General features: G+C 44.6%; 4 protein-coding genes across 18 annotated transcripts; all 4 read right to left on the bottom strand.

Annotated features, from left to right (window-relative positions):
- Nucleotides 1-2,843: 2,843 nt before the first annotated feature.
- LOC134172551 (acyl-coenzyme A thioesterase 1-like) lies at nucleotides 2,844-8,718 on the bottom strand. The gene is made up of 4 exons (XM_062635737.1): nucleotides 8,586-8,718; nucleotides 6,877-7,609; nucleotides 5,409-5,611; nucleotides 2,844-4,025 (listed from the first exon to the last, which is right to left on the bottom strand). Exons 2-4 carry the CDS (start codon nucleotides 7,328-7,330, stop codon nucleotides 3,423-3,425), a joined length of 1,260 nt encoding a protein of 419 aa, XP_062491721.1. The 5' UTR covers nucleotides 7,331-7,609; nucleotides 8,586-8,718; the 3' UTR covers nucleotides 2,844-3,422.
- JMJD7 (jumonji domain containing 7) lies at nucleotides 8,569-17,307 on the bottom strand. Its single transcript, XM_062635738.1, has 8 exons — nucleotides 17,178-17,307; nucleotides 16,346-16,499; nucleotides 15,051-15,304; nucleotides 14,222-14,278; nucleotides 13,733-13,828; nucleotides 11,837-11,913; nucleotides 10,729-10,888; nucleotides 8,569-9,163 (listed from the first exon to the last, which is right to left on the bottom strand). Exons 1-8 carry the CDS (start codon nucleotides 17,242-17,244, stop codon nucleotides 9,075-9,077), a joined length of 954 nt encoding a protein of 317 aa, XP_062491722.1. The 5' UTR covers nucleotides 17,245-17,307; the 3' UTR covers nucleotides 8,569-9,074.
- A 4,039-nt stretch (nucleotides 17,308-21,346) lies between these two features.
- On the bottom strand, nucleotides 21,347-117,701 carry MAPKBP1 (mitogen-activated protein kinase binding protein 1). 5 transcript variants are annotated; one of them, XM_062635729.1, is made up of 32 exons: nucleotides 117,561-117,701; nucleotides 116,413-116,738; nucleotides 87,793-87,884; nucleotides 64,765-64,827; nucleotides 64,142-64,199; nucleotides 61,161-61,331; nucleotides 58,287-58,424; nucleotides 57,306-57,488; nucleotides 56,679-56,696; nucleotides 55,987-56,147; nucleotides 53,898-54,087; nucleotides 52,762-52,908; nucleotides 51,638-51,822; nucleotides 51,435-51,526; nucleotides 50,930-51,055; nucleotides 49,476-49,546; nucleotides 48,915-49,036; nucleotides 47,972-48,047; nucleotides 46,176-46,287; nucleotides 45,552-45,615; nucleotides 42,077-42,202; nucleotides 35,598-35,746; nucleotides 34,889-34,938; nucleotides 34,147-34,383; nucleotides 33,031-33,200; nucleotides 31,271-31,416; nucleotides 30,605-30,775; nucleotides 29,663-29,741; nucleotides 27,821-28,131; nucleotides 26,003-27,055; nucleotides 23,217-23,302; nucleotides 21,347-22,262 (listed from the first exon to the last, which is right to left on the bottom strand). In XM_062635729.1, the coding sequence occupies exons 2-32, from the start codon at nucleotides 116,527-116,529 to the stop codon at nucleotides 21,969-21,971; spliced, it is 5,058 nt and encodes a 1,685-aa protein (XP_062491713.1). In that variant the 5' UTR covers nucleotides 116,530-116,738; nucleotides 117,561-117,701; the 3' UTR covers nucleotides 21,347-21,968. The 5 variants fall into 5 exon arrangements, with proteins under 5 accessions (XP_062491713.1, XP_062491712.1, XP_062491715.1 ...); XM_062635728.1 differs by having other exon boundaries at nucleotides 116,413-116,743; XM_062635731.1 differs by having other exon boundaries at nucleotides 26,153-27,055; nucleotides 116,413-116,743; nucleotides 117,561-117,699.
- A 19,149-nt stretch (nucleotides 117,702-136,850) lies between these two features.
- On the bottom strand, nucleotides 136,851-197,240 carry MGA (MAX dimerization protein MGA). 11 transcript variants are annotated; one of them, XM_062635723.1, is made up of 27 exons: nucleotides 197,085-197,239; nucleotides 185,958-186,134; nucleotides 184,560-185,701; nucleotides 178,271-179,201; nucleotides 177,837-177,927; nucleotides 177,591-177,686; nucleotides 172,585-172,713; nucleotides 171,104-171,202; nucleotides 167,959-168,605; nucleotides 167,003-167,360; nucleotides 166,338-166,561; nucleotides 165,339-165,479; nucleotides 164,880-164,955; nucleotides 163,040-163,560; nucleotides 161,269-161,566; nucleotides 158,963-159,580; nucleotides 158,114-158,410; nucleotides 155,185-156,857; nucleotides 147,279-147,403; nucleotides 145,902-145,953; nucleotides 143,922-144,107; nucleotides 143,124-143,235; nucleotides 141,406-141,636; nucleotides 140,515-140,691; nucleotides 139,949-140,101; nucleotides 137,629-138,342; nucleotides 136,851-137,024 (listed from the first exon to the last, which is right to left on the bottom strand). In XM_062635723.1, the coding sequence occupies exons 3-27, from the start codon at nucleotides 185,621-185,623 to the stop codon at nucleotides 136,876-136,878; spliced, it is 9,162 nt and encodes a 3,053-aa protein (XP_062491707.1). In that variant the 5' UTR covers nucleotides 185,624-185,701; nucleotides 185,958-186,134; nucleotides 197,085-197,239; the 3' UTR covers nucleotides 136,851-136,875. The 11 variants fall into 11 exon arrangements, with proteins under 11 accessions (XP_062491707.1, XP_062491704.1, XP_062491701.1 ...); XM_062635720.1 differs by having other exon boundaries at nucleotides 136,851-138,342; nucleotides 158,114-158,407; XM_062635717.1 differs by having other exon boundaries at nucleotides 136,851-138,342.
- Nucleotides 197,241-207,493: the final 10,253 nt, after the last annotated feature.

Raw genomic sequence — 207,493 nt, forward strand, 5'->3', positions numbered from 1 at the left:
TCTGCCATTTCTGGCTTTTATCCTGGACAGTGACAAATGGCAGTGATGCTTTGCAGTAAATGCTTCAAGGAGCATTAGTTCATTGGTGACATTAATTTTCCTTCTAGCCAAACTTCAAATAAAGTATCACTTTCTATGCACTTAATACTACATTTGGCTCAGATTCTATTTCTGAATGATGTGTATGGAGCACTAAATGTGCAGAATAGTGATTTTTTTTTTCCCTGAATTGGTAGAATTATACATTTCTCAGCAAAATTCTAATATAACAAAAAATTTTACTGTTTTTAGTTTGTCATTAAATGTTGGTCTTATCCCACAGCTTGATAATAGACAATCTGGTAATACATTACAAAAGTCCCTGATAATCTTTAAACTTCCAAAACCACAGAGGAAACAAGCAGTGAATGGAGAAAGGTCACTTCCCAGTTACACTGCACAATATATATTTTCATCTTTCACTTCATTCCTTCATTCCTGTGGACAGAAAACAACCTGGCTTGCAGGATCCATCCAGAGACTCTGCTGCCCCTGGGCAAGAAGCTACCAGTGTTACAGCAGCACATTTGCACTGAAATTTCCTTGTTCAGTATAGTGTGCAGTAAAATCCCACCAAAGCCTCAAGTAAATATCCACTGCAGAGGCACAGTGCTCAGTGTAGAGCTACTTTTTCAAAGAGGTTTTACCTCTTCTGTACCTGTGGTTCACTTCTCTCTACTAAAGGCATTTTGACTACTTTCATTCTGCAGTTTCCCCCAAGTTATACTGTACATGTATCAAAACGTGTCAGGATGAGCTTTAGCTTGTGTTCACTTAAACACCCGATCGGACTTGGTACCTTTACGTCTCTGGTAAATAACATCAAGAACTTCTTTCCTTCTCAGTTACACACAGCCTAACAACACGTATGGCAAAGTATGGGGAAAGAACCCCATAAGCTTTTTCAAGAAGCCTTGAGAAGTACAGAGGACACCACTGCTCCATGCAGCGCCCAAATGTTTCCAAACTGTTAGAAATCCCAGGAGCTTTTCATGGAGGGTTACTGAGTAGATAGGACAGCAGGGTGCAGCTATGTAAAGAAAATCATCTGTATTGTGATACAGAAAGCCTACAATGAAAAGGATAAACTGTGTCCAAAGGTCTCACAGTTTGCAAACAGCCTGTGGCCTGCTTCAGGGACACCTAATTTTAATTAATATGTTATGTGTGCTTCATATAACTTATGTGATATTCACCCGGATTCATAGGGCTGGGCAGTAAGGCTAGAGTTCAGAGACATTCACTCAAGGACATGATTTTTCTCTTCTTTTGCAGGGGAGTCTCCTTTTTGTGTAAAGACACCACAAGTTGCATCAGAGCCAAGAAGGAAAATCACCTTCCCATATTAAGAAAGAATGCACTGGAAAATTTGCAATCTCTGTTGTTGCCTGATTCCAAATTAGCCAGGGAAATCATCCCGCCCCAAAAGAGCACTGCAAGATGTGCTATTCCCTCATAATAAATTTGCTCATAGCAGCTTACATGAGGAGAGATTGTTTCTGTTTCTTAAGAGACTTGTCAAAAGCTTTTCTCATTCTCATAATAGAAATGCGATGCAAAGTGCTAAACAAAGGGATGACTGACGTAAGCATCAAGCCAAGATCTTTTGGTTCAAGCCAGTTCTTTGATGCTTTGTTTTATCTGAAGCCCTTTTCAATTACAAGATATTCAATTCAATTTCAATATTACAAGAACAGCTTTCCCATCCAGTTTGTATTAGTGATATCAGCTGCGCTTGATATAGGCTCTTTTTTGCAGCTAAAGGTCAATTATCTTTAGTTAAATAATAGCTTTCACATTGCTCTTGAATAATGTCATCTGTATTGTAGGCCTGGAGAAACCATATAAAGCACCTTGACTCTGTAGGCTGCAATGAGAAGAATTTTTGCCACTATCCTGGAAAAAATGTGATCTTGGCCTCATTTGTCTCATTATCTCTTCAGCAATGAAACATCAATTAGTCAAAGCCTTCAGCTGAAGAACGCGCTTAAGAACAGGCACAAGCACTTTATGGAAGTTAGGCCATTTCCCATTATTTTATATTAGTCTCCCACCATTTTCCAGTTTTTATTTCCTGAAAGCAAGTTTCAAACTTGAGTTTAATTTAAAAAGACCATCTGATTTAAAAAGAATTCCCAGTGCAACCGAGTCAGCTGGCATATTTTCATGTCATATTTGATTCTATGGTTTTCCTGTTTGTATATAGCATGGAGCTGCTCTGCTCAACCAGCTTTTTCAGCCTCTCTTGCCAGATGCCATCCACGTGATAAGAAAGGGCTTTTAACTGGGTAGCAAAGCTTTCATTCCAGAGTGACAAAACAAAGAGGTCCCATGTGCTATTGTCATCGATGGATTCACCCTTTAACCTCTAGTTTCAACACTGTTTTTCTTGTACCTGATTGATGAGTGTAACAACATCACAGCTGGTATGAAACCATCACTGACCATATTGTTGATTTACTGATGGAATTATTTTTCCTTTTACTGGGAATTTCCTATAATGTATTTCTCCAGAAGCCCACTCCACCAGGCTCCTGGGGACTCAGCAGCAACAGTGGCTTTATTCTTTCTCTCCAAAATGGTGACTTTCAACATTCAAAAGCAGGTACTCAGCACATCTGTTTCATCCCCCATCTTCAGCACTGTGCAGACCCCTACTGCAAATTCCACCCCTCCTCTTACCAACAGGATGTAAGGACTTCCATATATAAACTCTTCTGCAAGGCAAATGGACAGTTTGTGAGCACACCAGGATTGCTGCCTATGTATTTATAGGCATAAAGACAAAGGCTTCATTCAGATAGTTTCAAATAAACTGTGCATACACACATACACATTTTATTTATTGAGTAATGATATAACCCTGATACATAACCCTGATATGTAACTTATCTGCATCAGCAGGATGCAACAACCGGTGCAACCTGAGTTAGATTCACTTCTGGGTTTTGAGGTAGCAGAAAAAAATAGTTATCACTGCACTTCAGAATAAGTCAGGAGAGTGCCTCTTTGCTTAGTTGAGATCAGAACTGCCACAACCCTTTTACTAAGAAATGTGAGGAAATGATATACCACAAGGAAAGGTAAGTGTAATGTGTTGTCTAAGAAAAGATGGTTACAGAGTACAAATGCAACCCACATGATGAGAAGCTGGGCTTTCTCAGGTGATGACAGCACACAGGCAGATCAGATGGTGCCAATCTGCAGTGCAGCTGAGGCCAGAAGACAACTAAAATTCTACTAAAAAAGTGGAAAATTATTTGGGAATGAAAATAGAAGCTATGTAACAGTGGGGGTTAGAGGAAGGCAGGCCAGGAAACTTCAAACAAGTTTCCAAGAGTCAGTGAAATACCAACCCTGCTCAGCATCTTTGACAGCTGCCACTACAGTTTGCTCTTAGGGATGTCTGAGTCCATCAAGTGCTGCCAGAAAAAGGCCTGTATCCTGCGCCATGCATCTTCTTGGGCTCTGGCATGCTCCCTCCACTGCCCTCCCCAGTGCACAAACATCCCAAGCACTTTGTGGATTGAAGCCTGGCACAGAGGTAAGTATGGTGGCTCCAAGAGGTGCCCTGCTCCAGGATAGGAGCAAAACTCCACTTCCCGTCCACACTGCTGAAGGCGCTGAACAACATCCTGGCAATAGAGGTCACTTTTCCAGTTCATGTCATCCCGGCCACACAGGAAGAGGAACTTGGCCGAGGACCTCTCCATGGGAATGCGGCAATCCCAAGTTGCTGGGTCCCTGTGATCATCTAGGACATCTGAAAAATCTACTAGGCCAGAATCATCACTGGTCTTCACCCTCCCCAGATTATATGGGTGGGTAGGAAGAGTGAAGCCATCCCCCTTCAGGGGAATGAAAGAATTAAAACCGCTTCCAGATATGCTGACAACTGCCTTGATGCCAGGTAGAAATGTGGCCATGGAAAGGGCTAGATCGGCTCCTTTAGACAAGCCCAAAATGCCAATTCCCGTATCTTTCACCTGAAACATAGTTATGAAAACAACCATTATCAACTACTCCTCATTTCCTGGGCTGACAGGTCTCCAGTTCTGCTTCCTCACCCCTTATCCGACTAACACCACCCATATTTTAGCCCTCCCCTCTCTCTATCATGTTATATCACTCCCATATCTATCCCTTTGCTAAGGCTCCACAAGAGTGACTTTGAATTCAAAACTCTTCAACATTTCTCCGCCTGTTGACCTCTGTAGACAAAGCCTCTTTGCTTCCTCCACGTTTCTGGCTGCACACTTGTATTTTCTACTGCTCCTGCCTCCGACCCCTGTTGATCTTCTCTCCTCAGGTCCCCTTTGCAAAAACACTTTCTCATGGGTTTACTTGCATTATTTTCTTCCATGCCATTGTTTTTTTATACTCTCCTAGAGCTGACCTGTTATCTTCTGTTTTGTCTTGGAACCAAAAGGTTCATCACACCTGAGGCTGAGTAAGCCATATAACTATTTAAATCAACTTATTTCTAGTGAAAGCTCTTCACACTAGATTCAGTTTATGTGTGTCTTGTATGTTGTTGTGTCTGGGAGTTTCAGAGTTCTATGAGGAACAAGACAAACAAGCAAAGCTGAATTCTGCTCTCACACTGGCTACATTCCTGGTGTCCATATGCTAGAAAATAAATAACATTGTGGAATGAATACCACATTAAGTAGCATTCCATTCAGTTTAAATGCTACTTGACTTCTCTTGGTCTCTGTTGGCTTAAGTGGGATGCTATAAAAGCATCTTTCTCATCCCACATGCTTGTCTTAATACAGCCCCAGCTTTTTAAGACATGGCACGTTCCCCAGTGCTACAACTGTAAGGGATTCTGTTGTTAAAGTGATTTAATATTGTCTTGCGAAACTTACTCAGCATCAATACCCTGTAACATCTCAGAAATAGTAAAAACAAAACAAACAAACAAACAAACGATGGATTTTTTTCCCTCTAAAATCTTAACAGATGTAAAAGGAGGGAAAAAAAATAAGATTCCCTGCTTAAGCATGAAGTTTTATGTAAACCGAAAGTCTTTTATGACCTTTATGAAGTTTTATATAAATTTAAAGACCATAAAACATAAAAAATCTTCAGAATTTTTAAGTAAACCTTAAGTTTTATCCTTCTACTGCCTTGATTTAACTTTACACTAAGACTGGTTTGCACAATGATCTGATGGTTACAACACACTGCAAAACCAGCTATTCAACTACTTAAGGTTTTCATCTCTCAGATCATGCTGTCATTCAGACAACGCTGTCTCCTTATAGCATCTTAGATACTTAAGTGCATTTAGTGGCATAGAGCATTCCAATTAGAAAACCAGAAAATAGTTTCCTACAGGAAGATTATCATCATTAGTCTCTTACCTGCTGCTGCTTCTGCAAAAAGTTCATAGCTTCCTCAAAATAGCTCATTTCAAGAACCTCTGGCACAGCAGGAAGATCTTCAAAGGCCATGTAAGCAAGAGCCAGAGTCACGAAACCTCTGCTAGCCAGGAGACTTGCTCTGTATTCAACAAGACCTCCTCCTGATCCATACAAATCGATAAGTCCAGGGAATGGACCAGGTCCTGCAATGAAAGGCATGTACATATATAATCAAAAAGTTTCTACAGTCATTCCTTCAGTAGTGCCCCCTCAGCACATATCAGGACAGTAGATACCAGAAGGAAAGCATCCTCTGAAACTTTCCACAGGGGATGTCATTCTCAGGCACACTCGCAAATACTGTAAGGACACCAATTCAGGTATTTCTTCTCTCTCTTAGGAATTCACTATAGGAAGTTCACATTGGGCATCCTTCTTCCACCATGAATATCAGTGGACATTGGCCTAGATGTTCTCAGGCCATTGGAGACTGATGAACAAACAGCTCATTCAGAAGCTGTGCTGGCAGGTTTTCCTGGGGGGGGAATACTTGGGTTATGAAATGCACCACAAATGCCAGCACTGGCTTATGCCAACTCGGGCTTTAGTGTCATGTGGGTAACTACCCCTGAGCTTCCCAGTTCTCCTCCTGCAGCCATAGGAATTTCTTTTCCTGCTGCTGCTCTGCCCATTCTTATACCTAGACTTCCCCTACAAGATTTGGTGTCACAGCAGCTGCCAGGGGAATTTTTATTTGTTACAGAGCAAGATATTCTCGTTTAAGTACTGCTCAAGGAGCATCAAGAGTTCAAGGCTCAGAGCAGCTTTATACAGGATCCAGTTTCAGCACTGTCTCTGTACAGAGCTGTGAAATATGGCACCTGTTTAATTAAAGACCTTGCTTTTCACCATGTGTCTCCTATCTTCCTAAGTATCCCATGTGGTCAAGCTGCTCAACAAGGTAGACGTCTGCCTTTTCCTTAGCCAAAGAGAGAGACAGAGAGATAAGACCAAAGCCTGCAGGAAGATCCATTGCAGCTGCTGGAGCAGCCTAGGCTGGCTGCAGCTCAAGTCCAGTGCTCCCACCATGCCTCCTGATTCCTCACTCCACAGCCAGGGCTGTCATGCTTCACAGCTCTGCTGAAGACCAGGGGCCTCTTTGCCCTGTCAGCTAAACAGGAAGAGCTAAGAAATAAACACTCTTCCCCAGAGCTCTCACAGCAGAAGAGGTCCTGACCCCTCAGCCAGGAGACAACTCGTGTTACCAGTGCTGCCATCCCTGCATCCTTGCCCGCCGGGGCAACAACCGCTTATTCCCTCTGTGTGAGGATCCAAGCAGCTGGACGAGGTGCAGGTTGAGGGGAACCTTGAGCTGAGGCTTTGCTCTGGGTTGCTGAGCACATCCAGGAGCCACGGAGCACAGCATGTGGTGTCACACCTGGAAAACTAGAACGGCATTAAAACTCACCAGCAGGGAGGAAGAGGGTTGCTTTCAGACGGCCTTCTCTGACTGGAATCCTCTTCACACCCTCTCCTAAAAACCATCGTTCATTGATGCATTTTGCCAGCAAGCAGCTCATGTCCCCGGGGCCCTCATACACTTCCAAGTCCACACAGTAAGGGGTCAGCACATTCCTCTTTGCCAGCCGCTTATGGGGCACTTTAGACTGCAGAGACCACAGCAGCCCCATCGGCTCCACTCCTAAATAGCTCCCCCCCAGCGATGGGGAGCGGCTAAGGTCCAGCTCTCCGTTGCTCCCTGCTCTGTAGCGAGCGTGAGCTTGGAACAGCTCCCTGCTCTCATCCAGCAGGCTGGCTCGGAGGGTGACCTCCTGCTGCGGCAGCAGACCTGCCACACGGATCTGCACGGGGTCATCGAACAGACACTTGCGGGAAGGCAGAACCATCACTCTCACCGCCATCCCAGCGCTGCTGGGGAAGAGGAGCTGCGCTTGGCTGGGGAGAGACACTGGCTGCGCGGAACAGGATCGTCGCGAGTCAAGTCGCCTGTCGCTCCTCAGGCTTAAAATCTCTGCCCAAAGTCCAGGAGGCACCACCGTGACGTGAGAGCTTCCTCCAGCCGGCAAGCACGGGCTGCCGGGAGACGTAGTTCAGAGCACGCCTTCCTCCAGGCGCTGCCGTCGGGAGCGGCACACCACCACCGTCCACTTGAACAGGCACAGGCTGTCATTTGTTCCTTACTTTTGATTAGAGAGACACTAAATTAAATTAAACGCTAAATTAAAAAACCCCAAGTGATAAAATGAGATATTCAAATCGCTCTTCCTCCCACAGTGGGAAAGTCCGGATTCCACTGCAGAACTGGCTTGGGCACCTTTGCCCAGTGAGCCCAAATAAAATGGAAAGCCTGAAGCAATGCAATATCTTAATGCAGCTGTGAAACAAAGCCTGCACTTAATGCCTCTGGAGTTTTCAGCAATTTTTGGACAAGCACCACAAGACAAAAGGATGCTTTAAGCTTTATGTTACTTTAAAAACAAAGGAAACAGACAAAGTAAAACAATTATATATTTTCACAATAATCAATTTGTCTAAAGGTTATCTGCATTGTCTTAATTAATACATGGAAAACAAATTTCTCCCTACATCACCAATGTATGGAAGAACTGTTTGAAGACCTGATGATAAATACCATCTTCTGGGTTTCATAAATGACAATACTACATTTTTTTAGTGTTTGTGTATTTAACAGCCTCCTAGTCCTATCCTGCAGGTCTCAGACACATGACTAGTCTCATCCCATTATGTGGAAACACAAATGAGACTTAAGCCTGCAGAAATGGGCTCCTGATTCACACAACTCACCTCACCAAGCATTAGGCAGCAATTAATGGCAAAAGATTAAACAATGAGCCTACAAGCTGCAGAACCACTATGCCAGGAGACCACAGGTGATGTACACATTGACTGTAAACCTGGCAAACAACTCTAAAATCACCACTCAGGATGCTACTTGACTTCTCTTGATGTAAGAGAATGTGGCTACATTTAAATGTAACAGTGGAAAGAAACTAAAACCAGCAATAAAAACGTGTAGCTGAAGAAAGAAAATAGCCAGCATTTACTTGCACACGTCCTCCTGGGTGTCCTCCAGCCACCACATCATTAGAAAAGAGAAAATAAGAAATTACCACAGAAATAAGATTTTAAGATGACCTTTTATTCTAGGAGTTGTAATTTCTCACCATCAAAACATCACAGCCACCACTTAGTGAACTACAACTGGACAGGACTTCCGTCTTAAGTAGAATGCACGGGTTGGACTGATGCAGCCTGATGGTGATAGAGCTGATTCTTCTTTGTCCACTTGTATTGTTATGAAAATAATCCGTAGAGCTGAACAGTCATGGCTTCAGTGTTGGGATTCCCAAACCCTGGCTTGCCTCCCTTCAAATTTTATTTCTCTTACCACCACTGAGGCAACATGCAAAGACCTCAAAATGCTATTATCAAACCTTAAAGCCAAAAAAATCTGGCCACTTGATCTGGTCTCTGAAATCAAGCAAAATAGCCATCTGTTTGACAGACATTGTAGAAGGCAATTTAATGTTCAGTTCTTTTCCCTTTAATCACATTTGTACTCCAGTCACAGATGCTGATGATTGTATCACAGCAGAGATCACAAGCGCAAGTTTCCCACCTCTGCTATAGCCCTTTCACAGTTCTTGTGAGACAGTCTAGTAGCTGATAGTAGCTGTACTTTAGGTCATATTCCATGTCATACCAGTAATTCACTGAGGAGACAAGAAAAAGGAGAAATGTTTCTAAGGCTCGAATGTAATGCTTTACAAATGTGTTCACAGGCTGGTTTACACAGTTCAGTTAGTACAGGCTTTTCATGACTGATTGAACATTGAAACGAGCCAATCTTTGACTACAGCCAAAAATAACATAAGCAAATATTAGAGGTCTTTAATACTGGTAATGCAACTCTGTCTTAACCCCAACTAGCTCAACTTCAGACTTTACTGGGGATTCCTTTGAGCAGAAGCTGGCAGAACGTTCAGAAATAGAAAATGTATGCTTCTATTTAGATCAAAAACACCAAATACACTGAAAAGTTTAATATCTGGATGGGAACCTCTCTTCCCCTGTGTAAAAGATGGGAAATTCACCACTAATTCACAATGGTCATCAACTGGACAGTGCTTTAATTCTGTTTCTCTTTCTAATTTGGATGTATGTCTCCCAGAAAAAACTAATTCAAGCAGTATAATATGTACCAGTGCCTTTTGGAGGAGAATATACTCTAGCTTCAGACATTCATTGGATCAAACCCAGAGAATACTGGCTTTTCAAGTGTATACAAACTGTAGTGCAGTTAACACACTAAAGGCCAAATAATGTCAACTCTTTGGCATTTCTGCTAGACAGACAAAAAAAAAGAGTGGCTGAAACAACTCTGCTTTTTGCTGAAAGTCTTTAAGGACTGATGCAGCACTACTGGAAAAAAGAGAATCAGAAATACTGCTTTAGTGATAGCTTTTTATCACAGTATCACAAATACAGTGTTCAAAATACTCTTCCTGGGCAGACAGGATTATTCCAGACAAAGGACAGCAAAAAACTCTTCCTCAAACCTTGCAAAATTCACAGAACCTAACGATCATACTCTCTCCACCATCCCCACCCCTCCACCTGCACCAAATGAGCAGTGCTTCAAATTCTGGGAATCTCTTTGGGAAGAAATAAAAAAGGTAGTGAAGGATGATAATAAATCCTACAAAGAGATTATAAGACTTTTGATAAGTGCAGGGAGTAGTAACACAAGCACAGGCTTATTAGCAAGGTAAGAGACTTGGTTAAAGCAGATTCCAGCTCACATGACATCTTCTATGTTGTTTCTACATCCATGCCTAAAACTCATACACTTCCTGGTTTCATTTTCTTCCCCCAGGTCCTGTTTTGCTGGTGTGATAATGGCACAAACAACATGCAATTTCTTTGTGAAAGGTATGTAGATGAGCAATTTGCAGTTGGCAGGCTAGGCAGACAAACTGCTTAGCTCCATGTCATAAATAGAAACTGGATCATGATAACTGAATTAGCTACCCTTTTCCAGACTTGGCAACTAGAAAGACTTTTTACTTCTGCTATATCCCTCACCAACAATATTATAAATTATAAGCAGGACTGCAAGGAGGTAGCCCCAGGGCATCTGCCAAGACTGTTGTTTCCTCCTGAGGAGAGGTAGATGACCTTAAAGAGACCTTTGGGCCCAGTTACTCTTTGCTGTGGGATATCTAGGTGCATCCTCACCACAGTTCAGAAAGGTATCTGGACATACTGTGTATTTTACCTGCTATACAGCCATGTGATTGCCGAACATGATGGAACCAGAGAGAAGGCAGGTACAACATCTCACCAGCTCTCACTGTACACTGCAAAGGTTTTGCCTGAGCATATTCTGGATACTGTTTCAGATTTGGGTTCAAGGGGTCCAGGGGGATCCAAGGCACCTAAAAGCAAAAGAGTATGTACATGGTACTGACCCTGGCAAAAAATTCCAGCAAGCTTCCAGAAAACCAACTGATAACCAAACTTAGTGGGTTACAAAACCTGTATTTTCCCTAGTAAAATACATACAGCTAGGACACATACAACTGGGAGCAGGTTAAGGATATAAAAATTTGCATCCTTTGGCACCTCCTTCAGTGAAGCATTTCTAACTGAGAAAAAGGTGCTAAATGCCATGAAATTTCAGTCTTTGCATACTTTCAAAACACCCCCAGCCCCTTATATCACTAATAATAATAATAATAATAATAATAATAATAATGCTCCTGCATTTAGCACTTGAGTACTTCATGTGGAATTCTCCTTTTAGACATTCCTTTCTTCTAAAGAGGTAAACAGGGAGAGATTAGATACAAAAGGCTACCAAATTTCTGTAAAATGCCTGCAGAGTTTCTGCAAAGTTCCAAGTTCTGTAAAATATATATAGATCAATATATATTTGATCTGTATGTTTTAATCAAATAAATATTGCTCCTAGCAAGAAAAAACAATTTATTAATTTAGACAGATGCTGTAGATGGTGATGCTGCTGTAGAGCAAAATCTAGCCCTGAGTAGAGGGCAAATAGAGCATGAATGCAGAGGAGTCTACTGCAGTCTTAATGACATAAATTCCTTTATTGTTGATTCATTTAAAAGTCCTTTATTGGATCTATTTAAGTTTGGTGCAGTGAAGACAGTTTTTGATATCAATGGTTTCAGGTGTGCAGTAAATTTTTTTTCTGGAAGCTGGGTATCCTTTGCAAATAGTAAAATACCAGTGAAATATCTAGGCATTCTCCTTGCAGCAATCAAAGATTTCTAAATATTAAAACCCTCCATTTGAGGTCTCAGCAGTGCCCCAAACTGTCTTTACTTGTGTAATGACTGTGTTCTTTATATACTTTTTACCTTATCTGCACTCTTCTCATCTACAATTTCAAATGAGCCATCTTCTGATACGTGGTAGGTTGCTGGCTGATAGAGCTCTGGAACCACAGAAAGAAATAAATGACACAACTCAAGAGTAGTACTCAGAGAAACTAATGGCAGGCTATAGCACACTTTCGCCAAGTAAAAGAAAATTAAGACAAAACCATTCTCAACTTGCTGTCCTCACTGTCCTTTCCTTTGTCCATTCAAATTTAATCCATTTTTTATTAAATCAGTCTGAATTCCTAATTGCATTCCCATTTGGAATTCCAGCCTTCTTTCTTCACAGGAATTACTCTCCTCAAAACCATTTTACTCCTGGTCCTATTGTGTTACAGTAACTGCCTTATTTCTCTTTCAGAAGTCATAAATACATCCCTGACTTACACATTGTACTGCATTCTGGTGTTTATTCTTAGGTCAGTCTAGCAAGATAGCACTCACAAGAATTAGTGCCTTGTGGCCAGCCTTTTACTTCTAATCTGACAGGGCTCATTAGTTCTTCTGGTACTGCAGCCTGCTTTTATATCATTGCTTCAGCATATGTGCCTTTCTAAGCCTTCCACTGAGAGTTTCTCTCTAAAAACATGAAATTGCCTTTTTACTATTACTGAGAGTTTCTCTCCAAACAGATGGAGTTTTTTTATTATACACTATAAATGTAAGCATTCTCTCTGTTCTATGCTTTAATGATAACTTGTTTCACAAAATATGACTCATACAACATACATGTATTTCATACATTCATGTACATATGACACCACCTCTCCTATGAAGAAAGGCTGAGACAGATGGGGCTGTTCAGCCTGGAAAAGACTCTGGGGAAACCTTATTGTGGCCTTTCAATATATAAAGGGGGCTCACAAGAAAAATACTTTTTATCAAGGCCTGTAGTGGCAGGACAAGAGACAATGGTTTCAAACTGAGAGAGGCCAGGGTTAGATTGCATAAAGGAGGACATTTTTTACAATGAGGGTCATGAGGCGCTGGCACAGGTTGCCCAGAGAAGTTGTGGATGCCCCATCCCTGGCAGTGTTCAAGGTCAGGCTGGATGGAGCCTCAAGTAACCTGGTCTAGAGAATGGGAGGAGAGATGGAACTGGATGATCTTCAAGGTCCTTTCCAACCCAAATCACTCTATGATTCTATGATTTCAAGGTTGTAAACAAAACAAAATAAAACCAGCATAAAAAAAATACTGCAGCAGCACATGTATCTAGGCAAAATTACGTTAGTGTCATATAGCACTCTGCATTCACTTAATCTGATGGTTTGAAAATCCAGGAATGGGAAGATAAAGTCTTATTTTATGAGGCATAAAGTTAAGCTGTCCATCTTCTAGATGATACTGCATCATAACAAATTATTCTACTACTGTGCACATAGGAAAGAAACATAAACAGAAAACAGGCACTGTGAAGTACTGCTGCCATAAAAATCTCTTTTTTCATTTCTCTAGTTTTCAGAGATTCAGTTGTAACTTAAATATTTCATTAAATTACAACTTATCTTTCAGCTTCCTGCCTTTTTTCCTAGAGAAGAAAATGAGCAGGCAGGACCCAAAGCTGTTGAACATCAAAGACGGTATGCTACAATACTGACAAGGTACTTAATAATTTAAACATTCTAAAGCTGAAGAGACTGCAATTGTTATCAATGAACCTATTACTTTACAGGACTGGAAAACCTGACCTCAGAATAATGCTTATATGACAAACTACCTGCAGCACGAAATAGAAGAGATTTATTTTCACACTAGAAAGCATAACACTGCATAAACATCACAATGTTATCCATGCTTCTTTTTTTGTATCTTTCAACATCTTAGTCTCCTCCTTTCCAACCTCCAGACATAACTGCACAGTAAATTATGTACCATATGGGATGAAGGGACGGTCACTCGGTGGATGCAGTAGAAAATATTTCTCTCCAGATATCACACAGTACAAGTTCTCATAATGATCTTTATGTACTAGGATTGAGAGAAAAACAAAAAGAGAGATGTGGAGAAAGAGAGAAAAATCAGTATTACTTCCTTCTCTACACCAGAAATTATAGCAAACAAAGTGCCAGCTTCTCCTCTTACTATCAGGCTGCTCCCTCCTCTTGCTGCCAGTGGGAGTGGAAATTAACATAATGTTGTAGCAAATGTATTCAACAAAGCAAATCCTCAGTGCCTTGCATGACACAATGCCAGGTAGAGGCACCCAGAGACACAGCAGCAGAGGCTGCAGAAGAAAGGAAGAGTGTTGAACTGCCTTGTAAGAAAAAACACACAGTCCTACTTAGCCACCAACCCAAAATGAGCCCATTTAAACCCACACTGAAAGCACTCAGAAGACTTAGAACACCAGACAATACATACAAGAGGTCACAGCAGCCGATTCCCCAAGCCAGAAATTCACAGCATCAGGCTTCTTCCCTGTATGGTTAGGGAATAGAGAAATGCTGTCAGCAAAAAAAAGAAAGAATTTGAAATGTCATGTTTAAAAGTGTTTTTTAAATAACTTTCTGCCAAATGATGTCCTTTAACTTCCTTCATAACTATGCCTGGTTTCATTGCAAAGAGCATTCTGTGAGCAACTGCAGCTTCCTTCTACACTGGAAGCCACTGTAGCGCCAATCACACTTCATGACATCATACTATCCATCCCAAAACTGATGGTTGCAACCCTTTGCTTCCACATTCTGAATCCGTAAGACTCGGCTCACAGAGAAATTGCACACAGTTGCAAAAAGAAGATGAGATCATGGTAAATTGTTTTCCCTGACATTTTAAAGCCATGCTGCAAAATAGAAACCAACTGAAGCAGAACAGGGCTTCACTAGAAACAAACATCTGTAATTTTACAAAGGGGGTAGGGCTGTGTGTTGTTTCAATCCTTTGTTATGCTACTTTCAGTAGCAACAGCATGAATCTGAGTAGAAACATGACTCTACATCAGAGAAAAGCCTCTCTATGAAAAGAAGTGCTATTTGGCAATATCACAACATGGTTTCAGTTCCAATACACAACACAGATACTGATTCTAGAGTAATCCAAACCCAATATGTGGATCACTCTGTCTTCTACCTTCTAAGGGGATGAAACCAAACTGAGCTGTGGCATCCAGAAGAACAAGCATTCACCATGCACATAACTGTTTTAAAGCTCCACCCAAAGTATTTACAGAATACAGGAGAAATAAGGTTACCAAGTGCCTCACTCATCCATGGTATGTCAGGCTGCACATCACAGACCAGTTCAGGGAACTCCTCGGTGAGGTTTGAACACTGCTTCTGCACATAGAATACGTTGGGAGAGGTCACTTTCTTCTCCACAATGTCCAAAAAGTCTGCAAAAGGCATTTGGCGCTCCTCTGGCATGACAAAGCGGTCCTGAAACACGGCATCTGCATAACCATTTGGTGTTACTGCCACACTCACTACCTTGGGACCTACTACCTCCCTGCAAAACAAATCAAAGGTTTGCAGCCAGACCTACACTTGGCCCATCTATTGGACACTGGTTACTTTACAAACAACACATTACATGGGCAGCAAAAACAAGAAGCCTTTTTTACTGTCTGGCAAGGACTCTGGGGTTCTGCTCCAACTGCTCCCTGCAGTCAAGGGAGTATTGGAGTCAAGGGAGCTCCCTGGAGTCAAGAGTACTTCAGCCTCTCTTATTCCTCTCCTAACAAGCAAGTTCACAAAGGAGCTCCTTCTTCCTCATCTTCAGCAACCCTATCTAGTTGAAGATGCTCCTGCTCATGGCAGGGGTGTTGGACTAGATGAGCTTCGAAGGTCCCTTCCATCCCAAACTGTTTTATGATGATTCCATGATTCCTCCATGCAGGCAGAGGGCCCTCTGCAGCCACTTTTTTTAACAAATCATGGCAGAGCTTGATATTCTTGGGACCACTCAACCCAGCCAAATCCAGGTGGCCACATCAAAAGCAATCGAGGAAGAAGACGTGGACACAGACTGATAGATACACACATCATGAGGCTAACAGCCCTTAGTTCTGTAAGAGATTTAGCTTTAAATTCACAGATTCAGGTTTAACCATAAATCCCCTTTAAAGAACTTTTCTTTCAAAAATTCAGTTATTGTTAAAAGTCTCATTTTTCTGTTTTGGTTTCTGCTTTTTAAACAATTAGTACTCAGTTAAAACCGAGTCAGTCTCTTCTTCTATTCTACCACTAACACCCCACTCCAACTGGGGGGCTATAGGCTGGATGGGTTTCAATAGCTGTATTGCTTGTTTCAATAGTGTATTGCTGCACAGTGAGAAACCCATGCTTCTGCCTGCATGGGAGCTGGTCAGGACACAGTGTCTGCAGGAAGAAATTTACACAAGTTGGGCAAGGCTGAATACATTCATACATAGAAGCAGCACAGAGGAATCTGAGCTAATCTTATATGTAAAAGTGAAGATCAAGCAAGGGCCTCCTACTGAGGTCAACCGAAGCTGGCCACGAGTGCTGCTCCAAGGCTCATTCATACCTGAGGTATGCTGAGGTCCATTTCTGCAGGGCCGGCCAGTGGCTGACGGCATTCTGAATTATACAAGGCTTATTTGGACTCACCCATTCCCGATAAAACTCCAGCGGGGACGGAGGCCCATCAAGATAGGGTATGGACTCTGTCCACCCCAGCTCTGCGCAGGCAAATGACAAAGAGCTTTAGAGATCCTTAGAGAAGCATCCTCAGAGAAGCACCTCCGGCAAGCACACTAACAGGCTTCAAACTGCACACCACAGGCACTCCGCTCAAAGCAAGCCATGTCCTCTCAGCCCCAGAAACTGCTGTTAAAACCCAAAAGCCTTTAGGGAGGGTTTCAGGCCAGGCAGGTACACCAGACTACCGCTCTGCTACTCTCCTGCTGTCAGGCACAGCTCATCCCAGAGGCAGCCATGCTGTGGGCTGACGGGAGAGCGGGCATGATATATATGTATGTCCTTCACAGGACATGTTACAGGAGATGCACGTCTGACACAGACAATACCACAGGAGGGTATTTGGAAGCTGCGACAGTGCGCTGTTTTGCTGTTTCATACACAGGAAATTAACCCGAAAGGCCCCTTTTCTCGAGTTCAGCTTCCTTTCGCGGCAGCCTTTCTGCTGCTTCTTCACCTCAGGAGCATTCGGCCGAGAGCAGAGCAGGGCCGCGGCTGCTCCAGTTCAGCCCATGCCGTCTCCCAGGCACCCGAGGATCGCCAAGGAGGCGGCAGGGCCCAGCCCGGGCCCCACCGCCCGCCGCTGCCTCTCGGCCGTCCCCCATCGCCTCCGTCCCGCACCCCGGGCCCCCCCGCTCCCCGCCCGGCCCAGCGCTCACCGCGGGCCTCCCGCGGGAAGGCGGCCAGGCAGCCCCTGACGGCCCGCAGCGCCGCGGCCTCCGCCATGCCGCTGGGCCCCGGGGCGGAGCGACAGGCCGCGGAGGAGGAGGAGCTGCCACTGCCTTCTCCTTCCTTCTCCTTCTTTCCCTCGGCTCCTCCATCCCCCGAAGCACCCCCAGGGCGCTGTAGGTCGCGCAGCAAAACCGCATCTCGGTAACAAAGGGTCACATTTTATTGAAACGTTTTAAGACAGGGAGTACAAATGAATACAGAGTTAAAAACAGCCCCCGGGGGAGCCTCACAGTGCAAAAAAAACCAACAAACGATTCGTAGTATTATTTCTTCCAGCTTAAAAAAAAAAAAAAAAAAGGACATTTAAAGGATTATTTTACCTAAAGCCAAAAGTATAAAAACACACATTTATAAATAAAGGAGGGATTTTGTCTTTGTCTAAGGGGTGAAGGAATGGGGTAGTGTTGGAGCACACGGCGCTTGCCTGGTGCCTCAGCCGTACACCAGGTATGCCGCGGGGACATGGCTTATTCCTAACGCTCCTGCCCCTGTAGGTTATCCCTACAGACGTTATCCCTATGGACACAGCTGCCCCCGTGCTATTCACACACGCGATCCAAAATACGGGACGTGCTGGTCCCTATCCAGAGAAGGGAGAACCTGCTCAGTAAGGGGCTGCGAGAACAACCTGTCTTTCCAATGAGGTTTGTGTCATGTAGTATCCTGGATGCTACACATCCGATGGGGTGGGGTGGGGGGAGACACCGCATACATGCATGAATTTGCCAATGGTGTTTAAATACCTGTATTTTTTCCTTATATATAATTATATACATACTCTTTCTTTGTTAAAAAATTAGGTCTGTATGTTTCTACTCTCGGGAATAAACGCCCCAATTCCTCTGAGTCACAACAGAGTCTGCAAAACGGGGGACTGGGGAAGGTGCTGCTCTAAAGCCCCAGCCATGAGCCTGGGAGGTCGCATGGAATGGAGAGGACAACCTGAGAGAGGAGGTGGGAGAAACACAAGACTCCCAGACACACAGCTCCTGGGTGCTACAAGGGATGGGGAGGAGGAAGGTGGTACCTGCCTGCAGCCCCAAGTAAAACAGAGTGTGCTGCCTTCTCAGCTTGCAGCCCTTCCTACTGCACCAGTTTGAGAGAGCCCAAGAGTGAAAACCCAGGGGTCCCACAGGCAAAGCAATACTATTTACAAGATGGGAAACAAAAACCCCAAACCAACAACTACTGTCATTTTGACCAGGAATGTTGGGTTGGAGGGGACAAATGGATGTAAAGAGGACAGGCAGGTCCAAATTATTTCTTCAGGCTTTACATTAAACAAGTAACTCATCTCAATAACATATCTGGTTGTGCCTAAGCTAACACCAACACAAATCAGTAAGAGGGATCACAACCTAGTAAGAGGGACAGACTCAAGCTTATTAACCTCCTCCCACAAGCCTCTTCACTTCCCAGGCAGTTTCATCACTCGGTCTTTCTCTACCTGGCCCAATGGACAGCCTGTGGTGAAACATATTCACAAGGTGCAACAAAATGTAACACATTTACGCTCTCTTTGTTCTGTAAACTAGAATTTTCAGGAGTACTTCCTACTGCCAGCAATAGGAAGCTATCAGGGAAGATTAAGTTGGATTTGTCTCAAAATATAAAGAGCAACACTTATCTCCTCACCACATATTATTAGCACCAGCATCTCCTTTACTGGACTTCTACTACTAAATTCGTAACATCCAAGCCGAACAGCTCATGACTTTGCCATTCAAGAAAAACTAGTTGCTTAGAGGACAGCAAATGAAGAAACAAGAGGCCCAACAGGACACATTTAAAAACAAACCCCTTCCAATTCATTCTCCAATTACAGATCACCACCTCACTCCTAAATCTACTTTCCTGAAGCTTTTCTGTACTATCTCTTTCACAGGTATTGGCTAAACGGTGTTCCTCAGGCCAAGACCATCTCTATTTCTACTCTATTTTCCTGAGTATCCTACATCTACCATTCTAATCTATTTTAAACTACACAACCTCCTCCAGCTGATCTACTTGCCCAACACTTCTCTTGCCATCATTCTGATCACATTTTACCTCTGGTTTCCCATATGCAGCTATGACCCCAAGCAAAATTGATTCCAGGAAGCAAACCCCACTCTGATCAGCTTAAGGACTAGATTTGCTTCACAAAACTCATTTCCAAGGAGCTTTATTTCATATCTCTATGCCATCGTCACTGGTTGTTGCTCTTTGCCTTAATGGGAATTCCATTCTTGCCACTGGCTTTTCCATATCATCTCTGACCCTTTTTGTCACTACCTCAATGGTTAATAGAATAGAATAAAATTGCACAGGGAGTAATATAAAAGACCCTCAAACCGTCATCACCAGTACCAAAAGATACCTGGGTTGAAGGGACTGCTATTTTACCTGAGTGTCTTGTGGCCCCAGTATTTCCTGTATACTAGGACATATGTTCACAGTCTGAAAGTGAAGGAACTAACCACCTCAAAAGCAAGCTTAACCCATACTAACTCCATCACAGACCCAACATGACTGCCACCGTACATTCCACTCGTGGCATCTTCAGCACGCCTTCTCACTCAAGGAAACTGCCAGAAATCTCTCCCCTGCTTTTCGACTTGCTCTCCTTGGCAAAGCCTGTCTGTGCAAGAGAAGCTGCCTACAGGACTGAGCACATGAACTGATTCAGCACACAGCGATGCTGAGACAGAACTAGAAAGCAACACTTTCAAAGGTTCAGTACAAGCCCATGGAAGAAAAGCTTAGCAAGGACACCTGAAACATGATTACGCAGTTTAACTTACAGACAGAAGGAGCTGGAAAGCTCTCAAAACTGCAGAGTATCCAGCCCTGGAGTTTTTCTGAATCCTACACTGGCCTGGCCTGCCCCGTATTAAAACGGGCAGCACTGCAGATCTCCGGTCACAGAAAGACAGAGAAGTCAACAGACCACATTTCCAAATGCCACGGGGTTTCAAAGAGATGACAGCCAGGACAGTAAAATGAAAGAAAACTGCTTCAAGCCTGTAATCTGTGGAACCAAGCGATGCCGCCTGGCTGCCTTCTACAGTGACTTCCACAGATGCTAGGAGTCTCTCTCCTGTGAAAGCTTGCTGCTTGCATCAGTTTTATCAACTGGGATCAGTTTTATTAACTTGGATTACTGCCTTAAGCTAAATACAAGTCAGACTGGAGATGGAGGAAGAAATAAATAATTTGGGGTATCTGACCCTGTTGTGGAAAGGAGTGGGGCTAAGGAGGAAGGTGCTGAAGAATTTCATTGGTTTCAAATTGTTTTTTCTTAGTTTATCATTGCCTAAAAAAGCTCACATCACTGGACAGTTTTACACCAGAACAAACACAAGTTAGCATGGGCTTCGAGAAGCTCCACAGGCTGAGAAGAGTATTGCACATACAAACGCAAGAAGGGAAGATTTTCTACTTCTCAGACCAAGAATTCATGAAAATCAAAGAGGCTGGGGAATGGGGAAATGGTGGTAATCACATCCTAAAATATCTTGTTTGAAGTTCTCACAAAACTATTCTCTGTGGGTAGTTGAAATAGCTTTAACAAAAGATCTTGGGATGGAAATACTCTGTTTTCCTAGAAAAGCAAGAAAAACACCATTTTCCTGTCACAGTAGAATGAACAAATGCCATGGATGAGCCGCTGCACTGAAGATACCTCAAATCCAGAGTTACACTGTAAAAGATGGAAACCAGCTTTTCCATGTCACTTCTCAATAAATAAATCATCAGCTCAAATTTCCCAGTTACAACAAAGTCAATATCCAATTCCTATTCATGAAAAGTGGCTGAAACAAATGTCCATAATCGTATCCAAATCCTGTTTTTAAAATGGCTGCAGAAAACCCAGTCATGAAGCATCAACATAATGCTAAATTCCAGATTAAAAATATCACTACTGAATTCATCAATAAATCTCCAAAGCATGGTCCAAGGGTTGCAGAACCTTCCCCCAGAGGTGAATGCAGATAAAATACAGTGTGGGGACTGCCTTGAAACAAGAGAAAAGCAGACAGGGTCGTTATGACAACAGGAGGATTACTCTAGATAACAAAATTGAGGCAGGAAAAGAAAGAACAGCAAGACAAGATTTAAGCAGAAAACAGTTCATTAATTGCACAGACACTCCAGCCTGTCTCCCTGTTGGGGGTTTATAATACAGAGATTGTTTCTCGCTGGGATATGGGAAAGGGATTGACAGTTTTTGTTAAAGGACAAAGATAATGGCCACAAATGTGACACAGAGCAACAGTCAGAAAAATAAATTAATAAATAAACTCATTAAAAGGCTGCTTCTTGATTCTCATGAAGCCTTGGAGAAGGGATTGGCTTAAACTGGACTTCTTTGTGTTTAGTCAGCAGTTCAGAATTTCTTGGATAGCTTGTGTGGCACTTTTTCCTTAGGTGCCACCCAATCCTGACCTCCTGGCTATGAAGAAATCTCAAGGCAATTTCTCCAAACTCCTCTTTCAAGATTTTGTCTAGAGACAGGAAGCTGAAGACCATTGGGAGAAAAAAAGTATCAAAATTGTGGCCAGCACATTGCTAAGAATTAGAGCAAGTCAGTTGTAGGGGCTTGAGGAAATCAATTTCTAAAGGTCTCTCCACCAGCCCTAGAGCAGTGTGATGATAGCATCAGTCTGAAGCTCTCTCTGTGGTCCTCTTCTTGGGATTATCTCTGTGTATTCACAAACACCCGAAAGCCACCCCTCTTAGAGTTTTTTGTCCATGCGTCGTTCCACAGCTTGTAGCAACAGCTCTGAGTACTGTTCCAGCAGAGCTAGTGTCTGCTGATCCCCCAAACTCTTGGGACTTGGTAGATTGGCACCACATCCCTCATTTGATGGAGCAGTGGTATCTTGTGGCTTTGTCAGTACCTCCTTAACCTTTGGAAGCTTTTCCTCTTCCTTCAGAGAGTCCAGTTCTTTCTTCATTGAGGAGAATGTTTCTGTCAGGAGGCCTGCTATTTTATCTTTGTCAGTAGAAGACTCTGTATCATTTAACACCTGGAAACATAGAAGAAAAGGAAAGGATGTATTGGGATTTAAGTTGAGCACTGAGTAAGCAGTTTCAGTCCTTCAGAGAACTGAAGCCATGAAGATTTGCAGACCACTCAAGTGTTGTTTTCTTCAACATTCAAGACTGCCAATTTAGGCATAAAGCAGGACATGCATCCAATTCTGCTAGTCACACAAAATCCAGAGGCATCACAACAGGATAGATGGGAAGCACATTTTCAGGTAGTGTTTCCCTTATACTGGGCCTAAGGAGGTGCTATGTTTCCCAGCTGCAGCACAGGGCCGGTCTCCTTTTCTTCCTGTCTGCCAGACACAGCTGGTCACAGGAACCCAAGCAAGGTCAGAGGAGAGCTAATGCAAGCACTAAGGCAAGAGCTGCAGAGGACCACATGTCAGAAGTCTGATGTGGGAGTTTCACGCACATTCCAAGAGGCCTGACAGACTGATGCTAAGCAAAGAAAGGAAGAGTTATGATATTACTCCGCATGTAACTCTAGTCTGGCAGTGAATGGGACAGGTGAGTGGTTGCATGTTCCATCTCACAGCTGGATTCCCATGGTACCTCTCACTTGCTAATCCTTTTCCCAGGCATCAGAGACAGAACAGATGGGGACAATAAAACTTAAAGCTCCTAAAACATTTCATCTCTCTGAAGCACTGTATAAATATTAACTAATTCCCTAATTGAAAAAGAGCATACCGTTATCTTCAGTTAACAGATAGGCTAAACAGACTGAAAAGAGTACCATAGCAAGCCACTGGAAAACCCAACAGCTGGAAATCAGGACTTCCTGCCTCCCCACGTCAAGCTTACGGTGCAGTCAAGTGGACAACCAGGCAGCAGTAACAAGAACCCCTCAAGCCAGGAAGCACACAGATTCAATGCTCGTGGGCTGTAAAAGCCAAATCACTGTAACAGAACCCCTGTCGGAGGTCACTCACCATGCGGTAAAGATGAATGGCTTTGCGCATGCTGTCCTGGAGCTCGGATACCACGTGCTCACACTGCTCTACACTGATGCATGATCCTGAAGGGAAGGAAAAATAAAAACCCAAAGTAAGGCACAGTCACACTCCAGTATCTGCCATCTCACAGTTGGGTACATTATCTTTCTTTTGTTTAATATATATACTTGAAAGACAATGTGCACACAATTCTCATTCAATTTATAGGGCTGGTTTAAGCCAATCATTAAACAGACGTTCAGGAAGTTCTACATAAACTTTCCTTCATACCTAGAGATGCTGCTTGTTTCAAACATTGCTATTTTTCCAGTCTTTAGCCTCTCCAAAGTGAGCAATGGTTTTTCTCAGATCACACATTTCTGCTACAGTTAAGGACAGCACAGATTACCCATGCCATTCCCAATTACAATTAAAGTCAAGTTTGAATAAAGTCTTCCAGTAGTAAAAGGGACTGATTTGAGGAGTCTCTAATTTAGCCTCCACCCAGTCAGAAATCTATACGCTTTCCCTCATGTATTCTCCACACAGGTACAACAAAGTGTACCACACAGTATACAATTAAGTGCTGAAGATGAAGGATTATACTGAATTATCACAGTGTTCTCTAGTGAGGACTGAGGTCCAGAGGCATGTGGACAGACAAATTCAGTCACAACAGAATCACATTTCTGAGCAACCCAGAATACGCACTGCTGACACACTGTAATTCAAAGATGAAAAATAAAAGCAAGCAACTGAAGGCCACCATCTTCTGCCTACCCCCTCCAGACATTATAACAAAGCATCATTTTAAGGCTTGCAATGTTTTAATAAACTTTCATGAGTTAAACCACAAACAAAGACACAGACACACACACACAATCTACAGTTAACTTCAGTTTGCAAAGGCCTGGACAAAGGCCATTCGACTTCTTTTAGTTAACTAAAACCAAAACTTGGCCACATTAGCACTATTACTTCTGCAATTCTAAGAACATTGGCTTTGAATAGGCTGGAGGGGACCTTAGCTAATTTTATGAATACATCTAGATGTATAAACAAATGTTACCTAGAGGAACATCTATCTATACATGAACACATACAGAAGAACAAAGGGGCATGAATAAATCCTTCCATCTGCAGTTTTTGTTCCCAAATCACCCAGCCTTGTAGAGTTTGAGCACAGTGGGCTTCAGCCAGATTCAGCAGTCCAAGATTCTCGCATTTTTTTCACCCTTTCTTCTTTCTGTCTGCCCTCCTCCCCTCTTTTTGTTTTAAACCCAGCTGTTTCTTCTCATGATCATTTCTGGATTTCGCCTCTGATCATGCTTTTTATGCTGGTCTCCAGCTCTGTGAGCTGCCAGGTCACAAACATAACATAAACGCTTGAGTAACAGGCATTTTCTGCCTCTTCGGTGTGCACAACAGAGCTCTTCAGAAACCAGCAGAGAATGTTAAACAGAGCAACAGTATTAAGCACATCTATAGCATTGTAAGTTTAGATGTCAAAATGCTTTAACAAAAACAAGTCTCTTCTCTGCAGCTGTTATACAGGCAGGAAAATGGAAGGACAGAAAAATTTAGTGGAAACCCGAAGTCCCAGAGCAAGTCAGAAGCAGAACAGGTCTCTGTCAACCCTACAGTTCTAAACTGCTGTACTACGATATGCAGAAGCCACAGTGGAAGTTTCAGATGCTCTCGCTGTTCTACAGAGCAGCTATGCTATAAGAACAGCAGGTCCTCAGACAAAACATCACATTTCCTGTTCTACAGGAGAGTGTTTCAATCTTAGGCATCTGATCCCTCTAGAAATGCAAAATGAAAAATAACAGGGCATGAAACCCATAACTATGCTTAACCATTGCAATGAATGGTGGAGCAGCCTGGCACCAGATAGTAATCAATCAGGAGATTAGAGAAGTATCCCTTCACAGATATGAGTAAGAACAACATAGCAAAAGGGATTTAAACTGTGCTGTGTATAGACCCTGGAAGTACAAGGTATCAGTGCAGTACTTAACATCCAGCTTCCTGCTGCACGACTCGGCTCAGTGTTTCAGGAAGGAGTATTTCCAACAGACAAAACTCTGGCAGTTTCTCTGCCACTGGACTGGAGGGCAGGATTTTTGCTTCAGTTTGAAGTTACCTACTTTTCATTTGATTGAAGTATTCTAAACCAGGGCCTGTAACAGAGCCGAGAGCTGTTCTCAGCAGGTAAAACAGTTTCCCTGAAACTGAAATTAAACTCTGCTCTTTATGCTCAAAGCCAAAGTCTAGGCCTGCACATGTGTTGCATGCCCAGTCTGCAGACATTCCTCAAAGCACAGAGACCTTCTCACTCTCACGGGTCACTACAGCAAGGAACTCACCTTGGTCAAGCCTTACCTTATGCAAGACAATTGTATGCAAACCTTTCTGAAGCTCGCACACTTGCACATTAACAAAGTAAAGCCTGAGCTGCCTGGCATAACCACTGTCACTATTATCTGTGCTTGCTACATTCAGCTAGCTCATGTTGGCCTGCACCTTCATCTGCTGGTCAGAAATGCCCAAAGAGGGGCACAAGGGATGTGATCTACACATTCATGAGGATTCCCAGCACATAAGCTTTTAGCATTGACCTGAAAGAGGTTAGAGCCCCTACAGGTTAATTGTACATCTGCAAACATGAGTGAGCTGAGGTCTACAAAACATTCAGCTAAAAAGGACTTTCAGACATAAGACCCAGAGAAAATGGAAATCAAAGACTCAGAAAAAGATGTCAGGTTGAAGAAGTGTCTCACCATTGAGGGTATGGCTTATGGAACGAGACAGGTGCAGACAGGACGAGACAGGCCAGAAGCTGGACGTAAAGAAATGTGATGGGATCGTGAGGCGGTTCACAAAGACAGGAGACAGAAGGGGGAAGATAAGAGATGGGTATCCATGCACACCTGAGACCTGTGCCAAGGCAGTTATAGCTGTAGGAGACCTCGGCCTGATGGGGTCTAGTGGGCACAGTCCAGGCTGGGTGTCCAGCACACAGGCGATGCCGGTGATCCGCTCCCTGCTCCTGGGCAGTGTGCCCTCAGGAGATTTTGGTTGCTGGCTCTCTGACAGTTTTGGACTAGTGACCCCTGGCTCATCCTGGCAACCCATCCTTGAGACTGGGCCCTCCACTGGGCTCTCCTTAGTAGGTCCTGTTGAAGCCTCTCTACCAGGAACCAGAGACCCAGCAGTTAGATTCTCCTTCTTGGAGGCTCGGACCTCAGGAAAAGAGGGTTTCTTTTTACAGGCCCCAGCAGGTGACTGTGGAGACTGTGGCTCCAGCAGGGTTTTTGTTTTAGTAGTGGGTGAGAAGGAGGCCAGGGTGGGTCTATCAGGCAATGGCTTGGGAATGTCAAGAATCAGATGTGCTCGGTTTGATGACGCCAACTTGCTGTGGAAGGACTTGGGAGATGAGCAGTTTACAACTGGCTGAAGTGCTGGCTTCACTGGAACATTTTCTTTCACTGGTGCCTTCATCTTCTCAGCATCTGCTGTGGAACTAAGCTGTGTCTTCTCTGCCACTGGAGGGCTAGTCCTCCCATCTGCCAACACTTCAGAGGAGTAACCAAGGTACAGATTTTCCCCTACAGATATGCTCCTTGACATCTTAGCCCGGAAGCTGGTTGTGGGGTTCATGTAGGACTTGGGTTTTGCAGCCCTGACATCTTTGGCCAGCAGAGCACCAGATCCATCCATCTTCAACATACTGGCTGATAACACCCTGCAATTGTTAGGTCTGGGATCCTTCTCAACCTCCACAAGAGTCTGAGGACGCTGCTTGGCAGAGGATATCACTCCAGGACCCTTATCTGTAAAAATTAAACAGACAAACATACCAAAAAGAGACAAGAGCCTGCAGTGAATTCCAAAATTGGAAAGTAACAGAGCTGCTCCAGCCTCAGCTCAGCCCCTGGGAGAGATGTACAGAACCACTACTTCAGGTTAATATCATCAAGCCTCAACAGCTTTATTTTTTGCCCATCCATCATCCTGCTTACCTGATAAGAGAGACTTGCTCTTAAGTGTATGGCCAGAAGACCTTACACCACTGTGACCATTAACTGAGAGGCCAAAGGAAGCAGGCAAAAGCTTACTTATGGTGTTGTGGTGATAAGCTTTATTTTTTATTTAAAATGAACTGAGTGCTTATTGATGGTTCATAAGTTGATTGTTTCAAAAGTGGAGCTCTTTCATACAGAGGGCATGGATACAGTAAGCTCCCTATTACCGTCTCCTCCTTCCCTCTTTCTTTCCTCCCCACCCTGAGGAACTTCAGTCTTGGCCTGAAGCAACCACCCACAGCAAGAGAGAATTTCTTTACACATAGTTCATTTCACCCTTGGCATTGCTCCTCTCGCAGCTGCCAGACAAACATCAGAGACTGATAATTAGGAGACCAGCATCTGCATTACAAATTAAAAATATCTTCCCATGACAGGCTAAGAGTGAGAAGACTCTAGAAGCCTGTAGCTCAGAATGCAGAAAGACATAAGCTTCAATTGAATCTATAGTCAAGCTCAAATCTCCCCACTTCATTCTCAGGTTTAGATCACCATCCCAACCTGTGTCCTTACCCTCATGAACGAGGTCATGAACTGACTGTGCCTTTCTCATCACTGCATTCACAGGGCCTTCTGGGAAGGATGCAATAACCCGTCCAGGAGCCATACCAACTCTGCTGGCCTCCAGAGCTGACCTCCGTTTTTTCTGGACATGAGGAGCCTGATTTGAATTTACACCCTCAAGCAGCTGGTTGTTCTCCAAAGCATCACCAGGCTGGCTGCTGCCATTTTTCAAGAGATCTGGTGTAAAATGACTGGTCTGGGTTGGCAGCTCGATGGGCTTTGAATCCAGTATCAGATTTGACGAAGAGAGTGACAATCGTCTAGAGAACACGATAAAGAAACCCCAGTTAAAACAAGTAAATGTAACTGCCCTGGACAAACAGGCACACACATTAAGCCAGTTTCGCTGGGATAAAGAACCCTTCCCTATCTGTTTGTTTTGACAAACATGTCTTAGTCTGTTACACTTTATTCTACCCAGCCCGAAGCACTGGTCTTCAGGCATTTGACCTTAGGCCGCACAATCATATACTATTGGGTTACTGTTTCCAGGGAGAACACTGTGAAAGGTGAAGGCAAAAGAGAAGGAAAAATTTCAGGCAGAAGGAAGATTGGGCAAAGTCAGGTCTTTTCTCCTAGCTCACATTACTAACAATTAAACCTTTTCAATCCTAAAATAACCTAAGAGGAAATAATTATGCTTTCCGAACACTAGGAAAGCATAATTACCAGGAAAGCTGGTTGGTATCTACAACAGGAAAGCCTAATTTCCTCTTCCTCTCCACTTCATACAAGCACAGTGGGCATACTTCAGAAAGGAAGCGACGGTCAATCTGGCATGTTTGAACAGCTGAAGTGATTAAAAGCCCAGAGGTTTTTTTATAACATAAAACTACCTCTCTTATTACATCTCTAGAGCACCAGTGACTTCCTTCGCTCACCACTGCAATTCTCCAGAAGCTTACACATTAGCTATCCACTGGCTTTCTTCCCAAACATACTTAAGGTCCCAATACAAGACAGACTAAGAAGCACTCCTGACAGCAGCAGCAGCAGCTGAATACAGCAATGAGAAAAAAATTCCCTGACATGGTGAATCCAGACACAGCTGGTAAGCCATAGAAGATGTACTTAAATCTGCTCAGTCCTATACAATGAAATTACTTTGAAATGACATTTCAGGTTGTCATTTATGGGGAATAAAGGAGAATTTGTTTAAAACATTTATGAACCCAAATCAATCAAAGTATTTATCCCATTTCTTGCCTGCTTTTTTTGTTTGTTTTGTTAGGCTTCCTTTTAAACAAGGGAAACAGCTTGGAGAGGCCGTTTGGGGTGTTTTAGGGTTGAGGTTTTATTGGAAGAATAATAACCCCATGGGGCTATTATGAGACACCAGAGCACTCTGTGAAGACTGAAACAAAGCTGAGTAAGAAAGGACTGCAAGACAAAGGCAAAGTTGACAAGCCTACTTTCATTGTCCAAGCTGAATGAAATGCAAAAGAATAAAAAGAGTATAAACAGTGAAGAGTAAATTAGATTAGGAGCAATTCCTCCAACTTAATCAATTCAGGCATTAATAATGAAACAATTAAGTACATTGTTGAAAGAGGAAAAAGGACAAAACAGCATCGCTGTAGGAAGAAACATAACAGCTGAAGTGACACAGGATGGCCTGTCCAAATCACAAGGGTCTGCAGCCAGCCTGCCAGGTGCTATGCTAACACTTTTCTTGGCATAGGCACACCAAGAGCGAAGTTTGCTCAACTACTTTGATGCAGGGCCTAGTGTAAGACCTACTCACGTTAGTAAAAACAGACAGACAAACACTCAAAACAAGCAGAGCCGTACCTGAGAGCCGGGGACTGGGAAAGAAAGCGAGAAGATATGCTGAGGTTTTCACTTCCTTCCAGATTCCTACATGAGCCACCTAAAATTTTGATTAAAGGGGAGAGAAAAGGGAGCAGTTTAGTTACAGAACAAACATTCTGACACATGCCTTTTCTTATTGCAGAGACTAGCAAACGTTCCCCCATATCCAAGGGGATTTTCTGAGCTAAAACCACAGAGAATGAAATCATTTCACGTTGCCTTTGCCTTTTCTCTTCTACTTAGATTACTCTGCTTTAACTGCTACTCTCCCTAAGGGTACGCCTCCTCCTTTTTCGCTTTCCTTTGTGTCCTATCCTGCCTGCAGGACTGTAAAGAGCTGGCATCAAGCAGAAAACAAACCAATCAAAAGAAGAAAATAAATTAAAAATGAAACAGAAACCAGACAACTCACATAGATATTGCTGTCTGCAACCATTATCAACTCTAAAAAGAAACGCTTTGTGCTGGAGTTGGTCGATAAAGACTAACCAGCTTCTTTGCCACTCTGATGTCTCCTCTTATTCCCTCCCTCCACCCAGCATTTCAGCCTTTTCTTTTGTGACATTTGTTATGCCTTAACAGACCACTAGAGGCCACTACATGTCACCTATGGGGGGGTGAACACACAGGATAATACCTTCATACACAACTAGTCCGGAGCTAAGAGAATGTTTCTTCAGGATTCCATGGACAACCCTTAACCCAAACTGACATAGACCCCAATCCCATCCACACAGACTTACACACAGACCGATGAAGTTAACATGTCACTTTTCTTTAGGCCTCTCTATACTGGCTCCCCGTTTTTGCCCTCCCGTACACACAGCCACAAAAGCCTAGCAGAACTTATAGCCTCATTTGATTTATACAGGTAACAAATCTGAAATGCCGTCCCAAATTCCCCCCCCCATCGAGCAGTACCTTTTCCATCAGTGCTGCCCAGGCTCCCAAAATGCTCCTTGAGGAACTTTTCCTGATCATGTATCTGGGGGATTTCTCCCTCCAGCACGCTAGTAGCCACATCCTCCTCTCCTTCCTCCCCCTCCAGGTCTGAGATGCCATCCACACTGAGTGGCTCAGTGCTTTCAGAATCTGGGAAAAGGCAAAACACCTCAGTGCTGTAACAGCATAATCACAGTAACATTAGGGAGGGTAAAAACAGAACCAAAACCTAACATTCAGCAAAGATGCTAAATCAAACCTAGAATGTTAAAGCAAAAGTCGGTCAGCATTAATTCTCTAATCTACCATATCCCATAAGCAGCATAGCCTATAGGATAATCAATACTAAACCTGGCTCCTTATCTAGGCAATGTAAAAGAAAACCAAAGGTGCACATGGGAAGTGCACTTTAACCAACTCCTGCTTCAACAGTGGCTTCATTGAAGTGCCTGTTGAAATGCACCTCAATCTTTACAGCAATACTAGCAAGATCAATAGGAGTGTGATCTCAGTTCATCTTATTAAGAGGATTAAGTATTACAGATCAGGATAGAAACTGATAAACATGGCACAGAACCACCCCAGCAAGGTCCTGCAGTGCTCAACATCATGTATAATCACATTTGTAATGTCTCTGCATCTTACCTTCATTTGGATGGTCTGGGCTGGACAGACGACTGCTGCTGTAATCTACAGAGCAGGCACTGTCAGGACTGTGTTTGTCTGGGCATCCATTACTGTGATAACCTCTATTTAGCTTCCCGTGGGGCAGTGCTTTTACCTGGAACTCACTACAAAAGAGACAGGAAAGACACAGCACTAGAAGACGTATTTGTTTTACACGTAAAGAAGCACATTCTAACTTTAATAAGGCCTTACCTGTGCTGGTAACACCCTTGATTACAGAAGTAAGGCTTTTAAAGACAAAAAATAGTTGATTTCTCTCATCATTACACAGTATGGGTTTTGCATTTCATTAAGCTTGGACAGTGAAGTCTGACTTTCTGGGTGTTGTCAGTTTCCCATGACTACCAGGCACCAGCACAGCACTGCCCTGGCGTTATTTTCAGCATAGGTGAGGAACAAATAGTAGAGGTCTCCACAATGAAGAAGGGACTAAACCCAGGCCTATACCTGCATGAAACAAACTCCAGTTTGCCATAAACATGAGCCCTAATACACTATTTTTTCCATATTTATGACCTGCTTCTTTGGGCAACTTCTGTGTTGCAAAATAGAGAAGACTGTGAGTTCAAGCAAGACTAATTTACTGAAGAATGTCTTACAAAAATACAGTGGTGTGGGACAGGGTTCCTGGTTTCTTTTGTGATTTCATGAGTCTTACTTTGTCAAACGACAACAGCATCATTCTTTTGCCTGATAAACTGAAGACTTCAGTTTTCCACTTCATGAAATCCTTTGGTTTCAGATGTACTTCAATGCAAAAGTAGGATGCAGAAGTCACCCAATGGAACTGAATGGCAACTACTCCTCCCAGTTTGCAAACTGTATACATTGAGGTACGTCCAGTCTGTATCTAACATCATCACAGGGCCTCCCTTTCTTACATGACGGAGCAGCACATGGGTCTGCTCTATCCAAATGTTATCATAATAGAATTAAAGATGTAAATAAAGAGAAACTGGGAGAAGCCTAGCAGCTTCAGCTGCAAAACCTTGGCATGCACTCTTGCATAAAAGCCTGTCTAAAGCTGTCAGCTCACTCTTTGTAAGAGAGCAGAAGAAGAAAGAGGAATTAAACAGCTATTTGCATCAGGTTAAGAGGGGAAAGGAAGATTAAAATTCAGGGAAGGAAAAAAAAATGGAGCACGGGAAGAAACAGGATATTAAATGAGGTAAAACTAAACGAAAAGAAACAGCAGCAGAAGAAAAACAGTCTCCGCTGTCTCCAGTGTCCTTTTCAATTCCATCTATCTCATGCAAGCCATTCTATTTCCCACAATAGGGTCATCACATCATACATTTCTTAAATTCTTGCCCAATTAGGTTTGAAATTCTCCTGAGTACATGTCCTGTCAGTTCTCCTGCGCGGACATTTCACTGCCATGTACACATCACTGGTGGGTTTTTTCCCAGCTTCCAAGTTTTCCCTTGCTTATTTCAACCCAGATAAGGGAGAAAGTAAAAAGGCTGCTCCAAGTTGTTTATTCAACAAAAAAACTTGGAGGAAGCTACTAATGTGCAGTTTCCTCAAGAGGAAAGATTATGTTAATGGTGCCTTCTTAGTTTCAGATTCCTTTAGTATCCGGCTGGCATAAAGCTCTCAACTAAACATGCCTGACATCAATCACGTAGTAAGTCAACTCATCCAAGTTACCACACAAGCTACAAGCAAACTAAAACAGAAGCATCTAAGCCATGCACAGCAGAGAGCTTATTTTTAACCTGCTAGGGTCTGTGGGATGGATTTCATCTTGGTCAGGGTAGATTACACATTCCTCACTCTCAGAAGGTTCCAGTTCCTGAGAGAAAATCCCCTCCTCACAAGACACAAGCCGAATCATTTGGGGTCGCACACAAGACTGGTTATCTTGGGGAGGTACTGAGCTGCCAACCTGGTTTTAAAAGAGAGAAAACTGGATATTAACAGTGCTTTTCCTTAAGGCAGCAAGTGCTGCGCAGAGCTAGAAAGCAGGCATTACAACACCGAATATGATCAGAAATCTGATAACAGCAAACATAGCACTCCTATGACTTTCCTGTTCCTTATTTACTGAACTTGACAGACTCCTGCTGTAGCTTCCTATTTTGTTTCCTGTTTGCAATCCCCTAAAATTCCCTGGTAAAGTACTGAACTCCCTATCCCTCTCTGACCACACATCAGGAGTACACGCCACGTGGCAGCAGGTTCTTCCATTACCTTTTATAGGCTGATCAGACATAACCCAGAGAAGTCTGTGGGCCACGGCTGAAAACCACTGATTTACTGCATGCAACAAGCCCAACCCTCTTCTCAGTCATGCAGTTATAAAGGAAGGAAAAATTCTAATGAAGTTAGGCACCAGGAGAGACTGCTACTGGAAAACAGCATTAGCTTTCTGAGGTATGAGTACACATTACCTGCTGTGATCCATTGATACAAAGATTAAAGAGAATTTAATAATCTAGCACAACCCATCATAAGGGCGTCATATGAGCCACATTTCAGTGGCTACTGGTCAAGAAACTGCACCCCAGCAGAGCGAGCTAACAGGTAATCAGGGACACATCTGTCATTCTGAGCTCAGTTTCTTTTTTCCATAAATAATTAAAGAGCTAGAGGGAAAACATGAGGGCTTCCCTGTTATTGGAAAGAAACCTTGATCCTAAGATGGCAGAGCCACACACTGCAGGAGTACTAATTACAACAGAATTATCTAAACAATCTTCTCTGAAGGCATTTAGAGCCACCTCTAATGATATGAAAAATGTCATCAAGTAGTAATATATGCAGGTAACAATAAATAGAGGCAGGACATATGCACTCAGAGTAGATTCACCTCAGAGGGGTAATGCCCTTACTTTGTTGATGTGCACAGGAAGATCCACCTGCTCTTCTCTGTCATCCCCATTGCTGTTCTGAGACAGTGAGTCTCGACTTGGAGAACGGGAAACAGAGAAAGACTCCAACTGACGCAAGTCAAGCATGGATTTCACAGTCATCTCTATGTTGCTGGTTGGCTGGGACCAGCGCCCACGCTGCCGAGGTATGTTGCTCATCGGTGCCTCTGAGCGCTGGATAGCTGCTATCTCTTTGGCCTGAAGGAAATTCAAAGACAGGCTTAGGGATGGAGCTTTCTACTTATGGAAAGACAGTAGAGGAAACACAGGACCCACAAAAAGACACAGTTATGTCCATCTCCATAAAAGTTGTCTGTGAGACAGCTTAAACTCCCTCCCTTAATCATAAAGCGTTAAGATGATACTTCTGTTGCTGCTTCTTGTATAAATGAACATTCAAATGCATCACTCAGATCCAAGTATATGATCAGCTTCAGTATCACATAAGATTCAGGCCAGAATGAGGGGGCAAAAGCATAACTGATTGAAAGATACTGATGCAAAGATCCCAAGTGATCCCTGTCTCTTAAACTAGGCTCTACTTTGCCACTCTCTAGTCACTCTTCACAGAGAGGCTTCTCACTGGTTTCCCACCACAGCTGCACCTTTCCCACCAGGGTAAATGAAGTTTTTAATCCCCATGGGAATTTCTTTTCCTGTTTCACTATGACAAGAAACACAGTTTGAAGGTTGAAGAACTCACCCTCCTCATTTCCCAGTGGGAAAGGCTTCTTGAAAGGGTAAGGTCTGGATCTGGAAAGGTAAAAAGATATATACCTAGTTGATATCCTTGACCAGCAGCCCAGCTTTTTAAAGACCTCCTATGTCATTTTTCCTCAAAGGCAGCATTCCTACACTTTTTGAACCAGCACACATTGCTAACACATGCTTTCCTAGACTACTACATAATATTAATGGAGGTGTACTGTTTTATATAAGATTTTTGCTCACTCAGCAGACCCACTGCAGAATGCTTGCCACAGGGTCCACTAAAGCCTTAGGAAAAAACCTGTTTCAAAACACTAATATCAGTGGTAAAAATACCTCCAGTCAGCAATGGTAATCACCATGGTGAGTTTTATCAGACATCTCCAGAACCCTCCATGAGGTACCTTTTGATTTCTGTGGATTTCTAACAGCTTGTATACCCAAGCCCAGGACACTAACTCAGATTTTGTTTGGCCAGGTGGAACTAGCAAGAAACTTGATAATTTAACACTGATCTCTAATCAGAGAACTCTGAAACGCATCCCTCTTCAGACACAGGGATGGGCAATTGGTATCGATCCATCTGTTTCTGTCTTGGTCTTTCTGTCCATATCTTGTTATCCCTAAGCCAGTGTGTTTCACCTCCCACTTCACATTCATGCCATTTTCCTCCATCTCTGCACATGCCCCTCTCCCGTTTATACCTGAGTCTCTGTCAGTGTTGCAGCTGGACTGAATATGGAATGACTGCAGCCCACGCAGCTCATCTTCATCATTCCCTTCATCTTCACCATCCTTGTCGCTGTCTGATGAGAGTGCAGGCGCAGAGGACAGGGCAGAGATGGACTCATGCCTGGGAAGCAGGAATTGGAAGAAGTATTATGGTCTATCTCAAGAATTGCCCACCATTTCAGTCCTTACACCAGGTACTTCTCCACCTTACCTTCATAAACACTCAACAGGCTGCCTCATCTCTCCCAAAGAGTCCTTGCTCTAGCAAACCCCATCTCTCAGAAACAGGGCAAGTTAAACCCTGCACAAAGGTGTGTAGATCCTGCCACAACAAATCACCTCATATGTGTGGAAGGATGGCAGAAATCAGAACAGAAGAAAACAAGTCTGAGAAAGTCAAGCGGAATGATGCTCGGCCTTCTGCATCAGACCCTGCCAACTGATAAGGTCAAGATAGTAAAGGATATTTGAAAAGCAAAAGTTTTTACCACCCTTAAGCATTTCCACTCTGGAACTGTTTTACACACCAAAAATGTCATAGAGATACTCCCTGTTTGACAGCAATTGGGTACATGGCAAATTACCATATAAAAGACAGGTTCATATCAAGGACTGCACCAGGCACAACCTGAAGGCACAGCCCACACATAGTAAGAGCTCCGTGCTGCCTTTTTTAGCCTTCAAACGCAAAGAATAATGTAAAACATGTTTTGGGAAGATCTTTAATCAAAGTAGATCAGACGAGTGTTCCCACACAGACCTCAGAGGCACTCCCAGCATAGAATTCCCTAATACCAATCAAGGATACTCACCAAACTCTACCTTCCCTCTTTCTTCTCTTCCCCTTCAGTCAACAGAACCAAATGAACTACCCCACTTTGGACAATACTTGAACAAATGAAGAATTCCCTAACAAATTTGAGTAGCACCCGCTCCACGGCTTTGAGCTAAAGTACCAAACTCATCATTAGTGACATTTATAGGATACCACCGGTGGGTGTTGAGTGCCAAGCATTATTCACGGCATAAAAATAGTTCATCCACCAAATACAGAGCAGCCTGCTGAGGGACTGACTTCTGCAGCTGACAGATAGCAGGCAGTATTGAAACATGGTAAGAAGGAGTTAAGGCATTTTAATCTTTTCTCTTCCCATACAGTGCAGAACATTCATTTCCATTTTATCAGGAGTGGCTCAGCACTCACTACCCAACCCTTTCATAGGAGCTTTGAGGTGTTCTGCCAGGAGAGTTAAACTGACTGCAGTCTGCAGTGAAACAATTTCATGTTGGTTCTCCTCATCTCCTTCAGACATTCAGTTTGTCAGATTCCTCATCTCTCCTACTGTCTCCTTATGTGTCCGTCTTATCACTCTCAGGTTCTTGAGTCTAAGCAGGGGAATCCCAAGACAGTTCAAGCACCACAGTACATTTGAAGTTATGCCCTGTTTTACCCTATAAGGTATACTAATTACATTTATATATGGTAGGAAATACTAACTTTGTATCAGTAACTTTGATAGCATCCTTCTGCTTGTATTCATCACTATGAGGGTGGTAAGGCACTGGCACAGGTTGCCCAGAGAAGCTGTGGCTGCCCCATCCCTGGCAGTGTTCAAGGCCAGGTTAGACAGGGCTTGAAGTAACCTGCTCTAGTGGAAGGTGCTCCTGCCTGTGGCAGGGGTTGGAACTGGATAAGCTTTAAGGTCCCTTCCAACCCAAACCAATCTGTGATTCTATGATATGATTCTATGGTTGTTTGAGGAGTTTATTGAGGAAGAAGGGCGGGGTTATTAGACATTTTAATAGACAACTAACTGGTTGAATACCTCACTATGATGAGGTGATATGACAAGGCAAGGTTAGGTGTTTAACTCCTGCAAGTACTGTCATTGGTGTAAATGGAGAAGGGAGGATTGCTATCAATGTAGTTTATGTTACAAATAGAAAGATGGCCTCTGTCAATCTTGTGACTGACAAAATTAGTAAGCAGGGTGGGGAGGTTAATGTTCTAATATCCTCAAAGGAGCTGAGTGAGAGAATGTAAAACATATTTTGGGCGTTTTTTCATACCTCACAGCAAGTGCCAAACAAATTATGAAGTCATAATGTGTTTGACACAAACGTAAGGTTTTTCTGCATTACCCCTGCAAAAATGTATGCTCCCCTTCCACAGCTTCCTTTTTACAACTCAAATATGCTTTTCAAACTCAATCCTCTGACTTGAACAGAGATACGTGAATGAGGTTTTCAAAACAACCTTGGGCCCATTGACTTGCAGCTGAGATATACTCCTGAAAATGAAACCTAGGTTAGCAAGGTCTTGAGCATTCTAACTGTTGTGCTTGCCCAAGTCAATCCCTCAAGTCAGACTTCATTACTTTCTCCTTTCTTTCCCTGCCTTCTTCTATGTACTTTGGCTTTTCTTCTAAGCCCTTCTGTTGCACACGTCTCCATAACACTCTTGTTCCCTGGTTCCTGTTCACACTTAGATGGAAGTCAGAGTAATGCAGGACAAGGTTTCAAGCATGAAAGCTGCTTCCAAGTAAGCACCACACGAGAGCAGTTTGAAAGTGAAGGATAAGAGCTCTGTGTTTTGCTGAATTCTGGCTGAGAGTGGGCTCAGCCAACCCTAACAAAGCATCATTTTATCAGAGTGAATGTTTCAGAGTAGCTGTTCCAGAACAGCATGTACATACATGTCCAATTCTCAAGATACATGTGACTGATTCAGAGCAAGGATTTTAACTGTTCTCGCTTGACTTCTTCCCTTGCTGAGGAACTATCTCATTTTAGTATTAGGCCTAGATCTTGATCTGTATGGATGAGCACAGCCAGTTGCTCAGCTTCTAGTTCCTGAAGGCTGTGCCAGAATGGTGTCAATGACAAGGAAGGACCTTCAGTTACAAAGTCTTCAGGACATGTATACAGACTTAAAGGTGCCACAATGCCTTTACAGAGTTCTGTATAAAGACATCTGATATTAGGTACTCCATATTCTTCTGAATACATGTCCTGATTGTCCTGAATTCAACCTTCCTTTCTTTTCTTAAAAGAAAACAAGCAAGAATGACAACTACCCATTTAAAGAGGTATGTGGTCAGCATTCCACATTCCCACTCTGATCTTGTGCTACTTAAACCCTCAGGTTTAGGGGCATGTTTATGAAATTGTAGATGCTATGTGGTAGGGATCACTAGCAGATTGCTCCCCCTCTCCCCCATGAATGCCTAAGGGTTTAAAAAGAAAGTCACCCTGCTCTTCCCCACAGAAAGATCACAGTGCTGCTGACTTCAGAGTTTCCATGGTGTTTCCATTGCACAGTTCAGCACAGACTCAGGCAATACTTCTAATCCAGCACCAAAGCCTGCCCCATTCTGAGCCCTGGAAACCACACAGCTTTCCTGGACTGGACCAAAGCCTCACTGAGAATTTGATAAGGAGCTCTTCCTTCCAAATATATCTGACAGCACACAGTGCTTCTTCAGCATACACATAAATTTGAGACAATTTAACCTGGACAACATTTCCATCTCCTGCTATTTATATTAGAGCTTCAATAAAAGTCAAAGTGACTTTTAAAATTAAAATTAAATGCTCAGCTCAAACATGACTCTAAGCCCTGCAAACATTCCACAGGACAATCCATTTAAAACTTCCCTTCCAAAAATTTGAGACAAGCTTTTCTAAACAATAAATACATATTTGGATCAAAGTCAAAATCCTACTAAAAGGCCTTTACATGGTTCCTTCTCTGAAAATACAAATGCCTCAAACCCAAAACATACTAGCAATATCAGCTGAGTACAAGTTCTATTATCCTGAACAATCAAAGCTCCTCATGTTCACCAGATGAGAGAAAAGAACACATCTGATTATCACAACCAGAGGGTCTCAGGGCTACTTTGGAAAAGTGTGGGTCACACAGGTCAGATTAGTTCCAAACTAATCCAATGTCCCATAAAGGTGAGTCAGAGAAATCCTTCAAAGGAGAAACTTTAGTCTCTCTAGGAGTTTTTGGAGAGAGGGACTCTTTAATTTGGAGAGAAGGCTGGATGGCAAGAGGTTATGATAAAGTTCTACAAAACCATGGGGACTACAGATAGCTGGATGCAGAACAACAGTTCACCAAAGCTCACAATACTCATAAGTAATGAGCTTTCAACCAAACCAGGAGACTGGTTTAACAGAGACAAAAAAGTCATCCTTTCCACAAAGAGCAGTGAACTCCAGGAGCCTGTCACCAAAAGGGACTACAGAGGCAGATGCACCTCCTAACATCCCTGATACAATAACTGAGCATGAGGCAAATGGACCACCGCAAAGCTCACAGTGTCTCACCAAACACCATCTTCCACTGCCAGCATCACAGGCAGAACACTGGGCTTCTTGAAGCACTGGCTTGACCCAGAAAGGCACCTTCTCTGTGTGTTTACACCCCAGCTGTTATTCACCTGTGCCATTCCCTGCCCTTCCAGTCACAGCTGGACAGACAGCACTGTCCTGAACTGGAAATCTTCATCTCCCCACTGGCTCCTCAGCTTTGTTTCAACAGTATTACTTTGGTTATACATCCTATTGTACACCCACACTATGGATCCAGCAGAATGCATTACTTCCCCACCAAGTTTTAGCAATACTGTTCTAGAGAAAACCTTGTAGAACAAATAATATCTCACCAGGCAGGGAGCTGTCTTATACTACTGTTGAGTCCTTTTGACACAACACAAGATACAACCCAACTCTCTACTGCAACCTAACACAGACTTTGGAAACATACCAGAACTAGTACAGGAGATCTTGAAAAAACAGTCTTACTCAAGTTCATTAGTTTCCCTTCTTCCCACCTCAATAATGCTGGTCCAATAGGCTCTTCCTCCATCTTCAGTCCCAATCCAAAATGCTCTGGAGTTATGTCTTTGCTGATCTCCACTGACCACAGCGGTCACTCAAAACCGAAAACGAGCTTTCAGAGCTGACCAAACAAGTAGATTCCAGCCTTGCAAAGAGGTTACCAAACCAGTTTAATGAAGTTCTGGGCTTGGCGTGGCACTAACACCGCCCTTCAGCAAGCGTCTGTGACGGAAACAAGCATCACCTAATGTGGAAAGAGGACTGGGATAATCTGTCACAGGCTGAGCCTCGGTAGGTTAAGGCTGCAGCTGCTGGAATAATGGAGAGTCTGCTATAAAAAGCACATTGCTTGACAGCTCCAGAATTCTGGCTAGGAAAAAAAAGGTTTCCTGAGTTCTCCCTGCATCATTACCACAAGCACTTATTAGACAAGACTTGTTTGAAGAATGAGCAGATCAAGGCTTTCCCAAAAGAAACTATGCAGACAGACTTGTTCCAACATTACTTGCTCGCAAAGGGAGTGGAAAGGTCCTTGTGATACTCAACAATCAGTGTGGTAAGTCCTCCAGTGCTGTGGCACTTTCTTATCCAGAACTCAATTTGTAGTCATTTGTAGGAGGAAAAAAAAACTGTGGGATATAGCATCAAAAATATCTGTGTTTATCCTTTTTTCCCCCCACACTTTGATCCCTTATCAGCTTGGTCAGGACTCTCTCCTGCATTGCTTACAGTCAAATAAGTATCAGCTACTTACTAAGTACAGAGAAACCAAATACATTACGCTAATAATCCATAATCCCATCGCTTCTGTTCTGGTTAAAACAGGGTCTGTGTTTAAGCATCACTTTTTAAAGAAAGGTCACCAGATAAATATAGATCTATTCAGTTTGTAGGTTGTGGTAGTTTGCTTTTAGGTATGTCCCTGTCCATGGAAGGAGGTTGGAACCAAATGATCTTAAGGTCCTTTCTAACCCTAACTATTCTATGATTCTGTGATTACCAAGTAAAACAATATGAACTTTCCCCATGGAAATGACTTTTATCTTTATTATTTTTATTATAATTATTTTTAGGTGACCTTTTTCAAAGCCTCCAGAAAACAGTTAACAAAGAAACAACACAACTGAAAGGACTTTTCCAGAATCATGATCGACATGGCAAACTCATACAGCTCACAGGTACACAGTCAGTACTGCAGAAAACAACCTTTAAATTGCATTCAGGCTAGATCCAGAGAAGTTTATTCATGAAGGAGCAAGGCTTCCCTGGTGGGATGCTGTGTAGCAGCCACAGGATTGCTAGGTAAACTGCTTATTAAAGTTTCTGACCACATCATTAAACTAAATTAAGACACAAGGGGCACTGCATACACATTTCAATCAGTGAAGCAATACCAACTCTGTCTGGAAAATCATGGTCAGCCTTCTATCTCCAAAGAACTGGGGCACAAAACCCATGGCAAATCCAACAGAAAATAAGAGAACTTTTGGAAGACACTATCAGTGAAGACAGCAGAAATCTTACAGCTGAATCCCGGAGCCACACTTCGCACATTCAACCCTACAAAGCCAACCACCTCCTCTTGGTCTGCTCTGCTCACCTCATGAGTCCAGCAGTCTTGTGCGGAGGAGACTTTTCTGCCTGCTTCCCTCTCTGCTTCATGTCAGACAGTCGCTGCCGCATGTTGATGGTCATCTCTGAGCTCAGACGCCAGATGAAAATACAGCTGAAAGAGGGAAAGGTGAGGCTGAGGTCAAGTCTCAGTTCGGTTCATTGCTATTATCAATTTCCACTGCAGAGGCCAACAAGAGCCCTTCTGTCTGTGGTGGGAAGAGACACACACAAACTCAATCCCATCACAAGCCTCATGACAAAAGAGTAAAACCTGCCTGGCAAAGACTCCCCGTGGGCGAGAGAAACTGCACAAACTCATCTCTGATCCTGCACCTTTATTTGACTATCTGACCAGCTGCTGAAGGAAATGCCATAACAAGTCCCTCCATGGTCAGGAGGATAAGTAGAGTCTACAGATGTCCATAACAGTGGCTGAGCTGCAGCCTCTAATTGCAACTACACCTACAGGCAAGCCCTCCCTAATGCCCACCAGTCCCATGGGGTCTCTGTGGTGTAATCACAGTTAAGCTGATGTGGCAGTACTTTCTGCAGCCACAGTGCTCCCAATATTTTACATGGACTTCCTCCAGCAAACTTCTAAGGAATTTGCTTGAATTTGGTCAGTGGATTCAAAAGTGTCTGGGAGCAGGAAACAAACAGTGTGAGCTCATTGGTCTCATTTTCTTCAAAAATCTGGCTAAAGAAAAATAAATTCCTCATCACATTAGAGAATAAATACTGTATCTCACCTTCAGCTGCTGCAAAGTGAAATGACAAATATGTCCTTTGAAATTTAACCTCAGTGCTAACTAATTCTTTTCATCTCACCCATCTTTCCTGTCTAGCTGGGTATACTTACACTGATGTAGAAACAGAGATGGTGCTTTTGCTGTCACTTACAGCATGGTTTGGGTTGGAAGGGACCCTAAAGCTCACCCAGTTCCAACCCCCTGCCATGGGCAGGGACACCTTCCACTACATCAGGTTGCTCCAAGCCACCTCCAACCTGGCCTTGAACACTGCCAGGGATGGGGCAGCCACAGCTTCTCTGGGCAACCTGTGCCAGTGCCTCAGCACCCTCACAGGGAAGAGCTTCTGCCTAATGTCTAATCTCAATCTCCCCTCTGGCAGTTCAAAGCCATTCCCCCATGTCCTGTCACTACATGCCATTGTAAAAAGTACCTCTCCAGCTTCCTTGTAAGCCCCCTTTAAGCACTGGAAGGCTGCTATAAGGTCTCGGCTGAGCAACCCCAACTCAGCATGTCTCCATAGCAGAGGTTCTCCAACTCCCCAGTCATCTTCATGGCCTCCTCTATACTTGCTCAAACATCTCCATGTCCCTCTTGTATTGGGGACCCCAGAGCTGGATGCAGAACTGCAGATGGGGACTCACAAGAGCAGAGTAGAGGGGGAGAATCACCTGCACCATACTCTGGAATCCAAAGAGGATTTACTCCAGTTCTTCAAGGCCCATCAATGTCACCTTACTTGTGGATACTCAATTCCTGAAGGAGTTTTCAATGCGGGGCTTTCCCTTCTTCCTTGCTAGGCTGTAAAAATTCATTTGCTCTGCCAGTGCAGACCATGAACAGTGACCATGAACTCTGGTTTCCCTGACCTGAAGCAAATGCCAAAAATGCCAGGACCCTGAATACCTGCATCTTCTACAAATTTTCCCTCTCATGAGAAGCCATTTTGAAAGGTTTTTACTTCCACACCACAGAAGTAGGAAGCAGAAAGCCCACTCACTCTGCAGTCTATGCACATTTTAATGAAACAGTAAAAATTCCTTTCTTGCCCCCTCTGTGACAAAGCTCAGAAGCATCACCCCAGCTACTGAAGTCAGACACAGAAACACTTCCCATCAACAGTGGTCACGCTGTCATCCTCCTGCCCCAACTTTGGAGCCAGGAGGAAGTGGTGAAGCGCTGCATCTGAGAGTTATGGCAACCTGGGCCAGCCAGCTGCTTCCCTTCAAAGCAGCAACTCTCTCAAACATAACATCAACCCTAATCTGCGATGGGAAAATACAGAAAAGCAAGAAACAAAATTCAGAAAGCAAATCTGGCTTATTCCTTTATCCCACACCCACAGCCATCAAACCCAAAGATAAGCAGCAAACAGCATGAACTTGTAAATACATCAGCATTCAACACAAAGCTCTACAGAAGAATGCTCCCACCTACTCCTTTTGCTGCTATTTCATTTTTCCCTCGCAGTACTTTTCTCACATGGATCTCCCAGTTCTTGTGCCCTTCCTCATCTCTTTCTACTCTTAGTTTGATTCTTTGCACATGCTGCTACGTGTGAACAGGCTATTCTCCCTGTTCTCCTCTGAAAAACACATTTTCTCATCAACTTAGAGCGAAATTCTTCATGAATCCTTTCCTTAATTCCACCTCCTCCACAGCCTTAGTGAAGAAAATGACACTTTTGCTCATGGAAATGGACAACAAGGGAATATTGCACTAAATCACAAGCACCAAGGGACCTCAAACCTTCCATGTTTCTGGAATTTATTAGAAATCCACAAGAAAATGGCTCCTCCTCTGCAACTTTTCCCCAGTCTATTCACACACGTGAAAGGTAAAGAAAGAGGAAAATTAAATTATTTACTTTTTCCTGAAAGGCAGAAATAACCGACTGACGTGATTTAAGGTGATCTATTGCATGGGCTGTAACAACTTGCCCTCTACAATGCTTTTTCCAGTTCCATTGTGTTTTACTATTAGAAAAGAAAAAGAAAGAGAGAATCTGGGTTGCTCTGACCTTGAAATCGCACTCCAGGAACCAACTTCCTCAAAGGAAAAAACACTATTCAGTTCAGCTGATTCCAGTAGCAGGTCTACTCACCTCTACGATCATATTAGGTATATCATCATGTTATGGTGAGCTGATTTAGCTCACCAGATCAGCAGAAAACTCAGCTGGGGGGGGGGGGGGGGCTGATGTAGTGACCTGAATCAGCTTAATGAGGGCTCACTTTGGGTTTTGGGGAAGAGGACCATATGGACATGAGCAAAGAGTGGGGACAAACCTCTCCCTTTTGCTGCTACACAGGCTCATTCACCTGGTGAACCCTCACCCAACAGGACCACTGCAAGAAAGTTTTGGCACCACTGATTAGAATGTCATAAGCTGCCTTACATCACAGGCCTGAAGGCTGGTAAGGAAACAGGCCACAACCCTGTCTCCTTGCAGGGAACAGTACCTACACTCAGAAAACCACAAGGGAAGTACATCACATGGGCGTCTTATTCCATGAAAGGATAATATAAGCCCTGTGAGCTTTGCCAATGGCATGCATTTAGGATTCAGAAAGCTCTGAGGTTAATTTGGAATTCATAAAACATCACTCATTTAAAATAAATAAATATATATTCTAATTGCCTTCAGGACACACATTAAATCTGGTGTGAGATGGCATGAGCTGATAGCACAAACAAGCAAACCCCTCTTACCTGTCACCAGAAACGGAGATCAGATGTTTGCAGTCATTACTGAATTTCATCCCAGTTACAATCTCTGTGTGAAATAAAGCACCAGAAAACAAAAAAACAAACCTGAATTATTGCAATGGACAGAAGAGATCACCAGCCAAAGAGCCCATCTGCACTTAGCAACTCAGATTCTGATTAAAGCCAACAAACTCCACAGATCAATATGCCCCAATTAGCATAACCAGCTAATAAAGAATCTAGGCTTGAAATGGAAAGGGTATCCCACAGTAAAATATTACAGAATAATAGAATAGCCCCTGCATGGTAGGACCCAAGGGTCGATCATAATGAAACTTAATATACACTGAAGAAACAGACTCCCTTATAGGCTATTAGAAGAACTGTGTAAACAAATACATGGCCTGAGGGGCATGCGTGGGCTTGCGTTTTGCAATGCAAAATGCAGTCTGGAAAGGTTGAAACTGCAATGAAATAAGCAATCATAACGTCATCCAACTATGACCTACTCCAAAATACCCACTGGGTAAACACTGGTGGGGAGGAACCTTCAGAAAGCTTTGATTAGTATCAGACGTTACTATATAGTCATCAGGAGAAAAATGAGTTTCAGGAAGTGTACCTTACCTGAATGTCCATACATGGTTGCAACACACTCGCCAGAATAGAAATCAAAGATGGAGAGGTTCTTGTCAGAACAACTAGTTGCAATGTAAAGACCAGAAGGATCTGTTTGCACCTGTTTTAGGAGAAGTACAAAGATCTGGTGAGAAAGTGCCTTCAAACTGCATGCATGTGGTCCAGAATACCCAAGACAGTCATGATAGCTAACAGAACAAAAGGCAAGTAGCTTGCACAGGATTCCAACTGAATATAAGCCTATCCAGCATCCCAGGACAAATCTCCAACCTGGCTGAACTGTTAAAACCAATCTCCAATATAATCAGAGACTAAAGGCATTTACATTAAAAGCCTTCATGACTGTGAAGGCACCACCATCAATGGACAGGCTTCTAACTCTCTCTCCTACCTCCTTTTAATCACTAGGGTCTTGCTTTCTTCTAAACAAAACCCACGCATGCCAAGACACACACACCCCAAAATAATCAGAGCTGACAGAGTTGAGTGAAATATTAAAAGACTCCAATCTGGAGTAGAGAAACCAAATAAAGAACTCGGCACTGAAGAGAAATTATCTTTGATAATGATGCTGTCAAATCTCCAGCATCTGCAGCTCCTGTTTTGGCGTTGGTTTTGCTTTGGGGTTGATTTTTTTGAGGGGTTTTTGTTATTCATTTTCTGCTTGGTTGTTTGGGTTTTTTTTTCTCATATACACCCATTTGTGACTTTATCTTGAATAAATATAAAACCCACTCCAAATGCCTCTCTAGGTCTAAAGCAGCACTACACAGCAAAAACAGCTGCTGTCAGCACATGTCCTCCTTTGTAGAACTTTAGTGAACTGAGAGTGAAAGTGCCTGGGTGTTGAGGGAGACGTGGTATTTAATTGATAACTTTTTGTTGGCTAAGTTTATTTTCATGCTGTATCTTCTGCTTCCGAGGTCACTGTTCGGGTTCTACTTGTTAAATTGCAACATGGTCTCAGGACAACAAGCCCAGAAAGTTTAAATTCCAGAGACATCACAATCCCTTGGTTACACAACTGTCCTAAGAAAAATGAACAAAGCAACATTTAAAAGTAATTGAGATTCCTCACTTGAGCTACACATGAAAAGAAACCAAAACAAAACATAAAGGATAAACAAAAAATCCAGATCCCAGCAACATTTCATGGTTTGTTGGTTGAGACACATAATCAAATACCTGAGCAAGTACCAGCCATAAAGTGTAGCACCAATTTTTCATTGCCATGGCTTATAAAAAAAAAAACAAACTATAGGAATTATAACAGGCAAAGACAAAGAGAACTTATTTTTCTCTGTAAAACAGAACAGGTGACACTGAACAAAGCTGTTCACCTTCCTCTCTCTACCTTTTTAGCAACATGCAGCTCCACCTTAAAAATCCTAACAGAAACAGCCAGGAAAGCCAGAATGGACTCTCTGGAGCAGAAAGTAAAGGATTAAAGTAAATGGACTAAAGCATCACCTGACATATTGGTGCAATTCTACTTGCTTTTACATCATGGGCCTGTGCCTCAGTTCAGAAACAAGACAGACAGAGGAGTTATGTATCAACTTCGGCATGCATTGGCTCTTTTCCTGTTTAGCCTAATAAAACCCAAATACATTACCAGCCCTTAAGGATGGAGGTAGGAGGAAGAAGGATTAGGGACAAAGCATGCAGTGAGCAACAACCACCACCAAAAGAAGTTACTGTGTCCAGATTTGTATTTAATTTTCCAAGCCCTGAGCTGCATCCAGCAGGGAAAAAAGGAAAAGCGAAGAAAGAAAACCACTTACTTTGATGAGGGTGCCATCTTCACCTTGGGATCCCTTGTAAAGCTTCTTCTGCTTCCCACTGCTTATATTGAAAACCCTGAGGGAGATGACATAAACCAACATGGCTCATTTTGCCGAGGTACTGCTCTGAGGCTCTTGTTACCAGGATACTTTTCTCCTTCTGTTCCTCATTCCATATGAGATACAGGGAATAGGGCCAAGCCACAGGAAGTGGAGAAATGATCTCTATGACCTATAACCACCAATCATTTAAATGGTTCAAGAAACAACCTCAAAAGTAATGTAGAGGCCCCAGACTGGAGGATATGATATCAAGCAGATTGTCTGAATTAAAGTTGAGGCTCAACTCTCAAACAGATAATAAAAACCGAGTATAGCATCATGGTACTGAAGGGGAGATTAAATGGGAGGGAGAAAACCTTGTCATGCCTTTCAATGGCTAATGGTGATGTAGCAGGAATAGCTACTAATAAGCTCCAGTTAGTCCTCCCTGCTATAAAAATGCCTGTGACTCCTTCATATTAAAGGTAAAGGTTAAGAGAGCAAGACCCTTTATTTACATGTATGGATTCTACTTGTCTAAAGACAGTCACACCTAGCTCCGTTTTAGGTTCCTACAGCCTCAGCTGTCCCACAGGACCTCACAGCTTCTCACTAGACACAACTTTAAAAGCAAAAATGACCAAATCACAGAAATTCTTGCCCCACAGCTCAATGATGTGCCAAGGAAGGCACACTTGCTCTCCCAGTAGAAAGACATTGCTCTGCAAAGCAACCCAGTGAGAAGCCAAGGGTCCCATAGGTATCTGCATATAACCACAGGTTTTTATCTTTTTTTTGTCTGAAAATGCTGTGCCAAATAGGAACAATGATGGAGATGGGGTCCTCTTGGCCAGCTCATTTATGACTGCAAAAATATTTTCAAGACAAGTAGTAAACTAACCTGATGTTACGATCCTGGCATCCAATAGCTGCATATTTCCAGCTGGGGTCCACATCCATGTCATACAGAGTGGTCTTCCTAACAATGTGATGTGTTCGGGTAAACTGAACCCCTTCTCCTGTCTAAGCATGTGGGTAAAGACTGTGTCAAAATCAAGCAGTTAACCCATTATCAAGAACTCCTAAATACAGATGAGTCTTCTCACACAGCCAGCACAAATCAACCATTCCCATTAAGCAGGTCTGCTGGGAGCAGCTGGGACTGCAGGCACAATGAACTCCTTCCTCTAGCCCTTACTCTTTCACCGCTTCTCACAATAGCCCTGGCAGTGAAATAAAAGCAGATATCCTAACAGCTCTCTGCTCTGCATCTTGCTGAGAAAGGTCAGGCTGGGACCAGCTGCAGGCTTCACAGAACTAGTTCTCTGAATGTGATCTTTTGAATTGAGTCAGTGGGAGATGCTAAGGCTGAATATCAACAAGCTTATACAGAAACACTGATATCACTCTTTAAAGTAGCTCCTTTGTGGAGAGACTATTAAAAAAGCTGTAATAAGGTTACCTTCTGTGCAGTGCGGAAATAGATGCTCTTGTCTGCCCCACAGCTTATCATTCGCACCTTCCCATCATTGGCTGCAACAAAGAGGCAGGAGCCAATCAAAAGACAAACACAGATACAAGGTGGAGAACATGTTTTAATTTATACCATTTATTCCAGTCCTGATTAGCTAAGACTGACCCCTACTTAAGCAGCACGATGCTGCAGCAAAACAGAAGCCCCTTCTCGGACAACATTTATTAATGCTCAGTGTGCTTGAGGCCTTAATACAGAGGCTTTACACAACTTATTAGGATGTAATTGTTTTCTCCTTCAACAGTAATGCTCATGTGGTTATTGTGCGCCTGCCACAGCACCCTGTTGCAGTATGACAAGTTCACACTCAGTATGAGCTGAAGTCGGACAATGAAGACTGAAAAGTGCCCAAAGTCATCTGCATGTTTCTTGCTGCCCTGTCTTGCTGCGGTCAGGCTTCCCTTAGCAGTCTTTTGTAACCAACCTGCTCCTTTCAGTAAAGCAACACCTGATAAATCTCTGTGTAATGAAAATCCCTGTGTAATGAAAATGGCAGCAGCATTGCAGCTACAGCTGTGCGTGGCCACATACCCTAATGGTACAAATCCTGACCCTCACCCGTGGACTCAGCTTCCTGATTTCAACTTGAACCTGCCTTCCTGCCATGGGTTTGGCAGGCACTGAACTGTGGCTGAGCCAGCTCACTGCATCCAGATTGATCCTGATCCTGAACTGCTGACCTGTCTTACCACTATGGATTTGTCTGGAGATCAGGACTATTGGCTGGATCTAGTTACTGCCACTGGACTTGAACTGTTCCACCTTATTCACGTACTGTGGGACTTTTCCATTGCCAGTAAAGCCACTACCTTTGACTGCCTTCCTGTGACCCTTGGCTACTGGCAGAGCAGCCAACCCTTGCTGTTCCCTGACAATACATCACACTCATGTCTGACCATCAGTAGTACCTGAGTGCTGGGGATGCAATGTGATCCATTACCATGAATGCAAAGTCTTATACTGATTTGTTACGACAAATTTACTTGTGAATAGTTAATTCTAGAAGATTTTTGTGGGTTTGGGGAATTTTGGGGAAGATGTGCCACAGTTCTCCTCATTAAGAACAGCATGTAGCCATCTGACAACAGTTAAAGGGAGTAAATCATTACAGAAAACAGCTTTCCAAAGAAATGCTGAGGACTTCAATCACAAGAGGCTTTGTGAATGAGGAGGAAAGAGAAGATCAAAAAGCAAAAAGGATAAGATGGCAAGTATAGTCAAATATCACCTTCCGTTAGGATATTGTAGCTAAAGATGATGGCAAAAAAACAGCTTCAGCCCTGGCCTAACCCAGTGTTTAAGCAGTTAAAATTACTTTACAGCCACAATGGGAAAACAACAGTGCACAAATCCAGCTTTGGAAGGAAGCCACAATTCTCTACCTGCAAACTTGACAGCAGTGATGGAAGAAGAATGTTCATCCAGGGTCTGCTGCAGGCTGTAGTCCTTTCCAGCATCCAAGACATGAATCAATCTATCCCGACTGGCTGAGGCTAAGAGCTTTAAGCCTGTCAGAATTAAAAAGAGTGCAAGGCCATTACTAAAAAGTCATGTGCTTTTCCAGTCACTATTTTAAAACAGCTTCTCAAATCATCTTAGGGACATCATACTGCGGGTAACTGCATGGATGGACACAAAAGAATGCCCCTGCATTTCACACTGTGATAACAGGCAGAACAATTTTCAACCTCAGCCTACCATATTCCAAGGAAAAGTATGAGAAAGAAGCCTCTTTCAAAGTCTGGCTCTACTGGCCCAGTGCTACAAGCCTGCTCTGAAATTCAGGAGTAGCTCAGCACTGAAGGTTCTGATATACCATGGCTGGACTTACTGACTTGTTCAACGCTACATTCATATGCAAAAGGGAAGAAGCTCAATTGCATTTACCTGTGTCAGGTTTGGAGTACTCCAGACACAGGATCTCAGAGTCATGGGCTTCCACCTTCAGCATTTCCCTCAGAGACTGCAACTCATATATCCTAAGACACAACACAGCTGAGTTCAGTATGTTTAATAAAATTAGCAAGATCTGGTTTTCATTCTCATGCCTGCCCAGCCCACAGTCTGCACAAGAAGCTCCTTGGGATTACCTGAGAGTGCCTATCCTGTCCCCCGAGGCCAGATGCTCCCCACTGGGACTCACACAGACAGTGCGTATCCCCACCTTCGTATCCATCACTTGTGCATCAGCTTTGTCTGCACTTCCTGCTGAGTTGTAATCAGTGTCCAGAAGTACCTGAGTGTTGTCATCTACATAGATGATTTTCATCAAGTCCTGGGGATACAATACACCCAGAAATACGAACTAGTTACAAAACATTAAAGTGAAGCATCTGCCTTAGAAACTGGGCTCCTAGCCAACATATACACTTCATCAGCAGTAATGCTGTAATCAGTGGGATCTTTTACCTAGGTGCAAGCACTCAGCCCCTTCATATTGTAGGATGAAAGTTTCACAGCTGTGTCTCACAATCACCCTTTCCAAATGATATCCCTTCAAGCTAGAGACTAACAGCATGTCCTGCACAAACAGACAAGCTCTGGGATTAGTGATTACAATGCAGGAGGGGACACAGCTGGAATCTGAAAGACTTCTAGGGATCATCCAAATTAAATCATGCCTTTTGAGAACTGACAGAAAACGGAGTAGTTTTTCCACCATAAGCAGATTGCTGAGAACAGGCAAGTCAGGGCTGCTGTTCTCTCGGATCTTCCAGCTCTACTGAGAATGGAAGCAAATGTCCATAAGTAATCACTGTTCTGTACAAGTACCCTCCCTCTTATATACATGAAGTGAGTGTAAACTGCTTCTCATTCAGTTCTCCCAAATCTCTGCCTCATTTAATGCACCTTTTCCAAACAAATCTTAAAGTAGTTACATACTACAGAGATGAAGAAAAAGTGAATCAGCTCTCCTGCAGCATATGGGATGAGCCATTTTGGAAGAGGCTAAGCTAAGTGAATCCTTGGGCGGTTTATGGAAAAAGCAATAGTCCCCTGGACCATTTCAGACAAGCCATCTTTCCAGCTGATACTTCCTACTCCCCATTCATGATTCTTGAGGTTCATACATTTTACCAGACTTCGCTCTGTTTACAGAGAAGTTTGTATTGACTCAGAGATCCAAAGAAGTTTGGGCCTTAACTTGGGAATACCTGTGCATGAGGAAGAGCAACCCCAAGGGCAAAAAGATGATCAAAACCTAAGATCTTACATTGCTGAGGATGTTGCGGTGCAGAGCTGTGCCATGAATGTTGGAGCTCTCAGTGTTCCACAGACGAATGGTGTTGTCAGAGGAGCAGGTGATGAAGGAACCAGGGGGAAGGCATGACTGATTGCTGTCCTTCACCTCCGGATACATCTACAGACAGGTAAAATCAACTCCTGAGTGAGACTCCCTGATAGACACGAGTAGCAAGTTTCAAAACAAAATGAAAGTGCTGTCCTCTTCTTTGTAAAGGTGAGAGCCAGTCACTTCTCCTACTGAACACCTGCTTGCAGACCAGAGCTTCATATTCACTTCAAACAAATGCTCACTGAGCTTTCCTGAATGCAGAACGTCTCTGCAACAAGCCAGCATCCTTTGTTTCCAATAGTTCAAAGAACGCCTCAAAGACCATGCAACAATAACTGTGCAGCAGCCTTGCACTGTTGTTTGCAACTTTCAACTACTACTGCCCATTTATAATCCAAAAGGAAAGGGTGAAATGCACTTAATAAGTAATAACAAAAGAGTCTTCAGCCTCTTCCATTTTCTTTCCACTTCCCCCTTTCCTGACCACTGTTGGAAATATTTCAACATATTACCAATTACATTGTTTCCTATACCTCCTTTCCTTCCCTCTGATAGAAAGCCAACCAGACAGACTGGAAGATGATAGCCACTTGAGAGGCTAATCACGGATGTCCTGGTAAATAGGTTAAGAAAGATCAGAGTTGAGATCTTACCGCTTGTTTCATTCCTTTGACTATGGAGCAGGACTTACTCACCACAGACTTCGACTAATTCCTTTTGAGGTCAGCAGTAAACACTTGTGTGTTTTGTGAAAGGAGCCCCTGCATTCACCTTTGTGCAGTTCTGCTCTTTCTCCCACCTCTCACCTTCTAATGGTGAGATTTTTTTTCTCAGTAACACACTGCACCTAATGCAGTTGGCTAGACACTGCAGCACAGCCAAAGAGCTGTTCCTAGCTCCAACTCAAACTCTGTAGCAACCACACTAACCACAGGAGGAAATCTGAGCCAATTCTTTCTCTCTGCAGTAAGCGTCTGCATTCAAATTCAGCAGCTCTGCAGATGACTTCTGCAGCTGCAACTGCAATCCAACACTTGTGTGTACAGACAACATACCTCAATGTTCCACACGCAGGAAGAGTGGTACAAAGCAGAGTACACCTTGCCCACTTTTTTCGGGTCTTTGACATCCCACACATACAGGCTGTGGTCATTGTATACACAGGAAAGCCACTGGTTGGTGGGGTCAAAAGTCAAGGCAATCGTGTCTGGATACTTTGCATCAGCCATACCAGAGAAAAGACGACTGCACAAAGAGAGAACAACAGCGTGGTTAGCCTGCACCCCCGTGGAGGGGCAAGGAGTCAGGACATGAGAGCTCAGATTGTCCACAGGGCACTGGCAAGGGGAACAGTATGCTGGGGCATATATAGGTAGAGAGTAGCTGTCAGGGAAGACCTGTCTCTTGAACAACCAGAGTCCCAAAAGAAGCCTGAAAGCTCCATGGCAAAACTCATTCTACTTGCCAACCAACTTAGAGTCCCGCCACAGAAAGGCCATTGACTTTCCCTGAAGAAGGACAAAACAGAACACTTAATCATCACTGGAAATGATCATCACCATCATTTACCCCTGCCTAAACAGGTGGTAAAAACCGAGACAAATAATCTCAGAACAAAGGAGAAGATCATCTTTTGGTGGGTACTGTATTTTGCTTACTGATTGCAGAAACTGCTCGTGTGAGACCAAGCAGAAGAGTGCATACTATACTCAAAAAGAGAGAAGCACACCAGCACAAGGGACAAAGGAATGATTCATTTCAGCAGCAGCTTCTCTGACATGGTTCTCTTCCACCCCTAACCCACACATAGCTTGGGATGGGACGGGGGCCAAAGTTCAAGTAGCACACCAAACAACTGAAGCCCTGCTTCTGCAAGTGCAAAGCTCTGAGGGCTAGAAGAACACAGCGCAGATCCTATGGAAAAAACAAGTCCTTGATACAGTCGTGGGCAGTTAGTTACAGGCAACTGGCATCCTACAGACAGGCTCTGGCATGCACAGGAATATAAGGAGTCCTGTGTTTCCAAGCTTTTTTGGAAGTAATTAAAAATAAATAAATAAATTATTAAGATGTAATCATTGCTACAAATGCATGTTTAAGACTCACATGAATATTTCTGCTAGACTGATGCATGAGAACAGCAGAGAGTATTTTTAAAGGGTGCATGTATACGATTGCTTGACTTTAGCTCTATCAGAAAGTGGTAACATTTTAGATTGAAGTTCCTTTTCCAGCTCCCTTACTGGAATATCATTATATTCCACTAATCTTCTGGAGGAGGACTATACAGTGCACTGTCAGAACCTTTACTTCAAGTTCCAAAGAAAAGTTTAAAGAAAATCTGTTATAGGACTGGGAGTATATATCTGTAGATGTGGGAACTTCAGATGTCCAGTGAAACAATGGCTGGTAGATTCATACACCTTTGGATTTCATTCTTCAAAAGTGACAGAAGCAAAAGAAGGTAACATAAGATTGGGAAAGCCCCCAACCACAACTGACAAACAGCAACACATGAAGGATTTTCTCTAGCATAAGCCTCCACAAGCTGGCAGACAAAACCATACAGAAATCACATTACCCTCCTCAGAAGGTGAGAAAGAGAGATAGGGCAGAAGATACTAGAGCAAGGTAGGAAAACAAGACAACAAAATGCACAAGACTGAATCAGTATAAAGACTACAGACAGTAGCAGATTTAGGTCTACAAAAGATTCAAGAGAGCCCTTCAAATAAAGACCCATGAGAGCCTGGGCTTCTCTTAGCAACATCATTATATTGCTACAGAGGAGAGTCTTCTGCCCTTACCAGTGATAAGCAAAGGGTGTACCATGGTACAGGAACAACTGAAGTATGCCACAGCATCCTGTGCCCTCTGCCTGTTTGCCTATAGCAACCAACACCAAAAGGCCACCAGATCCAAGCAATCCTAAAGAGATGCGGAGCAAGATACGCTGTTTCATCCAGCAACTGGCTTTGGGCTGTAGCCCAGCCGTGCAATGCAACCCTGCAACAACTCAGGCAGATCTGCAATAGGCTGCCAGTTTTAATCCATATAAAGAGCACACACCAAATGGCAAAGATCTGGGGAGCAGTTCTAACCCCCACAAGCCTCCCTTGCTCCCTTCCACCCTCTCCACGGTACCTGGCCTCAGTCACACTCGCGATGTCTGTTCCCAGGCAGTGCGGCTTTGGCAGTGTGGTGACAAAGTGAAGGTTCAGAGGGTTAAAGATCCTCACAGTGCCATCAGCGCAGCCACAGAAGATGTAGTCATGGTTCACAGAGATGCAGTTTGCCACAGTGGTCTGAGGAGGACACAACACACAAGAGGGTGAATAAGCAATGCACTCCGACTTCAAAAGTCACCAGACACATGATGGGGAGAATAGCAAACTGACAGACAAAGGAGTCATGGTCAGAAGAGCTGAAGTCGAGCCCTGGGAGTAAGGAAAAGCCTAAAAATCCAATCTTCCTTTCTGAGGAGCTTCCTAACCACATGCTATTGTAGATTCCAAGTGGCCAAGGAAAAAGCCCAGCTCCCCACTGTGCTTTCCCTCCCCGCTTGGAGGACAGCAGATCCACATATTTGCTCCAGATGAGCATCTCTGAACATGGGGGTTTTGTTCCTCTGTGACATTCAGCACCACCAGCAGGCAAGGAGCACCTCCCCCTGTACTAGAAAAGCCAATACACTACCTGCCACAAGGGGATATGAAAAGAAAAAAAATGGATTTTCTTCCCTTCCCATTGGGATCTGTACAAATGGCAGAAAATGGTACGAAATGGAGTGCGGTGATAAGGGGATGAGTTCAACGCAAAACTTTTTTCCAACTTACTGTGAAGCTGTCTGTATTCTGAGCGAGAGTGAAAGGCAGATTTTAGAGAAGAAAGGAAAGAAAAGAAGAGGCATTTCACTTCAGTGAGAGCGTGGAAAGGTTTTTTTCCCCTTGATTTTAATACATTGGATCCTTTCAGGTGCCATCTTACATTCAATTGAAAGGAAAATAAACATGATCAAATTCTTAACTATGAGCCAACCTGGTGGTTTAGAACGGCCAAACCAAATAGTTCCTTGGGAACCTGCATTTGAGATGTACAAGCCAAGTAAGACACTGCAGAGTGGGTAGAAATCAGAATCTTTCTAAAACTCCTGCTTGTCCAGGCCAAGCCAGGAGGGACAACGCAGGGATTGCCAAAGCTATATAAAGGGCATTACTTTGCCAGAAAGGCAGTAGCTGTAATACTGAGGTTTGAGAATGAAAAAGCTTCAATAATTAATAAAATCCCTTTGCCAAGAAACAATGCTATTTTTGCATGGCTTTCCAGAGGAAAACAAAGTGGCAGAGGCCCAATGACTTTCACTGCTGGTGGTCAGCTTGTGCTTCGAGTGCCCTTATTACTGCTTGTTCCTGTTCTACTTCAGCAAGCACAAATACTGCAGGACAGGAGGATGTAAAACTCACCCTCAGCTCCACCCACTTGTCCAGCAGCCTTTTTTCATTGAATTCACAGAGCAGGCCTGAGGATGTGATGCAGAAGGTACTGTCAGCTTTTTTGCCTTTTCCACAAGCCACATCCGTGAAGAAGTTGTTCCTCAGTTCTCCAAGCAATCCCGAGCGACCTAGCAAGGGGACTGTGGCATTGACCTACCAATAAAACACAGTTTGTTAGGAACAGAGCGAGGCACTCCAGGCAGACAGACATGTTTTAGAACATCAAACACTGAGTGCTGAAGTGCCTCGAAGAAAAGAGAACTGCAAACAGCCTACAAAGAGAGGCAGTGACATGTTTTACTTGCTGCAGAGCCATTGCTTGCATAGTATATGGGACCATCAGTATTAGTACATCAGTGGAACGGAACACTACTTATTCCACCAAAACTGCTTCCAAACATATGATCCAGAGGCAGCAGATCAATCACTGGAAGAACAACCCTTCCCTGGCCAATGTGTGATTTATACCAAATGCCAAAGCAGGGCCCAAGCATGAACGAGGAACATCTGTTCATGAACATGCAGAAAAATTCCCACATGTGGATTCTGTTCCCCAGAGAAGAACAGAATAGCTGTAAGTTTAAACGCTATAATTGACCTTTCAAAATAACACAAGATCAAACAGCTCTCCCCACCTCTGTGCTCCAAGGGGTTCAATGGCTGCAGCTCTTTCTAGTCTTTTGCCCTTCATTATATGTGACTATTAAAGAACAAGCATGCTGCTATACAACTCCAGGAGCCATGCCTCCACATCAGTGCAGGATAAGACAAGCTTTTGGTGCCACCAGCCCATAGGGACACTGAGACTTGAGAGCCAGAGGTGGAGGGCTATCTTTGAATCCCCACAAAATCAAAGAGCTCCCACTTCCCACAGCTCACTGGGGCAAAATCCATGCTTGCTGTAAGATGGAAACGCCTGTTCACAGTTGGCCTTGATGCACCTTCTCTCACCTTAGAGGTTTTGCTATCATCCAGGTACCAGAACTTGATGTGTCGATTTCCAGCAGTGACAAAGTAACTGCAGTCCTCTGAGAATGACACAGCCGTCACTTTACTTGAGACTTTGTTGGCTGCCACTACGATGTTTTTCTGGAAGCATAAGTGTTTAGGTAGCTTAGTTTCTTTGCTCAGAAGCAAAGTGAACTCACTTCAGTTACAGGCACGTATCCACTACAAGCGCTGCAGAAGGGAAAAGATGAGGCCCAAACTATTCCCCAAACACCCCTGAAAACAACCTCCCCCACACCAGCTGGGAGCATTGATTTGGCAGATAGTACAATCCACATTTACATTCAATTCCACTTCCACATTGACTGGGATCGAGAACAAATGAGCAGGCACTAGTGCCTGCAGGAACTTGGTGTGTGAGTCATAACAAACATGTTGGTTTCACAATCACCAGGAGCTCAGAGAAAACCTATTTCCCTTTCTAAACAGCAAAAACACAAGGAGTTGTCCTGGCTTCCAGGCAGCAGTGAGGGCAAGACACTCAAGGTGGGGAACAGGTTATTTTCTGCAGGAAAAATAATACTGATTCCTCCACAAATTCTCTCTTCTCTTTAAAGACACTTTTTTGAAAGACCCAAAACACAAAAAGACCATGCCTTTATTGGAAGGGACAAAGCAAAATCTGCAGCACTTCACATGTGCTCTTCAATATGTCAGAGTTTGGGAAAGGAGGAAGAACACGGCACAGACATGAGAACAGGAACGGATACTGCCCAAGCAAAACAGTCAGATAGCAAGAGCTCCCTAACCACAATACCAGCACTCAGTCTTTCTCCCCTGCCTTTCCCCAGGGATTGGCAGAAGCAAGAATAAAAATGCCTTCCCTTCCACCTGTGGTGGATTTTCAACCACGCAGCACATGGCTGACAACAACGCAAAAAAAAGCAGTGATAAAACCATCACCATGGAGGACCCCCAGCCCAGACTAGGGGAAAAGCAAGGGGCCAGCCATTAACATAACTTCTTCCAAGACAGCACACAGAGAAAGGCTAAGGACCTTTGTAGACCTCAACATCTGGATCTCTGCTGTGGTCTTTCTTTAGGGAAGCAAGGGGACCCTACAGATAACAGGGGTTTTCTTTTCCATCACAGTCAAAGGACTAAGTCTCCCAGCCAGGAAAAACAGGAAATCGAAGCAGCAGCATAGCAGATAGAAGGGTTGTGGTGAAAGGTGCAGGGAAGTACTTGAGGAGATCTGTATTGACATCTTGATCTCAAATTCTTCTTTCACTTTGGTCACATAAAATCTAGTTTTGATACCAAGCCTGCAAAATAAAGGCTAGCTGGACCTCCTGATAGTCACAGTCTGAAGTATATGATTAAAGTGCATGTTCTTCAATGCAGAAGAATAAAATAGTCTTTACCTCACAAGCTCTCATGCACATAATTATAAATAGGATCACAGTGAACAGGAAAACCTGCATAAGCAAGGCAAATGAAGCTACTTGTACTGTCCCACACATGCCATGCATTGTGATCATCTCTAAGTCACTACTTTCATTTGTATAACTACAAAGAACTAAAAGGCTGAGCAGTTTTCAACACTGACATACACAGGTGTTATCACTATATAGTTCAGTTATACACAAAAATAGCAAGGTCAATTTTCAGCTCATGCAGGAGAAAACTAACAGTGAGATCTTAAATTACAGCACAGAAAATGTGATGAAGAGAGTAACATACTAAATGAGCACAGACTTACAAGCTGCAAGAGAAGAGAAGGCTCCAGGGAGACCTTAGAGCAGCCTTCCAGTATTTAAAGGGGGCCTACAGAAAAGATGGGGAGGGACTCTTTATCAGGGAGTATAGTGACAGGACAAGGGGTAGTAGTTTTAAACTGAAAGAGGGTAGATATTAGGAAGAAATTCTTTACTGTGAGGGTGGTGAGACACTGACACAGGCTGCACAGAGAACCTGTGGGTACCCCCTCCTTGGAAGTGTTCAGGGCCAGGCTGGATGGGGCTTTGAGCAACTTGGTCTAGTGTGAGGCATCCCTGCCCATGGCAGGGGCTTGGAAGTAGATGAGCTTTAAGGTCCCTTCCAACCCAAACCATTCTAACATTCTATAATCAGGTGAGATTTAACAGATGCATTGTGGGTTCTGTAAATCACATCTCTTTTTAAAGAGGATTACAGCACCTAAAGCAGCAGCAGGAGCTGAATACGTGCTTAACATTTATTAATACAGAAGCCTAACGACAATAAATGTTTCTTTCCTTATATACAAAAAAGCACACACTTAAATGTTTTCTAGAGGATAAGACATGGGCTTTGTTCCCACAGTGCTGACCCAACCCATTGGTAGACAGTGACTTCCATTGGCTTTCACCCACTGTGATTTCTCTATGTTCCCTTTCTCAGTCATCAAGGGTGGGATCGTACTATTGCAAACCCTGACACAATAAAAACAAAACAAGCCAAGAGCACTCACTACACCACAAAAGAACTCTGTGACTGATGAGAGTTCCCTTCCTGACCCTCATAAATTAGCTTTTAATAAGCCTCTAAAAAAGCTCAAGGTTTTGACAAGGTTTCAAAGTCCAGGCTTTTCTGCCTGGACAGCAAGATGTCGCATGTCTCCAAGTATAAGGAATATCCTTTCACTGAAGTGACTTAGAGCTTCCCTAAGGGACCATAGTTCTCTCTCACGTCCAAACTTGTCAGTGTCTATGACTGTCAAAAAACAAATAATAACAGATGTAAAAAAAAAAAAAAGAGCAGAAAGAAAGACGGAACCGCAATAGTTTATGGATAAACTGTCAACTCTTCTTCATTTAGCAACACCTTGTGGTCCAGCCAACCTCCCAGAGAACCTACCTTCCATGACCACACATTGACAATCATGTCATGCTGGTATCCCACTGAAACGATGTACTTGGAGCTGGGGGAGAAGGCCACACAGGCCACACCATACTTGTGCTCCTGGAGCTCAGCCACCTGGGTTCGCTCGGCCACATCCCATACCCGAACCGCTGGCATGTGTCCACTCTGGAAGGATAAGAACAGACTGAAAACAGGAACAGAACCCCTGAGGTCAGTTCTGGCAGATTCGAGCATGTAAATATGTGGGGACTGGAAAAAGGTGTCTAGATGGTGTGTTCACAATATGTTTAAAGGTTCCTTTGACTCTTTAAAGCCCAGGTTGAGGCTGACAACATAAGGGGCACATGCATTTCAACAACCTAAGGAGTATAAGTATTTCATAATGGAAGAATTAATACATCTCCCCTGCTACTCACAGAACAGCCAGAGACTAGAACAATACTTTTGATGCACATCTCTGCCCTTTGCAATGGGAACTCACAGCCAGATCATTAAAAGGATTATAAGATGGCATCTCCAGATTCAGTGAACCAAAATGCCCCCACATCCTCTGCTCCTAACACAACATGGTCATTTGAGATCTCAAGCCAGGTCACGCCACGTAAAAATACGACATGACTGTTGTGATAACTATCAGGCACTGTTTGAGGGAGGCCTCTGGGAGAACAGCAATGTCATTTCTTACAAAGGTAACACAGATGCATGCTGCCTGAAAGCGTATGGGCAGGGTAGTGACCGAGAAAGATAGTGAGGGAGCAGAGCCTCTGGTTTTACACTTGTTCTCCAGAGAAACAGGTCACAGCCTTCAGAAATGCCAATTCAGCACCTTCTGACACACAATTTTGCTCTTGTGTTTGTTTGTTATTAAACCAAAATAAAGCAAGGCGCACAAGATGAGCTGAAATGCTGGCTAAAAATACGCCTGAGGGGCAAAGCCTACTCAGGAGCCTGCTCATGGTTTCTCACTGAAGTCTGTCAAAACCGTAGCTTGCAAAATAACATATCCATGGCAACATGGTACGTTTTCTGATCAATTTTAAGTCAGACAAATGACGGTGTGGGAGTGACAAGTCTGATCACAAGGAGAAGTCAAAGCTTTAAAAACTCAGAACTGCACAGGTTTTAATTGTCTTGTTCAGAAGCTTTGCCAAGTTTTATCACCGCTTGTGGCCTGGAAAAACACCATGGCTAGATTTTACTGCAGTTCTCCCTCCTGCCAGGCAAAGGTCAGGTCTCAAGGTGTTTGCCAAGATGTTACCATGAGCTGAATCAGCTGCTCTTCAAAGCAATTGCTGTACTTTAGCACATATTTATATATTTCCCAGTATCTCAGCATAGACCCCAAGACCTTAACAAATTGAATTTGTATTTCATCATCACCAAATGTGAGCTGTGTGTAATCCCCATGGATGAGGAACGTGTGCCTCCATGGGAACAAAGAAAAAATGCAAGACAAAAAAGAAGGAAAAGATCTGAAATACATAAAAGACATTTAATATGTCTTTTATGTATTTAATGTCTTTTGTGTAGTTAACATGTCTACTATGTATTAAGACATTTAATATGTCTTTTATGTATTTAATATGTCATTTAATATGGCAGCCAAGGACTAAGCTCCCTGCTCTCCTTCCTAAGAAGCCAGCCATGCACAAAACTAAGGTGTTAGTAACCAGAATTGGAATGAGGCAGCTAAAAGTGAGCTTGACAAACTGAACTCAGAAAGCATTTCCCGATGGGACAGAGGTTAAACCAAGACAAGACTGCTGATACCGGCAGGGGACACTGCTACACTAAGTAATAACTCAAACGTCAGACACGTGGGAGGATACTGAAAAGAGAAATGGCTTTACAACAGGGCAAGAGGAGACATGTTCTGTAACAAGGTAAAAAAGGAAAAGCTTTTCAAGCATAACTTGAAAGGCTTTTTCTTTTTTTTTTTAAACCTGAACTTGCCATTTAACCCAATGATGTTCCAAACTGAAAAGTTTGAGTTGTTAGAAAGAAAAATACCTACTTCATTTTTTACCACTATTTCTACCCCACATGAAAGGAATAGCACACCAGACGTTAAAAAAAGTGAAGGATAAAGGAAAGAAGGCACCAGAATAATCAGAACTGAACACCAGGGAGAAAAAAAATATGTATTATACATAATTCTAATATAAAGAGGTTTTACTACATTAAGACTTCTAGAAAGTAAGGAGGCATTAAAAAAAATTATAGCCATAAAACCTCATGCTTTCACTAAAAAGTTAGTAACAACGACAGTCTCTGATGTTCTAATGGGTACTTGTGCTTACTTTTTCAGTGTCAAAGGTAGCCTCCATCCCAAAACAGTCGTTTCTATCCTTGGCCTGATCCATTCAGGATTCAGGCCCAGCTTGGGAGCCGCCTAGTGACATGACAGCTGCCATCATGGGGCTGCACTAGGGATGAGCCCAACTATACAGGGGACAGTCAGCACTCCTGTGGATTTCTAACGTCCAGCAATTCCAGCCTCATGGCACAGCCTGTGTCTTCAACTTCTAATGCAAAACAGACACACAGTGCACTCATCCTCATTCTCCCCCTTGGCCACGCTTGGAAAGAGGAATCAGTTGTCTCCCCCAGCCAAATATGCAATGCCAAACCACAGGCACCAGCATCTTCTGTCACTGTTCCTAAAGCTCCATTCCACATACACTTTTCACTTTTTCCACAACACTGTTACTGGCTTCAGTTACTTCCTAAATCCTAAAAGGACAATGCTAACCTGAGACTGAGATTAAGCACCATCCAAGTACTCTTCACTGATGCTAGTGTAGAGCCATGCTGTGTGAACTTCCACTTATTTTCATTCTACTTTCAGTCCACCCAGAGATGCAACACTGAAATAGGTTTATCTGTGTCAAGGCAACTCTTGTTTCTTCTAACACCCTCCTGCCCCACTTCAAAATGTGATGGACAAGGTGTGCCCTCTCTCCTCTCACACTTACCTCTCCTGTAACCAAGTATTTTCCATCTGGAGAGAAAGCAAGTGCTGTAATTGTTTTCCTAAAAGAGAGAAAATGACACTGAGAAACACTTCCAACATGTGATTTCATTTCAGTACATTAGGACTGGGGAGTAGGTTGGGACGAACTGGAAAGAGGCTAAAATCACACGTAACAGCTCTAACACTTGCTATGGGGACTCCCTGCTGCCCAAGTCTCAAGCAGCATGCCTACAGTACCAGAAAAGCTCCATAAGTCGAGGTTTATCTTTGTGCCTCTATTGCAGATGCGGGACCATGTTTCAGTCCTGGCTTCAATAATGAGGCCACAGTTTTAGGTGGAGGCTAAAAGAAAGCCAGCTAGCATTAAGTTCTAGTAAGATCTCCATGTCATGCCTATTAGCAGTTCCTCATGGGACCACAACGTTTTTGAGGTGGTACCTTGTTAGCAAGAGCACCTCACATTAGAAGGAGCTGCAGCCAAACCAGCAGGCTGCCTCTCCCCAAGGCAGCTCTCACTGAGGGGATTTAGCCTGGGGCAACAGCAGCTCCTGCACTTCACTCAAGCCATAAAACCTTTGAATTCACCTCCCACAGAAAGCAGGCCCAGCTTAAAGCTTCACTCACCTGGAACTGTTTAGAATATGGTGTTGCTTATTTTTCCTAGGGTTGAACAGCACAACGACACACCTAGAAGGAGGAAAGACAAGAACAAAAACAGTTGATAGGACCATGTACATCAAAAAAACTAAAGAGCTATCCTTGCTGGCAGAACAGCAGCAAAAGCAGCCCCAAAAAGCTGTTTCATCCCCTCATCTCATAGACTGAGCTGGGCTTAACCAGAAATCACAGGAAAAGAGCAGCCCAGAGGGGAATCACAAGTCTCTCCCATGTTGAGGAGTCTCTGATTGCTTAAGCTGGACAGAAAGCTTAATGTCCTGGTTTCAGATGGGATAAAGTTTATTTTCTTGCCAGTAGCCGGTACAGTGTTGAGTTTTGGATTTTGTATGAGAATAATGTCGATAGCAACAACTAAAACCAACAGTGTGTTAAGCAGTGTAATAAGGAAAGGACTTTTCAGCTTCATATGCCTGGCCAGAGAGGCCAGAGGGGCACAAGAAGCTGGCCAGCCAGTACAGCTGACCCCAACTGGCCAAAGGGATATTCCATACCATATAGCGTCGTGTGCAGTACATGAACTCGAGGAAAAGCTGGCCAAGGGCAGCTGCTAGGGAACTGGCTGTGCATCAGTCAGTGGGTGGTGAGCAACTGTACTGTGCATCATTTGTTTGTATATGCTAATTCTTTTATCATTATCATCATCATCATCATCATTATTATTTTCTCCCTTTTCTGTCCCATTAGATTATCTCAGCCCATGAGTTTCTCAGTTTTACTCTTCCAATCCTCTGCCCCATCCCTCTGGTGGGTTGGGGGAGCGAGGGAGCAGCTCTATGATGCTTAGCTGTCAGCTGAGGTTAAACCATGACAGTTTACCATGAAAGTTTACCCAACAGCCTTAATGGATTATCTCCCCTGCCATAAAAGCGACCCTATGTACTGAGCACCAAACCAGCATGTCTAGAACAGAGTAAGAAAGTCAGGAAGAAGGAAAGAGGGGAACTTTCTGAAAGGGGAGGGAAGAAGGGGAGGGAAGAAGGGGAGGTAGAGGGGCTAAATGTCTGTGCCTGGCTGTAATATTAGACAGGACAGAAACAGCTGAGTACAACACAAGAAGTGGTTAGCCAGTTGAGAAGTGAGACATACGACGTCAAAAACTATTGACCCAAAGGATATACCTGAATAAACAACTCGCTCAGGAGACTTGCAGAAATCTCTCAGCAAGATGAACTGCAAAAGCAAGCAGTACCAAACCCTTTATAAGCCATATAATCACCTGCACTGGGAGCAAAACAGTTGCTGACAGCGAGGGGAGTGAAGGAGAAGCAGCCCCCCTTCCCCACTAATCTTGTTCACAGCGCATTGCTTTGGTGCCTCAGCCCATCACAACCAGCCTGGGACAGTTTGGGTACAGAAGCCTCCTCCTTCTCTCCACAAACATCCCACACACAATGTTTAAATCCTCATGTAACAGCATTTGTCTGATAGCAGAGAGCAGCAGTGACGAGTAACAGAAAACGCATGGCCCTGACTGTACCTCCCAAAAGCATCTCTGTTACATGAGTACAAGGAGGTAGAACAGGAATTGCTCTGGTGACCTTGTGCCCTATTTCTCACTTCACCTCTAAAATAGAAATGGTGGGGTTTGCCCATCCCTCTGCTAGTACACACTGCCAGAGCTTGGAAAGCACCAGCTCTTCCTTTGCTGCAGTGCCAGGGAGTGCTGCGGGATGCCCCTGCTCCCCTGCCAGCAGCTTTCGCCGCACTGGGGACTTCACTCACATCACCATTGCGCTGGGGCTTGCCCACAACGCTACAGCCTGTGCCAGGCTACAGACATCGCTCAGGGGAGAAACAGACAACACAGAGAAGTAGAGGAGATGGCCTGAAGCAGCCAAACAGCCAGGCAAAAGCTGAGACATCCCAGACATGTATTGCAGCACCTCACCCACAGACCTCACCAATATTTCCAGGCAGGCAGTGCACACTGCTGCACAGGTCTAAGCATACCTGAAGGCCAAGGCAATAAAGGCACCAAACTCTCAGTAGTTAAGACAACCAGACATGGCTGGAAACTTAATCTTGTCGAAAAGCAGGGGAAGTGTAACTAAGCAGTTTGTTCAGGCTGGGATTGATCCTTCTGCGCTTTTTACCCTGGGGAACCAATCTGGAGAGTTTCAAGTCAGAGCTATGTCACATATTTCTGACGGATTAGTGTAAAGAAGCAGGTGGTTTGTGATCCATTAACAAGTCAGGGAGGTTAAGCCTTGCAAATCACAAGATATGAAATAGGAAGTTAGCAAATGTGAAAATCTATCTAATCCCAAGCCTCCGGCTAATCAGAAAAGCCAAGCAAAACCCCATTATGGGCAGTAGGATAGGGTTAATGGACCAAAATCCTGCTGAGTTATGACAGGAATGGATTGTGCTCAAAAAAAAAAAAAAGCTTAAGAATAAAGTAAAGACACAAAACCCTGGCACAGACTTTCCTATGCAGCTCTGAAGTTTCTGGGTTTATTGTGAGGAACTGTGCAGAAAAAAAGGACTTCAGAAAAGTTCACACAGTCTAAAATACACAAGAAAGATGCAAAACACAAACCATGGTCTTCAAACCAGGCAAGCAAACAAACCACTTCCTAGAATAGTATAGCGAGCCACGAAGGTGCAGGGCTTTGCTGTTACCAACTTATATGACACAGTCCTTGGCCACTGACAGTCATGAAGTTTAGCTCAGTTGCATTTTGGAGCAGGCTGTATGCAGGCTTCCAGCATACAGCACTTATCAGCCCTTGCCCAAGTACAGAGCCCACAGTGAAGGTAAGAGTCAGCTCACACACCAAGGCAACAAACCTCTCCGAAAGCCACACAGCTTCTAGTGCCAGAGCAGCCACCACAAACATGGGTATTTTAACTGTCTTAAGACAACCCTATGCTCAATTCAGTGGGTTTGAGCCATAATTAATAAAACCTATCTTGGGGGGGGGGAGGGGGAATAAATCACAGTATCTCTTTACTGGTCAGCAAGCATTGATTTATGCCATGAAAAGGTAATTTTAACTCATAGACTCAGTGAAACAAGACTGTATGTTGCTATGTGAGTTGTAAGCCAATGACTAAAGTAACTTGCTAATTGGTTATAACCTCCTATGCCAATAAAGTCATTCAGGAAGGATAAACCAGTGTTTTAAACCCGCTTTCTCAAGTTAGCTGCTACCCAACAAAAGCTACCCTACTGCTCTGCTGTCCCATGCTGACTTTCCACCATCACTCTCCTGTCTGCCAAGGGCAGTGGAGACTCCAGCCAACTGCAAGGACACCTTATCCAGCAAGATGGCAGGCCTCAAACTACCAATCTTGCAGCAGGACACAGATACTGCTCTGGGAGTTGGGAGCACCCAACTTTGAAACTTGGCTCCCTCAAAATGCTTGGAAAGGTTTCTAGTCTACTCTATCCTAGAGAGGGCATCTCCTCAACAAGCAGAAATTAACCACTTCTAGGGCTCTAATCGCTTCTCACTGCTCAAGGAAATGGCCTCAAGTCACATCAGGGGAGGATTAGATTGACTATTAGGAAACATTTCTTCACCAAAAGGGTTGTCAAGCACTGGAACAGGCTGCACAGGGAAGTGGCTGAGTCACCATCCCTGGAGGTACCTAAAAGACCTGTAGATGAGACACCCAGGGACACGGTGTAGTAGCCAACTTGGCAGTGCTGGGTTAACAGCTGGACTTGATGATCTTGGTCTGTTCCAACCTAAACAATTCTATGATTTAGGCTGGCCTCAACTGCCTGCTCACACACTCACAGCTCAGCTCAGTGTGGCCCCAGAGCAGACCCCATGCAGCCAGCAAGTCGTTCTCCAACAGAAGCTGCAGCGGTTTCCCAGACAAGGTACTTCAGAACCAATTATTACTCTGCCTGTGCTCTGACTTAGCAAAGGAAATTGGTCTGGCAAAATAAAGGGAATGGAGACACTGAATGTTCAGATCGCTCATCCACCTACTCCACACTGCCTCCAAGTCCTGTAAGGCTACCAAGCCTTCAGGAGACTCGAAGTATCTACTCCTTCCTGTTTATGCTGGCTTTAATCTTAGAGCAGTTAAAATAATAAAAATAATTACCATGGAAAATTAATTGCATACAAGAGCATACACCCATCTATCCACTCTCCACCTTTGTCTGCTCCTTTACAAGACTGCATTCAGCATTTTACACCTAGAGGGATGGAAAGGATGCAAGCGAAAACTGATGGGTTTGTTCCTAGCTTCCAATTGTGGATGTAGACCAAGCAAAGTACTTCAAACCTGCACTTCCATAATGGCCACATCACCTCTTTCACCTTCTCCACTGCCTTCCCAGACTTAAGCTTTCAAACCAAATCAAAGTTCTCAAGACACCCTTGTCTGAAGAGACCTTTTTAAATGCTAATGTTAACCACAACCTAAGACTAGCTCCAAAAGCCCCTCACATGAGACCTACAGAGAACACTGGCCCTTGGCACGCACTGGCAGTGTAGAAGGTCAACCCTGTAAAGTACTTTTGTTTCAGTACAAACCCTTCCTCCTCTGCAGCTGTGGGCAGGGTTTGATAACCACAGCACCTTTTAAATCCATAAGTACATTCTGATTTCTAAGACGCTTCTAGAAACTCTTCACTGCTGTATGGATTACTGCTGTACAAACCGTCTATCAGCCAGCTGAGATTAAATGTCCTGTTTGTTTGCACCCTGGTTCCTGCAGAGGCCATTGGCAATGGTATTTAAAGGTATTATTTCTAGGTCTATGATAGAATCATAGAATAGTTAGAGTTGGAAAGGACCTTAAGATCATCTAGTTCCAACCCCCCCCTGCCATGGGCAGGGATACCTCACACTAAACCGTATCACCCAAGGCCTCGTCCAACCTGGTCTTGAACACTGCCAGGGATGGAGCATTCACAACCTCCCTGGACAACCCATTCCAGTGCCTCACCACCCTCACAGGATAGAATTTCCTCCTTATATCCAATCTAAATTTCCCCTGTTTAAGTTTTAACCCGTTACCCCTTGTCTTATCACCACCTTTAAGTTTACCTTCCTGATAGAAGCAGCTTTTAAAAACAACTTGGCTATGTCATCTCTCCTCTTTCTTGTGGACATTCAGGTAACCTCAAACACAAGGGAAGGACAGAATGAGCTCTCACAGTGATGTCAAAGGTTTTGGCAGATGACCTAATCTCTCTCCATCAGGGAGCATATTTGAGTCAGCCAACAAGAAAGTGGTGAAAGGGTCCCTGCAGAGCTTCCAAACCTCCATGAAAGCACAGCCCTATTGCTGTATGTGCCCAACTTTGCACCATATATGCAGCTAAAAAGCTGAGCTAGGGTGGAGGGAAGTGTCATAGCAGTTTCCATTGGCTCTAGTAAGAGAGAGAAAAAAATAAAAATATATATAAAAATATAAATATATATATATAAAAAAGAAGCAATTTCCCTAAGCTAAATATAGGAGCAGGAATGGAGAGGAATCAGACGTCAGTCACATTTATGTGAAGGATCTGACTAAGTCAGCAGCAGCGTGTCACTCCATGCAGCTCCCCCCACCTTTACTTCTGTCTTTTCTCCTACTGGCTTCACTCCTGCTCTTACCAAAACCCTTGTTCCTGGGTCTTTTTCTCTTGTTTTTGTCCTCCCGTTTGCCTGTGCATCCCTCTGTTCTCAGCTGCCTTCCCCAGCTACCTCCTCCTTCTTCAGCAAGCTAATAAAAAACAGATTTCTGCAGAAGTCAGTTTTCCTCTTTCCTTCCTCTGCAGGCCACCCTCCCCTCCACAAGGTTTGGAGGAACTAAAAGCCTATGATAGCATTTCTTTCCAAGTTATCCATCAACTCAGCGCTACCCTATCTTGTGGGCCACATGACTAGAGGAAGAGTCCATGGGTCAAGTCCTCCTCTCCTAAATGGATGCAGCCTATGTTATAAAGAGGATGCTGTACAGAGGAAAGAAAACTCCATTAAGACATCAAAACAAACGTTGGCTTTCTCTTTTTTTCCTCCCACAATATATTCCTTTCATGCTGCTGCAAAAATAAATGAAAAGAGCAAACAGTCCCTTCCCTTTGAATCCACTTCTCAATTTCTGGCTTATACTCTGCTCTCTATCCCCCCCCCCCCCCCCCCCCCCAAAGCTATTCAAATGAGAGCGCAATAGCTTCCTACGCACTAAATGCATGAAAAAGAAGAAAAGACATTGATAAGAACAGAATCCTTTTTACACTGCACTGGTTGCCTAGGGAAGCTTGATCGGAGTGAAGCAGCATCTACAAAAGCTGGTGTCAATTTTCTATGTGGCAACTCTTTCTGCCAAAAAGCTTCTTTAATTCACAGCCGGTACTGGGAGTGGGTTAACAGAGAGAGGATGTGCATGCTGTGTAACTGAATAAGTATTTTCATGCAAGTTATATTAATTAAATGCATGCTGAGAAGAAAGATGTATCTGTTGAGAGGTTAAGACTTGGGTGTTGCTGCCTGGGCAAAGAAGCCTTCAGAGCTTCCTGCACCAGTCCATGACCAAGAAGACCAGGAAGTGGAAGCCTGGGAGATACAGCTAAATGCATACTTCAGAAACCAGCACAGGGTAATGAAAAGCCATGAATACGGAGCAAGAATCCCACTGTGAAAAAGAAAGTGAGCAATACCTTTAGTGTCACTAGACTAATCCTGTAGGAACTTCTGACTGCCAAGCAGGGACGCGTTTGTTCTGTTTAAAGGCTGTGTGGCACCCTCAGCCTCCAGGAGTGGGAGCTCAAAGGCACCACAGAACAGACTAGTCCGAAAAAAACACAAGAAAAAGCAGGTCAAACTCAAGTCCTTGCCTCAGAAGTTCTTGCCTCCAGAAGCCTAGGGAAGAACAGAGAAGATTTCTAAGATACTTGTCCAGACTATTCTCCCAGCTTCCGGAAATTTGACATTCAGAGATAGCTTAAGCCAGTGGGCACAAGAAGAGGGAGAGCAGTACAGGAAACTGAGTCTACAAGAAGGCAGAGCAGAACTGACAAGAAGGATTTGTAGGGCTAATCCCTAAAGGTACAAAGGCAGCCTCTGCTCTCTCCATCATTTCAGCCTCCCGAATTCACATCACTCACTGCATTGACATAGACCCCACTGAAGTTTCAGCTTTACCAGGAACACAGAGGAGAATCTCTGCATGAGTCCTCCTCCCTGCCTCCTACCAGAGCAGAGGTGCTGCCTGCCCACAGTGATTTCCAGCAGGTCCAGCTGATCTTACTGAACATATCCTTGGAAAACTCCATCTTAGCATGGAAACTTCCAATGCCAGGTTATTTCAAGGTCTATTTTTAAGGGAGCAGAGCAGAAGAGAAGGATGATTTTGAAAACTGGCAACCCTTCTGACACTGGACAAACATAAGGCAGGGTGATGATTCAGGAAAACAAACTCAGACTTCACGCTTCATGGAAAGAGATGCAGAAAGACAGCCTGGGTCCTGTTTCCCACTGGGTTAGTTGTACACAGCTCCACAGCAGCCACACTGGAGCCACAGATGCAGTGGCAGTGCCCTTGGGAGAGTGATGGCTTTCCACAGAACTTCACAATAAGGAGGCATCTTTTCTGGAAGGCAAAGGGCTAAGCCAGACAGATTGTGAAAGACTTGAGCAAGAAGCGCCTATGGGGAAAGCAGAGGGGAGAAAAGGGCTCAGAGGAAAACCACAGAACTTAAGCCAGCTTACTAACTGGGAATCATTACAGTTGCAAAGAAGATGAAAATGATTCCAGTTAATTGTTCTGGCTCAAGGCTGCCTAGTCACCAGTGATTCAGCAGGAACTTCACCTTCAAAATGTCCCAGTTCCAAAGCCAGGAGAAGGAAATAAAACCCCTCATGGATGAGAAACCAGGGATAAAACCCTGCCCCAGCAGAACTGGGGACAGGCCATTTCACCTGCCTTGTGGAATACCCCATCTCTCCTCCAGCCTGCATCAAAGGTAGGTGGAACAATGAAGCCAAACCATGCAAAGCAGCATCTGCACATACACGCACCAAATTGCCTGTCAGCCTGCATGTCTCACAAGCTTCGAAGGACACAGGGCACTGATGACAAACACATGTGCACACACACATATGCAGGCATATGAACAGACACATGCATACATACAGCTCATGGCTGACTATGATAACACACACAAGAGTCCACATTTCTTTCTCCTCTCCAAAACCACTCACCTCCCTAGGGGCAGGGAAGCAATGTCAGCAATACACCTACATGAAGCATTAAATCAACTGGGCTGGGAGCAGGAGTTGCAGAGCTACGTTTTATTTCAGCACTCTTGGCAAACACCCACTGAACACTGAAATGAGCAGCAGCCCTGGGGGCTAGAGTAATGGGCAGCTGATGACAGGAAGGCTGGAGGAATAAAAGGATCACACTGTTCATGACAAGAAAATGTGCTGATCAGTCAGACAGGAGATACTAAGAAGCAGTAGAAAAGGGAGCCTTGAGCAGAGCCTGGCTGGTCCTGGGTGCAACCAAGAGCTGGAACATGGCTGAAAATCTAGACAGCTTTACATCAAGGCAGGAAATGCAACTTTCTCCAGTATGGATGCTACAGAATCACAGCATGCTATGTTAGTTCTTGAGAAGAGATGTATCTCCATGTGCTGACGTCTCCTCCCAGAGTCATGTTCTCTTCTACAAGTAGAGAGAACAGCTCTCCATCCTGACAGACCAAGCCAAGACACCTGCTTCAGGGATTTCTTGCTCCCCAGTTGTGCTCCACCTCTGTGCTTGCTCTCAAGAGCCAGTCCCTCTTCCATCAGTGTCTGGCTGACAGCCCCACCTTTGCCATTCTCAGCAGCAGGCTGCAAGCTTTGTTCTGAGCCTGGAAGGCCTCAGGATTCCTGGGTTTGCACCTTTGCTTGCTCTGAACTTTGCCAGACACGCCTGGTTGAGTTGTGACAGCAATTTCTGTAACTGACCAGGTACCTCTGGCTAGTTTGTTTTACTTCTGTTTATCTTTGTGTGATACAATCGGTTTTACACATCTAACAGTAACAAGCAGTTATTTTAGGTAGACTGAGGTACTTACAACTAACACAAGGATGTATAGGAAAGAAATGCAGGCATGGTATGATAGCAGAGGCTTTGAGAAGTGGAGTTGCAGGGTGCAGTGTGAAGGATTACAGGCATGGCATGATAAGAGATGAGGGACGTGCTTGGCAGTGGAGACCTCACGGCTGTGAACAGCTCACTCATGGTCTGTTAAAGAAATACAGACCTGGAGCTGAGCAAAACAGAGTTTCGGGGTAACAAATAAAAAAATATCCAATATGCATGAAAGACACTGTACATAGTGAATTCAGGAGCATCGTGGAGCTGCAGACCAACCGAGAAAGGGAAAGTATGAAAGTGTGTTAGCAAACATAAAAACAGCCCAGGAGGACCTTGGAGTGAGGAAGAATGCAGCAACATCCACATCATAGTCCTCCCAGTGAAGGGCTACAAAGGCCGAAGATTTATGGTGCTACCCTCCAATGACTGACTGTAAGATCCAGAGGAGCAACACAAGGGTGAACACAAAGCCAGGAAAAACAAAGAGAAATGAAGAAATGTGTTACAGTTTTAGCTGCGTTATCACAATTAAGACCTCTCCTATATAGTAGTATTCTATTGCATTATTAATCTTTTTCTGTAATAATTTGTTGTAAAGTAAAATGATTCCTGAATTACAGTGTAAGGATTCAGTTTTACCAACAATAAATTCTTGCCTTTTCTAACTTATAGCAACACACAGCCGATATATATATATATATATATATATATACACACACACACACACACATCTTTGCCCCTAAAAAACAGTGAGTATAACAAAGCCCCAAGGGGAATGCCTCAGAGAAAAGAAAATGCACAGATCCAGGGGAAAAAGCAGCAATGAAAGACAAGTTGAAGAAAAAAAGAGGAGAAAGATATTTTAACCCCCCAGGCAAACAGCAGTTCAGAAAGAAAGGCAAGAAAAAGATAATCAAAGTTTGATGATTCTGCAGGATTTTAATTATAAATGTGCCACCAAGCACTGAACAAATTCAGCTCCCCAGCCCAACTGTATAACGAAAAGATGGGAGCTCTGAAGGCACCTCCTGGGAACAAACAGCTCCCTGCAGAGATGGGCAGACCTAGCTGGGCTGGAACAAGAACATCTTGCTCTACACTTCAGGTCTGCACCGACTTCTCTGCAAGTGCAGTTCCCACCATGCCACAAAGCCTCAAAAGCTGGGTGTCTTCCTTTAAAATCAAGTCTCAGAGGAAAAATACATCCTGCTTGAAGCAACTGGCCAACACCTCTGTTTCCAGCAGCAAACGCAGCCAGAGTATTCCCTCATTGTGCCTGAGCAGCTCAGGAGCAGGGTGAAAGATCTGTACATCAAACTAATCATCTGGGGCAGAGGAACATGACAGCTCATGGCAGATGCCTCAGGGCTTTAACTGTTTTACCGTGAGCAAGCACTGTAGTTAATATTGGAGTGGCATCAATCAAAGGAGCAAAGCAAGTAGTAATACAATTTAGCTCTCTCCCCTTTCTCATCTAATTAACCTTAGGAAGAAGCAGAGTGAGGCAAGTCTGTCTCCTAGCCCCCTCCCCACCACCATCTCCCTGGGGAGGATGGCCATGGGGAGCAAGACTGGGCAGGCTCCTCTGGTGCCCACTGACCTGTCGTTGATCTCTCCTGCGCTGGAGAGCAGACAGGCAAGAGCCCCCACTGCGGCAGAGAAACTGGAGCAGCTTTTCCCCTTGAACACTTCAGTGAGCACAATCCTTGCTGCAGCTCTGGGAGAACGTCAGAGACCAAGAAACAGAAACCCAAACCCGCACCTCGGAAAGCCTGGAGTTATGGAAACACCCGTTCAAACCGTCAGTTGTGTCCCTGCCAGGCATGGGCATAGCTCACAACTGCCAGGGCCAGCAAGGAGGCAATAAAGCCTCTTGCCAACCCTGCCTAATCCTGAGCCCTACCCAGCCAACCTGGCAGATGCTGAAACACGGGACAGGGGAGAGCCCATTTCTCCCCATGGTTACTGTCAGTGCCACAACTACAGGGAGCCTGCTGCAGCTCCTGGGCCCAAATGGCCAGAGCTCTTGCCAGCTCCCTGCTCCAGCCCCACCACCTCCCGGAGTGGGAACAGCTCAAATGTAGCCAGATTGGTAAAATTCAATTCTGCTTGTGTTATCATTTCAGAAGCCTTGTGACAGCTCTGGCTTTAACGGAAGATGAACATTCACTTCTGCTTTGCCTGTATCTCAGAATAACACAGAGCATATTAAATGCACTAAAATTTTTCTTCAGTGTAGCTAATGAGCACCACTTGTCAGATCAAAAAGACAGCTTTCCTGGAAGGAGAAGGAATCATGATAAAACTCGGTTTTGCTTTCTCATGTATCTACATGGCTTGTCAAAGAGAAACACTGCCAGGTTAGAGTCCAAGTCTAAGAAGCATTAAGTCAGCACTGTCAAAGCACAGCAACTGACACTGAAGGCAAGGAGCTGGCTGGTATCTGGTATTTGCTCTGTCCGTCCTGGATTGCCAGCAGAAAGGCACAGGTTCAGGTGCACAACAGGCCAGCGCACATGTGCTGGTGCTGCAGAGAACAGCTTCCAGTGGAGGGGGGCCAAGTCCTACATTTGCAATAGTCAGGGCACTTGTGGACATGCTTACAATAACCAGAATGCACAGGCTCCTGGCACTTCTTAGGTTCCCTAACACGACACTCTTTCACCTTTCACCTCCTGCCTTTCTGACACCGAGTGAAACACAAGACCATCTACAGTGCCACATCTTACAGGAAGAGGAACAGGACTGACGCGCTGTTGTTCACAGCTAGTGATGGGCTATGTCCTTTGGACTGCATGTACTTCTTTTAAGTTAAACTCTGTGATTTGTGTCAAGGTTGCCAGGAGACAGAGGGCCTGTTTTGTGACTCTGAGAAAGGGTGGAGCTCTGCTGAGGCGGCTGGTATCTTATTTTCATCCCAGACTTTGCTATTCAGTCCCCATTCCCCCCCTCTTTGCTCTTATGCAAGCTCGGGACTTGGCTCATGAGCAACTTGTATTGCCGCACCAAGGCGCTGGTTGCTAGGAGGTGTAACTGCTGAGGAGATACAGAGCAGGTAGAGAAGAGAGCAGGTTGCTACCTGCAGGTACACAGGCTTGCAGGCACTCCTGCTCAGTGTCATATCCCTCCTTTCTCAGGAAATGGCCAAACCCCCAGGGTTGCAGAGCTTCAAGCTGAGAAAGGCCCTAGACGTTCAAAACAGCCAAGGCAGCGTGAGCTTTACAACCACTCCTCTTCCCTGTTTCAGTAGCATGCAATAGCTTTCCAAACCTGTCAAAGCATCCCACTTGCAGAGCTCTACCAGAGTGTTTAGCTCTGTTATTAAATAAAGGAGATGTGCTTACTCTCTCACTTCAGTTTCTCTGCACATAAACTGTAAGTGACCCTCACCATAGGACTGCTTTTTTTCCCTGCTTTTTAAATAGCGACTTCCCCTTAGTTCACACGCTGCAAAATGAGATCAAAGCACAAAGTAACAAATTAACCATCTACATGGGATTATTTCCAGTTTGCCTCTTCCCAATTTAAAGCTCAAATTGGTACAACTGGCTCAGTGAAAGACTGAGGATGGTCAGCATTTCTCCTAATGAGGCAGGCTAAAGTCAACTACAACCAAGATAATCATTAAACCAGCAACTGCTGTATCTATTCTGACAGCCATGATAACACTCTCCTGGTGAGGGAAGTGGAATGGAAGCAGTAACAAGCATGTACTACATAGTTCTTAACATGGCTTGTCAGGCAACCTAAAGAGCAGCAAACCCACAGGACTGCGCCAAGCAGCCCTACCTTTCCCTGCTCGCAGCCTCAGGAATCCAACACAGGGAAGCTTTCGAGTGCTTTCTCTTTGTCACAAGAATTTTCATCGCAGCCTCACAAAGATAAAAGCATTCCCATTTCCCTGGTCTCACTTTCTTCACCACTAACATTTCTGGCAACAGCAAGAATCCACACTAATATAATCATTTTTGAGGGCTCAGCCAGTACTTCTGGGCCCCCAGCAAACGTTGCACAGGCACTGCATAGTGCCTGGACCTGCCACACCAGTTGTGTGAGGCAGTCTAGGGCTGAAGTCAACTAACCAGACATGCCCTACCACACCACTAAACTTCATTTAGAGCTCACTCACACCACTGCAGCATCATACACAGGATGAAACCTCCTTCTCCAGGATTTCCATCACTGAAGAGGAGAGCACATTCATGCTGCCGGCATGCACACTGCAGGCAAGGAGACTTCTTTGGTCCTGCAATTCATTCTTACACTAAAAAACACCCCAAGCTCCACTGTCAGTTAAGCACAAAAGCTGCTTATACTTAAGATAATTGTGTGCCATGCCGTGGTTCTGCAGGGTCAGAGTTCAAAGGTCTATAGTAATCCAAGAAATAGCATGTAAAAACTCTGCAAAATGCATGACTGAAGAGATGCTTTTGCAAGCTCCATCCTATTTCCTTCTACAAAACCATTCTGAGAGCATTTCTTTCCACCAATGTCCCATTCTGTTCTCTTCCCTCTGACAAGATCCAGCTTGCTCGGAGCTGGGTACATGTACAAAGGAGGACACAGAAGCAGTGAAGTTGGTAGCATCTGGTGTTCTTTACCTCAATCATATCTTTAACTTTCTGTGCATATACTTACCACATCACCCGAGCTCATGTCCCATGTGTGGAACCTGCTGTTGGACATTCATAGGGAGCAGCACAACGTGTCTTTGTGGCCTCTACCACCTTGAGGGCTGGCTAGTATGTGATGCTGGGAGAAGAGCATCTGCACTAGCAAGGGTGAGGACTGCTGTACAAGACAGAACATTTTAAGGTTTGGGTTTTTGCTTCCCCCTGCTCAAGTCACCTGCTTACTACCCAGCTCCTATTATCTACAGCTCTGTAAGGGACAAACTAGAAAACTGTTAGGTTTTATTTTTAGATGAAGGTGCAAGCTGGGAGAAGCAAAGTGATCTTCTCTTCCACCCAGTCCCGAGGCACACTAAAAATAGAGGGGAAAAAGTCTCAGTTCTCCACGCCCTACAATACATTGCCTCTTCCCCATTGCTGGATTTTATCAGAAAAGTCTTTCTGTCCTTCAGACAAACTCTCACTATCATCCTAAATACAGAACCACAGAATTCTGGTGAGACCCCACCTGGAATACTGCCTCCAGCTCTGAAGCCCTCAGCACCAGAAAGACATGGACCTGTTGGAGAGGGTCCAGAGGATGGCCACAAAAATGATCAGAAGGATGGAGCACTTCTCCTGTGAGGAAAGGCTGAGAAAGTTGGGGTTGTTCACCCTGGAGAAGAGAATGCTCCAAGGAGACCTTATTGCAACCTTGCAATATCCAAAGAGGACTCGTAAGAAAGATGGAGACAAACATTTTAGTAGGCCTTCTTGCAACAGGTCAAGTTTTAATGGTCTTAAACTCTGAGAGGGTAAACTTACACCTTAAGACATCTTATTTACGATGAGGGTGCTGAGACACTGGCACAGGTTGCCCAGAGACATGGTAGATGCCCCATCCCTGGAAACATTCAAGGTCAGGTTGGACAGGGCTTGAAGAAGTCCCTGCTCATTGAAGGAGGGGAATGGACTATTCTGATTCTCCTGCCCCCAGCCCTGCAATTTTGAAGGTGGGGAGCGGAAGGAGGAATACAGTTCACCAGCCATCTCTGAACTGCTCAGCTCAAAGTAGGGCTGCCCGTATCCCAGTGAAATGCCCTCAGGCAATTTGTTGTGGGGAAAGGTACCTGCTCCCACTCACACACTCCCTCTCTCCACAAAATTCCCCATGAACAAATCTGTGAAGCCTTTCCCAAAATGTTTCACTGCAATTGAACCATTCCCGTGAAAAATTCTCGTTTCAGTCTAAATGTCCAAAACCATCTGGCAATCTGAACACAACAAGGCTCCTGTTCTGGCTTTTAGGGATTTGCTTTGGGGGATTTTTGGTGGTTGGTTTATTAAACAAAGGGTTACCAGACTTCAATTCATCCCTGAGCCCAGAGACTGGGTACTGCCTGTCGGGGGGGGTGGGGGGTCCTCCCACTCAATGGGCTCCAAGAGGAAAGCACAGATTGCTGCCCCTCACTTGGAGCATTTATAGGGACAGTGGGATGCAGCAGCACACTCCCATGCTGAGCAGGGATGCAGAGTCCAACCTTTCCCAAGTGCCTGACAGAAAGGAGACAGCACAGAAGCATGGGTGAACAAAGGCCTAGAATGGGGTGCATAAAGGAAACATTTGGGGGAAAAGGGCTCATATCATGTGGCTTCTGTGGAAAAACAGGATAAACAGACATGTTGGTACCTGGTGGCTTGAGGGAGGATGTCATATCAGACTTACTGCTGCTGTCAAATCCTCAAATAGTAACTGTGGGACAAAGCATCACATTTCATCTCTATTCATCCCAATGCCGGTAGCAGCTGGTTACAGAACAGCAACCCACCCCCTTGTAACTTGAAGGCTGGATTAGTGTATGGCACTCTGGAGAAGTAACCAGAGATCCATGTACTGCAAAACAACAGCTTGCCCCAAAGGGAGCTGGCAGCACCAAGTATCAGCACTGCCCTAACTAGTTTTTCAATACCAACTGTGACACAAGGCACAAAGTCACACAGAGGCTGAAGCCAAGCATCCCACAAGATTCCCACTGTCCACAAGAGCTTCAACCTACTCCACCTCTGGCAAAGATGCCATTAACCAGCAGCTGAGCTCTCAAGAGTCAAGGGCTCACGCTCCCAGCACCTTCCCTCCAGCAGCCTGACAGCGTCCTGATGCTGCAGTTTCGATGCATGCAGCACAGACAGAAGCACTGCTGGCAGAGACTTGACAAAGTCTCCCTGTGGAGAGAGCTTATTCAGCAATAAGCTTTTCTGACCAGCTATTTTGAGGTTTTGTCCTACTTTTCTCCCTTTTCTGCTGGGTTTGCTGCAGGTTTGCAGCTTCGCGGCCATCTCATTATTTAAGATCTTACCTATGTCCTCAGTTTGTTTCAGGTAAAGATTTTAAATTAATTAGACAAGGCATCAGAAGCCCCCACACACAAAAACACACACTGATGGAAACTGCCTGAAAGTCAATTTGACCGGCTTGACTCCATCTGCTAAGGACTTAAACCAGGGGAGTTTCCCCACAGCTCTAGGTGATCGCTGGTACCGCTTTATTTGCATCTTCACCTCCTTCTCTGCCAAATCAAGTGAGATTACAGCTGAACTGGATCAATACACAAGGTCTTAGCAAACCACTCTACTTTCTAGATTCAGTTTTATTACACAGACATGGATTCAATATGGAAGAGTCTCCAGCACTCATAAAAAGGGAGACCAAGCTAAAACCAATGTAGGAATTCTTGCCTAGATGTACATGGAAACAGCTCAGATGAATAAGACTACACCTATTCCATTAGGCAGGGTCTTTTCTGTCTGAAGTGAATGAGGGAGATTCAGGACTGAACCCAGCTGCTACTGTAATGAGAAGAGGGCAATTGCTCCAGGACTGCATGGCTGTTAGCTGTGAATCTCACAGGCCAACAGCAAGAGTGCAAGAGAACAGCCGTAGCCCCCCTAAATCCACCTCTTCAAATTAAAGTATCAAAGTTATGATTCTTTGGCCTGAGAACAAAGCACTGTTGCCAGGGGGATCTCTATTTTCTTGTTCCAAGTATAAAGAGTTTGTTTACTTGCCAGAAACTAAGACTGCATTAGCCTTCCTCAGCCCACCCTCCCTGTCAAATCAGCATTAAGAAAGGAATGAGAGGAAGTATTTTACACTTCAGGTCTCCATGCCTTAGTGCAGATGTGCTCCTTTCCCCCCACAGCCAATTTCAGACAGGGATATTTAAGAGTGAAATGAAGTATCCCTGCTCCTTTCTGAGAAATCTGCTATTGCTGAGGAAGGGGAAGGGAGAGTTTGGCTACTTTTCATCATCCCTTTGGTCACTGAACCACAGATGAGAGCTTCTCTTCATTTTAGGATAGGTTTCTACAGTCTTTACAACACCACAAGATGCTCCTTTAGAAAAGGACATACAAAGAAGGCCCAGAAATTCTTCTTCAGAGGTTTGGGTAAGGTAAACTTTAAGGAGCCAGCACCAGCAAACTGAATTTATCTACTAGCAACACAGCAGTTCCAGTATTTCTATGTCCCTGTAACCCATTCAAGCTGCATTTGGGATACAGACCAACAGCACTGGCATTTATGCTAGGGGAAAATTATTGAAGAACTGTACTTCCACAGAGCAACAGAACTTTGCACAAACTGCGTATGTACCAAAAGATGCACGGGGACTATGAAGAAATGGATTCCTTCTGTGTATCTACAGCTTTCTGAAGGCTACCACCACTGTGGTGTCCAATCAAAGTGATCAATCAGTAAAGAGAATCACAATCATAGAATCACAGATTGGTTTGGGTTGGAAGGGACCTTAAAGTTCATTCAGTTCCAACCCCTCCATGGGCAGGGACACCTTCCACTAGACCATGTTGCTCCAAGTCCCATCCAACCTGGCACTGAATACTGCCAGGGATGGGGCACCCAAGAAAAAGAAAATACACTCTGAAATAAGGCAGGAATACTTGTCATGTTACAAACTAGGATTTCACTGCCCACGTAGCCACCAATTCTGACCTGCCCACAGTGGTCATAAAGTCTTGAATGACTGAAGTTCAGAACTGCATTTTGCCTCATTCACTGGCAGTAATCTACTAGATCTGCCTCTCACAATTCATTCCTGTACCCCACTGACTAAAACCTTCCACTTTAAAGGGGAAAGAAAGAGAAAGGCAGCATCACGTCTGGTAAAGATACACAATGTCCATCCTAAATGTTACTCCTCCATTGTAGGTTATATGTAGCTTAAGGTAAATGGAAATTGTTCTAGGATGATAATCTATTATGTTATGCAGTAATCTATATGTAATGATGGAAAATGATGATTAAAACTTTCCAAGAGACTCGATATATGGATGGGCTGGAAACCACTTAGCCTTACAGCCTATCTACTGGAACTGGAAAGAGGTATTTGGGAGCAAACCAACAACCACTTCTGGAAAAGAAAAATCCTCACTCTTTCAGCTCCCAGAGGGATTTACCACTCAATTATGTGAGACAGCTCCACACGTGCTGAGCAGACTCCTGGCTGGATTAAAACCAATTCACTCATTTCCCGCTGTGCTCATCCCCTTCCTCCCTTCGCTGTGACACAGACCATGGTCACTGCCCTGACAGTGCAGGACCTGACGCTCACCTCCCTGGATCAGTGGACAGGGAGCCAGGAGGGGGATGACTCAAAAGGGTTGACAGAGTTAAGAGGCTTCCACTCAGTACTGCAAACCAGCCAAGGATGAGGGATGGAACAAGAGGGAGAAACATGGTGAAACAAGAGGAGACTGCAGCTCGATTCTGCTGCAGCGCATGTTGGCACACGAGAAGCTGCTGCACTGACATCCAACAAGCACAGCATAGCAAGAAGTAAAGAAGATTTGAGCCGGGCAGTTTTCTGATTTTGGACACATCATACCACTATTCCCTTCTGACTGTTAGTTGCCCTAACTCAAAACATACCTCAAGGTCATAAAGCTGAAGCAAGAACAAGTCTAGTTCTTCAACAAGATCTTGCAGCAAAAAAGCAGCAGGAGAAAAGACTTAATATCTTCGTCTTACCTTGGATTGCATAGCACCTTTTTTTATCACCTCTCCCTATCTACAAACAAGGGTGATTCATTCTGCAGTGGTACAGAACATGGGGGCATCCAAATCATTTCTTCAGCAAGCATACTTCGCATACACAAAGCTGGCTGTGTCTGTACTGACTACAGTAACCCCTCAGAAACCCAAAGGAACTCATTTCACTATGTCTCAGAGAGGATTCGCTATATTAAAAAACTAAACACATTCACTATATATAAATTCACTATATTAATACCTTTAGCTGGAGTTGCAGCATGTACAGAGCTGTACTTGAGAGCTGAAGGAGGGGAAGAGTATGCATGTCAAAACCAATCAGCTCATCACACATGCTATGTACCAAACACCAATTTCCCCAGCAAGAAAAAGTAATGTGGAAAAACCCTGAATTCTATCAGAGTGCTTAGGAATTGATAAGTAAAGCTAGAGAGAAGCTTAAGCTGGCCAGAACCTAAGAGAATAGTGTTTAAATGACATTACACACTGAACTTCAGCACACTGAAGCACTATGTTTCTGCTCCTATGGAGGAAAAAGCACAGGCTGTTCCCTCAAGCAGGCAAATACCTCACATGAAGACAAGTTTCCCAACCAGCTCATAACCAACTGAGAGCCAACGAAAGAAGAACATAAAGAAGCAAAATAAACTGGTCAGTCATAGCAAACTACAGGGCTTAAAAAACAACAGCACACAGAACCCCCAAACTAAAACCAGATAAGCTGTCTCAAACTATCTGAGCAGCTGGTATAGAATTTAAATGGACATTTCGCCATCCCCCTTATTTTTTTTCCTGTTTTAATGCTAGTCATCCTCAGTGGATTTCCTGAGCTTTGTTTCTCTCCTTGTTTCTAGGGAACAGAACCTCAACCAGCTACTGCAAAAAAAAAAAGGGGGGGGGAGGGATAAACCATAATGAGAGAAGGTTGGGGAAAAAGCAAAGGGAGGGGAAACTGAAAGGAGAGCAGAGCATTGGTCCTGCCACACAAAGTAAAATATTAAGCACATTTCTGTCCCCCTCACTCGTCCCACAAGATTTTGTTACTCCCTGGATAACCCTAAACAGAGATTAAATTAAAGCAACTTTGGGTTTATTTCACTTGCCAGCACAAGGACAGGTGAGTGCAGGCAGCAGATAAGACCTTCAGAGATGTAATTTTCTCTGCTGTATCGTCTTATCTCCAGGACAACAACCTTATATAAAAGTAATGACCTAGAGTATCTGCAGCACTCAAGTGCCTTTAGCCTTTATGGCAGATATGAAGAAAAGGCCTCCTATAAGACAAGCATCCCACCAAAACAGTACAGGGTCAGCAAAGCTGCTGTCACACATGGCTGGAAAGAAAGCTTCAATTAGGGTCAAAGAAAAGAAAGAAGAAAAGGTTCAAAAGCCAGTGAGAAGGAAATAATTATGTAACACTTGGCTCTTCGGCACGACTGTGCAGTTGGAATGCATTGCATTGGGAACTGCTTCCTTCAGGAGATTCAGAAACTCCAGGAAAGAGAAAATTCAGGAACAGCATTGCTAGGGTTTGGGTGATTTTTAAATGATTTTAGGCAAAACAGAGACCAGAGTTAAGATTCTGCTCAAAGAACACCACAGCTTCCCATGCACAAATTCTCACTCCCATAGTTATTCATATGCTTGGTGTGGATGAAGTCAGGATGCCTGGGGCAACTGTTTTGATCTCAACCAAATGAATCTTGGTATGTTGAAAGCACTCTTAGGAAAATACAGAGTTGTTACATAAATTCAGCTTTTGGGGATAGGACAGACTGGAGGAGCAAAGCATCGGCATGTCAGGATTGTGAAACCTCAATACATGAGCAGAATATCCTCAACACATGAGGAAATCACTGGAATACCTGGAGCACAGCTGAAGTTGGACATTCAAGCTGCATGGACAGGTCATGAACCAGCTGTGCATGAGCCATAACCACTCTGCTACATCAGCCTCATGTAAGAAGCTTCAGTGACCAGTACATTCAAACAAATAGAAACAAAACCAAAGAACATAAAGGCAATGTAACAGAATTGCCAGGATTCTTGCAAATCAAGAGAAATTAAGTGGGAATGAGAATGGGAAAAAAAAATCCACCAGAATCAAACTGAACTTGCATCAGCTTAGTCAGGTGTGCACCCGTGCCCCTCTCATGTTTTGACTTCTTAACTAGTGCTAGTTTTGTCACAGATTATCTTGACTGCAGCAAATCACAGCAGCATCACAAAACAGGCCAGATGTGGCACAAAAGCAGCAAGTCACATAAGCCATTAAGCTGCTACAGCACACATCTGGTATATTCCATAGGTTTCCTGCCCAGGCCACGAGATGCTACCACCAAGTAAGAACAGGAATTCCTCAGTAAAGCTCTAAGGAACCATGTAACCTTTTAATTACCCAAAAGAATTCTCAGGTGTCCTCATGCTTAATTAAATCAATGTTAGGCATGCACAAGTTCATTACAGGACATCACTATTAACAAAACTAATATACCTTTAGCCATGCAAGAGCCCGAAACATCTGTTTACTGCACTTGTTTTCTTCTCTCTCCTTGAGCTCTTTAAGCATGACCATATTCAGTGTCACAAAAGATGCAGACGAAGAGGCAACACACACTGGAATGTATTTGCCTGGCTCCAAGGAGTTCAAGCATAAAGGATGCTGTCAAGTGCAGATGTGAATCTCAAATTGTCTGCAGTTAACAGACTGCCCACAGACAGAAAAAAGAAGCACTGAGCAGAAATCAAAACTTACGAAATCCCATTTGAACACAAAGGAAAAGTGAAAGAAAACAAACACCCCACCTTTTTATTGTTTGGTTGGCCTTTGTTTGTTTGGGGTTTTGGTTTGGTTTTGTTACTGTGAGAGTAGTCAGACAATGGAACATGCTGCCCAAAGAGGCTGTGAGGTCTCCATCTCTGGAGATATTCAGAAGCTGGTCCTTGGCAACCTGCTCTATGTGACCCTGCTTGAGCATGGGGATTGGTCTCGATGATCTCAAGAGGTTCCCCCCAAACACAATGATCCTGTGAACCAGGATATCACCAGGATGGACAAAAATTTCTAGCCAGTTCTACTGACCCAATCTCTCCTTCTGGCCACAAACACAGAATCCCTAAGTATTGCTAGCCTCTTTCTTGTATGTTTGCAAACACCTATAATTGTTGTGGAAGTTCCTTTCTCCTAATTCCAGCTTTCACATTTTAAGATTACGTCAATGCAGCAGCACTTGGAGATACCACCCTTCCGCTTCTCCTTTAGCTTGTTGACCACCAGAATAAATAAGCTCAGAGAAAGAGCCAAGCTTATATGAACTTCTGCAACCAAGCCAGCTGGAGTATCCCCACATGGTGCTACAGAAGGTAGTGAAGGCCTTTCCTGAAGAGTCACTCTTCTGTCTTCCCAATCTATTCCCACTACAGTAGTGTATCTTTTCATCTAAGTCATAGATATACCTGATCTCAACAGCCATGCTTCCACTAGCAGGGTAAAATGTTTTTCCTCCCCAGCTTTTTCAAAATGTCATCCATTATGAGACCTCTACAGGGCTACATTCTTTCAGACAAGTCCCATCCCACAGACCAGCAACTCTGATCTGCTCTGCTCCTCCATGGACATGTACCCTCTGAGTGAGCTCTACCTTCAGCAAGATCAGGATCTGGCCCCAGATGTCTATGATTTTGCTAAACGTGCAGCTCTCCAATCCTCAGCTATCTCCCTCTAGGTAGCTTTTTTGCTGTCCATCAGGTTCTCCTGGATAGCTCTATTTGGACTTAGACTGCAATTGATAGATGTGCAGCAATCCAGAGAACACACGGACAAGGTGCTGTCAGCCTGAAATCCTTCTCTGCGTTTGGATGAGGAACATGGCAAGTCATAAGTTGCAGGACATATACAAGAAGGCTTTTGTCAATTCATTGGAAGTATCACCTGTTCCATTAGCTAATCGCTGGCTTGAGAATCACATTGAGTTATGTTTAAGTTCACCACAATGCATTTAACTCCCAGCTTAGAGCAAGAGGAAGGAGAGTGGTTCCATTAAAAGGAATCTCATTAAAACTTGACAGGTAAAATGCAATTCCTCTCCATTTCCAATTACATTAACAGTGCCGAGTCTCATCATTCTCTAGTGTTAAAAGACTAAGGAACAGTAAATAGCCCCCCCCAGAAGACCACAGTGGAAACCCCCTGAATGTTCATGTTGATGAATCAGTCCTGGTTTATCTTAGCTTTGAAGAACATGGTTAGTGACTCACCCTGCTGGATAAGCAACGAGGCCGGTTTTGGGGTCGCAGGCTAGTCCTCTGCCTCCCGACACAGTTATCCCCAACACCTTCTCCAAAGTCACCTAGTGCATATGAAAAAGAAAACCAGAAGTATTATGAAACATGAGTGCAGTTCAAATGGACCCATACACAGATGCTCATGATCTAGTTCACACTGGCACTGGGAAGAGTTGCAGCTCCTAGAAATACATTGACAAGCATGCAGGTACAGAAGCAACAGTTTTCAACACAGGCTCAGTAAAATATTCCTGGGGTATAGAGAGGAGTCACCAATCCACTGACTACTTTGCGTCAGAGCGTTGCAAAGCATTGCAAAGACAGGATTTCAAGGAGCAGAAAGTACTGGTGGAAAGCTGGGATGCACATTTGCTGCCCACTGATTCCCATCTTCCCAGCAAGAGCACCAAGCCACTTATTCTGCAGAGATCTTTCCCAAAAATCATTTCCAGGTTGACCCATTCTCTTTATCTCCTCCATCCAGTGGTAGGTGGCTCAGTCTGGTCCCAGCTGGAACTGAACAGTCAATTTTTCCCACAGTGCTTGAATTGGAAACCGCATCCAGTGGACCAGGGCATCCCTCCCCAAGAATCTCAAGACAGAACAGTTTACATGACTGGGCTCACAAGCCTGCATACCAGTGACCCATGCAAGAGCTGTAATCCAAAATGCTTGCTTTCCCCCTGAGCAAAGATCTCAACTATTTTTAGGAAGAGAAACATAACTGGGAAGAGCTACTTGGAAGATACAATGATTCATAGCCAGGCCTCTGTGCAAGATGCTGGGAAAAGCAAAAGGGGAAGGAAGGGCAACAGATGGACACAGCACAATAGTTTGGGGAGCATTCCCTGGCAGGTAAAGCATCAGAATTTAGCAATTAACCCAAAGCAAAAGGTTGCAGTGCGATTACACAAAATCTAGTTTGTGGCATAAAAGGACTCAACCTCTGAGCACAAACCAGTTCCCAGCCCTGGAGGTTTTTTTGACCAACAGGGAATTGTTCTCTTTCCTTTACATTTGCACAGCTTTATTTTATTTATTATATATTTGATGCATACATTCCTCGTCAGCATTGCTGCCCCTGCCAAACTCAAGGATTTTACTGGGTCACAGTCTTGGGTTTTTAATGATTATCATCTAAGTTACATTTGGTTAAGGCCTTAGGGGCATGGACGCGGCAGAAGAAGTTACTATTGTAATAATTACTATTATCTTTAATAGCTGCCCTGAAGACTAACATCTTGTACTTATACCAATGTGGTGCACAAAAGGCAGGGGCAGGGCAGGTTTCCCACGCCACCCTGACCACACAGCTCACCAGAGCTGAGGAATTCAGCTGTAGGGTCAAGAAATAAGGCCTCACTAAGCTCATGGCCCAGGTTACTAGAGATGGTGACAGAAGTAACCCCATACATAGAACTTCAACAGGCAAAGCAGGGCTAAGGTGCCACCACTTGAAGTGAGCCATCCATGCTTCAGCCAGCTCAAATTTGGCCTCCCTTCAAACCAGTGACATGGAAAGTGGAAGATTTCATATCCCAGTCGCTGGAACAGCTAGGTCTTTTTGCTTTCCTTTTAGTAATAATATACTTCAGATACTTCAAGACAGTGAGAGCACACCAAATTGTCCCCTTCCCTTGCAAAATGAGTATCTCTGGACACACGGCTTTTACAAAACTCCACTGGATTTTCATTATGTACAAGAACATACAATTAAAATGCATTTACAAATCCACTGGTAAGGAAAGAAAATAGTTCTGTTCCCACTTAATGTTGGAACAAAAACACGGGGGGAAGGAGTGAGGAATGCTAGGAGGGTATCTGCTCTTCCAGGCTTGTTAAGAATACTTCAAAACACATTTACTTTTAAAGCAGCCTCACAAATGCACAGAAAGAAGAACTCCAGGTTTCTACAGCTGAGATTCCAGCTCATATCAGCAGTTCTCAACCCATCAAACTAAGAGAGGTTTAAATTCCTATAGAAACCGCATTCTTGACAGGGAAGGAGGAAGTGGAGGAGACATGTGCCATTCAAGTACACCAATCCAGATAAGGCACCAATTACTTGATGCTGTCAGCAAACATCAATTTAGCAATGCTGTGTTTACGCTGCTCAGCAAAGGCTTCAGCTCAGGCTGGCTGTAATTGCAACAGTCCTAAAAGGTACTACTTGACCTTGGCAATGCAGCAACTCAGCAACCTGCTTTCACCAACAGATACAAATTTGCTCTATGAGCATGTGTATCATGCATATCAAGCCTCACAGCGTGCAACCAAGCCAAGCTGATCTTACAGCTGCCTGCTCTGGAGGGGACAGGTCCTTCCCCCTCATCCCACTCAGCCCAGTGACACCCCATATCATTTCCCTGGCACCAGCACTGGCATGGCAACTGCCTGCCCAGCAAGTCAAACCAGCAGAAAGCTATGTTGTAGTTCTCGTTCCCAGTTTGCCAGCCTGGGCAAGCCACAGGGGGCTCAAAGCCAGTTGCCAGTGAAAGTCTTCTTTCAGCTTCCTCTTCTCACTCTAGGGCCTGTGGAGACCCTGTGCTGTTATGCCCATAGACTATTTGTGGCAATGCCACAAAGAGGTGGAAAGTCTACTACCTTTCTGCTGTGGTCAGCACATAGCTTGACACAAAAAGAAGTAGCTCAGTCTCTGGGTCCAATTATTCTACTGCCAATGGGCATCTGTTGGCTCCCAACAGATATATTAGAAAGACAACTATCAAGGCTATACCACTGGTATTGACAGAACTCATGCCACAGAAACGGCTACTTGGGTCCAGAGAATAACAACTAACTTCCTGGAAAAGACTCTCCTTCTTTCCCTCCTAGTCTTAGCTTTGAAACCCTCTTAATGTAAAGAATCTGAAACACAACCCCATCAGCCTATCCAATAGATGCCCTTACAACACTTCTGCATAATAATCCTTGAATATTAAACCAAACTTGCTTCAAAAAGGAGTACACGCACATTTAAAAGTTGGTCACAAGACACTTGTGAGCTCTTCTCAGTCACTTGTCGTAAAACTTGACAAAAGAATGGAAAACATTTCAGAGAGAAAGAACAATAGGCAACAATGCAGTATAAAATGGATCCCTCTCAATCTGCCAGCTAAACCAGAGACATTATTAATATTGTTTATTAGGCAGAACTACACCAACTTTAGCTTCCTAATCTGGAATTAAGATTTCAGCGAGGAGCAAATCTGTTGACACAGGTCTGCCATTATCCCACTTGAGAAGTTACAACTTACAAGGTAGGAACCCACTTCCCCACGTGGCAAGTGCAGTCTCCCAGTCCTACGCAGCCATAACCACTGCCATTCACAGGAGTCTCCCTCCCTGGTGGTACTTAGCAATTCCCACCCAGAGATAAATTCCCTGACACACCTTTCCACCTCTGATCCAAGCTAACCCCAGCACCTGAACAGTCCCCTACACACCTGAGATGCCATGTTCATTACCAGGAGCTCCCACGTCGTCCCAGTTTTGTTCCCACAGTAGTCAGATATGACACTGGTTGTTCAAGCCTTCACAGGCAATCACTGGGCCACCTCACCACCCTCATCCAAGGCTGGAAACAACTGCAAGATTAAACCTGTCATTTCATGCGCCTAAATTAGAGGCACGGAGAGGAGGCCAGCTATCCACATTTGTTACTTCATCTTGAGCCTTCTATTAATAGTAATTGGCACTTTCAATCACGGTTCTCTACACGGTTTGCAAGTGTTACTGAACCAATCCACACGCAACGTGCTTCCACAGCTCACTATGCTACCTGCAACCACCCATCTCCATTCCTTTCAGGTCAATTTCTCTTTTAATTTAGAGGCTCAATACACACACACTCTTAGGCACCAAAACCAGAATCAGCTGTGTAGATAACACCTGTCTTGCAAAACCTGATATTCATTTTACAGGCTTACATCTAAATTTGGCTGCTGGGAATTGCACAAACGTGTGAAGAAATTTCAGTGCATAAGCAGATCACCCTGTTCCTTCCACATCAGATCCCAAGAGAGTTCCAATGGGAACTATCTGATCCACTATTTGGTAGGACCAGACCAGCAAAGCCCTGAACTGCAGGACTCAAGGTGCCAACAGGTATTCGTGGCAGCCAGGGCCTCCCAAGGAGAGGGGCCTTGCTGCAGCCCAATCCCACCTGGAAGTCAAAGGACACATCTGAGAGCAGCTCCTGCTTCCCTCCAGCATGACCCCATACAGCACAAGGGGAAACCCACGCCTGTGCAACAAAGTCACACCAACTCTGCATGTTGCGATAGGGCAAGGGGTGACGGTTTATAGGACAAGGGGTGACAGTTTTACACTAAAAGAGGGGAGATTCAGGCTGCATATGAGGAAGAAATTCCTTACAATGAGGGTGGTAAAACACTGGCACAAGTTGTCCAGGGAGCTGGTGAATGCCCCATCCCTGGAAATATTCAACACCAGGCTGGATGTGATTCTGGGCAACCTGATCTAGTCGAAGATGTCCCTGCTCATTGCAGGGGGGTTGGACTAGATGACCTTTGTAGGTCTCTTTCAAACCAAACTATTCTATGAGCCTATACCACTGAGGTGCAGATAATCCTTTTGGAAAGACTGGTCTAAACAGCCTATGCCAGCCTTGTTTATCTTTTCAGGAAACATTATGCATGACCAGCTGGTCCTTGCTCTGAGAGCAAGATTCATACTTGCGTGAGCTCCTTCTGCTGTTTTGAGGAAGTGACCACAAGCAATTGTTTCCACATGCTAAGAGGACAACACAGAAATCCTTGAAGGGTCAGCCCAGCTTCACTCCCCTGAAAACACTTTCCTCCTTCCCATCATTTCCCCTTGGGGCCATCTACACTGCAAAGCCACACAGGAGATACAGGAGGCAAACACTGTGGCCCACACATCTAGGCAGCACTCTGTTAGCAATAGAAAACACACTTGGTGCCGTAATAATTTCCACCAAAGTAAGTGCCAAAAGGGACAACCTGGTCATTGCGACAGTCCTGCCTGATGTGAGCACACAGGCTCTCCCCTTACAGCTGTACTGTTACACTACTGAGCCACCACTGCTGCGTAGGAGCTCCTGTGTCTATGCCTTTGCCACCAGCAGACTCCTGCAGTTGGCTTTATCTTGAAGAGAGAGAGGAAAAGAAAATTTCAAGAGAAAGCCATTTTTAACAGTAGGCATTCCTCAAAGAGTTTCAGCTGTAGGCTGAATAATGCTGATACACAGCCCATCATCTTCTCCAGGCAAGCAAGACTTACGTAGGAATTCAGTAGTGTTTCAGCCCCTCTTTGCCAAACTCATATGCTCCAGACATCAGAGTATTATGACGCTATTACCTCACCTCCTGCCTTCTAATCCTATCCATGGTATCTTCTGGGCCCAAACCTTCCTCATTCTCTACAAACACAACTTATTTAAGCATGGAAATAAAGCAGCAAAGCATCTGAGAAAATAGATGGGATTTCCCAGTGTTCAAAAGGACCAGCAAGGGGAGAAAACTGATGTTACTGTACAGGGCTGTCCACAAGTCCCAGTGCCTACAGCATAAGGCAGGAGGCTACGGCCTGGGACAACCACGTCCAGCAAGCAGATGGAGTCTGTTCCAGACCTCATCAAATTGGCCATCTTGGATCAGACACCAGTATCCAGCCCTGGTTACTGTTTCCATTTGCAGCCATAAGTGAAGGAGAAAAGTCAGGAAGAGCAGTGTCATACACAAATGTATAGATAAAGTTTAAGAGCAGAAAAGCAAATCTGATTCTTTCTCACCTCCTGTCAATCTCACAGTCTCAAAACAGATATTCTCAGGTTTTAGCCTATTTCAGTAGAGTTCTCTGCCATGAACGTATTCACTATGTCTATAAAAGCTTAGCATTCACATCTCTTGGCAGGGAACTTCACCAGTTGCAAGAAGATCCATCTCCATTGCTTGTTTTAAACCTCACTTCTATTAGGTTCATTTGATGTGCCCTAGTTCTTGTATGGGAAGAGAGAATGAATACTCAATCCCCACCTACCATCTTTAGGTGGTTCACCATTTTGTCAGGAGCTACACTTTCACCCCAAGTCCTCTGTGTTCCAAGCACAAGAGTCTTTACTTTATGGCTCTCCTGAAAACCATATCTTTGATCAGCTCTGATGCTCATCCGTGAACCCCCTTCCAGGTCCCCTATATCCTTCCTGAAATGAAGAGGAAACACCAAGACTTCATACAGCTTTCAGGTGTGGTTGCAGCAAGTATTTACAGAGCAGAATAACACAGTTCCCTGTTTTGTTGTCCATTGTTTTTCCTCCTTGATACCTTACACTCAATCTGCCTTTCTGATATCCAAGATCATTTACATGCAGCAGCAAAGAGGTCATCCTGCTCAACAAAGACACGGATAAGAACTCCTGCTGCTTTGCAATTAGAATCTTTTTCCCCATTCTCTTCTCTCTGGTCCCCTCTGGAAAGGGAAATCCTATTCTTGAATCAACAGTTTGATTTTAGCTTCCCCTTTTCCTCTCCATGCCTTTGTGAGCACTTATTCATCCTCAGAGGGAATCTTGCAGTGCAATTATTCCATTCCACTACAGAATGGCCACTTCAATAAATGTCCACATGCAGACAAGTTCTATTTTAAAAGTGTTCCCATGGGACTATGTATAACACAGTTAACATTTGAATCCATTTAATTAACTAGCAGCATTGGGTCAGCATGGAAAGACAGCATCCATCAGAGTTCATCTAGCATCCACTGCAGAATGTGCCTGCCTGCATCCTTCCCCTGCCTGAATGTGGGCATATTAATAATGTATATGCAAAGAGAAAGAGGTGAACACAGAAATCCCACAGATACATAATTCATGAGGGTTACTTTGGAAAACCTTGCCTGGCACATCAAGTAATCAGTTACCACCTTGTCTGAGGAGTGGCTACATAAACAACTGCTCTTCTGCCTTTAAAAAATTGCTTTTTGGCTCAAGACCCCAGTACTCTTCAATACACTGACATAGGAAACTTCAGCATCAGGTCTGAGTTTCACAACAGCACTATGGTTTTCACCTTCAGCTCCCTATATCCTGCTCCCAGAGTTTTCAGCACTGCTGCACACAGCCCAACGTGTTTTCCATGCCATGACACAGCCAAGTTGGATCAATGTACGCCAGCATTCAATACGTGAAAATGCATCGTAGCTGTACATTGTCAGCATGAACACTTAAGAAATAGCTGTCTATTCCTTACATAAGTGAAATTCAATGCAGAGCACCAAACCTCACAGCTGGCCCTGTTTGTACATCTCTCCTCTGCCCCTGAGCCCCACAGCCAAAAAGCACGTTTAACCTCCAGGGAGCAGTGCGCACGTTGTAGGCTCTAATCCACCATCTGAACACACCGTCTGATCTCCTGTTACTGCGGCAGGAAAACAAAGGCTTGGAGTCTTACATTTAGCTCCGCTGTGCTTCATTTGGCACATTAAACACAGAACACAATTACAGTATACTCTTCTACTTAAGGGGCTGTCAGCATTTCCACTGCAAAGCCTTCATTTCAGGGCTTTATAACACAGCTGTGAAATATTCATTCTGCACTTGAGCTTGACATGCAAAGGTTTGGCTGTGGCCCAGGCTCCTCTGCCTGTTTGGTTTTTTTTGGGGAGTTGGGGGGTTTTGTTGCTGGTCTGGCAAGGGAAGGGCTGAAGATGGGTGGATGGAATTAACTGCAGGGGATGTTTGACTTCCAAGAGCATGCAAACAACAAAACCACTCAGCTCCCCAGTTGATTTCTGTCCCTCACCTACCCAGTGCTTCCCTCTGTTTTTAAAAAGGGTATGTTCTGTGTGCACATACAAAGTTTTCTTTTATATACATTGGGTTTTTTTAGAGGGCTTTCTATCTTCTCCCTCCACTGCAGCCTGAGCCTTCTGTCCCTCAGCGTCTCATGCTGGTTACAGAGTACTGTCTTGACAAACCCAGAGACTGGAAATATTCCATCAACCAAAGCAACAGTAGTAAACCCAGCTCCAACACACAACCAGTTCAGAACATCTCTGCTTTGACAGAACAGTCTCCATGTCTCCCACAGTAAGTCTTACAGGTCTTGTTCACTGCCATCACTGCAGAGTTATACCAACTCCCCAACTGACCCTACAGGAACTACTCCAAGACCATCAAACTGGTTTCATGCAATCCACCAAACAGAGTGGTTCATAGAATCATAGAATAGTTTGGGTTAGAAGGGACCTTCAAAGCTAATCTAGTCCAATCCCCCTGTGATGAGCAGGGACATCCTCTACTAGACTAGGTTTCCCAGAAACACATCCAGCCTGGCCTCAAACGTTTCCAGGGATGGAGCATCCACCACCTCTCTGGACAGCCTGTGCCAGGATTTTACCATCCCATTCTAAAGATCTTTCCTCACATCCAGCCTGAATCTCCCCTCTTTTAGTTTAAAACCATCACCCCTTTTCCTGTCACAACAGACCTTGCTAAAGTTTCTCCCCTTGTTGCAGCATTTCAAGGTGTTTCCTGCCAGTGCTCAATCTGAAGCAGGGTGAAAGGATTCAGAGCAAACTCACACATTTTAACCAATTTGAAAAAGAAACCCAGCAGACAGCTGACCAGAACACGATCATCTGCAACAACCAGTTGTCAATTCTATGCAACTTGATTCAAGATAGCCACCTTAAGCACATCAGGGAACAATCTCCCACAACACAAACTATGAATGACACACCTTGGCACAAGAGTGGCAAGGGTAGAAACTGACTTGCCCAAAGGTTTTGAATCAGCAACTTGTGGGAAGCACTACATTTCACTTGCAAACCTGCATAAAAGCAGAGGTGGGATGGGGGGGGAAGTCCTGCTGGAAATGCTGAGCCTCAGCAATAATGGCTCTGCCAGGTGTCACTACAATGGTTGCACAGGGGTGTGCACACATGTTTATTAAAAATGATCCAGGCAGTTGAGAGAACAGGGAAAAAAACAGGGAAAGAGGTGGAAGAAAGAGGACGTGAGCAAGGCAGGGTCCCTGCAGGCTGTTTCCACGTGTGCCTGCACACAGCGTGTGTGTGTTTATCCATCTCGCCACACAGCCTGCTCTCCCCTCCTGGCCTCCCCACCGTGCTGGCTGCTCTCAGCCTGATTCCAGCTGTCAGGATCGCATTCCTGACCCGCCAGCCCCAGCTGTCGGGGTGTCAGGGGCTACGTGCTCGATCTGCACTCTGCCTTCTTCTTCATGCACCTGGGGTAAGGCAGTCCCGGGGAGGCCATAAATACCACGGCATAGCCCTGAGGGAGAGGGTGGGGAGCAATTTAAAAGCACCTCTACCAGAGCCATACTAAGTGGACTCAGAACTGACAGCAGCACACATCTGCAGCGTCCCTGTGGCCTGTAAAAACAGATACATAGGGTTAATCTCCTACCAGCTTCTGCAGCATTACCCAGCCACCATTAAATAATTACCTTCTGTTTCTTCACTTAACACCAACCTGATCCCTTGATTTTCCCTTCCCCACCCCCACACCAAGGTCCAATTTCTTCCAAAACACAGCAGGGATGAGGAGAGATGTGTGTAACCTTATCAACACTGGCTAAACACATGGCAAGCAGCAGCTTCTCATCACATTCAGCCATCATTCCCATTGTAAAAGCAACCCCAATTCAGATTTCCATGAGATTCCATGAAACCTTCAGAATATCTGAGCTTCAGAGATACAAGTGTGATGAACGGACAAGGGCTGGAACGTGTGTAACCCATCCACCTTTGTTAGTGGAATGATGATGCCATTGACCCTGGCATGGGGAAATCTTTTTGCTGATGTAAGCAAAATTTTATACCATTGTGTGATAAATGTATATTTTGAGAAAGAAAAAGCAACAAACAGGCTACAGGTTTGCTGGCACATAAAGAGTCAGTCCTGATTTATTCCAGACTAAGCATCTGCACATGGAGTCAATCGGACCAGCTCACTGGGCAGGCAAGCCCTATGGGACACAACAGAGACATGCATCCTGTGTGGGCAATCTTCAAAGAAGCCAATCCTGGTGCTCTCGGGACCTGGAATTGCACAGGATCATTTCTTCAGAAGGCACAGATTTTTCCAATTTGTGAACGTGCATTACTTTTTCATAAGGAAAGAGAGCAGGCAAGACACCAGGCTTTATGTAGGGGGTGCTTTTGCCCTCCCACATAGGCAGTATGTCCAGTGAATTCTTTTTCTTCATAGTAGATAAAGGAACCAATTCACCTTCCCCTGCACAGAGAACTATCTGTAAGAGGACTAGGTACAAGCAAGGACACTGTCTGAAGAGTAGAGATCAACAGAAGCAACTTCTGACTTTCTGGTAGCATTACATATTGGTCTCCTCCAAATCTATGCACGTGGCCTAAATACAGGCAAAGAAAGTGCATCAGTAAGAAGAAGTAGTAAAAAAAAAATAAATAAATAAAGTAAATACAGATTCCTTGGGCAGTGTTTCAGTTATTCATATAAGGGTTTGAAATCAAGCAGGAACAAACGGTTCTCTCAGCGTAAGGGTCACTATTTATCATAATTAATCATCACTTCCCAGATAGGAAAGGCTTTTTCCCCTCTGCTTTATGAAGGCTTTAAGCACTCATAAGAAACAAGAGCCAAGAACAAGGAGGAGAGCCAAACAGGGATGTGGGCATGAGCTGGTAAGGCTGCTCCCTCTGCAGCTCTGCCAGTCCCTTCCCACAGCCTCAGCCCCAAGCTAAACCTGCTCTTAAATACAAACAGCTGACAGTTAGAAGTCCACAGCTTCATGTCAGAGATGGGTATCCACTCCAAGGAAACCCTGGCAGCTCTGCATGACTCCAGAGGAGCCAAACACAGGGGCCACAACACAGCGTTTCTAAAGCCGATACCACCGTGGCAAGGAGCTCCGTCCTAAATCACCTCGTGCTGAACTCTTTAAACAATGCAAATGTTCAAACTAAACTTGGACACGGGGAAAACAAACCAAAAGAGAGGGCACAGAAAGCCTTCCCCACAGTTAACCCTGCTGAGGGGAACCAAAGGAGGAAAGTCACATCTCAGCTTCACAAGAAAAGCACCACTTTAAAATCCCCTTCCCCTTCATTTCTTCCCACTGAGGCTTATTTTTGGTATAAACAGATCAGTACACTGTTTAGCAAGGCTTGGAGGGGAACCTGGTGGTTGACCTTGGGTTCAAGAGTGGAAACACACAAGCTACAGCTATGCAGGGTAAAGAAAAGCCTTTGGATCAGCCTGAGGTAACACTCATAATTAATTCGTGATTTCTTTATTCATGCATAACACCCCATGCTAAATCAATCTATTTTTATCATTCACCACTGATTTGCACAGCAGTTCTGTCCTAAAACTCAAAGTCACCAACTGCCAGTTCTAAACTGTGGCTCCAGATCTCATCCCTACCTACTCTTATTGCCATGAAGGCAACTACGCAGGTCTTCTGAAGAAGGGGGCAGCTGTACGTAGTGTATTTAAGTCCCCAGGAAAGATTTAAAGAGACTCTCTGTATGGAAAAGCTTTGTCTTTTTTATGCCCAGATTCCTTACACAGAGGAACTATCTGTTCCCTCCAAAGGAAGTCAGAGAACTCCCCTCTCCTGGTGCCTGAAGGCTGCTGCCTGGAACACCTTAACCACTGCAGAACTAGACACCTTGTCTTCCCATGCATTCATCTCCCTAAGACTGCAGTGATGTTATGGGGGAAAGTACATACATCCTCAAGGGATTAGCAAAAGGTTTTGTTGTAATCCAAATTATATTGAAAAATACACTTCTCAGCAATTTAAAAGATGCTAAAATTGGTATAAATATATCAGGAGGGTCAGAGTACACAGTATTTATCGCACAGATAACGTCCCTATGGAAGAAGGCAAGTGGTAAAGAGATTAGTATTCAGTCTTCCCCTAAACATTGTCTGGACTATTTAGTATTTGTTCCACATTACTTGCAAGAAATCCAAATCTACATGAAGGCCTCCTGTGCTTACAACAGGTAGCAACATGTACTCTCACACAGCTTGCAATCCACAACCAGGTGTAAGAGGACTAGGTGACAAAAAACCCAGAGACACTGAGGTAAAAGGTCTTGATCACAGCCATGCAACAAATTAGCAGCATTACCCCCCAAAAAATTACCCTGGGATAACCTCACCTCCTTCCCAAATTCCAGAAGCTACCTACTGCATGGACCATGCTGTACCATTGCTGTCACTCCTGCTCAAGGCTAGGGACAATATCCTTGAAGTGATTAGAAATGAATCAAAGGAAAGCATGAGAAACTTCTTGTCTTCCCCAGACCAATCAGGATATACAGGAGCCACCCAAGCTTCCTGCCCACCCCCAGCCACCACTCATTGCCTAGCCCTTGGCAACCCCTTCCTGCATTCCTCCCTGCCCTCTGCCCAGAACAATAAGCTTCTTACAGAAGATCCTTTATCATCATCTGCCCTTCGTGCATCCTAGAATTAAGAAGCTCTTCGCATCTGTCAGCCAACATGCATGCTGAGCACCCAAGAGATTTCTCCTGTCAGCCATAAAGGAGACCACTTTCTGCAGGGGAGGCAATACATAGGAATGCAGGGCAAAGACTGAGAAAACACACGTTAAAAGAAGGGCACAAGCACAGATTTCCACTGTCTCCTCAACAACTCTTGTTCTACTGGGGCTGGAAGCCCTTCACCAGCAGTAGTGTCCCCATCACTGCACTGCTGCTCACCCACCGGCACAGCGAATCCACATGTGCTCACTCAGGTACAAGCCCCTGGGCCATGTTTTAAAGATGCAAACCCTTACCAGAGGAGGGGCAATCATCCTTCACAGTTACAGCTATCCCACATGCAGAACTTGGTTTAGTCTTTTCCAAAAAGTCAACATTTCTTGCAAATTTTATGGCCTAGACCCAGCACCTCAAAGACCTGAGTAACTCATCAGCAGCAAGAAAACACCATCAATCCTCTCTCCCTTACTCACACACACACACACACACACACACACACACAGAGGAAACCACCACTAGGCCATAAACCATACAGGGACAAAAGGTTATAAAGATAACTACAAAGCAATCCTAAACTAACTCATTAAATCACTCATTCAGCCCACTTTCCTTTTTCCACATGCTTTGCCCTTAAATCACTTCTTCCTGTGATTTTTCCCAAGCACCTTTTCAGTTCCTTTTCCTGAAGGAAACAGTCTGTAAATAAGACGGATAATAGTCCAACATAAACTGACTTACGTGAGTTCATTAAACATGACTTAACAAAAAGGGAGCAAGCTGCCATCTAAGTGACTTAAAACCTTGGAACAGGGGGAGCAACACTGGAAAAGCAGGTCTCCTCTAGTTTACATTTAGGCTCAGCAGCATGGGTAACTGATAGAATTACCAAATGTGAGAACTGAGGAAGTAAAACCACTCTCAGATGAAGCAATTTTTATCTACAGGCTTAAAAAGCCCTTTTGTTGTTACCACCTAGCTCCTGCCATACTTAAAAAAAAGCAAACCATTACAATGTCCACAATTCCTTTACTGCCCTTGTTTAGACATTCAGAAAGCCCTAGATCCAGACACACAACCAACTGCTGTTCCTTCAACACTTCACTGAGTACTTCTGGTTTTACATGTTTAGTTCTTGGCAAAAAATGGCTGCTGTAAAAAGCAGAAGACAAAAAGAGAGATTATGGAAATCCAGCCTTCAGCAAAGAGTCAGTACTCCAAAAGCATGAATTTCTGGTCAATAGTTTTAGCAGCATTCATCTACAACACATTTAGCACAATCTGTCTTGGTATGAAAAAACTCTGAGTGACACATGCAGTTCAGAACTGAATTACTAGTCCCAAGTACATTTCTATAGTTGAAACAAAGAATATAAGTAGACAAGCATGTGAAGAACAAGCAATAAGAATGAACAGCAAAGCAATTCTAACAGTCAGAACACCCCTGCGGACTGACATTTTGACTGAACCACCATGCTCAAACTGTGTTTCACATCCTCCAGCAAAAGGACAGCTATAAAGCTTCCAAGCAGTTTGTGTCCACTCCTTGCTGGGGAGCATTGGCAGCTAGGTAGCAGGCAACTGCTGGATACAAGTTTTATGTCAGCCTGCACAGGAACCGGTCCCTGCGTGAAGCCAGGCTGCAATTCCCATCACCGACCAGCAAAGACGTGTTGGATGAAATGGAGCTGATTCCCTCTCAGTTGTGAGACTGCAGCTGATGATTTGGACTCATAAAAAAAAGCAGAAAGAACTAATTACAGAAAATTGTTCATGGAGCACTGAATCCTGGAAATATTCCTACCTGTATATAATCTTGCCTCTTTTCTTCTAATTGTATCAATACGTTAAAGACATTACTTCTACCTGCAAACCTTGCCCTTGCCTCTCTTATGTCCTTAGAACATCACAGGATGATACCTGCAATAAAGCACTTACGAGACAATATCGTGGAAGGATCTGTTTATAAATTAGCCAAAGGCAAATGAGTACTTAAGAGTTCAAAGATGGAATTAACATCAGCCACAAGCAAAGACTAAAGCTGGCTGCTCAGTGCTTACCATCACTTTCTGCTGTTTCTACAGAGGTCACTTCCTACATTTCTTTTGGGAGATAAAAATCTATTAGTGACAGAAAAGACTGCAGATATTGGCTCAATCTGCTATGGCAGCCAAGCTGACCAAGCAAAGACTTGAACTAAAAAATCTCATACAAAGAACCAGAAAGGTACCTGGAAACTGCAGAAGTTTGCTTACAAACACTGCCTGGGAGAAGTCCTATGCACACTTCAGAGGGTTCCAAACATGACAGCAGCATCCCAACGCACCTTTGAAGCCACAGAACGATGTCACTTCAAAATACTGCTCCTTACAACATGTTACAACATGATGACCAAGGCAACCAGAAGCTCTACAAGTTCCCAAACTACTTGTCTAATAGCTTAAGCAGGGAAATGTCTGACAGAAGTTCAAGAACACTCAGCAATGGTTTTGGAGTCACAAGAAGCCAAGTGACTGTCACAGACCAAACTCTGTGGCTTTGCGGGACCAGGCTGCTGCGAACTGAACCCTGAGGGATTTCTGACAGATGTTCCACAATAGAAAAGAGCTGAGCAACACCAAGCAGGAAGGCAATGCTCCAGACCCAAGTATCTCACACTTCATGCTCTTCCCTGAAGGCTAGCCATATGGCATTTTGTAGGTGTTTTCAGATGCCTTCTCCAGCCTTTGCCACTGAAGACAGAGCAGCAGGAAGTCTTCTCAAATCACCTTTAAGGAAGGGAAGCCCTGGTGCTACCCCTTTCTCCTATTTATACCAACTACTGCAACAAACATATTTTATATATAGCTCTGTGGCTTTTTTCCAGGCAGAAGTAACTCAATGCGGGTGTACATATGTTTAGACCACAGCAATTGGAAAGAATGTCCCATAAACACTGTTAACCCCGCTCCTCCACTGCAACCAGAACAGGCTCTACCATTGCAGAAATACAAGCCATGTTATAGGGGGAGAAAAAAAGTCATCCACCCAGAAGCTAAGCAAGCCACTCGCCACCTGCACAGCACTGACAAGCTTCACTACAGCCCCAACAGATTTATAGCTGTAAGTTAGCAGCCAGCTCTTGTCACATAGCATCCAACTGACAAGAGACTGCATAGGGGTGACCAGGGTGTGGGCCAGCACGAGGGCAGACACACAACACATACAGCATCTGCCAGTATCCAGTCCCATTCTAAAGCAATCTTGCAGGGCTGGGCAAACAGAAAAGAGTCAGATTTTCACAGCACTGTATGCAAACCCTGCTTGTACTGAAAATATCAGCAGTGCCACTATATTTTAATGAGTAAGCTCATACGCTGAAAAGAAACAAGAAGGGCAAAATGCAGGAGCCATGGACCAAAATGTACTTCCCTCAAGAGTGGTTGCAGGAACCCCAGTGACACGTAGGTGAGAGGCGCCTGCTATAAATGCAACAGGAGGCTGATCCCAGGGCTAAGCCTAGATTTTAACATGACTCCAGGTGAGCCAAACCCCAGGCAGCAGCCTACAGGGAGAAACAGTGTCTGCTATATTCCCTTTCCTAAAGGAGGGTGCTCCTGCTGCCACATGTAGACAGCTATAAGGTGATAACTACCATGCCTTTCACCAGATTGTCCCTCTGATGGGCTGCAAAGACAGCTCTGACAGTCTTTCCAGAATACATTAAAACAACCTTTCATCACATTTTTCTCTACAGCAGATAAATGCTGGGGTGGGGGAGATTAATGTGTTAAAAAAAAAAAAAAAAAGTCTTGCCTTTTCTTATATTTGAATCCAATGGGACTGGACTTTAAAGAGGAAGAAAGCATAATCAACACTTCAGAAGCATCTAAAAAGGCATCTTTGGTTATGTGATGTGGAAAAGTTAATGACCACCATACCATCTCATGCCTCTGCAGAGAAAGGCGTCTCTTGTCCTGGGGTATAAATAACCCAGCTTTATCCTTGCATAAAACTGTTTGTAACTTCAGGGATGAAACTGCCCTTCCTGAACATATCTTGCTTGGTTCAGAGGAAGCTGTCAGGGAGCTTCCAGCTGGGGAGAATAGGGGAAACCAAGTTCACATTCCAGGGATGATAGTGGGGGGCACAAAAGAAAACCAGAATGTCTCTGGTTAACTGTTAACTGGCGGAATGGTAAACAGGGAAAGAGAAACAGTCTTTGTTCCAGGCTTCACGGAACTGGTTAGCAACATGTCCAGTGAATACGGATTAATGGACAAAGTGAGGTGGTTAAAACAACAGGATGAAGACAACTGCATGATATACATATAAGGCATGCACACACATACACTCATGTGCATGAAATGAATCATAGATTCTGATCCTGCAATCGACCACAGAGGCACTTATCTTCACATCCAGTGGGTGAAGTGGAGCTACTCACGCTCATACTACCTCACACAAAATTAAGCACATGCTTAAGTGTCCACAAGAACGGAGTCAGAGTTTGGGTTCAGTCTTCTTTTAAACCATTCGAGGTCATCATGACTGTAAAAATGTTACACAAAGAGTTGTGAAAGACTTTGTGTACATTACAGCTGTAACACAATGCCTGTGTCACTTTATAGGCAAGGGAAAAGAGTGGGTTGTAACTTACTGTACTAACAGGCACACTAAGAAAAGTAACATACACTCAACCAGGACAGAATATGTTCCTCCTATTAAACACATACACAGAAAAATAGAAACATATTCATACCATCATCCAACTAGGCCCCAGCATTTAAATATGCTGTACAACACAAAATCCTGCTTGGCAGCTGTTTACAGTACTTTCCTTTCTGGGGATCTGAGAAAAGCATCCAAATGAAATCACACTGCAGAGTGGGAGGGCAGGACGTGGGACACAACCCAGACAGCAGACCTGGAAGTAAATCTCTCTTCCAAAGCAATGGCTACAACACATAGCTTGCTGCCCAGAGACAAGACCCCCTCCCCAGCAAGGGAAACCACCCACTTGACATTTTATAATGGATTTTGCTTCTAATCCCTTCCTTCTGCCCTAACTGCTTCTGCAGTTTACATAGATCACTGATGATTTACAGTTCTGCCATCTCCTCAGCACGAGAGCTCCCCGACTCTACTGATCCCAGATGCTACACAAACATGCTTCAGGCTCACAGCTCCCTTCCCCTGCTTCCCCACAGCAGGAATACCAGCTCCTCTCTGCCTGGAGAGTCACAGTATTCTTTACACAGCCTCCTCCCCTCCTCAGCCAGGGCTGCTGGCTAAGGCGGGTCGAATTGCTCCTCCCTGTACAACAGGCCCTAAGTGCCAGAAAAAACTACCAGTAAAAAGGAGTTTCTGTTGCTTGCCAACAAACCTCTAGGCAGTAGGTGATGAGTGTTCCCAATTGTTTTAAACCTCTGGAAAGCACTGAGCAAAACTAAATGCCTTATCGTGGCAAGCGCTCTTCTCTTCCCACTGGAACATCACAGGACTCTCCACAGGCACTGCTCTTCCTCCCTGGTGTCCTCGAGGTGCCCTCCAAAATTATTTTCTTTCACAAAAGAAAAAAGCAGATTTTTCCAAACTAAGACAGCTCCGTTTCCTTGTCAGAGATGCAGAGCTCGGAGCACCTCATGCAACCATATCCTCTGCCACACAGCACAGTGTTATTACCCAGGCCAGCTCGGAGCTCCCTTCCAGACTTGCTGGTCAGCCTGGAACCTCAGTCATCAGACCTCCACCACGAAGGACCAGACAGACTGGAGACAATGCTGACTCTGAGCATATTATATAGGGTTTGTCTAGACTGGAAGCATGGTTTGCCTGCTTTTTCCAAAACCTGTGTTTAAATTAACCAGCATGTGCTTACCCAAGTGTGCAGGCCCTGGGAAGTGCATCGGCAGAGCAGTGCGCAAAGAACCCCTCCCACATGTATGTGGCTGCCAGTGGATAAATATAGTACTCCACACATGGCTATACACCACAATCAAAAATGGATTTATCACAGGTTGTGGACATCAAAATGCTGATTTGCAGCCCTGCTACAGAAAGCAGGCCAAGAACTTCACAAAACAAGCATCTACAAGCCAGCCACCACATCAGTGATACAGCAGAGCCCCTCTTTCAGAAGTTACAGCCAAAATCACATCCAGAGCAGTCAGTGGTGAGGAAGCTGAAGCAAGCTGCCTCCAACCCAGAGCACCTTCCCCTCATCCTTCCCCAGCACCAGTTATTTGCACTGCTGACTGCATATAAAATACATCTCGACAGCTTAGCTCAGGAAGTCTGCAGAGACATGAAGCGCAAACCATGGATTATCAGGCAGGAGGATTATCCTCCAGTGCAGGAGAAGCTGGGAGTCCAATTCCAGTCTCAAAAGCAGCTCAGGCTTCTAGAAACAACTATATCCACAGAGGCCCACCACACACTCCTCAGAAAGAGGTGTTAATGCATTCCATTAAGAGCGTTTTATGTGATGTTGTCCCCATTCCCCTCCAGCATCATTCCTGTAGCAGGATTCAGGGCACAGGCTGGGCAAACACCCCCAAGCCATCCTTCATGGTTGGGCAAGATATACAGAAACATTTTTGAAGCATATCTGGCCACGGTTCAGTACAAGAAAACCAGATGAGTTGGGACAAGGTGGGCTTAAACAAATGAAGCAGATCACACATTTGTCAGCTCCAGCTGACAGCCAGCAATGCTTCTGGACCCAGCTGCCCAAGAAGGATGACACCCCAAAGCAGGTTTGAAACAACTATGCTTGGGACTGCTATATCTAGTTCAAAACTGGGAGATAAGCCAAAAGCAAGGAGTTATGCACCTGTTTTAAAGTCCTGGATGCTGGGACACTTTGCAGGAAGTGGGTAAGTATCCTGCCTGTTATACATTGAGGGGAAAAAAAAGGCTCAGAGACTCTAAAGAGCAGAGCACAGAACCCAAAACCAACTGCACTATGTTAAAAATTACACAGCTCTGTTTCAAGGTTCACTCTACCTTTACACATTCCAGCAGCACAGAAAGCTTTGGTTAGGAGCATGAAAAGCATCATTCTCGGCCCAGACAAAACTCTGACAGAAAAGACGCTAATATTGCTGCAATGTAACTGGCAAAAAGAAGCCCTTTCACTGGTATAGCCTGTTTCTTTGAAGGACAAGCTCATTCAATAGACTCTTCTGACGCCGTGTCACCATTAAGACAGCGTGTCATGGAAGCTTAGTTTGCAAATTGCTTTCAGCACACAGTTGGGGCTGCTCAGCCTGGAGAAGAGAAGGCTGCATGGAGACCTCATAGCAGCCTTCCAGTATCTGAAGGGGGCTTATAAGGACGCTGGGGAGGGACTCTTCACTAGGGACTGTAGTGACAGGACAAGGGGTAACGGGTTAAACAGGGGAAGTTTAGATTGGATATAAGGAGGAAGTTCTTTACTGTGAGGGTGGTGAGGCACTGGAATGGGTTGCCCAGGGAAGTTGTGAATGCTCCATCGCTGGCAGTGTTCAAGGCCAGGTTGGATGAAGCCTTGGGTGACATGGTTTAATGTGAGGTGCCCCCCCCCAAGGCAGGGGGGCTGGAACTGGATGATCTTAAGGTCCTTTCAAACCCTAGCTACTCTATGATTCTATAGACAAGTGCTTAATCACAAATACCCTTACTCATTGGGGAATCCACCCCTCTCTGGATACCTCCAACACCTTCCCCATCCCCTTACTGTCCATGTCCATGGCTGAAGGACATTGCATGGCAAGTTCTGAGCACCAAGAGCAGGCAAGAGGCAGGACTTGCACAGACTTCTTTCACTCTCAGTCCTATTAGGTGTTTCAGCGATTCCAGCAGCTCGACTGCATTAGGGACTGTGTAATGAACTCAAGCTCCTTTGCTGCAAAGTCCTGGGCTGAGCAACGGTGCCTTGCTTGGGTTTTTTTTTGCAAATGAAAGCATCCCTAGTACAAACAAGACTTCAAAGGCAAGCAGCCCTTATGTGCTACTCAAAGGTGAGCAACCAATTTCAAAGCCCTTTGGAGAGCTCAAAGGCTACCACTGTTGGGCACAGGCGACATAGCTAACACTTCAGTACTGGCACTTCAAACAACGATTGCCCTGTGCAGAGCCTGCTTGTGGACAGGGAAGGGTTTTTAAACAGGCAGCACTGTTCTTCACAGTGCCTGCTCGGTAGAAAACCAGAAGCTTTACAGGTCTGTATCCTTGAATCCATTGACACTACCATAAAGTTGCTTGCTCCTTCTCTCAGAAACTCCATCTGCCTGCTTTCAAGCCATTTGTTAATGTTGTGACTCTCTACTACTATGCAGCCTCCAATAATCTATTGTCTTCCAGAGAAAGGAGTCTCTCTGGATCCATGATGGAGAAAATTTCAGCCTAGCTATATAGTTTTGTCTGGGAGATGCAGAAATTCAAGAACCATCACTGTAAGGAAGGAATGCCATTGTTCAAACTGCACCAGGTAAGAAATCTCATATTAGTTATTAAATCACATGAGCCTGCTTGACCAACTATGAATTTTAATACTGTATTTGGGAGAACAAGCGGGACTGCCTTTTATTGCTATTGACTTGGAAACACTGAATACACCAGCAGTCCATAAACTTTTCTATAGTACTATTTTCAAAGTTTCCCCACAGTAACTAACAACAGTGCTGGTCTCCTGGGACACAAGTAAAATTGCAAGGCTTACTGGGGTTTCCACAGCTCTAATTCATATGGTGCTTAATCTGCTTGGGCCTGTCAGAAAGTCATCATCACCAGAGCTACCGAAATCATTAGTGACAATGGAACTAAGTCAACATTTACAACAGCACATTCTGGAGACTTTTAAGCAAATAATCCTAAATGAACACACAGTCCTCACATGGGAGATACAAGAAACATTGCTGGTAAGCTGCAAGAGGCTGGTCTTTGTGGCTAAGGCTAACATATAGCCTCAGAGGATCAGGATTCAATTTCTAGGCCTGCCTCAGACTTCCTGTGGGACTTTGAAGCCATGTCTGTATAGGAAAAGCATGTCCCATTCCACACACACACCTTTTATTTAAGACTGAAGCTTCTCTAGTTTTAGTCTAATTTATCCTTGTCTGTCCAATGCTCACCAAAGCCAGGCAGAGATGGGATGCTCCTGCTGTCTACGGTCATGCGAACACTGGCAGCAACTCGCCTTTGCACCAGTATTTTTGAAGACAGATCCCAGGGCACAGATCCATTGCTGGTTACAACTGCAGAGCTCAGCTGTATTTTCCCTGCACAACATGCAGACATGCTCAGGGCAAGGCTAAGCAGCGCTGTGGTGAAAGGAAACAATGGGAGGTTTTTCTCAATTGCAGTAGCCACCCTTGATGGGTACAGCCTCAGCAGAGCCTGTGGAGTTTCAGGCACAGGGACCAGCCCACATCTGGAGCTGGAAACCAGAGCAGAGAGCACACTGCAACCCACCTCCCATGTTCCCTGCATCTACAGAAGCCCTCAGAAACTTCCAGCTCAGTGGAGGCAAGTACATCAGATACAAACAGAAGGCTGAAGTGACTGAAACTGGGCTTAGTGCTAGTTAATTATTCAGACCTTAGCTGGGATCACTCAGCACTAATATCAGGGCTCCATTCTGGAAAGAACTGTTTGAGCACCATGTAAGTGCCACTCCCTGCCCCAAACAAGACAAGAGACCTTTACAAAAGTCAAAGGCTAGCTAGTGCATGGTGTTTGCTTTCACTCTCACAGAGAAAACTGTACCAAGGCTAATCAAGCAACTTCTCCTTCAGACCCGATCAACAAGAAGCAAAATATCTACTCAAATTTCCCAAGCCAACAAAATGCTGACCACCACTTTCTTAGCTTGAAGAGGAGGTGATGCCCTGCAATTGCTTTCCACTAGATACAGGGGAGAGTGAAATAACATAAAAGTCATTTTACAGGCACTTGCAGACCCCTGATGTTACAAAAGCACATAGTGGTCCAACCTGGCCTGACTCCCAAACATCATTCAACTGTTCTACCCTCCTGAAACAAATGAGGCGATGCACCACAGCATGGACAGGTAAACAGGTGGTACAATTTGGAGGAGGTCTCTTTCTACTGTGTCTGTGGATGTCTTTCTCCACCAGCTCTCCCTGCACCACACTGAATAACAGCTCTGACCAGCAAGCAGCAAATGAAACAGCTCTGACCAGCCCTGACCTCTGTCATCTTACTATCCCAGATAGTAAAGGCTCTAATACATGCTTCACAGCCCACTGCAGAACAGCCCACAAGCAGAAGGGGATCATCAGTCTGTATGAGTACACCTTATCCAGCACAGCAGGGACACAGTAAAACCTGCTTACAGGTCTCTCCAAACAGGCTAGCTGAAGTCCCACGTGCCTTCTCAGAATACTCAGCTCATCTGAAGGAGGCAAAGAACAACGTGCAAGCCAAGACCACAGCAGCTGTAAAACACCATCCTGGTAATCAGCATTCGACCATCCAGGGGAAGCAAGAACCACTTGAACCCACTAGGCAGATGACCTGGTTTGTGTTATTTATGCTGACTGTACCCCAGCTGTTGGCACATCATTCCGCTATCCTGCTGTGGACTGGTCTTCCTGCATTCTTCCACAGTAGAGACAGCGCATTATTTAGGGGTGGACAGAAAAGAGGATCTTTCCAGCAATCTTGTCTCAAGATTAGCAAGAAGGATCACAGTGGTTCATGGACAGAGTTGCAAGCTACAAAAACAAACATGTAGAATTGTTATATGGTTTTATATCCATCATACTTCAAGAACCAAAAGCAATGGGTGATGCAGTCCACCAGCAGAAACTTTGGCTTTGATATGCCCTGTAGCTGTAAGTCACATTTAACACTCATGTTTGTTAGGAGAACTAGCCAGATTATCCTGTAATTTCAGGGCAAGGTATAACGTTCATAGAGTGAAGAATGGAACAAGGAAAACCTATACCAATGCATGAAATTGTTAACATAGGGTCATCTTCAGCACCATGTATTTGAAGATGGAGTAGAGGGGACCACAGCAGCCTGGGAGGGAAGGATTTAGCCCCTAAACTATGACATTCTCATCTATTCCACTGACTATCTGCAGATACAGACATGCCACTGAAATGCAGGTCTGGCTATGGAGAAGCTAACCAGCCTTTGTTTCTCCTTTAAAGAACACTGTTATAAGCTTGACCAGAGACAGATATGAAATCCTTTCTATCTCTGGACAGCAGCCCCTAAGCTGTTAAAGCAATTGAGTGTGTTCAGACTGAGCAGTGCAGAGATCCCTAGCTATCAACCAGGGCCACACAACATTCATGGATGCTGAAGCAGAACAGGCACAGCAGCAGAAGACCAGGCAATGGTTAGATGCATCCTCTCAGCTGTGCCACTGGCTGCACTGGTCCCAGACCTGGTGGGCTGAGCACTGCTCAGACTCTAGTGGAGTGGAGAAGGAAAATAGGGCAATACTGTGCTGAAGAGCTCCTCAAAAGCACCATCATTATGTAAAAGACCCTTCCAAATCCTGCCAAAGCAAAAGCTTATGACAGCATCAGACAGGCTGGTCTCTACTTCACCCACACAGTCAGGCTGCTCAGCCCCACATCCAGCTCCCTAGGAAGTGCTGCCTACAAGAAATCCAGCAGGCTTCACTGCTGAAGGACCAAGTTGTTCCCAAAGACTTACCAAGAATCCCACTCTGCAACAAGTTTCAGCTGCGCCTTAAAAGATTAAATAAAAGGTGATGATTTCTGAAGCATTTATATCAGTGAATCAAACTTATGTGTTTTTTGATTCTCTTCCAGCTAAGGTTCAGCAACTCTCAGCTGATCCAGTTAAGACCAGTAGCAGACTAAACTGATTCATTTTGGAAGCTACAGTATTTTCAAACAAAAAAGACTGTGTACCGAAGGCAGGAAGCGACAGCCAGGCCAGAAACATTACTCCACTTTCCTGTGTCCAGAACAGCTTGTGGTCCTAGCCCAGCCCTGCGACTTTTCAGGGAATTAAGAAGCTGGAGAACTGTGCTGGGAATGCAAGGGGCATGACAAGGCATGGAGGGACTCAAGCTCCCATGGATCTGTTTCCCTCTTAAATCTATGCCGGTCCACTTGCAGGACACAAAGCTAAGCGTATAGGTTTCAGCTGCCCTAACCAGGGAGCTACCATTAGGCTGACAGCAGCCAGGAGGCGGGCAGTAAGAACAGACCATGCATCACCAAAGGAGGACAGGAAACCCTGCCTCCCCAGGAACATCTTAGGTGTCATTTTCAGAATGAAAGCTCTCAGAAAGGTTTTGCAGAGCCACCCAATCCAACCCAGCATGATGGACTGGAAACAGGGGCTCCAGCTGCACATGTTCACATGACACTTGGTGAGGGGAGACCATGATACAACAATCCAAGTGCTGAATGAGTTCCCGCTGGGGAATGTCAGGTTTTAGTTAAAGAACTCTTTTAAACTGGCAGCTTGAAATATTTCTGGCTTAGAAAATGAACAGGAGAGATCAAAGAAACAAGCAGCAAATTCCAAATGTGTTCTTTTTGAATCACTGGTTTACTGTTTTAGGGAAAAGCCTGCAGCAGGTTTTGCAGCAATTTGTTTCTACATTGACATTTATAATCTGCTTTGACCGAGGATACCCACACAAACATATCCTAAAATAGGCACAGCTACATCAGTTTTAAAGATGCTTATATTTACAAGAGTAGAGCTTAACAGTATGAACAACAAGAACTCTACCTGCTCAGGTGCATTACTTCTGTGAGCAGAGAAAGATTTGCGTAGTCAAGTTGCAGGGTACTGGAACAACCAGTACATTATAGCAATAGGAGATGGCTCACCACTTAGCTGCCACACTGTTCTGCTAGTGCCACTTACTCAGGGTGATCCTGTGCCGCTCTGAAGGTACTCAGTGCCCAGTTTCTACTTCTGTGTCTCCACCGGAATCACTAGCACAGTGGCCAGATGCATGGCTGGATTTCTGATAGGGCTAGAAATTCTCTAGAAACAGAATGCAGGCCAACCAAACTGTCTGAGGATATAGTCGCTTCCATCCACCACACTCACATGTTACAATCCCAACTATCAACAGGCCTAGACTTAAGCCACTGTGCTCCAGCTCTATATTGGTTCAAGATCTGGAAAAGGCAGGAAAAGTGGATTCAAGCCATCAACATCAGAAGACAAAGAAAAAAAAAGAAGTCTAAACCCAGAGCTCATCAGGCAGCAGCAAAACTCAGGATTCTCACAAAAGAGAAGTTGTTTTCAAAAAGCAGCGACAAACCCAAACACAACATCCAGTTTGTCAACAAGCTTTAAAGAGCTCCTGTTCCTTCCCCTTATTTATTTTTTTTTTAAATACCCACGATTACATATTGGTTCCTTAGTTTTACTCCTGTGGAGATCTTCTGCAGCTGCACAGAAAAACCACGCATTAATTATAAGAAAAAATAAGTCCTAATAAAAGCACCAAAACAAGTTCTCTCTTGTACAGTTCCCAAGTAACACAGTGCATGTCCTGCACAGCCGTCATGCAAAGTATCTCCACTTACCCACACTCCCCCTTGCAGAGCAATGCACAAACAGGTCTCTGCAGAGCCAGCCTCCCACAGCCTGCCTACATCCAGCCCAGCATTACACAGCTGCTTCACTGAAAGAAGCCAATTTTCAGTGTCACAAGCTGCCCAAGGGGTCTGCCCCTGACCACTGAGCCTGACAGGCCTCACACCAGCAAAGAGCTGCTTAAGAAAGAGCAGGGACACAAGGGACACTTTCCACTGCAAGGGAAAATTACAGCTTATGGAAGTCAAGGTAGTGCTACTGAGGGTGCTTGTCCATCTTAAATTGACCAGCCCGCTTCAATAAAAGCTTGAGGGACTCAGAGGAACCACAGGGCCTCACCTGTATCTGCACATACAAAGCACACTATAACCTTTCAGGTGTTAATCTAGGGCAGCAGTCCTCCTCCATCCTATGTAATCAAGCAGCAATCAGCTGAGATGACCAGCCATAGCTACCAGCTTCACAGGCCCTTCTGTATTTCCATGTGACTAGAGTCACATACATCTTTTGGAGCAGCCATTACTCAAAAGGTCCAAGAGACAAAGATGCCTGAGGGCTTCTCCCTGCAGGTCAGCAAAGATCCTTGAGGAGCGATGTGCATGATGCTCGATTTCAGTCCCAAGCGATTTACACTTAAACCTGGTACCAGACAGAGAGGATCTGAATCCTGCTGGTTTAGAAAGATAGAGCTGCTTCTCACCTTGGAAGGTAGAAGAGCGCACACACAGCAGAGGGGATATCTCTACATATATCCAACATGTGTTGGATCTTTAGTAAGGGGCCCACTCCCTCTTGTCTTGCACATTCCAGCTGTCCCACCGACAGCAGGCCATAACTCACCTGAGGAAAACTTAGAGCAGATCCCTTTAGGAAACCAACACCAGCACCTACCACATCAAATGACAAACTGAGTTGATGATGAGGACATAACAAATTGCTTCTGCCAGCAAACTCCACAGCAGTTCCTTTGCATCTCACTGATTAACTGCTCTTAATCCAGCCCTCAAACCCTAATTTGATGGTGTGGAATGAATCCATGATGTCCCCAGGGGATCAGACAGCCCTAGCTGCACACTGGGAGAGACAGCACAGGGGATACAACAGAGCTCTTCCAAAAGGCATGTGCAAGGAAAACAAAACCAACCAGGTACCAGAGCATACCCTGGGTACACAGCAGCAGGTCACAGCCCTGAAAAGGAGTGTGCAGATCTCAGCTCCTGTTCACAGAGTAAGAATACAATGCCCACTGTACACGGTGGTACGGGTGGATTTTGGCTCTTTTGACTGAGGTTTCTGCAGAATACAGATCAACAAACTGCTCTTCAGCAACAGCTACAAAGCACCTTTCACTGGCAGGCCACAGGCTGCATTAAATGCAGTGCATGCATGCACATGAACACACTGAGGTCATGCACAAACACCAAGGACTCTCCTCTAGAGAGCTCTGAGGAAGCCAAGCAGGTTTTTCCCTTTCTTGGCAAGAGAATATTGTGTTCCTTGGCATGAAATAGCCATCTCAGGAAAACTGACCTGAACCAGAACAGGATTTTATGCTGGGGACAGGACACTTAGGTAAGGTGTCATTTACTTCCCCTGAAGTTTTACTCACACTCTTCACTCCAAGAGATAAATTTTGAAGCACTATTGTTCTGAGACAAATGAGCGCACTTTGCAGTCACAGATTACAAGCATTTCTTATTTATTAGTGAGCCTTTACAAGGGGGGGAGGGATTAACCTTTCTATTTATGGAGAGAACAAGCTACACAAGGCCGAGTGATTTGCACAGTGTTACAAGTGAATCAGTGAAGGGACTGAGCGAGGTGCCCTGACTCAGGGGCGCCTGCTGTCAGCACAAGGCAATGCCACCCAGCTCCTGTTCTCCCCACAACCAGGATTAAGTCATCCTCCTCGTGACACCAGTCAATTCCCAGTGAGTAACTGTCAGGAATGCTCCACAACACCAGGAAGAATGATGGATTTTTCAGGTAGAAGCATTATACCACAGGTATCTCCAAGGGAAGGGAGTCTGAGGCACACAGAGGAGGAACATGGAGAAAAGCACATCCAGGCCTGTGGAATGCAGACCCCATCTGAACAGTCACCTCCAAGATACAGATTTCATCCTCCATCTCTCAGACCATCCCAACCTTCCCTACATACTCTGAGAACACTCCTTTGCGAGGCTGAGAGCAATTGCTTACACAGAACAGGTCTTTGTGTATCACCAGCTGCCAGTAATGCAGGTTTGCAGTTGGAAACATGGAGGAAGAGGCAGTATTATATTTCTCCTGTCAGTCATCTGTAACAACTCCACACACCACAGTGTGGAAAATCCCAAAAGCTTCCCGATACAGACTGGGCAGATAACCACACAAGCAAAAGAAGTGCTTCAGCAGAAGAACCAGGGCTTTAGCAAGGATATGCAGCACAGTAAAGATCCCAACTAAGAGACAGACTGCAGTCACATATCAGTTGCTCTGCATCACTCTACAGTTACACCAAGTCTCCCAAAGCCATACTGTTAGTACACATGGGACCTTAAGCAACATAGCACTCACCTTGCTGCCTATGTCTTCACGCTTGTTCCCAGGCTTGCTCCTCCTCAGCTTAATGGAAGGGGAGCGAAGCAGATTTTTGATCCGACTTGTTATTGTAGACCCTTCGACCGACATCATCTCCAGCTGCCAGAGGGTGTTCACCCCCCACACACACACGAGCCCAGGGCTGAGGCAGAAATCCCGATGTGCTCAGTTTTGCTTACACCCGTTCACATAGCTCTCAGCAATTCTGCTTGGGAACTCCACTCCTGTTACACTGCAGAGCTATTCACAGAGGCTGGCAGACTTCTCCCTTGCAGATTCCAGAGGATCAAATCAGCAGTGATCTAAACTGAAAGATGCACCCGTGGGTCAGTACAACATTCACAACAAATTCTACCCTCATTCTTTGCAAGAAATGCCAAATTCAAGAGTTTATGGTAAGGATGGGTGCAGCATTGCTTATTCGCAGAGGCTTCCACGAGAATTATTATCCTTTTAGTACGTACTGGCACATCTAAACCAATCGCCAGATCAAAAAAATTATGTTTCACATTTCAGTATCATTTTATGACAAAGATAACAATCCTCACGGCTGGAGCCCACTAACGGAGTCCATCCAGCCCCTTGCTTTTGCTCCATACACATCCATTCTACCTTAGGGTTCACAGTAAGGAAAGCACAGCGCTGTGCTTCATCATTAAATACCAAACCGCAGAAGCACACCGAGAATAAACATGAGGGAGTTTTTAACTCTCACAAATTTAGCTCTGCTTTAAGTACATACACACATATATATCTAGCGGGTGATATCTGACAATAAAGGCACATAAGACTTCACATCCCCGCACCCTTCGTTTATAAAGAGGGTGAAGGAGGAACTGTGACTGCTGCCAACGATTACAAACCCTTCACCTCTCCCGAAGCCCCGGTGCTTGCCGGGGGGAAAGAGGGATCTGGTCAAAGCCTGCAGCAAATATATCCTCCGGCTTCCGCGCAAAATGGGGGCGGGGGGAACAGAGAAGGAGGGAAGGGGAAAGAGAGAAACGTCCGAGTCAGCACAACCGCCAGCCCCCTCCCCGCGGCGGCACTGCGGGCTGACGGGACGGGACGCGCCTCCTCCGGCCGGCCGCCCCGGCTCCGCCACCCCCTGCTCCCACCTCTCCTACCTGGCGCTCAGCAGCGGCTCTGCCGGCAGAGCCACCGCCGCGGTGCCCCGCCGCGCCTGCCCATGCAGCCGGCCTCCCCCGAGGAGGGGCTGCGGCGCGGGCCGCCCCTGCAGGCGGGGCGGGGGCCGTTCCCTCCGCGGGAGGCGGCGAGGGGGCGGCTCCGCACGCGTGTGTGTGCCGGACGCGGGGGGCCGAGGCCGCCCGCCGAGCCCCGCGGCGAGCGCCGCCCAGCCGCTGCCCCCCGGCCGCAGCGCCGCACGCAGCCCCGGCACGGCCGATCCGACACGCTACGGCGGCCCGCGCGGGTCAAACCGCGGCGCGCAGCGGAGCGGGGGGCGGGATCCGCGGGAGCCGTTAGCGCGCTGAGGGTGGGGGCTGGCGCAGGGCGAGCTCCGGCGCTCTGCAGTGTCGGGGAGCTGGAAGTGCCTCTAGGGCGGGGAGGGAGCCGCTCTGCCGTGCCCGCCGCCCCTCAGGCTGTGTCCCACCGCCGCCGTACCCGGGGAGGGGCCGCTCTCACCGGGGGTCGCATTCACCATCTGCCCCTCGCACCCGGCGGCCATTCGTGGCGTGGCACGACGGGAAGCCTGTGCTGACAGGAGCCTTCAGGGGAAGGAGAGGCTGCCCCACCCGCTGTAGGGCTGCATGGCCCTGCCGCTGAAGTGCGAGGGGACAGGGTGCCATCGCTGTGGCACCCGCAGGGTCTGCGGGCCTTCTTGATGTGACAGTGCTGAGGGTGCTCCTGGGAGGACTGGAGTTCTACGAGGTGAAAAGTTGAGTGCCGTACCACAGCGTAGCCTGGCTTGGGTGATGCGCATCTCGTAACAACACAGATGTGGTGCTTGGATCCTTTGCTGGGGCTGCAGTGATCACAGAGCTGGCTGGTGCAGAGGCTACTGGCAAAGCCAAGACCATAGCACCTGGGGTGGGCGTTACCAGATGACTCCACAGCCCCAAAATGGCATGGTAGGACCCCACTGCACAGGTACCTATAGGTTCCCACCTATGATCATAGAACCAGGTAGCTTGGAAGAGATCCTAAAGATCATCAGGTCCAGTTTTTACCCCCAGCACTGCCAAGACCACCACTAACCCATGTCACTGAGGGCGTCATCTACATGGGTTTTGAACACTTCCAGGGAAGGTTATTCCACCACTGCCCTGGGCAGCCTGTTCCAATGCCTCATTACCGTTTTGGTGAAGAAAGTTTTCCTAATATTCAATCTGAACCTCCCCTGGTGCAGCTTGAGGCCATTTCCTCTTGTCTTATGACTTCTTGCTTGGGGAATAGACTGACTCCTACCTCACTCCATCCTTTCAGGTAGTTCTAGAGAGCAATAAGGTCCCCCCTGAGCCTTCTCTTCCCCAGACTAAACAACCTCAGTTCCCTCAGCTGCTCCTCGTAAGACTTGAAGAGCTCCTTCTCCCCTCAGCTCCACAAAGTTCTTACTAGGAATCTGGCAGCCCAGTGTCACATTAAGATGTGGGGATGGAGCCCATGGAGTTGGAAATTTGGATGCTTGTGTGCTGGCTCACAGCAGGTGGGAACCTAGAAGCAAACATGCACGAAGCCAGCAAGAAGGTTTTGTCCTGGAGCTGCCTGGTGGCTGGTTCCCATGGAAGAGTTCAGAAGCCACTGAGCTTCCCAAACGGGGAAGGAGAGCTGCCCTACCGTACCTTCTAATCGCATGAGAGGAGCGGGGAATCAGATTTCACAGGCCACCAGCTCTGAATTGCTATCAAAGGGCAAACATTTAGGATGTAGTGCTGTAAGAGTTCAAAGTGACTGTAGATGTCCACACTGGCCTAAAATACATCTCTGCAACAAAGCCCTAGAGGGGAGAAAGGAAACCAACATTTCTTAAGGTGGAAAAGTCCTGCTGGCATCTCCTTCCTTAACAAATTCTGTCATTTATTGTAATCTGTCCTTTGGGCATCTTTCTGGCTTCCTGTTTCCTGTTGTGGGTGCCCTCTTCCCTTTCCCATCTCTGGTGACTGTCCCATTTTCAGTGACTAATTGAAATCCAGACTATTCACAGCAATTGGAGATGATAATGCCCAAAATACAGCCCATGAAAATTTGCTGATGCTCAGGCACAGGTTTACCACAACAGAGGATTCACAGGAGCTGTGGTCTTCCCCTTATCAGTGCCCATTGTGGCCAGCACATTGCCACCATCAAGTCTTGTGATTAAGTGAACCTGCTCTGCCTGAATTTCAGGAAAAGGCTGTTTGCATTTCAAGTGGGATTCTGAGCAGGCACAAGGGCTTGCAGGACTATGATTTTTAGGCTTGACTGGTCAGAAACCTGCATTATATTGATGAAAACACCCAGAGGCATAACATAGGATATCAGTCTAATCTCTACCAGCTTCAGCTATGTGACTTAACCTGCAGGAACTTAATTTAAAATGTCGATTTCTAACCTTTATTAGGCTTCAGTTTTGATGCACAGGTGCCATTGAGAAATCCATGCTTGGTGCTGTCAGAAAGTCACAAGGTTCCAGAACCAGGACTTTCCGAAAGGTGCCAAATTTTGTGAGATTTGCAATGAAATCTCAAGAGTTGGTAATGTTGCAATTACTTTTAAAATAACTGAAGTCTATAGGAGATAGGAATACAAGTATGGAATCATAGAATCATTTAGGGATCTTAGCTTTCAGCCCCAGACATGGCCTGAAACCCAAAAGGTGTCACATAAGAAAAGGATTCTTCTAGTAAATGTGAATGTTGTCCATTTCTACCAACCCAGTTGTCCTACTGCTGAATTACAGTGCCCTGTTGCTACGGGTGAGGAGAAATTCATGAAGGAAACCAGAGCTGCTGCTGCAAAAATAAACCCCTTCTTCTATGAAGATTTACAGTTGTGCTTAGTTTTATCCAGGCTATCAATTCTAGTGAGTGGAATTACTCACACTGGACATGGAGTTACAAACAGGCACCAGCCTCTACAGAACTGGGACCTGGCATTGCACAGGGGAGAAAAAAACAACCCATAGTTGATGGTTCTTAAATTTCTGCTGTTCAACAGTAAAACATCGGAGTCATCACATTTGGGAGAAACATGCATACATTTGAGAAAGAACTGAGGGATGTCTTTGAAAACAAGGCACAGCTGAGATATGTGCTTGGGAGACGCTGTTTAAATCAGCTAGCATTGTTCCTCCTTTGTTGAAAGCTAAGCACAGCATAATGTGATTTGTGATTACAATTCTTTGTGTCTGTGAAGCGACTGAAGAGACAGGCGAACTCTGAAACATCAGTGGACTTCTAAAGTCAATGAAAAGGCACTAGGACAGGGAAGGGATGTTTCTGATTTTCCAGCTGAAGCATACTACCTTGCTAGTTGTCTTTTAAGCAGGATAACATGTCACAGACTTTCAGCAGTTGGTACTGATGAAGAGTATGAGGATTTTGCCTCATATTCTTCACAGTATGAGGCAAAGAGAAGGACTTTGCCAGTGATTTTTAAAGAAACTTTTTCTATGGTTTTATTAATACAAACACTTGCCCTTTTTTTTCTTTGATCCTATTAATACAGAAGAAAAACAAGAAGGATTCACCAGCTTCCTGTAGGTAGTGCAGGACAAGTCTTACCACACACCTATTTCATCATTAGAAGGGCCCCATTTTCCAATTGTAATATCCAACAAGGAAAGATTAGTGCAAAGCCCTCACACTGACTCTACATCTATTAGCACTTTAGAGCTTTAGCCTGAGTGAAACCGGAGTAAATGATGCTAACCCGCACGGCTTCTCTTTTCCCAGTCCTATCCTCCAAGAAATACTGAATAACTTGAAATTAAGAGAAATAAACTTCTACTTTTCATCCAGTGGCATGTCTAGAAGCAATTGGCAAACCCTGTGCTCCATGACATGCTTCCTGATGTTGCTTTTGGTCATGGTATCCAAAATAAGCTCTCCCACAGCAGCAGTCAAGCAGGTAATCTGCTGGGCCGTCATTCGCTGCTTCTTCTGTCACAGTGCATTAAAGTTACCCACTGTGGCTTGTAATGGTGTGTGTGCTTCTCCCTGTGCTCACCCACCCCACTGATTACTGCTGTTCCCACTATTGCTCACCTTTTAGTAGACTGCCTTTACTTCAGGACAAGGCTTGTCCTTTACAGTGTGTTCCTGTAGGGCCCATCTCCACAGGGCAGCAGCTTGACTGAGATCAGTTAATGATAACTGAAGGCAATAGGATTTTCAGCTTCTCTCTAGCAGTCACAAATTCTTCCTCGACAGAAAGGAAAACGTACCATGAATAAATTATGTATTTCTTCTTTGGCATTTGTGCCATTTGGTCTTGAATGATGTGTTCTTAAAGTAGTCTGCTGAGGGAGAGCATAAATAATGAGAGACAACAGATGCCTCCATCAATTAAATGCTGCATTTTAAAGTGTTAGGTAATGAAGTATCTGAAAATGTTTTCTCTGTTGCAGAAATTCTCTGTCCTTCTCTAAGAAATAGCATCTTGCAAATAATCCCAGAATTGTCCTGTAGGGCTCCAAGCCAAAGGAACATTTTAGAAGTGATTTTAAACAATTTTTTTTCCCTACTCACAAATATCATGATAAAAAAGAGCATGTAAAAGAAGACACAAAGCAGTGGAGCAGAAGTGCCACACAAGCCCTCTCAGTATGATATTAAAACCTTTCCTTGAACTTGTTCTCCTTATACACAGAGCTCTTCTCATCACCTGCGGGAAGGAGTGTGAGCTGACCCTCCAGCCAGCCATGGTCCCATCACCAGAACCACTGAGCACTACCCAAGCACTGACAAGGGCAGCAAGGTGCTCTGTGCCTCAGAAACCCCAACCCACATTGCAGCCATGAGCCAGGATAGTTGCTTGATGAGCTTGCTTTTACCATTTCTTCATTGATTTCTTAGTCAGAGAAACAGTTGTGGGAAAGGATTTCATTTTTCAGACCCTAACATGCTGGAGATGACTTGTTCTCCTGGTGATGGAGTGAGTTCCAAGCTGGAAGTTGTGGCAGCCAGCATGAGCAATCGAGGCCAGCTCAGAGACCAGGTGAGTTAGTCAGGGATCAGCGTCACGCTCATGCAGATTCATAGCTTCCAGACAGCTTAGAGCATGGGTTGAACTTGCTCATGTGTGTCTGCAGAAATCATGGGGACAGACATTTTGCTCCACACCCTCATTTTCCTGAGCAGCTTTCAGGCCAAGCAACGAGCAGAGAACACACTTTTCCCACACACTTTGGAACCTTGTGGAAGCAGAGTATTCAGTCTTCTTCTGCAAGAGCTGTCTACCCTCCTGCCTCCAAAGGACCATGGCACTGCTTTCCAGTTAGGCTAACTGCCATCATTTTAGCCTCACAGGGTGTTGATTCAGCAGGATCATTATGCCTTTTTCCACCTGTTGTCTTGTTAGAAGAGTGAACAGCAGGCACTCACATGGGGAGGAGGAAAGATAAACCGCTTTGGTCTAGTCCAGAATAAAAATAACTATATAAGAAACTAGACAGGCAGAGCAGAACAGAAGAAAAGCAGCTACCATGCAATATATAAAGGGTATTTTACATATACATTTTCTCCACCTATGAAAATAACTGCAAGCTTCTTCTTAACAATTTCATTATTAACCTCTTAATGAAACAAATGCATTGGGGATTCTTTGCAGAACACACAGAGATCTCCAAAGCTCAGTGTACAACATGTCAGGTAAAGAAGCCCAACCGGAGTTAATTGGTTTTGTCGATTTGTTTTCCCCCAGTGAGCTTTCCTCTCTCTCAGCTACAAGGGATAAGCAGAATGAGTTTCTGGAAATGGCTGCCAAATGCAGTCTGAGTCTTTCCTCAGGCTCCTGGTACCTGAAATGTTTAGATTCCAGCCAGCAGTTACACAGGATTTTTAATCCCTGTGTTCCCATGGAAAAGTCATGCAGACGTCTATGGTTCATAATGCATCCAGGGAGAATATGCTTATATCACAGATCCCAGCTGAGCTTTAAATATATATATACCTGAATGCATCAGTGCCTTTCAGCTGGCTGCCAGGAAATTGTGCTGATAAAGAGAAACCATGGGGAATATGAACAAATGTGTAGCGTAGAAAGAGCCCAACTGAAGATAGGAAGATGCTGCTTAGAAAAGGTTTGTGTGTGCCAAGGATGGATAATTTCTGTAGTAAGACAACAGGTGTGCAGATGTGCTTGGAAACCCCAAGCTACACTCATTTTTTTTCTGAATTAGAAGAATGTGCCCTAAACTGGAGGAAAAAAAACTACAAATCCATTTAAATGTTGGCTCTGCTGTTACAACACGTGAACTTGTCCACTTGATGCCTCACTCCTGTATTTCAAGGGATCAACAAAATCCATGCCCTCAATTAAAACCATTTTTACTGTAATTAGCAATTGCGTACATGCGCAGGCTCAGCTGTCAAACCAGGGCCATACTCTGACTCACCTGAGGCACGTGTGCATCCGCTGTGCAGCAAGGAACGCTTCCAGCCCTGCTGGGAGGTGGCAGATGAGACTGATAGAAACAGATCTGGGCTGGCTGATTTCAGCCTGGGGGAATGGCTGCAGGATGTCCGACAGCCACCTCGTGCAGCACGTGCTGTGAAGGGTCCTCACAAGAGCCTCATCAGGATGTGGGTGCTGCAGGGCTGGACGAGCCTGCCAGGGCACTGTGAGGGTTGTGGACTCCCTGAGGGTGAAGCCTCAGCCCCAGCCACTTCTGTTCCAGCTGCTTAGCTGGTAGAGCACTACACATGAACAGTTGCACCCACTACCTGTGGGGTGATGTTGGTAGTGGGGGTACCTGTTCATACGTGGTGCATTAACCAGCTTGTGAAGGGAGGTACACTATGTTAAAGCCCTGTTGAGTTTTCACCAGCAGCAGGACCTGTGTTGTTCATTTTTCAGTGGCATCATGTGGTAGCTGCTGAATGGAAAAGTGTTGTGTTTCCTGCTGTCTATATGGAGGCTATGAGAGAGGACACATAGCAAGTACTGAGGCAAAACTCAGCTTGGACACTGTCAAGCTCCCCACCATCACAATTTTGGCTGATCAGATAAGCCATGTTACCCAGATGCACCATGTTACCCTGGCTAATCCAGGGTAACATGATGCATCTGGTGCAGCTTTAAGCTTAGATCTTAGTCTGGTCTGATAAACACACAGGACCAAATGGTTTGACAGTTTCAAAAGCCCAGTGTAACTGCATTCTTGCATGAACTCTGTCTGGTTTAGACAGTAGTTAGCTGGGACTTTAGATGTGGGTAGAGACAAGAACAGCGGCGTGCAGATAGGAGAGGACTGACTGGCCAGGCGCCAGGGCTGGCAGGCACACAGAGATTGGATGTTGGATACAGAGGTCCCTAACTTGCATGGGGAGTCCAGAGCTGAAAACCACATAATAGGAAAACATTTGACTGAGCTGGTACTTAAATAAGGGGTGCCAAATCCTTGTTGCCTTTTGTAGGAGTTATTTGTGTTCCATTGTTCTCCTTAATTACTGCTCTCTGGAAATACAAAGCACAGGATGAACTTACCATTGAACTCTGGAGGAATGATAAAGGTTTCCCTTACAGCAGTCACTTTATACCTTTCCCATTTGGCCCCATAAACATTTTGCCCTGAGTGGAAGTACGGACACGGGCACACTTCAGCCTGTTGGCAGTGCGTTTTAGGGGGTTCTGAAAGGTAATAGAGAACATCTACCTCTCACAAACATCTTCAAAGTGCTCGCAAGGGCTCACTGAGCAGAGGTTGAAACCTGCTCCCTGACTGCTCTGCCACCACCAAGGGGGACGGTTTCCTGCAGAAAGGTTAGGTTGGGTCAGATTAGGTTGAGGAGAGCTCCCTACCGTTACAGGCACAGAAAGGGATCACGACACATCTTCAATGGCATGTGTCTAAGCAGCTGATTGTCCTTCACATGTCCTCCCTCTGGCAGCATAAGCCGGTGTACAAACGGCACCATTTTCACTGCAGGGCTGTTCTGCATGGGAAGCGGGGGGCTGTTATTTCCAGGTCTGCCCTGAGGCTCCAGGAGGAGGTTGTGCAGCTCCTGCAGGGCTGCTACACATCACATGGGAATGGTGTCTGCATCCCATGTGTCCCTGGATGTTCTTACATGTGCAGGCTGCAGGGACAGTGCTCAGCACGCAGGCTGGCCCTGGCCCAGGGACCTGGAAGGAGAGAAGCACACAAACCCCTTCTCGTGCTGAGCTGTGCATTCCCCACTGCCTGCTCTGTAACCCCCTCCCTCCCTGACAGTATGTAGGTCACTGTTGGCATTGTTTTCCTCTGAGCCCTGTCTGCTCCTGTTTTACCACTTTGCTCACAATTAGCCCAGACTTCTGTAATTGACCTAAATAAGCCTGTTTGTTTCATTCTCCTCCATCCCATGCCTTACATTTCCAGAGAACAATAATTAAGGAGAACAATGTAGCAAGAGTATTTGCTGCAAGCCCGAAGCTGTCAGTGGCCAGGCTGGAGTTAGTCTTGCTCTTGGTGATCCTCAGCAAGCTGATAGCATAGACCAAGAACTCAGCCAGCTTTGGCTTTTGCACTGAGAAGATGGCATGAGAAGGGCCACGAGGATGATCAGGGGACTGGAGCACCTCCCATATGAAGATAGGCTGAGAAAGTTGGGGCTGTTCAGCCTGGAGAAGAGAAGGCTGCATGGAGACCTCATAGCAGCCTTCCAGCATCTGAAGGGGGCCTATAGGGATGCTGGGGAGGGACTCTTCATTAGGGACTGTAGTGATAGGACAAGGGGTAACGGGTTAAAACTTAAACAGGGGGCTTGGAACTTGATGATCTTAAGGTCCTTTCCAACCCTAACTATTCTATGATTCTATGATCTTACAACTTGAATGTGCTGCATGGCCTGAATGTGCCTGCCCTCCACAGATGCCTTTTATTATTACTACTCTTAGCAAAGTTAAGTACTACAGCAAGACTGTAAGCAATCAAGCAAAAATGAAAGTGCCTCTGATGACAAGTGATGTCAAAGCATTATATTGCAGGCCATGAAATCCACCCGTTCATATCAGCTTTCACAGCTGCTCGCTGTGTCTCCTGCAGTCACACTTAGCACACTGATGACGTTCTGAATTTCCTCTCATGTCACGACCCTGCCCTCCCCATTGGGGCTCAAGTATGAATGCTGGAAATTCAAATGCGATGGAGAACACAAGTTGTGTCTCTCTCATGTTGTTGAGCAACACTCTGCTGGCCAGGTTTCAAGCACTGCCTTTTGCCTCAGCTCCCCATCTGTTCTCACAAAGTCCTGCCTGGAAGGTGACACCTCATGAATATCCCCTTTACTTGCTCTGCTTTTTGCCTTTCACATCCTTAAAACCAAAAGCAACATCAAAACAAACCCTTGCAAGACAGTTTTTCCCAAAACATCCTGCTGTGTCCTGGAGCCTCCCGCAGAGATGTTCTGCTGCTCCCACTGTGTGCTCACCTCTGTGTCCCACTCCTGCCGGCAGGGCTGGGTTCGGGTCTGTGCATTAGGCTGGACGCAGGTCAATAAGGAGGCCCCAGGGTTTGTTACGGAGCCTGGAGGTGAGGGCCCAGCACTGAGGCATCCCTGAGCACCAAGCTCCATCCTCTCACCTCGGAGATGCTGAAGGGGCTGAAATGCAAACTGCATTTCATGCTGTTTGGAAACCAAATACCAGAAATCAGGCCCTGCATCAATTCAGTGTGGTACCCTGCCCAGCCCTGCCTAGAAGCACGCAGTTCATCTCAGTCCCTTTGCTTGTGCTCAGTTCTCTAGTGAAACTCTCTGAGAGGATTTTGTTAGGTGTCTGCAGCAAAGCAGAACTCTGTCCCTGAGGAGGATCTGTCCAGAGAGCAGAGATAGCATGGAGATAGGCACAAAAAAAGCTGTGGCATTTGGCTGTGGAACTTTCCAATAAGCCTAAATTTGGTACCCAACTCCAACTGCATTTCCTTGGAAAGTAGGGCAACAAATTACCATATATCCCTTTTATAGCCCATATATATATCATGTCCTGGCTCCTTGACACAGACCTCAAGAACTAGGTTTCCCCCTTCCTCTGTAAAATGCTTTGGCTTGCAGAATTCAGTGTCCAGAATAAAAGTGGACCTTTCCATTAGCCATGGCAACCGTAATTCAATTAAATAAGACAAAGCTTGGACCACATTGCCCTCAGGACATGTTATACTAAATATGATACAAGCAAGAGAAGAGTGAAACCCAAAACTCATGGAACAATCCTGTCAAAAGAATTGGCAAGTGGGTTCCCTTCGGGACAAAGACACACAAACACACACACACAAACACACACACTCTTTCTTTAGGCCAGTGCACTTTAGACAGATGACAACAAATAGGAAGGACTGGGATTAATGGCAATATTTAGATGCTTTAGTAGAAGAGCAGCCAAGCCCACATTTAACTTGTATGTATGGATGCATTTGTTCCCATTGCTAATGTGCAGATACTGTTCTGATTAAGAATGCTTTCCTAAAGCAGTGCCAGTGTGGGCAGAAAACAAATATCAGATACAAGAAAACACAGACAATTAGTCATCTGGCAAGATGACTGACCAAAAGAGAGGGAAATATGAAAGTATAGCCAGATCTTAAGTTCATGAGAGAAACTCTTCAGATGTTACAGGGATGAGCATGGCATTAAAAACCTCAGCAGATGAAAAGCTGCAAGGCAGTGGCATGGTGTGAGCTAGGATGTTCATGAGCAATGAAGCGAGGTGTAATAACCCTGCTGAAAAAGGAGGAAATTGAAGTGGAAGGGAAATTTTCTTTTGGATAGACTCAAGGTGGTGAAAAATAGGGAATAGATGTCAGAGACACAGCAAAGCCAAATGTTACTCCCAGAAAGACTGGAACTGCAAAGCTGGTAGTAACAGCCAAGAAGCATTGCCCAGGGGGGTGGCACCATCCCCATCCCTTGAGGTTTTTCAGTCCTGGCTGGAGAAAGCCCTGAGCAACCTGGTTTGATCTCCTGGCTGACCCTGCCCTGAGCCAGAGGCTGGACAACACATCTCCAAAGGTCCCTTCCCACCTTATTTTTCCTGTGATCCTACTAGTAGCTATGATTTGGCATAGAGCTAAGGCAACTATCGACATTGCCATGACAACAGACAGGGTTTAAGCTGGTTTTGAAGCTTCTTGCAAAGAGGAGAGAGCGTGCTTTCTTGAGAGAAATGTTCACAAAACCGAGGGGGATCCATAGTGATATTCGAGCTTTGCTTTCAATCTGACGAAAGAATTAACAGGTTATCAGCTAGTTACACAGCCCATTTCTGCTTCTGTTCTGATTTTCTTGGAGATAGAGGGGAGGAAATGACATGCAGTCTTGCAGAGAGAAGATAATTACATCCTCCCCATGGGGAGACAACCAAAATGGCTTCAGCTGATACTGCCAGCTCCAGCGGAAGGCAGCCAGGCAGCAGCATGGCCTGGCTGCATGTGGCTCATCACTGCCAGCCCAGTGCTGTAAAACATATTCCTTCAGCATTCCCCCTGTTGTCCTCCTAAGTAAAAACACATGAAGCAGAAGCTTCCAATGCTTTGCTCAAACACAGCGAATGAAGTCAAAACTGGGAGTTGAAAACAGGCAAATTCTGGCTCCTGCGGCATGCTGTAACCCACCCGGTAAGCGGTGCTGAGAGCCCATCACTGTGTGGGTCCATGACTTGCAGGAGGAGAGGAGAGCACTGACTTGACCTGCTCCAAAGTGCCTGGAGGTTGCCCCAAACTCCCGAGGTTGCAGGCAGAGGATGGGGACACACAAACGCCCATTGGGAACCTTGGAGACAAGAGGGCATTAGAGCCTTGGTATGCAACGATGGCTCTGCCCAGCCAGGGCTCTGCTGTCTGTGTGCCCAGCTGCACACGTGGAGCAGCTCCATGGTTTCCCACATGCTTTCCTCCTGCCTCCCAACCAGAGCCAAGGATCCAGCCCCCTGGGACCCACCTTCAGCCAGGAATAACTTCTGATTTAAGGCAACTTTAGTAGGTCACCAAAGCCACTGGCTTTTCCTTTTGGCAGTTGTGCCTCTCTTCCTCACCCTATAAGAATCGAGTTTTCTTCCAAACATGAATGTGCCCCTTGTAAGCTGATCTGCAATATAATTATTTTCTCCCTTGCTCAGCAAAGTTTGTGAAACTGGACATTTTCCCCATGTCAAAGCCAGACAATGAGGCCTTGTCTGTGCTGCAGCACGGTAGTGAACAATTCCCACTGTGGCTGCCACCAGTTCAGCTCGCCTGCTAGGAGCTGATTATTAAACTCTCTTCCTGCAGACTAATACCTCCCAGTTCACATTGACTGCTCCATGTCAGAACCACAGAACATTTGTGGTGTGATTCTGCAGGAACGCTTTTGTCTTCTTTTTCTTTGCCGGGGATATTCAAGAGCTGAGGAAGCAAATCCAAAGCTTTACAAAGCAGTCACGAGCTGGAAGCCTGCTTGAGCCATGATTTAAAACCACAGTCACTGTAAGCTAGGAGTGCGAGCAGTGATTGAGGAACAGGAGTTCATCATTACTGTTGCACCTCCTTTTTCTGTCATGCTTCTGCAGGCAGTCACCTTCATCAAGTTACAACACCATCAGGTCTACATCACTAAAAGAAAGCAGCAACCAGTGCAGGACAATCCTACCTGCTGTGTTATCCATCTCCTTTGTGGATACATTCACCTATGTTTGAACTTTGATGAAGACCTATCCAAGCTTATCCAGCCCTGTTACCTGTCCCAGGGCCTCAAAGGGTGTCTGGTACCCAACAGCATCCCCCCCACCACTTCCCAGCATCCTGTTGCCTGGGCAGGACGGACCTTATCTGGGCCCTGCTGCCCTCACAAGGCCAAGCGTAAGGAACATGGCTCCAGCCAGGCCCTGAAGGGACACTCATGGTTTACAAAATCATGTTTTATTACAGCTCCATAATATTGTTCTGTAATAAACAACTATAGGGCCAGCATGCCTCAGAAATAAGGTGTAGCATCAGCTAACAGACTTCCAAAACCCAGCCCTGCCAGAGACTCAGGTTAGGCAGGGATGGACAAAGCTGCCTCAGAGAGCTGCAGTCCCCATGCAGAAGGGCCAAGGGCTCATGGCTGAGGACAGCACAGCCTCACCCATGCCAAGCAACAAAAGGAAGAGGCATCTTCAGCTGCTGTTCACCTAAACAGCTCCAGGCATCATCCCAACAGAAACCGGACACGTGGACACCAATGGGCTTTTTCCTTCAGGAGAAAAGCAGCTCTGTGAGGAATTCCTTCAGAAATGTCATCACTGTTTTAGCACAGCTCAGGGTGGAAGATGTATAAATACAAGAGCTCAGCTGGCAAGCCCTCAGTCATGTCGAGGGAAGCAGAAGGGAGCAGAGGGCCTGCAGCAATACTGCTGCCACCCAAGCTCTGCACAGACATGACCAGAGGGGTGAGAGATGGGCTTCTGCTGTTTGTAGGATAAGCCATGAGAGGCAGCACCTTGAAGGGATCCAGGACACAGAATACGAAGGAGGCTGCTGCTGTGGTGCTGTTTGCAGTGTACAGATAACTGGAGCTCTGGTGCAGCACTGCCACACCGAGAGGCTGCTCCTGTCCCCTCTCAGAAGAGGTTGCTTGGCTGACTTGGAGCCAGAAGGGGAGTGTAGCCACAGGCCTGGGCTCTGGGGCACTGCTTTGTGTGCATCCCGGCAGGCCAGGGTGCAGTGTGGAAGCAGCAGGGTCTGAACCGCTTTTCCTTGTGCACTCAGAGCGCCAGCCCCAAGCAGAAGGGCTGGCGGAGGAAGGGGAGAAAGAGCAGCCCCTGCAGCGGGGTCTCCACGCAGCAGGGACAGGCGGTGCAAGAGCCCCAGTGGCTCCTGCCAAACTGCCCGTCCCCTCCCGCACACACCCAGCTTCTGCTCTTGCAGCTGCAACAGCCTTTAGTGCTTCGGGCACTAAACCCACCTGCAGAGCTGTTACTCTCCTGTTAGCGCACTTGTTAATGACAACAATCAGTAACGAGTCTTGATCACACCGTGTTGTGCCTGCCCCATCCCTGGCAGTGCTCAAGGTTGGATGGGGCTTGGAGCACCCTGCTCTAGTGGAAGGTGTCCCTGCCCGTGGCAGGGGGTTGGAACTGGGTGAGCTTTAAGGTCCCTTCCCACCCAAACCATTCTGTGGTTCCGTGTTTTCAGGCTGCAGAAGGTCCACAGGAAGGGCAGGGGTCATCAGTTGCACAGCCCCCATTAAAACACATTATGCGGCTCTGGAAACCAGTGAGCTTTGGTCATACGTTCATTCTCCCTTTAGTGTTTTATGTAGACTGGATCCAGCAGAGTTTAAAAACAAACTCCGGCCCCTTTACTCTGACTGCTGATAACACTGGGGTTGTTTTACATCTTTTTCCCTGGTAACAAATCACAGATGACTCAAACCTGAAGCCCAGAGATCAAAAATCCATTTCCCAGGTCCTTTTGCACCTCAGCGGTGTGATGTATTTTACACCCTTGCAGTGGAGCCCGTTGCTAACACAGGCTGTGCAGACCCACAGCAGCCTGCAGGCCTTGCACAGCTCCGAGCCCCTCCGGCTGTCACAGCAGGCCTGGCCATAGAGGAAGAGGGCAGGAAGAGCAGAGCAGCCGGGCACACTGCTCCATCCAGCTGTTGTGTAAGGAGTTAATCACAGCTGAAAGCCACTGCAAACAGCACAGAGCTCATGGTGCTGTGTCTGGTTTTAGCTGCTCTTTAATTGCCGGGGTGCAGGCAAGGCCCAGGGCACTGCGAGGCCTGGGCACCATGGCCTGTTGGATGTGGGAACTACAGCGGCTCTGGGGCCCCCAGAGAGGAGGAAGGAAGCTAGGACACACAGGGCAGAGCCGGTCTCCTCCCCGCTGGAGCTGGCCCCAGCGGGCTGGCACAGCAGAGCAAGCCCCGCTCCCGCAGCACTGTAGCTGTGTCTGTGGGCAGGCCGGCACGGCTGCACTTCACCCCCTTCACCCCACAGCGACCCCGGTCCAGCTGCTGCCACAGTCATGCTGAGGAGCAAAGGCAACGGTGACAGCTGGTTATAAACTCACCTCCAGGTTCCTCACCTTTGTTTCCTTCTGCTTTTCACTGCAGAGCCAGGGCCAGCAGCCGTAACCCCAAAGAACAAGTCCTATACCTGCACAGTCCCACAGAAACAGGCACCCGGCAGCAGAGCGGGATGAACCAGGTAAGGGAACGCTGATAAAGCAAGGAGAGATCCCTGACTATGCTTTATCCCACAGGAACCCTGCTGCCAGCAAGGGGCTGTCAGAGGGCGGCTGTGCTGGAATGGGGAGGGCAGGGGGATCACGTACAGCTGGCACAGGTCGGACACTTCATGCTGCTGGGGTGATGTGTAAATAGGGCAAACAGATGCTGCACTGAGCTTATGTGATCACAGGCAGTGGCACAATTCCTCCACTACCATGATCCCAACTGACAGTAATTTAGATTCCATTTGTTGCTAGTTACGGATAAACCAGTCCTCTGCATGGATTTTGTGTTGCGCTTATGGACTCCAATGCAGCCTTAAATCAGTTATTGCAAAAGCTCCTTGTACCTTGTCAGTCAGCTCAGTTTACCTGTACGATTACCTGCGTTTCTAAGAGCACAGTGAATGTGCTGAAGACAGAGCTCCCAGCACGGATCATCAGGGGACTCTTGGTCAATTCTTTCCATTGCAAGCCTGACTGGATACACCTTACAGTTAATGTTCCTATTCCAAGAAGTATCTTTACCCCTTAAGATAAGGAGTCATAGGATGAGGCCTTGCTGAAGGCTTTCATCGGAGGTTATCAAAAATACATTCCCCAACTGTACGACCAATCCTTACCGATTCTGTCCTGTGAGATCTGATCTTCCTCTTTAAAACAAACACAACCCACACCCAAACCATTCAGTGTGTCATCTTCCATTTACTGGATATGGAAGCAATAAACAGTGATGGTTACAGGCATGTAGTCCATTTCTGCTAAGAAAGCATCTCCCCTGACCCTTCACTTGGAGGCAGATCTTCAGGCTTGTTCCCACAAAGACAAAGGCTGTGTGGTACCACTTCACTAGAGGATATAGGTACAAAGGATTAACCTAACACGTTGAGGTTGGGCAACTGGAAAGCGATTTTACACAGGCTTAATCTTCAGCTGTTGGGGTTATTTTTATATCACCAGCTTCCTGCTTAAGATGCACTTTGGTGAAAATAAAGCCCCTTCAGTAGTTCCTCTGTATTGACCAAGTCAAAATCCCTTTTACCACCAGTAGTGTTTCCCGTGTGCTGCTCAAGGCTAAAGAAAGAAATCACCAAGTTGTCCCATAACTCGAACCAAACCCCACAGGTCTGCATGGCCCAAACTCCTCAGAACACACATATGTGTGCATCACATGCTCAGGTCCAACGTCCCATGTCACCAATGTCATTGCTGCTCCCTCTCCCTACCTAGAATAAACTTCCCAAGCCAGTTTCTAGTTGACCGCGACTGGTTTATTTTAGTTGTACACTTTGTCCCTCACATACAGTTAAAGAGTCCTTTACCGTTAGATTTCTACAAAAATATCCATTTTTCAAAAGCAGAAAAAGAGGGAAAGATATATTTTAATATATAAAAGGAAAAAAAAGCTAAATCTGACATTTCATTATATTCTTAAAAACATTCCAGTCTATTTACATATGTGTAAAAAAACAAAGAAAATCTCCAGGTCTCTTGGTCTAGTGAGAACGTGCGCCTTGCAGGGGTTTCCTTTGTTCTCCTGACAGTAAAATCTTTTCATTACTTGTCGTATTCCTGTATTATTGCCTCAAAAGACAGCATAAATAAGTTTTAAAAGGTTTGTTCCAAACCAATGGGAGCTTGAGGGAAGAGCAAAGAAAAGAAGAGAGTCAGCATTTAAATTCATAGCACAACATTAAGCTGCAGATATGAGACAGTGGAAAAAGGAGAGCAAAAGCTATGAGCATTTCGAACATGTGTTGTTGACTGGTAGAACCCATCACAGGTTCTTCTTGGAACTGCACCAACTACCACCTTTTGCAGCCAAATCTGGGGTCTGTTCTTAGTTAATTTAGTCATTGCGTTCAGGGACTGAAAGTTTCTGCTGTCATCGTTACACAGTGTATCTTCACTGCAGTAGAACTCCCTACTGCCTGGTGTCAAACAGTAGATACAGGCAGGGATTCTCCACTACCTTGATGATGAACAAAGCACCAAAGGACAGCACTCATTTTAGATAATGCAGAAAGGTCAGTGACAAGGAATTGGGAAGGAATCACAGCACAGTTCTGGTTGCTGTTTCACACAGAGGAGGAATGAAACCTCACCATGGGTGAAAAATAAGCAAATTCAGCCTATTGGAAACACCCAGAACTAGCTTCCCAGGTAAATGAATTGAAGCCTGATGTGGTGCTACTAAACTAATTGAGTTACTCCAGCTTCCCACTGGTTTAAAATAAGGTTAAAATTCTTTAACAATAAGCAATGTATGGCTAAATATTTACATCGTAAATTCACTTTTCTAAGGCATTCAGTGACACCTGTAAGACCCTGCTTGACTCTCATGCTCGTATGCTCTTTGCCAAATCACTAATACGGGACTTGTGTCAAATATTAAAATAGTAAATACGTAAAAGGCAATACAGAGTTACATATAATGCTTTAAAACACACCATTTAGAATAACCAGGTGAAGAATCTTTTTTATGCAGGGTCTGGAGTTAACTTTATACACATCAAGCTTGAAGGGCTTCTCTCCTCTGCAGCATAATATAAAAGCATAAGGAAGTAAGGAAGCACCCAAAGTAGGTGTATCACTCGTGGATCTAAGGTAGACACATCCAGAAGATGCAGTTTACTGAAAAGAGCGTATGGATGCCCTGCATACAAACGCTGCTCCCTAACTGTGGAAGAACACTGCTCTCAGTACGTGGAAAGATGAAATTCGTGCATTAGTGCATCACTGAATATGGGGAATGGCAGGGGAAAAATACCAGTTGCAAACCAGGGGATAACGTTCCTATACGTAAAGCAAAACACACAACAAGCTCTGTATCACTTTCATGGCAAGGTTTTTTACCTTTCTGGAGCAGTGAAGAAGCCCCTCAAAGTGCACCCGAACTCCTATTTACAAACTGGATAGGAAAAGGTTGTGTATACACCCATTAACAAATCATCTCTCCTAGGCTGAAAAGTTCATTTGTCAAGAAAACTATTGAAAACAAAAACTGTGTACAAAAATATAAATATCTTTACAGTCTGTAGGCCCTTCCCATCCAGCAGCTGAACAGTGAAGAGCATCTATAGGTTATTGAGTAAGCAGTGGCAGAGAGGAATAAAAAATACATCTTGCGATTCAATACTGCCCTATTTCCCTGGTAATGAGCATTTTTGTTGACTTTTATTTTTTGCTATACACAGCTTGTGCAAATGCAGTGAGAAACCTCTGAGTACCTTTCCTGAATTTATAAAGGAATGGAAGGTTTGGAAAGATATACACATATTTTCATATATACATTCACATATACACCTCGCTGATTTATGCTGGGCTACTACAGCCCAGAAAGCGTCCTGTTATTTTCATGAAGCAACACTTCCTATGATCATTCCTAGACACCTTTTGAAGAACAGAGGAAAGAAAACAAGAACTGGGAAAGCACTCATGCTACTTCAGCAGTGCCTTTAAGGATGCAGCAATTAGGGTGCCCAAGTTTCTTTCTACTCTGTAATTTTTCCTTCCAGATGCCTTAAGCATCTAGGGAGGGAGCATCCATCTAGGGGCAGGAGGCCAAAGTGAGGGTGTGGGGTTTTTTTGTAGTTTTATTAGAGTCCTACTTTTAATTACACTGGGAAATATCCTTTCCTTCCCCATGTAGTGAGAGTTGTTTATGAAAATCTTCTGTGCATAAGCTCCTAAAATGAGTCTCTGCCAGAGAACTAGCTAGCACCATGGAACAAAAACTGTACGCTTCAACCTCTCAGACTTCCCTTCCGCTGCTCCAGGTAATAGGTCTGAGAGTAACCGCAATCTCATTTCTGCACATTCATCATATCCTGCAAACACTAACACCAGCAAATGTGAACAATCCCATTTCTGCATAGATCAATTGACTGGTATAAAACCAAGTAATCCAGATTTTATCCCCCACAGGACAGCTACCTCCATACTTGCGGGGGGAGAAAACTTTAACTCAGTCCTTTAACAAACTATTTAGTGAAGGACCCAATTCTGGAAGGATACCATGTGCCCAGCAATGGTTATAAATCATCTTTGCTTTGTGTGAAGGAGAAAGAGAACACGCAGAACACAACAGTGAGGTAACAATATGCCAACATGCTTTAAGTTTCATAGCACTTAGTTCTCAGTTTGGGGCCTGCCCTCAGTTGAGCAGAGTGCTGATGCCAGGCAGAAAACGAAGTGTTGCAAATGCGGGAGGCTGCCAAACTCCAACCCTGGATCATGTTGCTCCACATCTCCATTCCAGTCTCTGACAAAAAAAATACGCATTTATTTGCCTGCTGAATTTGGAGGCAAGGTCCCAGCAGTATTCAGTTTCATAACCACAGGAGCTAACGCGGGCATCACTCTGTTATCCTGTCCTTCTTGAACAGCTGCAGGTAATGAAGATTTTACCCCACTGGGTGCCAGTTTTGCAACCACAGGCGCCAACAAGGGCATCACCTTATTACTCTGCCCTTCTGAGTCCACTGGCAGACTTGCCACTTTTAAACCAAGTGGTGCCAACTTGGGCATGGGCCTCCACAAAGCATCAGCATTGCCAGCTTCTGGATTAGTTTTCATCTGCAAAACTGGTGGAGTCGCATTAGCGGTCTCCACCAAGGCTGTTACAGTTTTGTCATTCCCACCACTGGTTACGGCCAGATTGGGAAGTGGATCCTTCATTTCAGCACCTATTACTATCTTTAAAACATCTGCTTCAGATGAAGGCTCCCCAGAGTTCTTGTCCCCATCAGTGAGGTCATCGTCTTCCAGGTGCAGGAGGAGAGGGCTTATAGAGCCACCACCCTCTGGAACTTCAGCAAGGTCCTTAAAACTGCCTCCCAAATGGCCAAACTGGAAGGAAGACGCACCTGCAGTGGTGAGCTGACCAGATGTTCCTCGACGGGCTTCTGCATCTTCATGAGAGAAGTCTGAGTTCAGAGTGCTAGGTAGTTCTGACATTGCTGAAGTATCGTCGTTCAGCTGCTGGTTGAGAAAGGCAATCTCATTGAGCAGCGACGTGAGGGTTTCATCTGTGTCATCGCTCTCCTCGATGCTGCTCAGTAACTCACTTGCATCCAGTTCTGCTTCCTCCATTGCAGACGCTACTTTCCTCAATTCCATTTCTATTCTGGAATCTTTGATCTGCAGCTTCCGGAATGGCAATTCTTTAGGTTTTAACCTTTCCCCTCCAGGATCACCGTCTTTCCTCCTCACTTGGCTCCCTACAAACTCGCCAAGGCAAAGCTTTTTGCTGAAGGACTCAGGAGGTTCCTTTGTACATGACACATTTCGGAGCTGGGGAAAGCCATCTTTATTTTCCAAGAAAACTTTCGTGGGACCTGTGGTATTTCTTCCATCTCCGCCACTGTCACCAGGACACAGTTTAGCTTTTTCTTCAGAAAGGATGCTGTCACTCTTCCTACTTTCCACAGATGCTACAACCGATTTCTCTGAAGCCTGAGCATCCACAGCTGCTGTTGCATTAAAGTTGTTGTTGCTGTTCAGGTTTAGACCCATGCTTACCTCAGCAGCCAGTGATGTTACATTAACGATCTTTGGCATCATGAATGAATCTTCACTTTCTGCAAAGCCAAACAAAGGAGCATCCATCAGGAGCCACATTAACTGCAAGATCATAGAATCATTAGGGTTGGAAAGGACCTTAAGATCATCCAGTTCCAAACCCCTGCCATGGGCAGGAACACCTCACACTAAACCATCTCACCCAAGGCTCTGTACAACCTGGCCTTGAACACTGCCAGGGATGGAGCATTCACAACCTCCCTGGGCAACCCATTCCAGTGCCTCACCACCCTCACAGTAAAAAACTTCCTCCTTAATCTAAACTTCCCTTGTTTAAGTTTTAACCCATTACCCCTTGTCCTAACACTACAGTCCCTAATGATGAGTCCCTTCCCAGCATCCCTACAGGCCCCCTTCAGATACTGGAAGGCTGCTATGCTCCATGCAGCCTTCTCTTCTCCAGGCTCAACAGCCCCAACTTTCTCAGCCTATCTTCATACAGGAGGTGCTCTAGTCCCCTGATCATCCTTGTGGTCCTCTTCTGGACTTGTTCCAACAGTTCCATGTCCTTTTTGTGCTGAGGACACCAGAACTGCACACAATACTCCAGGTGAGGTCTCACAAGAGCAGAGTAAAGGGGCAGGATCACCTCCTTCGACCTGCTGGTCACGCTCCTTTTGATGCAGCCCAGGATACGGTTGGCTTTCTGGGCTGCAAGCGCACACTGAAGCCTTCTCATGTTCATTTTCTCATCAACCAACACCCCCAAGTCCTTCTCCGCAGGGCTGCTCTGAATCTCTTCTCTGCCCAACCTGTAGCTGTGCCTGGGATTGCTCCGACGCAGTTGTAGGACCTTGCACTTGTCATGGTTAAACTTCATGAGGTTGGCATCAGCCCACCTCACAAGCATGTCAAGGTCCCTCTGGATGGCATTCCTTCCCTCCAGGGTATCAACCGAACCACACAGCTTGGTGTCATCAGCAAACTTGCTGAGGGCGCACTCAATCCCACTGTCCATGTCACTGATAAAGATGCTGAACAAGATCTGTCCCGACACGGATCCCTGAGGAACACCACTCGTTATGGGTCTCCAGCCGGACATTGAGATAACGCCTAAGTATTAATTGCTCACTTTCAGATCTTCCTAAAGCAAGCTGCTATTTGCAATTTAAACTGCTTACACAGTTTTGGTCAAGCAAAGCCTTAAAACACTAAGAGCTCTACTTTCAACTGGCAGAACAAGAGCAAGCTCTGCTGCTTACCCCATGTACAGCACTCAGCCCTAAGAAACATCTCTCCAAGGGGCAGCAGAACTGGCTGGACATGGGAATGGGCTGTGCCAGAACAGGAGGATGGATGTAACCAAACAGTCCCCCCACCACTTGGCACCGCAGCTTCCTTGCGCCACAGACAGTCCAGTCCCTACTTACTCTGATTTCACTGAGGGCAAGGAAGCTCAGGGAGGTGGAGGAAAGTCAAGAAGCTCTCATCTATAATCCCCTCCAGGCCCCTCCAAGCTGCTCAAGACATTTAATAGTGATTTTCTTTGAATACCCAGACAATGATATCTACCATTACTTCCTAGTGAGAAAACAATTTACCTTCATCTTTGCATGGCTAAAGTTCCCTGCATGCGAGCAAAAAGATGCATGAAAAAGAGCCTACCTGAATGGGGCTCTGTAGCTGATACTACTGCTGAGGGCACTGGGTTTCCAGCAACAGTTGACAGTGTAATAGGAATGGTAGAATTAGTTAGGATTCCTTTTACTTGGACAGGAACAGTTGATCCTGGTAGCTGAATCATCACAGAAGCAATACCTTATCCAAGAAAAGGGAACGGGGGTGAGGTGGAAACAAGAGCCTTTCAGATACTCAGTTAAGCCTGGAAAATAAGAGCCTTGCACTTCTAGACAAGAGTTTACACTGTAACATCCTCTGAAAGTGGTAAAAAATAGACATATAGATTGGTTAGATTAAGACATCTTCCCTAGGTATCCCTAGTTTGGAAACAGTGAAAATCTAACAGATTTTACTTACCTGTTGATAACTGATAGCTTGACATAATTACATCCAATCTCTTATTAGAGTCAGGTTCTACCTCTATTAACTTGTGAATAAAACCCCCCAAAATGAAAGCAAAAATCTAACCACCTGTTACTTTTTAAACTGCTGTGCACACCTAAGAACAGCATTATACTGATTTTCATCAACATGTTCTCACGTGATCGTACCTGGCTGTGCTGTCATGGCAGTAGTGACAGGTCGAGGCTTTAATTCAGCTTGCAACAGAGTGGAAGGAACGGCTGCTACCTGCCCTGGTACCAGTGGGCTCTTCAGTGTAAGCACCTGCCCCTGTGGAGTCATCACCAGGCTTGCAGCAGTTAGTGTGAGAGGGGATGAGGTGTCTTCTGAAAAAAAGAGACATGTAAATCAGTCAATCCATTCTGGCACAGCACCCTCAATGGCAAATGATACCTGTGATCTGGAGTTTAGTACAGGTGTGGAAGGAACTCCAGATAGAAGGTTTACAAACCCCAGATATCCAAATTCTGATGCCAGACTTCCCCAGGACTGAACAAAAATAAGGCCTGGTAAATCAGAATGATCAGTTGTTTGCAATAGCTTGAGACCACTTAAATAAGGTCTATTTATTATTACCAAAATAAGAAACACTACCAGATCCTTACAGAGCATTACAGTTGTACTACCATGGAAGTCTGTGTTTCTGCCATCCTTTTGTTCCTTCCTAGATTTATCCTAGAATGGTTTGGGTCGGAAAGGACCTTAAAGGTCATCCAGTTCCAACCCTCTACCATGGACACGGACACCTTCCACTAGACCAGGTTGCTCCAAGCCCCATCATCCAAGCTGACCTTGAACATTCCCCATCATTCCAAAACTCAAAGTCACATTCACCTAAAGACTTCAGTAGTGCTGGTCTCATCCTTGCTGAAAACAAATGGTTTCTAACACCTACTGGATGGACACTTCCTGGTCCTGTGCTCAACTGCGCTTCAAGAATGAAGCTGCCTGCACAAGCAGCCTAGCATCCTGACCTCCCATGGGTGCTGCTTCAATATTTGTCTCTCCTTTATGTGAAACACGCATCACTTTTAGCCCACCTGTGGCACGGACTCCTTTCCTGGCAAGTATCAAGGGCTTGCCTCTTCTATTTGTCATAGCCACTTCAGGAAGCTCTCTGGAGGGAGCTGAAGTTTGTTCTTGCTGTGTGCTTGCAGCTGAGGTTACAGCAGATTCCTCTGGCTCAACTTGTTTCTTTTTTTGTGCTTCTACTGCTTTTTGTTTGGCATAGATGTATTCCAGCTTCTTCAGGACAACCTCTTCAGTCTTCCCTACAGGAAAATTACCAAAGAGTCAACCTAACTTCAAACTCTCTTTCCAATACTGAAGAGCTGAAGGCAGAACTAAATATCTATTGACACCATTCAGCTACTGAACATAGTAAGCACCACCCCCACCAAATAAACAGCATACTTACTAACACAGGGAAGCAATTACATATTTATTCCCACTTTTTATTTCTTCAGGAACATCCACACATTTCAGAATTTATCTGCAACTTTGATGAGCAGAAACCAGCCTGGACAAGCAACAGCTCTTGCTGAGCAAGTATCACTTGAAAGTATCCACAGCTGTGAAAAAATCTCACATCTCTTCTACTGATTATTGTATGACCACCAGACAAAACATTATGTTTACTTGGTATGAAACCTCTTGGACTAATGGACCCTGCTACTCAAATGACATTCAGAGGTAAACTCACATACAGTTTACCATTAGCATGAAAACTGTAACCTTGAACAACCACAAGGATTTTATACACAATCTGTTTTCTGCAGATGCACTCAATTTAATACAATCAATGTTCAAGAGACAATACTGGCTTGTTTCCTGCTTAGTATTTATGTCCTATGTCCTGGGTTCAGCATGGTCTCTCTTCAATTAAGTCTATAGTTAACTAACTTCTTGAGAGAGGATTTTTTTCCTCAACAGTTCTGAGGTACTTCACTAGGCATGCAAAAGAGCAGAAAACTACTTTGTGAAGTTACCTGCTTTCATTCCCTGCCCAAAAGGCCCATCATACGCTTCTGGATTAAGATGAGGGTTCACCTAAACATTTTTATTGAGTACCTCAAATATACGTAAGTTGATTCACATAGATATACAAGATTTAAGTATCTTCCATTTCTAATTTACAGGTCTTATTCCCAGGCAGTAAGAAGATTGGAAGAATAATTTATTGCTTTGCTTGTTTGCATACATTTTGGCACTGGCTTGTGTCACAGCTTTCCTACACCTTCAAATGAGACACAAAGACACAATAAATATACCACAGTTTTGTCTTGAATGAGTAGCAGCTCAGAATATACTGCACTTCTAGGGACAAAGCTGTCTTCTACTAAACACTATTAACACTAGTTCTCAGATGAGGAGTACAAGGATAGTTATTTGCACAGTAGTCAAATGTTTTGGTGCTGATCAAAGACAGCTGTGTATGCTTGTGAAGCACTGAGCAGGATGACAATGACAGAATGAAGTGACTTCCCCACACACACTTAAGCATAACCAATGTGCAGGAACCCAATCCTGTGGCTGGCGGTACAGAGATCATGCTACTTCCTTGAGGCACAAAGGAAAACAAAAGCAGTTCTTATCAGCCTGATGAGTGTAACCCTGAGTCAGAGCTTTGGCGTCAAGAGTCTAAATTTTAAGTGAACTAATGACTCACCTGGATCCACTAAGGATCCCTCCACTCACTCCTACTATTACAAGCCTTTTTTCATTATTCCAACTACACTATATCCAAAACCAGTCTCACCTGAAAGCTTGGATACTTTTCGAATCAAAACATCTTGTTTGCGCATCAATAAGTTCTTCTGTCCAATAAATTTATCTGCCTGATCAGTCAATCCTTGGATTTCCTCATAGGCCTAGAAAAGCGTGAGGGAACTGATATATAAACCAATGATACCCAAAATAACAGAATCATTTTCCTTCCCAGAAACCTTTACAAAATTGATTTAGACATTTTCATCATCTTGAGAAACTGGGACTCAGAGAAAGCACGCGAGGTACCATGGAATGCCAGCTTTTCCTAAATGCAAGCTCGAAAGTGATAAACATCTTGCTCATCCTTCCTCCAAAATACAGCTAAAGAAAAACAACTCACAATTTCAAGGTGCAGCTGATAAACATAATAGTATACCTACAGCTTATATTTTGTTTCCTGTCATTTACACCTTTACAATGAAGTTTTTAATGGCAATGTAATACTTAATGAAATGCTATCTTCTTCTGCATTAAAAAGGGAAGACTTTGATGTATTGCAAAATTGCCTGATGTACATGGTAAACCACTGAGCAATTAGGACATAACCTTCCATGGTTAAATTCACAAAGACTACAAGGAGAGGGCTAATCTGAAAAAATGTGTCTGTGTCATCAGGTTAAGCTTTCAGGGATACAGATTCTTTCAGCTATTGTTTTATTCTAGAGTCCTGTAAAGTGACAGAAGTTCTCTAATCACAGCATGACTGGGACTCACTCAAGGAGTCCATATGAGCTTAATTACTCTGTCCACATTAAACTCCTCCTTACTTACGCTTAAACATACTTACCTGCTTGAGAATGTAGCATTTGGAGACCTTGGGCAGGCTGTGTAAGCCCAGAACTCTCTTCAGCTTCTCAAAGAGATCTCTCATTTCATTACGTCGCCGGCGTTCATTTGCTGTGTGCGTCTGGCGGTAATGAGCAAAGGCTTCTGCCACCGTCTTCAGCTTCCTGCTCCAGAGTTGATATTTCTGCTGGAGAAGTAACCGTATGGACCAGTTTAAATGAAAAGGCGAGTGTAATGGCAAGCAGTGTTCAAATGCATGCCTGATATACAAGATTTATACAGACGCCTGAAGATTTCATGTCATGCTATTCTGCTGTTACATCTCCATGAAATTTCAGTGTCAGAAGCACAGGCAATAAGCATGAAATGCTGACCAACAAAAAATGACCAACATAATCACATCAACCCTAAAGGAAAAGGTCATGAGCAGTTCCTCCTATTCACAAGCTTTTACTGTTTGCAATACAAGGCTGCTTAGGTAAATCATAGGATTACAGCAAAATCACACATGTTTTGAGCCAAATCTTTCTTGTTGTTTGCTTGTCAGAAAGTCTACTACAGAATGAAGCAATCTCATCAAATATAGGAGGCCTGAATTCTTCCCTGGCGTTAAACTAGTTTGATTTCTGTTTTGTTTCAATGGGCCAAGAGACATTGTAAGTAAGAATGTGAAAGATGACATTGAAACTTATCAGACATCTACCAAGAAACAGGAGTGTCAAAGACAGGCTCTGATTCTGAATTTGCTTAAGTTTCCAAAAAGGCTGACAGGCAATAAGCGTAATTACTCATCTCTACAGATCTGAAGGTTTGTTATTTCATCAGTACTCTTACAGGGCATTAGGTTTCTTTCACAAAAGGGCCTTGTGCCATAAATTCAAGGGCAGGGAGAAGAATACATGGAGAAGGTGAAGCAGGCAGAGCATCATGGAACCCATCTCCATCTCAGGCAAAAGCATACATACCAGTCTGCTCTAAGGTATAAGACGTACACCAGGCCCACCCCACCACAACAGGTAGCTCTAGATCTGACATCAAGTACATCACAGATAATCATCATGGACAGTGAGTGCAACTGGCTTCAAAGCCACCCAAAAATACAGCATAAGCTTCAGAAGGATTGCAGGGAGTTTTGGTTTGAAAGGATTCTGCCTAGATACGTATTATTTAAACTACTGATATCAGAAATCCTTTTGCCCATTGCTGAGTCTATGTAACTACATGCTGTCTTCTTCAACACATGAAAGTAATTTCTCACTCACTGTTTTAAGTGTGCTGTAAAAATTATTTATGCCAAGAACACAAAAACTAAGCAAACGTACTAATAAATGAAAGGCAGGTATTCCTCCCATTCATAAAGCTGTGTCTCAAACCCACTGTTTCTAATAGCAGTCCTTTTTATTTAATGAGATTTGGACTGAGCCCCCGCTCCACCCCCATACACATTTGTTTCCTTGCATTTAATGATAAATTGGGGCTAATCATAAGTTGAGGCTGTTCAGCCTGGAGAAGAGAAGGCTGCGTGGAGACCTCAGAGCAGCCTTCCAGTATCTGAAGGGGGGCTATAGGGATGCTGAGGAGGGACTCTTCATTAGGGACTGCAGTGATAGGACAAGGGGTAACGGGTTCAAACTTAAACAGGGGAAGTTTAGATTGGATATAAGGAGGAAATTCTTTACTGTGAGGGTGGTGAGGCACTGGAATGGGTTGCCCAGGGAAGCTGTGAATGCTCCATCCCTGGTGGTGTTCAAGGCCAGGTTGGACAGAGCCTTGGGTGACATGGTTTAGTGTGAAGTGTCCCTGCCCATGGCAGGGGGGTTGGAACTGGATGATCTTAAGGTCCTTTCCAATCCTAACTATTCTATGATTCTGTGATTTATGGAAGGTAGATAAACTGCGTTAAAGAGTTGCACTTGAGATGAAAGTTTATCTTTACAATGGAGGTGTGATACCAAAAGGAAAGAGGAGAGCAAACATATACCTTCGAAGGATTTTCTGATAATTTTTCATCCGAAGAACTACGAGCATGGTATCTGGAAGAAAGGTAAAAAGTTTTTCCCAGCACTACTCATCTCATGCACTCTATCCTCATTAACCACATTCCAAAAGCTTAGATTTGCTCATTATCATTCCTTGAAATTAACCTTTCCTTGTGTAACAACATAAAAGCAGGATACAGTTGAGCTTCCTAAAGAAAGTAAACTCTATCTTCAGTGCCATCATCTTGAAAGCTCTGAAATTAACCCACAGTGCAAAAAGACAAACTGTTTCACTAAATGCCAAAGAGAATAAAGTCAGCCTGTGACTGTCAGCTGCAGAAAGTACTGCTTTTTAAAATGGTTCTTTCTTAAAAAGAACAAGCAACAGAGGTTCAATACAAATGGCACAGCAATCCCTCCCCCACCAAGAGCAACCAACCAAACCCCTCACATTTCTTACTATCCTAATATATAACAACAGCTTCCTCATATCTCCAGAGCTTGAGGAAAAGAAAGAACAATACATATTTGAAACAATTATATTTACAAAACACGGCATCTGTTTCTCACTGAAAGATCTTCACAATTTATAGTAAAGTCGCTATCTAAGGTGAAGGATAAAACGCCAGGAACAATGTGGGATGTATATATCATCACCCAATGGATTTTTCAGTTTCTAAAAACAAAAAGTCTTCAAACAGAAAGAACTGAAGACGCAACATTCCCCATCTTTTTGTTTGGTGCAACTGAGCAACAGCCATGACCATCCCTGCATACCTCAAGTAAGCCATGTTTTTACTTTGAACCTTATCATTATAAATGTGATGGCAGCAACAGTAATAAGCGAGCAAAAAAAACTCAGAACAACAACAAAAAAAAGCCAAGCTACCCAACCATGGCAGACTGTATGTGCATAAGAAAATACTGTCTTTGCTGGGGCAACAGCCCCAGAGACAGAGCTTTCACTTACAGGATGAGAGATTAAACCAATGACTGCTCCTGCCTAAAAATAGCAAGTCCACCAGCAAAATAAACAAAGCTTGTAAAATCACATTTAAAGCAAAGATGACCCCACTCACATTCAGCTTGCAGGAAGTGGCAATGCACTCATAATAAATGTACATTACAAATACACATCCCCATAAACAAATTAATTAGAGGGGAGGGCAAAGAAAAAAAAAAGGCCAAAGGTACCTTGAATCTACTCTTAGTTCTGACAGCCCCATCCTCACAGACACTGGGAAGCACCAGCGCTCGAGAAGGTCTGCCGCAAGCCTTGCTTTACCTTACCATCGCATTAAACCTGTTGTTTAATGGGTTCATTCAATGCCAGCTCACCCATCAAATACAAAACTTTAGTGCTCTCCAAGGATGCTTACTTCTGTTGGGAAGGTTGGATATTAGCAGCTGTGGCCTTCAGACGGGCAATGTTAATCTTCTCTGAAAGCTCCTCCACGGTCTCAATGTCCACCTGCTCGTCATCCTCACTGTATTCACGCGCTTCCTGGAACAGGTTTTGTTTCGTTTTTTAAAATGAGTATCTACTTAGCAATAGAGCTCAGGCCAAAACAGTTTCACTTCAGTCTCAGAAAGAGATTACATTAGAACATTAAGAAGCATTAAAAAAAGTCAACATCTCCAGCTACGCTGGCCAATAAACAGTGCCAGCAGGTGGTTATTGTAACTGTCACCTCCAGCAATTCCTCCCACTAGCAACCCTGCACAATGAACTTTGGTAAGGGCAAACCCCATCTCTCTCATATATGCTTTTACTATGGCTTAGATAAAAAGCTTTCACAGGGCAGAGCTTTCCTGCCTCCGTTTTTGAATAAGATTAAACTTCTTTGTAAAACCCCACCACTGCAGGCTCTTGCTAATCCACATTCTTTTTTCCATGAGCTGGGATAGTTATCACCTTGGTAATCGTCTTTCATACCTACGACAGCAACAGTCAGACATCATACAGCCAGGTTGCCTGGGGTCATACAGTTAACTGCTTACATGCTGTATGATTTTGGCTTTTTCCAAAACACTGCCCAATCATTATTTTAAATACTTATGATATTCTGAAGAAAACCTTTTCTCTGTGTTTGCCTGACCAAGGAAACTGGCTACCATATGCAAAGACAGAGATAGAGAATAACCGCAGTGCTGTAGCAACTACAAGAGTTAAATATCAACCTTGTGGCCATTAGTAGGTGCTCCCTCCCCTGCAACAAACCTTACTCAACCAATCTTTTGCATTACAGCTTTTAATGGCAGGTGTTTTTTTTTTATTATAACCTTTGGTCTGCTTACAGAATGCAGAACTCTTTCTCCTCCTTAAGTAAGAAAATGTAATTATACTTCCATTCTGTTTCACCCAGTTCCCTGAACTAACACAATCTTCTCCTCCTATTCTTCTGTTTCACCTTCCTTCTCTTTGTCCTTCTGTTATTTCTTTTTGAGGGGCTGAAACCTCCCCCTTCTCTGAACTGAATACTTACCTGAGATTGAGGTAAACAGTGAATCACAAAAAATACTAAGTGCAGAACAGGAAGAGAAGTAACACGCAGTACTAGATCAGTAAGTGGCATGCTTTTCATGGTACTGATTATTTAAAGTTATCTGCAACTCGCACTGATGTTTTAACAAACTCTGATTAGAAAGAAGGACGTCTTGCACTTAACTCAACTGACCACAGATTAGGCTACATACAGCACTATAACAAAACCAAACAAGAGCAACCTAAATTGCCACACAGGTGTAACTAAGGAGTAGTTAAGGATACACATTTCCAAACACCAGTTGTAAGGTGGGTGCACACCTGTGAAGTCTGTAACTATGTTAAAGGGACCAAACACTACATCCTAGCTGGTAATTTCCTTTTTGATAGAGAAGCAGGTTCTTTAATGTTTGAGATAGTATTTGGTGTCTCCGTACTGACTAAACACAACCTTTTCTTAACCAGAAAAAAGATAAACACACAACTCTGAACCCCACAGCCTGTTGCAGGGTTATCTAAACTCTAAAGAATACCACAAGAAATGCCACCAGCTTCGTTACTGACATCAGAGTAGCCACCACTGTGAACCATGCTGCCCCATAACATTATCAGTACTTTTTAAAGCTTGTGTAGTAAATACACCATCTCCCATAGCTGTGTGATTAAGACTATGGAAAACTGAAAACAGAATCTGTGTGAAAAATAAGGCAAGTTTGCCCTCTTTTACTAAAGGCTACACTGGTGATATAACCTTTGTAAAATATAGCAAACATACACTCAGCAGCAATGTAGCCTTTAGTAAAGTATATGGCAAGTGTATTGCGCATCTATATATATGAAAAAGGGCATACATATAAAAGTGTGTGTATACAGTACATATATTTTAGTGTCTACATACATACACACATAGGAAATACTGCCTGTAGAATCTTACAGTTTTTTAAGAAGAATCAAACCATGCAGCATCTTCCCCGCATAAAGAGTGTCAAATATTCCCAAGTCTTCCATCACCTTCCATTCCTGTCATGAGGCATCCTACAATGTGTTGGTAGTATAGATTCTGTGTAGAACATGGTATAAACTGCTAAACTACTCACTTGCTGACACCTCGTCCTGTACTATGAAGCATCAAGACATTACTGCTGAAACAAAGGAAAGTGATGCTCAGGTTATCAGCTATAGCTGTTAGATCTGAACAGAAAAGCATTCTCACTTGTGCAAGTTGCTATTCACACTCCCGTGTTACTTCTCTGCATGTAAAAAGTCATGTCTTTTGAAAAAGAAAGAAAAGAGCAAGGAGAGTGATGAGCAATTACTATACTTAGAGATCAATCTCTCTCACTTTGAAGTATCTTTCAAAGATATTTTTGACACATGCTGACTTTAAAGACACCATTCTTCCCTGCCCAGGAAAGCAGCTCTGATCTCGGTAAGTTCTGTATTTGGCAAGGAGGTAAGTCACTGTACTACTACTAACTTCAGGGGTTTCTTGCAGCTTTCCTTCAGAGCAGCTGTGAATCTGGGTTATGCCATGACAGTTCTTGTTATAAGAAGCAGCACAGAGGTAAACCAGATTCTCATCTGACTTTGAAAGTATGGTACTGGCACTGTCAGGAACTTAAGGAAGTACTGTTTCTTTGTGCACAAAAGCCCATAAAATCCTTGTTTGTTTCACCTTGTAAGTATGCTCTCACAAAGACTCATTAACACTAGGACCAGGTAGAGCACAGAGAACATGAACTATCTTTACCAAGGAAGCAGTGCATCACTTTGAACTTGACATGCTGGTCAAGAGCTCCCCAAAAGAGCAGGAGAGTGAAAGTCAAGAGACATCACGTCCCTGGGACTGTGGCGAGGTCCAACCACATACTGCTTGCAGCCTAGATCCAGAACACATATGCATAAGGGCTACTGAGATTCTGAGTTAAGACTACATTGCATTTCAGCATAGGTATCATGTTATACATAACAGCTCTCAAACACTGCCTGTGAACAGCATGCAGCTTTTTCATGGCTGTCAAGTGGCTCTATACACTCACAGAAACTTAGGAAATCCAAGTTCTATTTGGATGTAAAATCTCTCTCTCTAAGAATATCTCCTATGCAAACAGCAATTTTTCAACAACTCCTCACATTTGCATTACTTGCTAGAGACTTTGTCAAGATCCAGTTTTAATGAACACTTTTTGGATGCCTTTTTTTTTAAGAAGTCATTTTGTTCTTAAGACAACCAGTGCACCCAAGTTGCCTTTAAATCAATTCTGCAGCTTCCCCATTGAAAAGCAGAGACTTGACCCATTTGCACAAAGTCACAGAAAGGCAGGAAAAATCAAACACACAACTGGAGATTCCCAAGTCTTTTTCAGAAGTCCTTTTTAGATACTTTTCTGGAAGTCTTTAAGTGCTATGCCAGGGATCACAGAACAAACTAGAGGATGTATCAGAAGACCCAGAGTGCTAAAATTCCAAGGATTCCTCAGCTGAGAAGAACATAATCTTCAATGTGAAATTAAAGTCTACTAACTGGTAAGAGTGGAGGGAGGGCAAAGCAAAAGAGGAGTTGGAAGATATCAAAACTGCACGGTCTCCCCAGACACAGCCCTTCTGCTGAGCTACAACAGGTGATGTGAGATGGAAAAGCATCATAAAGCCAGAGGGGGGAAAAGAACTGGCTGAAAACAAACTAATATTCAAAGATACTATTTAAGTTACAGAGCTACTGAATAGATACATGCCATTACATTGAAAATATTACATGGGCAAGAGGCACAGGGTTAATGTAATTTTACCAGGACACATTTTTATTACAACATGGCTGTATTTAATTATACACAAAGCACTTTGTGTCTGCTCCCCTGGGTCATCCATAAATCCTCCTTGGTGCTGGAAGCCTCCTGATAGTTTCTCTACCCTTTCCATTTTATACAGTATCATTGCTGTGCTCTAAATGCAGGAGATGCACACTGCTTTTCTTCAGTGGGCATGACTGCTGTCTAAACTACATTTAGACATCATCACACTGCAGGGAAGGAGGATGTGCAGGGCAGCTCAAAAGATGCTACATTTCAAAGAGTGAGGGGAAAAAAGCCCTCAAGAAATGTGCTTGCTGTATAAACACTATCATGGTAAAGCTTCCGAGTGCTGCCAAGTTACACTGTGCTAATCAAAGGGTTGATAATAATTATCCAGCTAGAGCTGCTCTCATGGTGGAACTTTCTGCATGTTACCATACCAGATAAATGGTATTCAGAACCTGAGATGTGGCAGCTTTTTCATGAAACACATGGTAAAAATAGAAAATGGGGAAAAGGAAGAAAGTGAAAAACTCCTCTCCACTACCCATTAGGAACTTCACAAATCCTGAATGTGAACATATGGAAAACAAAACACCTAACTTCTGTCATTCTTACATCTAACAACAAAGGGAAAAAATGCTTCAGGATGGTCTCTTTCCTGAGTTCCTAACAACAGGGAAAACATCACAATTGCGAAGACCATCAGAAGTGAAGTTCTGCCACAAGAACAGCTATTCCTACACGTGTTCTGACAACCTGTCATAGGCTGAACCCTGTTCATAGCTTGAACCCTATTCATAGCCCAGCATGACTCCTTGTCAGGGTGCAAAGCTTCTAAGATGCCTGTGACGGAAGTCCTACGTTTCTAGCGTCTGTCTCTCCACAGGTCCTGTAGTTATAAAGCTTCTAAATGCCTCTGAGCTTCCGAGAGTAAAAATTACCTTGAGGAATGGAGACACAAGAGGAGCAATCCCACACTACACCAGAAGTTCCAAGGCTGCTACAGAAAGGTCAGCACTTTTCCCTCTCTGCATTTCAACACTTCTTTTTCTAAGCACTCTCCTCTCACTTTAATCTGTCTGTTCCTGGCAGCCTACACCCTTATTGCTAGCTCCTGAAGAGCAAACTGCCTGGTGGCGGAGGGTCCGCGGTGACAAGGAATAATAGGTGACAAAGGATGCTGTTAAGACATTTCCAAAGCAAATGCCTCATTTCTGGATCTGCCTTCTACTCTACAGTGTCTGCAGATTTCACATATGGTCAGTCAGTTCCTAAAGCTCAAAACACGTAAAAGATTGTTAGAACTTCAACTGTCCACAAAATGTTACTTGCCATTTTTATTCAACTTACGATGTTATAATAACTCATGATAGTTCCTTATCATTTTCATGTTCAGCTCAGAAAAAGAATGATTGAAAACCACATTTTAATGACATTTAAAATAACTTGCCAGACACAGAAGCTACGTTTAGACTAGTAACTTAAATGGGACCATGGGACTCTACCCGTACCATTAAAATACTAGAACACCCCCTGGCATGGTTTTGGCTTAAGGCAAAAAGAATTCATGAGAACAATTCACAGACACAGTGCGTGACTTAGCCCAGGCCAAGCAGTCATTCTGAACAGGAATTCTGTGTGCAATCACCATGCTTTGGAGATCAAGAGTTTAACATCATATCCCAAACCATCGCACTTGGATTTGTTCAGACAACAAGTCTTGATATTGATTAGTTTGCTTAACAAGGTTTCTCAGAAGGTTTTATTTGTATCACCAAACCCACAACGATCAATCTTCCTAAACTTCTCTTGATGCACTTCAGGGTAGGAAATACAAAAGAACAAGAGAACATCTAAGGAAGCCTCTCTCTTTTCATTGAGTAGAGGAGGTGTCTACAAGAGTCTCATAAGTCAAGCACACAAATTCAGCACAAGGTAAGAAGGTAATCTGAAGAGCACTGATATGCAAAATTAAGAACAGTAAAGTCATTACTGCAATGAGAACCAATGCAGGCAAATGTACTAAAAACCAAACACAAATAGCTTCTACAGGTAGGTAGAAAGTGACTCTCACTGGAATTTTCAATAGGTATTCCCTGAGCAACTAAACCCAGTCCATATTCCAAACTAGTACTGAAAACAGCTGTCATTAGTACTGCCACTAAACAGAAGTATTCTTGGACATACGTGTACACTTTGCTCTGTTTTCACTAGCTTAATGAAGCAGATAAATGTCCTCTAGTAGTTTGTTCGTCTGATTGACTTCACCCAGTCTGACAAATAATACCAGTGCAGCCTGATTGTAAGCACTATGCTGATAAAAGAGTACATCCCCAGTGAAAAAATAACAGACTTCCATACTTAGATTTAAAACTGAATTCTCCTTAGGCACTGACATGCTAACTTTACGTGTAGGCAGCACAGACTAACAAACTAAGAACTCACCCAAACTCCAGACACGTTTTTACAGTACCCTGAAATCTCATTCCTCAGCTTTATTGCTCTAGAACCAAAGCCAGCTTACTCACGTCTGTGTGAGCTTATGGCAAACACGTACCCTTACATGGCTTACCAAACCGTACTAGTCAAAACCTGCACAGGGAGTTTCTTCCAAAACAAACGCTTCTTGTAATCTCTAATTATTTTTTCACTTCATCATCCTTTTGCAGCACAAAAGAAAACAACAATGCTGATAAGAGGCTACTCTGTGACCTAGACGTTATTGTTGGCTTACCAACAGATAAGACTACCTTGTATGGAAAGTTTATCTAGCATCAGGCACAAATTAACCCCGGTTCTCAAAACTTGATGATAACTCTGCTGAAGGTACTGAAGGATACAGGAGTTACCAAACTGTCACTGTCTGACTAAAGACAAGACAGCAACAGCTCAGTTTCCAGCCTGAAAGAACTTTAAAGTTACATATGCTTTCAGTTTCCTCACCTTCACGCAGCTGAGATGCTATCATCCTGCCTCAGAATAGCAAACTACAATATCAAGTGATTAGTCAGTTTTTCTGGAAATTAAATAGGTTCTCTAAGAGCCCAAGTTACTGACTTAACTGAGTTAATCTGGATACGGTTAGAAGAAAAGTCTAATTTGGTTTTCAACTGTGAGAGGACTACATTAAGACAAGAGACCTACAAGAACTATATACTTTCAAAGCCCTGAAGACACTAACATAATCTCTTCTATCTTTCTTTGTACTTCAATTCTTCTCCAGTTTAATCTCTTCCCACTTTTAGCTCATCCCAAGAAAGGGCTATGTTATTTCTTACTTGACTGACTGACAGAACCACAACTTCATAAATTTTAAATAACAGTGCACTTTTTTTTGATGTATCACATACAGATATCTCAAAAGTACATGAGGGAGTTACATGTGGGATTTCCTTTTAATTTCTAGGTGGAATTTGATGGACATTCCATGAGCACCAAAGTCTAAACATACTTTAACTATACTTAAATACAGTGTTTTACTCTCATTTTGTGACTTCCAAAGCAATTTGCTTTCTATCGCATATAGAATGACAGCTTTCAAGCACTACTTGAATGTATTTCTAAATTTCAAGAGGAATTTAAGGAGAGATTCAAACATTCCTTTGCGAATTTTAACTAAAGGGTACAAAGATGAAGTAGAAGGAAGCAGCTTAAACTAACAGAAACACTAGATGGGCTACTACATTTTAGGATTGTAAGTCATGTTACAAGGAACCAAGCTGCTGTAGTAAATAAACATGCAATGGTTGTTACAGCTTGCTCGATAGAACTCCTTTTATCTGAAAACCAGGTAATTTCTACAAGGCCACCACAATGCTACCTGTAATAAAAGCATACAGCTAAGAAGAAACAGAAGACATTCCCACATGGAACCCTGATCCAGACATTCTGAAGAAAATGAAGTCCAGAACAAAAAGATCACACTGTGTCTTCCAAATCCATGGCTTGTGACATGTTAGTTGGTCAATTAAATAAAATGACCTTCAGAAATACTGAAATGCTTACCACTTTCTCAACATCTATTTCCTCTTCACTCGGGAAGTCAGAAGCACCATCCAGCATCTCATCAGCAGAATCATCCGTTTTTTCATCCTCTTCATCATCATCTTCTTCTTCCTCTTCCATACCATCAGCAGTTATACCAAGAGTGGGCATTTTGGGATGCTTAAGTTCTTGTGTCTTCTCTTCTGGTATCAGGAAGTCACTTTTCTCAGAGGTATCGGCTTTGTTATCCACCTCACTTTTATTTTCTAAAGGTGGTACAATGCTGGATATTTTACTCCAAGAACTGTTGACATGCGTTACAATATCATGACCCGTTTTCAGTTCTTCCTGAGAATCAAAAGGGGCTTGTTCTTTGTTGCTACTGCCTCCCAGCCCAGCAACATTTGCTTTGCCTTCCTTGGTACTGACTGTATGCTCTTCTCCTGAAGCATCCTCCTGCTCTTTTGCAGAACTGATACCACATTTACTCCCCAATTTCTCCTCTACGCTTTCTGCTTCTGCAGAGCTCCTGTTGTCCTTCCTTTCCATATTTAGCTGCACAGCACCACCCTGGCATTCTTCTTTGTTCTGAGACGGTTCAGTCTCATTCTGTTCCATGTTCTCCAGCTGTGTGCCTTGCTCTTGTTGATTCTGTGACTGCTCAGAACTTGCCTTGTCCTCTTTCATCTGTGTGTGTTCATCTCCATCCTCCTCTTTTATTGGTTTCTCTTCCTGTTCAGCACATGCTTGTTCATTCACATGGTTCTTCAACGGTGCACTCTCCTGATTCTCAAGACTCTGTTTATGTGCATTATCCAGAGGAGCAGCTAGAGACTGATCAGATGACCCACGAACAGCTTCAGAATTAGTTGAAAAAGCCTTCACTGCAGCTTCAGAAGTGAGAGAGTCCTCTTTTTCCTCAAAAGCCTCTTTTTCTTCCTCATCATTTTGCTTCTCACTGATGTACGAGTGGTCAGATGATATGACATCTGTGGAAACATCGTGCTGAGAAGAAGTGCTATCATCACAAGAACTCTCTAGCACCTTTGAGTCCTTCTCCACCATCTCTAATGCAGTGGAATTTCTATCAGGTGCAACTGTGCCAGATGCTGACTCTTCAACATTATTTGACTGGTTAATTGACAACTCATTTTCTTCTTGTTTCCTATCAGACACTGCGAACTCAGACTCCACAGCGTCATCTGAGCGTGAAGCCTTCTCATTCTCCTTCTGCTGAGCAACATCCGGCTCCTCTTTCTTGCATATTTTCCTGTAATTCTTCTTCAACTGAAGAGATGCAAAATGGTTCAGAATGGAGTTTGGCACAGTCTTCTGTCCTGGGAGCTGAAGTAAAGCAAAACTACCAGATTGTAAAGGTATGAGATTAGCAGCGGTAGCTGGCAGACCACCTGAGCTGCAGGTTATTTTAGATTCAGAGGCTGTCTGATTTGTCACACTGCCAGCAGTAGGAGCGATCCTCAGAGTCAGGGCGCCTGCCTGTGACACAAAACTTGGTACTGAAGGAAGAAGAGAAGATGCTTGCGTGGCTAGGTTAGACGTAGGGGATAACTTGGGTATTGCAGTTTGTGCAGCCGAATTTGTGGCAGGAGAAGTGGAAGACACAGAGGAAGTGGGAGATGCAGGTGACTCCGGAGGCTTAGAAGGTGCAGGCAACCGGATTCCTACAACAGAGCCTGCGAGGAAAGCAAAACATCAACTAGTATTTCCTCAAAGCCTTTTTTATTTCGTTTTAGTATTGATGCTGTATTGGAAGTAGCCAGCATTCTCAGGGATGAAAGAGCTGGTACTGCACAGACATACAAACAGCTTCATTTTCATATGGAACACCCCAATAAAATACATGAGGTGGCTACTCTAAAACAAAGAGATTTAATGGTAAGCTGCAGCATTAAGTTTTCTAACCAAAAAAAGGCATTACATTTAGTTAGTTCTCTGCATTCCCATTTACTGGAAAACAGGAAAATGGAGATTAGAAAAAAAAAAAAATCCACAAACACCACAGCTCCACCTCCCCTCCCTGCAAATATTTCCACAGAGAAAAACCTTGACAAGATGACACAATTATACCACAACCTTTTTCCTTACTGAATTCTTCTGTGGCATTTCAGAACTCCATAAAACACAAAGAAAAATACCACTGCTGGCAGTTAGTTTCTCTTGTACAGCAAAAGCCCCAAATCAGAAAGAAAGTCAATGAACGTTTTGACTGATTCTTTAGCACATTCCATGTTCAAACCTCAACTAAGGCACAGGATTACTCCCAGCCCCATTTTGTCATGTACTACGCTTGCTCTCACCTCTCTGTTTTCAACACCACCTGGCCTCCCTCTCAAGATGCACTACATACATTGCAATGCATACATTCTTTATGCACTACAATCAGCTGAAAATCAAACTTATCTTTCTGCTCACACTCTAAAGAGGCAAACCCCCAACAATTTTGTACTGTACTGTAACATCTGATCTGAACATCTGCTGTAAAAGCACTAACAAACATGCAAACCAAACAAAAATAGAGCAGCAGATCTATGATTCTATGAATGAGACACAGGTAACAGCAGCTCATTCTTTTAAAGAGAATCTTCAACAAGAATTAGTTTTGAATCACCAGAACTTAAGTTACAACAGTACAATGGACATGGCTGTACTGTACTATACACACATACACAGAGACTTTCACTTGCTGCACAGAACTCTCAAATTCTGGTGACTTAGCTATTAACTGCACTTTCTGTATTTTAAGAATGGTGTTTAAGCTGCATTTCATCTAAATTAATTAAACTATGCTCTTCAGTTACTCATGCAGAATCAAATTAGACCCTCTTCAATTACTTCCAGCAGGGGAAACAAGCATCATGGATGGAGCATTTACTACATTGTTAGTTACTAGGTAATGCATTTGTCAGTCAAGAAACACTGGACTTTGTACCTGGATTGCGGAACATCACTGGCTGCACATTGGTTTGGGCACCTGTAGCTCGAAACTGTTGGAGGGGGACAAGCTGAATTATCTGCCCATTAGGATGTCTGAACAGGTTCATACCACCAGGGTTCCTGAGAGGCTGAAGGACCATCCTCTGCCTCTGAGCAAGCTGCATGCTGTTTAGTGGTCGCAAAGCAGGAGATGTCTGATGCACCGGAATCAGCAGCAATCGAGGTCCTACACGCTTCTCTGCTCCAGGAGACATCTGGGAAGTCTTGTTTATACCTTGTGCAGTAGCATCTTCTGAAACATTTAAAGTTACATAAAAAAGTCAGAGAACAGCCTATAAATCAGGCATTATCCTCAGTGAAAACAAGCACAAGTGTTTAAATTTGCTTGAATTTATTTTTTTTCCTCTTTCATTCACAGAACACACACAGAACCAACAAGGCCAGAAGAGTCTTTTCGTGCAGTTCCACTGACATTTCTCACTGTGACTCAGAAGACTTCCATGTTAACAAGAGCAATCCCATACCTGCTTCTTCGACTGCCAGCCATGCAATTCTAGCAGTCATAATTGTGCTATACTTTTCTATGGGCTAACAGATGATGTGACAGCTCGTTTCATAGCAGTCACTGACCAGATACCTGCATTTTTTCTCCTCCTCTACTGGCTCTGGAACACAAGCAACTTACAGAGATTACATTTCTGACCCTAGTTTGGAAAGAAGGGTGAGACAAGTGAATCTATAACTGAGTTGGGCTCTACAGTTGCAGACTGTATTGCAGATATGACGGAGGTGGAATAAAAACCTGAAGTGTTTGCAGTAATAGCCCAAAGCACCTAAGTCTTACCTTTTTTTGGAGTCAGTGAAGGACTCGAACTAACTCCTGACAGTATAATCGGAACAGAGCCAGCAGAGCAAGTCACCACAGATGCAGCTGTCACAGCTGTTGTTAGCACAACCGTAGCAGTGGACGTTGTGACAACAGGACAAGTAACAGTTGGTGTTGTTACTACAGTTTTAGGGAGTGATGTGGTTGGTACAACAGTCCCTGTTGCTTTTCCTATGTTCACAGTGGAAGTTGGTGTGGTGGATGAAGGAGTAGTAAAGATGTCGATTCCAGATGTTGCAGGAACAGCTGTGACTGCAATTGCAGGAGAACAGGCAGGTTCACTAGCTCTTGTTTGGCCAGGAGTGGTCACAGAAGATGCTGCCGCACTGATACTTTCCACAATAACTGGAGAAGTGGTGGTGACCGTAGTGATCCCAGGAGAGACTGTGCACTGAGCTGCAGGTAGCCTTGAGGGAACCACAGGAGTGACAACCATTATCGGTGTAGGCTTGATACTGAACTTCTGTGGCCCTGACACAGGCTGGCGTGTGTTCGCTCCAGGAACCTTCTGCTGCAGAGCTCCGGCTTTGTTCATCACAAACTGTGCGAACACACCACCGGGCGAGGGTCGGGCAGCTGCAAATAAAAACTTGCAGGTCAAAATTGTGACAGATTTCCTCTTTGCCTTTCATGAGGTGCTACAACTGTAACTTCAGCATGCAAGTGAGCCTCCGCTTCCTTTGTACCTTGTAATTAAACTGAAACCTTTATGGCAGTCCTGAACATGCCTCACATATTAGAATTAAGTCTGCTTTATTCCACACTTCTATAGCTTTTTGTTGCATTCTTCCTGGCCACACAAAGAATTGCGTCTTGAGGGGCTGTTCTTTACCATGAAACCGACAATCCTAATTACAGCACAGGAAAACAAACACCTAAATAACGCGAAATAATGGGCCCAAAGCTATTTTCTAAGCCTCAAATTCTTCCTGTAACAGCTTGTGTGATCTTCCTCTTCTCACTGCTTCTTGGGTTTCATTCCCCTTCTACTATATCCACATCTTACACAGCCATGGCGTAAGGGGTGAGAGAGAGAGATAGAGTTTGCCATGTCCCCTTCTCCCTGCAGCAACACTCATGCAACTGAGACCGGATGGGACAAATTTGATCAATAGGAAGCAATGACCATTGGGAAGATCCTTCCCCAATCCCTTGCTCTCCAAGAGATTAGAATACCGCAACTACACAACTCCAGATTCCTACAGGTGAGTACAACAGCAGAGATTATGGAACAAGCCCAACTTAAATACCATAGTTACTGATGCATATAGCATCTTTAACCAAGAATATGCCAGAACATTTAAATCACAGATGTAACAGTCACTTCACCCATCAATGAAACGTAGCCAGCTCTTCAACAGTATGGCATAAACACACAGAACAAGAAGTTTTATTACAAGACAAGAGAAACAACACACCCATTTACATGGCAATGAAAATTTAGGCAGGAAGAAACAAAACATCAGGAACTAGAGTTTTGCCAGGACACAGGTAACATCCTCTTCTCTTGAAAAGCTTCTTCAGATCCTTAAATAACTGGGAAAATGTGGATGGGCACTAGGTATTTTAATATGTGTTTTCTGAAACTCATGCAAAATGTAACAGTTAAAGGGAACTTCCTCTCTTGCCATGCTGGGGTAACCATTTCAGTACCAATTCACATTCAAGTACCATATGCTTCTTCTGATACTCAAAGTGCTGCTTAAATCCAACCCTGTTTAGCTTGTGAAATCCAAGGAGATTACAGGCTGGTGTGGTTATTGGCTGCACACCTGTTGCTTCACTAATCCAGATTTGGACCATCCTGTCTTTCACTGCTGCTTCACACATCTTGTGGTCGTAAGAATTCCAATTACTATAAATTCAACATCATCAGAAAAACTATCAGTGAAGAACCAGAGTGTTAGAGTAATCCTTTAAACTGATGTTTGATGAAAAAACAATTGAAAATCATAGCAAGGAAACTCAGAACAAAAGTCCAAGCTTAACTTTCAGTGTGTCTCCATCCACTCCTTCCTTGTCTCTTGAAAAATGCTCTGGGAGCATTAATAAAATAACTAATAGTCAACATCTGTAATCTTACTCTGAAGCCAAAATAAAACTTTCTGCTTTAAAGAGGTTATTTATTGCAGAGGCAGTTTAGGTAGGCAATGCAGCCAAAGGCAGCACGCACTGATGCACAGAAATCAACAGCAATGCTGGATACACTCACTTTTTACTACAGCTTCACGCAATTTAAAACACAGTAAGAAGTTCCAACCTACCTATCTGTCTCTGTGCTGGGACATGGGTTTTCAGAGTCGTCACAGTGGGGGTTGAAGTAGTGCTGGTGGAAGATGTAGTTTTGGGAGTTGATGTTGTGGGCACCTGGACTGATGGTGTCCCAGAAGCAGCTGCTTTAGCAGTGGAATCTACCTTGGAGATCACAGTACTGAGGGCTGAGACACCAAGTACTGTGCGTCGCAGCCTGCGTGTGACATAAGCTGCTAGCCGACTGGCAGGATGTAATGCCCCCATCTGTCCCAAAAGCAGTTTGGCCTGAGGAAACCTTTTATCATTAACCTGAAAAAAGTGGAAAAGGGAAATTTTGTGAAAAGAATGCTAATTCACCACCTCTGGAGAGGTGTTTCATTCCATGGGACTTCTAAGTGTCTTTAAAAAAGCACTGCAGTTCAGAATGGGAATTCCTAATCTCCTTACTGCTGGGGAGAACTTCAAACAACTCTGTCGTATCTTTATAACACAAATTTTTAGATGCTACTCAGACTCCCACACAGAACCACAGACTCCAAAGGAGGATGTGAAATCACTGAAATTAGATGGAATGAAGCTGGCACTAAAGTCTTCCTGTCCCTTACCTACACTATGGTCCTGAATAAATATGGGTTGCCAAATTCAAGGACAATATCAAATAAAATTTTTCATTACACAAGAAAGAATACTTATGTCAGATACATTGGGACAAAACTCTAAAAGAGCTTGTAAAAGCCTTACCAGCTTTCTTCTTATCTGTACTGTCATTGGATACTGTAATTAAGGTGTGGTGAGTTGACAAACTTCACACTCAAAGTTGCAGTTGTAACTGACTGCATGGGAGAGCAGAAACAGCACATTTCTAAACATCAGGTTTTATCCCTAGTGGTCAATGGGATGCTTTGGTTGTGTTGCACTTTACTTTCAGGGTGTTTGATAATACCTTCTAGAAGCCAAATGTATTTAAACACAGGACTAAACAAGGTCTTGACTCTTTTTACTGATCGACTTTTAATAAAAGAAATCTCCCCTACATTTTTCCCACTGCATTAGCTTCTCTAAGGGTGCCATATCTGCAAAGTGCCATGAAAATAAACATTACTCTGATTTCCTCGTTTATGTGCCTTTCCTGAAAGTGATATTACTGTAACCACAAATACCTTTGACTGAAAAAGATCTTGATCTTGGGCCTACAGTTCCTACCACTGATTCATAATACCAAGTTGGCAGCATGAAATTGCAGGGAAAGGACTTGCTGAATTTAGAATTATGAATTCTCTTGATGAACAACATCTGTTCTGCAAACACAAGGTAGACTATTAGTGAATGCTAACAGTAAGCTGTAGCAAAACACAGTTTAATGCTTACAGTTTCATTTTAAAGTTTTGTCCCAGTGTACACTTCCTCAGAAAAGATGCTTTCTGTGCTCCCTACCCGCCATTCATTTAAGGTTATCATCTGTCAAATGCATCTGCAGGGAGTTTCCCCAAAACACCAAAAAGATCCTGAGAGAGATCCTGTAACTGGGCCACCAAGACCCAAATTGCCGAAAGGACAAGTTAAACCATCAGATTTCAGACTTTCAATCAGATTTCCTGTTATTGAGTCAATCCTGAAAGGGACAAGTTTATGGAGAGGCAGGAATACCATCAAATACTAAGAATCCTTGTCTGGACAGGCAAGACTAGGTAGAAAAATCAAAGAGTGTTCTCCCCTTCAAGAAGTTGTGGGATACTGGATGAAACTGAATCTAATCTTCACAGTAAAGGCAGAGGGACCCACCTGAATCAAGCCCAAGGGGCTCATATTAGCTTTGCAACTGTGGACGATCATCTTTCCTGCAGGAGAAACCCCTGCATAAAAAGGTAAGCCTTTTCCCCCACGCAAGCTCTCCTCCAGTTTGTTCAGTGGGTCTCCCTCAAAGACCTGCGAGTTTTCTGTGCTTTTGCATGACGGCTCTCCACTATCAGGAGTCTCCAAGACTGGTATCTCAGGTTTCTCATCCTTCTCCTGGTAGGATGGCACTGAAATCTTCATTCTGGAGGAGTAGACAGGAGGGTGGTTCTCATCCGCGGCCTTGGGTTCCGTAGCCAATTCAATAGCGAAGCTACCCACTTTGAGGCACTGTGGCACCTTATTGTTGATTTGCTGTGATAAGATGGTCAAGATCTTATTGTGATCTTCCTCCAAACTGCAGTCAGAGATAATCTCGATAAGTTTGGCTGGTCCACCTGGAGTGGTGTGATGAACATAGGAGGTGGAGGAAGAGTCCCCCTCGCTACGGGAAGAACACCAGCTTTTCTCTGAGGAAGAATTGAAACAGGTTTCTGCAATACTGTGGCATTTTAATCACCTGGATATTCAAACAGTTTTATTCTGCCCACACCTCCACCCTTGTCTCAGCTGCAGGGCAACAAGTAAAAGACCTGTTCAAAACATCACTTCCCCCTGCAGAGCTTCACAAGCAATCAAAAACTCACTTCAAAACTAATGTAATTATTTCTCAGTTCATTCCCTGCAGCCATTGTATCACAAGCTAAACAAAGCTGGGTTGTTTCAGTACATGGATGAAAGACCTCCAAGCAACACCAACATGCAGTAGAAAGCATCAGTGGTTACTTGAGAGATGGCACTTTGGAGTCAGAAAAGGACCAGTGTCTTAGAACGGCATGAGGGGCAAACGTGCTGCTAGCAGAAGCGGCTTTTTCAGAAGATGTATAAAGAGAAGCATGACCTTTTGTTGTCAGAGATCCAACGTCACTTTTTGCAAAACTGCAAGGATGTTGAGCCCTGTGTCCTGGCCATTTTAATTTCACCTACCAATTCACGAGCATTTTCAACTAGTTGTATTATTTTTCCATTCCCATCCTTAAATGTAGAGTGTGCTGTTGTACACATTAAGCAGTGATAAAATTCAGCTCCAAAAGGCACCTATATTTCATTAATGGATGACACAATGCCTCTAGTGTATCTCATTTTAAATTACATAACATGACTTGGGACGCTTCAGGAGAACACATGTCTAGCCTACTTCTTTATGAACCAAAACCTCAAACTTGGTATGCATAGCGTAACAAAACTTCAACCTTTAAACTTGAACTAGAATTCAACAGCAAACAACTGCAAACAAAGTACAAGTGCTTCCTTGTCCCATATAGTTCTAAGGATCCCATCCTCACAGCACCACTTGCACATTTATTATTCAGTAACAACAAAGTAATAGTAAGGAGGGGGAAAAAAGAGAAACCGAGACAAACCAAAGCCAGTGACCTCCATTCCTTCCCAAATATCTATCACTCATGAAGACAAGTCTGCTGTGCAATATTGTTTTTTACTGCTAAAGAAGCTACTGTAATACTGGTCATTTTAACCTTAGAGTAACAGTGAGAACTGGATATTTAGACTGCTGTATTGCCCCCACATTACACACACAACTGCTAAAGAAAACAGGAAACTGTAATCACATCATGAAGTTTTTATTGACAACCATAACAACTCCCCCAGAAAACGGACTTTTTATCAAGAGCTGAAACTTCCTTATAAAAAATAAAGCCGTTACCAAAACCCCACAAAAATGTGGAACTACCAAAAGGTTGAATTATACTCAAGACTCAGATCTTACCTCCTGGTTTATCAGTGTCTTTGTCTGCCTCACAGGTTGCTTTCTCAGGAGGCTGAGGGTCTGGTTCAGGCTCTTCCTGGAGGAAAGAAATGCAAGGAAAAAAAAAAAAATCATCCTCTGGATCTCTCTTCCACATCACAAAATAAACCAGTCTATCATATACTGCCACCCTGAATCAGAAAACATGTCAATGTTGACAATACTAGAAGTTTCATCTTAAACCAGCTCTTTTCTCAATCAACATTTAACTCCTACATGATAATGCACTTGGTAACCAGGAATTTCCACAGACAAGACAATTTCTATCACAGTAACAGGATAAAAGTTTACTTGTGATAGGCTTCAGAGCCCTATCACCATCAAATGGATCACATAGGAATTTCTGGGATAAGTATTACTTCAACATTTTCAATATTTCTGCCTGTTCTATGACACATGCTACGTAGTGTGACTTCTTACCTTGACTCTAGGACTCTGGGAATCACTTTTGTCTTTTTGTTGCTTTTTCTCCTCTCTCTTGCGTTCATACACTCGGACCCTTGCACAGGTCATCATACTTTCGAAGTATAAGTAGACAGGATCCTTGTCCTCCTCTCGAATCTACCAAGAAATAAAAGAAATTAAAAAAGAGAGAAAGGAACCTCTCTGTTCTAGATTCACATTAGATTCATGAAACAGTTTTGCTTCCTAGCAACACTTCAGCATTAGTGCTTTAATAGTAACTGTCAAAACAAAAGACTGGCATTTAAAGCTGAATCTGCCCTCTTAGTACCGCACTACCCAGTATGTATCTTGCTTCTAAATTACATACTGGGGATGAGAGGAATGGAACAGAACACCATCCCCAAAACCCAAACCTGTTCAGATATTAAGTGAGGAAACAAGTCCCAACTGTCATGCATTGTTTGACTTCATCTGGTATATGTTAAATAGCAACTCTGGCAAGTTTAGACTCTATTGCTGTTGCTTTTGTTATATACTAAGGTGAGGGAAGAGGCAAAGGCATATTCTTCCAACACTGGCTGTGAAACCTCAAAAAAGGAGAAAAAAAGACTCCAGAGCTATACTGATCACTGTGTCTGTATCCCCTTACCTGCCAAATAATTCATTACTTGGTTGCGCATAACGTAGCCCAATAACTTACACAAACATTACAGGAACAGCAATCATTATGCCACCAATAGCATATATTATAGCATTTTTTTAAATGAGGCCATTAGTGAATTATGAGCACCTTTCACCATCTGCGTATTGCTACAGTAATTCTCAACAGATGACAGACACAGCTAAAGATTTATATACAGTCAATTCATCCTAGCTTATCAACACACCTATGGGCAGTTAGTCTCAGGTTTTCATCTCACATTTCTTCTAAAACAGCCTGGTGCAGAAGCTTTTGACAGTGTTTGGTTTAGTTTTCAATACAAAGGAAAACAAACACATCTTTTTCTCTCTTACCACTGGATTGGGTTTAGGAACATAGACTCTGCCTGGTTTCGTTCCACTGGAAGACCTATGCTTACTAGAAGGCAAGACTTCTTGGTTGGGTGGTACCACAGATTTAACTGGTTCAATAACAGATGGTGTTGGGATGTAAATTGGCTCAGGATCTACTTCACCTTCTACTTTCACCCACAATGGGCAATTCCTAACAGGCTGTTCTGGCTCAGAGTCACAAATAGCTGAAAAAAAAAAAGAGAAAAACCAAGAAAAAAAACCCAACTTACTTATAAATAAACACTTAGCAACCATGCAACTATACACAGCAATTGCATATACAGCTCGAGACACTTGGTAAAAGAGGAAGAAAACAGCACTATGACAGTGAAGATTACCAACAGTGACAGCAGTAATTATCTCACATCCTTATTCTTTGAAGATACTGGATCACAACAAACAACTTAGTACCTAAAATGCTGATCAGGTAAGTAAGAGTTAAAATAAAAGGTGTTATTTCCTGCTAGTCAGCTATATGAAAGCAGATGTTGCAGACATCTCTTGGAATTCAGTCATAATTTCTGGATTTAGAAATGGCATCACTACTACATCCCAACAGAAATGCCCACCAAGACAGGTGATCTCTGCAAAGCTGTAAGTAATCACTGTTGCCCAGCAATACTCACTGTATTCCACCCTTTTTCTCTTCTTCTTCTCTTTCTGCTTCAGCTCATCTTCTTCTCCATCACCCTCTTCTTCCCCATCTTCATCCTCTTGCTGGTCTTCTTGTGTTCCATAGAACGTAAGATCTCCACGCATAGCCTTTTTCATTATTCTCTTATGTTTTGATCCTCCCTTCACCAGCATCACTCTTCTCTTCAAGCACGTACAACCAAACATGCAGTCTGGCCTGCGGCAGTGGGTCGGCTGACGCTTCTCCAGTGCCAGACTGGCACATATGCAACCCAGTCGACAGAAATCATTATTGCAAGGAGGTGCTCGTCGTCTGATTATCTTGTGGATAGGTTTGTTTTTGAGAGAAGCCTAAGAAAAGATGTAAAGAAGCAGACACTTCAAATTTTAGGACAATTAAATCAAGCGTATGCAAAATTACTTAATTTAGAATAACTCCTCCAACTACATGGTTAAAATCGGAAAATTCGTCATCTGTACTGTAACAAACAGAACAGAGGAGAGCTGGCATCTGAAGTCATCTGAGAGGCAGTCTGAGACAGCTAAACTATCTTGGTAATAAGTAGGATGTGAAGAAAGCAGAAGTTATCATGTGAAAACCGAACCAGGTGACCAGGATGGTTTTGCAGTTAGTTCAACACACAAATAGTAAGGAAATGCAGCTATGAACAGCAGCTATATGAACCAGAATTTTCTGATGGTGAAAATCAGATACTCAAATTATTAATGATTCGTACCAACATGCTACTATCATAATTACATTTCCACATACTACCAAGTCAGCACTTCTCATCATTCACTGCAAAGACTACACCACAAAGGAACACGATGCTTTGTCGTGCACCTTAGAGCTTTGGTCCTATTTTCGGCATCTATACACAACATCAGTTAAGTGGACACATCTGGAAAATCAGCAGTACAGAAAGGAAAGAAACTATTACAGATCTACCTGAGCTGTAAGCAGGGTTGCCAAAGAGATGTCTGCTCGTTCTTCTGTAATATAGGTCCGTGGTTTGCCATCCCAGAGAGCACAGTCTTCCAAGTCCATTAACTTCACTTGAGATTTAGACAAACCTGGTGGACGAACTGCTTGTTGCTGTTGTGGTGCTTGGCGCAAACTAATCTGTTTTGGAAGTGTGTTTTCATCCACAGGTGACATCATGAAACCACCGGCTTGGTTAGTCACACTGATATTTGAGGCAGACTTAGCAGCCTTTTCCCCGAATGCTGTAATGTTCTGTTTCTGCTTTGCAGTAAAAGGTGAAGGCAGTATAGGCTTGTAAGATGATTTTACTCTGTTTGTAGATGTCTGTCTGTTTTGAGACTTTGTCTTCCTAGAGGTAGATGATAGAGGAACAGGCTTGAACGTGTAAGATGTTGATGGAATTGTGGCAGACTGCTTCTTTAAGACACTGTCGAGTGTTCGCACATAACTAGTGCTCTTAGTGGGAAGCTGATACACCACAGGAGAAGCAGGAGTGCTAGAAGAAAATCCCATACTCGTTTCCATCAATTTCCCTTCATTTTCCAGATACTCATCCAGCTTGTCACTACAGAACGCTGAGCGATTCTTCAAGGAACCTTCTGAACTGCCACCTAAATAAACAAAAGAGCAAAATAGCTCCTGAGAGAATATACTGACAAATCTTATAAAATTCAACATTATAGAAGAAGTAAATAATTCTCTAAGAAAATAGTTACTCTTCTTTTAGAGGAGTACAACACAGGCACGCCAAATATAATCCATTCTGAAACACAACCAGCTGTCTGAACCAGGAAGTAGGGCTTCAGTACGCACAGCAGTTATCAAAGAATCACAGAATGGTTTGGGTTGGAGGGGACCTTAAAAGCTCATCCAGTTCCAACCCCCTGCCACGGGCACCTTCCACTAGACCATGTTGCTTCAAGCCCCAACCAACCTGGCCTTGAACACTTCCAGGGATGGGGCAGCCACAGCTTCTCGGGGCACCCTGTGCCAGTGTCTCACTACAGTAAAGAACTGTTTCCTAATACGTAATATAAATCTCCCCTCTTTCAGTTTAAAGCCATTCCCCCTTGTCCCATCACTTAATGCCCTTGTAAAAAGTCCCTCTCCAGATTTCATGTAGGCTTCCTTTAGGTACTGTAAGGCTGCTATAAGGTCTCAGATGAGCAATCCCAACTTAGCCTATCTTCACGGGAGAGGCACTCCAGTTGTCTGATCAACTTCATGGCTTCCTCTGGACTCACTCCAACAGGTCCACATTCCTCTTGTCTTGGGGGCCCCAGAGCTGAACACAGGACCGCAGGGGGGTCTCATGAAAGCGGAGTAGGGGGGAGAATCACCTGCCTCAACACTGCTGATTTGTGTTGAGCTTCTCATCAACCAAATCCCCTTGGCCCCCAAGTACTTCTCCTCGGGGCTGCTCTCAATCCATTCTCTGCCCAGCCTCTATTTGTCCTTCAGAAGACAAACACCCTAATAACGAATGCGTGTGTGTGTCCCTTAGCTTTTATTGCGGAGCAGACATCACAAGGTATGGAATATCACAGTATCACAGTATGCTAGAGATTGGAAGGGACCTCAAAAGATCATCTAGTCCAATCCCCCTGCTGGAGCAGGAACACCTAGATAATGTTACACAGGAATGTGTCCAGGCGAGTTTTGAATGTCTCCAGGGAAGGAGACTCCACAACCTCCCTGGGCAGCCTGTTCCAGTGTTCCGTCACCCTCACTGAGAAGAAGTTTCTTCTCAAGTTTAAGTGGAACCTCTTGTGTTCCAGTTTGCACCCATTACCCCTTGTCCTATCATTGTTTGCCACTGAGTAGAGCCTGGCTCCATCCTCGTGACACTCCCCCTTTATATATTTATAGACACTAATAAGGTCACCCCTCAGTCTCCTCTTCTCCAAACTATAGAGACCCAGCTCCCTCAGTCTTTCCTCATAAGGGAGATGCTCCACTCCCTTAATGATCTTAGTTGCCCTGCGCTGGACTCTCTCCAGCAGGTCCCTGTCCTTCTTGAACTGAGGGGCCCAGAACTGGACACAATATTCCAGATGGGGTCTCACCAGGGCAGAGTAGAGGGGAAGGAGGACCTCTCTCGACCTACTAACCACCCCCCTTCTAATACACCCCAGGATGCCATTGGCCTTCTTGGCCACAAGGGCACAGTGTTGGCTCATGGTCATCCTGTCGTCCACTAGGACCCCCAGGTCCCTCTCCCCTACACTGCTCTCTAACAGGTCATTTCCCAACCTATACTGGAACCTGGGGTTGTTCCTGCCCAGATGCAGGACTCTACACTTTCCCTTGTTATATTTCATCAAGTTATTCCCTGCCCAACTCTCCAGCCTGTCCAGGTCTCCTTTGGTCGCTTTTGGTTAGCTGTCCTGGCAATGCCCCCTCCCAAGATCTTGCCCATCCTCAGACTACTGGTGAGAGTAGAACATGGGAGAGACAGCAGTGACACTGTGCCAGCACTGCTAAGCAGCAGCCAAAACACTGGTGTGTTATCAACACCTTTCTAGCTGCCATGGCGAAAATTACCTCCCATCTCAGCCAGACTCAACACAGTACTTGTTCACAAAACCAGCAAGTCTTCAACAGGCAGTGCTTCTATGCAACGTATTTTGTTCTGAATACCCAGCCTACCCAGTGTACAACACTGAATGGAAGTGCAGAAAGTACATCATGAATATTTAACCTAAAGTAAAAATTGGAATATTGCTGAATATCCATTGCTCCCTGAAGGAGGGCAAAGTAATCAATTGTGTAAAGAATACCCACTCTAAATGGAATTAAAAAACACCTATAAATGAAAACTACTCCAGTTCATTAGGGTCTCTGGGGCAACAGACTTCTGGGATTACCATACTTCCAAGTAAACCCAAAACTGAGAAACAAACCCAAAACTCTTACAGTTTTGATCTTCACTCAAGCCTTCTGTGTAAAACAGAACACAGGTATTTTTATCTTACTCAGAGTAAGTTTCTCTCTTCCCTTGTAAATCTCCACTCCGACAATGGAAGCAGTACAAAAAATTCAACAGTTTTGATATAAACCCTCATACTTCTATTTAAGACACAATCACCAAATTGACCTCTTTTTTTACCTTCATTTCTAGAAGCACCATGAAGCTTCCCTCGCCAGCCTTTGATTTTAGTGAAATCATTTGTCTTTCCTGTCCTCGAAACAAAAGGAAATCCAGTATCTGGAAAAGAAGAAAGGTAGCCTGAATTTATGAACCAAGCTTGATTGTACCAATATCCTAGCAAACTCCCTTAGTCCTTTTCAGGGACTGACGAAGAATGGTAAATCAAAAGCCTGAATAAGCAAACTTTAATAGAATACTTAACAAAGCTAAGCTTCCTGCAGAGTTCTGCTGTATGCCCATGCACCTGCTATCCTACACAGAAGACGTCTTCTCCTGTGGTTTCAGTTTTATTCTCCTTAGCAATGGTGCAAGCAGTTGATTCCAAAACTCGAATGGGTGAATCAGCTCTTCAGAAGGTTAAACTGGAACAGGCGGGTTTTGAACTGACACTACCACCTCTCTCAGCAAGGAAAATAATTTGAGTCTCTCCCCTCAAATGAGCCATTGACTTTTGCAAACTCTGTAGAAACTTCATTTAATGTTTGCTGTTCTGTCAGATTCAGATGAGTATCAATTAGGGGCAGAGACAGGGAACAATCACAAAAGATGAACAGCAACATCCCTGCCAGGCTAGCCATTAGCTCTGGAAACTAAGCTAGAACATAAAAATACTAACAGGGACCTGTGTGGCTGTTTTACATATTGCCAGCCTAGAAATAACTGCATTTGACACTGAGCTGATTGAGGTCTTCTGAATTGAATCTGCCCCTTCTGCAGTGAAAAAAAGCTGAGATACATCTGCTTCCTTACCATCTCCTAAAAGCACCAGAATAAGGAAGACACAGAATATTAAAGTAGGAGAAAGAGGTAAGTAGGAGGATAAGCACCCCTATACCTTGTCCAACCAGTTTATTACTAAAACCAATACTGACCAACAGCATTAGAATCATAGTCACAGTACAATGAGACTGTTTGGATACAGAGTAAGTTTAAAATGCACAACTGGTCAGCACTTCTGGAATAAATAACGATGATGAAGTTGCATATTAGCCCCCAGGTGCTGCCTCAAGCTTTTTTTCTGGAAAGTTCTAATACTCATCAGGGCTCTCTGTAAGACAGCTTTTTTTTTTTTGCTTGGCATGTGAGCAATAGAGAGATGTAGAATGCTTAAACTTTTCCTGAGCAATTTGAGAGTAGTTGATGTGTATGATGTGTATATTCGCACTTAGAAAATGCAGGTCAAGTAGACAAAACGTACCAGAACTAGACTGATACCATTACTGGATCACAACCATCAGAAAAAGAGAAGGCTGAAGACAGCCTGGCCAGGAACCACATGATGATTTAAGGAAGTTTCCCCATGTTATTATGTTAATACTGCTTCAGTTGCTTTAAGATGCCGCATTCAAGTAAATGGCCATTCCCTCCTTCTGATTATTGATGATAAAAAAGTAATGCTTTCAACAAGTAAGATTACAACAAATTCTTATTCAACCCACCTGGAGAATTGGGATTGGTTCCTGGATAGCTCCACAAAGAGTAATTTGAGTAGGAAAGGGGAAGCTGCACACCCAAGTATTTCAAGTCAATGCTCACTGTTGGGTCCACAGAATTCAGCTTCAGTCCCACTAAAAGAAGCAAGTATCAGTCAATGTCTCAATGTACCAAGACACTGGGAAAAACAAAGTCAAGATACTTACTAAAAAGGAAACCTACTAAACTTACTAAAAAGTTATACGCAGGTTTTTCTAGCATTCACCCACCATTTTAAGAGACCTGACAAACAGCATAAGCAACTGTAACTGTTACTTATGCTGGATTTGCAGCAAGTATGAGTTATTTAATGAATATTTTTAAGAAAATTTTAAAGAATATTTTAGGGAATGAAAAAAAAAAAAAAAAAAAAAAAAAAAAAAATCAAGAAAAAAGTTTAATTACTTTTCAGTTTTCTTGATTACTATGGAAGTTTCCACAGAAATTTCTTAACCAAAGTGCCAGTGTTGTCATAGTTCTCATGATCAAAGTTTGTGTCTGTTCCTTTTTGGAAGTGAGCACTACTTAAAATCCTTAAAGGCCAGAGTCACTGCCTGAACCCAACTCAGCTGATTATTGGTATTGCATATTGCTACATAAATCATCAATCCTGCCAGTGGTACTTGCACATCCCCTTCTCTATGGAAAGCTATTCTTGTGAAAGAAGGTACACCACACGCATCCGTTTCAACCAGTAATGAGACAAGAGCAAACCACTTTTTAGCTCTGAAATGTGTGTGTTTGGGAACTCTGATAGAAATAAAACTGTATTCAGAGAGCACTCTCAGGACTAGCTCATCAAATCCAGATTTCAGCAGGTTATTTTTTTTCCAAGCTTGGCATTTTGCAATAAGACTTCTTTTTTTGTCTTTTGAAGCAAGAGGGAAAAGTGCCCATATGGAAATTAACCAATAGGCGTTGTTAATGTCACCACAAATGTTTAACTGCCTATAACACCTTCCTTCATCAACTCCCCAAAAATACTCAAATAGAAAGACCACAAATGCTACCTTTTTCCATGACAAAACAAATACAGATACAGAAATGCTGAAGGGAAAAAAGCCAGGACCTTAGTACCTCTTCTGGAAAATATTGCTACACTGAGTTCAAGAAATAACTGTTATCAATCAAATTCAGCTTGCAGTCTGGAGCTGAGAACATTTATTTTGGTTGTTAGCTATAGAAGCCTACTGCTAAGTGCTCCTGCTGCCAACAAGTCTGAAATTCACTTATTAAATATGCGAGTTTTGAAATTGAAAATGTATGACAAGGCTCAGGTCACATAAAGCAGTATTTGCACATACAGCAGAAATCTTGTGTTGGTGGTACACATTTGTATTCCTAAGTGGCAACACAGTGACCTGATTACTGGCAGCCTGAAAACAATCGACATGGAACAAATCTCCAAGATGGGTGTTTAAACAGAGCCTGTTATCAAAGACAGTCTAGTGAGATGTAATTTTCAAATCTACACAGGCAAAATGAGCAGCAAGCCAAGTCAGTCTAGCATCTTGTATAAAAACATGTCAACTGCTAAATGTCAAGATGTCATCCATTTCTTTTCAAACGCTATTTAAAATGGGAAGAGTACAGTTTGTTTTTCTTGACACTCCCTTTGAATTATTCTATCATCTCCAAAACCAAGCCTTGCTTTGTTTAATACTCAAACCAAAATAAGAACATCACCCATACACAGTATCTATTCTTTCAGTTTCAGATCACGAAGTAAAAAACACTCAGACATAAAGTAAGAGGATGCAACATGGAATGAATGCAGACAGCCTATAGAGAACAAAAAGTAAGAGCAAGTACTGTGTCAGTAGAGACATCATCATATATGACAGGTGAATTATCACTTCTATTAATGTCTAACATTCTAGAGTATTGCTAAATTTCAGTTGCTGTAATCTAATAGTAGCAAATGAAGAACCTTAAGAACTTTCTCCTCTCCACCAGATGCAGCTGCCAAATCTGAAATATGATGTGTGACAACAGTGTCTTTGAATATGATAAGGGATTCAAATTAGCTCAGACAGAAGAGACATCCCATAGCACTGCAGTACTTCAGTAGGAGCCTTCCCTCTAACATGCTCAAGTTGAATTCCCTTCTTTCTGAAGCATTTTCTTCCTGCAGTGCTGGTTCCTCCAAGATCTAGATAGCCCTAATCACCATTTCCTTAATGTCACAAATGAACTGCAACTGTGAGGTTCAGGTACAGCTCCAACCTATCTCCAAAATGAAATTTACGCTTCTCAACTACACTGTCCAAAACCAAAACCAGAGTTAACATCAGTCAGAATTGCTATGTCCATTTCCCATACTGCCGTGAGGACAAGAAAGCCAGAAAGCTTCTACAGAATGGCTGAAAGCACATTTAGAAACATGCACTTCCCATCTTTCAGACAGAAGGGAGCCATATCCCTTTGCCTGTAGCAGATAACAAGGTGGTTTTATTAGTCATTATCTGTGGCCAAGAAACTTTGGAGAACAAGTATCAGAATCAAGAAGGCTAATAAGGCTGCACCAAGCTCCAGGATGCTACTTAGTATGTCTGGAGAAAGATACAGCCCTTAAGCGTGACCTTGAGGTACTCTCCAGCCACCTTCTTATGTCTTATTGATGGTATCTCCATTACCATCATTATGTTCCTTCACCAACCTCTATTCTACAATGGATCTTTAACTTTTTGCAAGCTGAAGGTAAACTGAATAAAGAGTCCAGTTTACATGCAGCAGCTGAAGTGTAACAACACACACACGTATGTTGTAATTCACAGCCTAATCTAATTACACCTGTATCTTATCTGTAGTAACACTCTTGCTGCAAATAGTTTTCACATAACTTCAGTCTAAGAATAAATAAGACAGGTGAGGGTCATTCTCTTCATTGCTGAAATATGATTTCACCATTAAACAGGATCAGCAGATTACCATCCAACACTGGAAATGACAGTCACAAGTGTTCAAGAAAGTAAAAATTCTTCAGACCTCTTCCTTAGCCTGATGCTTGACTTTTTCTTCTCCATTTTGTAGTATCTGTGAAGTCCTCAATACCCCTCAGAAGGTACCACACACACTTCACCACCCCTTATTTACAAGCTGGAGGAAAAGCACATGGGTTTTACATGTTCCCTGTTGCAGGATTCTCTCATGAGTAAAACAGCCCTTGCTGTGGTGGGGTGATGGTTGACAATATACCTTAATTTTTTATTACTTTTCTTGGGTAAAGATATTATCTAGGAGGCCCACAATATAAACCAAAAAAGCCTTAACATGGCTGCAACATTTGGTTGGTGCTGTATCTAGCACTGCCAGCAGCCGACCAGAAAGGAGATTTTACCACAGTTTTTGGAAACATGGTGCTAATGCAATGTATGACAACATGTGCAGACCTGTGAGGGCAGGTTGGCTAGAGGGGTCACTAGAAAACAGGGCTGCCTATTTCCGGAATCATGGGAGAAGAAAACTGCATTTACACATCCACAATACCACTGAGGTACAACCTGGCTGGGGATGGGTTTCACTGCCACCACAGCTAGGACAGAGCTCCAAGAGTTCTCTACTACCTTTCTTATGACCATTCTGCAAAGGTGGAAGACAGGAATGTCAGCTCAACACTAGCAAGACACAAAGGCATCCCTTTAAATGTCTGCAAAAGATGACAGGCTAGTTCTCATCATACCACGTGTATAAAACATTCTGGAGTCAGGATAATCCAGGCCTCTTCCCAGCAGAAACTCTGCAAGGACCCAAAATAACTAGTATCAGAGCAAAAATCTTTGGAGTCTCAACTGGTTATTTGGAGTCTCAATCCCTACAGTTAGATGCTTGAAAAATTCAGGGCCAGGACCTCAAGAGCATGAGGTGCAACACTGCCATTCAGATCACTGCCTTCATTATCTGCCCCAAAGCCTATATTAATGCCACTGGTCTCAGGACTACTATTGCTGAAGTCTTTCAATATCATCAGTAGAGAGAAGATTAAGTTCTGCTATGCTGATATGACCTCCTTCCATCTGACCTCAGGATAATACTGTATATAAACACAAGATCACATGCTTGCTTGGACCTCTTATGTGACTAGTGAACTGGATCACAGAATCATAGAATAGCTAGGGCTGGAAAGGACCTCAGCATCGTCTAGTTCCACACCCCCTGCCATGGGCAGGGACACCTCACACTAAACCATGTCACCCAAGACTCTGTCCAACCTGGCCTTGAACACTGCTAAGGATGAAGCATTCACAACTTCCTTGGGCAACCCATTCCAGTGCCTCACCACCCTTACAGTAAAGAACTTCTTCCTTTTATCTAAGCTGAACTTCCCCTGTTTAAGTCTGAACCCATTACCCCTTGCCCTATCACTACAGTCCCCAACAAAGATCTACAGTGACTCACAAAAATACAGATTCAAACATAGCAAATGCAGTCTTAGTTAAGTGTTTCTGGATCTCCAGCACCTCTACTAACATGAAATGGCTATTTTCTATGGGTGAGTAAAATCAACTCCATCTGCTCTCTACAAGGATTAGCTCATTACAGAACAGGCAGTCTGAAGGCTCAGCATCTTCTGCAAGAGGCATATAACGACATGCAGCATCTTTCTCTGCTGCTGGAGATTCAGGAGTCATTTTCTGCCTCTGTTACCCCTTCCAGTTTTCAACGTGTGAAAACAAGAACATCTTTACTGGCTGGCAGAAACTACTTTTAAAGCCTCTACATAAAACAAAATGGGTCAGGCACCAAGATTTTCTCTCACTGCCCCAAATGACAAGAGGGATACTTCACAAACTTCCTTTCTTACTCTCACATTTGTACATACACACCTCTACACTTTCCTGTGTTTGAAACTAAACCCGGATCCCAGCTGTATTGAACATAAACAGCATTACATCCAGTAGGAAAATACCAACTCAGTATGATTAAGTATACTATACAAGGAGGTGCAACAATATGTACACTGCCCACTTACCTTCCTGAAGGCTAGGATGTATTACTTGCTTATGTCTCAATGTCTTCAGTTCTTCCATCAATTCCTTTTCTAGTACCTGTATTCTTGCTTGACAATCTACTCAAAAGTTCAAAAAGAAAGAATATACAAAAAAAATTACTGTGCCAAGAAACTGACTAAAAATATTAATTTTCCAGTGTGTTTTTACAAATTCCCTTATTGCAGAGAATAGCCACTTACAAAAAAAAAAAAAACACAAAAATGTACCTGGATCATTTGTAGTCAACAAGGGAGCCTGAAGATTCCGTGACTCTTCTCCTCCTCCAGCTTTATCAACAGTGTGAATGTCAAGAGCTTCCTACATACATGAAGAGCCTTAAGTACAAGATACTTAAACACTGACTTAGATACAAACTAAGCCACATCAAAACATCACCAACATATTCAAAACACGAGATTGCTTAACAAACAAGTATGCATTCTTCTATAAAGACCTCCAGATCCCACTATTTCTCCCCACGCTGCTACGTTAGAAAATGTTATGATTAATATAGGGACAGGATAAGAACAGATTTGGAAAGATGCCATAAATCTCAAAACTCAGTTTAAAATAAAATACACCTTCAGCTGGAAGTATGAAGGACTTAAAAATGAGACATTCTAAAAGGTTTTGTATCTTACTCAGAACAGCTAGGTTTTACCTTTGATGCAAAGGACACAAAGAGGACTCCATCAACATCTTCAAGGTCTGGCTTAACATCTGGAAGGATATTCCCAGACCCCAGTGAGGCGTTCTTGCTCGTTATTACAGCTTTCCCTATACCTTTAGGTGGTCGACCAGCCTTGGAAATTCTCAGTTTCCGTGGCCTTCCTCTTTTAGTTGTAACTGATGAGAGGGTGTTCTGATTGCTACCAGAGCCTCTCAGGGACAGAGGGTTCTTCAGTATGCCAGACCTTTTTCTTCCACAGATCTCTTTAGCTGAGAATTGACAACTTACTGAGCCCCTGAGGTTAAAATTAGGTGATTTAGATAGAGCCCACTGGGCCTCTCTGACTGAAGAGTATTTCTGTGACACTTTATTTCCAGAAGACTGTTTTTTCATAACTAACTCCTCAGTAACAGTGTCTGTGCCTGAGCAAGAGCCTTTGTGATTTTCAAAGCACATAGGCAAGGGATCCGACATTGCACTAAAAGGGGATTTATCCTTCTTGCAAGAGGAAAGCATGGTCTGTGGCAGCTCAGATATCTTCACTGTGCTCTTTGTGACTGCACAAGGTTCCAAATAGACCACAGGCATCTTCCCACTATCCAATTTTAACATTTTTGCTTTGGCAACACCTGAAGGACTGTTTAATACGCGCTTCCTAGACCTGAATTCTTCATCTGTTCCATCTGTTTCACCACGTCTCATAAGGTGTTTTTGTAGGATGGGATCATCATCATCAGTGTTGGAATACTCATCCGTTTCTTCATCTGTGTCTTCCTGTTTCACACTTACTCCTTGTGTGCAAATACCCGACTCATAGTCATAGTCATCTACTGGTTCCTCCTTAATGACTACATTAAAGTGTCCGTTTGGGTCCAACGGGGATGCCACACGGGAACTGCTTTCGTAACTGCTCGCAACAGGACTGGAGTGGGAAGGAGGGGACAAAAACAAAACACAAGATCTTTATCAAATGTCTTCCTTTACCCAAACTCATCTCCCACAGTCAGTGGTTACATACTGCAAAAATAAAAAGCCAAAATGCTCCAAAATATGTGTCTGCTAAATAAACTGTTGTTTACAAGGTTATATTTTTATAAGTGCTCCAAAAAAAAGAAATTGCCATCATTAAAACCAGTCGAACTCCTATCTGCAGGCAGCAGCACAGTTTCCTTCCCTAGGAATATCAGGGCAACACTTGCACTTCCTCCTATTTGAGACTCAGTGTGAATTTATGCTAAGCTATCATGTTTTAAGCGCTCAGAAGAGGCCTCAGTTTGCTGTGTATCCCATACTGAAGCCACTGTGCTTGCAAATAATAAACCAAGTGCTTTATGCTCTTCAGTTTACAAGATTTCACTAAAATTCTAGTTAATTCATCCTGAAGCCACATACAGACAACTCCTAAGCTCAACTGTTGTTTAAACTTTCACAGAATGTTAATATCCTATTGAATTATGCTCCATCTTACATCCAGCACTAACCTAAGCAGAATTTGACATACCATGCATTAGATACTGAAGACTAACAGTGCAGCCAGTTGCACTCCACTGATGGGCTTCTTTGAGGGACAGACACAACAGTGAAAAGACTGCAGTCAGGAGTTTTGTTAAGGGCATCTCAGAAGCTGGCTCTCTGTCACAACAGGAAGCAGCTAAGGTATGAAACCAGAAACTTGAACCCATAATGAACCTGTATTGGGTTTGCTTGGCAAGGATTTGGTAGTGGGGCAGGTTCTACAGGGGTGGCTTCTGTGAGAAGCTGCTAGAAGCTTCCACTATGCCCAACAGAGCCAATGCCAGCCAGCTCAAAGACAGACCTGCTGCTGGCCAAGGCAGAGCTCATCACCAATGGTGGTAACACCTCTGTGATAATGCATTTAAGAAGGGAAAAAGCTACTGCACAACAGCAATTGCAACCAGAAAGAGTGAGACTATGCTGGAGAAACAGCTCTGCAGACATCAAGGTCAACAAAGAAGTAGGAAAGAAGGTGCTCCAGAGCAGATTCCCCTGCAGCCAAGGGAGGATCCTATGACAGAGCAGGGGGATGCCCAAAGGAGGCAGTGACCCCACAGGGAACCCACGCTGGAGCAGTCTGTTCCTGAAGGGCTGCAACCCGTGGAAGGAACCCATGCTGGAGCAGGCCGTTCCTGAAGGACTGCACCCCATGGGAGGGACCCATCCTGGAGCAAGTCTGCTCCTGAAGGACTGCACCCTGTCAAGGGGACCCACACTGGAGCAGTTTGTGAAGAACTGCAGCCCCTGGGAAGGACCCACACAGGAGAAGTCTGTGGAAGACTGTCTCCCATGGGAGGGACTCCATGCTGGAGCAATGGAAGAGTGTGAAGAGTCCTCCCCTGAGGAGGAAAGAGCGGCAGAGACAAAGTGATGGATGAACTGACTACAACCCCCATTCCTAGCACTGCTGGAAGGGAGGAGGTAAAGAATTAGGGAGTAAAGCTAAGCCCAGGAAGGGAGGAGTGGGAGGAGGACTACTGTGATTTGGTTGGTAATAAATTAAACTAATTTCCCAAAGTTAAGTCTATTTGGCTCACAACACTAATCAGTGACTGAACTCTCCTTGTCCTTATCTGAACCCAGGAGCTTTCTCTCTCCCCTGTCCAGCTGAGGAGGAGGAGTGACCAAGCAGCTTTAGTGGGCACAGGGTGTCCAGCCAGGGTCAACCCACGAGAGAACCTCATCAAACAACAGTCAGTACTTATTTACTAAACATATCGGATAGTATTCCAATACTCCCTTTACAGAAAGGTATTTTTAATGAGACAATATATATCATTTTAATGATGTTAAATTATTATCCAAACTGTTAATCTTATTTTAGTAAAAATAACAATATTTGTTAATGGTAGTTAATAATAACAATTTCAAATATAACTACATAATTGTAATAACAATGTATTATCTATAAAAGGAATAGACTAAGAAACTTGGGGCTGTTCAGCCTGGAGATGAGAAGGCTGTGTGGAGACCTCATAGCAGCCTTCAGTATCTGAAGGGGCCTACTAGGATGCCAGAGAGGGACTGTAGAGACAGGACAAGGGATAATGGGTTCAAACTGAAACAGGGGAAGTTCAGGTCAGATATAAAGTCAATTGCCTTCCTCTTCCAAAAGGAAGGCAAGGAGGAAAGAAAAGCAAACTCACACTAAACACAAGACAACCAAATTAGAAAAACAAAACTACTGGAGCATCAAGAACCCCACAGTATCTGTACTGCTGAAGTAGGAAATTCAAAAGATCTTGGAAGGGAGAAAGGGCACACATCAGCCTGCAAGACTTAAGAACCAGCGAAATTTCCTTATGGTTCCCTCCATGGCCCCAACATCTGAGTGTTCCAGGCATAACCATTTGTATAGAAGCATTCACAACTCAAACATTTCTTTTCTTTACAAGACATCTGATGAAACTGAATACACTACCAGGCCATAGAGAAAACAAACAAAAGACCAACCAACCAACCACACTACCTTGTATAAAGAAAATAGCCCTTTCTTTCCAAAGTGTGCTCCTAACTCAAGATTAGAATTATTCTCAGGTATACACAACCTTTTACATAGTTTCATTCTCAAGTGTCAGAAAAAAACGAGCACTGGGGGCAATACCACACACTAGGAACTCCACTACCTTTAGTGAGCGTTATCTGGGAGGCAACAGCTCCCACCTTCTGACTCTCACCCAAATCTAAACTCCACAGAAATCACTACCCTGCATGAAAGTGAGACAGTGCCTATCGACTAACAGCAATAGCTTGCCTACAACAAAAAACTGCTCAGTCTTCGTTGATATGCAAGTATTAATGTGTCTGGTTTCATAAAGAAAAATGCCACTCACTCAACACAGCCCTTGAAAGGCTGACATGTTTGTGAATGGATCTCAGCTGCATGGCATGAAAACATTGGGAACAGATATGAAGGAAAAAGGAGAACTGATGCTCTGAAGACCCCCAGCACGTACAGAGACAGTTCTGTTTCTTGGATGAGATCAATTTTTCTCCTTCCAAGTACAGAATCTGACTGCCACAGATTACAAAACCATAAAACAAAAAGCTGGGCGATGCTTGAAGAGAGTTCCAGCACAGTGGTAACATTTATTCATCAAATGATAGATGCTTCCAAGCCAAGAACAGAGAAAAGCCCTTTATAATCTCTCGTCTGTGCAACTTTTAGCACGTTTCAGAGATAACCTGTATTGGATGTGAAACCAGGGAATGCATCTAACATGCTCTGGACCAGAAGAAATTAAGTTTGCCAATTTGTATCATCTGTTCTTGAGTCCTTAAAACCATCGGGTTTACTCCTTGGGAATGAAGGGAACCAAAAAACCCCCAAGCTGTGCAATTCAAACAGCTGTCCAAATAATTTGCTACAATGACCCTCTTCAGGCAAACAGAATTATCAAAATATTATTTTTTTCAACTGCGGATGACCCCAAAGAAATAATCAAAATATCACTTTGAAGAGAAAATAAACCTTTCAGTAATTATTTGCAGAGTTTTACTGGTTTAATTCCAATATGCACAGTTATCTAATCACTTTTCCATGCTGTATTTTTAGGAACTCAGGAAAGCCCATCCTCTCTAAAATCAGTGTACTTTCAGTCTTCAAGGTGGGTTTCTCTTGAATTTACAATGTGTTTGGAGGATATGAGAGGTGTAGAGTATGTTCTTCTACCTAATACAGTGACACTGGAAAATACTGCAAAAGAGAGGTGAGGATGCTCTAGATCCCAAAACAACTCTAGTATTTTTAAGAATTATTACAACTCTACTCAATGAAGTCTTGAAGAATAGAGGACTTTGAAGTTTTTCAGTCACACAAAAGGCAGGGAGATACTTTCTGCAAGGAGAAAAGCCACTGAGCAGCCCTCTTTAAAACACACTGAAGTAGTATAGCAATACAGCCTTAGAAACAAATTGGATAATTGTATCTTTTTTCTTCCAAGTATTGATCTCTAATTACACCATTAACATCATCCTGATATCCTGCAGGTGAATAATTCCTTGGTGTACTGATCTACATAAGGCCGCTTTTGTCACTAAATCTTTGGCAGATTAAGCCTGATACTTACAGACAGAATGAAGAAACATGGCAGCAGAGAAACCTCTTAAAAAAAAAAACACTTCTTCATGTTCAGGTTCAAAGTATTTCTAAGCATCTCTTGACACAGATTTATTATTTACTAGATTTGCTCTATTTCATTGCTTAGATTTTGGAAGCCAAGCGAAAGTAGAGTAAAATAATAGGTTCTGCCGAGCCTGTTTTACCTGCACAAACACTTATAGCTAGCAGGTTCCATGCTACAGGTAGACTCCCAATATACGCTTAGATTGCTTTACTACTGTTCATGTGATATGAACAGAATGGTTCAAAAAGACACTACTGTATAAGTACACAGACCTAAAATCACCACAGAGCAAATTATGGTGTGAAGAGTGTAACAGTTATTCTGAAGTACTTCCCTATGGTGCAGATTCTCTTACCTCAGAGCAAACATGAGGCAACTGACTACCAACAGGCAGGCTACCTCATGCTGCTTTGTGGAATAAATTCCCACAAGCAGTTATTGAAAAAACAGTGGTGTGCTGCCAGTTACAAGTGCCTTGTAGCAATCCCTGCACACACCCAACCTAAATACCCATACACACTACACATCCCCACCAGCCTCTAATGAGAAACAAAGACATGGAGGCAGCATGCTGCTGTGGTAAACAATCCTAAAAAGAACAATGTTTTCACAGAATCATAGACAGGTTTGGGTTGGAAAGGACCTTAAGGACCATATAGTTCCAACCTTCTGCCATGGAGAGAGACTCCTTTATCTAGACTATGTTGCTCCAAGCCCCATCCAACCCAGCCTTGAACACTGACAGGAATGGGGCAGCCACAGCTTCTCTGGACAACCTTTGCCAGTGTCTCACCACACTCACAGTAAAAAGTTCTGATGACTACAGTGTGCTGTTTGCAACTCTGAAAAATTAGTCTTCTAAAATGTTAAGAGGGTTAAGAGAAATCCCTCAACACTGCTCTACAAAGGGAGTTAGAGCAACATAGGAAAAAATACCAAACTTTTCTTCTCCTCAGACACATTAGAAAGTCCAGACTGACAGAAGACTTCAAGCTAAGAAAAGCTTTTAATACTAAGTGTTCTGCCATTTCAGGTCAGGCAACCTTTGCAAATCTGTATACTAAGCATCTTGTTATTTAGTGTCTCCCCAAATATCCTACTCAACCAGTATTTGTGATAAAAAAAGAATGTTAACCCACCTTTCAGAGACCTCTTGTTTTAGCTTTGGCATATCACCTGAAGACAGGTCAGTATCCAGGAAACCCAGGAAGTCCCTTTCTGCATTAAAGGAATCTTTGTCCATGTCAGTGTCTGATGAGTTTTGACCAATGAATGAAGCATCTAAATTTCTCTGATGCAAATCTAATGCACCAACTTCAGACGGACGACCACGAATGCCAGCAGCACTAAAAACATCACCTCCTTCCAAGTCCAAGTTACTGTTTTGTTTCATATCACGCTGAGGTCGACTATTCAACCCATCATCTCTGAATCCTTTAGCAAAAGGATTGTAATCTATTTTCAGCTGGGTAATCTGGATGTTCTGGTAGGCTGTAACTGCAAAGAACTCTGTCTGTGGAAAGGTAAATGTATGGACACCCGGGCCATTGAGCTGAATGACTTCTGTGGCTTTGTCTGCAGGCACCAAGTGAAGTCGTGGCAGATAGCGGTGCATAGAATGCAAGATTATATGACCCTCCTGGTCCAGGGTATTGTTGGTAAGTTTGAGTTTGTAGAATGATACTGGCTGGTGCATCCAGTACTGGCCAGTGGAAGGGGATTCTGGATGAATAAACACTCTTCCAAGAACATGGGGTTCTGCCTTCCCACTGGGCTCCCACCAACGGCCATTCCATTTGTATCGGTGATTGTCCACAGGGGATATGTCCATGACTAGGATGTACTTCTGGCTGACATCCAGACCTGTAATCCAGTATCGGCAGTACGGGAACATGCGCCTCCCCTGCTTCGTCAGGATCATCTCTGTGTTACGATGGTAAAACTCATTCCACATGCTGTTGTTATCTAGGGTGACAGTAATGCCCCCTGAGACACAGTCAGCTGGGAGACAGGTCTTGACTTTGGGTTTTATTGGAGTAGATACACTGCTGGCAAGAGCACAAGCGTCACGATTTGCTACTAGGATTCCTTGGTCAGCTTTACCATTTCCCTGCTGTTGTTTCAGGATGACAAAAAAAGCAGGTGCTGTACCAGACACAGTCCCACTGTCCTGGCTACCCAGGACAAGCTGCTGTTTCTCCATGATGAGTACCCTTACAAGCTCTCAAATCGAATGCAAATTCTACACAGTTCTGATAGCCTTCTATGGGTGTTCACCATTCTGGAAAAAAAAAGGAAAACCCAGTGAAAAGTTATTCAAATACAGTCTGAGTAATTAAGTCTCATGAGAAATCCTTTGTGCAACACTTCCCCACATCAAAAACTTAAAAGATAACAAGTGCTATAGAGTGCAATTAGGAAGAAGCATCAAACCCAGGTTGCCTGTGTGTATATAAATTAGGCCTTATAGACATGAGGGCTATGACACCTTTAAACTGCATTTTCTTAGAATGCTTTGCCACAAGAGGACTCCTTACTTTGCTTGATATTTCAAAGTGCTTTGTTCTGGTATTGGCCCAACTCTTCAGATCATTTTCTTAACAGCATTTGGCAAAAGGTGCAGAAGTTTTCAGAAGGACAAATGGCACATCTCTGACAGAAAGGCAGATATCACTTGCTCTGGCCAGAAAGAAATAGCTCCCAGAGGTCCAAAACTTCTCACAAATGAGAAAGGGGAAAGAAAGGGAAAAGAAAATGTTAAATAAAATTCACATTTTCACCAAATATCTTTACTAAAGAAGACTAAGTTTGTGGGGTTGGGATTTCTTTGTTCCTACCAACCCCAGTCCCAGGAACTTCTAAATATCTGTATAAGGCAGAAACAAAAAACAGGAGGAAAAAAAACCCTGAAAAACCAGTTTAAGGGTAAGCTTTGGGAAAAAATTAGACTAACCCCTCAAAATGCAATGCAGCTGAGATTAAATGGATGCATGTAAAGCACAAGGCAAAACCTTAGCTACTTCTAAGGAAATGGAAATAATTTAATCAAACAAGAAAACATTTGTAGTGTTAATGATTAGCCCCATCACCAGTTAGGGAACTAAAAAAGAGGGTTGCCTTTACCTCATATATACCATTGACTTTTGCGTATCTACCTCACAGGCTAAATATTACGTCACCACTAACTAAAACTTCTGAATGCCATTCCCCCTTTCAGATGTCTGCATGTTGTCCCATATTGTATATAGAATTAAATACACGTTGACGGTATCAATGTTTAGCTGGTGAGAACCAGGGACAGGAGTGAATCACCATCAACAGGAGTTAACTGCTTGAGAACAACTGTATTTCTTTACAAAGAATTAAGTCAAATTCCCAAGTTTTAACTGAACTGGGTATTTAATAAGACACATTTATGATGCTAGGACTGGGGCACTGCTGGAGGAAACACTGTGCAAGCCAGCTGCCAAATGCATGTGGGAAATTACTTCAAAGCTCAGGAGGCAGGCAATTTATACTCCATGATAAATGTTCTTGACACCTAGTAAATATCTGCTTCCAACCTTTAAACTTTGCACTTTAAAATGTTATGCAAGAGTTAAACTGGAGGGAAAAACCCCAAAACTGTTCTGTACAGGCTCTGAGACCTGCGGAGTAACAAGATCTGGTTTTCACTTTTCCTTTAAGGATGAAACACTTTCCCCACAAACACACCCACAACCACCCAAGGCAGAGCCTAGAACACGAAATTCATTAGCTGTTAAAATAGAAAATACGAGGCTGCTTTTGAAGAACGATGCCCTTTTTCAATTGATCACATCTTAAGTGCCAGCAACACAAAAAGCTACCCCCCCGAAAAGCTTTTTCACCTTCATCTATAAAAACACAACAGAAATATAAATCAAACAGATGGAGTGGGGAGAAAGAAATGACATCCTAAGTTGTATGTGATTTCCCACCAACTTACCCTCTCGCACATTTAGAGGTATATTAAACATACAATCATAAAGTGAGTTCACACCAGTGCTGTGCAATACACATCAAAACTGTATTAGCTCATGAAGGAAATACACTATCAAAGTGGTTTTAAATCTGGATTAAGATCTGCAGATCACCTGCAACTTTAAATTTACCTGAGGTAGTTCCTACACATGCCAGAAATAAATACAAAAAAGCTGAACACCATCCACTCAGCAAAAACTCTATGCACAGAAAGGGTGACTGAGTCACAATTTCTGTTTTCCAGCGTCTAAAGTTGGAAACATTGCACCACTGTAGTTATTTCTACCATAAGCTCCGCTCACAGCATCTAGTCAAACACGCATGTGGTTACAATGTGATCACGTGCAATTACAATAGCCAAAAGCGACGTTATTTCAGCACTGACATGGGCTATTACAAGAACAGTTTCACACATTTTATTACACCTGGTCATACACACAAATCTACTTTGTTGCAGCACGGAGTTTCTAATCCACTGTTTTAAGGAAAACGTGTGTAGTTGCAGAAATTAATATTTAACCTGCTTCATATATATCCCTTTCCTCTACTCATATGCAGACCTTATACTCGAGGAGCAACATCTAACTAGGCAGCAGTGGCCAAAAAAACTCGAAAGTTGAACTGAGATGTGCTAAAAGCAGGAAGATAATCAGATGCGGGGAAATCTATTTCCGAAGCCGAAAACAAGACACAAACAAGCAGAAACCCCGAAGCCTCCAAGCTGCAACGGAGACCACGATTCCTGCACACAGCGCTCACAGGAGGAGCCCCGCAACCGCCGCGTTGCCGACGGGAGCCAGGGGCCGGATCCAATGGCAGCGAGCGCTGAACGCGCGGCGCTGCCGTTCAACACCGCGGCAGCGGTGCGGTACCGCCCGCCCGGGCACCCGGGGCGCCGTGCCCGATGCAGCGAGCGCCCCGCCCGGGGCAGGTGGCGTCACGGCCGCGGGCCAAGCAGCGCACTTGTCGCTGGCAGCGCCCTCCCCCCGCCCTGCCGCCACCGCCGGACGGCCCCCAGCCGGAAGCCTCGGGACGGGGGGAGGGCGACCGCCGAGGCCTTTCCGGGAGAGGCGGGGGCTGGAACCAGCGCCGGCTGGTGGAGGCGGAGGGCAGCGGGGCCGGGGCACGTGGGGAAACCGCCGCGCCGCTCTTCGCCGGAGCCCGGCGCGGCCCCGCCGCTGGCGAGGCGGCCCCGAGGCGGCGCGTCGCGTCGCGTCCGTGGAGCGGCCCCGCGGGCCCGGGCCCGTGGCCTCGTGGCTGCGGCGGGTGTTAATTTTCGCAGTTGGGGAAGCGGGCGGGAGGCGCGGGGGGAGCGGCGCGGAGCCCGCGGGCGGGCCCGGGAGGAGGCGCGGCAGCGCTCTGCGGTCGTTACCGTGCGGCGGGGCGAGGCGCGGGGCCCTCCCGCTTCCGTCCTCCTCACGCGGACCGTGTGTCCGCCAGCTGGGGACAACGTGCGTGCGCGCCGCGCTGACGTCACCGCGCCGCAGCGCGCGCAGGCGCGCCACCAGCTCGCGCCCCCCTCCCTCCCGCCTGCCCGTCACGTGCCCGCGCCGAGCGCGGGGTCCGGCGCCCGGGGCCGCAGGGCGCCGCGCGCGGGGAAGGTTCTGGAACGGGCGCGCACCGCTACGGCACCGGCCGCCGCCACCGCCTTCGAGGCCACGCGGGGCTCCGAGCGACAGCGCCGCCGCCGCGGGCCCGCTTCAGGCCCCGGTTTGCCCGGTGGCGGGGACGCCTCCCGCGCTGGCGCACGACGGCCGGGGGGGGGCGGCGCCGGCGGGATGCGACACCGGCGGCTGCTTGGGCTGAGCAGGGTCGGCGAGCGCCGCACCGCGCCATGGGGCGATGCGGGGAGGGCACCGCCAGCCCCGGCGCGGAGCTGCCGCCTCCCTCGCCGCTTCCTCTTCCGCAAGGACACCGCGTGCCACACACGGTCTCTGGGCAGAGCTGGCGCCGGGCCGGGAACGCGGGTGCCTGCACCCCCTCGTCCCGAGGGAAGCGTCAGCCGGGAGCAACATCAGCCCGCATCCCTCTGAGCGAGGTTGCACTGACCTGACATAATTCGTCCCTATGCCACCAAAGCCGCACAAGTGCCCCTCACCTCTGGGAGCCAACATGCTGTCACCGTGCCCCCGACAGACCTGGCATCCTGGGTGAGGTTTGGCAAACTGGGTAACAAATCAACCCTGGCCTAGCAGTGACTAGGCATAACCTCAGGAGCCTTCCCTGCCTCAGCACCCGGCCCAGCAGCGCGCCATGCACAGCCCTTCACACGCATCAAGGAAATCACATTTTGCAAACCAGGCATAAGCCCGCTGAAACAAGAGTTCTGAGTGTCAAGGGAACAAACACCAAAGCAAGCACGGCTGGAAGTGAACACCTCAATGGCGCCCCCAAGCCTCCTTTTTCCGTTAAAGACATTTATTCTACAACACTAGATCCGTTACAAAGGACAGTGCCAGAGCCAAGGCATCAGCATCAATAAGCTGCCACCAAAGCCCAGGGTCACCTACAGACCACGGTCTGGCACACGGTGACACCTACTACAAACTGCTTTGCAGCTGAATCGACACCTCAAGTCACACTTTTGTTCTTGGTTTGACTATTTTCTGAATCCAAAAAGCAACATCACAGGGGCCAGCACTCCTTTCAAGGTTTCTTGGCAACTGAAATGTATGCACACACCTAAAGAAAAGACGTTTTTATGGCACTTGAAAAACATACATCAAAACTGTAACATGGGTAGGCCCGTAAGTGAACACCACGGGGATTTTTTTCCCTTTTAATTAGAAGAATGAACTCAAACTGAAAAACCTGAGGATTAAACACGTTCACTTTACAGAGAAACTGCTGAAATACAAAGTTCTACACATGTGAAAGAATGTAAGGTTGTGATCTTCTCACCTTTACTGTCCTCTCCTACATCCCACTGGGGTGAAGCAAGGAGCATCTGTGTGGTGCTTAGTTGCTGTCCGGGTTAAAACACAATTCCATATACTCGGATAAGATTGGCACAGTGGAAGGGGAACACCCCAAATGCTGGGGCGTGGACTTGGAGAGAAGATAAGGTTCAGAGGAATAAGAAGGAGATACCAAACATCACAAAGAGATGGTAATCTTTTTGTTAAGGGTCATGTTCACTCATTCTCTAAACAGCTTCACATTATGGTTCCATCTTGGAAGTTTTTAAAATATGGACAAGAAAAAGCCAATGCTAATAGCCAAGTGCTTTCAAGTTTCACAATGCAAGTGGGATCCAAAGGGAAGGAATCAAGAACACTATTAATATTTTCTGTGTGTGCCTGCCCCTCAACAAAGGACCTGGGAGACAAGGGTGTGCCACTGGCTGTGTATGTGCACATCGGGGTCTCTCTATAGGGCAAGGTCAGTGGGTACAGGGGTGCTGAACCCAGGAAGCAGAGTAGCCCCAGCCAGCCAAGACCAGACAGCGCATACCCAGCCTGGAGCAGGGCTGTGACCTGCAGGCTCTAGTGTCCAGAAGCCAGCAACTGGGAGGACTGGGACTCAGGAACCAGCTGCTGGGCAGACTGTGTGTATAAGCCAGGCTGCTGGAGGGAATCTACGACATACATACACATGCACATATATGTGTGTGTATACATAGATATGCACACATACCCTCCCTAGCAGACCTCCATCCTGCTCAGCTAGGGAAGGAAGGAGGATAAGGATGTTGTTGCTATCTGTGAGTAGCCGTGTACCTGGCTGATCTGTGTGGCGAGATACATACACATGTACGTATCATGTACATCTGCTCTATGTGCTTGTGCCCACTGGGTATACCTTTTCAGCCTTAGTAACAGTTACACCTGGGGGAACAGAACTGCAGCAGCTTCAAGCTCTCGGATCCAGCACAGTATTTTTCCCCTTAACAAGTTCAATCAGAAATAATTACACCAATTAAAAAACTAAGCCACATTGTCCAACACTGATCAAGAACAATCATTTTCTACCTGTGGCATATATGTATAAGGTATACCGGTCATCAAGTTTTAGGGCCACAGGATACACTGATATATTGTGTATTAAGCAATGTATTTCTGAACAGACAATACAGAAATGTCTTTTTCTTCAGCAAGGGGGACATATGCACAACTAAGAGCAGCTGCACAGAACTGAACAGCAGACAGTGTCACGTTCATGGCCCACAGGCCACATGTTCCAATACAATAAGAGAAGCAACACCAGAGACTGTTGACATTGCCAGAGATTTTGCTAGCATTTTACCCAATGCAGGTATAAATCCTTGCCTGCAGCAAAAGCAGAATCTCTAGTTTATCAAGAGAACAGATTCACCAGACAAAGTCACAGCAGTACCACAGATTTCCACCACCTTAAGCTGGTTCTCAGCAGCTTACAGCTAACAAGAAACAGGAATACTGCAACAAAGAACTACATCCCATTTAGATCAGTACATACACCAGTTTTAAGGCCCTGTTTGTGCTAAACACCAATTGGCAGCATAGAATTAACTGGTTTGCACCAAGTGAATACTGTCATTCATGATCAGAGTGAGTTACCTTTTACTAATTAGTAATTGATGGCTGCATTTGAAATGCTAAAGTTCACTGCCAGGAAGTACCCTCTTTCCCAAAATGCTTCTTTCAAACACATTCCCTGCTCTGCAGCACTTTGTAAGAATGAACTAGTCTTCACAAACTGTGCTTCGGTACCCAGTACATCACATCCCTTCTCTCAGTAATGCCTACAGGCATAAAGCTCCTGTTCAAGCCTACACACTGCAAGTAACACAGAGCAAAAGATTCCGTAACAGATCACTAGGCTGGGAGGTCACAACACTCAAGCTTTGCTAAAGATCTGCAAGTGGGAGAGCAACATATGTTGCAGAGATAGTTAAGCGGAACATAACAGTTGCCAACCTGTGGGAAACATAAATGCAACGCCGATTACATTTTTTTGTTAGCAATCCCCTTCTGAGTTGGAATACAAAGATCTCCACTACACAAGTAGATACACGACAGGACAATTCTGTCACACAGTATACTCTGAAAGGCATTACTACTGGAGGAGTACTGGAGCATAAAGGAAGCTTTCAGCTCCGGAATTCCCTAGCTAAAAACAAGCTCCAGCTGAAACCAGATCCTCTAGGTGGAAACAACAGCTATCAAAACCAACTGCGCCCATGCAGTACATCCCCAGCAGCAGGCAGTCAGCACAGCCTTGTCTACAAGTTTATTCCTAACCATGACCAGGCAGCTCTGATCATCATACAAAGTCCCAGGTTTTGGCCATTAAAATAAAAAAAGGAGTTTAAAGACCTGAAAATGTACTGATATTATAATTAGAAGTGTTGTGCAATGTGCACACTAAAAGGGTTAAAATACTGTCATGGTTTAAGGACAAATACAAACCCGTACTTTCTTTAGCCAATGTTTTGCCACTTTGGAGAATGATTAACATAGTAGCACCCCACAAGAAAGGCTGTTTATTCTGACGCTTCAGGTTGGATTAAACTGCCAACAGAAAGGCATCTAATCCCATTTTCTAGTCCATAACTGGCCCCAGAAAGAGTACTGTCCTCCCAGAGCTGAATGCTCTACACAGATGTGCCAAATAACTTGCAGCATCTGTAACTCCAGACTCATGTCCTTAGGCAACAGAATCCCAGCCCAAATCTACTTTAAAAAAAAAAAAAACAAAAAAACAAAACCAAGGTTTTCATCATTTTATTTATGATAGTTTAAGTTCTTCCTTCAGCTGTAGTAAGGAAGTATAATGCAGTGTCAACAAGATTTAAGATGTAACTGGTAGCAGAATCTAGCTAAAAGGTGTGAGATTAAAAAAAAATATTGCAAGAAATGGACTGTTGCAGATGGGGAAGAGAGCAAGAGATCTGCTTTTCCAGTTTAGGTTTCTTCACTGATGCAAACATGCTAAAACAGATAGATGCTCCAGCCACACACAGAATGCACTAACCCACAGCAAGCATAACGCAGTTTGTGCGCCATCAGGTCGCTGCAGAGAGCATTACTTTACACTCAAACCAAACTTACTCAATTACTTTATACTGAAACCAAATCCACTCGACACTAAAGCCCTGACTACTGCAGGATGAATAGGTGGTTGAGGAAGTGCTTCATCAACTGTCAGCTACACCCCAGCAAAAGCTTAAGCTTCTACTGGAGCAGTAGGGCAAAAACTTGGGGAGAGGAGGAGGGAAATAGCAGCTTCACCTATCGTATTTGCCACAAGAGTCCAAACTTTCAGTGCTCCTTAAAGCTGGTGCTTTAACATTAATTCTATGTACAGCGCACAGCATTCACCATCTCCCAAGAGTTTACTTGTTTCAGCATACTATCACTTCAACTACTGAAAATTACAAAAGACGAAAGCAATGTTTCATGCTTTTTGCCACGCAACGCTGGCAAACGCAAGCCATAATGAGCAGGAATAACATAATTTTGATGAATTTCAGTCCCTTTATGGCCATCAGGTGAAGCATTTATCACACACATGAAATCTTCAGCTAGGGCATCTTATCCACATTACAGAAAAGAAAAAGAGAGCAAAATATAGGAAAATTCAGCAAAACAAGCCAGGCAAGTAAAAAAGCCCTCACCTGAGCTCAGGACTATGCTGTTGTCTCACAGCAATAGTCACTGCTACGGAGTCACCAATGGCTCATCAAATTAGAGCCCCAGGGAACCCCTACTGCCCTTTAAAGTTATGGTAAAAAGGAGCGTTACACCAATTAAAGTGCCAGACTGTTGGTGACGGGTTCCAGGTTTATATCCATCTTCATTATTGATTTACTGACTTACCCTGTGGTCAGGGAGACCACAGCTTATTAGCAGAAAGCACTGTACTGCAAGAGTTAGCAAAAGAGCACAATTCTATCATCACGAGTATTTGTTCAACAGTAATTAGGTCACGATCTTGTCATTCTCTAAATTGGCTTTTCCTGAAGATAGTGACCGTAGCAATGAATGCAAATATTTTTATTGCAGATATGTTTAATCTGGCTCCCACATTCATTTTCTGGCTTTTATGCTGTTCACATCCCTCACTGCCTTTCAGGTTTGGGCTTGATTAAAAATAAAGATCAATTAAAACAATGCTTGCTTCTGGTTGCTTTCTTCTCATGACAAGCCTTCATCACCTTTCTCACCCATATCCTTCTTAATGCAGTCTTCATTATCCAGTTCAGAAAATATAAATCAAGGATTTATCACAAATACTCAAACCAGATGGAACACCAGTGAAAACACGTCATCTTTCTGTGGAGAGAGAAGAGCAACTCCACCACCATCATTCAATTCTTTGTTCTAAAGTCAGCCAGTACTAAACAAACAAACAGCATGTACACTCCAAGAAAAACTCAAAACACACAGCACACCACATCCTTAATTATGGAAGAACAAGGCATCAAGTAAGACTTGCTGTTGGCACAGCTAATGGCACTATGTGCACACCATGGCTGAACCTTTCAGTAGATCCTCTGCTGCCTATGAAACAGCAAACCAACAGCCACTTCTTAGCTGACAGCTCTTTCTCACTCCTCTAGGCAGAGATCTATTCCATTGTGTTTGTAGAAAGAATGCCTTGGATTTCCTATTCCTTAGGAAATTAGGTTTTTAAAAGCCGACATACACAACCATGTACTTTAGAAGTGATCTGGCTGATGTGAGTGTAAATGAAGAAATGGCAGAAGCTCAAAGGATTTCTTTTTCTGGTAGGTGACCAAACATTATTCACAAGTGGGACTAATACTGGTTTCCTCCAATCACTTGTTTCCCTCCCATGGGAGGCACAACAGCACCTGCACCAACACTGAGCAAGCAGTAGGCAAGGTTAGTAGTCAGCTGCTGACAGATGGACTGTAAGTGAATGAACGCTTCCCATCTCTGCCAGACCCCCAAACTATGCTTTTTTCCCTCCCCACATAAACACACCCATATAAATTCTCACCCACAGCAACACTTTTCAAGCAGAATCAATTCCCCATGCTGGTTCTCAATATAGACTAACAAAGAACCGCACTTGAGGGCACTGAAAGGGTGCAGTAGCTGCACAGGCAAAACATACACAAGTGGCAAAACCAATTTGTCAGCCTGCCCTCTTCTTTACACAGCTTTCATTTTTCAAAGCCTTTGAATCTTCAGGGCTTCAGTCACTTCATCAAGCATGATGAAAGATGACCCATGAGTTTGGAAACTACAGTCTTCCAGTGCCTAAAGGAGCCTACAAGAAATCTGGACTTTTTACAAGGGCCTGTAATGACAGGACAAGGGGGAATGGCTTTAACCTGACACAGGGAGATTTAGATTAGATATTAAGAAAAAAAAACCCTTCCCTGCGAGGATGCTGAGGCACTGGCACAGGTTGCCCAAAGCTGTGGCTGCCCCATCCCTGGCAATGTTCAAGGCCAGGGTGGAAGGGGCTTGGAGCAACCTCGTCTAAAGGAAGGTGTCCCTGCCTGAGGCAGGGGGGTTGGAACTGGATGAGCTTTAAGGTCCCTTACAACTTAAACCATTCTGGGATTCTACATTAGGAGTAAAGCAGTGTGACTGCATAAGCTCCAACACCTTAAGAAGCTAGGCAAGAAACTCAAACCACGTTATTGGAAGCCGCTCATCTAACCAGGCCGACAAAATAACTGGTAAACGTTCATGCCTACCAACTGCAGAACGAGCTCACTTTACCATTTGTAACCCCCTTTTAAACTGCTTACCAACTATCGTGCTACCTAAGACCACGAACAGCCACTGCACCGCCGGGCATTGACCTGCTCTGCTCCCCTCGGCGGCAGCTATAGCCGCGGCGGGCCGAGCTCTCAGCCCCGCCACACGAAGCCGCCTCCTGCGCCACGCTGGCGCGCCCTCGGCTCGGCGGCGCCCGGCCTTTGCCGGGGGGACCGCTGGAAGACACCAGAATAACGGCGAGCACCGGGGCGGAGGAGCGCGGGCAGCGAGACCGGGGCGTGAGGGGAGGGAGGACGCGGGGTGAGCACCAACCCCCGCCCCGCACCAACGGCCGCCGCACGCGACGTGCCGGAGCGCACGCGCGGGCCAACGGCCGCTCGCGCCGGGACGCTTCGCTCCGCCCCGCCCGCCCCAAGCCGCTCTCCAGCGGCGCCGGGTGAGCAGCGGGGCAGGGCCCCGGGAAGGGCTCTCCCGCTGGGGCGGGGCGCGGGCAGCCCAGCCCCGTCTCACGGGTGGCGCCGGCCACGCCTCTCTTTCCCCTCTCCCCCCCCGCCCTCTCCGGGAGCAGCAGCTGCTGGGGGCCGGGCCTCACCCGACCCTCCCGGGCGGGGAGCGCGGATGCGGAGCTGCGGGGCGGCTCGGTCCTGTGAACACGACCCCCGTCAAGTGACGGCCAGCACTGCCCAGCCCGTCCGTCCGCGGCCCCGTACGGAGAGGCGCGGGGTCAAGCCGAGCAGAGGCCAGCCCGTCCCGCTGCCCCGCTCCCCCTTCGCCTCAAGTGCGGCCCTGCAAGGAAAGGGAAGCGCGTCCATGTGATTGGGCCGCCGCGCTCACGTGACGCGCACGCCTTACACCACCTCCTCGAATAAAACTTCAAGACGGCAGCGGGGGAGGGGGAAAACGAAGGGGAGCGGGCAGGGGTGGGGAGGGGAGGGACACACGGGACCGGCGGGCAGCGCCCCGGGGGGCACCGGCTCCTACCTGCCTGCCGCCGCCGCCGATCACCGCCCGGGCTCCCGCGCCCCGCTCCCGCGGCCTTCGCCTGCCACGCGCCACCTCCTGCCGTCCTCATTGGCTGCGGCGCCACATCACGTGCGCCCCTCCCTTGCCCGCCGCCCCCCCCCCCCCCTCAGGCGGGCACCGGGAGCGGGGCAGAGCGGGCGCCGCTCGGTGCGGAGGTGTCGGGGGCGCAGCCCGCGGCGGTCCCGGTACCGCTGCCTCACGACGCCCGCCAGCGCCGCGCCCGCAGACGCGCTTCCGCTCCCCGCCCTCCGCCGCGCCGCGCCCTTCCTGCCCCTCCCCCGCCCCTGCGCGAGGCGAACACGCCGCTCGCGCGTGGGCCGCACGGACGCCGGTGGCGGGCGCGGGTTCGATCCCCCCGGAGGGGGCACCGGGCACTGGGGCCGGTCTCGCAGCCGCGGGGCGCTCGGCAGCGCCATCCCCGCCGCCGCCTCCCGTGGGCGCTCTCATCCCGCGGCTCCGGTGCTGCCTTCACGGCTCAAGGAGCCGCTGCTCGCCGCCGCCCGGCGCCGGCTTCTTCGGGCCCCCCCCCCCCCGCGCTGGGGACGGGCGGCGCTGGGCGCGCCCCGGCTGCTCTCCGGGATGCCTTCCTTCAGCCGCGCTGCCTCGCCCAGCGGGGCTTATAACTCACGGCAAAACGGGCTCATCCGCACCGGGGTGCGATGTTCTGGTCGTTATCGGAGCTCTGGTGAGCGCCCGCGGTGCGGTTAACGTGGATCATAAACGTTTCTGTACCTGTTCAATCCTGCTTGTGCAAAACCTCTGTCCCCACAGGTCTGCCAGGGCAGGTGTGTGTGCTGAGAACGGGCAGAGCTGCACGGGGTTAGCAGGCTGCTATCCGTGTTACAAGTGGAAAGAGTTAAGCAAAGGCTCTTACAGCTCTTCTGCATAGGGACATACTCAATAGTACCTCGAAATACAACAGCCCTGTTCAGCTGACACACCAGGTGATTCTGGAGATCACCCTCCAGAAAGTCTATATTGGGTCCAGAATAACATAATGGAGCAAATGCTGAACTAAAAACCGTGCAGATGTTGCCCAGAGAAGGTGTGACTGCCCCATTCCTGGCAGTGTTCAAGGCCAGGCTGGATGGGGCTTGGATCAACTGGCTCTAGTGGAAGGTGTCCCTGCCCATGGCAGAGGGTTGGAACTGGATGAGCTTTAAGGTCCCTTCCAACCCAAACCTGTCTATGATTCTATGAGAACAAAACCCCCTGCGCTACAGGCAGCACAGGCAAAGGCAGACACCTGAGGCTGGATGAACTTGTCTTCAGTTGCAACAAACAGAGTGCAGTAACTGCAACAAAGAGCAAGGCAAAGGCTCTTACGCAGTCTTGAAAACTAATTCCAGGTTGACTTCGCTATAGGCAGATCACATGTGCTGGGAGCTAATTTACAATGTAATCAGGAGGTGATGGTAAATAGCACCACAACGTAGCCCTGGCTAGAATTTCTGCAGTGAAGGTCTTGGCCTCGAAAGATGCTCAGTCATGGCAGCCACCGGGATTCCCCAGGCATGGAAATGTTACTGAGAATTTGTGACAACATGGCCGAGGAGTCTGTGAGTGGTGTGAAAAGGGAGATATCTAATTGGGCATAGATTTATACTTCTACAAAGTCGAGCTTCCTTTGGAACTGATATTGAATTGAGTGCTTGGTTCCCAGGTCACAGAGAAGCTCAAAAATATCTTCCCTCACCTGTTAGAGGAATTTTTGAGGAATCCATATACAAATGTTGAAGGTTGCAAACACACCAAGCAGTGCATAAGCTAAACCTTTGGTGAGTGTTTGCAGTCTTGCAGCCAATGTTTGGGAGCGTTTGGGTCTCACCTAGCAGAGTAAGCACTGGTGGGTTTGGGTTGTCTGTCTGGAGTCCGTGAGCACATCAAAGGATAGACCACTCCTTTGAAATCCCTGCCTCCGTAAAGGATTTGGTGCCCAATTCCCAGCCACAACATGTGCTTTAGCTAACAAGCCAAGCAGAGGAAACGTCACACAAATGAAATTTGCCATTTGCCATCAAATGTAATCATGTTGCAACCCCGGGAAAGAATGAAGAAGTAACACGAAGACAATCGAAGATGCTTGGGCTCTGGACAAATGAAAGGTAACACATGCAGGGGAAGGAGGTCATTGATATTTATTTCTCTGGGGGAAAACGACATTTTAACTGGAGCAGTTTTGAAGGAAAGCTGATGGTGTTTGTGTGAATATCATGGAAATGAGCCAACCATGTGACACAGCTAAAAAAAAAAAGAAGTGTTGTTTTGGTCTCCAAGTGCAAAACCCATCCTTTATCTGAGAGAGGCAGATCTCACGACTGCTCTGCTGAAGAAGCTCCTATGCCAGTCAGATTTGAAAGCCTTAATTTGAAGATGTGCGTGTAATTTGAAGCAGAGGTGCCCCAATTATGTGTTGAGGTTTTGCAGAAGAATTCTTTGCTGCTTATTCCTTCTGCTTTTTTTCTTCACGATAAACAATCTTCCAGCTAATCAGTCTGGGTTTTTTAAAAGCTAAGTATTGTGAAGCTAGAGTTCATTACAGATTCAGGGAGCTTCAATAAGGAAAAGAATATTCCTCTTCTTCCACTCCTTTTCTTTAATAATAAATCCTTTAAAGGGGGAAAATGGGGAAGAGCGCTACCTGTTCTTCCAGGGGTGTGTTTGCTGAGGGACCACACTGCTCTTCCGCACCATCAGTTCACCCAGAGGCTCCCACTCATTGTCCCACGTCTCCCTTCTCTTCTGTTCAGTGACTGTTCACTGTGGGCCTCCTCACCTGCTCCCTAAATCAAATCCCAACCTTTTCAGTTCTTCCATTCCCACCCATCACAGCAAGAGTGATAAAGTGGGCCTGTCGATCCATTAGGAGAGTTCCCACTGAGGAACATATTTAGGAAATAAAGGCATATGCTTTAGAAAACTGAGCAGAAACAGGCACATCCTTTTCGAGGAGGAAATCATACAGGTTTTGTGTGGGCTGAGGTGGTGGGAGGAAGGAAGTGTGATACAAAGAGAAAGGGCGGCGCTAAATCTGGTCTGTGCCTAAGGCTGGCATTTTGTTGCCAAACTCATTACCTGGTGTGTTTATTCCTGATGACTGCAGAACTCAAACCCAGATAAATCAATTTTGTTCCTCCATTATGAATATCCATTTATAATTAGTCACAATGTAAAAACAATTACATTTAAACAACAATAATTGCATTTAACCACAACCACCACCACCCTTGTGTTTGAAGTATGTTACTGAAATGCTTTAAATCAATCACTGAAAGTCTGCAAAATGTCAGAAGTAAGGATGAAACTTCCTGGGCACCGAATGAGTCAGGGTCATATGAAGAAAATAATGTGTGAACTTTTCATGAAATCACTATTACGCACATGGGAGCCAGATAAAGAATACTGAGATAATTGTGAAGCTGGCATTTACTAGCTTTCTAGTGTCAGTTTTACATCCCAAATAAGGACCTTCTTATCTGAATGCATAGGAAACGTGGCTTTCTAAGAGTTCCCTAATGTTGTTTTTATTGGGCAAAGTTTTAAAAAGGATCAGTTGTCTTGGTTACCCTTGGAGCTGCTGCTGTTGTGCATCATCGTCACGACTTAAGCCTGAACCTTCCTTTTATGCCTTTTAGACTTTTATACTTAATGTCACCAGGGCTGCAAAGGAAGCAGTGGAATTGCACAGCAAGAAGGGTTCTTCTTTCCAAAGCCTGAGGCCAGGGATCAGCCACTGGGATGGGAGGGGTGAGGTTAGGAGGAAGGCATGGCCAGATTTACTTGAATAATTCTGCAAAGAAAAACAGCAGAAGTGGAAGGCCTGCCCTGGCTTTATTGTTGGTTCTGTTTCACAGATGTAATACAGCCAACCAAGAGCTCACTTGAGGTCTCCAGACTGGTTCTTCTAGTAGCCTTCCTTCTTGTACCTTCCTGGTCAGTGGTCACTGGGTGGTGAAGACATCTCTTTGTCTCTGGACACACGTGAGAGCCTGTGCTTCTAAGTCTGGGCTCCTGCTTTCTGTTTTAGAGAAGAGTGCAAGTTGGCCAAGTCCTCTGAAAGGGTTTTCTGTCCCAGCTTTCCTCCACAGTGACAGGGACAACTGCAACCTCTCAGTTCCCAAACCGTTGCCCTCCCCAGATCAAAGAAGGCAGGGCACAAACAGGGCTGCACTTCAGCCCCTTGCCTTCTCTTTCTACAGAGAGGAAATTCACTGCAGCATCCAGACAAGGGGAGCTGCCAGCTCCTCTCTCTGCAGTGCACTTCTGGCACTGTGTTTACTTAAGGCAGAAACCTCCCAGGAATGCATCTGTGGCGACACATTTGCACTTGGCTTTCTTGCTGTGGGCCAGTTCCTAACAGGCACAACTGCCTTTGGGCAGATGATCTTGGCTCAAGATCATCACTCCCCGAGGGAACAGCAAACAGGCATCCCTGCCTTGCTTTTCCAGCCTTACTGTGTCTCCCAGCTGCTTTTTTCAGTGGAGGCTTGGCTCTTCTGCTGTGATAAGCCTTGTCAATTAGCCCGGTCTTTTTCCTTCTCTCGTTTTGAACAGCAGCCTAACAAACCCTTCCCTGCTTGAATGACTCAAACCCACCCTCCCCAGGCACCTGGCTTTGTGCTGCTCTTGCCTACTGTAATGAGCGACTCCAAAGACAAGAACTTAAATCTTCCTCCCAGCAAAGCGGCAAGGAAGGAGGATGCAGGCGCAGCTCCCTGAAGGCAGATTGTTATCGCAACAGCATAAATCTGAGACCTCTTAATAAATGGGGGCAGGGGAGGGGGATAAATCTTTCCTGAAACATCCTGTGGAAGACACTGCATAGCCAGGAGGAGCTGTGGTTTCACGAGGGCCCGTGGCAGGCATTGTGCATGGCCACTAATGGCTCCAGCGCTGGAGTTTCTCAGTGCTCCATACACACACATCGCCTCGCAAGAGGACACTGTCCTCTGTACACTCAGATCCTGTTGCAGGGGACACTGCAGGGACCCAAGCGCTGATTGCTCTTGATCCAAATGAGGGGATCTGCTCTGGAGACCAAGCAGAAAGCATCAGCTGCCAAACCTCTTGCACGCGTCTATCGGCAGCAGTGCAAAAGTAGCTGTGGTTTTGAGCCCCCTGGTTCCAGTCCTCCTGGCTGACCTTCCTGTAAGTGCCAAAACCACTGGCCAGCTATTAGAATTATTTCCTTGTAAGCTGGAAGTGCTGATGATTCCTGAGATATGTGAAGCCAGTAGTTCTCATGCTGCAACATCCTCATTCAAAGCACCTTTGAGAGCCCCAGACATTAGAAATGGCACTAAAAGATAGACTGTAGCCTTGCCCTGAAGCCTCCCCCTCCTGCCTTTCACTGCTGCAAGAAGACATGAAGCTGCAGTGTGAGGTGCAAGAAAAAAACTCAAGTGGGAAGAAACCGAACAGTCACCATTGTCTGTGGGTTTATCTGCACCGAGGGAAAGGTATGGTGAAAACAAGGCAGCGCCTTGCTTCCACTTGCAATAGAATGTTGTTGGGGAGGCAGAGATACACCTCACCCTTCTAATGCATGGGAATACCACAGAAAGCCCTGTCTTCTCTCAGATGTTACCCCCATCCACACTGATACTGAGCTAAGAACATCTTTATTTGCCACATTCACTGTTAGTGACACCCTTTTGCCCAGCCCATTTGTAAGGTCTTGACTGAGAAAACAAATCCATTATTTTTTTCTTATTAGAGCCTTCCTGGAACAAAGGCAAGTGCAGATTTTCTACATTCACAGATTTCTGATGCCAATAGAAATTAGCCTAGAAACAGGCAAGCTGTAAAGCACGATGTTGAACCCTTGCCAGCCTTGTGACGGCATCATCCCCTGGACTTCCGTGAACTGCTGTGCATTGCTCCTGCTGTGGGATCAGCATCAGGGCTCAGCAGTGCTAAATAACACTTGGCAGCTGAACAGGCACGAGGATGAAAACCAACGTCAACCCAGCAAATCATCTTCACCTGGGAGAGGGCAGAGCATGGTGTAAAGGCAGGCTGGGTGCATTTGCAGGTTACACACTATGTGCTGCTTCTCTTAGCTGTGTTATTTTCATGCCAGGAAATAACCTCCGATGATCTTGGTGCCGTTCTCACTGATTTACACCAGTATCAGCAGTGGGCGATTCAGGCCTCTGGTGCAGGAGGCCCCTGGGATAAGTTCTGCTCCACTGAGACAATGATGGTCAGATACAAGAGCATGAATCCCCAAATCCTCACAGTGTTCAAGGCCAGGTTGGAAGGGGCTTTGAACAGCCTGATCTAGTGGAAGGTGTTTGTGCCCATGGCAGGGGTGCTGGAACTGGATGAGCTTTAAGGTCCCTTCTAACCCAAACCATTCTATGATTCTATAATAAATAAGGTCCCTGTGGGCCAACAGTGGTCTTCAGTTACAGCACCACAGCCCCTCATCAACAGCTTGACAGAGCTCAGCAGACCAGCAACATTTCCTGGAGTATATTAAGAGGTACAAAAGGAGAAACACTGAGCCATGTTATTTTCTGCTATAAATAGGCTCTGCTCCTCTCATTTGGATCCTTGCCTGCCGATGCCGGCAGAAAAAAAATTGGCCCTGAGCAATTTCAGTGGTGACCCAGCAAGCTTTCATCAATAGGTGGAAAACATGGGAGCTGTTCTGCGCAGCGAGCCCAGCCGTTGCCTCAGGTGCAGCCCAGCGCATCAGCTTCCATCCCAGTGCACTGCGCAGCCGGGCGTGTTGGCAGACAAAGCTGGAGTGAATCAGACGGGGAGAGGAGGAGTGTGAGAAGTCACCGGCTGTTGGCTCTGCCGGAGATTTCCACCCCCACAGCAGTGCTGGTAGGAACACGTGCCCCTGCTGCATCCTTTCTGTGCATCTCTTGCTGCCTTCGCTACCCTCAGCAGCACCAGACCCAGGTGCTGCGATCCCTGGTTCCAGCAGAGGGGAGCAAACAAGTAGTGGGGATATAGGTCTTAAATAGCCCCAGCTGCCTGCTGAATAAATGCCAAGCCTTGAGGTCAGGGTTTGACACAGGGGTTTGTTACAACCAAGGGTTCTGGCAATAGCAAAGAGCCTGCTTCATTCCAGGTCGCAGTTTGGGTCCCCTGCATAGCCCCCAAGTTGCATCTTCCTTTATGCTTACACCCTGCAGCTTAGGTACAAAGTTCACAGGCACCAAAAGGCTGTTAAAGCTCAGTCCTTTCAAGTACGCCTGCAAAATATTTCTGCTCCTGTTTCTCCTTGTGTATCTTTGTGCAAGAGGAGGGATAATGTAGACAAATACTACCAGAAAATGTATTCATTAGGTCTGAGCCTTACCTGACGTTAGTGTAGGCATGCTGCTGCACATCGTCTAGCAATGCAAACCTTGTTTTCTTTTAGCTTCTTTTAAGGTAATTTAATAAGAAGAAACAAGGAGAGGCAGCAGTGTGTGACCAGAGGGCTCTGCTCTGGTTAACACCCGCATCGCACAAAGGTGGCTGTTGCAGAGACATTCATTGGTGGAGCAGAAGTAAAAAGCCAGCGGCAGTCTCCCATGGAGCTCGGATAATGACAGCAGTCAGGGTCCTTGTCTTATGCATTAACTAAGAAAGCAGCCACCTTCTGAAGTTGCTGCACTAATTGCCATGTTATGGGTACACAGAGCACGCTTCCCTCCAACGCCCCACCTCATTTTCTTTCAGCTCCCACTTTTTGCCACCTTTACTGGCACTGTATATATCAGCATATACTGAAATACCTTATATTCCCTATTAGATCTCTTTCCTCTTCGTGAATTCCTGCTTCCTCACACCACACGCTGAAAAGAGCCAGCTGCCTACAAAGACTCTTCTAGAAACTAGTGCCATGCCATAAAATCCCTGCTGAATCTAACAAGACTTAAATCAACAAGCACCACCTATTTCCCGAGGTCAAACGTTTCTTTCTGTTCTATTTTAAGCCAGTGAAAAGAGTGGTGGAAACCAAAGCTGTTCAGATGCTTTCCAAACTGTGGCTGGTGGCTCATGGGAGCACCCACCTTGAGAGCTGGGCTGAGTGTCAGCCAGCAACCGTGCTGCTGAAAAACCTGCCTCCTAATTTAGTTCCTATTGTCAAACGTGACCAAAAGGTGTTCCATTTCCCCGGCCCAGCCACACTTGGGAATGACTTGGCTTTGCATGCCTCAAGCTGGAGAATCTACGAAGTAAGGAGTCAATCATCTTTGTTTGGTCGCTAGTCCTCAGTGCAGTGATTGAGGTCTGATTCATTCTGATGCAGAGTTCATTTTATATGACAAAGCAAATGCAATCAAAACCCATGTCCATTGGTCTTTTCTGCTCTTGGACTAAGTAATTCGTTTGTAGCTCGGTTTCCCATGGTAACAAAGCTTTCTGATCACTAGCTACATGTGTTGGCCCTAATAGCTTTTGAATCCACTGCGTCATTTCGGCTGAATGTGATGGGAAGATTGAGAACTGAAGGATGATGCATTTCCTACAGGGTTCCTGAAAACAGGCTGTGTGTGGCAGACCCCCTTAGCGCCACATCGGTACCTTCACCGCAGGTGGAAGTTCAGTGACTTTGTATTAGACATCAGAAACTCCACCAAGGGAAACGCTCTTGTAAGCACCTCGTCTAGGGGCAAGCTCAGCTGGGGCATTCAATCCCCTGTGGGATGCAAATCCATAGGACACCAGGCTTCCTTTGCTCCTAGTGTTTGTAGAACTCACTATTTTAAGGGAGCATATCAGGAGTTAAATAGCAAATCAGTATAAAAATAGGACTATGTATGAGGGCCCTCGATAGAAATCCCTTGTAAAACAGATGAGAATTTGCAGAAGTTGGTGGCTGTTGAGCAGCAGGGGAGAATGAATACTGTCAGCAAAACGAATGTAAATCAGGAAAATACCTATGTGCAAATATTGTTCCTTTCTCCGGTCAGCCAGGCTCAAGCTTCTACTCAAAATTAATTACATTTGGCTTCAGGGGGGGGGTTTACTACAGCAAGACTGTAAGACTTCTCTTGCAGCACAGGTCAGGAAGGAATGAGGCAGGTCCCAGGGTAGCTGTACATTAGCTCCGAGGTATATTCACTCACTACAAGCACATGCTGAGCTGTCAGCCCTGAGTACGCTATTCCCCACAGTGTGCAGGTATTGGATCAGACCAGAGCATCCCTGTATCTGCAGGCAGAGCTGCCAGTGCAGCCCATAGTCTAGGGCCTGTCTGTCAGCCATGGCACTGGAGCTGATGGGAGCATCTCTCCTTATGCATTAACTACCCCTGCACAACACAGATGATGCTGTGAGCTTCTGCTCTGACCATGCTAGGCACTGTGGGGTCACGCTGCCTCATAACCCAGCTGGTAACTGCCCTGAGTGGCTTGAGACTGTGTTAGAAACATAGAATGGTTTGGGTTAGAAGGGGCCTTAAAGCTCACCTGCTTGGGAGGATGGGAGGGACTGCACTGTTGTACTGAAGCAGGGAAAAGAAGGGTGGTTGTGAGGGAAACATTTGGTTTAGCTGGGAAACCAGTGTGCCAGGCTGGTGCCTAAGTCAGAATGGTTGGGCTAAAGGCTCACAGAGCCAGGGCAGCTGTGTACAGCCTCTACACAATTCAAGAGCAACACACTGCAGAGCACCAGGGCTGTATCCTTCACCAAAACACAAAGCCAGGCCCCACCTCAGACTGTTGCCTGGTCCCAGCTGGGGCAATGCCTCCTCTGTTCTGGCATTTCACATACAAAACTCCTCATCTCTGCTTCCCGGCTCCCTTGTTTGCTGTCTTCCCAGCTCGTCCTAGCTGCCCCCATTCTAAAATCTCCTTCCCTACCTCTTTTCTCACTGGCTCTTCTTCTTGTGTTGCTTCTCCCACGCACAACACAGCCTAATTTGTACCTGACCTGACCAGGTTTGCGTGCGACAGGATTAAATCATCATCTGAACGGATCCAAGGGACATCACTGGGCAACGGAACCTTAAAATATTAACTAAATCAGCCTCTTTGCGCTTCGGAAGTCGTTTTTCCTGCATTGCAGATGGGGGGTGAGCGCTTGTACCGTTTACCATCACTCTTCCTCTCTGTGTGAGCTGGCAGGCAGAGGGCGTGCAACGTGCTGTTTGCTGATGAATAAAAGCGTGAGGTACACCTTTTCTTCTCTGAGCTGGGAATCCAGGGGCTCTTTTATGTTGTGCTTGGAACATTTGACTCAGCAGCTGAATTTTACCCACCGCCTCCAAACCTCTCCTCCACAGAGAGCACTGCCAGTGGTTTGGTAGGTGCAGGCCAGTCTTCAGGGAGGAACTGGTGCAGAGGCTTTGCATTCCCAGGTATGGTGCAGCACATACCAATAAGGGCTTCTCCCCAGGGCCCTATATAGTGGTGGCC

Source organism: Pezoporus occidentalis, unplaced genomic scaffold, assembly GCF_034315485.1.
Source record: "Pezoporus occidentalis ecotype Australia unplaced genomic scaffold, CSIRO_AGI_Poc_V1 ctg46, whole genome shotgun sequence".
Taxonomy (NCBI): Eukaryota; Metazoa; Chordata; class Aves; order Psittaciformes; family Psittacidae; genus Pezoporus; species Pezoporus occidentalis.

Bases quoted from the DNA above. Each gene is read 5' to 3' on its own strand.
- LOC134172551 (XM_062635737.1), bottom strand. From the start codon at position 7,330: ATGGCGGTGAGAGTGATGGTTCTGCCTTCCCGCAAGTGTCTGTTCGAT. The intron at 5,612-6,876 runs GTGAGTTTTAAT...CTTTCATTGCAG, and splicing joins AACCCTCTTCCTCCCTGCTG to GACCTGGTCCATTCCCTGGA. The intron at 4,026-5,408 runs GTAAGAGACTAA...ACTATGTTTCAG, and splicing joins TTTTGCAGAAGCAGCAGCAG to GTGAAAGATACGGGAATTGG.
- JMJD7 (XM_062635738.1), bottom strand. From the start codon at position 17,244: ATGGCGGAGGCCGCGGCGCTGCGGGCCGTCAGGGGCTGCCTGGCCGCC. The intron at 13,829-14,221 runs GTATGTATTGTC...TCTCAATCCTAG, and splicing joins ATCGGCTGCTGTGACCTCTT to TACATAAAGATCATTATGAG. The intron at 9,164-10,728 runs GTAAAATACACA...TTGTCTCCTCAG, and splicing joins ATCACATGGCTGTATAGCAG to TGAATTACTGGTATGACATG.
- MGA (XM_062635717.1), bottom strand. From the start codon at position 185,623: ATGGAGAAACAGCAGCTTGTCCTGGGTAGCCAGGACAGTGGGACTGTG. The intron at 159,581-161,268 runs GTAGGTTGGAAC...TTTTATTTGCAG, and splicing joins CCCAGCACAGAGACAGATAG to CTGCCCGACCCTCGCCCGGT. The intron at 141,637-143,123 runs GTGAGACTGGTT...ATTTTCCTGTAG, and splicing joins AAAAGTATCCAAGCTTTCAG to GGAAGACTGAAGAGGTTGTC.
- MAPKBP1 (XM_062635729.1), bottom strand. From the start codon at position 116,529: ATGATGTCGGTCGAAGGGTCTACAATAACAAGTCGGATCAAAAATCTG. The intron at 31,417-33,030 runs GTTAAAAATAAG...TCTCTTTTGTAG, and splicing joins CATCCCACAGACCCTAGCAG to TGAGTTCCAGGTAAAAGCAC. The intron at 22,263-23,216 runs GTGAGTGACCTC...CTATGTTTCCAG, and splicing joins CCATTCATCTTTACCGCATG to GTGTTAAATGATACAGAGTC.